Here is a 288,358-nt window from a genome sequence, read left to right on the forward strand (position 1 = left end):
AGCATTAATTAGCAACAAGAAAAACTTTTCGTCATTTGATTATAGTTTTTAAAAAAATTAGTTAATATGAGCAAACTATATTTCATTTCCAATGAACCCAATTCATAATGACTAATTATTAATTCTGAAAACCTTGCAGTAGAACGAGTGATTGTTGCACTGAGCGACATTAGTTGCTTCTAACGGAGTTTCCACTGTCTACTAAAGATTATTTATGTCTCTGAGATTCATATTCATAGACTGAAAGGTCACTTTGGATCTGTGTTTGCTCCGTTTTATGATAAGCAGGTCTGACTGGAGTGTGACTGTGATAATAAAGGACTCGGGCACACAGCGTTATAGCTGCGTCTGTTTCTACAGCAGCTTTCCAGCTGCTCTCCTCCAGCTTCACACCACACAGATCTCTGCTCTGATCCCAGCGACATCATGATCAGATGATGGAGGTCAGGTGTGAGAGTCAGCCTCCTCTGACACCACAGCCTGAACCAACTGCTCCACCCCTTCCCTGCAGCTGAGCCACAAACCACACTGTGCCACAGTGACGGTTAACTTTAGTAATAACAAAACAATCGATGGTGTTAAATAAACCTTTTGCTTGCAGAGATATGAAGTGAGCACACATAATTATATTATAGTATATTATAGTATATTGATATATGTGACATTAGGACATTTATTTAATGCTTGTTAAATAAACACTGACTAACATGGCTGTTTATGACTCTGTTTGTGAATCAGTTAACTCTTATCTACTCCCCATCCACCCCGAGTGGATGTTTGGGACAGGTATGCTGATAAGGTTTCAGTGACCAGGTTTGAACTTTGCTCCCTGTGAGAGTCGCAGGTGGAGTCAGCCACAGCGCTGCTCACCTGCTGTTTCAGGAAATGAAGCGTTGATCCACGGCACCCGCCACGACCCACGACCGGAGGTATCACACAGTAAGTTGATCTAATTGAAGATGTTTCTATTTCTGGGGATTTTTTAAAATATTAATGAAAAGATTCAAAACTGAGATGATTTTTACATTTATATATCAACACAGCAAAGAGTGGAAAACTTCACAACAAGTGTAAACCGTATTACAGAACAGCCTGGCTCTGCCGTGAGCAAGTAAGTGATAATTAGTAATAATAATTAGGATATAGCGCTAATAGAACTATTATATTATATTATATTATATTATATTATATTATATTATATTATATTATATTATATTCAGTGTTGGGAACTAACGGAATACATGAAATCCAAACAAAACACGCAATAAGAGGCTCTAATATAAGTGCTTAATGTTGGCGGCATCAGTTACACAGTGGACCCGGAGCCAGCGCAACAGCAGCGCACGGGCAGGAATCCATTTATTACTTGGAAAGTCCGTCACCACTTCACATATAAAGAAGACAGGGATGGGCGAAACCTGACCGTGCAATGCAAATTCAGTTTGCCAGCAAACAAGCTGCTCTCAGCATCGAAAGACTCCACCAGGTTTTAGTTGTGGTTGCTGCCTGGGTCATGCGCAGTTCTGAAAGCAGACAGAGAAAACATCATACTGATACAGAAACAGTTTTCTATAAGAGATCACTGCAAAACGTGCAGCCTTACCTAATGTCCACCCTACTGTTGCTCATTTATATTAAGATTTAAACATCTAGTTGGTTCTGCTTTCAGAGGTGCACATGATTGTTTGCAGCTAGCAGGTTGTTAATGCTGTCCATCAAGTCTAACAGCACCTCAGCTAACACCAGCTAACAACGTTAGCTCGGTAATATTAATAAATCACACAGTAATAGTACATTACATAGTTGTAAAAATCATGACAATATATCAAGTAATCCAAAGTATTCAGAATACGTTACTCACACTGAGTAACTTAACGGAATATGTTACAAAATACATTTAGTGCCATTCTGTAATCTGTAATCTGTAATCTGTAGTGGAATACATTTTAAAAGTAACCTTCCCCACACTGATATTATATTATATTAGATTAGATTAGATTAGATTCTAATATAATATATGTGTTTGATATCTTTGATGCCATGTGGTCAAATATGAATATTGGGGGTAATTTAGCAAAATCAGCTCAGAGCTTTTAATGATCTCTTTTAATGCTTTTATTAACTGTTATTACTAATTATGGCCTTGATGTTAAGCTCATCAGCTTAAATCATAGTGACTCTTGGTGATTCTAATCGCTGACGTGTGAATGTGTTAAAATGTAACAATGAAAAGGTGAATATCAAAGTGTTCTAATTTGTTCTAAGTGTTCTAAATAGTTCTAATTATTAGAACTATTTAGTGTGACTGTTTTGCTTTTTAAAAATATTTTGTTGAGAATAAAGAGTTATAAAATTTCAATGGATCAACAAACTTTTAAATCAACTAAATGTTTCAAATTTCAGTTTTCTACTTTTCATTGCTTTAAAATTCTCTGTCAGTGTCAGTTTACTTATGTTTTAACAAGGTTTAAGTTCTGTTTTTACTTGGCTTTGTGTTGGTTTAAACTTTTGCTCATTATATTATGGGACTATTTTTAGGGTCATAAGTTTCAAATTACAAATTGTGTGGATTGGGAATTGTTGAATGTTGTCCGTTTGTATGCCCCACAGGTCAGTTAGAGAGAGAGGAATTCTACAATAAGATGGATGAAGTGATAAAAACAAAAAATCTTTTGTCTATTGAAGTTTGATTTAAGCAAACCTTAATAGACATGTAGTGGAGGGGAACAGAGGTGTTAGGTAGGTACTGTGTAAAGGAGATAAATGCAGGTGGAAAAAGAATGGAAATGACTGTGGGGAAGACTTTGAGAAGAGGGATGGGTGATGTATGAGAGGGAAACAAGGTGTACACAGGACGACTACATCACATGCAGTGAGTGCAAACTTACAGAGATAGGAGGAGGCGAGGTGTGGTGGCAGGCCAGAATGTAGCTGAGCAATATCACACGGTGTTCTACATCTATGATACGTTTGGACATCAAGAAGAAGAAGCAAGTGAAGGCAGTATTAAAGAGTCTATTAAAGGGTGGAAGTTAAGAAGAGAAGACTGTTGCTCAGAGTTCAGGGAGGAGTTGAGACGAGCTCTGGGTGGTAGAGAAGGTTTACAGGGAAATTAAAGCTTTACTGCTGAGGGAAACTAGCAAGAAGGCATTCAGTGTTTCCTCTGGATAGAGGAAAGGGAACAAAGATAGAGGTGGAAATGTACTAATAGGGCAAAGAATTGTGCTGGAACAGAGCTAATGAATGATAAAATGAAAGAGAGAGGAAGCAGAGTAAGGAGGAAGTGAGGCCAGCTGTGAAGGGATGAAGAGTGTGAAAGCAGCTGTGGAGGTATGTCCAGGAGAGAGGGCAGTGGACCTTTTAACAAGACGGTTTAACATAATCCCAGACAGTGATGACGATGCCTGAGTGCTGTCCTTTGTTATAATTTTAGTTACTTGAAGTTTAACTTTGTACTTAAGCATGTCCAACAGCCATTTTAGAAACATTCAGGAACATTTTTAAGCTGAGTTGCTGAGTTCTTGTTGCTGCTCATTACAGCCGTCTGTCCCCATCTGTGAGATCAGCACTACCATGACTGTCTCCTGGGCTTCTCTCTTCTTCATCTGTTTATTACCCTGCACGATGGGAGGTGAGTATTCATTTCATTTTGTCAATGACTTCCAAGTTTTATTTTTGTTGCATGTCAGTAGCAGACCTGCCCAATAACAACAAGAGGGGGAAACCTCAAAATATGGAGCAGCTTTCTTTGATGTGAAGAACAAAAATAATTACGGACGGTGTAATCTCAAGAGAAAACACACAGGAAAACAACATGATCAGAGCGTCCACCTCAGATATCACAGTTAGAGCTGATAGATTTTGAGGCATGTCCACATTTCTCATATAGAAAACCGCACCAGGCTTCACTCCACACGCTGAGAAAGACACTGAACACTGCGCTGAATTAGGAACTTTGGTTAAAAGCACACTGTAGAGAGAGTAAACCGCATATAATTTTATATCCTTTTACACGCTAAGCTCATAGTGGACCTCAGAGCCACAAATTGTTAGACTCGCATTGCGGTTTCATGATTTTTTTCCAAGACAGACAATAAATGAACAATAACAACTGTATTGATCAGTGTAGTCATAAGATCATGGAGTCAGTCTGGGGCTGTGAGATCTGCAGGGAAATACGTGATCCAGCTTTGCCACTCTTCACACGAATGAATCGAGTGAACCGACAAGTGCAAACATATCCCTGGATGTGCTTTATTTGATGTCAGCAGTGTTGGGGAGTAACGGAATACATGTACCGCCGTTACGTATTTAAAATACAAAATATGAGTAACTGTATTCCGTTACAGTTACCGTTTAAAAAGGTGGTATTTAGAATACAGTTACTTTGTTGAAATAAATGGATTACACGGCGGTACTTCCCTGTTTCATATTGTGGCGGGTCAGGACTGTTTGGGTTTTGTTTGACAGCTACGTTCTGTTGTTCCAGGTGGCAGCGTTACGGTTGCCATGGTTACAGGGTTACGCTCTCTCTCTGCGTGTTTCCTGGGTGAGAGAGGCCTTTTTGTTGTTGTTGTGCTAAGCTAACAGGCAGAATGCTACAGGTATAGCTCTAAAGAATATAGCATCATGGGCAGTGTAGTCCGTGCTGCAGGGAGAATGGACTGCCATACACGTTATGTGTCTGTGAGCGAGGGAGGGAGAAAAAGGAAAAGTACGAGCTGTCATCGAGCAGAAATGGGAGCTGGAAGCATGTAAATATAATAATAACCACTGCAGCCAAGAAGAGAGCCTGACGAGCCCAGTTGTAAGTAAGCTATTAAGACTCGACTGTACACCGTGTTCGTGTTTTCCTCCAAAAACAATAAGTTCTGTTGGAGCAGCCTTTCAACGCCTCTCTCTGTCTCTGCTAGCAAAGTTGACCCAGACAACAAAGTAAAGCTAGTTTTCAGCTACGAGCCGACACAGAACCCACCGTATTAGTCAGAGGTCCCTTTACTACGGTTCGGAGCCGCGGACCTTCAGTAACAGTAATAAATCACAGCAATAGTACATTCATGTAGTTGTAAACAGCATGATAATATATTAAGTAATCCAAAGTATTCAGAATACGTTACTCTCATTGAGTAACGTAACGGAATACGTTACAGAATACATTTTGGGGCATGTATTCTATATTCTATAATGGAATACATTTTAAAAGTAACCTTCCCAACACTGGTTGTCAGATAACACAAACGTAACATTTTTAGATGACCTCTGATGTCTGATTCCAGCTTGTGGTACTGTGTAACTATGTAGCAAATCTTTCTGAAACTTATATTTCAACAGCATGTTTGAACCTCTCGCTGTTACAAAGGATCAGTCTTTACCTATGATGCAGTCTTGGGGGAAAAACACATATCAAATTTCACTAACATGTCAACAGCCGTGCTCAGACATTTGTTTAATCATGTGACTAACAAGGAAAATCTTCCTTCTGGGTTTGAACAACAGCGAAAAAATATTTTACAATGTCAGCTTTGATGCTTATCAATTGAAGGATCAGTCCTGTTTTGTGCTGTGTTTAACTTCCAGCCTTGTCAAAAGCCAACACAACAAAACCAATGGTCTTTGTGATATTTACTTACCTTGAGCAAACAGCTCTCAAGCACCATATTGAAAAAAAAGCAGTATGCACCTGTACAGCCTGCAGCATGCATTACCATTGTCCTGCGAGAAGGAAAAGTTCTTCACTGATTGATGTCACTTCCATATTTCACTTTAACATTTGTGTTTAAAATGTTGTGATTTGCCAACACCGCACCTTTATACACCTTTCATAATAGTCTACTGTAGTTAAAACTTGAGTTAATACCAGAGTTACTGAGTATACTTATGCATATTTCTGCATTTATCCAAACAGCTATTATGTGCCAGCGTAGAGTTTAAAACCCTGCATATGCAGGAGCTTCAGGCAGTTTCACATCAAACATTAGAATCAGAATTAGAAATTAAAATCCACTGAATCAGAATTCAGTGGAACATTTTTAGGATTTGATATAATTGGAGATATAACTGGTTGCAATGTCTGTGAAGGTTCTCAGTCATCCAGGTCATTGTAGTCAAAGGAGCTTGCAAAGAAAAGCGTCTGGACTTCTTTAAGTTACTTGAAGACGTTTCACCTCTCATCCGAGAAGCTTCTTCAGTTCTAAGGTCAAATGGTGGGGAGTCCCAGATATAAACCTAGTGGGAGTTTCCCTCCACAGAGGGACAAAAGGACCCCCTGATGATCCTCTAATCGCCTGAGCCAAGGTGTGAAAACGGGTGTGGGTCCCAATCAGCCAGAGTTTCGGGTGAGTTCATTGTGAAACCTGGCCCCACCTTATCATGCGAATTCCTGAGGTCAGATGGCCCAGGGAGTGAGTGGGCATTAAGGCGTCTGGGAAGGGAACTCAAAACTGGATTATAGATGGCAGAGAGTTGGTGTCGTAAACCACCGGTGGTTTATGAACTCACCCGAAACTCTGGCTGATTGGGACCCACACCCAGTTTCACACCTTGGCTCAGGCGAAACGTCTTCAAGTAACTTAAAGAAGTCCAGACGCTTTTCTTTGCAAGCTCCTTTGACAACGGTTTGCAATCTTTGGAGATGTTGTAATGCAATCATGTCAACACACAGCAGAATCTCAAAAGAATATCTCCAATATTTTAGTATTATATTACATGAAGAAGAATGTGTATTCAAAGCAAATTCAAACCTTACCTAAGAATGAATGTGGCCCTTTTAAGTGAATGCTACATACACTTTGAGATCATGATATTAAATATAATTTTTCATATAGTAAGGCCAAAAGTATTTTCTAAATCACAGAATTAAGGTATTATCACAGTAAAGAAACATGTTTTATATGATCTTCAGTGACAGGAGCTCATTTAGTCAAACAAAATGTGCAGAAACACCTCTATGTTCCACACAAGGTTGCAAATCCTCACATCTATTCTCTTTTAAACCTACCAGTGTCAGACCAGTTTCAGCTGGAGCCGATGACTGCAGCAGTGCTTAAAGGCTCCGATGCAAAGTTCATCGCCAGAGTGACGGGATCGTGGGAATACATGGCCTGGTTAGTTGGACGGTTTCTGGTCCTCACGGTCCGTAGAAACACTACAATAGCCCCAGCAGAGCGGTATTCTGCTAGATTCTGCTCCAGTGACAACAGCAGTTGTGTGGAGTTTACCATGCATAACATCAGCCGCTCGCTGATCGGGCCCGTCACCTGTGCGGTTCAAGGGTCATATGGAGAAAAAACAGCACAGTTTTCTGTACAAGGTGGGTTCGTAAACATGCATCAGACATTTTGAAATCTGGTGATTAAAAGGCTAATTCATGTATTGGTTGACCTCTAACCTCAATGTGCAGTCAGTCAAACCTAGAGGAGGATGTTACCTTCAAGGTCTTTACCTTCTTTTCCTTGTATTTTCACACCATTGTTGTAATGACTGGAGTGGACTCTGGAGGTCAGCAGTGAGCGCTGATTTTCAGGCTTCTCCTCTCGCAGCAGCGTCTCACCATGAAGTAGATCTGATGAGAAAGAGAAACAAAAAGCTTTAAAGCTAAAATGAAAGTTGAAATGACCGTTTCTGTGACACTGACAGAATGTTAGATGGTAACAGGGCAGCCTGTTTTATTTTATTTTAATTTGATAAATCTAGTTGGATAAAATTAGCATCACGCATGCACAGAGTTGCAGTGATTTCATAAATGAACCAGTTAAACAGTTTATTTAGACCCTGGCTGATAATTATGAATAAATTATCTTATTGTTGTGGAACTTCAGGATTTATAAAAAACGAGTCTTTTATATTTTCCAGTTTAACAAAGTGTAAACCTAATGAAACCGTGGCAACAGTGACTGAAATAATTCCTTAGGTATTCCCCAAAACAAAAAACAGAACCCTGCACGATAAATTTGTTGTAGGCTTAGAAAGATTTAGAAAGGTTGTAAAAGTGTCAGCAGTTGAGTTGTATGTGAACTCAGCCCTGACATGTGTTCAGCTCAGATGTCGCCCTGGGTTTAGCAGTTTTCCAGATAATCAGCCTGAAGCCGAGCTTTTACACAGACAGCAGTGTGGAGTAAAATATGCCTCCTTCTCTACACACAAAGAGCCAAGTGTGACTTTCATCTGTTGTTAATCTGGGTCCTGGTTGCCTATTAATGGACATTGATTGTGAAGCACTGATGGAGAGCTGTCTCAGGAAGTTGATTAGAATCTTATTGCTTTTCTGCAAGGGGACATTAATGAGGGACACTCGCAGTGAACATTCTGGTTAAAGAGTTTCACAGTGAAACAAAACACGTTCCTGAATGGGAGCACCGCTGTAATGACTTGGCCCTTGTCAAAGACGCTCTGATCTTTACACCTGCCTATTTCTCCCACATCCCACATGGTGATCTGGCCATGTGTTACCTGGTAATTTCCAGGGTCCATATTAAAAACAGTCCCTGGAAATCTTGTTCTGCCCAATTTTGCATTAGTAGTTTAACTCAGGGGGATAAAGTCAGTGCATAACCTTATGCTGAAGAAAACGATGACCGTACCCTCCGGTCGTGCTTCTGAGCTGATTCTAAAAACTATTACTTTAGTCAAAGACTGTAGATGAGAGCTGGGTCACTTTGACACAGAAGCTAATATTTCAGGTTCGTGGTAAAATTGCAAAAGTGCAAACAGGGAGCAAAGGCTCATTTAGGGGACAACTAGAGTTGTGCACGGATCGACTACTGCTGATCGGTAACATTGCAACAGTTTCCTCCACTCAGTCCCTTTATGTAACATATTTAAAAATAAAGAAGTCAACAGGCAAATACTGCATTTCAGCATTTAATAAAGCACACAGAGAATCAAAGCCCCGACATAACACAAAGGAGTGCCAGGAGAGGGTCTTTTATGAGATAGTGACCAGACATCTGCACTCTCACTACGGTGCAGGTTAAACGAAGCCTGCTGTTAGAAAACAATAATTTCTTATTAAATGGTAAATATTTATATAGCGCTTTACTTGGTCCTAAGGACCCCAAAGCACTTCACACTATACACAGTCATCCACATTCACACACTGGTGATGGCAGCTACATTGTAGCCACAGCCACCTTGGGGCGCACTGACAGAGGCGAGGCTGCCGGACACAGGCGCCACGGGCCCTCTGACCACCACCAGTAGGCAACGGGTGAAGTGTCTCGCCCAAGGACACAACGACTGAGACTGTCCAAGCCGGGGCTCGAACCAGCAACCTTCCGATTACAAGACGAACACCCAACTCTTGAGCCACGATCGCCCAAATATATTAAGATATAAGAAGTTATAATAAAATATTATCCGCACATGCGTACAAGGTGTATTTGTCAGCAATTGTTTATAGCCACGGGTTTGTTTCTCTGGTGTATATTTATTAGAGCAGGAAGAAGTATTTATTTCACTCAGCTTAATGATAATTTGAGGAAATAACATAGCTCACTCTCAGAGATATAGTGAGTGGAAATTAAGCTCAATCAACATTTGACAGTGGCTTATTGGTTGTTTGACTACTTTACTACATTGGCTTCTATACTAAACATGAATCTCTAAATCTCAGCTGGAGGAAGTTATAGGAAGTCGATCTCTGCTTACATGACTTTACTGCAGATTTTTGGTCTTTTCGTGTTTTTTAACCCTAGTAAACCAATGGGTTCAGAGCCGACCCCATTGGTTTACTAGGGAAACCAATGGGGTCAAATTTGACCCCATGGGTTCTCCAGGGTTAAGGGCGATGTTAAATGTAGGGAACAACTTTCATCTATATTTTTCAGTTTATTCTTCAGGTCCAATCATGAAGCTAAGAATTTATTGTGGACAGCACATTGTCGCCACTCTTTGATTATAAGGTCAGAAATGGGTTTCCTTCTGGACCTAAACTCTCCTCTGTCTTTCTCAGAGAACGGTACGATCAGCATCGCAGGGCCGAGCATGAAGGTGATGTATGACCAGCAGGTAGCGTTCCAGTGTGTAGCAGCTGGTTGGTACCCCAAACCTACAGTCACATGGACTCTAAATGGTAACGCTATGAACAGCACCCTGGACAACTTCACCGATAATGGGGATTTCTTTAACTCCACCAGTGTGCTAACCTTCCAGGCAGTCAGAGACACAACAGTCAAATGTTTGGTGAGCATCCCAGCACTGACGTCCCCGCAATCAGCGTCTCTCTTCTTAGTAGTTGGTAAGAAACTCTTACTTACTTTTTGTGTATGAAGTTGAAAATGTTTAACAAAGAAGTTACAAGCTGTGACTTCTGGTACCTTCAGAAACAAGAGAATCTGTTTCTGAGTCATTTCCTCTACCTGTGTTACTGCCACTACTTCACACTTTAATTCCAACTACCTTTGCAATGCTGCCAATCTGACCACAGAGTGCTGACAAGCAGGAAACTGTCATTTTACGTGCAAAGCGATCCCTGTGTAAAACAAAGATGTTAGTATTTTTCATTAAACCTTTGGTATGCTGCACTATTTTTTGCTAAACCTAAAACAAAATGCTGCCCTTTTTAAATCTAAAAGCTGTTTTAAATCACACTTTCAAACAACAACAACAACAACATTCAATTTCTTCAATTCAATTCAATTTTATTTATATAGCGCCAAATCACAACAAAAGTCACCTCAAGGCGCTTCATAGATACAGAGAAAAACCCAACAATCATATGACCCCCTATGAGCAGCACTTTGGCGACAGTGGGAAGGAAAAACTCCCTTTTAACAGGAAGAAACCTCCGGCAGAACCAGGCTCAGGGAGGGGCAGGGCCATCTGCTGTGATTGGTTGGGGTGAGAGAAGGAAGACAGGATAAAGACATGCTGTGGAAGAGAGACAGAGGTTAATAACAGATATGATTCAATGCAGAGAGGTCTGTTAATACATAATGAGCGAGAAAGGTGACTGGAAAGGAAAAACTCAATGCATCATGGGAATCCCCGGCAGCCTACATCTATTGCAGCATAACTAAGGGAGGATTCAGGGTCACCTGGTCCAGCCCTAACTATATGCTTTAGCAAAAAGGAAAGTTTGAAGCCTAATCTTAAAAGTAGAGATAGTGTCTGTCTCCTGAATCCAAACTGGAAGCTGGTTCCACAGAAGAGGGGCCTGAAAACTGAAGGCTCTGCCTCCCATTCTACTTTTAAATACTCTAGGAACAACAAGTAGGCCTGCAGAGCGGGAGCGAAGTGCTCTAATAGGGTGATATGGTACTACAAGGTCATTAAGATAAGATGGGGCCTGATTATTTAAGACCTTGTATGTGAGGAGCAGGATTTTGAATTCAATTCTGGATTTAACAGGAAGCCAATGAAGGGAAGCCAAAACAGGAGAAATATGCTCTCTCTTTCTAGTCCCTGTCAGTACTCTTGCTGCAGCATTTTGGACTAACTGAAGGCTTTTCAGTGAGTTTTTTGGACATCCTGATAATAATGAATTGCAGTAGTCCAGCCTGGAAGTAATAAATGCATGAAACATAATTGCATGACTAATTAAAACCAAATCTAAAATAAAGGTCTAACCAGGTAATCTTATGATGTAATAGAATTTTATCATAGGTCAAGTCTGGACAGTCATGGACGCAATGTGAGGCAGTGGTATAGCTGGAAACTGTCCATGTATTAGGGTACTCACAAAAAGTAATGTATTACATGTTACTCACTGTTTTCTTCAAAAGTAATGCAGTATATTATTTTATTACTCACAGGAGAAAGTAATTTGTTACACTACTTGTTACATTACTTTGTCATTACTTAATAAAATTACTTGAATTGTACTGGCTTGTTGTACACACACCAATACACATGTGCACCCTAATGAAACAATCTTTCTTTCAGTTCTTACGTATGAACACAAAACAATAAAACAAAGATGAAAACGAGCCGCAGTCATCCTGCTTTAGAAATACGAACAGGCAGCTAGCTTAATGTTAGCGAGCTTTATGTGCAGATGAGACAAAAGTTCAAAGCGCCAAAGTTCTGTTAGCAGGATAATACATGTGTTTCTGTCCCGGATGCAGTTTGGTTTACCACGATGCTCGTGTCCTGTTAAGCAAGCAAAAAGTTTGCGTCAAAGCTCTAACCATTTTCCTTCTCCTGAAATCCACTGAGTGCTGCAAGAGTGCGCAGGAAGAAAAATGTTATTGTTGGATTCTTCTTCCTTTCTATCCACCCGGCATGCAGATAACTAATGAATGTAATGTTAGTAACATGTCACGTTACTATGTTACTGAAAAATATGAAGTGATTACAGGCATGTATTACTTTGTAACATATTACACCCTACACTGATATATTATAATCATATAAGGAAATAATTATATTTTCACGTTTTTTTCCCTGTGGAGGCAAATCTCACATGGGACTATAAGACATACTCTCTCCAATTAATGCGAGGGAATTTTTTTTTTCACTTTGCTCATTTATGCCTGATAGATTCTCTAAAAGTGCATAAACTTGATTCTTCGGACATGAAGGTCCTAACAATGATTTCAGTGTTAGAAGTAATCGGCAGGGTCTTCTTTGAATGAACCCTGACAAAGCACGACAGTGTGAATGATGATATATTACTATTTGCCTTAGCCAGTATAACAGATTCCTTCTACTGTATGCTCAGATCTTATGAATAAGTGAAAATCCACAGATAGACATAAAGATCTAATTTATCAGATCTGATATAAAATAAAATAAAATAAAATAAAATAAAGTAAAATAAAGTAAAATAAAATAAAATAAAATAAAATAAAATAAAATAAACAGACAAAAACCAAAAAAAAAAAAAAATCAACTTATAATGTAGAGTAATTACACTAACACCAATAGCCCTGAATGTTTGGAGCCAGCCAAGAGGACACAGATATCACATGGATTCTATGCTGTAATATGCAAAGAGGGAGAAGTGACATTTCTACCAGGAAGTAAAGCGTCCTGCTTCAAATAAATGGAGTAGAATAACAGCTAAGGACTGTTCTGAATGCCCAATCTTAGGTTTTTTTGAATCTTGTCTCTGTATGATGTCAGTAAGAAGAGATATACCTAATATAGTCATGTCCACTGTCATTATACAGTGCCACAGGACTAAATCTTGAGTTGGTTTTATATTCATCTAGTTTTAGGTTTTTTTGTTAGATGCCTCAGAAAAAGTATCCAGTTAGCACAAGCTTTAGACATTCACATTCTGCTCTGCAGACTTAAATATGTAATTTAGCACGCCACGCTTTTGCCTCTCCCAGAGAAGAAGAAAAGACCACAAAGGTTGTCATCAGTTCTCATTTGTCAAGAGAACCACAGTCGTGCTGTGGCCAGGATGTCCAGTGGGACTCTGTTCAAATATTTTTGTTTGTGAGCGATAACCAATCAGATGTAATGTGTAAAGCATAAAAAAAAGTGTGTGTATAGGTGTGTGCTTGCTCATAGGGGCTCATATGATTGTTGGGTTTTTCTCTGTATGTGTTGTTGTAGGGTCTACCTTACATACAAAGCGCCTTGAGGCGACTGTTGTTGTGATTTGGCGCTGTATAAATACAACTGAATTGGACTGAATTGAACTGAATTGAACCTAGGCACAGTATGAGATAAATAGGGATTAGTTTGGACACTGAATTTTAAATAAGCAGAATTTTTTTTCCTTTCCCTTCCTTTTAGGTGCTTTTATTAAACAGTTTAGTGTGATAACAACAGCTTTAAATCTTTGAATCATTTTCTCTTACTTCTGATCTTTCTTCAAAAGCTCCCAAGCCGCCTAATTGGACTGTGTTGATAGCTGTGGTTGTGTCCTTTGGAAGTCTTGCTCTGCTGGTTTTGCTCATCATTGGAATTTGGTTCTGCTACAAACGCAGGAAAGAAAAACGTAAGGGTCTCATTATGTCATTAACTACGTAGATTCTGTGTCTCCACAATCACAAATGTTGCACTAACAGATGATGAGCACAAATACAGAAGTCACTGTTTCATTTGTTAACTACAAGTATTTGTGAATCTGTTTTTAGAAACAAACTATCAGGACGAAATGAGGTAAAAGCCGATTTAAAATTATTCTGCCATTTAATTTATTTATTAACTAATGAACCTTTTTCTGCATACAGTAAAACTGACTGATGTTCATATTTGTGTGCTGTAGGAGAGTGAGGACACAGAGCCAGTTAAGTGGTGTGCATGGACCCAGAAACAAAGAGGGACAAGTGAACACAGCATATGTGCCGGAGGGTCAGACAAGTAAGACTGAACACAAACACACAAGCTTTTAAGAAGTTACTCGTGTACTGTACCAGTATCTAACAGATAAAAGGGTACCTGTTCTTGTACTTTGCTCTTTGGTGGAAATCTCTGAACAATCTTAGAGGTAATCCAATTATCCAAAACCATCTGATACACTTTGAATCTGCTGTTCAAAGTATGTAGACCTCTGAGGCAAAAGGATAGTTTACATTGTTTTGCATAGTTGGTGATCCATCCTTGTTTTCCTGTTTTGCTTCTCTCTCCGCAGGTGTTCCTACCAGTGAAATCACTGACAATGGCTTATTCCAGGTAAATAGTAATTTAGATCCTGGTCTGGGTTTTATGCAGCAGTAAACATGCTAGCTTATCAGCCTGTCCAAGCTGACATTGTGATGGGTTAATAGGCTATAATGTCAGGCAGACAGCTCACCAATAACTTTCTACTGTTATTGGACAATAGAAAGAGCAGTTTTGTTGGGTTTGTGACTTTCTTACAACTCCTTTTCTTACAGCTGCACTGTACTGGTGACTTTGGTGGAAGCAAAGAGCAAAGATGTGTTACAGTTCTCGTCTATGTCTTCCATGCTAGCAGCCCAGTAAAGCTGTAATTAGACACAGCAGTGTTTGAGCTAAATGCTAAAGTTAGCATACAGTGCTTTTCAGAAGACCAGTATCACCATCTTAGTTTAGCATATTAGCAAACTACTATTTGTTTAAGGGTAAATATAAAGTAGGACATGGGCTAATGTGCAGGTTTTTTGTGGGGGGAAAATACTTGAATTACCTTGAAAATGTTCATTTTGATCACATGATGACTCAAGGTCATGTGTCACTGCTATGCTAATCCATTCAGTAGATGTTGAGATATTTCACTGATATTCTAGAGAACAGCAGTTTATCTGTAAATGCTTCAGGACATTTTAATGAAAAACAAAAAATGTTGATCTCTTTGTCAACTGACTCAGAGTTACTGCAGTTACCTTAGCTAGAGCCACAATACTAGCTAAACAGCAATCATTGCTTCACAGTTCAGTGTTAGCACCACATAGTGAAGTCTATTTTCTGTCTGGATCTTCAGCCTAAAATATGAACTCTCATCACGTCATGATTTTAGATTGTTTGAATAAACCTGATTGCCTTTTAAGTTTGTCATCGTGAATTCTTGAGTTATGGTAAATGGACTGGTTCTTATATAGCGCTCAAAGCGCTTTATACAGCTAATTCATTCACCCAATCACACAAGCACTTCTAAGCTTTAGTGCTAAGTATCTAACATTCATACACATTCACACTCCGATGGATGCATCGGAGAGCAACATGGGGTTAGTATCTTGCCCAAGGATATTTGGCATGCAGACGGGAGCAGCCTGGGATCGAACCACCGACCTTCTGGTTAGCTGTAGCTCAGGTGGCAGAGCCCATGGTTGTGCTTCGACCGAACCATTTTATCCTTGAGTCCAACTAAACATTTGACCTACATTTTTAGATGTTCCCTCTAGACTTTCAAAAGATATCATGCGATAAAATGTATAATTCCTCCCTTAAATAGAGCTTTTCCAGTCAAGCAGCAGCAGTTTGTATGCTTAAGTGGTTCAAGTCTGTCTTCATATTGTCATCATACTCCAGTGAACACTTGGGGTTCAGTATCTTGCTCGAGGATACTTTGACATTTTGCTATTCAGACTGAAGCAGCCAGGAATCAAACCATCAGCTGACCTGCTCTACTTCCTGTAGAGAAGCATCGTTTTGTAACAGTTCAATCTTTGTTTCATGCTGTAATGTCCTCTCATGGATTACACAATAGAATACCAGTTTTTCTAGTATTGAATCCATCTGATCTTTGGAACCATATTCTTTACATTAACCACAGTGAGTAACACTTGACACAGGTGGTGTACTTTACAGTCCAAATTTTGCTTAGTCATGCTGTGTGCCTTTGGAAATCTGAGACTGTTTTGATTAATTCAGATCATTTTGCTTTGTAAATGAGCAAACATGATAATGTATTTGTGTGGCTTCACTTCTGCATTCAACCACGTGAAAATATATTCTCCATAATTATGAACATGTTAATTTTTCCATGTACTTCAGCAGGCAGGGCACAAATGGATGAGTCACTGTTTTACCATGCAACTAATTTAAGTTTTGAATGACGCACCCAATAAACAAAGATGTTATACAAGACCACAGTTACATTGCAGTATTTCCAAGCTGATTACGTGATCAGAGGAGGAATATGATTAATGTGTTGTATAGATTTTAAAGTAACACACAGGAATATAGGTTGATGAAAATGTTGAAAGAAAATTTTGGATTTATTATTATTTATAATGTTAAATTTTGCTGTTTTTGATTTTTAGGTATCTACTGTGGCAAACAGTGCACAAGCAGGTGGTGCCTTCTACAATTTTGAGGATCCAGGCTTCATAAAACACAGACATGTCACGATTGTGTGAGGACAAACAGAGGACATGACACGTCTCTGAATGCTCGCAAGCCTGGGAACAAACCTGCACAGCATCTAAACGGTGCTCGGCTTTGTCTGGATAAAAGGTGATGTGAATGACTGGATCTGCTCAAACCAAAGACTGATGTAGTGTGAAGGCTGTAGCCTCAGGTGGCCTCGCAGATTTTAAATCCTCCATAATTTATTGTAGAGAAGAAATCATATAACCCTGTGATATATATATACGAATTGTGTACATTTCTATTGTAACATTATGTGAATTTAAATATTCAAAAGTGATGAAAGTGATTAAACTTCTAAATCCCCTAATTTGCATCTCCTTACTTGTAAAGCAATTGTTCTCTGAAGAGTTGTCTATTTAAAAAAACATTATTAAAACCTGTTTTAAATGGTTACTTTGAGGATGACATGGCAGTTTCACATGTATAAGTTATTAGCCAGCTGCTGGGCACGGGCAGTTTGTGGTGATTGTAGCTCATGAGGTGGAGCAAGTCATCTACTAACTGGAGGTTTGGCAGTTCAATTCCTTGTTGTTCCAGTCTCCATACCAAAGTATCCTTTGCTCAGATATTGCATGAGTACACCATTTCTTTGAGTTATAGCAATTTTATTCGTCATGGTGCAAAATAGAAATTCGTCCTTTTGCCAGGGTCACACCCTTTGACAAAAACTCAGTTTTCAATGTTGCCCAAGACCAACTTCTTAAGGCTTTTCCTGGACCAATTTAGTTAAGGTTACCCACCTCTACTCTGTATCCCAAAGTGTTAAACATGACATTTCCTGTTCCCACTAGGTGGCGCTGTCACCAATGTCAAATATGGCATTTGAAATGTTTTCAGGGGCGGAGCCTTATCACATGTGTTTGGGCCAGATTGGACCGTGTTTGAATGAGAGCAAATAAAAATTTAAAATGATCGCCGTGGCGCCACGGACTCGCCCTATGACGAAAACTCAAAAGCTCCACAATTTAATGTGGCCCAAGTCTGTAGTTGAGACTGACCAAATATGATGTTGATTTGATAAAATCCCTATGAGGAGTTCGCAAAAGTACAACACCCGGAAATCAGCTGGAAAATATCACCTGGAAGCTAAATGTCCCTCCATCCATTCCCTTCCACTTATCCTTGTTAGGGTCACAGGGGGGCGGAGACTATAAACCCTGGACAGGTCGCCAGTCTGCTAACACACAGAGACAGACAACCATTCACACCTATGGGCAATTTGAAAGAGGTACCACAGGATGTTCATTGCCTGGGCCCTCCTGGCCTTAAGAATTAAAGGCATAGTACAATTAAACAAACCAAATGAGCACTCAAAAAAATGTGTTGTTGGATGAACACAATTTAATCATGGCACCCAATTTGCACACGATTTAACCAAGTACAATAAACCATTTTCAATCATGTCAAACCAACACATTTAGCATTTGGCGGTTTAATGTAATCAGATTACGTTGGATCAACATAGTATACTTACATTGATTTGAAGTGATTTATTTAAGTATGTAGAGTGAAATTTGTTTTAATTCATTCTACACACGTTAAAAAGTTTAGGAAAACACAATTAAATCTTGTTGTTTCAACAACTACTTTGTTAATCAAGGCAACTACTGCAAGTCTTGCTTAATAAACCAATATGGGGGTTGATGATTTCACTCATTTCAATCAAATTATTTCAATTAGATTTGTTTACATTTGTTACACATTTAGAAACCCACTACTTTACAAAAAAAAGTCACAATCAGATAATGATAACATTAACTTTATTAACTGGATTTAGTGGACAATATAAAAGCTTACCATTTTTGTACACCTGCAAGCATTATGCCACTTCAAAAGGTATAACGTTAGAATACTTATTTACATAGGTAATATGTTGGAACCAAAGCTTCCACAACTAAAAACAGATGCAAAATTTGCTAAATATTTCAACTGTATTTTAAAAAATTAAACTAAAAGATAAAAATACATCTCCCACTTGGCAAGTTAAAACATGTGACAAAAAAGAATTACTATTGTGTGAATTTGGAAAAAAAAAAAAAAAATTAGAAATAATTTGGGGGCAATACAACAACAACAAAAAATCCATAGGTAAAAAATAATAATAATAATAAAAAAAATATAGGGATTAAAAAAAATTTAGGAAGTAAAACGAAAATAGAAACAGAAGGCTTAACATCAAATTAAATGACAGATGACATTTTTTTTTCAAATGCAATTAATTATTTGAAATGAAAATCTATATTTGTTTGGTGTATCTCATTGTAATAATTATTAGTTTGACCAATTTTTATATTTCTGTATTTATTTTTTAATTTTTGTTGCAGTCCTCCACAGCTACCAATATAGTTTTGCTGTGTTTATTAAAACATGCTAGCAAGCAAAATGGACACAATAATACAGTGAACTTAACAGGTGGCAGTGGTCTTAAACTTTACAGGCCCTTGACACAACATAGTAACAGTGCAGCTAAAAACAACAATGAACATTTCTTTGGGAAAACCCCTCAATGCAGTTTCTGTAAAATGGTAACTTTGTTCTACAAAGGAGAAGAAAAAAAAAAAGAGGGGGGCGCTAAAGCACTCCAATGGAGTGCTTTAGTGCCCCCCTCTTTTTTTTTTTCTTCATTCAACACATGACAGCATTATGGTATGTGTGAATTAGTACCTATACTACAAAGTCAAAATTAAATGAAAAATAATTAACAGAACAGTACTTCTGTCAGTACTTCTGATCCATTTTGAGCCATCTATATAAGGACAAACAAAAATCATCTGCAGTGCTGTATAAAAGGTGAATTGCCCAACAGAGAGAATCCAAAAACTTTAAAATATTTTTTAAATAATAGAAAAAATATAAACAACTCAAATATTAACATTATATATTGGAAATCACCATTGCACCAATGAACCATTCAAGACCTATCAATCATTTTCAAGTGCTCTCACCCCATAAGCTTGTTTTTCAGAAACTGTGCCTTTGAAGAGAGCTTTTGTCCATCAAGATTTAAAAGTATCTTCTGGAGGACTTCAAAGGTGCATTTAAGTTCTGGTGGGTAGCTCAGGTTCAAACAGTATACGAGTCCAAACAACAGAGCCCATGCTTGTGCAATGTTACCCAAATCAGTGTTAGCCTCCACACCCTCAATCAGGACACCAACGTCCTCTGGGTCATCTTCAGGTTCAGCACCCTCCTTCTGGATGACGTACACCCCCATCACAGTTTGCTCCATGCAGCTTTTTGCCTCGCTGTCCGTATCCTACATGAACAAATATAAGACAACAAAGTAAAATTTAAGAGATTGTTTAAACAACTGTTTCTATGCTGTTCATAAAATCCAAGTAGTCAAAGTAATAAACAGAAAATTACACCACTAAAGTAGTTGTTAGTAATTACTCCAATACATAAATTATAAAATACACCTCTCATGTCAAAAGAGGTGGCATAATTGACCTCTCACCAGCCCCTCCCCCAAAAGGGCCATTGTCCAATTACACATTATAGCAACCATTACTGTGTCTGACAAACATTAACCTCAAGCAAGATGGAGAAGCAGTGTGCCCACCGATACCCCGAGAGATTGTGTCTGGAGGAGTTGTGTTCTTTCCATTCACAAAGTCAAAAACAACGTGAATGGATTAAACAGTGTGGATGGCCCCACTCCCAGGTAAATGTACCAAACATTATGAAGCATGTCTGCTCGCACATTTGGGTACCCATTGGTGCGCAGAGGAAACCATTTGTTTGTCGGACATAGCAAGAGTAACTTAGGGGGACAGGACTCGAGAAAAGGCTAACTCAGCTGCTAAAATAAAACAGGTATAGAAGTGTTAGTACTAAACAGCTCAAAATTCATAGACATTTCTATTTACAAATACTGATGACCATAGCAATGAAAAAACAACAGGACTTGTTTTAATCCAAGTGCAGATTCAAAAGCAATATTGTCTTGATGCATGTTAAATGCATTGTATGTTTGTGTATCAAGTTTAACTACGGTATGCATAAATTTCTTTCCTTCCAATACCAAATTCCATAAATTCTTTATTGCAACGCTTAATACTGTTTGGTATTCAAGACATCCTTTCCCCAATACCAGGTGTCTTGTTGCTAATCTCAAAATTTTAATTTTAACGATTTGCATTTGAGGCAACGTCACAATTTGTATGGTAAATAAAATGGTAAATGGCCTGCATTTATATAGCGCCTTACTAGTCCCTAAGGACCCCAAAGCGCTTTACATATCCAGTCATCCACCCATTCACACACACATTCACACACTGGTGATGGCAAGCTACATTGTAGCCACAGCCGCCCTGGGGCGCACTGACAGAGGCGAGGCTACCGGACACTGGCGCCACCGGGCCCTCTGAACACCACCAGTAGGCAACGGGTGAAGTGTCTTGCCCAAGGACACAACGGCCGAGACTGTCCAAGCCGGGGCTCGAACCGGCAACCTTCCGATTACAAGGCGAACTCCCAACTCTCCATTTGTTAAGCCGAAACAAAATTGACAACTTCATCTCCAAATAAAAGTTATTTTTGCTGCCTATGACAAAATCTACTCAATCCTAATACAAACCTTGGAGATGGCAAGCATGAGACCTCTTATTTTCTTTCCAGGTGTCCCTCCTTTGCTCAGAAAGATTTCCATTAAGCGTGGCGCGTATTGGTCAAGCTCGGCAAAGAAAGTAGATAGCAGAGGCTTTCTGGTGATTCGCAGAAACTCCTTGTCAATCTGCAATAGAAAATAAATACATTGATTAAAAACTCAACTGTATATTTCACTAACTTCACATCTAAGCTGACTAAAGCTGCTTTTAGAAGACCATGCAGACATCAGTGCTGTCTGTGTAGAACATGAATCAGTCTGTGTCAGATCCTGAATTTAAAATTTCCACTGAAGTCACAGGTAAGAGGCAAATGGAACCAAGATCTAGGCCATTTGCTTTTTGAAGTTTGCAAAGACTGCTAAATTGTGCCAGTGGTAGTTCACTCTTTGCAACATAGTACGCTGGTCTAAACAGATTTTTCAGGTTTATTTTTAGTATGTTATTTGCAATTGGTGTTTGTTCTGGGAAAGATATTGCAGACTGAGCAATAATGCATTTCTAATGGGGGCCTTTCTTAAATGTACTGGTCCCAGTAACAAAGGCGCTTGTCGACTCAGAAATCGAGGGAAAACCAACAACACAACCGGCAGAACATTATGTTATTTACACGGGTGCACATACGTGGTCCGCATGTGCGCATTCGCTGTCAAAATAAAAGACGCGCACCAGATAAGAAGTTGCAACGCGCATTTGCGTCCATATAAAAGGCACTGTTTTTGTCCGCTAGAGTGGGATTTTCACGGCACATTCTGCACCACATCTCTGTGCGTTCATCATTTGTTTGAAGCCAGCTCACCTCCTGCAACCACTTTTCCGAGAATACGCGCTTCTTTTGTGGTTTGGACTCCTGACATTTCTTTGGAGGTGGAGGAACAACAAAGTAATTGCTTAAAGGAGCTTCTTCGACATCTTTAAGAGTTCTAAACAAATGTCTGTCCTCCTCCAGAAAATCTTATGTACGCAAACACGCGTTGCAACTTCTTATCTTGTGCGCGTTTTTTATTTTGACAGTGAATGCGCACCTGCGGACCACTTATGTGCACCCCTGGTTATATAGCTTGTCATATTGCAGCCACAGAAATTCTTTTGTCCATGAAACCATTAAGCTGCACTTTCTTTTTGCCTTATAGTCTGATTTGTAATAATTTTTCCGTTTTGTGGTAAGATTTTCTTTGGCTGTCACTTCTGCACCTTGACCTGTCTTATTTGGCTCAGCAGAACTAAAATATATATCCTGCTGCTTTTACACACACACTCACATAACGCTCAGCGATTCTCTGCGCGATCAACCTCTCACATGTTTAAGCTTGCTGCGGGAGATTTCACTTGTCATGTTTGCATAGTAAGCTAACAATTGATAAGACTATGTCAGAGGAATTGGTGCGCAAATTATCATCACTCACCAATCAGTGCTGTCGCTCTCTATACACAGTTCGCGCGATTGCAAAGTGAAAGCAAAAAACAAGCGCAAATTCAAACGCGATTTCAATATGTCACATATTGACAGTGGCTCACCAATGCCAATGACATAATTACCCAGCTACATTTCCGAAAGAATGCAAAAGCATTGACATATATTTTTCCTTCCTATGACAGCCCGACGGGCAGGGCAGAGATAGATTTTGGTGGCCCAACTGGAAAAATCGCTAGCCCCGGGATGTCGGGCTAGCGATTTTGCGAGCCCTGTACAGTGTTTCAATTTTTTTTACCTACTACTCTCCCTGATGGAACAACGCTTGCACTGCCACATACAAGTCACTGAAAGAAAAAAAGAGAAGCAGTTTTAAGGATGGTTTTATTGACCACCTTTTTTTTTACTTTGATTAAATCATAAAACTATCATAAAAATATATGATGGTAAAAACTTACCATGTATTAAAGAGGAGGCACAAACAATCAGAAAAGGGGTCAACTTTCTTTGTGGTGTTACTATGGTAAAGAAAACAGACAAAAAAATTTATAAAAACTCCACAGTGGATTTTTTTTTACTTTGTTGCAAACGTATAAAAAAATACAAATACATATAAATACCTCTTGCAATATAAAATTCACAGATAAATATCCAATCTGTTGCCAAATGTAATAGCAGTGTTTCACACTATGCAATAAAGATGCTGGTAGTTGCGGTAAAGGTCCAACAGGCAATTTTCATAACTATCCGCCATTGCCTTTTCCTCTGACCTCGTGTTTATGCTCTTTTCCCCATGCACTAGCGTTTAAGTCAATTCAAAGGATGCAGTCCCTGAATTTGGACACAGCTAATATTTAGCAACTCGCGCATGCTAGTTTAACTTGCATTACTGCAAGAGGCCGAATGCTTAAAAAAAAGGAGAGAGAATGAAAGAAGAAATGCAAATGATAATAAAAAAAAAAAGTGAAGAAAGACCATGTCTTGCAATAACCGTCATTTAAAACCAAAGTGAATGCTAACAGAGCTAGGTAAAAGTTCAATGAGACAACCATACAACTTTAGCTAACTTCATTTACTTTGAAATTGAATTTCAAACGTGTTAAATATTGAATTAAACACATTAATAACCGCTAAAAACACTATAAGACTAACTGCAAAAACGGGTAACAAAAAAAAGAATGAAATGGAAATGCTAATAATAATATAAATATAGCCGGAGCGGATTAGAAATCAGGTATTAGACGGTACCGATTGGCACCGTCTAATACCCGATTTTCACTGTATTTGCTCCACTCCCGCTGTCTAATGACAAATTACACATTTGGAATTAAAAACATTGGTAAACAATTAACGGACGGAACAACTTTGTTTGACTAAGATATTTTCAGTTATTTATTACTTACCTGTATTGTGGAAGATTCCGCAGAGGGAAACGGCAGTTCACTGAACACATAACTTTCTCCGCGTTCCCGCCTCTTCACTTCTGGGAAGTTTGAGCATGCGCACTAGGCATCGGTTGTTGAGTTGTTGATTTAAAATAATTACATTTAATTGAACTGAAGAATGCAAATCTAGTTCATTAAACTTTTTGTTATTTTATGTTAAACCAACAACTGATAATGATTTAAAAACCTAAACTCAATATGTTCATGTTAAATAGACAAATGTATATTGAATAAATCAAACAACTGCCTTAGTTGACTTTTTTGAGTGAGGGGTCCAATCATTGTAGTTTCATTCATAGTAGTTTCATTGGTTTCAATCACTGTAGAAACCAAATTGCCTGGCGACGGTATGATGTGTACGGCTGCATTTTTCCAGCAAGGCAACCAAGTGGCATCCAGATTGGAGCTTTGTATACTGGAGTACGGGGCCACATGGGTATACCTACAAAAAAAGTGCCTCACACTTATATCTAGACTCTAATTTCTGAGATTTATATTTCCATAGCCAAGTGAAACCCTACTGAGCCACAACAAAACTTTTAAATTAAATAATAAATATTTCAAATATTTTTGGACCATTTAAACCATTAAAATCAGATTTAAATGAGCAGATTTCAATTACAAGTTCAGACATTTTTGCTGTTTAAGCGGTCAAAAGCCAAAACGATCCGCAATTCCTGCTATGGCACAGAAATGTTCACACTTTAATGCACGCCAGTACTTCCAGATTCAGCACGTTTTTATGGACTGCTGGATTTGTTGGTGAAAACAACCAGAATGCAGCAAACTCGTCCAGCTGAGCTTTACGATCAAATACAAGCCACTGATTGGCAACGCTCCCCACTGGATCAATTAGGTGATAACGTGACATCGCTCTCATTATCACTCCTATGTAATTAGAGATTAAACTTAATTTGTGAGTAGATTTAATGCGATCTTCATTCAAACAGCCACTGAAGGTTCTGAGATGAACTACTTAGTAAGAAAGATCTGATCTGCTTAAACCAGCAGTAACTGATTTTAGAGATAAAGGCTGGAAACACCATATCAGCTGAGAGACAACAGCTGAATCATTTCTACAGTCACAGAGAAGCAGTTTAGCCTCTGTGCAGCCTGAGAGGAATAACCAGCAGCTTTGTGGCTCTGCATCTCTGTGTGTGGACAACTGATGGGAGTGACTCACGTTAGACGGCCGATGTGCTGAGGAGGCTTGTCAGAGTGTCTTGATGAAGAGTGAGGTTCCCCAGCGCTGCTGTAAGAGCCCTTCAAGTCTGAGAAACTGACACTAAATCCGATTACCTGCACTGTTTACGTCTCCATATTTGAAATCACATTAGTGCCTGTAATGTTCTCTTCCATTTAGTGTCTTTGAAATTGCGATTAATGGCTTAAATATGAAAGGAGATCCTCTTCATACTATCACTCCTTGATTTTACTCTTGTTAGTTGTTCACATTTTCTGCGAGTAGGAGACTAGTAGCTTATTTCAGCCTTCATATATGATTATCACGATTTACAGCATTGTAATTGGATGTGAAGAGCAGAAACACTGGCTTCTTGGTTCCTCCTAAAAATAGATAATTACTTAAACAGCAGGCTGGCAGTGGATGTAAGTGGTAATGAACAGAACCAATAAAATTAATGAATAAAGCTATGGTAATGACTATTGATAAGCCATATATAGTGCTGCTTGTTGAGTCATCCTGGCTTTCAGGGCTCGTCTGGGCAGTTTCACCCTTGCATTAGGAATGTCCAACGAATTAATCTCACAAAGCAGACTTCAATCATCAAATTTCCCGTGCAGAGTTGGAAGCGCACACATGCATCCTGCTTGCAAAAACCACTGGCTGGCAGAACATGTCGATAGTGTCATGGTGTCGATTAAACTATGGAATATTTGGATGCTACTAATCATTTTCTACTAAGAAAAGCAGCAATCAAAAAATTACCTGGCCCGATGAGTAACCCCTTTATTTCTCCTTTTGTTTATATTTTAACAAAGTCCAAGAAAATGCCCTTTGCATTACAGGCATACTGTACAGTACACAAATGTTGGAGGACTAGACCAGGGGTAGGCAACTCCAGGCCTCGAGTGCCACTGTCCTGCAGGTTTTAGATCTCACCCTGGGTTAACACACCTGAATCAAATGATTAGTTCATTACCAGGCCTCTGGAGAACTTCAAGAAATGCTGAGGAGTCATTTAGCCCTTTAAATCAGCTGTGATGGATCATGGACACATCTAAAACCTCCAGGACACCGGCACTCGAGGCCTGGAGTTGCCTACCCCTGGACTAGACCTTTTCTTTGTCGTTATTCATGAAAGTGTTGGGACAGTGATTCAGAGAACTGTGTAAGTCAGTCAGTTTGTATTATTGCTGCCACAACCATCCATGTTGCTAACGGCTGTTTTTGTAATAACACTATTGAACTATTGTCCATCCTCTGCCGCTTATCCTTTTCAGGGTCGTGGGGGGCTGGAGCCTATCCCAGGTCACCCGTCTGTCACAGGTCTAACACATAGACACAGACAACAATTCACTCCTATGGGCAATTTAGAGTTTCCAATTAACCTATCCTCACTAACTGCAAGTCTTTGGACTGTGGGAAGAAGTCGGAGTACCCAGAGACGACCTACACCAGGGGTGGGCAACTCCAGGCCTCGAGGGCCGGTGTCCTGCAGGTTTTAGACGTGTCCTTGATCCAACACAGCTGATTTAAATGGCTAAATTAGCTCCTCAACATGTCTTGAAGTTCTCCAGAGGCCTGGTGATGAACTAATCATTTGATTCAGGTGTGTTGACACAGGATGAGATCTAAAACCTGCAGGACAGCGGCCCTCGAGGCCTGGAGTTACCCACCCCTGACCTACAGAACATGCAAACTCCACACAGAAAGCCTGATGGTGGAATTGAACTCAGGACGTTCTTGCTGTGAGGTAACAGTGTTAACTATCATGCCACAATAATTCCACAAACTAAGAGATGTAAAAACATAAGAATGAATAAAGTGAAGTCTTTTAGTTTATTAAATGCTTTGTTCTGTCCAGAATAACCAAACTTTAATGTGTTGTTTCTCTTAATTTACAGCCCCAATTAAAAGAAAAAGCTGTTTAAAATTTGAATGAGAACAAATCTCATGTTTTGTTCCCAGTAAAACACAAAACATATCACATGTTTGATATGAGACCTTTTACTATTTCATGAAAAAATAAAAGCTTGATGGCAGCAAAACATCTCAAAAATGTAGGAAGGCAACGAAGGAAAAATAAATGGTGCTAAAAACAAACAGCTGGAGGAACATTTTGCAACTAATAGTAACATAACTGGGTTTGAAAAGAACATCTAAGAGAGGCAGAACTTCTCACAGGTGAAGAAGGACAGATGTTGAGTAATCTGCAACAAACTACTTCTTCAAACTGTGGAAAAACTAAAATTGTGAAGACTTTGAATATGTCATCGTCTGATTGTCTGCATACTATCATTAAAACATCTATTTTCATTGCATGGGGTCAGAAACGCTTACAGAAACCACTGTCTGTGCATTTACCTCCTAATATCACAGCATAGTGTATTCAGCTGCCGTATGACTAAAAACAACTATCTGATTTAGTGATGGGATTTATTGCCTTAAGCAGTAAGGGAGGCAAGGAATTTTCCTCACATGGAGCGATCAAAAACAAGTTTTTTGAAAGCTCTTTCTTCAGAAGACCAGTCTTAAAAATAGCTGATCTCGAGGTAGCAGCTTCTTTGCTAAAAATGCCTCCGCAGCATTGCAAGAGCCAGAATGAAGCTGGTGACTGTCAGACTGGGGGAGAGGGCTTACTTGTGCTGCATCTGGTAATAGATAACCCTGCAACTTAGCGTGCAAAGGGAGAATGCGTGAGTGCCCACTTTGTCAGATTGTCAATATGTCTTCAGGATACGGAGACAGAGTGGGTCTAGAGTTCAGAAAGAGTTTGCTGACGCGATCAGCAAGCCAATATGTTCACCACATTCTAGAAACACATCCATATACTGTAAATGCTGATGTATTTAATTAAGGATGTAACTAAAAATATAATTTGTGACATTTTTTATTCAGAGATTTCATTTATTGTAGGATCTACCTAACAATATAAAGCGCCATGAGTCGACTATTGTTGTAATTTGGTCCTGTATAAATAAAATTTAATTGAATTTCCAGAGCAGGGATCTAAAGAGACTTGAAAGCTGTGGGGCTGCAGGTCCTTTATAACACACGGCTTCTTTTATAGCATCTTTCTACTCATTTGAACACTTTCTCCCACAAGTCTCACTCTTCCAATCACACACTGCACAGAGAAGTCAGGGATTGATGCACCAGCCTGATGATTGGTTGATGACTAAATCTACCACCTGAGCTACAGACATACCTAAAACTGCTTTTCAAAATAAAACGAGAAATAACAAAAAGACAAAAAAACAACAGAACGAAGAAAAACGAATTACTGGAAATCACATGGAACTTACTTGTTTATCCATCTGACACAAAAGACTAATCCAGACTCTTATTATTGGATTTAAAATAATCTTGGGTTTGCTTGTTGGCACAAAATTGCGTGTCAACATATCCCAAGCAGCGTTATTTGGAGCTCTGTTTCAGGCCACGTGGAAATCTAAATCTGAAGCTAATTTATTTATTTGTCATTTATTTGTGTATTTGTATTTGTTGTTTATTTACTTTACATATGTTTTATTTTCAAATGAGTTGAGAGATGAGATAGCCTTTATTTGTCAGTTGCAGGTTTTTTGCCCACAACCGAGATGACAGACCTTGCCGACCGTACATACAATAAACAAACATCACATTGGGGAGACAGGTCAGGCTAGGTAGTGAGGAAAAAACCACAGAAATGTGTAACACAGAAGGATAATACAGGAATGCACAGATATCAACACACCATAGCGCAATAAACACAGACAGCAACATGGGAAAGAGTTCCAGTGTGTACATCTGATCTGGGACCAGTGCAATCTTTCGACTGCGCCTCCAACTGACCCGATGTCCACATCAGAGGGGAGGTAAGCGTTGGAGGTGGCGTTGGATCCGGGGTAGGGAGGGTGATGCGTCGGTGAGTGCTTATCAGTATCAGTATATGTATGTGTGTGCGTGTCCATAGTTCAGCTGAGACATGTGAAATGTTGAGTTACTTTAACAACACTGTGTTGACAACTGACAGATAGATAAAGAAATAAACAGTCTTGCATATATTCTGTGACCTGGTAAAGGCCCCTGAAGCTTTCCAAAGTGAGCCTATGTTACTTGTAAAGCAGGGGTCTCCATCTCCAGGCCTCGAGGGCCACTTTCCTGCAGGTTTTAGATCTCACCCTGGGCCAACACACCTGAATCAAATGATTAGTTCATCACCAGGCCTCTGGAGAACTGCAAGACATGTTGAGGAGGTAATTCAGCCATTTAAATCAGCTGTGTTGGATCAAGGACACATCTAAAACCTGCAGGACACCGGCCCTCGAGGCCTGGAGTCGGCGACCTCTGATGTAAAGTATTACTCAAAAAGATCCTGAGCAGCTTAAAACAGAATAATGCAAAAGACGTTTCATTAGCACTGAGTTCAAATGCATAAAAAAACCCATCAGATGTATTTTGTTTATTTATCCATTCTTTTCTTTTTTTCTTTTATCAACGATAGCTGCAGAGATGCTTTGAATGTATTTCTTGTTTTTCTGCGATGCTGCAGCCACACAGTCTCCACATGTTCAGCATGCTCCTGATAAATAGGACTGGGACTGATTAAGAAAACAAGCTGAGGATCCTTCATTAGCATCTCTGTGAAAAGAGAGAAATGAAACAACACCATGAACATCTTTAAAAATAAGCTGTGCACACTGGTGAAGACTTTATTTCAAGGAGTCGATGAGGTTTGACGTGTGTGGGCAGTCCCAGTGAATCAGGGCTTTGAGTGACTGATGATCAGTTATTACCTCAGGTGGATCCTGAGGGACACTGAGTGTGGTGGATCTGTGAGCAGCTTGAGGCTCTGATTAAAACATGACTGATTTGTGGTTTACTCAAACTCTGCCTGATTCATGAGTGTGCACACACACATGCATGCACATGAAAAGTTATGAAAAAGGTTTTCTGAAAACTGTAAGAACAGGCAAAAATAAATCTGGAAAAACGTAAGTTCATCATTTATTCCAGTGCTCCTCTCTGTTGCACAGCAACAGTTTGGTGGTTTGTGAATACAAATGACTAAATCATATATTTCTCCTCAATTAACAGTTTCAGCCATAAAATCAACACATGTTGAAAATCTTTGTGGTATTTTTCACATTCAATAACTTTGTTTTATTGGTATGTAAGTGTTTAATGGGAGCAATTATTAGTTTCCCTGATGTAGTCAAAACCAGTAATAATAACATAGTTTGGCCTGATATTACTGATTCTTTCCACACAGATTTTTTTGTCCTCTAAAGGCAGCAGGACTGATTCACACACACGGGGTAACACATTCAGTCTGATAAATATGTCCATGGTGTGCTACGGTGGCTACAATGTCCCCCCTTTCAACTGGATTGGCTGATAATAATTAATTATATAATACGAGTAATAATAAAACAACATAAACATACAAGCGGTAGAAATGAGCTTCCTCCGAAGGGTGGCTGGCCTCTCCCTTAGAGATAGGGTGAGAGGTTCGGCCATCCGGGAGGGGCTCAGAGTAGAGCCGCTGCTGCTCCACATCGAAAGGAGCCAGCTGAGGTGGTTCAAGCATCTGACAAGGATGCCTCCTGGGTGAGGTGTTCCAGGCATGTCCCACCGGGAGGAGGCCCCGGGGCAGACCCAGGACACGCTGTGATTGTATCTCTCGGCTGGCCTGGGAACGCCTTGGTGTTCCCCGGATAAGCTGGAGGAGGTGGCTGGGGAGAGGGAGGTCTGGGCCTCTCTGCTTAGGCTGCTGCCCCCGCGACCCGGCCTCGGATAAAGTGGATGAAGATGGATGGATGGAATAAAACCTATTAAAACATTTCCCAGCTGGATAGCTGGGACAGTCAGTGCGTTATATATTGAATCAGGCACACATTCATAATGTGAAAACACTCTGTGCATTATTGTAAAATCAGTAGTCACTGACATAAATGAGACATCTTATAAAGTGATCTATAGCAACATTGCACATCAGTTTGCCTGCTACATTTTACAGCGTTAAGTGTGCCTGAACTCTTTCACTGAAGTATTTAACCACGATAAAAGGTTACTTTCAGGTCTTCAAGATAAAATAGGAAACAAATAATGTCCAACTTTGCAGTTTTCTGCAGCAGGGTTCCTCTTTTATATGTACTATTAATATTCCCTCTACCCCAATACGCCTTCAGGCACCTGCTGCTGCAGCCCCACAGCACCTCTGCCACCAGACTTCATCGTGAGAAATACTGCTGGGAAGTACAAAAGTGCAAATTTGATCTCCACTTACTAACAGTGCTACTTATTAATACTACATATCTGCCCACTCTATTTGTAGTTAAAGGCTCTGCAAACCCACGCAGCTATGAGTAAAAACACCTGTGTGGGTGGATAAAAAAATACATTCTGGATAATACATTTTTATTGATCAAAATGCCAAACAATACTCCAAATGTGCTCTGCAAGCCGCAGCAGGAGCCACCATGAAAAACGATCATTTTTTCATGAATCCTTACTTTTGTTTGAAAATGTTGGAAAAATAATATTGGAGACATCTTTTTATTATCTTTATTTTATGAGGGGTGCCCCCCCCTCCTCCTCCTTGGTGGCATCCCTGCCCAACACATCTTAAAAATGCTACAAATACAACATAAAACAAACAAAAATCCACAGCATAGCACAGTGGTTCAAAAAACATTACAAAAGTGGCTTTTTTCAAAAGAAATATCCACAAGTCTCCTTCACTGCAGTCCTTATGCTGTTTTTAGATTCACCAATAGTCAGAGGCGTGGTTAAATTCCCTGCTTTGTCTTCATGATGCAGAGTCACTACAATTGATATAAACTAATCAACTAAAACTGATATACATTTATAGACTGGAGATTAATACTAAAATTCAAATTGCAAAATAGTTGAAAAGTTTAATCTTTTAGGTTTTAACAATGAATCAACATTAGCCAGAAAACATCGGAAATGTAAGACCACAGCGACTGGAACATGCAGTGCTGGTTCGGGATTAACAGGAGCTTCACATATAGAAACGATCCGGTTTAGTAAACATATAATACATGATGCGTTTAGAAAAAAATGTGTTTGATGGCTTATTTTATTTTCAGCGGACCCGCAGAATCAGCAGATGGTGGAAGACGTGCAGGCTGCTCCTTCGTGTTGAGCTACAGACGAGGAGCCCATTGGCTTCGTGGATATGTGGTGAGGGGGGAGCGGGGCTTCCTGCGCTATAAAAGCGGAATGTGCGCGCGTGGAGAGGACGGTACCTTCAGTCAGTCGACCGGTGAGCATCACAGAAATCCACACGCAGACACGCACAGCGAAGCCATGAGTGAGGTAGGTTCTTCTTAGTAAATCGCTTTTTCCGCTTTGTGTTTGCACTTTGGCGTCAGAGACAACTGATATTCCGGACTTGCTGTAAAGTTATAAGAGCTGCAGATTCAAATAATAATAATATTTAACCCTTCGCTTTGTCCAACACTCTTGATGCTGAGATCATCGATATTCAACTTTGGTGTAGAGCCATAAAAAGATAACATGCACACATGTTTAACATGAAAAATGAGCTCAGTGTGCGCTTTTCTCGATTTTCCCCCACATTCCTACATTTTACGCAAAAAAGCGATAAGCGATGTTACAGTGAGTCGCAGCCTAGATGAATATTGCTTCTGTTGTCATGATGTGATCTGATGTGCAGCTACCAGGCAGACTCTCAGCATGCGTGATGGGATTTTTGCAGCTCTGATGATCTTAATCACTTCACAAACTTAAAATGACAGCCAGCACAGTCAGGTGGTTTGAGCCACTCCTCAAACCGCTGAACTGTGTGTGTGTGTGTGTGTGTGTGTGTGTGTGTGTGTGTGTGTGTGTGTGTGTGTGTGTGTGTTCAAGTTTTACTGGTGAATATGGCTACCACTGACATTTCAGGCAGCATTGACCTGCACAGTTAGTGTAATCACACAACTATTCAGATGTGATAGAAGAAGCCAGTCTGATAATGTCAGAGTGGAGATTAGAAGTAAGAGTGTTCACTGGCAGGGTAAGTCCTGTTGTTTCTGAATTATTCAAGGCTAGCTGGGAACCCAGGGAAATAAAACATTCCTTGAGCATTCACAGGGAGCCAAGGCTCCAACCCAAGAACCTGGACTGACTAAAACCATATAATACAAGGCTACTTATAACCTGTCTCCAGCTCTGAGTCCACTGTTGGGCTTTATTATGCAGTAATAATGTCACTCGATTGGTGCTTCCAGTGTATGTAAATTATGATGAACACCAGCTTTCTCTACCCTATGAATCTTTTATTGGAGACTTGTTATGTCTTTTTGTTCACTCACATACACACATACACAAACTCAGTGACTTCTCCCCTCCCCTCCTGTGTGCTGCTTACAGAGCGAAGTTAAAGTCCAATAAATAAGTCATTATTACCCAAAGGAAAAGTCATGAAATAAAATTGCATAGTGCATGTCTGTGATGGATTCTTGTGTCTTTAAAAACAGCAAGGCCAGGGCAGGAATCTGTCGCTCTGAATGAATAATTAAATGCAAATCAGTGGTGGGCTCCATTTACCTTTAAACACTGCTCTTCTAGCTCGTTTTTATTGCGCTCAGAATCCCACACAGCTTTAATGCTCGTCAAGAAAACCGGCATTCCCACCAGAAGCAGAGAAGACTCACATCGCTATAGAATCATTAACAACAACAAACTTTATTTATATAGCACATTTAAAAAACAGTGGTATGCCAAAGTCAACATACAAGAGGGTCAGATATAAGTAATAGAGACAGATGAAGACTATGGCAAGTACCATGTATGTTCGCAGGTTGATGGCATTAAAAACACAGAAACAAAAGAAATACAAATAAAAGCATCATAGAACGATATGTGTAAAGGATAAAAGAGTCAAGAAAATTTTAAAAAGAATTTAAAGTTAAGAATAGAACTAAAGTATCTCAGTCTTTCCATGTTCTGTGCAATATTTTTGGCTCATGTGCAATTATTTTGGTCCCAGTCTGTTTCAATGTTTCCTCCTATGTATACACTGTTTTTTTATTTTATTCTATTTATTTAATTATTTATTTATTTTCCGCCTTCATTGTATATTGGTTTCTCCTTCTTACTTTAGCACCTTTGTGGTTCAGCTACCCAATTTCACTGTGCAAGAAACTGCACAATGACAATAAAAAGCTCTAAGTCTAAAGTAGCAACAAGCATTAACTGGTAGAAAAGTTGAGGTTAAATAAATAGGATTTAACCGCGATTTGAAGGATTGAATGGAATCGGACTCACGGATAATAATGGGGAGGTTATTCCACAAATTGGGTGCAGCCAAGGCAAATGCGTGGTCACCTGTAGTCTTCAGATCTCGGCTGTACCAAAAGTGACTGGGAAGTAGGGCTGTGCGATATGACCAAAATCTCATATCCCGATATAAGACATCTATCATCCTGATAACGATATAAATCACAAATTTAACATTTTCTGTAAAGTCTGTGAATCTCGGGCAGCTCGACTTGCGTGAAGTGTTTCCAGCTGGGCGTCGTGTAGCCGGAGTCGAGTGTTTTAACCGAAGCATTTTTAGACATAAGTTGTAATGGCCGCCGTTTTCTTTGTGAGTATTTATTACACGGCGTGCTGCGGGGAAAAGCCTGTTCTAACGTTTGAGTCTAAGGTTTATTTTTTAGCTTTTTTACTTGTCATCCGTAAATAATCTGCTCTTTCACGTGATTCAGTTTATTTTGAAAAGTCTCAACAGGATCTTGAGCTTTATTGTGAAAGGTTTATGTGGAACATAAACAAGCGGACACGCGATGGTGTTACCATCATTGTTGCTAATGACAACGCATAAAAACAAAGGCTTGTCCGTCCGTAGTGTGGTTATATTAAATATAAGAGAAAGAGAGAACTTCAATAAATTAATATAGCCACTACAGTGACCATCAAAACCATGAAAAAATATTGCCGTAAGCAGTTTATTTTGCGACACCACGAAACAAACGATAGCATAAAATGAAACGACAGACGTTTTTATATCGTCATCCGATATATATGGTTATATCGAACAGCCCTACTGGGAAGATGATCTTAGTACCCCAGCACGGGTGTATGATCTACGTAGTTCAATTAAGTTGTCTAGACAATGGCGGAGACCTTTATCAAAAACACGGAGACTTATTTCTCTAGGGACACTTGATCTTACCATCTAAAGCAAGTACAGGCAGTGCATATAAGCAATAAATATGCCTATAAACACCGTGTAACTGCATTACAGCAATCTACCGAGGCTAAATCCTGTTTCAAAGCCAGACAGCACTCTACACCAGCCAACTTACTGCCTGGATTGGTAGTGTTTTAAAAATCAATGCATGTATCACTGTCATATTAAGCCTTACACTATGATTAATGAAAAAAAAAGGCCATAAGTATTGTTCAGGCTCGGACTGATTCATCTTTGGCAATGTCCACAAACATCAGGCAGTCTGAGGCTCCTGTGGTGAAAGTGGCTTAAATGTGCTGCCTGTCACCATAGCGATGAACAATTCTGCATTTCCAGCCAGTAAGAGGCTTTGAAATTACATTAACAGCATTTTAGGCTGGTGAGGGCTGCACTGCTGATGTTTGTGTTGCATATTATCCATAAATCTCTCAACATTTTGTTTCTCAAACTCAACCAATGTCTTTGAACTCGGCATCATCTTCTTATTTACGCTACATAAAATAGAAACTTTCATTTAGTTGCTAGTTGCTGTGCACATGTCTAATGGGAATTTTCCAGTGTAAGTAACCTAGTGTCGCTTGTAGTTGCTGTTGTGCTGTTTCGAGTTTTGGTCCTTTTTTTGTTTGCTTAAGCCTCCGGTTGTTGAACAAAAATTTAATTAGATGGCTCTCAGTGGAGAGGTTTCAGCCAGCTGTTTGTGGTTGCCAAGATATGTCCGTTCCACTTTTCAGATTTCCAGCTAAAGATAATGACTGCTTGTGTAGCCCAGTTTCTCACCTGGAGCTGTGCCTACAATACCCAGCACCGTGGTGGTTCAGGGGGAAAAGTGCCAGCCGTGCAAATAGGTACAGTAGGCTGCTCCACAGGGCAGATCCATGTAAGAGAGAGAAAAACACACCTGGATTGGTCACATAGCTACTGGATAACTGTAAAAAAAACCTCCTCTAACAACAATTTGTGATTTCTGTATTCACTTGGTTACATCTTTAATGATTTTTCCTGTTTCAGTCACTGAGAGCAGTGAGGATGCCGCTGCCCGGTGCTTCTTTGGTTACATGCAGACTGTAGGGGCTTTACACCTAGGTCATGTTTTCATTTATAAAGGTATACGACCCCTATTTTGGTGACATACTGCCAGTGACCCCTTCTCAAGAAGCAAGTGAGCAGTCAGATGGTGTATATACAGTTTAACCAGATAAACCACTGTTGAGGTAAAACTCAAATTTACCATGAAAATTCCAAGTTCTTTATTGTTGTAGTAAATATCAATTTTCTTTTACTTTTCCGAGGATGTGTTGTGAGCTGAGCTCTTCCATCTTCCCATCACTCTCTCTAACTCCAGACACCTTTTGAAGGAAACTCATTTCCACCACATGTATCCCCAAGCTCATTCTTTAAGTTACTGCCAACCAGAGATGGGCAGTAACGCGTTACAAGTAACGCGTTACTGTAATCCGTTACTGTAATCCGATTACTTTTTTCAAGGAACGAGTAAAGTAAGGGATTACTTTTGCAAAAACGGTAATTAGATTACCGTTACTTTCCCGTAGGAACGCTGCGTTACTGCGTTACTAAAACTGTGATTTTTTTGCGAGAATGTCTCATGACAGTGACGTAAGCGAGTGCGACGTTCGTGACAACAGCTGTGTGCAGATCAACAATGGATCATATATCGAGTGCAGAGAGAGTATGAGCGTGCAGCGTTTAAAGCGTGGAAGTACTGACCTTACTTCTTACAAAAACATTAGTGTCCGTTGTGCGTGGGAAGAAAACTTCTTTTTACAGCGAAAAATCCTTAAACTTCTGAGCAAGCACCGAGTAGCTACGACGTAATGGGAAACTCACAGAGAAACTCGCGGATTCTTCCACTGACCGCTGCACACCTGCACCAGGGTAACCCTCCGCCTACCCCACTCCTGCTTTACAGGTGAAAATAGAGCAACAGGACCGCTAGTCTGTGACTTTATTTATTTTCTGCTGTGTTTCGCTTGCATCTATTTGAAAGACTGAGTGTAAACACAAAAAAATATTTTATTTTATGTGCTGGAATGTGCAGAAAATAGGTTTAAATGTTAAACTAATTTCTTCCAGTCAGAGAATGTTGCAGATAATTTAATTTTTGCTTGATGCATAAAGTTAAAAGATTAAAACTAATAAAACAAGTTTTAAAAAGAGACCTTTCCATTTGATTACATTTTGTATGATGATTATGCAGAAAAAGTAGAATTGGGCTGAAAGATCTATCACTTTATCACCTATTCAGGTTGTAAATCGTGTTTTTAAAAAGTAACTAAGTAACTAAGTAATTAATTACTTTTGAAAATAAGTAATCAGTAAAGTAACGAGATTACTTTTTGGGGGAAGTAATCAGTAATTAGTTACTGATTACTTTTTTCAAGTAACTTGACCAACACTGCTGCCAACAATACGTAGTAATGTAGATCAATGAGTAAATTGCTTCACCTTCAAGCTTAGCTCTATTTATGGCAACAGACTGGTACTATCTGGTACTGTACTCCAGATCTCTCCCTCTACTTTGCTTTCTTTCTACTCATGAACTCCTCCCTAAATGTGAGCAGGTAAGCCATTGTTTTATGGCTGAGAGGCATGGCCATTGGACTTAATGGTGCAGCCACTTATCACTGGGCCACAGATGTAGCCTTAGTCTATGTCCAAACTTGGTATATCAGCAGTTATTGAGTAGTTGTCCTGTTATTAATGCTTGTAGAACAATAAAACAGTAGTGAAATTGTTTAATATCAGAAAAGATAAAGGAATATGATGATTTCATATGTGTTGTTCTCTTATCTGGAACATAACCTGCTGTGGAGCAGGTTTCCAGCTACCATGGCAACATATTCCAGTAAGAAGTGAACCACCTTTGTTGTACAGAAAACCAGTTTACCCTGAAGATTTCTGGATAAGATGAAATACTGCTTTGTAGTACAGGCCTCTGATGGCAAGGTCCAACACCCACCAGGAACATGTCTACCTTTTTGCAACTTGAGCTAAGTTATCACTGTGATAGTACAACTACTGAATGGATTGCATTAAATTATCCATCCATTTTCTGCTGCTTATCTAATTCAGGGTCACGGGGGAGTTGGAGTCTGTCTCAGCTGACATAGACCATGGACAGATCACCGTGGCTAACACAGAGAGACAGACGAGCATTCAAACTCACACCGATGGCCAAGTTAGAATCACACTTATGGTGGTACCCAGAGAGCGCCCACAAAAAGAACAAACTGCACAGAAAGGCCCCGACCAGATGATCAGTTCAAACCCAGGACCCAGTGCTAATCACACCCCTAACCGATGGCCAGTGTTGGTCAAGTTACTTGAAAAAAGTAATCAGTAACTAATTACTGATTACTTCCCCAAAAAAGTAATCCCATTACTTTACTGATTACTTATTTTCAAAAGTAATTAATTACTTAGTTACTTAGTTACTTTTTAAAAACACGATTTACAGCCTGAATAGGTGATAAAGTGATAGATCTTTCAGCCCAATTCTACTTTTTCTACATAATCCATCATACAAAATGTAATCAAATGGAAAAGTCTCTTTTTAAAACTTGTTTTATTAGTTTTAATCTTTTAACTTTATGCATCAAGCAAAAATTTAATTATCTGCAACATTCTCTGACTGGAAGAAATTAGTTTAACATTTAAACCTATTTTCTGCACATTCCAGCACATAAAATATATATTTTTTGTGTTTACACTCAGTCTTTCAAATAGATGCAAGTAAAACACAGCAGAAAATAAATAAAGTCAAAGACTAGCGGTCCTGTTGCTCTATTTTCACCTGTAAAGCAGGAGTGGGGTAGGCGGAGGTTTACCCTGGTGCAGGTGTGCAGCGGTCAGTGGAAGAATCCGCGAGTTTCTCTGTGAGTTTCCCATTACGTCGTAGCTACTCGGTGCTTGTTTGGAAGTTTAGGGGTTTTTTCGCTGTAAAAAGAAGTTTTCTTCCCACGCACAACGGACACTAATGTTTTTGTCACTTTTTATGGAATCAAACTCAAAGTAAGGTCAGTACTTCCACGCTTTAAACGCTGCACGCTCATACTCTCTCTGCACTCGATATATGATCCATTGTTGATCTGCACACAGCTGTTGTCACGAACGTCGCACTCGCTTACGTCACTGTCATGAGACATTCTCGCAAAAAAATCACGGTTTTAGTAATGCAGTAACGCAGCGTTCCTACGGGAAAGTAACGGTAATCTAATTACCGTTTTTGCAATAGTAATCCCTTACTTTACTCGTTACTTGAAAAAAGTAATCGGATTACAGTAACGCGTTACTGCCCATCTCTGCCGGTGGCCTGCACTGAGTTAAACTGGAATAAATAATGTCATTTGCAATTGAGTGTTCAGACTTTGTTGTGGTAAATAAAGTAACTTTTAGGACAGTGATGTGGTCTTCCTCACCCTGGCACTTACTACACAGACTGACGTTACTTCATTCAGGCAGTAGTCTCAGACTGTTCACCTTTTCACTTTTATCACCTTTTTGGCTTCTCGGTGCACAGTGTTGCTAGCACAATGGTGAAGTCATTAGCAAAGTTGTCACACAGAATGAAGATGCACAGGAATAAAGTTTTCCTGTGTGGATTCTCTCCAGGAACTCCAGTTTCCTCTGGAATTCCACTTTTTTCTGGAAAACAGACAGGTGGTGATTTCATATGTGTTGATCTCTTATCTGGGATATGTTAGGTTCTGGTGAGAGAGACTGAGCAGCTGTCTGTGATGGACTGGTGACCTGTGTAGGATGTATGACAGCTGTGACTGTGAATCGGACATGAACAGAGATCTTTTTAACTTATTGGTGGACAATGTCATGATGCACTGCACAATAATAACCATCAGGAAGATGGACAAAGCCACACAACTGAGACTCACAATGCAACAAAACAGATTTAGCCCTGGTGTCAAATTGTGCAGCAGCTTTTAGTGGACACCTCCACCTGCTAAAAGCTAGTGTCAACAAGACTGTACTCAGATGTGGAAATCAGATTTTCTTGTGATGTCTCTGTAATTCTGCTGCAGGTTAATCGTGCTGTGCTTAAGTGCTGCTTGACATTACAGTTTTTTTAGGATTTGACTAGCCTTTTAAATCAAAGTCATTTTCATTGTGATGATTCACTTTAAGCATGTTGTTGCGTGTGGGCTGTGGCGTGTACAGTGTGTGGATGATTAAATGGCAATTTCTTAGTCATCTGTTAAAAATCTGCTTGAAAATGTAATTATTGAAAGATGGCCACGAGGCCATATTAATGGGGATATCCTGTTTTGTCCTTCAATCAGTGCATCGACATTTAAGTGGTCTCCTGTTGTGTTCACCTACCTCATACTTTAATTATATTGAGAGTGGTGGCTATCATGGCTGCTTGGCAAAGCATTTAGTTTCATCATCCAAAGTGGACTAGAGCCTTTTTTATTAAATTAATGAGATAAGAGTGTTAGAAGTTGCTGATCAGTGTAAAAAGGACAGCAAGCTGAGTGGGGGAAAGCGTTCAGGGATAGATTTTCCTTAAAACTCCTTTTTGCTGACTGAAGATGAGGTGATAGAGATGTGGACTAAAGTGATGATTAGAGGAAAAAATCTCTGCAACTGGGAGAAAACGTTCAAATAAATTTTGACTGAAATATTGTTGATGTTTTTTTTCTTGCTCATTATTTCAATCTCCAATTCTCTATATGAGTTTCCCTAATCCTGCTTTAAACAGTGAACAGAGATTACACTAAAGTAATTTGGTGGCATTCCTGGTTTCTGCACATGGAAAATGACAAACAGCAGCGAGAGAAGAGTGGGATGAGTAAGGCCAACATGGGGAAAAATAAGACTGACTGCGGTAGGGATGCACCGATACCGATACTGGTATCGGGTATCGGGGCCGATACTGTAAAATGTGTGTGTACTCATACTCGTAAAAGTTAACCGATACCATGAACCGATACTAACTTATTTGGGTGGCTTGTCATTTCTGTTGTAGTTTTTTAGATTGGTCACTAGGGGGACATCCCACGCTAAACAGGCACAGGGTTAGACGAGTGAGACTGGTGGTTCCAGATAAAAAAGAGAAACTGGAGGCTGCTGTAGCTAGGCTAAACAAAATGTCAGCAGTGTGGAACAGCCAACTTTAACTCAGGTTTTGGAAAAGCGATGAAAAATGTAAAGAGAAAATCCACGGGCAGTTAAAATAACAGAGGCTCTGACTCATTTTATCGCTCTGGATGACCAGCCAATGCCGGCCGTGGAAAACATAGGATTCTTCTCAGCATATTCGAGCTGCGATATGAAATTCCCAGCCGCCCACACATCAGGGAGATAATGGTGCCAAAACTGTCTGAAGAGGTAAAGACAAGCAGAGTGTGCGCGATGTCAGTCCTCGGTTTAACGGCGCAGTGGACTGATGATCCACGGGCAGATGAGGAGTTCGTTCGTCAATGCCAAATACTTTCTTTATTTTGTTTGTTTGTTTACAATATGGACACTCTGCAATAATTTAAAAGTTTATTTTATTCCAAACAGAAGTGTTTATTTATTATTCCAAAAGCTCGAGACAGTGCCAATAGTTCAGTGATATTTTGTTAAATTACAATGTGGAGACTCTGCAATAATTTAACAGAAGTGCTTATTTTTCACTTGAAATTTTTTTTGTGTTCATTTTTATTAAGATTTTATTTTTTATCGGCAGAGAATAAAATAAAACCTGTCTTCCAATTCATTGCATTTGTGTGTGTGTGTGTGTGCGTGGTAGAAGTATCGGTTTTTGTACTCTGTATCGGCAAGTTCTCAGATCCAAGTATCGGTATCGTATCGGTTTGTAAAAATTGGTATCGTTGCATCCCTAGACTGCGGTTAAATGACCAAGATGGGATTTGTAGGGAACCTTGCAGATGTACAGGTTTACTCCAAGGTTCCCAAAATGCCATTCATCACTTCTCTGGGGAACTACAAATAATCTTTTATAGGAAGAACTCATACTGTGCTGTAATTCGCTTGTGGCCATTGCCTGACATAAAATTCAAAGCCACCCTAAATTGAAAGCGAAATCCTAATTTATTTATCAAGTTATAAAACCATCACATCAACCACATTATGCCCCTTGGAGATTCTTGACTTTCCAGTCTCCAGTATAGTGGTATTACCTTTCCCTGAATGAGAACAGTAAACGACTCTCTTAACCTTTATGTGTAAATCAGAATCAGCAAATGACCTTTAACTGTTAAACCGATATGAGCTTCATTCATCTGTTTGTTAGTTTGTTTTTTACTAAAATGGTTTGCCACACTACTTAGCAGTTCATAACAGCATCATCCATTTGGGAGAAAGTACCGACAGAAGCGGAGTGTTTTTAAATTCCACTGGGATATTTCTGGCGTACAGGATGGAAGAACGTGAGCTGGCTCTAATCTCTGTAGGTTTCTGGAGATACATTTTAGTCATTCTGTGCAACAGTGCAGCACATTGTTGCTTATTATTGTTTTAAATTATGTATTCAGTGTTAGTGACTATGAGTATAGTTTTTAATGCACACTCTGCCTAATGCATACTAATGCTCTTTGGGAAAACCATGCTGATCTTTGATTACTTTTACTTGAATGACTCCGGCTGGAAAATACTGCACACTGCTCCTTCCATAGATTGAAAATATGCTGTTTTAGATATTTATGTGAGACACTTTCAATTGAGTTTGAGGGGTTTAATGAATCAGTACTTTTCAGTGCAGAGAGGTCTATTAACACCTAGTGAGTGAAAGTAGAGTGACTGAAGAAGACATGAAATGCATCATGGGAATCCCCCGGCAGCCTACACCTATTGCAGCATAACTAAAAGAGGATTCAGGGTCACCTGGTCCAGCCCTAACTATATGCTCTAGCAAAAAGGAAAGTTTAAAGCCTAATCTTAAAAGTAGAGATAGTGTCTGTCTCCTGAATCCAAAGAAGGAAGAAGGAAGCTTTCAAATCACAACAAAAGTCGCCTCAAGGCGCTTCATGATACAGAGAAAAACCCAACAATCATATGACCCCCTATGAGCAAGCACTTTGGCGACAGTGGGAAGGAAAAACTCCCTTTTAACAGGAAGAAACCTCCAGCAGAACCAGGCTCAGGGAGGGGCGGGGCCATCTGCTGTGATTGGTTGGGGTGAGAGAAGGAAGACAGGATAAAGACATGCTGTGGAAGAGAGACAGAGATTAATAACAGATATGATTCAATGCAGAGAGGTCTGTTAATACATAGTGAGTGAGAAAGGTGACTGGAAAGGAAAAACTCGATGCATCATGGGAATCCCCGCAGCCTACGTCTATTGCAGCATAACTAAGGGAGGATTCAGGGTCACCTGGTCCAGCCCTAACTATATGCTTTAGCAAAAAGGAAAGTTTGAAGCCTAATCTTAAAAGTAGAGATAGTGTCTGTCTCCTGAATCCAAACTGGAAGCTGGTTCCAGAGAAGAGGGGCCTGAAAACTTACAGATTATCATGCTTCAGAAACAGAAACAGAGGGAGACTGACAAATGGATGGCAGTGAGGATGATGGATGGCATATTTATTTATCTACAGAAGGATTAAAGTGAATGAAAAATGTAGCTCATATACTAGCAAAACAACTGGTTAAACCTTGTTTATTTGGTCAACCGAGTGATTCAGATGTTAATCTGAAAGTGCTGCTGAAGTATGCATTCAGTTCAGCTCAATTCAATAAATCCCAACAACAGTTGCCTCAAGTTGCGAGGTATTACTGTAAGGTAATACCTTACAAGCCTCCAGTCCAGGCCTGATTTTTTTAAACCTTGTTTGTATGTGAGGAGAATGATTTTAAATTCAATTCTGGGTTAACAGGGAGCCAATAAGAAGAACCAGTATAAGAGAAATATGCTCTCTCTTTCTGGTCCCTGACAGGACTGTTGCTGAAGCATTTCAGATCAAATGAAAGCTTTACAGGGAGCTTTTAGGAAAGCCTGGTAATAATCACTTACAATAGTCCAACCTAAAAGAGAAAAATGTATGCTCCATCCATCCATCCATCCATTTCCACTTACCAAATTCAGGGTTACTTGAATTCAGTTACTACAGGGGTAGAGGCAGAGCACACCCAAGATAGCCTGTTGCAGGTGTCCCAAAGGAAGCGTGAATAATGTGGTCTCAGCAACTTGACTGTTTTACTAAATCGAACATGGCAAGAGTTCCCCTATTTATCATTAAAGCTTTCACTACTAATGTGCATAGTCTATATTAAAAGTTACTTACATCACACATGGTGACCAAGTTGTTTACAAGAGAAGCTAATCTGCTATGATGAAAGTTTATCTGCTAATGCTAGCTCGTGTCCCACAATTTCGGCAGCTGTTAACTGATCTCACAGCAGTGAAAGCACAGTCAGCGGCTTGTCTACAAAGCTAATCTCCCATCAGTGTCAGCTTGACAAGCTCCATGCACTCTTTAAGGGACCCAAGTCCATGAGAATGCCTGTCAGATAGCTACAGTCAAGTCAAACATGTTGTGGAGTAGAAACATGAAAAGAAAAGTGCAAATACCTCTACTTTAATAAAATTACGTTCCAGCCCTGCACTACTATGCCCAAAATAGTAAACATGGTAACAAGGCCAAAAACCTGGTTTGTTGTTTGTGATGTGTAACCTTTTTATCGTGCTTATATAAGCTTGTGGTACAGCCTCAGAGCTACAAGCATGGCTTTAGCCTCATTCACTGGTGTTTTAATGCCGTGAGTGCTGATGTTTTACATAACCCACAGACAGTTGTACCTGAGCTGTAGTTCTCAGTGTCACATCCTGTACAGTAAAAAGAAAGAAGCTATTTTTATATCGTTGGTTTTTTTTTTTTGTAAATCTGGGATGAATGTGTAAAAAAAAAAAAAAAGCCTAGTCCATCAAATGTGTCATCACACTGCTCAGGTAGTCAGTCATCGCTCAGCAGTGTCACTCTTCCATGCTGTCATCTCTGCTTCCAGTCTGGTGGTGGGGAAGCTGCTACACAGTTGTAATGGTGCTGGGATGAGCTGTCTGTGACCTACTTTTGCTGTCTTCTCGTTAAATTGTTAATAGATCCTGAGTGCAGCATGGAGTCTCTCTAGGGAGCCTGAGCTGCAAAAAGAACCAAAAATAGCCCCCCACACACCACCGAGGTAATTTATTTATTTTACCAATTGCCAGGTCTTATGAAATCAGTCACTGAGAGAAAACATACATAAGCATCACATGAGGAAGGAGTGACGGAAACAACAAATCTTTAGAAGCTGCTACTGCAGAAATAAATGTAAGCTTCTGCTGACACTGAAACCAACCCGCTAAATAGGGCTGCCACGATTAGTCGACTAGTCCCGATTACGTCGACTATCAAAACCGTCGACGACTGATTTAATAGTCGACGCGTCGTTTGAAGCTTTGTAAGATCACAAAAGACGCAGGAATAAGTAGTAGGATTTAAGAGTGTAATAACGGACTGAAACAGAAGATGGCAGCACTGCATGTACAAGGATGCCAGCTGCCGTTAAACCCCGAAGAAGAAGAAGCTGTGTCCAGTGTTGCCAACTTAGCGACTTTGTCGCTATATTTAGCGAGTTTTCAGACCCCCTAGCGACTTTTTTCCAAGAAAAGTCGCTAAAAAAAGACGTGAAAGCGCATATCGCTTTTACTCTCAACAAGCAGCGGGTGCTGTAACGCAGTCAGTTCTTCTTTTACTCTTATGCTGTTTTGTGGATCAGGTTTAAAACTACTTATAAACACACACACACACACACAAAGTAACTCCACCAGAGTGCCTATTTCGGGTCACTTTGCCGGTCCAAGCCTGGATTAAGGAGCAGGGTTGGAATTGTGACATTACAAAAAACAATAATTGCTAAAAGAAATTTAATTCGTAGTTCTAAATAAATTCTAAATGCATTTAGAACGTTTTTTGCTCACTTTATGTCTCGTCCACGATGTTATTTCTCTCTCCAGCAGCGTAGGTTACAATTACATTAGCATGACCAATTATGCAAATTAGGTGATGACGTCATTTAGCGACTTCTAGCGACTTTTAGGACAACCAATAGCGATTTTCCTTACTGAGGAGTTGGCAACACTGGCTGTGTCCCAGAATTCATAGCGCAGCCCAGCTCAGTTTCCAACAATGGCGGCAGCTAGTTAGTTTTAGTATTACTCTTATTATTCTTTCTGGGTCACAAAATAAACGTTTAACATATTTTCAGGCGAGAATGTAGCTGTGTAAACCTCAAATATCTGCTCAGTTTATCAAGACACCACATATTTTCAAAAGCGCTCCGACGTTTTCGGAGACGTCTGTTAGCCACTAGCTCGATAGCTAGCCGGGGGCTAGGCTCACTAGCCGGACTCCCGGCAAATGGTTTTCAAACCCACCGCTGTCTTTCGCTACTCAGGTTAAACATGATATATAAGTCACTTAGATAACTTAAAAATGTTATTGTTTGGCTTTTTTCAGTATTTTATTTGTTCCTGAGTAAATCGGTTTGGCTGAGATTAAAGTTATAGTTTTTACACAGCTGAATAAACGTCAAGCAGACAGCTGATTATCAGAAGTGTGAGATGCTCGAGAATATACTCCGGTGTCCTGTTATATTTTAGATAGCAAGGAGTTTATTAAACTTCACCGAAACAATCTGCAAATTTCATTAAAATTTAATAAACTATCATCTTGTCTTTATTTTTAGTTAGCACATACCTGAAACACTTAAAGCTGTAAGCTAATGATAGTTATATAAGAGCAGATGCTGCTGGTGCAATAAGCTGTAGTTTTACGTCCAATGGATGATGATCTGATTAGTCGACTAATCACAAAATTAATCGGTGACTAGTCGACTATCAAAATAATCGTTTGTGGCAGCCCTACCGCTAAAGAGCAAATTCTGGATAGACTCTATCTGTATTCTTGCAATGTGGACCAAACAAAGAGAACTTGATGATAAAAGAGTTTTATTAAACTTAATTCACTTCATTATTTTTAGAGAAATAATGTTTTAGGTCGTTAGCCACAAACACACAAAACAAAAGAAAGGAAAACAAACAAACAAAAACAAGAATTGTATGACCATTGAAAGGCTTTGATCATTTAAAAACTGCCAAACTTTTTAATAAAACTCTTCACTTTAAGTACACGTGTTTCCTTGCACTCCGTGTAGGATGACATGTGGGTCATTTCTCACATATTTCCTGCTCGGCTATCTCAAATTTGCATGAAAATTTTATGGTCCCAAGTTTTAACACATGCAGTGAGTGCTCTGAAATTTTAGCTTCATATATCAAATACTTTGAAAGATACTGAAAGTGGTCAAAGTTTCCTTATGGTACTCTTATTATATCAAAAATCAAATCAAAATGTATTTATATAGCACATATTAAAACAACAGTGTTGACCATAGTGCTTCACAGTCCATAAAAGCATGATACAATTAAAACAAACAATAAAAGAGGACAACAAACAATAGGTAACAACACAACAAGCTAGACCAGCCAACTAGACAGAATCAAAAGCCAAAGTAAAAAAATATTGTTGTTTTAGAACGACCTTTTCCAAGATTTTGGAAATAAAAGGGAGTTTGGAGATCGGCCTGTAGTTAGTGAGAGCATTAGGGTCAAGATTTTTCTTTTTCATAATAGGTTGCACAACAGCATGCTTAAAGACAGACGGTACACAACCTGATGACAATGATGCATTCAGCAGAGATAAGATACAAGGACCAATAACATGTAAAGCTTCCTTAAAGAAACGAGAAGGAAGAATATCATACCAGAGATTTTGAGATGATCAATTATATCTTTTAAAGCAGAATAAGACACTGGCTCAAACTGTTGAAAGACAGTCAAGCATTCAGAGGCTGGAACTGGGTCTAAAACTGATGATGAATGAGATGGATGAGAAGCCCTTAAAGCTGAGATCTTTCCAGAAAAATGCTTTAAGAATTTATCACAAAGAGCAGGGGAAGCATCCCTATAAGTGGTAGTGCAAGGGTTTATCACAGAGTTAAAAGTATTAAAGAGGGCTCGGGGGTTGTGGCTATTAGTCATAATAATGCTAGACAAAAAGGCAGATTTGGCAGCTTTAACAGACTTTTGATACTTAGATAAACAAGTATGTAGGATGTCCAGAGAACTCAGAGCAGAAAATATTCTAAAAATCTGATGATGGTGCGACCCGGGTTTTAAAATGGAACAATAAGCACATATTAAATGATTTTCTGAATTATAATTAGAGTACCATCTGGTTTTATTTGGACAATCTAAAGATATTTTTGTTTTTGTGATACAACTTGTTATATTTGCTCAGTCCAGCATGACAGCTGATAATGGCATTTTCTTCAAATATGTGATTAATTATGTCACATCAAAAATAGTCTACATACTTTATTTTATAGTATTCTCTAATTCAACTATGTACCATTCAGAAATGGTCAGTAATTATTATTTTTTTTGTAGTTTGAATTTGTATGATTGTTTGTTCAAATATGTGAATTTGGAGGGGTGCTGGATTTTATTCATTTTATTTGAACTAGTCAATATTTTGACATGTTTTGATGTATCTGTCCCAGATCACATCATGATTGTGATTAATTCTGATGGTAAGAAAGACCAGTGATACAGGAGCTCAAAGGATGAGAAAATTAATAATTTCTGGTGTTTATCGAGCTCTGTTTGTTGCCAGTCAACCATGATAGGCATAGTGGCACACACTGTACACTGCACAGGAGGAGATCATCATTAGCAATATAATTATCATCACTGCAATCCATTTGTCAAGCTCCCTCTGTTTCTGGCATATGGGACTGGAAGCCTGCAACAGTCGTGGATCCTCCTCTGGGACGATGCAAGCTAAAAAAGAAATGTACATAAGCTGCATATAATCTGCTCAAACACCAACCAGTAACACAAACTTAGGTTTAGTTTAGCTATTGGCACCAGAACGTGTACGTGGTCTGCTCTCATCCAGCTTCCTGCCCTGACTCCCCAAATTTGTCTTTACATTTGTGCTGCAGGGCCAAAGAATGACAAGACCTCAGAGTAAATCCAGATAATAAAGTGCAGAATCAATCAGTTCAATTATGTTTTAACAGCTAATGCTACTAATTGACCTGGTAGTTCAGCTTTCCATACTACATTGTGCCAAACTACCAAATATCTCTTTGCTCAGTGTCCACAAGTTTCAATTCAATTCAATTCAATTTTATTTATATAGCGCCAAATCACAACAAAAGTCGCCTCAAGGCGCTTCATAGATACAGAGAAAAGCCCAACAATCATATGACCCCCTATGAGCAAGCACTTTGGCGACAGTGGGAAGGAAAAACTCCCTTTTAACAGGAAGAAACCTCCGGCAGAACCAGGCTCAGGGAGGGGCGGCCATCTGCTGTGATTGGTTGGGGTGAGAGAAGGAAGACAGGATAAAAGACATGCTGTGGAAGATAAGTTTGGGTCAGTACTCTTACCAAGATAGTTCCAAACGCCAGATCTGAATGAGGGTGGGGGAGGTTCAATTTGCCATGTTGCAACGAGCTTAGCTTCTGTCTTGCTAGCTTGCGCTGCGCTCAGTGGATCTGCGCTCGACAGTGCAGCCTAGGCGGAGTAGTCGAACGCAGATCCACTGAGCGCTCAACACAGACAGCATCGTCAGAAGAAAAGTTGATAAAATAAATTTAAAAATGTTGTATTGTTCGATACATATGCGTACCGAACCGAAAGCACTGTATCGAACGGTTCAATATCGATACGAGTATCGTTGCACCCCTAATATATATTTGTGTGTGTGTGTGTGTGCATATCAAATATTCAAATCTTCTTTAAAGTACATTGCAAAGTGTTTCCTATTGTAGAATATAAATTGCTAAGAAGTTTTCTTTTCTTTTTTCTTTTTCTAATTATATACAACAAACATGTCTGTGGTACCTGCTCCTTTGGCAGGTTTAATAATCATGATAGCAGGCATCTCAGCTTGGTGTCACATCTGTTCCTTAAAATGTCAAGGTCACAGCTGTCAAGTGTGAACATTAATGGAAAGTGGACAGCTGCAGGAGGTTAGATGTGCTTTAATGATAAAAAAAAATATGCGAGGAGGGATATTTGATCATGTCTTGTAGAGTTAATTACAAAATATGGAAATACTACAGAGCTAGAATGCAGTAGAAACAGTAGAAGTGCTGTGTAGAATAACAACAGAACTTAAGATCAAGCTAGTCTTTCTTTCTGTTTGGCTTCAAAGGAGCCTGACTTCTTAGAATCTTTTAATCGGTCTTGAGCAATACTTCTCCAGGCTTTATGAATGTTTGTTAATAATGAATTAATTCTGAATTATGAATGTTCAAGCTTTTTCTTTGGAAATTGGCTGCTTGTACACATATTTTCAGTCCAGTCCTTGTACCTGAAAATTCTTAGAGGAATATCTTTTTTCTATTTTTTGTTTTGTTTTAGCAACATAACATTGAGTTGTTGTTATGAATGATGAATGATGATGTTATAATGATTGTTATGAATCATTCAAGTATAAAAATGTCACCTACCTCAAGGGATGAACCAGTGCTGTATTTAAACATCAAAGACAGCTTAGCAAAGAAAACAATTGAAATTTTATCTTTATGCAGTAGCAAAACAACTGGTGTCACAAAAACGCACCATAACCAAACAGAAAACACACAATGGAAGGTTTGTACTCCCTAGACGCCACACCTCAACTTTACTGTCAGGGAACCAAAGGTGAACATGCAAGCAGTGGAGATAGCAAAGGTAGATGAGTTTAAATACCTGGGTAAGGACTAGGACTATATCATACCATTCACGGTGTAATGTTGGGCAACGATAAGAAAATGAAATATGGCGATAGAATATGGGTAAAACGCGCATGCGCAGTGCCTTTGTTTACATACGCACATGGCGGCGACGCAGAATGAGAAGAGCAAAAGTGGATCGTTGAATGAAACGGATGAACCAGAACTGGTTTGTAAAAATGCTGCAACTTCAGTGGTGTGGAACTGGTTTGGCTTTTGTCCGTCAGATACACAACAAAGCACTATTTTTGGTAGAGCATGCTAGCGGGCCGTCGTTATTACCGTGTTGTTTGGAAAATACGGCACACTTAAAATCAATCCTTCTTTTCTGAAAGTCGACAGAGCCCCTTATAATCCCGTGTGCCTTATGTATGAATTCTGGTTGTGTTTACTGACCTGGAAACGATTTTATGTGCACGGCGCTCGAAAATCTGTCAAATGTTTCAGTACGACTTTGCTGAGCAACCGCTTGATGGATTGTCGGAGCATTACGGCTATCGTAGGCGGAGCCTCGCGGAGTGATACGTACTGTGCTTCAACATAATATTACCGTATTGTGTGTGTATAACCTGTTTTTAAGTTGTGTGGATATTATACATGGTTATGCTGAGGATATGTCGGCCAGTTTCCACTGGAAATGCCTTTTGGTTAAACTGTCAGCAAGGAGTTTGCATTTGCACTGTTACATTTTAATATAACTTTAATGCACATAAAAAACAGCTGCTTGTTTAAGTGAAAATACATTGATGTCAGTCTTGGCATACAGTTTGATCTCATCTATGTAGAGTAGATAGCTGATGGTTACTCCACTCCTGAATCTATATTCTGTGGTGTGAATAAGGCACAGTGGAACCACAGATCATCACTTAGAGCCATTTCATTGAAATCACATCACACCACAACCCCTGAGTCCCCGTGTTTTTAACTTGACGGGCGTGATTAAGGATGCTGCACCGCAGACCGCGCCCCACCACATACCTCCATCGCCCGATTGAGGTCGGGGAGCCATCCGGCCGAACCTACTCTCCCGCCACAAGTGGGAGAGGGAATCAGCACAGACCATTGGCGTCTCCGGGCCCCGGCAAAGCGACGGGGAGGTGCGAGTGCAGGTGGCGATGCTGGTTTGGAGGTCGGCCGCATGGCAGGTGGACGCGGCACGGCCAGAACAGTCGTGAGCCCCAGCTCACAGGTGGCCAGCCGCCTGGACATGCAACACAAACACATTTCTGCCAAATGACAAGGCTGCTTCCTCAACTGAACTAAGGACACAAGTGATGAGAGTCAAACCTAAGTAGGGATGGGTATCAAAAGCCGGTTCTTGTTGAGAACTGGTTCCCACTGTTTCAATTCCTTGGAATTGTTTGCCATTTTTACAAACGATTCCCTTATTGATTCCAGTCGCCCCGAATGACGTCACCACGCTGCGAAGCGTCATTTACCTGGCAGGAAACAAACGCTCAAAAGTTTGGTTACACTTTACGAGAACGGATGACAACAGGGCAACTTGCAATACTTGCAAAGTAGATATTTCATTTAAGGGAGGAAACACTACGAACATGCAAAAGCATTTGCTCACAAAACACACGATGACCTTAAATGAATGTCGTGTTTTAAATTCCGCTCCGGACTCGTGAATCTCAACCCAGCAGCAGCGGTAAAGTTTGCACGTCCTCTCCCGTTAATGCGGCAGGTAAATCATCAACTAACAGTGCATATTATGTTAGCGCGATCTGACTTATTACAAAACCTGCCATTACTGTGCATTTAGGTGACCATGATGAGAGAGACAGACAGAGTCTGGCTCAGATGCTGGCAGTTCTCGCTGCAGTCTACCGTAGCGTCTCCTTTCAGGCAGGATAGACGAATGTCACCGAGCAGAGACTCAGTTTGTGGTCAAAGGCTTGCAGCCGTTTGCCACAGCTGATGATTTTCAGTAAGTGAATGTGTTTAATTGTAGGCAGGGACATTACTGGATATTCTTGTGTAATTGCTGCAGAATAATTTATGTTATACTTTGTTATTGCTACAGAAGAATATTTATTTTATTATTTTACATTTACAGTTTTTTTCCCCGGGGACCCTGTGACACCCCATTGAAGAGCCGTAGGCTGTGGATCTCTTAAGATCTCACTGTTGGGTTTGTAAGGCCATGTTACTCCTAAATTTCTATCTTGTTCAAAGAGAAGATATAAAACAAAGTTCTAAGCTAATCGACCTTAGTGTTCTCCTTTTTAAAAAAGAATCGAATCGTTAAACAGAATCGAAACTGGAATCGGAATCGTGAAAATCTTATCAATACCCATCCCTAAACCTAAGTAAACACTGGGATGGGCCGTGACAAACAACTCATATGAAAGTCACTCGTTGCTCCCTAAAGTCATCTAATGACATAGACTGCAGGCTTGTTCTGAAATTGAAGAGATGAAACCTCTGCTGAAGAAGTGAAACGGAACAGAGAATCAAATAGTGCAGAAAAATGTGGTAATGTGTAAAGAGTGTGCACATTAGCAGTTCAGCCGTCATGTAAGCTGTGAAAAATGGAAGACTGTTAAGGGAAGAATGGAGTGGGCATGTTGGAGAAAAGAACGCTGTCCTCCTTTAAAGGAAAACATTTTAGTTATATGTCATGAACTAATAAGGCTAAACATACTTTGTTGCCATAGCTTGCAGCTAAAATACACCTGGTGATGATGCAGGAGTTGCTATGATAATGATATATACAGCTCGTTCAGTCTCCGTTTTTAAACTCAAAATGAGTTTTTGAGACAAAGACAAAAATAATCTCAGTCAAAGTAACCACACACACACACACACACACACACACACACACACACACACACACACACACACGTGTGTGCATCAATATTGTGCTCCATCTTCACATTGTGTTGAAACAATTGCTCAACTCTTATTGTCATTCTCCTCCTGGATCTCAGCTCTGGCTGAATGCTCGCTTGTGGTGGGTGGAGGTGTGATGTATGGCACCATCACTTCATGGCACTGCCTCCTGCCCTCTTGAATAACAGACCACAATCAACCAACTGACAGTAAGCATGATGCCAGGAATCCCAGGAGATTTCTGCATGTAAACAGAAAAACAGATGGCCAAGTTGCCAAACAAGTTTATCTTCTACTTGCTCTCCCGATGGCATAAGGGGACTCTGGGGGGAGATATTTGGCTTTATCTAGGAGTCCAGGCAGCAGAGCTACAGAAACCCTCTATACACATTAAATATTCTATTATATTCTCATAAAAGTGCTCTATTAGGTTGAAGTCAGGACTCTGTGCAGGCCAGTCAAGTTCTTCCACACCAACCTCTTCATCCATGTCTTTATGGACCTGGCTTTGTGCACCGGTGTGCAGTCATGTTGGAACGGGGAGGGGCCATCTCCAAACTGTTCCCCCAAAGCTGGGAGCATGGAATTGTCCAAAATGTCTTGTTATCCTGAAGCATTAACAGTTCCTTTCATTCGAACTAAGGGGATGAGCCTAGCTCCTGAAAAACAACCCCACACCACAATCACCCCTACACCAAACTTTACATTTAATTCAATTCAGTTCAATTTTATTTATATAGCGCCAAATCACAACAAAAGTCGCCTCAAGGCGCTTCATAGATACAGAGAAAAACCCAACAATCATATGACCCCCTATGAGCAGCACTTTGGCGACAGTGGGAAGGAAAAACTCCCTTTTAACAGGAAGAAACCTCCGGCAGAACCAGGCTCAGGGAGGGGCGGGGCCATCTGCTGCGACCGGTTGGGGTGAGAGAAGGAAGACAGGATAAAGACATGCTGTGGAAGAGAGACAGAGGTTAATAACAGATATGATTCAATGCAATTTAGTACAAAGCATCAGACCAGTACCGTTCTCCTGGCAACCACCAAAACCACCAAGACTTGGCAATCTGAGTGACAGAAGGAGAAGCATGATTTGTTACTTCATGGGCTATAGAGCAATAGAGAACACGTCTCTACTCCTCAGTGGCGGTGTGGTTTACACCACTGCATCTGATGCTTTGCATTGCTCTGGGTGATGTAAGGCTTGGATGCAGCTGCTTGACCATGGAAACCAATCCCATGAAGCTCTCTACACACTGTTGTTGAGCTAATCTGGAGGCCACATGAAATTTGGAGGTTTGTAGCGATCGACTCTGCAGAAACTTGGCGACCTTTGTGCGTCTCAGCGTTTTCTGAGCCCGATCTGTGATTTTGCATGGCTGTGGCTGAATTTCTGTCATTCCCACTTACTTTCACTTTGTTATAATAACACTAACAGCTGACTGTGGAATATTTAGTAGTGAAGACATTTCACGACTGGACAAGTAACATCCTATCACTGTCACGGTTGACACTGGCCAACCGTGGGGATGTGAGGAAGGAGGACCCAGGCGTGGAGCTCTGAATGCAAACAGTGCATTTATTTACAGTGAAAATGGAAAATAATAAATTCTCAGTGCGCTCCCGACTCCCGTGATATGTCCTCTTCCCAGTGTCAGTGTTCCTTGTCCCCGCTCCTCAGTGTCTGAGCACCCCGTGCTCGCTGAGCTCTCGTTTCCACACTTCTCCTGGGGAGATAACGAACAGGCAGCTGTAAGACACACACAATGCAGCAGACTAACCGTACTGACTGGACGAGAGACTAACGTGAAGTCACGCAATGATCCAGCGTCGGAGAGAGCTCCACCACAATCTTAAGTAGCTCCTCCTACGGGGCTTCATCAGCTGTGTGATGGTCTTCAGGTGTGGTCAACCACCTGGCAGGGCCACACCTACCAGGCCTGAAGGCGCCTGTAAACAGGTGCTCCGAGACACACCCAGACACACACATACCTGCAAGCAGGGAGAACGAGGGACAGCAACACCAAAAACACATATTCAATTCAATTCAATTTTATTTATATAGCGCCAAATCACAACAAAAGTCGCCTCAAGGCGCTTCATAGATACAGAGAAAAACCCAACAATCATATGACCCCCTATGAGCAGCACTTTGGCGACAGTGGGAAGGAAAAACTCCCTTTTAACAGGAAGAAACCTCCGGCAGAACCAGGCTCAGGGAGGGGCGGGGCCATCTGCTGCGACATATAATGTAATACACGTCCATAACTGCTCAGGGACCCCAGGTCGCTCAGATCCAGGTCCCTGACAGTCACAGTACCAGGCTGCAATTCACTGAGCTACTGAATTCAGTGATTTACACGGGTGGGTGAATACTTTTGGCCATATTGTGTATTTATCAAGAAAGAGGAACTCTGATGGCACTAAACTAAAATGATACTTAATACTTTATATAATTATACACAGTCGCAGTCCGTGCACGTCAACATCAAGCATAAAAAATAAGACATGCCTTTTTTGTAACATTAAGTATTGGCATGATTAACAGTAAACTGCATGTTGCAGTACTTTTTATACTTTGTAATAAATATTTATTAACAATCCTACCACTTTTTTGTATGCACATCAGCTCAGGACCCAGACTAGAGCAGCCAATGATTGAGCCGCTAACCTTTGACCTGTTCTAGTGCTTGAGCCACAGCCACCCCAACTAAATGGCACGAAACCAAAGGTCCATGTGAAGGAAACTCTCTTAGAAAAGCAGAAGTTGTGAATGTGAAGCGAGTCTCAGCTCACACTGTAAGCCTGGATGCAGTCTTGCTGTGGGCGAACGGCATCATCAGAGAACTCTGAGGACCTGCAGGAGCAGGTAGAGCAAACTTGTCTCTGCTGCAGAAACATGGATTATAGATCAGCTTCTCACATCCTGGCTCGCCTCACAAAGAACCACACCTCTGCTTTCAATTGTTTTATGTGTTGCTCACATCTGTGTGACTATAGCAGATGCTGGTTTTGGTCCAGGAAACGATCAGATTGGTGCTTGGGGGAATGAACAACATATTTTGGGTTGAAGGCAGGTTTACATGTCGCGTCTCAGGCTGGTGTTAATTGTAACTTTTAATTGCTCGTTCTTTCTCTTCTCATTTTTGCAGAGACAAGCATCTGGCCCAATGACCGGAAACAGCAAAGCATCTGTCCAAGGTATTTTTAAAGCGAATTTAAATAATGTGAAGTTTTCACCAAAGATTAGATTGTTTAAAAGACAATCAAGCATAAATCTTTACACACTAAAGTGACCTCAACACCACAATCACAAGCTAAATGTCTCATATATTCTCTACTTCTGAGTGGTTTAATTTAAAGCATACGTGTTTTTAAAGCACATTATAGGTTTTATATTATCCACAGCTGTGAACATGGTGGAAAAGATCTACAGTAAAATAAACTCATTTTTTGTATTTAAGCACAGTTCTTGAGTAAATGTACCCACACTAGAGTTCAAGTGTTTGGGCATTTTTGCATATTTAATTTTAAGATATATTCTGCTTTAAACCATCAAGTTAAACAACAAACTGAGAGACAAAAACAAACAAACACAACCTCATAAATAGTTTTTTATCAAGGCGGAAATTAGATACAGACACCAAGACAGTTTTCGCACCAGCTTGTGCACATGTTAGTGTCACAATCTGGCTGAAGCAGACTGTATGGAGTGAGGAGGAGGAAGTCCTCACAACCACTAGCACTTTATAGCCTCTGTAGAAATTATCCACATATCTCACTTATCTTAACTGCACTACTGTATAGTTCTGTGTAAATAATCATTCTGTACATATGATAATTTTTAATCCTACAACTGTTTATAACTTGCATAGTTCACATTTCTGTATAGTTTTTTATTTCATATTTATATCCTGTTCATAGCCTGTACATACTTATAGTTATAGAATATTCACAACATACTTCATACCGTGTACATTATAACATACCATAATAGACCCATTTCTGTAATATACTTACATATCTATATTATTGCTAATATATATTGTAATATATCTATATCATGGCTAAAGCACTTCTGGATGGATGCAAACTGCATTTCGTTGCCCTGTACCTGTGCATGTGCAATGACAATAAAGTTGAATTCTATTCTATTCTATTTTAAGTCCTGACATCCGAAAGAACAAAACTTGAGCTTGACAAAAAACGAGCCATTTATTCAAGGCCGGTGAAACAATACAAAACAAAAGGGCAAGGGTGAAACTAAACTATAACCTAAACTGGGTGATCTAACGATAACACAAAAAAACTGGAACATGAAGACATGACATAAATACACGAAATCCCTGGAAACATGGATGTAGTAACAAGCACACATAGCAGTGTGAAAACTCAGAGACTAAATACACACAGGAGGTGATCAGGGGAAGTGAAACTAAATACACTGAACATAGAACGCCAGACCTCTTCAAAATAAAACAGGAAACATAACAGGACGCAGACATGACACACGGACTGTTGAGGGACACGTACATTATGAATACAGAGGGGAAAAGGGGACTGGGGATGAGACACGGACATAACTAAGCACTGGGGGGAAACACGTGACAGAAGGAATGGGTCACAAGTGGAAAACATGTAAACAAGAGGAGCAGACGGGAGAGAAAGGCATCAATGAACCACATGAAGGGCGACTTAAACACAGGGGGTGAAGACAGAAGGGGAATCTAATAAACAATGAACTATAACTGGGCGACCTTAAACATAGACCATCAAAATAAAACTCAAAGCTCTGGGTCAAACGAACCAGGAGCGTTACAGTTAGTTACAGAGCTGAAGCTGAGCATCTTAATATGGGAGCGTATCGGGACCCCTGGCCTCTGATCCACCCTCTAAACAGTCGTTTTTGGTAATGCTGCTATGGCTTCATTTTTCATCCCCGGAGGTTTTCACAAAAAATATTATTTTACCTGTATTTATAAAAATAAAAAATGTACATCCATAACAGATTCTATTTTTTAGATTTAGGGACCACTGTTCTTATCAAAGTTATTTCTGTCAGTTTACAAAATAAGCCTTTATATTGCCTTAAAATTATCCCTTAAATAAAGCCAGTCAGCAGTTTTCTGACAAACTTGAACAGTTCACTGGATTTTAAGTGACTCAATTTGACTCTCAGACACAATTGTGTTTGTTTATGTAATTACTGTAAAAAAAAAACCCTATTGTTTATATTCACATTTCACAATGATACAACTTGGCAAAAACATAATTGTTTGCTGCCATATCTGACATCTTTAAACAATAAGAAAGTGTTACAACCAGTTTTCTTAAATAAATTAATTAATAAATACAAATATATATATTTTAAATCCTCATATTTTAAGGATTATTATTGTGAAAGTTCATGCTGATAAAATTAAATCTAACATTGCACAAGTGTGCTCCAGTATACCTGTCGTGCTTTTCTTGTTTAATTTGAATAGTTGATTTCAGTTTGTTTCTTCAGTGTTTATCTGAAACAACACAGCAGTTCTTTCTAGCATGGCAGTGACTTACTTTGTAAACTGGGCCATGGTGTTGTTGGCATGATAAACTAATTCTAATCCCTTGAGTTATAAACAGCAAAATTGGACTGTGAATACTCGGCAGAATCCTTTGAAATTCATAAATGGTGCTAAGTGCAGAACTATCATCCTGGCAAAATGATAGTGTGGAAGAACAAAAGACTGCTTCTAATGAACCTCACGGCTTTTTTAAAGACCTGAGCTCAGGTGAGAAAAGACTTGCAGGATTATCAGTCGCTAACTAAGCTTTAAAAAGATATCCTGTCAGGAATATGCATTCAGCAGCTGTTCGATCACGGAGAAGGTGTCATAAATCTTGTAAGTAAATCTAAGTAAGTCGTTGTAGTCTGCACATTTTCTGAATTCAATTTCACGGCACTCACTGAACGTAATCTCCTCCACCGCTCGAAGGTAACATTCTTCTCACACAATCAGTGTAGCAGGTTAATAGCAGCCAAACAGTCCCATAGTTCATTCAGCACAGAAGGACTGGATGTTATTTCCCCGTCTCTGGGGCTGCTGATAACCCCGTAAAGACCCCGTGTTGAAATGGATTTTTGTCTCAACCTTTGGGATGATGAAGTGTGTTGCAGCTCTGGCTCGGTCCAAAGGGGGACGTGACAGCAGTGATCAGCAGGAATTTGAGGACACTAAACTGAATTTGACACGTGTGAATTGCATTCTTGTGACATTTGCCCGTTTTGGTCTTTCCTTCTAAGAAGAGGTGGTAAGCTGTGCGCCCTTGAATTCTATGCAGGAAAGAAAAGGCACTTACAAAATGAATAATGCTCAACACACGACAATATCAGGAATCACAAATCCAAAGATGACGTGTTGCATATATTGTATAGAAACCTCCTTCACATAGATGGAGCCATACAACTGCTGTCATTTCCCTGTTTGCTTGTTTTGGCAGAGCCGCTCCAATGCCTCTATTCTCACCGCTAACATTCTTTTAATCCATTCATATAAATTACATGCCATGTTTCAGCTTCAGAAAAAGGGAAATCAAAAAAGCAATTTCTCACTGTAGCAGTTTATATTTGTCAGCGAGCCTCTATTCTGGGACCTTCCTGCTCTTCCATGTGCGTATGTGGACAGTGGCGTGAAAGAGGCCCAGAGAACAGCAGCAAAACCTGAAGTCAAACATGGCGGCCCATTGTGTGGGGCTTGTGGGACGAGGCTATATCTCTTAAAAATACAGAACATAATAACAAATTTACTTTACAACATTCATGGACTGTACCATTTAATATACTCAGAATTCTAAGCACAGTGTTGGGAAGGTTACTTTTAAAATGTATCCCATTACAGATTACATGCCCTAAAATGTATTCTGTAACGTATTCCGTTACGTTACTCAATGAGAGTAACGTATTCTGAATACTTTGGATTACTTAATATATTATCATGCTGTTTACAACTACATGAATGTACTATTGCTGTGATTTATTACTGTTACTGAAGGTCCGCGGCTCCGAACCGTAGTAAAGGGACCTCTGACTAATACGGTGGGTTCTGTGTCGGCTCGTAGCTGAAAACTAGCTTTACTTTGTTGTCTGGGTCAACTTTGCTAGCAGAGACAGAGAGAGGCGTTGAAAGGCTGCTCCAACAGAACTTATTGTTTTTGGAGGAAAACACGAACACGGTGTACAGTCGAGTCTTAATAGCTTACTTACAGCTGGGCTCGTCAGGCACTCTTTTTGGCTGCAGTGGTTATTATTATATTTACATGCTTCCAGCTCCCGTTTTTGCTCGATGACAGCTCGTACTTTTCCTTTTTCTCCCTCCCTCGCTCACAGACACATAACGTGTATGGCAGTCCATTCTCCCTGCAGCACGGACTACACTGCCCATGATGCTACATTCTTTAGAGCTATACCTGTAGCATTCTGCCTATTAGCTTAGCACAACAACAACAAGAGGGCCTCTCTCACCCAGGAAACACACAGAGAGAGAGAGTCGCCCTGTAACCATGGCAACCGTAACGTTGCCACCTGGAACAACAGAACGTAGCTGTCAAACAAAACCCAAACAGGCCTGACCCGCCACAATATGAAACAGGGAAGTACCGCCGTGTAATCCATTTATTTCAACAAAGTAACTGTATTCTAAATACCACCTTTTTAAACGGTAACTGTAACGGAATACAGTTACTCATATTTTGTATTTTAAATACGTAACGGCGGTACATGTATTCCGTTACTCCCCAACACTGTCTAAGCAACACTTAAACATATGGGAATTGTTATCTTTTATTTCTTAATTTAAACTTTTTTTTTCTTTTCTGACTCCAGCAGATAAAGATAAATATCCAGAAACAAAGTTACTGCCAAACACCACAGTGCCTTGCAGTCTGGGATAATTCACATTTCCCTGTTTCAAGATTATAGATGTTTTCAATGTTTGTTTCACTGGTCCTTCACTAATCATTGTCCATATACTCTGAGGTTGCTGTAATATATATGTAAATGATCTGCAGCAATGATTTACAGATGGGATTCATTCATTGGTTCAGCAGTATGACATACATATGACCTAAAGCCTGATGTGCTTTTAAACGTTTCTTTGTAGTGTAAAGGGAACGAGCCATGTGGAGCAGGTGTGACTATAAAGAGTGATGGTGTGTAACAGAGAGAGATGTGTGTGTGTGGCTTCTGCAGTTATGAAATATAAAGTTGTTTTTCACTGTCATCCAAGGGCTCCAAGGTCAACAAAAGGTACCATCTAAGCGTAAGTAGGCCATTTGGAAAAAATCACCTTTCATGCAAGAGTGCACAACCACGCACGGAGCACTGTACTGCATGAAAACTGTAATGCTCGAATAAACAACTGACCTTTTAAAAAAGTGAATGAATGAGCATGATGTTTCCTGGTGGTTTTTTTATTGCAGTGAGAACTGAAGAGATATCCTGTAAAACTTTTCACATGTTCTGTGATCAAGCAGCCAGATGCACTTCTGTCTTCTGTTTATCCCTGTTTGGGCACTTCATCTTTGTTGCTTTGAAGCTATTAATCAGAAGCTTGTTTCTTAATTAAGTACAGTGCATCTCATTCCCTTCACACACAGCAGCCGGAGGCTTGAGGGAGTTTTGGGTTCTGGCTTAAAGAACGAGAATCGTCTCTGCTGTGCTGTGAAGAGCACGTTCCCCGTTTGCTTCTTTTGTCAGTTTGTGAGCTTCTGCTCTGTCCTTTTACTGAATGTCAGCCATCTGTAATGACATTTACATCTAACAAGAAAGAGGTCACTTCTGCAGCACGGCAACAGAGCAGTAAAAATCGACTGCAAAACCTTTACTAAATGTTTTCTTTCTGTGTTTATAAACCGCCATTTATACTGTTGTGTTTGTGTCCAATAACGGCTCGTTTAATGGCTTCCCCATCCCCAGAGTTTACCAGTCTCTGTGAATCTGTAAAACATTAGGCTTCCCTCAGCTGTCGAGGATCTTCCAGCCTGACGAGGATAAAAGTTAGGCTCATGAAGCTGGCGGATCAGTGTAAAATAATGGTTTGAAATATTCTGTCTCATCAAGTGTGAAGCTGTAGTTTGTTTTAATATGCAATTATTGTGACATTAAATACAAAGAAAAAATATAACATAAGTAGAAGCTGTATTCATGCATATGTTCCAAGAAGCGGCTTTACGTTGCTCTCTGTGTCAGGAGTAGAGGTTAGCCAAGTTTGTCAAACTAACCAGCTAGTCTTCATCTCAAAAAACTTTTATGAAAATTTACATATTTTTGTAAAACCAAAAGTTTACAATATACGGAGCCCCGCAGGGGACATGGGAGAAAAAAAATGAAGACAGACTTTTGCGAGATCTCGCAAAACAAACTCGGGATCTCGCAAAAGTTTTAGCCGCATTCTTCGGAAGCCGCTAGCTTGAAGCTGACCGGGAGGTCGAGGCACGATGTGCCGGGAAAGCGGTGTTCCTCCCGGCTGTAGTAGGTCTCGACCTCCCGTTAGCTTCGAGCTAGTGGGTGTCAGATCTCCGAAAACGTCGGAGCACTTTTGCAAATGTGACGTCTTGTAAACCGAGCAGGTATCTGACGTTTACACAACTACATTCACGCCTCAAAATATCTTAAAAGTGTATTTTGTGACCCAGAAAGAGTAATTACAACTAAGTAGCTGCCGCCATTGTTGGAATTCAACTTTTGCAAGATCTCGCAAAAGCTTTGTTCTTTTGTTTTGCGAGAAACTCGGCATCTCGCAAAAACAAACTCGGGATCTCGCAAAAGTTTTGCGAGATCCCGAGTTTGTTTTGCGAGATCTCGCAAAAGTCCGTCTTAATTTTTTTTTCTCCCATGTCCCCTGCGGGGCTCCGTAACAATACCTGTGACAACTAGGAATAAAAAACAGCCCTGGTTGCTGAATGTTCTGTTTCACAGGATAAAACAGAAACTTAGCGTTTTGGACACCAGGAGTAAGAAATATCGAGACTCCCAGTTCATGACATGTGGACACTTGTAAAGGTTTTCTTTGCCAAAACACATAAAAAGTCATTTGGCATCAAATATTTTTCAGAGCACAGGTTTACCAGGTAATTTTGAAGCTTGAACCCATCCTGTGAAAGTGAGACAAATTAGTGAGTGAAAACAAACCCCCAAACTTCCTTAACTTGGATGAGTTTACATCCTAATTATTGACAGGAATTACAAACTTGCAGCTCACCAACAGTATTTGACCCTCTGGGATGAAGTGTGTTGGTGATTATATGTTACAAGCCTCAGGGGGGCAGTAGTGAGTCCTTTATAGTTTGATGCACTGTATTCAGATGACGTCACATTACTAGAGGTTCATTTTGCTCAGAAGACTGAACAGGTCATCCATTGGTTGGAAAGTTGGTGGTTCAGTTCTTGGTTGTGGCCTGTTGAGGAAAAGCTGGATCGTCAGACCCCAGCTTGTCGGTCTGGTGACTCAAACAGGCTCTCATCAGCATAAATCACTTCGCCAACCCCAATGTTACGGTTAACAGGTGGATTTTCCCATTAGAGGGCAGCTAGCCAAACAGCGAACACCCACTTATTGCTAAAGAGACAGAGAGTGAAAGTGGACAGAATAGATTGTGCCTTGAGATAAATCTTTCAGGAACTTTTGATATGTTTATGAACTCCCCTCTTGAAAGTCCTGCTGTCCTCTCACATTTCCATGTCTCCTCTCTCCCCAGAAGAAAAGAAGAACAATCTCCCCCCGGATTTCGACATCGACATGGACGCCCCGGAGACGGCGAAGGCTGCTGTGACCATCCAGTCACAGTTCAGGAAATTCCAGAAAAAGAAGCAGGATGTGAAGTCGTAGAGTGGCATCTCTTAGCCTCGTCTTCAGCCGACGTGGGCCCGGTCATGCATGTCAATTAAACTGCATCATTATGAACTGGAAAGGGAGGGTGAAGGTGGAGGTAGAAGGGTGCGGTGAAATTGTACCTTTGTGAAAGTCTGTGCATAATGAATAACTTTACTATATACAAAATGTTGCATTATTACTTTCTTGGTGTATTTAGATAATAATATAATTTTGCTATTTCTTTTTTACTTCAGTGACACTTTACAGTGTGGTTTCACGCTCACTGCACACCCACATAAACAGGAAGCTGGCAGGTCTTCTCATGTAATGTTAAACAGCGATCTTTGATTGATGCTAGAATCTGGGTCACAGGACCAGCAGAAGAGTTGGGCTCCACTGGAGGCCTGTTATTGGCTTCTTCCTGTGGCTGAGCAGAGTGATTCCATACTGTTACCTGTGTCTTTAACATCCAATCAGTTTAGTTTAAATGTGTTCACATGTCAGAGAGCTCCTCTCCAACACACTCTTTCCCCTCTCAGTTGTATCTTTGTTGAGACTGCAGATGTTGTGATTGTGGTTCTTTGTTGTGGTTCCAGTGCGATTCTTCATTGTTAGATTGGCTCACGTGTATTGTACAAGCACACACATGCATGCATGAAAGCTCACACATGCATACCCACTTCTACAGAGAAATAAATAAAGACAACAGAAAGGAGTGATTTTTTTCTTTTTTTGAGTATTTCTTTCCTTGCTACAGAATTCGTGCAGCCCGTGCAGCAGGTCACATGCTTCAACATCTGTGATTTAAAAAGAACGTTGAAAAAGCTGATAGTGAAGCATTCATGTGCAAAGCTGCAAGATTATATGAAGACTTTAGTGATGATTGTGAAAGTGGTTATATGCACACACAATGTACTTTGTGTGCTGCGGTTAAAAGTCTATTTTCATCGATCACAGTGCTACACAAATATTGCAGTAGTTAACTTTTTGCTAGTTTATACAAGCTGGGATCAAAAGGTTCTAATGATTGACCTTGAAAAGAGGTTTTAAGTGATTCATGAATGTCGTTGATTTCTCATCCAATATCCTTTTGTCCTTGTGGACCTGTGCCTTTAACTTTTGAGGCGATCGTGGCTCAAGAGTTGGGAGTTCGTCTTGTAATCGGAAGGATGCCGGTTCGAGCCCCGGCTCGGACAGTCTGTGTGTCCTTTGGCAAGACACTTCACCTACCGCCTACTGGTGGTGGCCAGAAGGGCCGATGGCGCGATATGGCAGCCTCGCTTCTGTCAGTCTGCCCCAGGGCAGCTGTGGCTACAACTGTAGCTGCCTCCACCAGTGTGTGACTGGGTGTGTTACGCGCTTTGGGGTCCCTAGCGGGGACTAGTAAAAGCGCTATACAAATACAGGCCATTTAACTTGATTTACATTTTTGGTAATGTGGACAAAAGAGTTGCACTAACTAAACTGTTAAATATTTTGAATTTAAATATTTTTTTAAAGCAGCTTAAAAGTACAACTTTGTCAGTTTTCTCAAACATAGATTTCTCCATCATTCTGTGGCCTGGCTGGGCCCCTTCCGGGGGGTGGGGTGCCCTCAAGCCTCTGGGCCTGAAGCTTGGTCCTCTCTGGCACAGCTGGCTGCCGGCAGAGCCCGTGGGCACGCCACTGCAACCCCCTCTGGCCTCTGCTCCGTAGCTGCTGGGTGACCTCTCGTTTGGGGCTCTACTCAGCTCTTCCCAGGAGGGTGGCACGGTTCCCCCCCTTTTGGTGGTCCTCCTCGGGTCCTCGTACTCTGGGGCCTCTGGATATCTGGGGCCTGGATCTCCTCCATACCTGCTTCATACCCTGGGGGACGGGGCTATGGCTCCCCACAGTCCCTAGCAGATCGTTACATGGAGAAACCTTTGGAATACAAGCGTGCTGATCCACACGGGTGTTCACAGACGTGGACTACACCTTTCTTGGCTGCTGCCTCAAAGCACATTGTGCGCTGTCTATCTTGCGTGCTGCACAATATCGTTTAATATTTAGTATCTACTGTTATCTACTGCTAGCTAGTTTTTGTTTGCTTTCTCTTCTGTTTTTTTTTTCTCCATACAGATGATCCAGGTGTTTTGTTTGTTTTTCTTTCTTTCTTCCCCCCTTTCTCACCGTCTCTTCTCCCCTCTGGTTTTCTTTCTCTCCCTCTCTTTCTTTCATTCTTTCTCCCTGTCCTATCCCCCAGTCATGTCTGTCCCGTTTGTAGCATCCGAAAATAAAATAAATACATAATTATAATAAAGGTCAATCAAATGGACCAATATGGCAAGGCCATGATGATCCACTTGGTAAAATAAATCCACTTGGCATCTTTCTTGGCCTTAAGACAACAATTCTGATGGCTAAAGATCCGAACGGGACACAGAAAAAAAAAAAGATTTCTCCATCATTCTAGTAGCAGATGTTTGGCTTCTAGAAAACAAAATCATGAATTAATTAAAACTGGAAAAACAAATCAGGAGATCCAATTAAATTTTTATTTTCTATTGTCACAAACAGTGTCCAGGAGCATAAAATCTAAGCAATGCAGACCCGCATCAGAAATGAGCTCCTGGGGCTTGTTGATGTGACAGGATTCAGTATGTGTGCTGATGAGAAGCGGGAATGTCTCCACTTGGCTCTAAAAACACCTTGGCAGCATGGCAGACCACAAATGCTGAGCCACGTTTTCCTATTTTTGCCCTGCGGTGCTACTCATTACTAATTTGTTACCATGGAAACACTGAGTTATAATGCAGGCAGACTTTTCAAGTTTAAATTTGTGTCGTTTCAGAGCAACAATATCACACGGCGTTAAACACAGTGCTGCATCTCATCAAAAAGCACAGCTGCTGACCACAGTGTTCAGTAACAGAACCTCAGTGGAGTGGAAGATGTGAAATTCTAATTTAAACCTGTTTCCTAGTAGATATATTTGGTATTATTTCACAGTAAAATCATTCGTAATGGAAGCTGAGAATATTAAACCAACGGTTTTATCAGGAAGTAATGACACGTTTGTTATGCTGTGTATTATGTTATGCACAGTCTTTTCAGAAACTGTCCAGGCATCCTGCTGCACAGTGTATGATCTGTAACATTCATTTGAAACATTTGCCACATTCCCACAAGTAAACTCAAGCTATAATGACAAACTAAAGTGAAGTTTTCTTTTTTCTTTAGTGTCTTTATGATGTGCAAACCTGGATATGGGCAGATTTTCCCTTTCTTCTTAGCATATTGTGTAAAGTAACTTCAGACTGGAAGGGAAGCATCTGTGATGACGTGTCTTCTCTGTGTGGCTTTGTGCCTTTGGCCCTGAGTTTTTCATCACCTCCCTGATCGATAACCTGGCAGCCGGCTTCAGAAAGAGTCCTGATAGTGCCAAACTTCTTCCATTTTACATTTCTTGAGTGCTCATAGCAGCCCTTGCACAAATTAAGATTTCAGCAAAGTTTTATTATGTAGGCATTTTTCCCAACATGCAGTGTTTAAATTGGGATTTTATTTACATGTATGCATGTGTGTCCCAGCTAAGTATGAGTTGGGCACACGTGGGCTCCACTCACATTCTTGACACATCTTAAAGACCTCACTAGAATTTCGATGACCACAGCAAAGCTATGAATACATCTGTAAGCAGTGTTGGTCAACTTACTTGAAAAAAGTAATCAGTAACTAATTACTGATTACTTCCCCAAAAAAGTAATCCCGTTACTTTACTGATTACTTATTTTCAAAAGTAATTAATTACTTAGTTACTTAGTTACTTTTTAAAAACACGATTTACAACCTGAATAGGTGATAAAGTGATAGATCTTTCAGCCCAATTCTACTTTTTCTGCATAATCATCATACAAAATGTAATCAAATGGAAAAGTCTCTTTTTAAAACTTGTTTTATTAGTTTTAATCTTTTAACTTTATGCATCAAGCAAAAAATTAATTATCTGCAACATTCTCTGACTGGAAGAAATTAGTTTAACATTTAAACCTATTTTCTGCACATTCCATAAAATAAAATATTTTGTGTGTTTACACTCAGTCTTTCAAATAGATGCAAGTAAAACACAGCAGAAAATAAATAAAGTCAAAGACTAGCGGTCCTGTTGCTCTATTTTCACCTGTAAAGCAGGAGTGGGGTAGGCGGAGGTTTACCCTGGTGCAGGTGTGCAGCGGTCAGTGGAAGAATCCGCGAGTTTCTCTGTGAGTTTCCCATTACGTCGTAGCTACTCGGTGCTTGTTTGGAAGTTTAGGGTTTTTTCGCTGTAAAAAGAAGTTTTCTTCCCACGCACAACGGACACTAATGTTTTTGTCACTTTTTATGGAATCAAACTCAAAGTAAGGTCAGTACTTCCACGCTTCAAACGCTGCACGCTCATACTCTCTCTGCACTCGATATATGATCCATTGTTGATCTGCACACAGCTGTTGTCACGAACGTCGCACTCGCTTACGTCACTGTCATGAGACATTCTCGCAAAAAATCACGGTTTTAGTAACGCAGTAACGCAGCGTTCCTACGGGAAAGTAACAGTAATCTAATTACCGTTTTTGCAATAGTAATCCCTTACTTTACTCGTTACCTGAAAAAAGTAATCAGATTACAGTAACGCGTTACAAGTAATGCGTTACTGCCCATCTCTGTCTGTAAGGAACAATTTCGATTTCGATTTTCAGTGAAATCTATAGAAATTTCTGATTAGTTTATTATCTCTTCGCTTTTTCATTTAGATATCTCGATGTTGATTTTGCCAGCTGAGTGCGAGCAGATCACACTGTAAGGATTTCTCTGTGATCATCACATAAACTCCTTTGCTGTAACTAAATGAGTTTGTGAGGAGTAAAAATATCTGGAATCCAATAAATGACAACATAAACAATGCCAGCCGCCTGAGCCATGCTCAGAGCTCATTGCTTCAGGTCTGCACTGGGACATACATCCGTGCTTATTACTTTACGTTTTCAGAACCACCTCCTCAGCTTTGTGAACGATCAGAGGCAAAGAATCCAGTGCAGCCTGAATCTTATTGATGACAGCTGTTATTAACCACTGAGTGCGGTGGTGAGTAAATCTCTGTCACCGTGCTTAATTTGTTGTGGACTTTGGAGGTGGATGGCAGATACAGTTGTCATGCTGAGTAATACACCTTCCTGCTAATCTGTGTCTTGTGATATAAGACCATGGAAGCAATTTAGCAGGCAGGACGTGTGAGGCTCAGGCGGACAGGTTGGTGAGTTCAGAATCAATAAACCAGTTCAGGAAGATTCTTCATAATTCTGTCACTACTGTTCACACTTCTCCTCTGCAGCAAGAAGACGGAGTCTCGACAGGCTGAAATGTAACAACACTTTAAATTGACACTGACTTCATTAGAGCAGAAAATTAAACTGATATATTTCACTCCAATCGTTTCAGCGCATTTCGTCCCTTGCATGATATTTAACTTTAGCCTACATGTCCCACAGTGCCTTCTGCCTGTTCAGTGGCACTTTATTGGTTAGCAGTTCTCTTTATCCTTTCTTAATAATACCACAGAAATGATATGAAAACCTAAGTGAATAAGTCTGTTATGGTGAAGAAGCAACTGCATTCCTGCTCCGGCCAGATGTCACCCTCACAAGCTCTAGAAGTGCTTTGATTTTCAAATGACAATAATTATACTAAACTTTATCTATTAATGCCAAAAATATCTTAAAATGAAGTTAGTACCTTTTATTAACCCTTAGATGCACACGTGGGGTCAAAAATGACCCCACGGGTTGTTTTTCTTCAAAATCTTTAAAATGAAAAGTTGTAATAAATTCATATTCCAGGTATTCCTCATAAAATATGTTTGTAACATGAGGCCATTTGCATTTTTATTTATTTTTTTATTCATTTAAAGAAAATGCTGTTTTTGTATCACTACCCCACTCTTCCACAAGTGGGGTCAAAAATGACCCCAAGCAGTTCCTATGAAACTTTCATTCTTAGCAACTCTAACTGTCAAACTTACACTTCTAAAGGATCAGGAATTAATTTTTACACAGTAACATATATGATTTATAGCCAGGGCTGCACATAAGTGGTCTGCAGGTGCGCATTGGCTGTCAAAAAAAAAGTATTCCCAGAAATTCTGAGAATATGCGCTTCTTTTGCGGTGGAGGAACACCAAAGTAATTGCTTACGGAGCTTCTTCAACATCTTTAAGAGTTCTGAACAAATGCCTGTCCTCCTCCAGAACATCTAATGTACACAAACGAGCGTTCCAACTTCTTATCTGGTATGCATCTTTTATTTTGACAGTGAATGCGCACATGCGGACCATTTATGTGCAGCCCTGTTTATAGTTTCCTGTGCATTTCAAACATTGTCCTTTCTGATGTTTTTTTTAAATATCTAAAGTAACATGGCTGCTATGAGGCCAGCTAGGATCCCTGTGGACCTTGCCCTACAAATGATCCAGGATGGATGGGATGAAGAGCCCATCGGAGGCATTGACTCGGACATCGGACATCTCAGATATAGAAGACCCAGACTATTGTCCCCCCCACTGAACAAGGCCAGTCAGATACAGAGGAGTCCTCTGATGAGTCCTCTGAAGAGGAAATGGATATTGAGTCTAACAGAATGAGCCCCTCTTACTGCTCTAGTCACAATATTCTGAATTAGTCGCCCAGGGCTTGCACCTGGGTCTAGTACTGTCTCCCCAATAGATGCATGGAAGATGTTCATGTCTGATAATATAATAGAAGAGGTGCTGACATGCACAAACATGGAGGCACAAAGAGTAGCTACAGACAGGGGAAAAGAGTGGGAAAATGTAATCAAACATAAGCTGGCCTTCATTTGATTGACCACAGCAGTTAGTCACGACCAACTGTGGCTGCAACATAATCATCTGGCACTAAAGTAGAAAAAAGAAAAATGTTTCTATGAGAATTTCTATTTAAAATTAAGTTCAAAACTGAAGAAATACATCATTTTAAGATTGTGGGAATAATTTTAGAGCCACAACTGAATTTGATAAGTATGTTTGGAAGATTTCAGATATGTTTAAGGTCAACCTGAACTGTTTTAAGTAAATTTGACTCCACCCGCTCCAGCAGCACAGACATGTGGGATTCATTCATATTCTATGGCAATATGGCATCAAGCACCACCATTTATAATTAAATATCTGACATGTTTATATAATTAAACTCTGACAATATTGGATAAAAAGTCTGTTCCGGGGCATCGCTGTCACATTTAAAAAATATATATATAACTGATTTAGTTTTGAGTGTTTCATTCATTTGGTTTTCTTAAATGAGTTTTGTATAAACAGTCCTGCCCTGTTTATACAAATGTTTCTCGATAAACCCAAAGACGAGAGAGGAGCAGAGTTACCTGGAGCACGGTTAGTTTAACCTGTTACATCACTGATCTGAATTTGGATAATCAGCGTTGATGTTCCACGTCATCGATGGACGACACAACTGAAATCAAACTGATCACAGATTTTCAATCTTTCACAGTAAAGGTCAAAGGCTGCTTTCAAAATAAATCTGAACTGCTTTTATTGTAAATGAATTATATAATTGTATATGATTTACAGTGTAATTTCTCAGTTATTGCAGTCAACAGCTGCAAAGCCTCATGGAGAGAGTGGAGCCGCTGACATCAGGAGTCTGCAAACCACTGGATGTCATGGAGTTTAAAAGTGAGGCTGCTGGTGTGTTGGGCATTCTTCAAATAATGTTTTGTGCTTTCAGTCCGCTTCGATTTATACAGTCATCCCTGAGCACAGACATGTGGGATTCATTCTGAAGCTACGGAAACTTTTGAAATTTTGCTTAAAACACATCTGAGCTGAGGATGAAAAATTCTAATAGCCTATCATGAAGAGTTCAGACATCTGACTCTCTATCTCAAAACTGGGAACCCTAAAGAGTAAGTCAATAGATGTCAGTGGGAATAACATGACTCAACGTACTGCCTGGTTTCTTTTCCTTTAGGGCAGGAGTGTCAAACATAACGCTCGGGGTTGAGAATCAGCTTTGGAAAGGTGAAGAAGGACCTGGAATTTCAACTGTATTTTCAGAAGTCTCCTAGTGTTTCTTACTGACAGCTTTTCCTATTCATACTAAAGTAATTGAATTAAAGATTTCTGTATTTTACACATTTAAGATTCATGCTCACGGATTTCAGCCACTAATCAGAAGGTCGGTGGTTCGATCCCAGGCTGCCTCCTGGCTGCACGCCAAATATCTTTGGGCAAGATACTAACCCCATGTTTGCCTACTGGTGGTGGTCAGAGGGCCCGGTGGTGCCAGTGTGTGGCAGCCTCGCCTCTGTCAGTGCGCCCCAGGGCAGCTGTGGCTACAATGTAGCTGCTATCACCAGTGTGTGAATGTGTGTGTGAATGGGTGAATGACTGAATGCAGTGTAAAGCACTTTGGGGTCCTTAGGGACTGAGTAAAGGCGCTATACAAATGCAGCCATTTACCATTTTGTTTTTCTTATATCTCACTGTTTACACTGACAGAAAGGGGACTTTCACTACATATGATCAAAGGGAATAAAATGGCTTGGACACCCCTGCTTTAAGGAAAAGAAACATTTACACTGTTGCTGTGCATTCTGGGATTTTGAGGCTTTGTTGGTGTTTAATTGTCTTCTGACAAAATCACTCCATGCTGCACATTTGCTGTTGAAAACATCCCGTCCACGATTCAGGGCAGACTCAACTGCTCATCTTAGTCACGAGCAGGTTTGGTAGAGGACACTGCAGGCTCATTGTGTTGACCAGACTGTACTGAGCAGCACTTCGCTGCCACCTGCAGGTAGGGAGTACCAAGCTCAACATTAGGAAACTCGTGTTTCATCGCTGTCACAGTGACAAAAACGAGGTGAAGACCGGGCATCTCTCTCGCCGAAATTCCCGGCCCAAGCAGGCAGGCAGGCGGCCTCCACCCGCTCTGGGCCCGTCTGCTCCGTCACCTCCGCCCCACCATCAAAGCTGCGAGGGACACTTTGGGGAACAGCCATTTTATTAATCAAATTTGAACCTTTGTGTTAGTTTCTCTTTATTCCAGTGCCACCATGGTGAACACTCAATGTTAAAAATAAAAAGTGACATTTTTTTTGTTAAAATGTATAATCATAATGAAGACAGTTAATCATAGAAACTAATCATAGAAACTGACATTATGACCTCACAGCATTTTGGATCCCTCAGGCTGAAAGAAAGAGAACAGAAACGGGCCAGGGCAGACAGGAACAGAAAAACAGTTTCTTACGTATATATCCACATGAACTTTTTTTTTCAGATACTTCCCATAGACATTATAGGTTTGGTTCGAAGGGGGGAATTCTGCTGGATTGTCTCACGTTTTGTTTTCCCTGTAGAGGAGCATTGCTGCAATGCAGCAACAGTAAATCTACTGAGGACAGTGAGAGCCCTGAAGACTCTACCTAGTGCACTGAGAGAAGGGATCTGGACACACTTGAGTCGGGCTGTTGTGAAGTGCAAACCATCAGTACTCAAAAACCTCCCTGTTCTAGCTAACATCATTTACCAACCTGGCAGACAAGCAGTGGTAAACTACACCTGAATACAAAAGCTGGAGTATGTCCGGCCCTGTAAGTATACTCACAACATAGTTATTTATCATCATTACAGTACAGTATAGAGCAATAGTTTCCATAGACTTTTCATATCTTTTTTCATATTGCACCATCAGAGAATGGGACACAGAGAAAGATCAACAGAGACTCCATTTCCTAATTAAAATGAGATATGTGCAAACATGACTAAGGACTTTATTAACCAAATCAATTCTTCCCTGTAATATCCACAAATAAAAGTGATTTCTCTTTTTATATATATATTTATAGTAATAAGAATAATAAATCTTCACATTGGATCATTTCATAGTGTGACAAAATGCTCGACTGGGCTGCCCACCCAGCCGTGATCGTAATCCTCATTGTCTTTTAATTGGTCAGTCCCCATGCATCCATAGGAAATAGATTTTTTTTTTCTTCAAAAAAAGTAACAATTTGAGAGCAGCTGAAAAGTTTGGACTCTAGTTTCAATTGCTTTTGTTCCGAGATTTCTCCGAGTTTCACTGAATGCTTCAGAAGAAAATTCCATAGGAAAAAACGTGACTCCAAATCGTCATCTTCCAGAAACCAGGAAAAGAAACCAAAGAGGAAGAAAAAAAAAGATGTCCAGGTTCTTATGAAAACACTGGAGAAGTGATGGTGATAATAGATCACTTGGTAATCAGTAATTAATGATCAATAATAGCTGACAACTAACAATTAATAATCACCGATTCCTTATAAAGAATGAACAAGAATAAATAAACGCTCCCTCGTTACTCAATTAGTTTGGCAAAGCTCCGACTGGACTCATCTCCAAATGAGTGACATTTTTTTTCTCAAGTGATACAAACAAATAAACAAAACAAAACAAAAAATACAAACAAGAGGTAAAAGAAAAGCCTAAAATAAATAAAAGGACATTAGTAAAAGTGACCCCGTCCTCGGAGGGAGGGGACATATATACAGAACTGTGTGGTGAAAGTCAGTTTACTGCACTTGAGTGTTAAGTCCAGTGTTAGAGTGAGTTCTAGTCCCGCCCCAGGTGCCCCTGCTGTTATACTAGCGTATAAGACTTTGCGTAGGGGTTGCTGCTCTGTTTCAGATGTCCTCTGGAGTCCAGCAGGGACTCCTGGGAGGTGCTGAGCTTGGCTGCCTGGGCCAGCTCTGAGCCCTCTCTGTGGGGGAGTGTGGCCGCTGATCCGGGTTGCCACTGGGCCACTGGGTCCCTGCTGGCCTGAGGGGCCTCTGTAGGTGTCGGGGGCGCCATCCGAGAGGGCCGCTTCAGCGAGCGGCTCTTCTGGGGCTCAAGGCAGGCTTGACCCATGGCCGCTCTCTCCCCACTAGCTGTCCCCCTAGATGACCCCGAGCAGGACATGCCTCGGTTTAACAGGAAGTCCATGCGCAGATAGGGAGGAAGGTGAACCAGCTCGCCCCCTGAGGGACGACAAACACACAGCAGGGTCAGTAAGACAACAGACACTCCTGAACAACCTCACCCTGTTCTTATCAGGCTAAAATAATCCTGCTTATTCTTTTCAGCCAAACTATTCTTCCACTCCTGTGACATTGAAGGTGTTTGGAATAACTGGGCACTCTTATTTTGAAATGCACAACACACCAAATCAGCAGTAATGCACTAATGCATGTGCTAATCAGGTAATGGACAGTTTCATTCATGTGGATTCACATTATAATGGCTGGGATTTGCTCACACTATCAAACAGTGAGAGGCTCACACCTCCCGAACAGACAACAACTATAAGCCTGCAAAGAAAATCACTTTAATCATTCCAACTATTTGTTCTAACTGAAAGAAAATCCTGTTCTAATCTCAAAATAACGTCCACGCATAGTTTAAGGATCACAAGCGTTTACTTGACAAACCATATTTGTCTTGTTCAGCGTCCAAACCTTTAATTTGCTTTATAGTTTAACAAAAAAAGTCAAACTGCAGCCTCAAAACTCCACGTTCCTACCCACAGTCAGAATAATACATTTCCATTAACTTTGGACTGAACCTAAAATGTATTATATCATCTTCATTAAAATGTTGGTTTGCCTTTTAAAGCAGATATTGCTGCCTTTCTTTTTTGCCACATTTATAATGAATTTTTAGACAATGCTTCTGCATCTGTGTCCAAGTTGTTTTCATTCAGATTAGACTCGTGGTTTCACTTTAAATAAGACGACTATCAGCTTGAATGAATTCACTGCTGGTGTTAATTAGGGGTGGGGGAAAAAATCGATACTGTGTAGCATCGTGATATTTTGTTTGCTAATAATGTATGGATACAGGGACAGCAGAAATCGATATTTTGTTACAAAAAAGGTTTTTGTGCTCTGACTTCAGAGCATGTTGATCCTTTTTCTGAGCAAGAATCCTGACATTCCTTCACTGTCCAAATGTGTTTAACTTGTTTATGGCAGCAATAAACATGACAGTTTACTTATTTTAATTTAAGACATTTAAACAAGTTTAAAACTTTTTTATTTAATGTAAAATTATATTTTGTTTTAATTTACTTTCAAATTCTTCAGTTGCTGAAGGGGCTGCATAGTTTTCATAAACTGCATAGTTCAGAATAGCTATAATTGTACCAGATGGTTGATTCAGTTAAGTTGGACTAGACTGTAATACAAACCGTTCAGTTTGTCAACAATAAAACTGAAATGAGAGAAAGACTGAGTGTGAGACTTTGATATTAGATAAAATGAATATTGATAAAGTTTACCTTTATGTACAGAATCTGAATATCGCAAAATATTTTAAAAAATTGCAATAATATCGTATCGTGGGATGTATGGTGATTCCCACCTCTAGTGTTAATATTGGGGGTAAACATTAGAGATGTTGAGCAGTTTTAGTTTAGTGGTTATCAACAGATCAAAATCAGATCAGTTGTGATTGGTGGCATTTCAGGCAGGCTGACGTGTGGCCTCTGGACAGCTTGGCCTCACCCGGTCTGTGAGCCTTGGGCACGGCCATGTTCATAACCCGACTGACGTCCTGAGGCTTGGGTGGGGAAGCGGTGAAGCGGCAGATGCCTGATTCGGATGGTGTGCTGGAGGTCAGGCTGTCGGTGTAGTCGTTGGTGCCTGCCGTCATCTGCTCTGACGAAGTGTCAGAAATGAAGCATTCGGTGATGGTGAATTTGGCGTGTCGCAGCTGCTCCTCCATCTTGGCGTGCTCGTAGGCTCTGGCGAGCTCCTCGTAAGTGGAGGAGGCGCTCTCTGTTGACACCATGCTGCTCCGTGCACGGTCTGGATCGGGCCCAGAGTTAGTGGAGTGGATCATTGTTAGAATTAGTGCAATGGCATTTTGTGAAGGTTAATACAGGTGCTGTGCTGTTAGACGCGTAGGCTCACACAGAGCTGTGTCATTTACCTGTGTCCTGAGATGGGCTGACGCTGTAGCTGTCACTCTCCTTGTCAACAGAGCCTGCCACTCTGGGTGTGGGCAGCCTCCAATCAGTGCTCAGAGTGTGAGAGGAGACTGGCGGGTGGGGGCGGTTTAGGGTCCACTGGCTGGCGTACCTGTTGCGAGCAGCTGGGCCAGCTTTGGCTGTGCGGCGGGCTGTCGGGTCTGAGAGCGAGGCAGAGAAACGCAAGGTATTTAAACAGGTCAAGCAACGACGTGGCTCAATGAAATGGTCATGATTACAACAGAAAAGAGTGACAACTAGGGATGGGTACCGGTATCCGGTGCCATGATGGTACCGGTTCTGACATAAACGGTAGTAACCAGACCGAAAAGCAGCGCACACTTCGGTGCTTTTTTTCCCCTGAGCTGTGATACACTTTAGATTCTAGCCAATCATTTTACGTTTCCGAGGATAGTAGGCGGGTCCAGGTACGTACGTTCTTTTAGAGCAGAGCTACAGATTAAAAATGCCCAAGACAAAGCGGTCAAAAGTCTGGCTGTACTTCACAGCAAAAGATGCAAACTCAGCAGCTGCAACAAGTGCTTTAAGCTGATACTGTGATGCTGTCAAAGGAGGTAACACCTCGAATCTGATGAAACACCTGGCGACGCATAGCGGTTTTTTAAAAGCCGAATTTGATATCTTGCTGCGAGACCTCACACCGAGCACATCTACTGCGGGTGTGGTGCCTGTTATCGACCCGGAGTTAGCAACATCCCCCAAAAACCCGAAGAGGAGAGTCCTGGCCCCTAGCCCTGCCAGTGTAGCAGAAATGATGAGGATGATGATGCAGCAGCAGCCGTTCTTCTCTGCGTGAGTAGCTTAATGTTGTTCGTGTGTAATTTACGTTGAGTAGGCTAACCACGTTATTACATTAATGCATGTAAGGTGAACTAGCAAACATCATCATAGCTACATGCGGCTGTCTTCTTGTTTGATGGCAGATACTCCCTTCACCCTGGACAAAAAGGCTAAAATGACCAAAGAAAAAGTGGAAAACAGTTAAACATGAGAGGAAGTTTGTGTTTTTTCCATTGATTAAGCTGCTTCCAGCCAAGAGTGATACCATATATGCCCCATAGCTGCAGAAAAGGCTAACATTGTTATCTTTTTACAAAAAAAACAGCTGAACATGAGAGGTTTTTGGACCAATTTTGTGTTCTCCATTCTTTAAGCACCGGTTTGAGCACCGTTTAAGCACCGGCACCGTTTCAAAAGTACCGGTTTGGCACCAGTATCGGATAAAACCTAAACGATACCCATCCCTAGTGACAACATTATATAGACTCTGGGATTACAGTGGATTTTCTTCTGCGTCACTATGCAGACTTTGATTACTAAAGTAATAAAAACTAACAGTGAGCTCACTGCATGAGAGCTATTGGACCAAATTTATAAACATGTTGCACGAGTGTAAAAAAAGTGTTGTCAGTATTTATAAAGAGAGCACAGTGAGAAGATGCACTGAGACGGCATCGCAGAGATTTGTGTGCTAGAAGAGTGAGAGATCTCTCCAGGACTGTCAATGTATTTGCAACGCCAGACAAAGATGTGAGAAAAGATACAGATTACCAAGTCACCCAGTTCTGAATGTGACCCGGAGCCTCGTACCTGAAGGAGGTCATCCAATGGCAACAAAACTTCGTCCAACTTTTTGTGCTTGTGGCACTGAGTTCAACACACTGTGGCTTCTGTGGCAGTAACTCCACAGTGGGGTTCAAATAAAAAGGCTAAAGAACAACTGAGGGATGATGGAGCTGACTTTAAAATCTGTCCTGCAAATAACAGTTTGTGCAGCCATCCTGCAGCTATTTATACCTGACAATAAACCAGCTGAAGTCTATTTGTGGAGTCTGTAGTGAAACCGCTCCACAAGGAAACACCTTATTGACTCCAGAACAGCAGGCATGGCAACAGCACTGTAACTACGAAGCAGCATAATGTGGCGTATGAGTGTGGCAGCAGTCTGTTGAGCTGACAGCCAGAACTAGTTTATGTGTGCATGTTTTTCAAAAAATCCTCATAACTTCCAAAACAAAAGGCAAAGTGACAGAGGGAAGGTTCGTGAAAGGAGAGAGTTCTGGGAAAATAAAAGGACACGTAAACATTTTAATGTATTATGAAGTTAAAAAAAGAGTCCGTACTGGACTTACTAGTTCCTGGTCTGGCATCAGACACGTCTACCAGTGGACCAGTGGCCTGGGAGATTGATTGGTAGTGGACAGTGTGGGTGACTGTGGACGACTTCTGCTTCTGTGTCTCCCCGAAGTCGTTGTCGGTCAGTAGCACAGTGGACCTGTCATCTTTGAGACAGCAGCAGAAACAAACTTAGCCTGCGCGCCATCGTGCATTATTGTGTCACCAGTGCTCGCTGCGTGCTTACCAACAGTCTCCATGGTGTCTCTCTCCTCGATGAGAAGCTGGGCTCTGGGGATATCGATGTGCATGCGGAGCGTCTGCTGCTGTTTGTTAATCGGCTCTGCTGGACGCGTGTTTTTACTGAGAAGCACAGAGCAGATGAAAAATGAGTGGAAGTAAAAAGATCTGTAATTGCGTCTGTGTGCATGCTGAGGTAAATGATGACGGCTTAATGAAGATGTTACCTCATGAGCATCTCAGCCAAGCTTTTTGCATCTAGGAAACATAAAGAGAAACTGTTAGAGGCAAGCACGTAGCAAATTTGGGAAACCCACCCATCACCTGCGGGGACCCCCATCATCTCACCTCTGAGCCTCTTGAGCCTCTGCTCCCTCCTCCTCCTCCTCAGCACCAGAAGGCCGATGAAGATCACGACGATACCCACCAACACGCAGGAAATGGTTACCATCATCTTCAAACCCTCACCGCTCCCAGAGTTATCCTCGCTCACATTGGGCGCCTTCACTAAAGGTGCGATGGTACCTGTGCAGAGGTCATGTGACAGTGTCAGGAGAGACAACCTGCATGACAACCCCCTGATCTGTCTCTTTAAATGAAAGCTACTGAATTAATCCTAATGAGTAAAAAAAGTCAAGAGCATTACAAATTTTGTGTTTCACCATAAGCTGCTGCCCTTTCCTAATCGTTGTGCTTGACCTTTGTCAAATTGACACTAGGGCTGCCACAAACGATTATTTTGATAGTCGACTAGTCACCGATTATTTTTGCGATTAGTCGACTAATCAGATCATCATCCATTGGACATAAAACTTACAGCTTATTGCACCAGCAGCATCTGCTCTTATATAACTATCATTAGCTTACAGCTTTAAGTGTTTAAGGTCTGTGCTAACTAAAAATAAAGACAAGATGATAGTTTATTACATTTTAATGAAATTTGCAGATTGTTTCGGTGAAGTTTAATAAACTCCTTGCTATCTAAAATATAACAGGACACCGGAGTAAATTCTGGAGCATCTCACACTTCTGATAATCAGCTGTCTGCTTGACGTTTATTCAGCTGTGTAAAAACTATAACTTTAATCTCAGCCAAACCAATTTACTCAGGAACAAATAAAATACTAAAAAAAGCCAAAAAATAACATTTTTAAGTTATCTAAGTGACTTATATATCATGTTTAACCTGAGTAGTGAAAGACGGCGGCGGGTTTGAAAACGATTTGCCGGGAGTCCGGTGTTCTCACGGCTCTAGTTAGCCTAGCCCCCGGCTAGCTATCGAGCTAGTGGGTAACAGACGTCTCCGAAAACGTCGGAGCGCTTTTGAAAATATGTGGTGTCTTGATAAACTGAGCAGATATTTGAGGTTTACACAGCTACATTCTCGCCTGAAAATATGTTAAACGTTTATTTTGTGACCCAGAAAGAATAATAAGAGTAATATTAAAACTAACTAGCTGCCGCCATTGTTGGAAACTGAGCTGGGCTGCGCTATGAATTCTGGGACACTGCTTCTTCTTCTTCGGGGTTTAATGGCAGCTGGCATCCTTGTGCATGCAGTGCTGCCATCTTCTGTTTCAGTCCGTTATTACACTCTTAAATCCTACTACTTATTCCTGCGTCTTTTGTGATCTTACAAAGCTTCAAACGACGCGTTGACTATTAAATCAGTCGCCGACGATTTTGATAGTCGACTAATCATGACTAGTCGACTAATCGTGGCAGCCCTAATTGACACTAATGCTTTGTTCTCATTTCGCCCAACTGTACCTCAGTACCACTGAACTCATCCTTCACAGCTTAATGCTCACCCCCACCCTCTCTTCAGCAGTCGCAGAATGTGAGTGAGGGAGGAAATGAAGTATTTGTTCCTCAGACGTGATTGTGGTAGAGTACCGCTGAGCCCCTGGTGTGCAATATGAGCTGGTAATGCTGGTATCCTTTATCTCAAAGGAGATCAGGAGATTATTTGATTCTTGTGTTGGAATTCAGAGGGCTTGTGACGGCGGCGTCATCATGAAAGCCAGCTGCAGCCACTAGATTTGGTATGAAATTTGCTTTTTATTGCCCGATTTGTCAAAGGCGGCTCAGTCTCCTTGAGCCTGGAGCTCTGCCATTAACAGAAAAGGTAATTTATTCCTCTTTGCCTCAAACTCTCACACTTAGACTCTTAATGCTATAGTTACTGAGAACTTATGACTTTTATCACCAATTCCCTCCTAAAGTGTGAGTGTTCACATCATACTACCTCTGGAGCAGCCAGTGAATCACACAGCTACAGTACCCTGCTGGTTTCAGTGGCCCACGACAGACAATCGCTCTGCTCCCTGTGAAGAAAAGAGTGGGAAACAGATGGTCTCCTGCCACCATGTGAACTCACTGCCATCATAGCTGAGTGTTCCAAACTTGACTCTCTTCTCGGCATAGCCGGCGCTGTTGTAGACTTTCATCTGCAGCTCGTACCAGGTGGCCTCCTGCAGGTCGTAGAGGACGTAGCTCTTGGTGAGGGAGGTGCGCTGTGCCGTGGTCCAAGTGGGCGAGTCTACCGGCCGATACTCCAGGGTGAACGAGGTGATCGGGCATCCGCCGTTATTCCAGCCGTTCAGGTTGAGCTTGACTCGAGTGGCATTGATGCTAGTGAAGAGCTCCTGTTCTTTAGAGTACTGAGGTTCTGTGGGAAGAAGGAAGAATAATCAGCATTCAGACACAAAATTAACAGCTTAAGACGAAGTACACCTTGATTAGATCTGCTTTTGCATTCACAACAGTCTTTATTCTTTGTTGCATACGTTCAACAAAGTGCTGGAAACAGGAAACCTCAGAGATTTGGACCCATGCTGACATTGGCAGCTATCGTGATAAGGAAGCCATTTGAGTAAACTCACTGTCAAGTTCATGAACCTTGTGACAGGGTGCATTATTTGCTGGAAAAAGGATTTTTCCATACCAGTGACTGTGTGTACACTTAATCAGATGCAACACATTCTGTGCTATCACTTTATTTTCTAAATCAGGATGTTTTCAGAAACTGAAACCAAATTCAAATTTGGTGGATCTGTCGAGCGCGCTCTGAGATTTCACCAGGGATCTGAAACCTGCACAGGCAGCGGTCTGAAACCTGAGCGGGTGGTAGGATCTGGGTGTCCTGGTAAGAAAGCAGAGGTGGGACCAAGTCATTGTTTTGCAAGTCTCAAGTAAGTCTCAATTCTTTATCCTCAAGTCACAAGTCAAGTCTCAAGTAATGTCAGGCAAGTCAGAGTCGAGTCTCAAGTCACTGGTGTAAAAGTCTGAGTAAAGTCACAAGTCTGAAACTTGAATTTCAATTCCTTTCGAGTCTTTAAAAAAAAGAAGAAAAAAAGAATGTCGCAGTTATGCTAAATGTAAATATTAGACCATGTAATTTTTAAATCTGTGTTTTTCTCAACAAATGACGAAAAAGTTAACTTAGAAAATATACACAAATTGTGAAATTGCACCTCTATAAAATGCAGCTCAATTAAACTTCGCTCCAAGAATAATTTTCACCGACAGTTCTGAGATAAGCTGCATGTTACTCTTGGATGCGCTTGTAGGACCGGCTTTAAAATCGCATGACAAAAATATCATACACATTAAAAAAAACTGTATCACCAACGGAGCCTGGACAAGATTTGCTACTTAGATGAAGTCATGATCTCATCGTAGCAAAAGAGAAGTACCACCTACCGTTCTTTATGCAACTTCAACTGTCGGAGAAAGTTGGAAGTTGTTCCATCTCTGTCTGTGATTCTCTGCTTGCATGTTTTGCATATTGCATTTCGTTTTTTTGTTGACTACTTCATAGTTTATGTACCTGAAAAAAATAATTCCTTGCAGCATTTTTGAGTGTTTTTTTTGTTTTAAATCTGGTTAATTTGATTGGCTGTGCTACAGCTCACGCACACATACGTACGGAGTGTGGTTTGAATAAATGAATTGAATTAATGGTGCACACTTTCTATATAATATGCGTGTTAACTTTTATATTTGGGGTGAAATATCAAGTGTTTTCAAGTAAACCGGTTCAAGTCCAATTCAAGTCCCAGGTCACTGGTGTAAAAGTCCAAGTCAAGTCACAAGTCTTAGAACATTTTTTCAAGTCAAGTCTAAAGTCATAAAAATAATGACTCGAGTCCAAGTCATGTGACTCGAGTCCACACCTCTGTAAGAAAGTCCACAGCTGAGGAGTCCACAATGAGAATTTATTCTCCAGGGTGACACTGTCAGCTCAAGCTTCTACTATAACGCCCCGATGAGGGAGTGCATTGTGTGTTTGCACAAAGTACACTAAAAAGTTGTTTCCATTGCTCCAAAAAATGAAAATTAAGTTAACACACCGGAGAAGATCCAGGATAATTAAAAGGCAACGATCTAAAAATAACTGCAGTCTGCTCATACATGAGAATTTTGAAGGATCGGTCTGGTTTAAATCCAATAAAGTTTTGGCTCTTTACAGGTTTGATCACACCGTATATTTTATTATTTCTCAGGGAAAAAAGTTAAAACCTCTTTGACCTTTTAAAACACGCACTCAACGTGTTTATCACTCCAATCATTTGCTGTATTGTTAAGTATTTTAACTTTTAAATAAGTCGAGGCTGCACAACGACTAACCTGTAACATGCCCCTTAAAGAAGAACAGTTCATACCTTTCCCATGGGTCTTTGCTTCGATGATCTCACTGATGCGTCCGGGGCCCACGGCATTCTGGGCGGTTAGGGTGAACTTGTACCAGGTGCCGCATTTGAGATTTTCTAGCCTGTAAGAGCGCTCACTTGGACTGATGGCAAAATTACCCCACTGTTCACTGTTATCCTCTGAGTACTGCAAAATGTAGCCTGAAGGTGGCACAGATGGAGACATGAATGTAAATCAAATGGTAAAAAAAGCAGTGACAGAAAAGGACAGGTAGAGTCTCTCTGACCTCTAATGGAGCTCCCGCCGTTATCTCCTGGGATCCAGGAGAGGGTGATGGAGGTGGTGGTTGTCTTGGTCACTGTGAGGCGAGGCTGGTCAGGTGGAACTGAAGGAAACAGCAGGATTTAAAGAAAGAAATCTAGCACTGAAAAAGATGATAACGTGTCATTCTTTTGTCTTTCTGCCCACGTTGTCATTCTCACCTTGAACCTGGAGGTTTAGGACAATCTTGTCCAGCCCAAAGCTGTTACTGGCCACACATGTGTAGTTCCCAGAATCCTCTGCTTTCACTGTGCGGATAACGAGGCTGCCGTTCGTATGGACGCTGCGCCGGCTGTCAATCGCAACGGGTGCTGGGGTCCCGTTGCTGAGGCAGAGATGCATTTACGATTAACTTTCAGCTTCTAGTGTGCCACACAGACACTGGATATTTTAAGGAGACAATATCCACAAATATTCAGCTGTGAAAAGATCCTCAGAGATTAGTATTTTACTCACATCTCCTTCAGCCACTTGATGGTTGGTGAAGGATCGCCAACTGCCTTACATGGCAGCAAGATGTCCCTCATCCAGGGGGTCGTTACGGTCCTGTTGAAGGTCAGGATCCGAGCCGGAGCTGCAAAAACACACAACTGATCAGCCTGCAGTGAAATTCTTTCTACAGGGGAGCAATAGAAAGAATCGTAACTGCAAACATCACAAACTGGTATTAGATATGCACAGTGCAAGACCAGAAAGCTCTGCAGTGGGCGCTTAATATAGGAGCTGACTCCAGACAATAAAGACCTGTTGGTATATGCATCAGCTTATCTGCGTTTACAGAGCATGTAACATGTTACCAGGGCCGAATGTAGCATTATTCCCGTTTAGCTCCTTGTCTTAAGAGTCATTTTTACCCAAACTGCACATTTCACGCATCCACTTTGCACTTCGAGCTCACAAACGTGATACCAGGCAACAGAGAGCTGTTCAGCATTGAAAAGCACATTTTATAAGAGAGTAGCTCCACCGACCCTCAGCCATGGGTTTGACAGTGATGATCTCGCTGGCATTTCCACGGCCCGCAGCAGTCACTGCAACAACCCACACACTGTACTGACGGTTTTTGCTCAGGTTGGGGATGCGGTAGAAGAATACATCTGGGGCCGCCTCAAACTCACTGCTCACCTGGAGGAGGGAGGACGTTCATAAATGACTCCAGTACATTAAAAAAACACTCAGGGGTAAAACTACACATGCTGATGTTTTCTATTGAGCCCAAACCAGTAATGAACAAATATCGTGTTTGCACTAGGGCTGCCACAAATGATTATTTTGATAGTTGACTAGTCACCGATTATTTTTGTGATTAGTCGACTAATCAGATCATCATCCACTGGACGTACAGCGTACAGCTTATTGCACCAGCAGCATCTGCTCTTATATAACTATCATTAGCTTACAGCTTTAAGTGTTTAAGGTATGTGCTAACTAAAAATAAAGACAAGATGATAGTTTATTAAATTTTTAAGAAATTTGCAGATTGTTTCGGTGAAGTTTAATAAACTCCTTGCTATCTAAAATATAACAGGACACCGGAGTAAATTCTCGAGCATCTCACACTTCTGATAATCAGCTGTCTGCTTGACGTTTATTCAGCTGTGTAAAAACTATAACTTTAATCTCAGCCAAACCGATTTACTCAGGAACAAATAAAATACTGAAAAAAGCCAAACAATAACATTTTTAAGTTATCTAAGTGACTTATATATCATGTTTAACCTGAGTAGCAAAAGACAGCGGGGGGTTTGAAAACGATTTGCCGGGAGTCCGGTGTTCTCACGGCTCTAGTTAGCCTAGCCCCCGGCTAGCTATCGAGCTAGTGGGTAACAGACGTCTCCGAAAACGTCGGAGCGCTTTTGAAAATATGTGGTGTCTTGATAAACTGAGCAGATATTTGAGGTTTACACAGCTACATTCTCGCCTGAAAATATGTTAAACATTTATTTTGTGACCAGAAAGAATAATAAGAGTAATATTAAAACTAACTAGCTGCCGCCATTGTTGGAAACTGAGCTGGGCTGCGCTATGAATTCTGGGACAGAGCTTCTTCTTCTTCTTCTTCGGGGTTTAACGGCAGCTGGCATCCTTGTACATGCAGTGCTGCCATCTTCTGTTTTAGTCCGTTATTACACTCTTAAATCCTACTACTTATTCCTGCGTCTTTTGTGATCTTACAAAGCTTCAAACGACGCGTCGACGGTAATCGTGACTAGGTGACTAATCGTGGCAGCCCTAGTTTGCACCCAGCTGGACTGATGCTGTCCACAACCAGTTCTCAAACAGCTCAAATTATACTGGCCAGAGTTCACATTTAGACCAAACAATTCACTATCTGTGATTTTTTTTGTACATCTCTGCAAATGTTATAGTTGTTTAGGTGCTACAAATGTTTGTGTTTCACATGTTCATGACTTGTGTGTACACACATCTTTAGGACACATCACATGTTTACAGTTGCTTGTGTGATATATGCTTCAAATAGTAATAAATAAATGGTTCTAAATGTCCAGATATGCAGGGCTATGAAAACTTAGGGTGCTGTAGCATTATACTGAGCAGGTGTAAAGCTCTTTAAAGCTAAAGAAACCCACACAATTACTAATTATTTCTGTTTTTTTGTAAACTTTTGTTTTAACTTTTACTGTAATTATTAAACAAACATAGGTCATCTTTGCTTCGAGCCGAAGCTCCAGTTTCCTGGTTATCAGGGATTCTTTCATTTTGAACTATTCAAATTCAAAATGCTGTAAAACAGTAACCGCGACAACCCTTGTCAGCAACTGTCTCTAGCTTTAAAACTGGAACTTGAATTAAAAAACGAACAAACAACGTTGCAACAATGTGTAACAGTGTAACATTGTCTTTTTGAATGATACTTTGTTGGTGTGTTTTACCGTGGGGTGTGGGTTGGAGCAGAAAACGGTGTATTTCCTGATGATGCCGTTCACTTTGAGAGGAGGAAGCCAGGACACGAACACCATTGAGTTGGATGCAGCTGCTGCCTTTACACCCGCCGGAGGACCGGGAACTGAAAGCACGAGATAATTTAGTTGATATACTCCCCACATTAAGCTAATATTAATACTTGAAAGATTTTTATGGCTCTTTTTACACTGATTATACAGCTAGATAACAGATGGCCACATAACATATTCTCTCTGCATGCGAGACTTACTGCTCTCTACTTAATAAGTATATTTAGGATCCTGCCTCATTTTTATCCCAGTAAAATACTGTTGGTCTAAAAAAACTGACATTTAGTGTAAAGAGGGGAGATATTGTAATTCCTTGAGGCAGTGAGTCAAATTCACTTTAGCACAGATCTTAGCATAACCTGACCATGAAACAACCTCTATGACAGAAGCTCGCTACAACCTGACAGCTGCGCTTGGGCCTTTTTATTCGGAGAGGCGACTTAATCGGCCTACCGTCCTCCTTGGTGCGGGTGTAAATCTGTTCACTGCGGACACCGTCACCAGCTCTGGTGAAGGCCAGCACCTGGATGCTGTAGTTGGTATATTTCTCCAATCCATCCAGCTCCAGTGAGGGCTTAGAGGTTGTCACGTTCCTGATCTCTCCGAGCTCTGGCCGACAGAAAACAGAAGAAGAGGAGAGAGTTTGGAGAATAGTGAATAAATCAGCGTGGTGTCGACACATCTCTGTTCACTTCTGACATGTTAAACTGTTTGCATTGTTATGTTTGACTGGATCAACTGGAAAAAATGAGACTGAGAATAACTGCACATATAATGTCTGTGTAGACTCTCAGTCATCCAGGTCGTGGTCATCTAAGGACCTTGGAAACATCTTCAGGAAACTTAAAGAAGTCTTTCTTTAAGTTTCCTGAAGACGTCTTATCTCTCATCCCAGAAGCTTCCTTAGTTCAGAGTCCGAGGTACTCAGCCCTCATGGGAGTTGTCCCACTATTGATCATGTGCCTCATCACGTGAGCCAAGCTGTAAAAAAGGGTGTGGGTCATTATCAGCAGAGGTTTCAGGTGAAACCACAGTGAGACCTTACTTCACCCTATAATGTACCACATTGAGGTCAACTGAAGCTCAGCAGCTTCTTTCCAAGCTGCTTAGACTGCGTTTATGAGTTCACGGTTGAAAAAAAAAGTCACAAAATTATTTTAAATGATGCAGTTATATGTTTATGTTCTGAACTTGTTTAAATTCAGATTTATCCTCTAAACACACTGACAGCAGTATTAAATCGGGCTTCAGTATATGTAAGAATATTCTGGTTCCTGAATTATTTTTGTGGAAAACAAAAATCCCCATAATGTCTCCTGTTGTAAATAATCCTGTTATGTGACAGGTTGCCACTGGTCCAAACATGTGACTACTAAAATATAGAGGCTCAAATACATAAAAGTAATATGAGGCCTAAGCGAGCACAGCCTGAGATGATTTTATATTCAGTCACAAAATTGAAACAAGCCTGGATCCAAGCGTACATGCTTCCCTCAGCTCTTAACTTCTGGATTATCAACACCTCAATGTGTCTGTATTCCTTCACCACAATGTAATAATAATAATAATAATAACTTTATTTATAAAGCGCTTTCAAACAAAGTGCTGTACAACTATTTGAAACTAAAAAGATAAAAAATAATAATAATAAAAGTGATACAGGTAAAAGACACAATACAAGTTAAAAATTTAAAAACTAAAAGCCGTAGAATTAAGACTTGTAAGATAAGGTGAACAAATGTGTCTTCAGCTTAGTTTTAAAAACCTCCACAGAGCAGCCTGCCTAATATCTTGAGGAGGTTGTTCCACAGAAACGGGGCACAAAAAGAAAAAGCTCTCCGATTGTCTTTTTTCTGGCTCTAGGAACCTTTAGAAGGTCTGAGATCGGAGAGCACGGGATGGAACGTAAAGATGTAAAAGGTCGGAGACGTATGAAGGTGCTAATCCGTTTAAAGCCTTGTAGGTGAGCAGCAGGACCTTAAAATCTGCTCGAACCTGACAAGGTAGCCAATGAAGAGAGTTCAGAACAGGCTAATGTGCTCAAATTTCCCAGTTCTTGTTAAAATGCGAGCAGCTGCATTTTGCACCATCTGCAGACCTCTAAAACTTTTCTTTGGTAGCCCAGAAAGAAGAGCATTACAATAATCAATACGTGAGGACACAAATGCATGGACAAGAACCTCTGCAGTGTCGCTTGACAAAGCTTGTCTGATTCTGGCTGATGTTCCTCAAATGATAAAAGGTCTTTGTTATCTCTTTTACATGAGACTCGAAAGAGAGCGCCATGTCAAACCACACGCCCACGTTTTTTACCTTGTCCCTACAATTTATGACACTGTCATCAATTCTCAAGATGTGTTCTCCTCCACAGTTCTAGCTTTTCATTTCACTCCAGAGATCTATAACGGACCCCCAGCTACTGCTCTTCTCCTCATTAAGGAGCTTTTAAAACACTTGAAAAACACAATAGGATGTACAGGTTAACCAAGACTGTGGTTGTCTGTGTCTGGCCCACAGTCTTCATATCCAGGAACATATAAAAATTATAAAAAAAAAATTTAAATCAAAAATTATGTTTGCATCAAACTGGAACCACATCCCGATAAAGAAAAGTGACAATAATCAGAGGCCCGTATTTTTCTGGTGCCTGCAACTGCGAGATAACTGCAGCTCTCCCGTGACTTTAATTGATTCGAACGGAGGATTAATTGTTTTTCCGAGCCAAAAGGATATTTGCAGATGGTGTGATGATTTGCTGCTGTTCATTGTTTGACATAATTGCTGGAGATAATAGTTTTTGGCTGTTTAGGCTGTTGGTCAGACAAAAGAAGCAATTTGAATATGTTACATTATAATTTTTTAACTGTTTTTCTGACATTATGGCGGAAAAATAGACTGAATAAGCAGGAAAATCACTGGCAGAGTATTAAAAATTCAGTTGTGTGGTCTTTTAAATTTTAGATATTTACAAAAAAACAAAAACAAAAAATGAACAAAGTCATAACATCCAGTTTGTTCTTGTGTACAAACTGCAACACCGGCACAGCCTGCACCGCTGCAGGCTCTATACCTCCCTCTGCTGGTCAATGAGATTATTCCATCATCCTGATGTACTACACTTGTCTGGCATTGAGTGCAATAAACAGCTCAATATATTAATTGTTAGGCTACAGTATATATAAAAAATTATAAACACAAATATTTACAAATAATAGCATTTTAATGTAGCTTTGAGAATACATTCACTGTTACCATGCAAACTAGCCATGGCTGTCAGGTCTCGAGCGTTCATGTTCTGTAGGCAGGCCGATGTGATGTGACAGTGCAAGGGGCAAAGGTAATCACGCTGTCACAAGCAATCTGGCTGACACTGCCGTGCTATGCTGTCCGCCTTCCATCAGCATACAGCCTGTTGGCCAGCAGTGAAGGTTATGCCATGCCTTAAAAATCCATCTGAGTAACTACACTAAAAGCTACTTGTTTCTAATGACCAAGAAACACGCAGTAAAGCTTTGAGCCGGCATGTCAGGATGGTAACTTAGAGCACTGCTTAACCTTAGCAATTCTATAAATCTCTTTACACGTGCACATATTTACAGTAATAGCCTCAGAAGTGATGGCCTGCTATTGGCATCAACAATATCTTGCCCAAGGACATCTCAGAATACTAGGACCATTAACTCTGCTGTAATTGGGCAACACGCTCCAAAACCACAGTGAAGCTGTCAGAGTGTCCTTGGATGTGGACTGGTCAGGTAAAACTATTTGGTCTAGGCTCAGTGTGGGGATCTGCAGGGCTTTACTACATGTAAGAAAACAGCCGGCCTCATTCACCGACACACACAAATCAAATGTTTTATGCACAAATCTGAACTTCATCACTATTTTTTTTTTTATCTGAATCTGTTTGTAGCTACTAACAAATTAGAACATCAGTCCACAAGAATGCAGGAATTGCAGCAGATGGTTGTCCTTCCTGCTAAGAGGGAGTTTTTCCTTCCCACTATTACCGAGTGCTTGCTCATAGAGGTTGTTAGAGGTGACTGAACAAAGCTGAATTGAATTGAAATAAACAATAAAGACCGTGGTTGGATAAAATAATAGAAAAACAAATCTTTAGAATATTAAAATGTTAAATGGAAACATATTAAATGAACAGATATATTAAATAATTATAAAACGGATGCCCCTTCATCTTTGTTGGATGTTATGACTTTGACCTACATTTCTTTATCCACTGACACTCTTACATTAACAGATCAGGTGATCCTTGTCCAGGGAACGCTTAGCTCTTAGCTCACACACTGTTCCTTCAGAAATGCTAGCAGGCTAGGTGTGCATCAGACGGGGTTATCCACCTCTGCTCTGATTGGAAGCAGACTCACAGTAGTGCAGATCACACCAACCCGTGTGTGTGTATGTTTTCATGAAAGAAATGCTATCAGGAATTGTTTATAGTTATACTCTATTTGAGGAGGAAGTGCAGATTTCTGGAGACTGAGATGCATTTTTGTAAAATGCATGTTAATCTAAACTCAGGTTTGCATGCTCTCGTGTGTGTGTGTGTGTGTGTGTGTGTACCTCCATCAGGCAGGTTGGCCCAGTAGATAACCCTGAATCCCAGCAAGTTGCCATTCAGAGCTTCTTTAGGAGGCGTCAGCCAGGACAGTGAAATGACCTCTGGGGAAGTCGCGACGGCCTGGACGTTCTCTGGGGGACGACTGGGCACTGAGTAGAAAAAACCCAGAGTATAAAAACAAACACTGACAACACACGTAATACCCAGTGATCTCCACTAGGTTGTGTTACATCCTCACAAATAGCTGCAACATTAAACCAGCTGCCTTCACAGCTGTGTTTGTAATGCGATACTCCAAATGTATTGGTGCTGTATTTAGATCAAGGGGTCAACATTTCTCATTCATTAAAATGTTGACGTGAAACTGCAAATCAAAAGAATCGTTTTATTTCCTCCCCTCTTACCGTCCTCCAGTGTGGTAGCAGCCACCTCGGTGGAAGACGGCCCCGTCCCGGCGCTGTTACTGGCTTGCACCACGACTCCATACTGGGTGAACTTCTTCAGATTATCCAACACCAGGCTTTCTGCATTGTCCCCGGTGGTCTCCACGCTGATCACACTGAACTGGTAGTTTCCTCCTGAGCTGTACTCCCTGTAGCCTACCTGGTAGCCTTTGATGGCCCCATTTTGGAGGTGCTTTTTGGGCGGCTGGCAGACAAATGACAACACTCATTAGAGATTTTCTGGCTGAATTAAATATCCACCGTGCTAACGAGGGAGTGCTAGCACACACACAGATAATTTGTCAGTTAATCAGATTTTTTCCACTCATGCTCCTATCATGTGTTGTTCACATCTGGTAATGAAATCCATCTTGTTTGTAACACCCAACCGACCAAAACACAATCAAAAATGCATTAAGGGCGTATTTAGGGCTGAATGGTCAGTGCGGGCAGGAAACAAGAACGTGTAACGATACATGACACCAAGTAACCAAGTAGGTGATGCATCCAAATGCATCCCTCATTCTGCTGCAGGAAAAGAAAATGTTGTAATGCTGCAAATGATTTATATTCAAATCATTCTGTTTGTCTTTCTTAATCATTTACTGGAACTGAAGCACCAGCACAAACCTTTTCTTTTTGCTGGTTGAGAGAAAATGTGCACTTTTTATCATTTAAAGCGTAGCTGTGTGCCATTTGTGAAAGCATGACGTGGATGCATGAATTGAATTGCTCTGAAATACAACAATCCAAGCTTTAAACAAGACCTCATGTTATTGCACATTAGAGCAAATTAATGGATTCCCCGACTTTCAACTAAGCAGATGAGAGATGCAAATATTGTAACTTCTTCTGAAAAAGCAGAGTAATAAAATATCCTACAGCAAACTGGTTCAAATCCTCAAAGTAAAATAAAGAAACTCCTGAGCTGAGCTACTCTGCTCGCTGCTGAGCTAATCCACAGGAGCAGCAGCAGGTTAAATGCTTGTGGACACAGTGGAGAGAAAAGCACTGGATTTGGAGATACATTTGATTATATATATATATATTAGGGGTGCAACGATACTCGTATCGATATTGAACCGTTCGATACGGTGCTTTCGGTTCGGTACGCATATGTATCGAACAATACAACATTTTAAATTTATTTGAACAACTTTTCTTCTGACGGTGCTGTCTGTATTGAGCGCTCAGTGGATCTGCGCTCGACAGTGCAGCCTAGGCGGAGTAGTCGAACACAGATTCACTGAGCGCAGGGCAAGCTAGCAAGATGCAACACGGCAAATTGAACCTCCCCCACCCTCATTCAGATCTGGCGTTTGGAACTATTTTGGTTTTCATGTGAAGTATGACCCTGAAGGTAAGTGCGTCATGGACTAAAGTAAAACAGTATGTCGGATGTGCCAGCAATGCTCAATTGGTGGGAACTAGTGCGTTAGCGCAGTTAGCTCGTTAACGTGTTGACGTCTTCCAGCCCCACGCACGAGGCGATCCGCGGTAGCTCGTTAACGGAGATTTGCCGTGTTGTGGCGTTAACCTCATTTCAGATTAACGCTGACAGCACTAGTGGGAACACAACGAATATGACTGCACATTTACTCCGACATCATCCTCGTGCAAAGACAAGTGGAAGCAGACAAAAACAACAAGCACGCATGCTACAAACTTTACCCGAGTCATTTAGACAGCCGTTAGCACATGATTCTCCTTATGGGGACCTGATATGTTTAATATGCTGCTGAGAATATAGCCCAGAAGAAGCGTATAGTAGAGCTTTTATTTTGGAAAGAGCCATTTCTCTGTAATAAACTCTCTTTTCCAAAGATGAGTGATTTCTCCATCAGATAGATTTATTATTTTATTACTTTGTTGTTTCAGCAACATTAAATTTAAAAACTGTACTTTTGAGTTAAAATATATATTTATAATTTTAATAAATGACAAATTAAAAAGGCATGAACTTTTTTTTGTATCGAAAAAATATCGAACCGTGATGCCAAAGTATCGAACCGAACTGTGAATTTTGTATATCGTTGCACCCCTAATATATATATATATATATATATATATATATTAATCTGTATCTATATGGATACAGCTAAAGACTGCACACATTCAGTCTATGGTAACACACAGGATCAGATGAACTTACCCTCCACGTGACTCGGATGCTCTGGGAGGAGAGGGCTTCCAGCTGCACATCCTGAGGTGGACCGTCAGGAGCTGAGATCATGTCAACGACATAAACGTCTGATTAAAGTGTGCACATCGAACCAACTGAATGAGTGAGGCTGTGGATAAATATTCGGAGCTTGTATATGTAGGTGGCTGCTGAGGGCGAGGGGAGGCTGCCAGAGTGGGGAGCACTTGGGGGGATAATTTGCAAAGGGCTCCTGCTTTTCTCTATTGACCAGAGTGTGACATTTACTACCGAGGCCGCTAATTGAAAAGTTTTGCTTTTAGTGCAGGGTCAGCGTGTGTTCAATAATGCATCAGAGCCGATGGGCTGATGTCACCGGGCTGTTAATGAAGTGACACAGTTGGCTCTTCACCTCCTTTTGCCTCCTGTCTCTAATTCGCTGCTCACACTCTGATTGTTGTCTTTCGCCGTGCGTTTTTGCTACACCGAGTTTTGTCTCACTGTACATTATTCACAGTGCTGAAAATCAGATAATTGCGCGCTTGCATTATTTAGTTCTGCAGAGAAAAACAGCACAGAGTGCATTTGGCTTTGTGAGCGATTCAATCTCTTAATTCTCACCTGCTTCATCAGTGGTGATGGTGAGCTCATTGCTGGCCTCACTCTTCCCAATCAGGTTCTTGGCAAACATGCGGATGTTGTAGGTGGACGAAGGGTGAAGGTCGATGATGGTGGCCTGGTTGAGCTGAGGGGAGACGTCTTTGGTCTTCTGTGCGGTATCCCAGGAGGCTGAGGGGGGAAAGGCCAAGTTTTATTGGTGGGCCTGAACTCAAGAGGTCAAATCAGACTAAGTGCATTAAATTATAGCTTTGAGATTAAATGATAATTCACGTCCCTACTGGCCTAGCTGTTTTCCAGATTGGTATTACACCAGTGTGTTGTAATTATGGACTTAAATGAGCTTCACTGTACCTGATTTATTCTTGCTCTCAATATCAAAGCCTGTTATTGGACTGTTGCCATCGAACCCCATTGTCCAACGCAGTGCGATGGTTCTGTCTTTCACTTCTCTGATCTCCACTTCTGGGGGGTCCGGGGGCTCTACAAGGCCCAAAGTTAACTCAGTGTTACTGGAGGATGCATTATTGTGAGGCTTAAAAGGATCTGCTCTGGCTTTATTTGAGCATTTCAGTCAGGTGAAGTTATACCTTGTACCGTGAGCTGTATGATTCCTCGGTCTTCACCAAAAGAGTTGATGGCATGGCAGGAGAAGAAGCCGGAGTCCTCCCTCACTGTGGGCATGATCTAGTGGATGCAGAGGAACGACAGGACGTGAATAATGAATGGGTGTAGAATAATACATCTAATGGATGCCTTTTGGTCCATTAGTATTGCCGAAGTGGGAATAATTGTTGTATCTTTATATTTTGGGATGTTGCCTTGGCATAAGGATCTTGGCAGGATGTGAAACATCATTTAGAAAATTGTTTCCCATCGTTTTTGGCTTTTGAATGTTTGTGGCCTTGAATGTAAATGTAAAAATACAATATTCCCTCTTATGTCTGTAATGATGTGACGATGCTACAGATTCATCCCAGCACATCCCCATAGATGGCAAACATACAGTATCCATCTTTAAATACGGTCTAACAATTAGATTAGGTTTAAATCTAATTTAAGTCACATGGAAACTCTGCGCCAAATATTAAACCATCATCATACACCAACAATATAATCTCAGACTGACCACTACAGCCTCCTACCTGCAGGGTGGAGATGACTTCATCGCCCACCTCCTTGACAGAAACCACGTAGCGGCTGGTCTCGGGGTTGATGATGCGTTCCTCCTTTTCCCAGCGCACCATGATGGGTTTCTCACCATGGGCCGTGCAGCTCATCTTCTTTTCTTCGCCCTGCGTGGCCAATGTGGTGTTGGGGTAGGACGTGATCATAGCGGGGACTGGTGTGGAGACAAAGTGGAGAGAAAAAGATTTTGTTAGTTTCATTTCACAGGTGACATCGGTGCTCTGTAAACACCAGCTGTTGTTCAAAGGAACAACAACTTTTAATTAAGATATTGATGTTTTGTATTGACAAGATATTGTTGTGGTATCAGTATTGATATAAATATGTAGGCATATAAGATCTACTGATGCCCGTCTGTTGTATCAATTTTCGAATAAATGTTCAAATGTAGTGTGAGAAAGAGCTTTAAACCAGTATGTGCTTATATATATATATATATATATATATGCAGTTTAAAAAATGATCAGACCACGTGCCATAAAAAACAAGAAAAAAATAAAAGAAATAACTCTATTTTTGCATGTTTATAAAGAAAAAATAACAATGTGCTTTAGTAGTTCTTTACATTTTTTATATTTGAGTATTTCAATAATCCATATTTCAGTTGAAGACCTTGAGCATTCTAGTGGAAACATAAAACTGTGTTGGTAATTACAATTTATACAACAATAATGATAAAACTTAAATTCCACTGTGATGCTTCGGCGTGACCTTAAACAGGCTGTTCATGCTTGAAAGCTCAAGAGAAGAGAAAGAACGCAAGAAGAGTGAAACATGTATTCAGTATGTTCAATAGTGTCACGTGTCTGCAGGCTGCATGTTTTCTTAGGTAAGTATGTTGGTGCCTGTGATGGCTGCACTTACAGCCACACAGTGGTAATACCCACCATGTTAGTATAGAGGCTTATAAGTAACATTGCATTCACATTTGTCTTTCTTAAAATATAGGAATTAGTTTACAGGACAATAAATAACTGGTTTTGGTTTAGAGTTAATTCACATATCCACATAACACTGCATTCTAAAATAAGTGCGCACATTTTAGTTTACACTGTTATGTGTGATTAATCTTTTGTTTTCTGAGTTAGCTTAGTTGCAGCTGTTCCAGTCCCTTGATTAAGGAGCCAAGAGGTGGAAAAGGGGCGGAGCGAGCTTTAAAGGAAGACTACAAAGTGGTTCATGCCATAACTCGGGACCAGAGATGGGCAGTAACGCATTACTTGTAACGCGTTACTGTAATCTGATTACCTTTTTCAGGTAACGAGTAAAGTAAGGGATTACTATTGCAAAAACGGTAATTAGATTACCGTTACTTTCCCGTAGGAACGCTGCGTTACTAAAACCGTGATTTTTTTGCGAGAATGTCTCATGACAGTGACGTAAGCGAGTGCGACGTTCGTGACAACAGCTGTGTGCAGATCAACAATGGATCATATATCGAGTGCAGAGAGAGTATGAGCGTGCAGCGTTTAAAGCGTGGAAGTACTGACCTTACTTTGAGTTTGATTCCATAAAAAGTGACAAAAACATTAGTGTCCGTTGTGCGTGGGAAGAAAACTTCTTTTTACAGCGAAAAAACCCCTAAACTTCCGAGCAAGCACCGAGTAGCTACGACGTAATGGGAAACTCACAGAGAAACTCGCGGATTCTTCCACTGACCGCTGCACACCTGCACCAGGGTAACCCTCCGCCTACCCCACTCCTGCTTTACAGGTGAAAATAGAGCAACAGGACCGCTAGTCTTTGACTTTATTTATTTTCTGCTGTGTTTTACTTGCATCTATTTGAAAGACTGAGTGTAAACACAAAAAAAAAATATTTTATTTGCTGGAATGTGCAGAAAATAAGTTTAAATGTTAAACAAATTTCTTCCAGTCAGAGAATGTTGCAGATAATTAAATTTTTGCTTGATGCATAAAGTTAAAAGATTAAAACTAATAAAACAAGTTTTAAAAAGAGACTTTTCCATTTGATTACATTTTGTATGATGATTATGCAGAAAAAGTAGAATTGGGCTGAAAGATCTATCACTTTATCACCTATTCAGGTTGTAAATCGTGTTTTTAAAAAGTAACTAAGTAACTAAATAATTAATTACTTTTGAAAATAAGTAATCAGTAAAGTAACAGGATTACTTTTTGGGGGAAGTAATCGGTAATTAGTTACTTTTTAGTAGTTAGTACTTTTTTCAAGTAACTTGACCAACACTGCTCGGGACCATGGGGGGAATTGGAGTTCATTATGTTTGATTTAGTTAGGTTTTGTGTGTTTTACCCCCTCTCCTGTTTTTTGTGGGCTGATCAGCCACTATTTCAGTTTCCCCTTTGTCTCGTTAAGTTAGGTCAGTTTTGTTTGAGTTATCAGTAGAGTTCTGTTATTTTGACCTCTTTTATGGGCCCAAGATTTTGATTCTTTTTGCATGATTTAACCAATTATGTTTTTTGGGTTCAATAAAAAATCTTTTTTTTGGACTTTAACCTGTGCCTAAGTTTCCTTCACTGCTCGGTGGATCACAGTGCCACTCATGTAATTTTTGAGCTTGTTTCGAGTTGTGGACTTTTTTCCCTCCTTGTTTTTCTGGGGTAAGAGCTCAGTTATGTTTGGTTTTGTCTTTTTTGTGGGGTTTTTTTTTGGCACAACCTAACTGTCCCTTTCTCCCCAACATTTGCTTTTGTGAGAAAGCTGCCATTAAACTTGTCTCAGCGTATAACACTTGTACTGGGTTTCTGGAGTTGTTGTGTTTGTGTTACGCCCTTGAGGAGGCGCAACAATAGTGATACCTGTACTTTCTGCTAGTCCTCATCCCTTCACCTCTGCCTCTTTAAGCAAGCGATTACTTGGGAACTAATTGCTCTTATAGCTCCTTTTAACACTGTAAGCCTAAAATACCTAAAACCCATTCAGAGTAAACTGACACTATGATTTCATTATATTCAATGTAATATTATATCTATCAAAAAGATGTTCCTCAGTTAAAGATGCACTATGTAGTAAAGAAAAAGCATAAACAATTAAATAACACAGTTAGCAGGCAGGCCTATGATTGGCTGGAAGGTGAGGAGCAGCTGATGACTCTGCTGTCCTGAACATAAACATCATGAAATAAAAATGAACAAATTCCTTTTCTGGAACTTCTTACAGAGTAAACGTTGTTTTTTAGTTTTGCAAAAATGTTTAGTAAATTTAATATTAAAATATGATCTAAAAGCTGAAAGCAAAAATAAATAAATAGAAAAAAACACGAAGCTTCACGTGTGTATTGTTGAAACAGCAGATATAAAACCTATAATGTTGTGTTGATGGCAGCGCACAGGTCTGGTGTGCATCGTAGGGTACTAAGTGGTACAGTTCTGCTCTAACAACACTCTGAAGACACCACACTAAATGTACACTAACGACATACTGTACATGGCTCATTACACCCACAGCAGAGTGTATAACAACCTTCCACTCCCAGATGCTCTCACACATAAACACACCTCTGCCTGCGCATGCACGCCAACACGTGTGCTCGCTCTCATTTAGCGCCCCCCCACACACACACACAAAGCGTGACTCTGCTGATCTGATGGGACGTGTCAGGCAAGAGGTTGCGAACATTTAAGCCTCATCTCTTATTCACTCCGCCGCCATTTGAGGCTCGGCTCTGGAAAAGAACGCTGATTTATTTTGCATGACAAGTATGAATTTTTTGTGTGAGACACATTTGGAAAAGTGAGGGGAAATAAATAACCGCTCCGGCTTTATGTAAACGTTAGCGTTTGAGAGCACAGCTACTTTCATTTCGCCGTGTAAGTGGCTCCGAGGTGGCACGGCGCCGTGTTGTTGACACTCCTGGCAGAGTGGGATACTACGCTAGGCGACAAAAAGGAAGGGCGACGAAGAGACTGAGAAGGCTCGGCTCATCGGCTGTGGAGAACACCTGTGTACTGTAAACTTTAAAGATATTTTAGTATCTGGCATTTTGTAAAGAAACATTGAAACTACGCTCATCACAAGAGCATCATCATACAGCTGTGCAGACGTTTACATTCACTCGTCATGGGCAGGACTGTAACAGTAAACGATGTCTTCTGGGGGCTCAACTTTGAATTTGTTTTGGATTTCCACTAATCAAAAATGAGACATTCAGGCTCAAATATATACATACACCACTAATATATGATTAAGGCCACGATCCGATTTTTTGATCAAATCCGATTTTTTTGTCTGCTCGTTCACACTACAAATAAAATGCGACAGCAAACGCGCTCTAGTGTGAACGCTCAAAGCGGCCGCATGCGCAAAAGAAGACGTCACACACAACGCGCTCTGTTTAGACCCAGAGCAACAGTATTGTTTGACTGATGGCCGTTAATATAAAGACTTTGGACTTTACGTTTTTTTGCTTTAAGTTATTTTGTTATTTACATAATAATGTAAATAACCTAATAATGATCCTTATTGCTGTTTTAGAGGAGCGGTGCTTCAAAGGATAGTTGCAGATTTCTGTCAGAATCTGCAGATTATACAGTACAAAGAAAATGTTCACGTTTCTCCAACGTTGTCTTCCCAACAGTTTCACTGACATCTACGCTGGATGGCCAGGAAGCGTTCGCGATGTCTTCTCCGGCGCTGATAATTGGCGTCTGTCTTGTGTCAGTGACGTAAAAGACGGATTTAATGCGACATGACCATCAAACAGCAGTCGCTTTCTAAAACATCAGATATGTTTCGGATTCAGTACCACATACGAAAGTGACCCAGATCAGATTTGAAAATATCAGATTTGTGCCGTTCACACTGTCATAGCATGATCGGATATGGGTCGCATAGGGTCAAAAAAGTCGTATTTGATGCGCTTTCGCCTGCAGTGTGAACGTAGCCTTAGTGTCCCTTAGCTAGTTCGACCAGATGGTTTTGGCAGCCATCAATGAGCCTCTGGTATGATTCTGGTCGTATATTTGACCGGCAGCAGAATTGGTAGAGTTTACTCATGTTTTCCTGACATGGATCCAGCTTTTAAACACTTCACTGCAGAAGGCTGCATTCTGTTCCATTAACTGTCAAGACTATGTACTTCAATAATGTTGAGGTTCAAGCTCAATCCATGACTATCAGTAATCGTGTGATGTTCTATCCAGGTTTGCTTTTATTGCGTATTGCATGGTGGATAAAAATCTGATGGTACTTTTCTGCATTTATAAATCAGTTTTGATAAGATCTCCAACATGAATTGAAAGACCTTCAGTCAGAAAGCCGGGGAACTATCGCTCGAGAGCACTTTACAAAAATGCCAAGAAGTTTTGGATCATTGGAAGCAAGGTAAAAAAAAAAAAACCCACGAGAAGCAGCTCAGGTTTTTGTACACAAACTATTGCTGTGCCCTTTACAGGTTTTTTTCTTTTGTAGTTCTAATTTACAAATGTTTCCTGAATGCCTCAGTAGCAGTTCCTGTTTTCTAAGCAACAACAGTAACTGATGTGACAGGAAACCACTGAGGAAAAAATTAATGAATGTATATGTAAACCAGTCTTTGTAGAAGCTAAACCTAAAGTTTTTTGATCCAACAAAACATAATCAGAGCAGCTGCTCCTCCTCGGAGAGGCTCACCAGTAGAAACCAGTGCTTTAGTGGGTACAGCAGACAAAGAAAATTTACACTTATTTGCTGTTTGAAATGCACAGAAATAATATATTTTTTTATTATTTTTTCCCACATTAATGAAATAGGAAATCCTGATTTAAGATTAAACACAAAAGCAAACATTTCTTTAAAAGCAGGAGTGCCTGCACCATGAAGAGGCCTCTGAGATGAGGCGCATGCAGCTTGTGTCTATGTAAATGTCTGTGTGTGCAACCCTGTGTGTGAGCAGCCCAGCTGAGCCAGCCCCGAGGCTCATTTTATGGCCTCGTAATTGTTGTGTTGATATATTTCTTTAATATCCAGCAGAATTATGGAAACAGAACCAGGGGAAGGAGCGCGGACAGAGGGAGGAAAGAAAAAGAGAACGAGAGGACAGATGGTGGGAAAAGGGTATCTCCTTGTGTCAGAGAGCGCCGGCTCCCCGATGCCTAATTCAGCTCTAAACATAACTGGAGGTGTGCGTGCAGATGTCTGGAAAAGACGCATTAAACAAAAACAATGACATGATGAACTCAAGCACACATAAAGAGCTTAGAGTCACGCACAAACACACACACAGGAAAACCGCTTACGTACTGGTCTCCAGTAGGAACCAGTAAGATGTGACATGTTGCCAAGGAAGGCTGAAGGAAGGCATGAGCATTCGAGAGAGGAAACAGTGTTGTGTGTGTTTACTGCACTGTACATTGTGTCTTTTATGTGGAGGTGAGGAGAGCCCTGTTCCTCCACAGCAACCCAGAGGGCAGTGATGATACGCTTAAGCCTGCAGGGGATTGTGGGGGATAGGCTGGCTGCTGATAGGCTACTCCCCTGAGACAAAAGCACCCCACCCCCCCTCCCTCTCCCCCTTCTCCCAGGCTCCCTTTCACCTGGCCAGGTTACCATGCCAACCAGCATCGGACAGTCTCTCCTCTCCTTGCCTGCCTCCTCTCCCTCTCGCGCGCTCTCTCCTTCGTCTGTACTCTTAGAAATAGGGCCATTTGTAGTAGCCAGGAATAGAACACAGACCTGCCATTGATTTCCACGGGAGCATGATGATGATTACACAATCGCACCCCGAATGTCGCAATGCAGAAATAAAAGACAACACAAAAAAAAAGAAAATGTTTCTAATGCCTGTAACTGCTGGTGTTAGCGATGTGGGAAACAGAATTAGCCAAACGGTGGAGTCAGGAGAATAACGCTAACGTATAATTATGGGTGAATGGCTACGTCGGTGTGGGGCTGTTCATATGAGATCAAAGAAAGAAAGCAGTCAGAGGATCAATGAGATGTGAGAGGTGGTGAAACAGGATTACTTTTATTTATTTATTTGTTAATAACAATAAAATGGACACGGACACCAAGCTGCACTTTGTACATCCTGCAAAAAGAAAACAATGCCATCGTTAATGGCTTTTAAGAAAAGTTTGACTGCTGTGTTTGCTGTACTTATCAGGGATCACCTCTCATTCACACCCTAATAATTAAAGTGGCACCTCTCCTGTATGAATTTCTGTAGGGAGGGTAGTGTTTACATCAGTCGTGGTGACCATCCATTTTCTCCTTGGTATACAGCATCTCTTGTGTGATTGATGTAATAGCTGCTTTTAAAAAGTGAAACCCTTGAATTAACAAGAAGACCTACGGTGAGCCGGCTTCTCCACAAACACAAGCTGTGGATCCCTTTGTGGTGTGAACACTGGGATGCGAGTCTACATTCTGCACAGGCAGCCTGGCCGATGTGAGCCAAAGGGCACCCCGGCTCAATGGGGCCACAAGGGCTGACAAGAAAAGACAAGCTGAGATGCATCTAGCTTTATGCCCTGAGGGCACACTGTAAGTGGGCGCTGGGGAAGAGGCAGCCTTGACGTGGGGTATTGCGCTGCGGTGATGACTGGTTCACTGGCTGCCTGCAATGTACTGAAATAATTCCTTTAGCTGCACAATTGGCTTGGACGTGAAGCATGATAGCAAATATAGGCCTGCACACTGGAACGGTGGCTTAGTGCAAGTAGGCTAAATAAACACAATGAGAGTCAAGAGAACTTCTTTGTTTCACAGTCACACTTTTAACTGGTCCAAGGCTTAAACTGGGCTTAAGATTTCTCTAAAATTCATTTAGAAAAAAAAGTGCTGACTACTTTAAATCCAGCAAAGAAGACAACTTACCAACACTGACTAGTGGAGTGTGCAAAACAAGCCTCATACTTTGTTATACACTGAAAATATACTGCAGGTCTTGCAGTCGACCGCTTCTGTTTACCCAGTGACTCCAGCCTGAGCCTGACTGCAGAACTAAAAGTACAGATTTTTGCCAAAACATCCGAGGTCTGTTACAGGTTTGCACTGTGCAACAGGAAGTGATGCGGTGAGTAGGGCTGGGCTATATCATACCGTTCACGGTAATACCGGTGTAATTTTGAGCAACGATAGGAAAATGAAATATGGCGATAGAATATGGGTAAAACGCGCATGCGCAGTGCCTTTGTTTACATACGCACATGGCGGCGACGCAGAATGAGAAGAGTGAAAGTGGATCGTTGAATGAAACAGATGAACCAGAACTGGTTTGTTAAAATGCTGCAACTTCACTGGTGGAACTGGTTTAGCTTTCGTCCGTCAGATACACAACAAAGCACTATTTTTGGTAGCGCATGCTAGCGGGCCGTCGTTATTGCCGTGTTGTTTGGAAAATACGGCGCACTTAAAATCAATCCTTTGATTTTTCTGAAAGTCGACAGAGCCCCTTATAATCCCGTGTGCCTTATGTATGAACTCTGGTTGTGTTTACTGACCTCGAAACGATTTTATGTACACGGCGCTCGAAAATCTGTCAAATGTTTCAGTATGACTTTGCTAAGCTACGAAGCCGCACCGCTTGATGGATTGTCGGAGCATTACGGCATCGTAGGCGGAGCCTCGCGGAGTGATACGTACTGTGCTTCAACATAATATTACCGTATTGTGTGTGTTTAACCTCTTTTTAAGTTTTGTGGATATTATACATGGTTATGCTGAGGATATGTCGGCCAGTTTCCACTGGAAATGCCTTTTGGTTAAACTGTCAGCAAGGAATTTGCATTTGCACTGTTAATTATTTATATAACTTTAATGCAGATAAAAAAGCTGCTTGTTTAAGTAAAAATACATTGATGGGGTTTTTTGCACTAATAAAGTTGTGCAGTTGTAAAGTTTTTTGTCTAGTGTCAGTTATATCGTTATTGCAAATTTTCAAATGTATATCGTGATAAATATTTTTGGTCATATCGCCCTGCTCTAGCGGTGAGTCCCAAAAGGTACCAAGAGAACTTTCAGTATTACTTGCAGACTTTTTATCCTGTACAAAGCTTCTTTTTTAAAAACAAGTCTTTGTTTAAGATTCATTTCCTGATCAAAGACAGCAGAAAACTAAACTGTTTTGGATTTAGATGAAAGTCTCTTTAAAACCAGCCCCGAGAGGATTCTGTGCTTGAGACTGCTCCGCGACCATAAGGCCATTCAGCACTGCACTTGAGTGAAGCTTCATCACTGCGTCTGCAGGCATTATGATGTCTAACAGGCTTGATTGGTTTTAATTGGCCCTGATAAACACTGAGTGGCTGTTGACCGCCTCTGATAGCATCTGTTGTGGATCGGTAATGAATTGACTGAATAGCATCTGTTTTGTAGGTAGAGATGCTTGACTGTAAATGACATAGAAATCATTCATTCAAGCCGCCATCTGCAACCAGTTTTCACACAGGACAAGAAGTGATTACTACTCCAATAAGGAAGCCTACGAGAGAAAAACAAACAGAGTGCATGTGCACACACTTCCTCTCCCCCGGCAGGGAGCGCGAGCAGTTTCTGCTGGCTGTTAGTGTAGTGTTGGTGCTCATCCTGCATGATGCATGGTGTATTATGACGAGACATGAGCCTATGCACAGACACTCATAACAATGAAAGTGCCAAGCTAAGACATCACAATAGATGCAATTCATTTCCCGGGCAGTCCACTACAATAGCCTGGTGGAGAGGGATCTATCCAAAGCACTGCATTAGCTGCCTGGCCCATTATTCTTTAGTAATGGCTGCACTGCTCTGCACTGTATCGGTGCCTTTACAGTAAAGTGTGCACACCTTTGTGTGGGCTTATGAGCTTGTTTGCTCACCTGTGTCCCACACGCACACAAAACTGACAACATCTTCACCATAAATGTTTCTATGCTTACATATGTTAGAGCTTTTCATTCAATCTATTGTTTGCCAATGCATCAAGCCACATGTGGACGGCCAATAACAGCGAGTGAAGATCAAGCCGTCTGTCCATCACGTGACTGGTCCAGCGTGCGTCAGATTGTGTGCCTCTCAAATTGGCTCCTAAGCCTCTTAAGTGCTCGCCACTGTTCAATTAGTGTAGGCTGGTCTGAATAAACAACATAAAGGCAGCACACGGTGTACAGGACGTCACAGATTCAGGCATTACTGCGGCGCACCGTCTCCGTCGAGCACGGAGAGAAACCGTACGGGTTAACGAGCTCATTGTCCGCACACAGACACACACGGGATGGAGGATGAGGTGTGGCTCCCTTGGCACGCGGGGAGATTTGGGTTACTGCACAGAAGAGGCACAAATCAGGACAACTACCACAACAACGGGCAGATGCTTCAGGAGCGCAGCATGCACCTGAGGGGCTGCAGACATAAAGAAGACAAAGACAAATAATCTGTTCAATAAAAATCCAAATCTTGCAGCGTGTTTGACGCGTGTTATAAATAATGTGGTTTATATAAAGAGTTTGTATACTGTGTTAGAAACTCAAAGTTGTAATCCAAATGCAGAGACTAACTAAACGTTTGTTCTAATCCAACATCCGATGGTTTTTCCATAAAGGTTTTGCCTTTTCACACAGTTTGACAACCTGGAGATATTGGGGTTTACGGTGCTACAAACCTGTAAGGTTTAGCTTGACAAAGCTTAAGTGAAGTGTGAGCGTAAATGAGAAAGCTACAGTCTACAGTATGTTCCTGCCAGAGCATTAAGATCATCTACTCAGTTACTCTTGGTGCAGCCTAGATCTCGGCTGAAGTCTAGAGGTGACCGGGCGTTTGGCTGCACCAGAGTTGTGGAATAACCTTCCGATTGTGATCCGGGCGTCTGATTCCATCCAATCTTTTAAATCACGGTTAAAAACCTATTTGTTTAATCTCGCCTCGCACCTGACTTTTAGACATATTCTATTTTTTCTTATACATATTTTTATGGCTTGTGCTTTTATTATGTTTCTATTTTGATATGCATTTTATATTACCCCTGTGTATTAGTGGCATTGACCTGTGAGGATATTTGATACTTTGCTAAGGCCTCATAATACTCGTGTTACTTCTCTGTCTCTTATGTTAAGCACTTTGGTACACCGCTGGTTTTTAAATGTGCTCTATAAATAAAGATTGTTGTTGTTGTTGTTGTACAGTCAACAAATGATTTTTCCTGCTTGTACTTCTCTGGTGTTTCTGGTGGTTATCAATGTCAAATCCACAATATACTAATCATAATGATAATCAGTCTGTAATATTGCTTATACAACTCGATGCTCTTGTAAGATACACACTGGACTAGAGCACGCACTTTGCAAATGATGATCTTACGACATCCCGAGCTTTGAGAGTTTCAGAAAACCTAAAGGGGAAAGATTATTTAGAAAGAGAGAGCAGATTTCTCCTGTTTTGGCTTCCTGTTAAATCCAGAATTGAATTCAAAATCCTGCTCCTCACATACAAGGTCTTAAATAATCAGGCCCCATCTTATCTTAATGACCTTGTAGTACCATATCACCCTATTAGAGCACTTCGCTCCCGCTCTGCAGGCCTACTTGTTGTTCCTAGAGTATTTAAAAGTAGAATGGGAGGCAGAGCCTTCAGTTTTCAGGCCCCTCTTCTGTGGAACCAGCTTCCAGTTTGGATTCAGGAGACAGACACTATCTCTACTTTCAAGATTAGGCTTCAAACTTTCCTTTTTGCTAAAGCATATAGTTAGGGCTGGACCAGGTGACCCTGAATCCTCCCTTAGTTATGCTGCAATAGACGTAGGCTGCCGGGGATTCCCATGATGCATTGAGTTTTTCCTTTCCAGTCACCTTTCTCACTCACTATGTGTTAACAGACCTCTCTGTATTGAATCATATCTGTTATTAACCTCTGTCTCTCTTCCACAGCATGTCTTTATCCTGTCTTCCTTCTCTCACCCCAACCAATCACAGCAGATGGCCCCGCCCCTCCCTGAGCCTGGTTCTGCTGGAGGTTTCTTCCTGTTAAAAGGGAGTTTTTCCTTCCCACTGTCGCCAAAGTGCTGCTCATAGGGGGTCATATGATTGTTGGGTTTTTCTCTGTATCTATGAAGCGCCTTGAGGCGACTTTTGTTGTGATTTGGCGCTATATAAATAAAATTGAATTGAATTGAAGAAATTGAAGAAGAATTTAGAAACGAGCGTTTCAGCTGATGATTTAAGGACATTTGAGAGATAAATGAGCTGTGTTCCAGTTAAAGGTTCAGATTTTTACCAAGTTTAAGAACTCTGAGGTCTGAGGAAGGTGTGTTAAAAAATAAATTAAAGACAAAACACTTCACAGAGGTGTGAGGATTCAAGTATCAATAAGAAAATTCAACCGTGACTCACACTCAAATGGCCTAAGACACCAAAGCACAGCTGTACTGAGAGCTGCTGCTTCTGAGCACGCTCGTCTATGAGGTGACATGTTGGGCCTCAATCAGACAGAGGGGGTCATAAAGGAGCTGGAGCCTATTTGGCTGTGGCTGGCAGACAGTTAGACACTCAGCAGGGAATAACCCTGCTCGGGCTTGATAAGAGCTGTGGTGGCAAAAGCTTTATCTAACAGCAACCAATCAAAATGAGCGCCGAGCCGCAGTAAAGCAGTTGGAGCTCACACATCCACAGACAATCACCAGCTAAAGTTAAGTAACTGTACTTTTTGGTAAAACTCACATATACATTATTTCTGAGGTTGTTGTTTTCACCTTGAAGGAAGCTCTTAAAACCATTCCTACCATTCCTGCAGGCTGCTTTCAACATCTCTCTTTCTGAGAAGATGCGCTGGAATAATTTATGCGCTCTCATGGTTTATTAAACAGACTTTCAACCTCAAGAGGGCAGCATTCCTATTAAAAAAGTGTATTATCTATACAAGAACACAAACAACTCAGCAAATAGTTAACATTTTCTTCTACTCACTAAACTAAAGACAAGATAGAAACATATAGGACACAGAGATGAGGAGAAAAGACGTGGATAACCTATTCCTTCTTCCAACCTCCCTTGCTGTATTCCACAGCCCTCTTTTCCACATGGCAGCTCTTGCTCGCATGCAGAATTCAGGGATTAATGGAGGGGAGCTAAATCCTTGGCCACACAGCAGATAAATGCTGTACTTTCTCCAAGAGATGTAGTGTAGAGGCTGTGTGCGTTGCTTTCGTGGGATTCGTTCAGGCAGAAAGCGCAGCGCAAGCAACCGTGGTGACATCTTTCTGGTGGCCTGACTGACCGTCGAAGTTCAGCTCACTTAACCTTTGTGCTTTAGCTTTAACTTTTTGTTTTAATGCACCAGCAGCCAGTGAAAGAGGAGAGTCAACAGGACAAAAACCAAACATGTCAAATTTACATTCTTTGGCTCTAATCGGTGCTGTCGTCCTGTCAGACTTACTTTTGACGTTGAGGTACATCGACTTGCTCACGTCGGCCCCGACGTCATTGCTGACCCTACACAGGTAGAAACCGCTGTCTTCTTCCAGCACGTGCTTGATGAGCAGAGAGCCGTTGACCAACACTTCAATCCGAAAGCCTGAGTTGAGGGGGATGGGTTTAAACTGTGGGACTCCAGCGCCTGTCAGAGAAAATACTCGGTTTGTCATGAGGCCGTCCAGTTTGCTGTTCGATGCTCCTGCTAAAGTCTCAGTGAAAAACTTAAACCTTTACAGATAAAAACACTACATTTCGTGCATTTTATTTATACTAAAGAAATAGTAAGGCTTTGTTTTATGGGTTCAAATGAGCTAGTGTTAGTCTAGTACGGTTTGAGTACCACATAGGATCTTATGAACACATTTTGTTCCTTTTTTATAATTAAGCCTGTAAATCTGAATGTTCAAAGCTGATTAAGTTTTCAAAAGAGAAATGGTGGTAAGGGACAATAGTAATGTATTTGTTACACAGTAAAACGGACATGAAAAGAGGAAAGAGTTTTATAAATACTGAGATGCAAACTCAGAATTTTTCATTTATACGTAAGTCCACTAACCCCCACTAGTGGGGTTAATTGGTGGATCTAAATCACTCGTAGCTGTGAATTTGAGAGACCCATCAAGGGTGTCCCCCTGCCTTCACCCATAGCTGGAACAGCCTCCAGCGCCCCCCAAACGATGGACGGAAAATTTAGCTGGCCATGCACTGTGCAATATTTGGCCCATATCAAGACGATTTTTCAGTCGTGAGACCGTTTTGGGGATCGGCCCGAGTTTCGCCTTAATCGTGTGTCGTGCATCGTGTAGTACAGCGGTCTCCAACCTTTTTTTCGCCACGGACCGGTTTATGCCCGACAATATTTTCACGGACCGGCCTTTAATGTGTCGCGGATAAATACAACAAAATAAAACTAGTACCGGTACCGAAAAAAAGAAGATTTATTCATAACACACGTGAAAAGACCCAGGAAAACCGAGTAAACGATAAAAACAATAACAAAATAACGCTGAAAACCGACAAAAAAAACATACATTTCACACCTGAGCCTCAACTCTCGCGGCCCGGTACCAAACGACTCACGGACCGGGACCGGTCCGAGGCCCGGGACCGGTCCGAGGCCCGGGGGTTGGAGACCGCTGGTGTAGTATAAACGGGCTAACGAGAAGCGATTAACACCTCACGACCCGCTCGCGATCAGCAATCGTATCGTCGCCAGAAAATCAAACCTGTTTGAAATCCTGGTCGCCCCTCGTGAGGGCATCAACGCAACCTCTCACACTGCGCGTGCACAAACACAGAAATGAAGGTGAAAAAGACAGCATGGCAGTGCAGTGTGTGATCTGGACGCGAGCAATGGAGGACCAACTTTGGCAAGCTCATCCGAGTCTTTTCGATGTCACACGACCACAACAGCCGTGAAAAGAGTTGGATGGACATCGCTGCTCAATCACAGCTGCCTGGTCAGCGTTTATTTATTAGTAATGTGAGTGAAAGACAGATTTTGTGTTATAAGCTTCATGTTATGGACGCACAGTGTGAGCACTCAGGTCGCATCAGAGCATCGGGCCGTATAGTGTGAGACCCTGCATCGTGACCTATGAACTTCTAACCCCTGCGAGTCAATCGTACAGTTTGAGCAGGAGCTGAATAACGTGACTGAAAAAGTCGCACAGTGTTGCCCAGCTTTAGTCCAACGGAAGAGGAATAAAAAACAAGTCACTGTTATTTTATGTGTTTATGTTATAAAAACCTTCAGAGATCTCAAACCATTAAACACACGTCTTCTTGCTCTGCAGCTGCCAGTTTAACTGAAAGAATTAAAAACTCTAATTATGCATTTTTTATCTTATATCTCAAACATTGCTGTTGTGTCCAGCTGGGCTGAGAAATGTTACACGTGAAGTACCACAGTTACATAATTTCACACCCACTTCCTCGTTACAGAGAAACAGAAAAGTATTCCTTGAACCGCAGGTGTAACATTTGTTAGGACTTGAGGGTTTTTATGCATTCATCCTCATGGCTGTGGACGTCGTATTAGGTGTGCTGGCAACAGAGGATAAGCTTGCTGTAGGTAAAATAAATAAATAATGAATAAATAACAGTATTTTTCAATGCAGCAACTCTTCTCAACTCAAGAGAATGATTTTAAAAGTGTTTGAGAACATGTAAAACATCCAACACTTGCAACAAACCTGTGTGTAATCAACGTGTGCGTGAACTTTGCAGGTTTACCTTTAGAGTATTCCCACTGGATCGTAGGAACGGGATAGCCTTCAGCTGAGCAGTTTAGTATCACTGCTTTCCCATAGATGCCATCCTGGTCTTTAGGTTGCACCACAAATTTGGGAGGAACTGCAAGTGAAGAAAGCTTACTGTGAGATCTTTACATCTAAAAAGTCACAGGAACATTTCAGTTCAGAATGGGGAAAAAGACCAAGTGAAAGTACAGTGTGGTCCGCAAACATCCACTTCCTTAAACTCCTGAGAAGTGCAGCCATCCCTCATTTCTTTACATTTTCCAGGAAATAGGAACAGTGATTTATTGAAACGTGTAAACATACATAAATGTAAAAAGTTTATACAATTCTCACAAGGTTTAGAATCACTAAAGGGCTAAAGCAGGAAAGTCAAACTCATTTTATACTGTGGGCCACATACAGCCACACAAACCCAGAGGGCCACTTCTGGCTGAAGACGTTCTGAACTCTTGCGGGTTTCTTTAAGCAGTCTTCTGGGAAAGTTCTCCCGGCTTCTTGAAGGACATTCATTGATTGTCTTTGGATGCTGGCTGCTGTTTGTTCAATTCTCTATCAAGATGATCCCACAATGTGCATCGTTTGAGATCATTGATACAGTTAGGCCCATATATACAGTGTTGGGGAGTAACGGAATACATGTACCGCCGTTACGTATTTAAAATACAAAATATGAGTAACTGTATTCCGTTAAAGTTACCGTTTAAAAAGGTGGTATTTAGAATACAGTTACTTTGTTGAAATAAATGGATTACACGGCGGTACTTCCCTGTTTCATATTGTGGCGGGTCAGGACTGTTTGGGTTTTGTTTGACAGCTACGTTCTGTTGTTCCAGGCGGCAGCGTTACGGTTGCCATGGTTACAGGGTGACGCTCTCTCTGTGTGTTTCCTGGGTGAGAGAGGCCTTTTTGTTGTTGTTGTGCTAAGCTAACAGGCAGAATGCTACCGGTATAGCTCTAAAGAATGTAGCATCATAGGCAGTGTAGTCCGTGCTGCAGGGAGAATGGACTGCCATACCCGTTATGTGTCTGTGAGCGAGGGAGGGAGAAAAAGGAAAAGTACGAGCTGTACGAGAAAACAGGAGCTGGAAGCATGTAAATATAATAATAACCACTGCAGCCAAGAAGAGTGCCTGACGAGCCCAGTTGTAAGTAAGCTATTAAGACTCGACTGTACACCGTGTTCGTGTTTTCCTCCAAAAACAATAAGTTCTGTTGGAGCAGCCTTTCAACGCCTCTCTCTGTCTCTGCTAGCAAAGTTGACCCAGACAACAAAGTAAAGCTAGTTTTCGGCTACGAGCCCGACCCAGAACCCACCGTATTAGCCAGAGGTCCCTTTACTACGGTTCGGAGCCGCGGACCTTCAGTAACAGTAATAAATCACAGCAATAGTACATTCACGTAGTTGTAAACAGCATGATAATATATTAAGTAATCCAAAGTATTCAGAATACGTTACTCTCATTGAGTAACGTAACGGAATACGTTACAGAATACATTTTGGGGCATGTAATCTGTAATGGAATACATTTTAAAAGTAACCTTCCCAACACTGTGTATATATTTGGACAGAGACAAGTTTTTCCTGATTTTGGTTCTGTACATTACCACAACAAATTTGGAATGAAGTAACTCTGATGTGATTGAACTGCAGAACAAAAAGACTGCATAAAAATGTGAGGAACTAAAGCATTTTAACACAGTCCCTTCATTTAAGGGGTTCAGTTCTAAAGTCTTGAACTCATGGACATCACCAGATGCTGGGTTTCCTACTTTTTACTGTCCTGCCAGGCCTTTACTGCAGTTGCTGTTTGTTTGTGGCTCTTTCTGTCTGAAGTTTAAACTTTAACAACTGAAATCTTGTTAAAGAGTAAACTTGGCTTTTTCCACAGCATTGGTGATTCCACCTCTGGGCGGAGTCACCGCTTCATCACTGACAGGCTGCACCTGGAAGTAATTTGGCTGCCAGCGCTCACAATCCCTCTTCGGCAGATTGTCTGATAACCTCAGTGAGTGTAGGCTGTCACAGCTCATGTTTGATACTCACAGAGATGCTCAAACTTACCTGTGCTTCTCTTTCACTCGCAGGAATCCTCTGGGATGTCATGACCTAACCTGCCATAAACTAACCTCTTCTCAGTCGCTGGCCTGCCCGGCTGCCTCACCGCTTCACTCCTGCCTGCCTACATGCCAAACTCACTGGAACATCTTGGACCTTCTCTGGACTCTCTCTAGACCATTTACCCCTTCGCACTTTGCGCCTGCCTGCAGAAAGTAATCTGTTGTGTCTAGAACTCCCTTTGACGTCTGCTTCCTTCAGTTACAGTGACTCGGGGCTCCGTGACCCCAGTCTAGCCTCTTCCTTACCTCCACGCCACAGGGTTCCTGTGCGGGCAGTTACCCCGTATCGGGTTTCCTGGCCCTTGAACATGTCAGCTCTTGGGCAACACTCATGGACTCTTTTCATAGCTTAGAATGTTTAGTGTTTTGTGATTCTCATGTGTTGTTGTTTAGTATCTATCACAGCACTGCTCTCGTTAATCCTAGTGTTGTAATCAGTTTATCACTGTGAAACTCAAGTGCTTAGTTCACAGTGATCTTTATTGTTGTTAACTCAAGTTCTTAGGTAGAATCTCCAAGGACCTGGTGTGTAGGTTTCGTTACACTGTTGCTTCCTTCACTCTCTGTAAGGAAAGTGTTGCCTTCACTCTTTCTCCGTGCTTCCGTGTGCTGTCTGCACTTGAGTCCATACTTCTGGTGGCCACTGGGCCGTGACAGCAAGAGGGGGACGACCGTGGCTCAAGGGGTTGGGAAGCGTATCTGTAACCGTAAGGTCGCCGGTTCGATCCCCAGGCTCCCTGGTCGTTGTGTCCTTGGGCAAGACACTTTACCCTACCGCCTACTGGTGTTGGCCAGAGGGGCCGATGGCGCAATATGGCAGCCTCGCTTCTGTCAGTCTGGCCCAGGGCAGCTGCCAGGCAGGGCAGCTGTGGCTACAACCGTAGCTGCCTCCACCAGTGTGTGAATGAATAGTGGCATTGTAAAGCACTTTGGGTGCCTTGAAAAGCGCTATATAAATCCAATCCATCATTATCAGGTGACTGACTGGTCCATTCAAGTATATTTGCCTTTTTTTGCTTCAATAAACCCCTGGGTTGCTTTAGCTCTATGTTTTGGGTAATTGTCCAACTTTATTAAGAAACGCCACCCAAGAACTTTGACTGCATTTAGCTGGATGTGAGCAGAGAGTATGTCTCCGAACTCCTCAAAATTCATTCAGCTGCTTACTGTATCACATCGTCAATAAACTGTGTCCCACTGTCGCTGGCAGCAGTGCACACCGAGGCTAAGACACTGCCTCCGCCGTGTTTTACCAACGATGTGGTATGCTTTGGATCATGAGGTGTTTTCTCTAGCCATCATTCTGGTAGAGGTTGATCTTGGTTTCATCTGTCCAAAGAATGTTTTTCCAGAACTGTGCTGCCTTTTTTAGATGTCCAACCCAGCCTTTCTATTGTTGAGGTCTTGTACCTTGCAGTGAACCGTCTGTATTTACTTTCACGCACTGTTCTCTTTATGGTAGACACGGATATCGACACACCTTCCTCCTGGAGAGTGTCGTTCACTTTGTTGGCTGTTGAGAAGGGGTTTCTCTTCACCACGGAAATGATTCTGCGATCTTGCTGAGTTCACCAGTGCTTTCTTTCTTTCAGGATTTTTCATATCACCATTATCAAATTTTAGAAAAATACAAGTTTTTAAATTTTACTAATTTCAAATTATTTAAATCTGCCTGTCTAATATACAAAGTTCTACATGGTCTGGCGCCTCCACCAATGAGTGATTTTATTAAACAAAAGTCTAGCAGTGTTGCCGGGTCTCGACTGACTTGAGCCGCTGTTAGAGGTGATTGTGAATTGACATTCAGGCGGAGCACCTTTTCACAGATGCTCTGTCATATCAGAGAGTGAGCTTCTGGAATAGTCTTCCACTGTCAGTGAGGGAAAGTACAAGTCTACCCATCTTTAAGAGTCACTTAAAAGGGCGGCTGAGGGACACAAAAACATGTAATCATGTTTAATAATCATGCTTTATATTGGACGGGAAAAAGAGTTAGTGTATTACAAAAAGGGAAACAACTGTTAGTGCAATGGGTGAACGCAATATCACGACAGTCAGGGCATGTACAATACTGGGGTTTGTGCGATATAATTGATGTGTTTCCGTTATTGTTATCTATACTGTCCTCTGTGTCCACTCTCCTTGTCATTGTTTGTTCTAGTATAATGTGATCACTGTTTTTGTCCTCGTCACATGACCTGTAAATAATGTCTCTGTATGTTTTTACTAACTTGTGTTTAACACCAACCTGCCTGAGGGTCTGCAGATGGAAATTAGCCCAAGGCTATAATCTGGCATATTTACATTTGTTAAAATGTTCATTAATATGTATTGCCCCTCTTTCTAAAAATAAATAAATAAAATTTAAAAAAAAGATGTGCCAAACTAGATTTTGCCGCTCCTAATAATGTAGCAGTATCTCAGATGGGGTTTTTGTTGTGTTTGCAGCTCAAGGATGGCTTATTTCACCTGCATGGAGAGCTCTTTTGACTGCATGTTGTCTGTTCACAGCAAAATCTTCCAAATAAAAGCACCACACTTCAAATCAGACCTCTATGCTGTACATAACTTTTTATATAGCTGTCTGTCACTTCTTGTTTTGTCCACCACTTGAAAAAGTACCCAAACTGCTTCATCTTTAGCAGTTTTCATTGATCATTGATGTGTATAGACACAGCACTAGGGATGGGTACTGGTATCCGGTGCCATGATGGTAGCTTAATGTTGTTCGTGTGTAATTTACGTTGAGTAGGCTAACCACGTTATTACATTAATGCATGTAAGGTGAACTAGCAAACAACATCGTAGCTACATGCAGCTGTCTTCTTGTTTGATGGCAGATACTCCCTTCACCCTGGCCAAAAAGGCTAAAATGACCAAAGAAAAAGTGGGAAACAGTTAAACATGAGAGGTTTTTGGACAAAGTTTGTGTTTTTTCCATTGTTTAAGCTGCTTCCAGCCAAGAGTGATACCATATATGCCCCATAGCTGCAGAAAAGGCTAACATTGTTATCTTTTTACAAAAAAACAGCTGAACATGAGAGGTTTTTGGACAAAGTTTGTGTTCTCCATTCTTTAAGCACCGTTTAAGCACCGGCACCGTTTCAAAAGTACCGGTTTGGCACCGGTATCAGATAAAACCTAAACGATACCCATCCCTACTGGTTACTTGTTTGACTTTTTATGCCTTTTTTATGCCTCAGTGATTCATAGGTCAGTGTTAAGTAGCTTAACACACAAAAACATTCCTCTGACAACGATCAGGCACAAGGATCCAGTCCAGAAATGAGAAAATAAGCAATCAGTGAATGACTCTCAGGAAGCCTGGAGAATTACTGCTCAAAGAAAGTCTGGCTGCTTGCACGTGAAACATAAAGAAATGAGGGGTGGATCCAAACTTTTCCACAGCGCTGTACTTCTGTAAATCACATCCAGATTGCATCTCTTACCCATCTCTCCCCTCCTCACCTCGGACAATGAGCTCGCTCCGGTGCTCCACAGCAGCAGCCTGATTCCGTGCGATGCAGGTGTAGTTGCCGTTATGCATCAGCGTGAGGTTAGAGATACGCAAGGAGCTGGTGAAGTCTATGTTGTCTATGGTAACGCCCAGGCTGGCCGGGATCGGCCGACCATCCTTCTGCCAGGTGATGAAGACGGGCTGGTCACCAGACATAACCACACAGGGGACGAAGACTCGCTGGCCGATGGAAAACCGGGGAAACTCAAATGGTTGGATGGTGGGTGGGACTGTAACAGAGACGGGAATATTGCTTGAGGCCTGCGAGTTACAGGTTGTTTAATTTCAGCCAGAGCTACTCAAAATCACTAACCGCTCATGCACATTAATAATCAACACATTAACACACTATACGCCGCGGCTGAGCTACTTTACAAAACACTCACATAGCAACTCATTAGTTCCAGTTCTCTCTTTATCACCTTATTTTCCACATTAAGCTGTGATTTTTCAGGGAAGCAAGAAATATTTTATTAGCTCATGTGGAGCAGCTGAAGCCTCTCAAAACACAAGCATATAGCATTCACTCTCACTCGGCTCTCCGGGGACACTGTAGCCATCGTGAGAACCAGATGCTTTGAAAAATTAATGATTTAAAATAACATTGGAATAAGCAGCACTTCAGCGCTTATTTAATTCACAACAAAATAAGCATAATAGGTTCCTGGGGATTCCCTCTCGGCAGCGGCGGAATGCTAAGCAGCTGAGAGGCAAATTAGCCAAGGTGGAATAGAAGTGTCGCTTTGTCTATGCTGTGTGATTTCCCCCTCAAACGCTCGTTAGCACGTCAAGACCGGTGTTGGGGGGTGGGGATCGGCCCATAGGACAGCTGAAATGATGCTGCGTCACTGAAGAAAGAGCCATCGGAGGTTATCATCATCTGGCTCTTCTCAGTCCTGCTGCATATTCAGATGAGCTCCAGATAAGCTGGCTGGGATGATGGAGATGGCGCCTTGCTATCAGTGATGTGAGAGCTTTTTTCATAGGTAGTGATATACAAATATCACTCTGCATATCTGTGTTTTCTGCAACGCGGAAAGGGGGCATACGCCTCCGATGGAAAGGCACTACGGGGTCAGCGTGTGCACCGATAAAGCCGTTCCCTTTGAATTGCAAAGAGATTAATGGCAGCGTAACCACAAATGTATTCTGCAAACACAGAGTACAATACAGTACCGCACAAATGCGAACGTACATCTGAAACAGCTGCTTATTGGCCTCGCAGACGGGTAAACACGACGGTGTCGCGCAGCTAAATGAACTAAATCTTGTTTTATTGGACCGAATATAGAACGAGTCCCGTGCTGTCTGTCTGAAAATCAATTCGACTGTTTCATACCTTTCACTGTAACGTAAACGCTCTGGTGCGTGGACAGCTGTGGCTGCACCAGCACATTACACGTGTACTCTCCTTCATCCACCTCCTTCTGCACGTCGAACAGTTTCAGGGTGCCGTTGTTCTCGAAGGCCCGCTGCCGGTGGTTGTACGGCAGCAAATTGGAGTCCTTGTACCACTTGATGGAGTAGTAGGGGTAGCCAATGACACGGCAGTGGATGTACATGTCCCGCCCAGCGATGGCAGTGAGGTTTTTCATTGGTCTGATGCTGGCAGGCCCTTGAAGGACACATTGGAGAGACAACTCTCTTAAAATGATTTTGAGGTGGTTTGTGGTGTGAAAGTTAGCTTTTCTGTGTTTTGTGTGTTTTTAAGACACCACAAAGTTGTACATGCCTCGATTCACTCTGATACTGTGACATAAAGAATGAGCCAGATGTGCGTAGGGGTTACAGACTGCTCGATTAAACACAAATGAGACTACGAATCATCACAGGGTGGACCGTTCTGCTGTTCTGTTCTGTCAAATCCTGCTTCGCCAGATTCAGGGACTGGTGCATCTTTCTGTTTGAGACTGTAGTGAATATTACCTTTTGCTCCCACCTCTTTGGTGCAGGCTGTGATTGCTTCTGACAAGCATTAGAGTCAAATGTTCGCTTTCTCCACTCATGAAGCTATTATCAAAGCCATTACTCACGTTGCCGCCTTTTGTGCACACTTGTGAAAAACCAACAGAATAACCAATAGGCTTCCATAGCTCAGTGTCTATCAGGGAAATGGACTATTAGGTGTCTCTTTAAAGCACTGGAGAAGACAGTTTAACTAGGCTCTGCAGTGTACTTGGAATACAAGCGTATCCTGGGTTGCTACTCTCTTTAGCACGATTAAGGAGCCAATGACGTGAGAAGCAGTCATTACACGTTCTCCGCGTTGGCACCTGTGGAGATTTATCTTCATTGCTTGGCTGCATTTGGCATCCATGAACCCTCGCTTAAGGGCTGGAGGATCGCCCTATTTAGCCCCACAACATGCAAGACTGAGCAGCAATCAAATCCGACCAATCTGCACAAAGAAAGCAACATTCCCTCTCTGCAATAGAGAAATAATAATGTTCTGGAAAGCACGACAAGCTTGAGCGCCCCGGTGTCACTACATGACAGCAGCAATTCAGCAAGCCATGTCCCTGTAGAATGCATATAGCAGTACAGTCAACAGTAATAACTGTCCTGATATAGAGATGGTGAAATCCAAACGCAAAAAACCCCCAAAAATTGGAAAGATAACAGGAAAAGCATCTTCTGGGCGTCTTGCTCTATTCTGAGGAGAAACAGAGCCAAGCTACGCTATCAGATGTAAAAGTATGTGAAAAGCTAGAAAAACGACAGCGTAATAAAACCTCTTTCATCACGTGCACTTTTAAAGTAGCCAATCGGAAATGCGTCAAAACAGAGTGACTCGAGGCATGTTGATGTGTATATGTGATGGTGTGTTGGAAGAGTTGATCTGACAAGCACCTCTTACGTTTATTCGCGCCTGGTAGGAAACGGTCCCAGCTGAGTTGTTGCAGATGCAGCGGTACACTCCTCCATCGGGGACTTGAGTCTGGCTGATGTTCAGATGACTCACCACGTGGCCCTCGGCGTTGGTGTAGTAGGAGATGCGATGGCGGCTGTCCCGTACCACGGCCTCATCGTCCAGAGTCCACGTTACCCGCGGCTCTGGCGTGCCCTTCACCGTGCACGACAATGACACGAACTCGTTGACGTTGTAGACCTTCTCGCTGAACGAAACCAGAATTTTGGGGGTGCCATCTGCACAGAGGGAGAAAGTTCACACAGTGATGTATATTTTGTTGTTCCCCTCATAAGGGATGCATGTCAATCCATATCTGATGCTTTTGAATGAGAATCTTGTCCAAATCTGCACTTTTAGTGGAAAACATGCACATCTCCAGTATAAAAAGCAGTGTCAGAATGAGGAGCAGATTAATCCAGCTCCTCTCTGGCTCCACAGCATTATTGATTATCAATATTCCCCTTATAGTACCCTGGTTATGGGAGACACTGCAGCAGCAACCAGCTCATGTGCAGCTCAAGGCTTTTCAGAAACTCTTATAAAAAGGGCTGGGCCCTGTTGAGCTTCACACAGCACAGTCTGGACTTGCGTATGCTTAGATACACAATTGCTGTGCACACATGCACTGCTCCCACCCACACGTCTCACTGTGAATTCTGACCTTCCAGTATGACTTGAACAAAGTCCTGTGCAGACATCTTGCCATGTCTTGCAAAGCACTGATAGGCTCCTCCATCGCTCTTGGCCATGCCAGCCATGACCAGGTTCTCTCTGTTTTGGCCTGTCATGCGGACACTGTTGCTGGGGTAGATGAGTTCTCCGTTGCGATACCAGGACAGCTGATACTCCTCGGAGCCCGTTACACCGCAGGACAGTGAAACCTGGCTTCCCACGCTGCCTTTCACCTTCCGCGGACTCACCACGACCTTGAGGGGCTCTAGTTTAGTGGAGGTACCAAGTTATCATCATTAGAAAAAAATGCTTCATGCTTCACATTTAAAAAACTGCCTCTTTTGATTCATTGCTCCATAATAAAAAAAAACTCCACAGCCTTTGCACCATCACAAGGACACTGACCTTTTACCTGCAGCCTGCCAACCACCTCGGCATTGCCGTAGCCATTCCACACCTCACACACATACGTCCCTGTGTCACTGGGCTGGGCTCTCTCTATGAGCAGGCCTGTCACACTCTGTTTGAAGCGCGAGTCTGTCTCCAGCGGTCGGTTGTCCTTCAGCCAGCGGTATTTGGGTACGGGGTGACCAGAGGCCTTGCAAGGGAGCTCCACTCGATGAGATGCCATCACCTCGCGACGCTCAAAGCTATCCAGGATGTGGGGTGCAGAATTGGTCGGATCTGCACGAGTTCAAAAGGGTTAAATGCAGCACAAGGAGTTAAAAGTGTTTAATCGTGAACTCAAGAGTAGCCAAAGGAAGAGAATGGGATTTTTTAAATTTTAGTGTAATGGCTCTAGTCCCCCCCTCACCAGTAAACATGGTACAACCCTGCCTATCTTGTGAATGAATGTCTTACAAACTAAAAATACTAAATCAATACTCTGAAATCTGCAGAGTGACTCTTTAAATGGTTTTTGAAAGGAGGTTATTTTTCTATCCCGAAGTCCTCCCCCAAACTGGGAGAGTTCTCATGGCCTTTACTGCCTGTCACCCACTCTTTAGTTCAAGGGTTTTTATCCTGTCACCCTCCGTTTAATTCAACTGACCAACATGGTTTTTTTTACAAGCTCACATTTATTTCCATATGGTCCTCTCACATGTAGTCAGTGTTTCTGAAGGCACACTAAATCAACAGCAAACCCCATCTTACTGTGTTATGGTGATTCCTGTCCTTGTGTCTGTTTACTTGTCTTGTGTCATTTTATCCAACAGTGTGTGGTATCACCAGCTGGTATTTGCGACACATTAACCACATTATTCTAAACTGAAATCAAGGCAACAGACTGGGACATTTTAAGAGGGTTTACCTGCTGTTACTGACATATGCTGGGGCCGATGTGAATGCCGTTATGAAGCTTTTATCAGATCAAACACACTGCAGTATTGAAGCTCACACACTGATTACCTAAAGCTTTAAATATGAAACTTGGGAAAAAATATATCATCGCATATCAGCTGTTGGTTGTTGCTGTGTAGTGTAAATTTGACTCTTTGGCATCTGTTCAACGCAGAAAAACACACTGTTGGTTGTTTTGGCATGATTTCAATTAGCCTGTGCCGGGTAATGGCATGAAGCTGGACACTCTGGTGACAGTGGCAGAGAAGAGGACCTTAAAGAAACTGATGGACATTATGAACAATGCCGGGCATCCTCTGCACACTATTCAGCGACAGGCTGCTTCTCCCAAAGTCAAAAACCAACAGACTTAAAAACTCCTTTGTCCCACACGCCATCAAACTGTTTAACTCCTCACTGGAGGGGAGAGGGAGGAGAAACAGGGGGACAAGGGAGGGCGGTAACAGCTGAGCTGTAGGTGCTTTTCTACACTGTGCAATATTTGTTTTTTGTTTTTGTTTTGTCTTTTTTTTCTTATATTCGACTGTGCAATAATCACTGTGCAATATACTCACTCAAATGAGAAATCCTATTTATCCATATTGTATATTCTGTATCTATATATATGTATATATGGTGTATTTATTTATGCTTATATCCTTACTCTCATTCCCCTTAATGTATCTGTAACATGCAACTTCTTTCGGTGCTTTGCTACTGGAAACTGAATTTCCCGGAGGAACCCACCCGAGGGATTAATAAAGTTTCATCTAATCTAATCTAATCTAAAGGGCTTAAACCTGCATTCTTTCTTTCTTTCTAATGGTCTGACAGATACCATCAACAGTATAAGCTGTCATTGGTATCCTGGTATCTCCCATCACTGTAACAGTAAAAACAGTGAAATCAGCAAAAACAGTTTGTTATGAATCGTCTTCAAACTTCACAACAATATACTAGGCCTTAGGGGGCATGATTACCCACGTTGGTTAAGCATTTGACTTTGACCTTCAGAATCAAAGTTAACTTTGAAAAAAACAACCCAAAACAATCATATGAAAGGAAGAGAAAGCTGTTAAACACCACAGTACGATGCCTTACGTCTCAAGTTTTTACAGCTTAAATAAGCCAAAGATTTCAGCCGATCCTGCTCCAGTCATATGGGTAAAGATACTAAAATACACTATTTTAGTATGTAGTGCTTCAAGGTCATAGGTAGGCCACGAAAAATGTTTCATTTGGATCATCTTCAAACATTAAAGCCATATATTAGACCTTTCTTTGTTTGACCTTTTTAAAACATTATTTTTTCCAATACAACCTTATATGACACAATGATACAGAAAGATGAATATACTACACAAGATGCCCATATTAACAATGCTGACATCGGTATAAAACATTGCAGGAAGTTGTGCTTTCCGAGTGTTTTATAAAAATACATTTGGTTGTATCAAGTCCAGGAAAACTTTCATGACCTATGACCTCAGTAAACATGCTGGTGAAGAGTTTAATTTTGTGGTTGCTAGTTCTGAGCAGAGATGGGCAGTGGCGCGTTACTTGTGACACGTTACTGTAATCCGATTACTTTTTTCAAGTAACGAGTAAAGCAAGGGATTACTATTGCAAAAATGGTAATTAGATTACCGTTACTTTCCCGTAGGAACGCTGCGTTACTGCGTTACTAAAACCGTGTCTCATGACAGTGACGTAAGCGAGTGCGACGTTCGTGACAACAGCTGTGTGCAGATCAACAATGGATCATATATCGAGTGCAGAGAGAGTATGAGCGTGCAGCGTTTAAAGCGTGGAAGTACTGACCTTACTTTGAGTTTGATTCCATAAAAAGTGACAAAAACATTAGTGTCCGTTGTGCGTGGGAAGAAAACTTCTTTTTACAGCGAAAAAAACCCCTAAACTTCCAAACAAGCACCGAGTAGCTACGACGTAATGGGAAACTCACAGAGAAACTCGCGGATTCTTCCACTGACCGCGGCACACCTGCACCAGGATAAACCTCCGCCTGCCTGACTCCTGCTTTACAGGTGAAAATAGAGCAACAGGACCGCTAGTCTTTGACTTTATTTATTTTCTGCTGTGTTTTACTTGCATCTATTTGAAAGAGTGAGTGTAAACACACAAAAATATTTTATTTTATGTGCTGGAATGTGCAGAAAATAAGTTTAAATGTTAAACTAATTTCTTCCAGTCAGAGAATGTTGCAGATAATTAAATTTTTGCTTGATGCATAAAGTTAAAAGATTAAACTTTTTTAAGACTTTTCCATTTGATTACATTTTGTATGATGGATTGTAGAAAAAGTAGAATTGGGCTGAAAGATCTATCACTTTATCACCTGTTCAGGTTGTAAATCGTGTTTTTAAAAAGTAACTAAGTAACTAAGTAATTAATTACTTTTGAAAATAAGTAATCAGTAAAGTAACAGGGTTACTTTTTTGGGGAAGTAATCAGTAATTAGTTACTGATTACTTTTTTCAAGTAACTTAACCAACACTGGTTCTCAGTCACTACTTTCAAGCCTTATTGAAAACATACTGATGTTCATTTTGTATATTACAGGTAGAGTCAAAAAACAACGAGCAACCTAGTCATTGGACAGAGAGCGTGCAGTATCGTGTCTCAGTGCGATTACTCCAAATCAATCTGATTTACAAACACAAAGATAGATGCATATAATACATAATACAACTCTGTAGTTTTTTGCACCGTGAAACAAGTGACCATTCAACCCAGAAGTACAGCTTAATATACAAGCTAATATATATCAAGCTGCAGAACTTCTGATACCTATTCATTCTAATTGTGGTGTCCCCCTCTCACCTGACACAATGAGGCGGGCACTATTGCTCTGTCGGGTTTCTCCGGTGTACTGATGCCGTGTCATACACCTGTAGTTGTACAGCCCGTCTTCCATTTGCACATCCAGAATATACAGGGCTCCCGTGGATGTGATGAGAAACCGTTGCACTGGAAATGAAAAGATAAATCAAACATATTAGGTGACGTTACCTACATATAAAGAAAGCAAAGCAACATCTTCAGTGAACACCAGTAAACTACATGTGGGCCAGTTAGTACCAAACACGTCACTTTCATGTGACCTGTAAGTATAGCCTGTGGTCAGCCAGCGTGATGTTAAACATTCTGGAAAATCTATCTGTGGTTTGCTCGTTCACTAGACGGCAGAGTGCAGACTCTCCTCAGAACGCATTAATCTCAACTGAGCTTCGCTGTTTGCAGCAACAAGACTTTAATCAAAATACTTATCAGGAAAAATCACTATATAGAATTAAACCACAGTTTTTTTATGTTTAGTCAATAAGTTTGTTTAACTGTCTCAAAAACTGTTCATGAAAGTACAGGATCAGCTGCCTCGTTTTTCATCACAGGCGACGGTTAACATTTTGTACCAAACACAGCGCAGCAGTAATCGGTGTCAGCAGAGAAAGCATGCTGCGTGTATTCATTTTTATGCGCTGGAATAACCGCCTTACACATTCAAAAAGAATGAAATAAAGAAAAGCCAATATTGAAGTCTCTAAGCAAATATTTGCAAGTCAAGTGAGGAACGCAGCTCTGTGTGATTGTAGTCACCAAACATCTGCTGCAGCCCATTTAGCTCAGCTAAATCAGCTCTGAGGCGCAGTGACAAGGCTGTGTGTTGTATAGCAGTGTAACACAGCTCGTTATCATGTAGCTCATCGCTCTCTTCCCTCTCTCTCGGGGGAAACGCTCTGTCTTTCTCTCTTTCTCACTCAGGTTTTCGCTCTTTTTTTTCTGATCCAGACTAAAGCACGGGGAGCCGGGGATCACAGAGTGCTTTGATAAGGCATGGATGTGCAGGTCGGATGTGCTAATATCATGCTAATGTAATGCTAATTTGTGTGAACACATGGAAGTAGGGAGAGGTAGTCAGTGTTTCTGAGGAGCGATGTGTTCTGTAGCCGGTGGCTATCGGGGTATTTCATGTCACAGATGATGGAAGAGCCTATCTGGTTTGGGCATCAAATAGGCCCGCCATACGGTGGGGGATTCTGGCAGTATTGCTAGATATAATAATGCATGCTTTATGGCAGCAGTCCCCAACCCCCGGGCCTCGGACCGGTACCAGTCCGTGAGTCGTTTGGTACCGGGCCGAGAGAGTTGAGGCTCAGGTGTGAAATGTATAGTTTTCAGGGTTTTTATCGGTTTTCAGCGTTATTTTGTTATCGTTTTTATCGTTAACTCTGTTTTCCTGGGTCTTTTCACGTGTGTTATGAATAAATTTTCTTTTTTTCGGTACCGGTACTAGTTTTATTTTGTTGTATTTATCCACGACACCTTAAAGGCCGGTCTATGAAAATACTGTCGGGCATAAACCGGTCCGTGGCGCAAAAAAGGTTGGAGACCGCTGTTTTATGGGATGTTGAATCTTCTCATTTAGTCTTCTCATGACACATTAACACAGGTTTATCCTGCTGGCAGAGGCCTTTGCATTGAGCGTGCCTAAAATGATGGAAAAAGGTGTGAAGGTCTTAAGACAATCTCTGAAATGGCTCAAAAAAACCCCCTCAAATGATGGTAAATATTAGGAAAATGACACATTGTCCCTACTACTGCCTACATTTATGTGGAAGCAAAAAAACACGCAAAACATTTGTCATAATTTAGAAATAAATGATTGGTACCGAAGACAGAGGTGTTGCAATAAGAAAGGTGTGACTGTGAGTACAGAGGGGAGAAAACAGAGAAAGAAAATGGGGAATACACAGGGGAGGGTGGCCAAGATGCTATTGTGAGCAAATGTTGACCTAGATAGAAAAAAGAGACCAGGGCATTGATATCCTGAAGAAGTTTTTTCCTTGCTTGTGGTCGAGCTACTCAACCAGTGATACAACTGAGAGACACTGGATCCATGTGTGTGTGTGTGTGTGTAGTCCTTAGTTACTTAAGCATGGAAACAAGCCACGACGCATCATCAAATTAAAATGTTGCCAGCTGCAAATGCAGTTGTTTTTTAGGAACGAAATCATTCAGAGAAAGCAAAGGAAAAATGAGGTGTAGCCTATGTCTTCTGCACTCCCTCTCTCCTGCTCTCCTTCTTTCCTCCTGCAACTTTTCTGGCATCAAAAGCTGACAGCCTCATGAATGAGAGGAGCTTTCATTAGAACAGACTGCCTGTCACTATGACAAAAGGCTAGCAAAGGGGAGTACATGCTTTAAATGCACGTGGAAAGAGACACATACACACATGTACGTGGGTTTGTGTGAGCATTTGTGGTCTTTAAACTATCTTTGGGTTATTTGTGAATTTCTCAGAATACAATCTGTCTTATTTAACAGATCACACACCTCTATACTGTGTGTGCCTCATATTGGAAACCCTGCAAATGTCACTATTACAGTGAAGGAATATAATAAAAGAACAGTTAAGATGAGAGGATACACGCATCTGTCTGCTACCCAGATATTATCAATGGACTTGTGAAACCTTATAGTATGTCCCAGTATTCAATTAGAAATACAATACATGTATTATTCTGACAGACAGCTACTGCAGTGCAAACCAGCCCTGTCTTAAATATTTGGAGTCAGTTTCTCCTGCACACCACTCCCTAGGTGCTGTCTTCAGTACATCTGCAAAATGATCTTGCAGCCTGATACATCTCCAGGACTCTCCTGCAGATATATCCCTGATATACAGGATGCCTGTTTTAGCCTGTCGTACAGTCATCACACAACCTCACAAACGTCACGAGATATGTCTCCGATTAAATCACAGGGCAACACCCGTATGGAAAACAAATAGAAAAGACTTATAACAGACTTGCATCAGATGTGGCCTACTTCATATAGTGAATCATAGGCTTAATATGATTTACTCATGAAAGTGGCCACTTTCTCATTACTTTCATATATTGTTTTAGTAAGTATCCAAAACATACAAGTTTCATTTATATAATTTTTCAAGGGATCTTATATCTGTTTTCACTCTTGTATGCTTTTCATACACGTTTCACTGTTCTGATATCAAAGGTTTTTAAGGTATACTATTTTCTTGGATTTGGTAAATGTTTAAATATGCAATTGTAACTCTCTGATGCCACCTTAAAACCTGTAGTCGGTAATAGGACATGATGTCGTCGGTAAACAGGAAGTAAGTCTGTGAATTAACCCTTTAAGACCTACCATAGAACCAAGTCTGCCAGAGCTTATATTATATTTTTACATGCTGTTGAGATTTCAATTTAATATACATCAATACAACCATTACAGCCCAAATTTTAATAATATGTCTGCATTAAGTGCATAGTAATTACATAAATTGCAAAAAAGTGCAATAAACTACAAAAAAATTGAAAATCGTTAGAGAAATTTAAGGGGTTTATCCCTTAAAACTGTAAATACAAAAAAGTTGCACAAACTAGTTTCCCACCACAGGAAATTTATTTTAAGTGTCTTCATAGTTTCATTTTTGAAATGCTCCAATTTTTATATACTGCAGGAAAAACGAAAATAAATATTATAATGCAAATTTGCAAAAAAGCAGCATATGCATCAAAATAAACTATTTCCAGCAGTGCAATATGAGTCCTAAGCATCCCAGAAACAACACAGAAAGTCATAAAGTCAAACATAACTTTTAAAAACACCAATATAAGCTCATAAGGCCCTGATGGTAAAAAACTACATTTCCGCAAAATGATATGCAATAGTTCGCGCTGATGGACGTAGGAAGTGTTACAAACAGCTGATCGGATCGGCAAAGCGTGTTTCTGGAATATTATGTTTTTGTTGCTGCAAGCGCTTTTTATGCAGTTTTTGCAAAACTATATGTGGAAGGAAACTGTGACCGAGGACAAGCTGATGGCATAAGATGTAAGTACAACTCCTCCGGTTTCATATGCAAAAAAAATTATTGCGCTAGCTTACGTGGTTGCAGAGCTACCGGGATTTAAAAATAGTTACGCAAAACGGAGCGTGCCCGCTCTGACCGGCTTTAAAGGGTTAAGGAGAAGGTATGTGCAGCATGGTGGCCTCAGCCAGATCAATCCAGTGGCATCCACATACATCCTATGCCTTTGGTAGCATTATGGGTATGTATGGACTTGTTTTATATTTTATGTGCATGTATAGACCACTTTCTTTCAAGTAAGTTCATTTTTCTGTAAGTTTAATGATAAAACCAATCTTATGCAGTTTACGCTAGCAATCGCTTATGGAGCTAGCTAAAGGGGAATAAGAAACGAGGCATTCATTATAGCAAGACTTGTTAAAATCATAATTTGATGTTTGTATTTGAGTTAAAAAGGGAAGTAATTCATATGAACGTTGCATGTTGACATATTAAAAAAACTGGGTTAATATATTTTCATCGTTATATATGGACATGGTGAATAAGTACAGTGATTATGCCTTGTACTGTTTGTTACAGTTTCACCTTTCCCTGTGTCAATAATCGTGTCATCAGAGTCTTGATGTGGGGAAGGAGTTTAGCTGACTGCCCAACCATAGCAGAGGCAGTACATTCACACAAGACAGATACAAACTTTATCAGATTTATATAAATCTTTTCCATATGGGCAGCCCCACATTACACACAGTCCTGCACTGTGGAGCAAGCACAGAGTTAGAAACATCAGGTGATGTTTCTCTCTGAAGTGGCCATAAAAACACACTTTACAGCTGTTTGTATGGAAGAGGTGTGCTGCATGTAAAGTACTGCAGATGGAAACTATCTGACTGTAGTCTTTCTGTATTCTGAATCTTCCAACACGTCTTAGTATTTTTTTAGCAGTAGGTAAATTAATGCGTATTAGGCATATATTTAGATTACTGGAAAGAAACAGAAGGTGGTGGCGGCTGGATTTTATTTAAATTACAAGAACTCTTCAGAGTCGGTGCGATAACTGATAGTGTTCTCGATTCTTTGTTAGCTCGTTCTCACTCTCAACACAGAGCTGGAGGCCTCTATTAGCACATGTGCATGTCCTTATAACCTGAGACCATTTCAGTGTACGCTTATACTGCAGTTATCTCATATCATACTGGTTTGTGCATATATTAAACTCTTTATGAGCATGTGCTTGTGCGTATACATGTTTCTATGCATGTGTACATGCAAGGGAGTCCTAATGTGTTTAAGCTGTGTACAGCTGCGAGGAGGAATGGTCAATAATAATGATCGGAGGTGCACCGCTATTCCTTTCTCCTCTGAGTTCAGTCTAATGCATACTAACACCGTCTAGCAGACAGCCTTTCCTGTTCTGTCCACATCTGCGTTTATTAGTTTATATTCCAAAACTATGGCTTCACTTCACTCCAGGTGGCTTCCACAAATATCAGCCATTTCCTCTTCCCTTCGTCACCCCGTTCAGCTGCTTTGGCATCATCAGTGGCACAAACACAAGCCCTGTTCTGTGGCTGCAGACTCATTAGCTTCAATCAATCCTCTTATAAGCCACAGTGAGCCTGTAAGGAGACTATTTGTTCACTCAGACTCGTAGCTTTTGCAGTATCAATGAAACTTAAATTGCTTGTGGGACATAATAGAAACAGCCAGAATTATATTCCTATTACAATGCAAGTGTCACACTTTTCACCAAGGAGAGTTTGCCCTGGGTCAGAGATGTCACCGCTGAACACAGGTCAGTGTGTGCCAGGGACTAAGAATAAAGGATTTGTGATGAGGTGGAATACAACGGCACATGGTGACATAGCTGAGCATTCACATCTACTGAGTGACCTGCCCCAAAACATAGACTTAAAACTGTGAGTTGGCCTGGCTCTTTCAGTCATTTCCTCCATCCATCCATCAGTTTTCTGCCACTGATCTGCAGTCACGACGCAGTGGTAGTCTAAGCAGAGAAGCCCAGACCTCCCTATCCCCAGTCAGCTCCTCCAGCTCATCCGAGAAACACTGAGGAGTTCACAGGGCAGCTGGGAGATGCAATTTCTCCCACATGCCATGCTTTCCACTAGAACAGCGGTCCCCAACCCCCGGGCCTCGGACCGGTACCGGTCCGTGAGTCGTTTGGTACCGGGCCGCGAGAGTTGAGGCTCAGGTGTGAAATGTATAGTTTTCAGGGTTTTTATCAGTTTTCAGCGTTATTTTGTTATCGTTTTTATCGTTTACTCGGTTTTCCTGGGTCTTTTCACGTGTGTTAGGAAAAAGTTTTCTTTTTTTCGTTACCAGTACTAGTTTTATTTTGTTGTATTTATCCGCGACACCTTAAAGGCCGGTCCATGAAAATATTGTTGGGCATAAACCGGTCTGTGGCGCAAAAAAGGTTGGAGACCACTGCACTAGAACATGCCTCGCTCTCACCCAGGAAGCGCCCTTGTCCGATTTGCCTCAGCTGACTTGTTTTGAAGGAATAGCAACTGAACTCCTCACCTTATCACTAAGGCATATCCATATTTCATTTCTGCTGCTTACATGGGTAGTCTCATTCTTTCACCACAACCCAGAACTCATGACCATGATGGGAATTCTTTGCAGCTAATAATCATGGCTTCAAACTTTTAGTACTAATTCTAATTCCTGCTGGTTCACAGTCAGCTGCACACTGCTCAGGTGTGAGCTCAAGGTCACCACCTGATTAAGGCAATAGAGCCACATCATCTGCAAAGAGCAGAGATGAGATTCTTACAGCACTGAGCTACACCTGAAATTCTGTGCAATTCTAAACACATTTGGTGACAAAGGGAGCCTTGGTGTAGTTCAACACCAACCCGGAACAAGCCCGACTTATGGCTCTGTATAACGCCAGCTCTCACGGGACTTGGTTAGCTATCACTGGGAATGTACAGGGACCGAATGGCCCATAGCAAAGGAGCAGATACCCCATGCTCTGCTCCCAAAGCACTTCTTGCAGGATCTCCTGAGCGACATGGTTAAATGACTTCTAAAAGTCCATAAAGCAAAAATAGACTGGTTGAGTAAATTCCCATGTATTCCACGACCAGGATGAAAACAGCATTGTTCCTTCAGAATCCAAGATTCGGCTAATGGACAGACTCTCCTGAGTAGTGTGACTCCCCTATAATCAGAGCACACCCTCTGGTTCACCTCCTTAAAGATGGGAATCCCAACCACAGTCTGCCAATCCAGAGGCACCTCCCACGGTCTCCATACGACGTTGCAGAAGTGTGCCACCAAAGACAGGAACTAAGAGTGCATCCCATCCACCAAGGAGCTGCTCAGTGACCTTAATGATAGTAATGACTGCGTTGCCCATCCTTCACAGACTCTGCTTTGCCTACACAAGGCCTATCAGTGGGATTAAGGAGACCTTAAAACTATTCCTTCAACCACCTGATTATCCAACTAAAGTTTTGTCACATGGCCTTATCAAAATGCCAGTTTCTGCTTCAGCTCCTGCCAGACCTCACTCTGCTCTGTGACTGTACCTGTTAGCCACCTAGCTGCCTCCAGTTCAATATTATATAATTAAGACATGACTGGGGAAGATTTGAGAGATAGAGAGAGAGAGACACAATAAAAGATCAAGGGAGAAACCGCACCTCTGGGAGACAACCACTCCCTGTCATCTAAAATGACTTACAAATTAGCTTACAGCTATGTGCTTCCAGTGAAGAAGAAAACTTTCATATGCTAATTCAGATCATGGCTAGGCAGAGCAATTATCAAAAAAGTGGCAGCGTTGTCTGTCTGACAGATCTCCGCAGGAACCCCGGCCTCTTTTCTCTGTTTCTTACCGAGCCTTTCTCAGATCAAATATACTGCTCTAAAAACAGAGAGTAGGATAGTAATGTGAAGATACTGTGGCACTAAAAATGAGTGCAAATATAAAGCTAGCAGGGACTTATTGACATCTGTTTATATAGTTGTAGACCAGATTTTTTTTAAAAAAAAGTAAAAATAAATGGAATAAAAAGATATTAAATGAAGTTGAACTACAACTTTTTTTTAACAGAAAATTATAGGTTCATTTTCTTTCTCCATGACCTTGAAAATCTCAACCTGTGCTCCTTTGACTCCTCTGAAGAACTCTGAGTCATCTGTCCTGATCAACACCCACAGCCTGAACACCACTGATGGGAAAGCAACCGAGTCAGCTAAACAATGCAGATAAAAATTGCTTCCTCATCACTCTGCTGGCAGTGTCCCCAGTGGGCAACTGTCTTGGAGTGTATTAGTGAGTGGAATGTGGTCTCCGGAGACAGCCGAGCCCCACGGTGTCACCGTAACCTTGGCCACTCAAAGTCACACGGCCTGATTTAAAATAAATAAATAAAGAGATAAGCCAGGCTTGTTACACAGCCGGAGACTAACCAAAGGTGAGCAAACTCTTCCGGTTAGGATGCAACATTTGGAAGTGTGGAGGATTGAAATGAAACAAAAGCAGACACAAGACTGACGCTGTGTTTGAGAGAATATCACTACTGCAATGGTGACTGCAGATTTGCATGTTCAATAGAAAAACTATGGCATGGCGTGCACGCACCCTCTGTTCAACAAAACTACAATTTTCACAAAGACAATGTTGTGTTAATGTATGTGACTGTACAGGAATCATCACAAAGGCCTCTTTAAACTATAATTACTTTTAAATAAAAAAACACTTGTCTTTTAATAACATGTAGCTGTGGTGATAATCCCACCATATGTTGTGCCTTATTGTTTCCCACCATGAGAATGTCACACAGTGACTGCTGCCAGGACTGCCAGTGTAGTCTGTAATAATGAGTGTATGATGAGCCCAGGAGGGCCTGTGTTGTAATTAGGCCTGGTCACTGTTATTGGCAGAATGACTCCAAAATGATCAGGCTGGGATGCGCATCTCTATGGAGTGGGGGGGGGACCCCACCAATTTACAGCCCCTCTAATAAAAGTCATCTGTCATTCTTGCAGGAGGCACACACTGACAGCTGCTGCGGTTACCATGGCAACGTGCTGACCACCATTCGCTTAGCAAGCACTATTCCCAATACTGTAAATGGTGGAGATGTACAATCATGCACATATACTGTCCAGACCAATCTTTCAGTACTAGATCAAAATGCATACACAGTTCTTCTGTTTACTAAGACTACCTCCCTCTTTTGAAGGTCTGACTGTCCTGTGTACTCTTTTCTCTGATATCTTCTTTTTATTTCTTTATTTTTCTGAACATTTTCTGAGCTGGGATTTGTGATTTCAGGCTAGATAAATAAGACAGACTTGTGTCTTCCTACTTGTGTCAGTGCACGCAGTGATAAATAACATAACTTGGTTCAGATCCTGAATATTTTTAGCTCCTCGCTGAGGAAATACTGCACACTTATAAGTACCACCTCTAACACTGACTTGGCCTTGCATCAACAGCAAAAAATGCATGTAGAACATTGTAACATTGTAACATTTAGAACACTAGTAGCTAATATTTTGACTTCATGGCTGCACACACAGGCTTTATTTAATTTAAAATAAAAGAAAACGTCAGTCAAAAGGAAAAATAGTCAGCAGTTGTAATTAAAAGAAAAATGTAACAATTCTTAAATAATTTAAAGTCGCTATTTAATTAAGATAAAAGGAAGATCATTATTAGAAAGAAAGGTTTCTCAGGTCAACATCTTTCTGTAGTTACAGCTTATTAAATTTGAGAAACGTATATTTTTCTTTGTGTTATTGGGCAACTGAAAAATTTAAGACATCAATATATATAATTTTTTTTTTTTTTTTTTACTTCAGTACTGACAATTACTTTTTAGACTAACAGTTTGAGTAAATGCATCCACTCTGTATTTCGGTACACCGTGTATCTAACGAAAAATGACATGCTCACAAAACATGCTATAGACTGCGCTTTCTTAGACTTCTTACAAAAATCTGCTGTATAACTTAGAGAAAACAGATGGATTCTTTGGCCTTGGCTAAATACACGTGTATAAAAATGAAGATCAGCAGTCTTCACTCGGAAAATTCAACCTGAAAATTTAAATTAGAAATACGTATGTTTTCATTTTCTGGAGTAGCTGCTACCTTTAACCTACACACACATATAAAAAGGGAAAAATATTTTCTTCTTCTTCTTCTTTTCTTGCTAGTATAAGAAATAAATCTCTTTCTACCTCCCATAAAGAGTGTAGTAAATTTGGGCGTTGTAATTATATATACACAAAATAAACACATTTTCTCATTTCTCATCCCACCATGATCAAAAACTTAAAGCAGCCTATCCTGGTCTAGGCCAGATCTTCCCACTACAAAGTAGAGTTAGAGTGGGGGGCTGAGCTTATTTATTGCCGGTCCTAATCATCAGCAGGATCCCTCTGCTCATTAACTAGACACACAGTAGCCTCAGGCTAACAACCTCATATGTCAGCCAAAGAAAAAGATGTCATCTTCTGCTTGACTGAATAAACTGCTATTAAAACTGGATGCAAATAGGCACTGAACGACACTCAGATCAGGAGGTAGCAGGCGAGCTTAAACCCTGAGGTGCTCAGCCTCATTGTTGCCCCACATTTCCCAGTTAAAATGCAGAGATTCTGGATGCTGTCTGTCTCCAGACTTACAAGGCATCCAAACTCCCTGCGGAACAAAATGCCACAAAAGTGTTTGTTCACTTGTATGACAGTCAGTAGTTTACACTACTGACTGTTTGCTGGGAAACTATTTCACATCGAAGTTAAGGTGAATATATTAAATGTTTCTGAAATATAACACAGCAGACGCACGTGGGAAACCATCATGTCAACCTAATACGAGAGCAACAGTGGAAGCTATTGTGTTGTCCATTATGCTCCACTGTGCCTATATTCGGCTCAACTGGCCGTACGGTTGTATAGACAGTCCAATGAAACTCTATCTCCCCAGATCTAAACAGAATCAAACAAAGCACAGTGGAAGAATGGAGCGTGTTTGTACAGGACTTATTTGGCAGACACTGACGTACTATGACTGGATGTCTCTTTTCTCCATCAGACTGTTTTGAGGCAGCTGTGTGAGTATGTTTTTTTTCTCCCCATCAAACAAATGTTTGTCTGTTGAATCAAAACTGAAGAGGGAAATCTCATCACAATAGCTTTCAAATCTGCGCCTGCCTCTGTGTGTGTGGCTGTGTGTGCAGTGCAATTAGCCAGTACTGGAGTTGAGCTATTAAACCTCTGATGGTTGTGTGTTTACAATGCTATCATTGGCCTCTCTCTGGCCAGCGCTAAATGAGCCAGTGTTGAGCCTCAGCTGTATAATCATGAATATTCATCTGTGTGTGTGTGTGTGGCACTGGCAGGCATTAAAGAAGCTATTACTATCTACTCATCACAATCCGTCACTTTGTCTGGATAATAAGTCAAGCTGACAACAATTCTACTTAGTGCCAAACAGCACCAAGACAGGCTTTGTTCTGAGGGGCAAAGTTAAAAAAAAGAAGGGTTTTCTTGGTGGGTCCACACAATGTCACTCTTTTATTTTTCTTTTACTCATGTTTGATGAAAGCACTGGATAAAAGGGGGGAAAGAGGAAGAGCTTGAAATATCTTTGCAACACCTGGGGAACAGAAATGCTCTCTCCCACTGACACACGCTTATTTGTTTACAGCATGACGTAAATAATGTGGTTTCCATGCAAATGTGCATTCTTCGCGTGGTTATTAATTACATTTCCTAAGTGTGAACAAGACAATCCTTGAAGCCCTTGCTTAACTGTGATAACCTCAGTAGCTAAAAGAGTTACTCCCACGGTGCCATTCCCCTGAGACCGTGTGGCACAATATTCCCGTTCGTGGAAAAAGAACTTAAATACAGCCCTACGTGGCGTTTCATGGTAATTTGCGGTGGCAAGTGGAGCAGGCGATGCTGCTCTGTGAGTAAAGCAGAAGGGGCAAGAGGAGGATTAGATAATCAAACAGTGTGCCACTTTAAATAATCTCTGGATCCTCTGGGGGAGGTGAGATTTAAAGCCGGTGCCCTTCTGCTTTAATTGTCTGATTTTCCCGTCATTACAGTTGAGAGCCTCAGTAATTCAAGCTTATTAAATATTCAGGAACCACACCGAGGAGGAGGGAAGAGCGAGTGATGGGACAGAGATAAAGGTGGAAGAGAGGAGAGTGCGAGGATGTTATGGCAAGACAAAATGTATGGTTTGGGAGAAACACTGACACAGATGCACTTTTGGAATGATCAAAGTATGTGCAGGAAAAAAATGCATTCTCAAAGTAAATCTCCAAAAAGTTGATTCTGTTCATCACTCGGATGAGTGACGAAACGTTTCTCCCACAAAACGCTATGTCCACATGACCAGAATCAACTTTTTGGAGATGCAGGAAAAAAAGTTTTAGCAGTTTACCCTTTGTCCAGTTCACTGTAAAAATACTCACCAGTATCAAACAGTAGTAACGTAACTTAATAAAAGATAAATTCAATGGAAGAAATAATAATAAAACAAATCCTCCAGGCTACAAAATTGAATTTGGAAAAAACAAACAAACATATATATATATATATATATATATATATATATATACATACATATATATATATTAGGGGTGCAATGATACACAAAATTCACAGTTCGATATTTTTTCGATACAAAAAAATGTTCATGCCTTTTTAATTTGTCATTTATTAAAATTATAAATATATATTTTAACTCAAAAGTACCGTTTTTAAATTTAATGTTGCTGAAACAACAAAGTAATAAAAAAATTAATCTATCTGATCGAGAAATCACTCATCTTTGGAAAAGAGAGTTTATTACAGAGAAAGCGTAACCCTAACCCTAAGCGTCAGCGTTAATCTCATTGAAATGACGTTAACGCCACAACACGGCAAATCTCCGTTAACGAGCTACCGCGGATCGCCCCGTGCGTGGGGCTGGACGGTGTCAACACATTAACGAGCTAACTGCGCTAACACACTAGTTCCCACCCATGTAATTGAGCATTGCGTGGCACATCCAACATACTGTTTTACTTTAGTCCATGACACGCTTACCTTCAGGGTCATACGTCACATGAAAACCAAAATAGTTCCAAACGCCAGATCTGAATGAGGGTGGGGGAGGTTCAATTTGCTATGTTGCAAGGAGAGCTTAACTTCTGTCTGCTAGCTTGCCCTGCACTCAGTGAATCTGTGTTCGACTACTCCGCCTAGGCTGCACTGTCGAGCGCAGATCCACTGAGCGCTCAACACAGACAGCACCGTCAGAAGGAAAGTTGATAAAATAAATTAAAAATTTTGTGTTGTTCGATAAATATGCGTACCGAACCGAAAGCACTGTATGAACGGTTCAATATCGATACTAGTATTGTTGACCCCCTAATATATATATACTCAGTGTTAAATTTACATTTGTTGAATAATATGTTAAGAATGTAATCTTTAATTGTAAAGTAATCCTAGTTAGATGCAGGGGGCCTTGGCCCCACTGTTTGTAGACCTGACCTACATATTATTGCAGCATATTTCACGTTTAGAATCTCATAAAGTCTGTTGTTTGTCTTTTTATTTTATTTTTTTCAAGTAACAAAAAGTAACCACATTTGGATCACTGAGCTCAAAAGACCAATTAAAAACTTTAAATAAAAAACATTTGGATTAAAAGCTAAATGGAAAAATTAAAGAATAAAAATAAGGCTTCCAGTTGTTAAGTAAATATCTGTGTTTTAGTGCTCATGATTTTGGATAAACCAGATTCCAATAAACATCCAGATAAGCATGTCGAGTGGAGCTCTCCGTGGTGCTGAACAGAGGTGGCGATCCATGAATGAAAATTATGGCTGTGCACAAGCTCAGTGAAGGGGGATATTAGGAAGAAATGCAGTCTGTTAAAATGAAACACCTGAAGTAGTTTAATCGCTAACACATAAAACGTCTTCCTCTGCTCCGTGTAAGATGACAGAATTACTCCAATAATGGCTCAAAGTATTTTAATTACTAATAGAACTAGTCTAAAATCTCAAAAAATGAAATCCTGACAAGTTGAAATCGTTCTGGCGAGCTGAGGTTATAAAAGTCTATAAATGAAAAAGCTGAAATCTACATTACAGTGATTATACAGAAAGAAATGAAAAGACTTCTACTCCCTAATGAGTCACCCTGTCTGATCACAGCCTGGAGCTACAGCTTCCATCCATAACTTTGCACAAACTACATCCTGACATGACGTTTACTGGGGGTTTTAGCCTGAAAATGATTAGTATTAAAATTAGGGCCTGAGTCAGCCACTGGAGCAAGATAATTTTACAAATCTCTCAGGCAAATCGGCTTGTTGTCCTGAATTAAATCTCATTATCCCGATCAGTGAATTTTTATCTTATTTATTTAACTAAATAAATGTAAAAAACGAATGAAAATATATTGGAAATGATCCTCAGTGTAAACTAAAACAGCGAGTCTTCAGCATGGAGTTATAGTGAGGAATAGTGAGACATTGCTTCACTTAAGAAAATACGGCAAACCCACAATTGTACTTTGCTCAAATATTATCGAACCTTCTGTATTTGTGCAAAGGCTTAAAAGTTTAAAAGTAAACTATTCATTTAACAGAACAGTCCAGTTCAGAGCTTAGATTTATCATATTCATCAATAAAAATATCATTATAATTATACGTGTGTGCAGGCAGTATTATAATGTTATATTCTACATACTCGGGGAACGGAAGCCCTGAGGGCCATAATCGGCCTGCGGACCATCTCAGTCTGGTTCAATCGATTCATCTCTGCAATATGCAAATCTGTACTGTTACTTCACTTTATTCCAAGGTCATCAGTGAGCTATGTAGAGGTCAAAATCTTTAAATGTTGATAAAGAATTTGATTCTTTCTTTCTTTTGTTCGACATTTTTTGTAACATTGTGTGATCCTGTTCTTATAGTTGGTTTTATAAATGTCTCTTTCCTTTTACTGTTGTTGCAGTGAGAAAACTTTGCTTCACATGTTCAGTCCTGTTAATACATTTTAACATAAAGTGAAACTAAATTTTGGTCTGAATTCCCCTTACAGTATTTAAATAGATACATTTTGACCAGTTTCACATTAAAAAAAAGTTTTTTTTCTGACACAAACACAGTTTAACTAAATGCATCATGAGAATTTTTTTTAAACATGACTGTTTGATCACTGCAAGGCAGAGTTTATGTTCAGCCGGTCACTACGTCTATGAGAATGTGACTAGTATTGTGTATTCTCACATGGCGCTGCTATGTGTGTTACTGTGCGATGCACAAGTAAAGGGTATTTTCCACAGTGCAGTAAATGAGTGAAACTGGAGCCCCAGTGATGTGCATGCAGTATTCTAGTTTTACTTTTTGCATAATCCTGCTGACAAATCTTTTCACAGCTTTAAACTAACACCCATTGCTATCTGAATTATGCTTCAAAAACAGCTCCATGTAGTGTGTCACATCTTTGTGAGCACAGTTTCCTCTAAATGTGCAGCACAACCTGGCTGCAAATATCCAGCTGGACTAATAAATGAAAGTAGGTCTCACTGAAACAAACTTGTAATCGAACTGTTGCTTCGACACATTCTGAAACCTTTGCAGAGACGTTGGTGAGAAGCCAGTCGTGCTGGGAGACGACGATCTGCCTGCAGGTCTGGATCTTCTACTTATTTCTAGATTTGTTTGGGTCTAGTGTTCTAGCAGATCCTGTGATGTTTTCATGCACAATACTGAAAAACATGGTGAAAGCAAAAAAGCAGGCCGCTGCTTGGATTGCTAACAGTAACAAGCTCACCACAGAAATGTCTCTTTAGCCTTGTTTATTTTTCTTGCTGCATCTTTTTCCAGTGTAGTCACAGATGACTGTAAACATCTGCGCCGTCATTCCTGCTGTGGACGAATCATTTTTGTGCAACAATTAAAAGGATAATTATCTCTATTTATTTTAAAGAGTTTAAGTGGCAGCTGAAAAGAAATGTAAACAGTCGAGGGCCCGATCATAAAAACGGTGACAAAAAGCAAAAAGCACAAATATTTATAAACATGTGATAACAAGCTGCAGGCCTCACAGATACTTAAGCTCTGTGCAAAGCAAGTTTTCTATGTCAGTGAGAAATAATTTTACATAAAACAAAACAGCTCATCACACTGAGCCACCATCCTATTTTTCCAACTTACAAACTCACCGATCCGCAGTAATATTTAAAATCTGCCATTCACAGACTTCACTCCTATATTTATAGGCCCTCTCAGTCCTGGTTCCTTCTCTTCAGTTACTTCTTTGTAACTCTTTATTGGTGTGTCTAACAATTTAAGGTGCAAAGTGTTATTTTTAATATGTCAAAGGTGAAATACGGGAGGTTCTGCAGCCACTCGTGGCTAAAAGGGACAGTATGCATGTATACAAAGACATAGCACCATGTGTATGCACAGCTTTATAAATCTGTATGAAATGAAAATGTAGATTTGAATTTGTTAAATGTATTACTGAGACATTTGATGGTCTTTATAACAGCAAATAAAAATGTAAAAATATAAGAAATATAACACTGCATTTAAATCAAACAGAATTAAATAAAAACAAATAATGTTTCATTTTATTTGATTTTAATAATGGTTGTTTTTCTTTTTAATACAATTTCTTCTTCTTATTTTTTTCAATATCTTATTCTATCCATTTTTAGATTTATCTTATTTTTATTTTCTTACATTCTGAAATTATTTTTGTTAGTAGTAGCAGTATTCTTGTTGTTACCATGGAAGCATGGGAAAATAGGGAGATCATTCATTCAAACTACTCTCTTTAAAATTCTGGGATGGACAACAGAAAATAAAATACAGGAAAGTGACTGAAAAAATGGGGCTTCATGGAACTACACTGAGATTGTATTGCATAAACCACAATCAAGATTATGTACAAACAGAGATTGATTATCAAATACAAAATTGAAAACCCCCGATGATTAATGTAAGATCTGTCAGATCAGTCTTTACCAAACTGACTCCTCACGTTTTTCCCTCCCTCCAGATTTCCAGGACACAGAATGAAGACACGCCCCCGTTTACAAGACCACTTGTCTACTCGACTGTTATAAAATTCCCACAGCAGCCTCTGCCATTCTCACAATGGCTCAAATCAAAGCAAAAAGCAAAAAGCAAAAAAAAATTCCTTCCCTTTATACAGCAATTTCAATTTAGCCTCCTCCTCCTGCCCATCTTGCTCTTTGTCACTGTCTCCTCTGTGTCCTCGCTTTTCAATTCTTCCCTTTTCCTTGGTGTTTCCCTTTCCTCGTTCTCCTCCCTCCCCCCTCAGAGTATTAGCTTGCAGTGGCCAGGCTGCTTGACAGCTGCTCCACCTGAAGAATATCAATCAATGTTGCTGTGGAGACCAAATCAGGCTCCCCTCGTTTATTTTCTGCCCCTCTTTTCCTTTCCATCGTCTTGGCCTTGCATGTTGCTGTTCATGGTCTAATCATGAACCAGAGCTTGTTTGCTGCTCTAAAGTGTAAATGACTCATTAGGCTCATAAAAGGTGTGAATATTTACATAGTATTGACTTCTTGAACTGATATATTACAGGAACACACCTCGCCACCTTCTGCTGCTAATTTCCTTGAGGTGTGAATAATTGAGTTGCAGATGCAAACCCCGAGAAGTCTCAGACTATCACTCCAGATGAGCCGGGCAGACAGGCGTGGGATGCAAGTGTCTATCACTGCTAACGCATGACAGGAGAGCGAGCACTGTACAAATCACAATGCTCAATATAGGACCACACTCAAAGTGTTACTAATCACCATTAAGGGCTCTTCTGTTCATCCCTGCAGAGCTTTTTTTAATTATGTCGTAAAATGACATAAAGCTTGTAGAAAGGTCATTAAACCCCTCAAAAAAATTTATAAATAAAGAAACAAATTAAGTCCCTTTTTTTAAATAAAAAAACCCCAAAAGCTACTTTTAAAAAATCCTGAAAATTCTTTCTTTTTTACACCTGGCAGCAGTTTTTCCTGGACTATCAAGCTGTCAGGAGACCAATCAGATTCTTCCCTGTAATTGCTCCAATCTAGCTAACATACACTCTCACACAGTCCCACTTTGAGCCAATCCCCAAACATGGCCACAATCCTGCTGCACTACATTGTGCTAAGCAATGAAATGACTCCCTACAGACCCATCGTCAGTGGCGCTAGTGCCAGGCCCGCCAGCGGAGGGTTAAGTAAATATTGGGCAAAGCAGCTGCTCTCAGAGTACCATCGTCTGCCTGTGTTCCTGCCTGGTCCCAGCCTGGTATAAATCACACACAGCAATTAGTGCCACGCTGTCCCCCTGCCCTCGTTAAACAACCCCGCCTGCTGAGGAAGCCCGTAAACACCAGACACCAGCCTGAATGGGTGGCGGAGGGAGGGCTGGGTGGATGGATGGATGGATGCACAATCACGGCGGCTAAAAAAAATAACTATTTCAGACTTCAGATATTTTCCCTTTAAATTTTAGTTTACCTCAAACTAATAAATGTGGCTGTATATTGTTATGGTAATGTGATCAGAACAGGCAGACCACTTCTGGAGGCCTTTAAGTTGCAGAATGTCAGTCCTGTAATATTTGGAAACAAAGGACCTAAACTGGGCATCTCTTAAGTTAGCTAACAGTTAACAGCCTATTGGTGTTAGTCATTTTACATGAAGGTCATCAAAGTTTAAAAAAAGGGATAAAGAATTATACAAATGTTAGAACGTGTCTCTGTCTGTGCAGTAAGGCTCCTTCTTTGCCACATGCTAGCAAAGTTAACCATAATTGGGTGCTCTTTGACTGATACAGGCAGTACAGGTCTCTCTTTCTCTCTGTCTTGTCATCCTCTCACCCACTGTGTGTGAAAAGATGCTCGTATGCCAACACAGCTTTAAATGTTCCCCACATTAACTATTTTTTACCAGGACGACAGCATCTGCAACAGGGTGAAAAGTCTGTGTTTCACTCTTAGTTTCACAACCACATCGTGAGTAGTTGGAGAGTGTTTGTAGACAAGTGTGTAGCTTCCATACAAACTATGAGTGACTGCAGCATTCTGCAGTCTTTTAACATAAATATTGGTATTTGGTGCAAGTCTAATCGTGACCAGTACAATATACAGTCTGCTAAACTACAGATATTGTGACAAAAGCACGAGTGCTAGTCTGTTGATCAGCTATAATTGATCAGGGACAAACCTGCAGTCTGTCATGTCTTTCAGTTAAGTCACTATGTTAAAGAAAAAAGTCATTTAACTCCTCATTTTGGCAAACGTGCAGGATAAATGAATCGTTCTTCAGTTTAATCTTCCACGGTTATTGTACTTATTTTATTTTTTATTTTTTGGGCCCATAAAGGTGTCATCGACGAGGAGAGTAGTTCCTGGCAAAAGATCAACTGTGCAATTAAAGCACTGATGTGCGGTCAGAGTGGCTGTAATATGTTGGGTAAAAACCTTTCAATAAGTTTGAACATATCAGCAAGATCAGCAAGACAGCAGAAAGTCAGATAAGGTGAGATGGCCAAAGTCAGAGACTTGATTTAAAATTAGGAAAACACACAGAAGTAGGGCCTAACAGATAATGGCTATTTCTTTGCATGAACAATTGTTAAAACATTTGGCAATTACAGAGAACAATTTATGCTACTTGTAATCTATAATGTTGCTAGAAGCCTGCATGTGTGAAATGAGCCAAACATGCCAAAGCTATAAACTAGAAACTAATAAATAAGAAGAAGTGTTTTGAAACTTTCACCATTATATGTTTAGTCATGCAGATATGAAGCCCAAGAATTAGAAAATAAATGAAAAAATTTCATATTTAAACACATTTGGCATGTTTGCATCCACATACTGTGTTGCAGTCTATTTATACTAAATTAGATAATAAATGCAATCACAAGTGTGCACTGTAATCACAGGTCGGTTTCATATCTGCACCACTGCAAACCAAATTCAGAATAAAAGAGACGGTTCATTCAAAGACTGCCACCAAGAGCAAGTCTGCCCCGCTATACTTATTTAGCTTATACAAATAAAACAGCATGAGCCAATGATGGGCTAATTTATGATGCATGCTCTGAAAAGTGATAATCAATGATCACTGAGCTGATTTATATCATCCATCAACTGTGATGCCCGTGATCTAAAATACCCAATTAAACCCTCAATGTAATTTGGCCAACAACAGCTCGCGAAAGGACAAAAACAGCGGCTGGTGAGAGGAGAAATAGCCATCAGCAACCCTATTACCATATTGCTCTAAATTACCACAATCACCAGGGGAGCATTTAACATGCCACCACCCAGTGGAGGGAAAAAAAAGTCTTACAAATAATGTCAGAATGGCTGTAACTGATTTACATTCGGCTCTCTTTGTGACCGCGCTACCAGTTGCTGTTGCATCCAGACTAATTAGGAGGTAATGAGAGTGCAATTGGGCAGTGGGCACATTTAGAGACAGCGAGACGGTGACAGACAGGCGGGCAGACAGGGACGGCGAGCTCAGGTGCTCAATGACTTGTCTAAGGTACAATGGTGCATAGGCAGATACTCCAGCACCACCACCACCACCTGACTGCCACTCACAGACGACAAGGCAGAAGGCAGAGGAAAGCAGGGGGGGTGAAGGAGGTGGGAGGACTGATATGAAGAAGGGGGATGGGGCAATATGGCTGGAGCAGGTGGAGAGAGCTGGTTAGCAGCGGTGATACCGGTGCTGTGAATGTATTTAAAACAAAACAAAACACACAAAAAACAAAAATTAGACGGACATTCTACGTCTGCTCGCTTTGCACGTTTTTTTTCCAGGTCTTGATTTGCTACTGTTTTGTCTTCAGCCCTCTTCTCTTGCCTTGTCTGCAGTGTGCTGCATATGTGGATAAAACTGTAGAGGAGAAGACAAATGTGCAACAGCGGTCGTTCGGAAATATGCCTCCCCCAAATTTCCCTTGTCAGACTGAGACACGTTCTCCTGTTTAGGTGCATTGTGAGAGTAGAAGATAGAGAGAAAGAGGGAGATTGTGTGTGTGTTGGGGGGGGGGGGGCTGTAATGGTTACTGTGGCAACCAGGAGAGTGACTCTTAGACATTGGCATATGCATGGGGAGGGGGGGAGGTGGAAGAGAGACGAGTGTGCTGGTGAAGAGATGTAGTACAGGGAGGGAAGGGTGGTGGTGCTGAGGGAAGGGTGGGGTGGAGGAGGTAGAGTGCAGGAGGCAGATCAGAGGGAGGTGTCAGAGGGTTACTGCGCACAGAGATTCACCCTTTTTTTCTAGCGTGGCAGAAGAAAGGGAGGCAGAAACAAAAGGAGCTGTCTTTTGAATGGTGGCTGCGCTGGATTGGACTGTCAGCGCTTCCTCTCTAACAACCTTACTTAGCTTGCTGCTCCCACTCCCAGACACTTCCTTACTCTGTGTCTCTCTTTCAGAATACAATGCATGCTTGAGTCTATTGCATGTGATTCTCAGATGAAAATTTAACACAGATTTAAGCACTGTAATACAATATATTCTGCACCTGTGCCTGCATTTTGACCTATTTTTTGCTTTTCTACATCGCTTGTTTCATAAAATATCAGGGTGTTTTCTTTTGTTTGTCTGTGTGTGTGATCAGCCAAAACACAAAGACAGTAAGTTTTACTATATGATGTAAATAAGAAGAAAATGGGAAAAGAAAAAGTTCCTGCATATAAAAACCAATCACGTTAGCATTTGGACTTGATGAATGACTTGAAATGAAACTATTCATACTTCAAATGTTGGACTGTGATTGTTGGGCTTCTGTGTTTTGTGAACATTTGCAGCCTCTCTTGTTTGTAACCACCAGAGCAAAGATCCTGCTCATATTCTCCACAAGGTTTTTGATTATGAGCCACATTGTTGTAACTTTCCAACAATGGTGTGACCTCCTGTAGAAAGTCTGTATCATATCAACCTTGTTTTAACAAACATGCATTAATTACGATGTTGTGGAAAACAACTACTCCTCTGACAATCTGCACTAAGTATTAATTTAATTCAATTCAATTTTATTTATATAGCGCCAAATCACAACAAAAGTCGCCTCAAGGCGCTTCATAGATACAGAGAAAAGCCCAACAATCATATGACCCCCTATGAGCAGCACTTTGGCGACAGCGGGAAGGAAAAACTCCCTTTTAACAGGAAGAAACCTCCGGCAGAACCAGGCTCAGGGAGGGGCGGGGCCATCTGCTGTGACTGTCCCTTTTCACTTAGGAAACAAATACTTATTTAACTCAGAGACATGCAAACCAATTTATAACTTTCATGTAATGTGTTTTATGCAGATCTTTGGTTGATATTATGTTAAAACGACCATGAAAATTAGAAACTTTATTTCTTTGCAAATGACCAAACTTACAAATTCAGCAGGGGATCAAACAATTAATGCTGAACTTTATGACAATTACGACTATCCAGACACTTCAGGTAGCTGTACATGACAGTGTAAATGGATAGGGAGTGTAAATATGGAAACACAGCAATCACCTGGTGTGATTCACAGCACGATCTGATATCCTCGTGTTGGTGTTGTTCCCAGATCATCATACTAAAGGTTGTTCCAGGATCAACATTGCAAGTGACCAATCAGAATGTTGTGATGTCATACTTTTGCGACTTCGGGAAAAACCGGCGTAAAACAAAAAACTGTACTTAAGCTGCGAGAAACCGCCTTTGTCCGCCGATCAACGGACCCTAACCCTGACCCTAACCCTTTAATAAACGCTAAGCAGAATTGATATTGTCCTTGCAACATTGGAATTTCATAAATGCACGAATGGGTTGGTGCGCAAAAGAATAACGTCACAATAATGTGATTGGTCACTTGCAATGTTGAACCTGGAACAACATTTTCATGATGATCTGGGAACAACACCAACACGACGATATCAGATCATCCTGATTCACATCTTATCCTGGCTAACTTTCAGGTGAACAGTATAACAGTTTGCATGGAGAAAGTACGTTCTGAGCAGAAGCTGTGTCAGTGGGTAAAATAATCCTCCTTGGGTGATCTGGTGAAAGCATAGACAGAGTTTAGAGCATCTTTTAGACCTGACCTGTTTGTTCTGGACTTTTCCGGTTCATCCAAACTCAGATTTCAGGTGTGAAAATGGACTTTGGTCCGACCCAAACAGGCTCCACGAGCTAAAGGTCAGATGAGGCAAGTCTGGAGTGCTAAACTGTTTTGGCAGAACATGTTAGTCAGGTCGTTCACTGGTGTACATCTGCATGGCAGAATTTTTAGTTATTGCTCGACTTTCAATGTAAACTTGGCATTTTTGTTTTGCTAAGGCCAATTAACCTTTTTCCTCTTCAAGATGCACCGTGACTCCTCTGCTCTGCTGCGAAGACAAGAGCAGGATAATAGTAAGTACCCTCTGACCTTATGACAGGAGCCCACAGAGAAACAGACTGCCAGAGACAAACAGAGCTATGGGCTGAGTGTAATAAATATGCTGCCCCCTATAGTGGTGATGACCTTATAAACAACAACAAACTGTCACTATGGCCGGGCCTGCTGGGAGCTGCCCTCCATGCAAGGGCAAATGGCCCAGAATTCACTGGACAGGACAGCCAGAGCTCGCAGAAGAAACAGTTATGCGATGTTACAGCGCAGGACAAGCGTTTGGCCTGCCGGGACTCATTTTAAATGTTCGTTTTAACAATCACTCACTCTCATTGAGCAGATGTTTCTGTTAGACGTTACACACTTAAGTCAGATCTCCTTTTTTTCCAACACAGCATTTTACAAACAACATAGCACGGCATTTATTTTCGTCACAAGTTATTTGTTGTATTTACCCAGATAGACCATCAAAAGTCTCGTGGATGCAGCCGCGGCGAACGCGCTCCTACTGTGTCATGTAATGCTAAGTGACTGCTTTTATTATACAAGACAAGCTACGCCTGCAATCGCTGTGATCTCAGCCAGCCGTTCTGAATCAAACAGCAGAGGAGAGACATCCTTATTTTCAAGGGGGACTTTCATGTCACCGTGAAGGAGACGGGGAAGAGCAGCAGCGGAGGGTTAGAAGTCGGAGTGAGGCATATGGCATCTTGAATTTTGGGCAAAGAGAGCTGACAGGTTAACTGAACATTTGGTGGGGGCAGACTCATGGTGGGGGTGCAGGGGGAGGATAAAGGGAAAAGGAGAGGTGGGGCATAAGACACGGAGGACGTGTGTGGATTCTAATGTGTGTGTGTGTGTGTGTGTGTGTGTTTTGGGTTGCAGGAGTAGGCGGGTAAGGCTGCTAAACACTCCCATCTGTTCGTATCCTGAGGCGCTTCTAGGGCATTTAGCTACTGTCTTATCCAGATGAGGTGTTGCTGTGTCAGCTCCTTCCACTTACAGCACATAAATAATGATATAAATATATTTGAATAATAGGAATGGCAGGATGAGGAAACAAGGAGCAGCAGGGTCAAGCTGTTTCCTAGGGAGCATTTTCTTCATACCAAGCGATGATCACAGCTCCTCCAGGATGTGTGAGTGCTGTAACTACGTGCTCATTAGAGTTTTACTTCCTCTGGGCCCTGACACAGTCCCAGGAGAGAGATCTGCTCTTAACAAGGGTCCTCTACGCATACTGGCATACATTAGACGAGCAATAAAAATATAATAGAAGGCAAAGTTATACTCACGCTGATGTTAAAGCTATCACCACACGTTTACGTTTAAGGCTGTTTGATTGTGAGAAAACAATTTCGGTCAATAACAGAATTTGTTTTCACTCAAATCATAGTTGAAGGAAATCCTGCACCGAAGGTTTTCCTATAAATAAATGATGCTTTTAATGCAGTGGTTCTCAAACTAGGTGAAAATATTAAATAAAGCTAAGTTGAATTAACATGATTTGGTTTATAGTTGATAAAAAAGGCCACACCAGAGAAAGCCATGTTATAGGATATATATTATGTTTATTAATACCTAAATATAAAACTTAAAAAGTCTCACTGAATTCTGAATGAAAGATTGAATTTAATTATTTGCTTTTTCAGCTAGCAGAAATGAGGCTACCAAGCCTCAAAGGTTTATGTATCTCCACGAACATTCAATGTGGCAGCTGGGAATGTGTTTACATTACCGGATCCCCATTAGCATGTGCTAACCTTCCTGGATCCACAGTGTCTCAACACGTCCACATTCACGCAGACACTGCTTCGAGCCTACGCTGTGGGTTTGCCAGAATAAAAGGGGCTTTAACCCTTTAAGACCTACCATAGAACCAAGTCCGCCAGAGCTTATATTATATTTTTACATGCTGTGGAGCCATTTTTGGGAGCATTTCAAGTTGCTATACATCAATACAACTGTTATAGCCCAGATTTTAATAATATACATGCATTAAGTGCATAGTAATTACATAAATTGCAAAAAAGTGCAATAAACTACAAAAAAATTGAAAATCGTTTTTGTTTTTTAACATATATTTCTAGTTAGAGAAATTTAAGAGGCTTATCCCTCAAAACTGTAAATACAAAAAAGTTGCACAAAATAGTTTCCCACCACAGGAAATTTATTTTGAGTGTCTTCATAGTTTTATTTTTGAAATACACCAATTTTTATATACTGCAGGAAAAAACGAAAATAAATATTATAGTGCAAATTTGCAAAAAAGCAGCATCTGCATCAAAATAAACTATTTCCACCAGTGCAATATGAGTCCTAAGCATCCCAGAAACCACACAGAAAGTCATAAAGTCAAACATGACTTTTAAAAACACCAGTATAGGCTAATGAGGCCCTGATGGTAAAAAACTACATTTCCACGAAAATGATGTCACTTCCGGTTTCGGGCAGGTCATGGCGGACATGCAAAAGTTCGCGCTGACGTCTATTCCAACGTAGGAAGTGTTATGAACAGCTGATCGGATCGGCAAAGCGTGTTTCTGGAATATTATGTTTTTGTTGCTGCAAGTGCTTTTTATGCAGTTTTTGCAAAGCTATATGTGGAAGGAAACTGTGACCGAGGACAAGCTGATGGCATAAGATGTAAGTACAACTCCTCCAGTTTCATATGCAAAAAAAATTATTGCGCTAGCTCACGTGGTTGCAGAGCTACCGGGATTTAAAAATAGTTACGCAAAACAGAGCGTGCCCACTCCAACTGGTTTTAAAGGGTTAAGGGGTTCGCATCACCCACATCCCTGTTCTTAGACATAGTGGAAGTCATGTCATGTGTGTGTTACCACTAAATGATAACATATTCAAATGAGGATAAAGAGCTTTTGATGGAATGAGGGGGAATAACAGGAGAGAGAGAAAAAAACGAGTGAAGAAGTGGAGGAAGGAAAGCAAAGCCCAGACTGATCTGAATCTGGTAAACTGTCAGAGAGAGGGATTACCCTACCAAATCCCTGGCGAAAATAGAGGCCCGAGTTATTTACTAGCCTTACAACCAGCTGCAAACCATCTGTACTTAATTGTAAGACACAAACTTTATGAAGATCAACTGGGGATTTGGCCGCAAAGCTTCTTACGCCACTGAATTGGTGTCTCTGCTTCGAGGGAGAGTACGGAAGGGTGCTCGACACATGTCACATGTGCTTCGGAGGGCTCGTTTATCTCCGTGTCCTGTTCTACTGAACACCATCAGTTCTTATCTATGATTGTGAGGGTGGAGTGTAGGCGAGTCAGGTCTTTTCTTTACAAAGAATTGATGTGCTTGTTTTAGACAAGAACCTAAAAACGCCAATTCAATGTACACACACGCACTGAGACTGTTTGAAAATATTTAATTGGCTTGAGCCTCGATGCCTTTCAGGATGAAGCCGGTCATCAGGTCCTGATTAGGCAGGTAAGTGGCCTGGTAACCTACTAAATCAGCATTGGGAAGACAATACCTACGCTGGCCATGAGATCCAGAGCTAGTCCAGAACCTGCGTGTGGCATTGTTTAATGTAGGTCGTTCTGCATTATGTTGTTGTTGGCAGCCATCTGAAGACAGATGATAAGAGGTCCTGTCCGAGCCGCTGAATGGCAGGTAGCCAGCTTAATCCTATTTAACAAGATCTGAGTTGAATCGGGGGTGGGGCATGTTGGGGGGGTCACGCAAGTAGCCTGTTGGGGTCAGTGTGTGGCTTTGTGGAAGGTGTGGTCCTAAACGTTGAGCATTTTTTACACAAGGCTCCTTTTATCTGCTCAAGCCCAAGAAATGCCTATCAGGTGCATGTGAATGAGTGAATCACATGCAAAATGACCACGGCAGCACCGAAGAGAGAGGATAGACACGAAGAGAAAAGAAACTCACTCAAGGAAGAATACTGTGGGATCTAAGCTGATGGCTGCTTCGACTCGTTTATTTTCTTCCAGCGCGCTAATTCCTCCCATCTCCATATGTTAAGTGGTGGGGAGGGAAGCGGTAGTGCGTGTGGTACACAAGCACTGGTGCGGTGGAGGGTGGTCAGGGATTAGGCCGTCCCGTCTCGACGCAGGCCTTGTATAATCACACTCGAAGGGTCCTTTTATATCTCTGTCCAGTAAGGGTGTGCGTTCCCAAGGGCGTCGAACCACACTGACTGTGACTCCAGCTGCTCGAAGCACCAGCAGGTTAACCAAAGACGATCTCTAGAAAACGAATAACTGAAAAAGTCTGAAAAATAAATACAAATAATTGCAAAACAATTCATTTTCTGCCCCCAGTGTCAGCACGCAAACACATCTATCGGCAGGAGAGACCTGTCAGCGATCTGCTTGTTATAAATAACCTACAACCCTCTACCCTATCCTTAGCCCTCCACCCTCTTCAACCTCTCTTCGTTAGCATGAATAATCCCCGACGGCCCATCTGCCAGACGCCAAAGCTACAAAACGCAGAGCAAACAAGGCTGGAAGGAGCAGGCCATTATGGGGCCTCTTTGAATAGGTCGAGCGATCGCTCACATAGGTGTGTTTGCTCAGGCTCCGCACAAGCAAACAATATCGCTACTACAGCGCTGCTATTTTCACACACACATAAGATGCTATTTGAGCTCCGGGAGAATGATTGTAGCTGATGAGCAGTGCACCTGTTTCTGGTGGAGAGGATTTACATTCATATGGACCCATATGGAAAAGAAAAGAACTGCTGCTTAAACTTTAAAAGTTAAACACATCTGTTTTTAACTGAGTTTTCTTGTTGCTAACACAAAATGGCTGCTTTGGACTGAAAGAGGCACTAAGACAGAGCGGCGGCGGCGGCGGCAGCTACCTAGACAGAGCAAATCTTTTTATCGCCGATTTTTCCCTAACCACTTGATTGCTGTCCTCCTGCTTCCAAGAGTCCCACAATATCAGCGTCATTAGATGGTCGCAGTCCTCCACCCCGGGCAGCCAAACCAGGATTAGATTGTAGAAATGTAATCCTGGATGTGGGAGGTGGTGGTGGGGGTGTAATCAGGAAGAATGTCTGCACCCAAAGAATCGGACCACAATCTGGGGATGCGTATGTGGCGCGACGCAGAAGACTAGGAATCAGAATTAAATGCACATTTATACACATCATGTAGGACGTGTCAGGACGTCAGCTCACATGTGATGTTGGCGCTCTGTGATCAAACGTGTCTGCTCACAAGCTGGAGTCAGCACAGACGTGTGAGTCTGCGTGTGTTCCTGTTTTTCTCTGTGTCTAAATGGAGGCTGCCCAAGGTCACATGACGTGGTTTCCATTTCGGTTGAGTCGTGCATGTGTGCAGGTAGAGCAGTGCGCACACACGAATAAATAGCAGCAAACTGCACCTGTAAATTCAAACCTGAGCACTGAGGTGACAGCTTAAAAAAAAAAAAATCTAACTGGGAAGTAAAGAAGAGCAAACTGCTACAGCAAGCCTAATAGCTGCTCAGAGAGGGGCGCTTATCTTACCACCACAGTTAATATGAGCTTCTCAATTAGATGAAAGGCTCTCTCTCTCTTTCTCTAATTTTTTGTTCAATTTCTCCAGGCAATTTATTTAGGGTGGGGAAAAAAAGGCCAGAGCCAACCGTCATTGGCTAAGCGCGCGGCGAGTCACAGCAAACTCCAGCCAATCAGGCTGAGCTCACAGCGTCAACTCAGGCCCTCAGCAACAACATGACTATTTACTGTATGCAAGAGAAAAATCTATTTGGGGTTCGTCCCTGCTCATCCAGCAAAGCAGAAAACGCTCAATTCTACAGTCCTTACACCCGAAAAGAAGAAAAGAGTCAATTTTAGTGCTTTTCTTGTTTTTCTGCACACTTGTGCTGGTTACCTGTAAGGTAACACAAACCTCCACAAACCTGAAACTGTAACGTTTTTATCGGTGGCTGCAGAACTGAAACGTTTCCTTCATTTCTGAAGGCAGTCAGAGATATTTTTAGACAGCTCACTCTGTATCCTGCATTATGGATTAACTCAGATTATGCAAAGGAGCCTTCATGCGTTAACTTATCAGTTTTATTTCTTTGTCCTTTGAATTAGTTTAACGCAGACCCTCTTGGTATTGTATCGTTCGCTATAGCAGCAGAGTGGAACTAAAGGATTATGCAAGCGTTTCCAAACAATTCGTTTTTTTCACCTTTGACAAACTAATGTAAAACATCGGTCGGCACGGCAGGTCGACGATTCTCTCTCTGCAGGGCATTTGTTTGAAGACGTAAAGTTCTAATGTATAGATACAAATTAAACAAAATATGGGATAATTGTTTCAAATTACTTCTTTATTTTCCTTTAAAAAAAAAGAAAAAAAAGTCAGCTGTGATTACAATAAGATCACAATAAAATGGCTCAACATTATTTTAGGCCTCATTTTGTTAAAGCCATTATTAAAAAAATACATATCTATATCTATATATATATCTATATATATATTTTTTAATTTATTTATTTATTTATTTATTTTTTTAATTTAAATGGAAATTAAAAAAATAAATTAATTAATTAAAAAAAAAATATATATATATATATTTTATTTTATTTTTATTTTTTTAATTTAAATGGAAATTAATAACTAAAAAGGAAGATTTTTGCTTTTTGCTTTAAAGGTATTTTTTTCACTGGCACAATTTAAAATACTTTATTGTAGGTTTTCTGTCATGATGGTGCATAGTGGTAATGAAATCAGAAAATAGGAAATAAATATATATAGTTTTTTTTCTTTGAGTTTTCTTTTTTAAAGTAAAAGATACATTTAAGCTGTATCTAAATCTTGCAAAATCTATTTCCAAATAACCTACGTGGTTGTTTTCTGCTTCAAACTGTGAAAAGTGCTGCTGCAGCAGGGAATCCACACCTCACAGGGCACTTAAGCAAACATGGGTGTGATGTGGGGAGTGTGCAGGGAAGGCTACAAATCCCAGGATACAGTCTGTATGCGACTTGTGTTGTCTGGGGATCTCTCTTCCCGAGCTGTCCGAAGTGTTCATCTATCAAGGTGATCTCCCGTGGCGGCTCGTCGTGGAAATACCTCTCTACGGGTCACCTTTGTATTGGCGCCGATTCTCAACCAAATGAATTCACTTCATTATTCATAGCTCTGTTTAGCACCGTGAGGCAGCTTTCTTCATTGGCATTTTAGCCAATTGGCTTATATAACAGCTACGGCTGCTACCGTGTTTGTTTCTTACTTCTTTCCACGAAATCTGTGAATAGTAATGAAAACAGTGCAAACGGCACTGTTTAAGACAGCTCTGTGAACAAAGGAAGACTGCTGGGCGTTTGTGCACACCATCACACGTCAGTCGGGGCGATGCGGTGATGTCCGATGACATTTAATTTCTTGCCTGTCCCTTGGTGTGAGAATCATCACGAGGATGTGAAACGGGGGGCCTGCGCATCATGAATCTGCGTGAAAGCCCAAGTCATGATTTTTTTCTTCTCCCTTCTTTCTTTCGTTTACTTCCTTGCCATAAAATGCATCACAGACAGGGACAGAAAGCAGGAGAGGGATGTAGAGAGGGAGGGAGGCTGTGAATAGGCAGAGTGAGTGGCATGCATGGACAGCCCCTCTGTCTCTCAAAGACACTGCAGCAGCTGTATGCATGCGATAAGAGCATCCATTCACAGCCAACTCCCCCTTTTCCTCCTCCTACACACTAAAACACACACAAATGCACTTTTTTCCTCTCTCTCACACACACACACACTAAACAGCCTCTCTGCAGGTTCCTCCACAGAAGCTGCAGTTTGAAGCGGCCTCTGTCACCAGTCAAAGGTCTTCCCTGAAAATCATTTTTGTTTTTCTCTGAATTTTTCTCTGACGTAAAAGCACAGCTGAGTTAAACATGGTTCGCAGGCTGGGGGCGGGGATCACCTTTCTTTTTGTCCTAACTGACAGAGCGCTCGGCACATGTTCCTGGGATCTTGCTGTTTGCTTTGTTGTCGTGCATTGCCTCAGTCTGATCTTTTTGTTGTTAAAGGCCGCCAATTACTGTCCCTAAATGCTCTGCACTATATAAGGTTCTGACAATCTTACGTTGTGCAGGATTGGGGAGGATGTCCATTGCATCTGCACCATTCTGTCACATTCTAGTTCTTCCCATCATCACGGGAAGAGTGGAGGCACAAAATGAACCCAAACTTTTTCAAACAGATTTCAGGTCTGAACCTTAAGTATATCTTGAGATTTAAATAGTTTGACATCTATATACCCACATAATATATCTTTTTTTCCCCATTATGTGACATGGGAATTTATCAGTCTGCCATACCAAACTCTATGATCTATTGATAAGACTCAACTCCAAGTCCACACAATCCAAAGAATGTCTGAGCGCCGATTAATTGGCGACTCCTTCCACCATTAGCTCATGTTGCACTTATAGCTAATCTGTATCCTGGCAGGGAGCCATGCATGACCTGGCTCCCATCCAGGTCCAGGAGCCGTGGAGGCGACGGCCTCGAGCTAGCCCTGCACGGCGCTGAGGAGCCTGGAGAAGATGTGGAAAACTGCAGCGGCACAAAGCAGTCCTCGCTGTTTATCAAAGATTAAGCAGCGTTTAGTATCTCGACCCTCCTCTTCCAGCCAGCCTGTGCTCAGATCTACACATGCACGCACACACAGATATGCCACCACCTCCAGCTCACACCCTAATTGTTCCCTGCCCCGAGAGTTTAATAAAGAACAAATTGCGGTTATTGGTGAGCAAACAGCACAGTACGGAGGTGGGAGTGTGATCATTGCGGTGCCAGTGCAGCGAAGAGAGAGAAAGGGCATCAGCCAATTTAATTAATATCTCTGTCAGTCTCAGGCTGAGACCGGAGCAGCAGGCTGTGTGCGGAGACTTGGAGTAACAGAGCGTTAGCATGCTATTACAGATACACTCATGTTTCCTACCTACATTGTAACTGTGAGTTCAGCTGCCAAACAAGCCTTATTAGGCAGTCCAGTATAAGGGCTATCCTAAAAAGTCATAATAATAATTGTGACTACTTTTTATATTCTGATCCAGAAGGACCTTTTTTGCAAAGCTCATGTAGATATTAATATTTCTACCACATATCCACATATTTACTGTGAGCAGTCGTTCTGTCACACTCAAATAAACTCTAATCATTATTCTTTGCATTTATTTTTCCGTTCATGACACCGTAACGTGATTTCAGACAATCCATCTTTGTCGCTATCTCTGTACATCTTGTTTTGATGCCCAAAAGGTTTGCGTGCTTTTTTTCCTTAAAGCTTACCCTGCTGCCTGCACACTGCCCAGCCTAAGTGTATCTACCCGTCATGTTCCCATAATGCTTTGTGGCAGCTGCAGCCAGATTCATGCACACAGGTATTGATTTTCTTCCCAGCTTTCTTTTTTTTCCTTCGGTGCATCCCTTTATTTATCTCGCTAAGCCCCTGCCACTGGGCGTGAGGAGCGAACCGGCTCGCAGCTTGTGTGAGAGGACGCGGTGAATTCGGCACGAGAGACGCTCGCCACATAACCTGGATTTATTTTCATTTATCTGTTATTTATCTGGCAGCGCTGCGCCACGGCTGAGTATAATCCCGCTCTGTGTGGGTTGCGTGCGTAGGTATGCATGTGTGTATTTGTGCTGTCTGTCCATCCGTCCATGCAAACACTCCGTTCTCCACAGGCCACCTGACCCATTTTTCTGTGTGAATAACAATACTCCAGCCAATCATGGGCAGACAGAAAGACGAATGCTGGAAAAAGACTACATCCAGCCCGTCACACGTCGGACTCCCAACCCTGCCTGTCGACAGAGTGAGGCAGGGAAAGGGAGAGACAGCGTGAGAGAGAGAGAGTGTTATCCTCACTTCCCTCCCTCCTCCCCTCCCTCCACGTCTTTACCGCACAGAGGCTGGTGAAACCATAACCCGACCTACCTGCTCCCTAGCTCAGGGTTGTGCTTTGCCAGTGGCTGCACTTCCTACGTGCCCTGAGAAAAGGGCGAAGCTGCAAGGCAGCTCCAAAGAAAAGCTGTTCATGTTAGCACACTACCTGCAGGCTACAACCCACAGTATATGGCGAAGGATTAACTCCAATCCGACCCGCTACACAAATGTTTACATTGGGGAAGCTGTGAAGCAGGAACGGGGGATTAGTTATATGTTCAAACATAACCTTCAATTAAATTATCATGCATGTGCACTTTAATGAAACATTTGCATGATCTGTTAACCTTTTAACCTGTGCGGCACAACACATCTGCCTCCAAGGACATCTCAGGGTGACTCGGTGTCTCACTAGTTACACAACTACCTTGGAAACGCACAGTTCAGCTCAGATCAACAATGCAACTCTAAACTTTGTAGCTTTGTAAATGCAGGCCTGGTGGAGAGGAAACAGTAGGGACTGTGGCAACGCGTGATAACGTCCAGCAGCCTTTTGATTGCAACTCTTGATATTTACTTCAAAGGCCCATTATACACAGCCAATTAAACTAAATAGCGTGGCTGGCTCCTCTCCCTCCCGGCAATGGCTGCAGGGATCGAGGCTGGCTGCAGAAATAACTCAAACACACATCCCAAATGTCAACAAACATGAAAGAAGCTGTGAAATGCACAAGAAGGCTCAGCATATAGACAGACTCCATGCATGTGTTAGAGCAATCTGTAATCTCCTAAAAGAAACCGACTGTCTCTACACGCTACCAAAACCAGCAGTACGACGCTGCAAAGTGTGAGATATCACTGGTGTAATCTAGGACTATTAGTTCATTTGTAAAATAAATAACTGCGGTGAAGGCTACAGGTCGTCTATATGTGTAGGAGAAAGTGACAGAAATAGTGTAAAGAGGAGCAAGAGAAGAAAAACAGGAACTGCGGGAGAAATAAGAAAAGGCTACGCAGAGCAAAGAGAATCTGCGCGATAGCCGACGGGCCTCGTGTTTAGCTCGTGCACTGAATGAAAACAAGCCCCTGTTTGAGCGCGTGTGTGTTTGTATGTGTATGTGAGTGTCTGCAGTGTAGCGCTGGGGGGGGGTCGGCCCCCTCGCAGCCTTACTGGTGCTGAATGCAGAGCAGGCAGCGCCAGGCCAAGGCGAATGACTACAAGGCCTCCTCAGTGACTGCAGCACAAGCTGCACCTGGGGAACAGCCCTGCACAGCAACACAGCTGCAGCCAGAAATGCTACAGACGCCCTAAAGTAACCCTGCAGGAAGCACATTTGTGTATAGCAGGTATGGACCATAACAGATATACCGAGCAGTGCTGAAGTTTGTAGCTGTGGTGATACATGAATGAATGCTCTTACTTTTCTTATGCCAGCTTGTCCATGACTGTTATATCTTTGGAATCCATTTAAAAAAACATATATTTCTTTTATTTCTTTGTATAAGTGTGTGAATGTATGCAGTATGTAAGCATACACTTATAGTCAGTGGGTCCATTTCACCCTGCCCTTATCTGTGCGTGTATCGTTAAGGAGGCCAGCTCCTACAATGACCTCGCACGGGCAGCGTGAATCTCTCAGTCACCCAGTCTTGTTACTTTCCACTAAAAAAAACACATAAATCAAGCCCGTCATCTGCCATTTAACTACAACTTTTAGTACACACTCTAATCTTTTCCCCTTTAGATTACTACAACTCACTTTTTCACGTGCACTACTTAGTTCTCGCTGGCTTCCCTTCAATTGGTCCAGAATGCAGCAGCCAGGCTGCCGAGATGTTATTCCAGCAGTTGGTCTCAGCAATAATCTGATCAGGGCCTTTCAGCTCTTCTACACTTTTATTTTAAATCCTGAGGCAGCCATGCTTTTGACATGTGAGTACCTAAACTTTGAAACAACATCTGGATTATTTTAAACATCTGATGAAAACACATTTTTAGAGGTTTTCATAACCTTTTAGCAACAGTTCACATTAATGCTTGCATATATACTTTATGTATGTATAAACATAGATGTACAAATGTACAACTATGTGCTCGTATGTGTCTATGCGTGTTGGGATAGACACACTTAACTTTAATGAGTGGATATATTATTAATCTTTTGGCTCCTCCTTGTAGAGGTCACCACAGCATCTGTCTCCATTTCACCGTATACTTGGCATCATCCTCACACAACTCTCTGTAACTCCTCCCTCTTTTCCTCCTGCCTGGCAGCTCCATATTCAACATCCTCTGTCCCTCCTCTACACGTGTTCGAACCTTCTCAACCTTTCCTCTGACTTTGTCTCCAAACCTTCTGTCTTACTTCTAGTGACTTTCATTGTTCTTCTCTCCAGTTCATACCTCCACCTGTCCAGGCTTCCTTCCACTTGCTCGCTACTGTCACTCGCAAACATGATAATTCCATGGAGACTCCTGCCTGACCTCATCTGTCAGCCTGTCCATCACCACTGCAAATAAGAAGGGAGTCAGAGCTCCCTGATGTAGTCCCACCCCCATCTTGAACTGATATCTCATTCCTACTGCACAACTCACCACTCCCTTGATGTTGTCATACATGTCCTACACTAGCCTTCCTATTATGGGATTTCTTAAAGACACAAGGAGCCCCTTCTGATCTATACTTCTCCATCATGGCAAACATCACATCTGTAGCGCTCTTTCTCAGCTGCTACTCAGTGACTGTCACCTCTCTGTTTAACCAAGGTCCAACAGGTCTACCATGGCTTCATGGTATGACTCATCAATGTTAACCCTTTGCAGTTACTACAGATCTGGACATAGTTCTGAAATATTGGCACTGAATCACTTCTCCATTCCTCAGGCATCCTGTCATTCTCCATGATTGTGTGAAGCAATCCTGTCAACAAGTCTACCTCTCTCTGTCTTAGAATTATCCATACTTCCACAGGAATGTCATCCGGACCTTTCCACTCTTCATCTCTCTTACAATTTCATAGTCCACACCACAGCTATTTCTGTCCTTTTAGCGAAATCCACTACCACATTCCACATTCCTCTCTTTAACATCTTACCTAGCCAACACCTCCTTGCTACCTCTGTCCCCTTCACCTACCTGCCCATTGAACTTTGCCCCAGTCACCTTCTTCGCCTCCACAACACTCTTCAAATGTTCTTCAAAATAGCCACTAGTTCATTTTACTTTCTATCTACAATATAATAGAAATTTCACCTCCAATGCCCTTGGTCTTGTTTCGTCTCCTGAACACAAAATATACTTTATCTACCTTCCTTCTCTCCATCATATCAGCTAGGTCTCGTGACTAGTCTACACTTTTGCCCACTTCTCTCTCACTGCCTCCTAGCACACCTTCCCCTTCCTTTATCTTTGGCGAAGAGTAGCACAGTGCAACCAGCACCCTGTTGGTAGCAGCATTGGAGGCGGCCATTGTTAACTAGGACCTCAGCTGATCCAGTATGGAAACTCCACTTTTGAGCCACGTGTTTGATTTGGCAATCCCCCATTTATAGTTTAGTGGTAGTATTAGTAGTAGTAGTATTTATAGTTATAATCTTCATAGCAGAAATTCAGCTGCTGCCATAGCAACAGGAGGTGACCATGACGGGAAATCAGTCTGAGCTTAAACTCTATTACTACAATGTAACACAATATGTCATTTAATAATAATAAAGTTGGTTATCTCTCTAGTTCAATCAGTGTTTCAGCTTCCAAGCTGATGTAAAATATGCACAACACATATTTTACAGCCTGTTTTTCCTTCCTGTTTGTGACGGACCTTTTAAATCCTCTACTTTGGGCAGTGACGTTTGAGGACTGTTTGAATCCTGACAGCGATTAGCTCTGTTGGATACACCTGGTTAACATGTGATGATATTTCATGTCCATGAAGCAAAATATGTTACAATGGGAGCAAACATACTAGCTATATCTACACTATGTTAAAATAAGTGAAGATTTTTTTCCCCATCAGTTAGGTAGGTTCATGACTTAGTGACCAAACACAGTGTTTTTCAAGAGTCTTAATATTCAATATTCGATACTCTATCATGTCATAGAAAAACAGTAAAACCAGTTCTCCCTCCTCTCTCCTCTTTAAACAGTAAATATTCTTAAAATGACAACAGCAATGCAATAATAATAATAATAATAATAATAATAATAATAATAATAATAAAAAGATAGAGGAGAAGAAGAAGAAGAATCTTCTGAAAATAAAATTAAAAGGTGCTTCATAAGATGAGAAGGAAAACCAGCAGCAATAAAACATTTAAGAAAAGGTAAAACAATGCTAGCAAGGAAAGACAAAATTGAAAATCTAAACTCAGGTAAATTACAAACAAATTTAAAGTAAATAAAAATAATAATCAGGAAGAAATTATAAAACTTTATAAAAGCCAACATAAAATTAACTTAAAGTGGAAGAACAGAAAAAGCCTGTTTATAAAATTCTGTCTTTATGAGAGATTTAAAAAAGGAGCCTGCCAAGGAGGAGCTCGTCTCCTTACAGAGGCCGTTCCAAAGAATGGGTTCTGATCAGAACCTCAGCCGAGGACCTGCTAGGTGACCAGTGGGCATGGACTATGTCAGAAGACCCGAGATATCTTCCTGAGAACTGAGGAAAAAGCATCTTTCAGTTTAACCTTTTTTGTGATTTCCTGGAAATAGGCCACCCACACACATGGGATATCATTGGAAAGGCCAGCATGTCCTCTATTGAGCACACCAGGACTTAGCAGGTAACTCAAATAAGTCAAAAGATATAGACCAAAACAAATGTCCATTACAGAGGACAAAAATGAATAGGCTGGGCCTCAGGCGGATATACCACGGTGCAAGCTTTAAAGTAAAGGCTTTAAAGTCATCAGTAAAATCTCTTTAGATTTCTTTTAGACAAAACTGAGCTGCTCAATAGTCATGTTATCCACATGTGTGGAACACCTAAGCTGTGTTTTCCTGCTGTAATCACTCGTCCTTTCAATTTTGGCCACGAATCAACTCTTAACTATCTGTCGTTCCACCTCACTGCAAAGCATTATCTTTGTTCTTCCAGTAAAACAAAGCTGTACAAGACCAAAAATACCGGAGCATAAAAAGCATGTTTTCTGAAGCAGCAGCCCACTATATAAGCACTATATCAGTCAACGACAGTGCATTGTTGCTTTTACTGGATGTCCTGGCTGAATGCGTTATAATTTTCCATTCTTTTCTAATGGACACCAGGGTTTTTAAAGTGGTGCTTTGTTAGTGTACCCTGCAACAACTCGACAAGGCTCGGTCCAGTGAGACTCGCAGAAGGCCTGTCTGCACACCACGCTACACCTTCCACACTGAGAGAGCCGCAGTCAATTATTCATAGCGGAGACAGAAAAGCTACATTTCACAAAGTTTTTTTGTTTCAAGTGTCAATATTATTTTTAGTCATGAAATATTTAAACGCTGAAGGTTGGTCATCGGGATGTAGGGGGTCAAGCCATCTTGAGTTGAGTTGTCAGTTAGTGTGAATATAGACTTAGGCACGCACACGCACAAAGCACAGTTAAAATGTGTGCAGCAGAGGATGAGGGGAATGGACGGTGCGTCAGTAGGATGTGTGCACTGAGACGTGAATAAAGACCATTTGCTCATGGATTCATAGGCTTCCGTCATCCATTATTTAGCATTGAGAAGAGCAGTGGATTGGTGGCTGGATGATTTTTTCTGACAGCGTTTACATGGCTGACGGCTACAGATGGGCCGATTTTTACAGCTCAAGATAAACACTTTGTGTTTTCAGCGCAAAGACTTTTCTCTGTAAAGAGAACCAGTGGAAAAGGTCCTCGAGGATCCGGGGTGTGAAAAAAACGTGGTTCCCTTCACACAATGCGACAGTGTGGCGATAAGTTTAAAAGGTCCAGATGCGATGCATTTCAATGACAAAGACTGCAGTACAGGAATATATGCCTGTGCCTGCGGCAAATCCATTTATGGACAATTAAGAGATTGCTATAGATTTCAACATGAACGATTTTGCCTCAAATGTGAAACATCAACAAAAAAGCAGCTACTAGCCGGCGTTTGCCCTGCATCCAAAAGCAAAATAGCATTAGCTCCTGCCTATTGAGTTTGCTAAATGCCCCACATAAAGTGAATTTGCCCCCCAGGGCTGGGAAACAATCACGGAGGCGAGTGTTCCATTTAAGTGATTTGAATGATCGGGGCACTGCAGTGCTTCCTATCAGCCAGAGAAATGGGTCAATACACTGAGACTAAGTGACATGGCTGGCAGTCTGCGCTCTTGTGGAAGACCGGGCAGAGGAAGAAGAGCGGGACCTAACTGTCATTGGGTCAGACAGATGTGGAAACACAGACGTGCACATACACTGAATGACTCCGGCTAGCTAGGATAAGCTAGGCCTGAGATGGCGCACAAGCCTCTCTTCTTCTTTTGACAAACAACACTTGTAATCGGCATTTGGCCAGGACAAATAGTCCTTTCTGCTACAGTGTATTCATTATCAATAAAACTGTGAAGCTTTATCTCACTGCATGTACCTGCACCTGTAGAAATGCTCCCAAATAAAATCTACCACTGTGTGTTTCCTAGTATATCAAGAAAGCATATTACATCACTCTGTCAGTACCAAAAATAGCCACCACACCACTTTTTCACTCCAGTTTACTAATATGCAAATCTCTCCTAATTTCTCAAAGCAAGATGAGAAAGTAACTGTACAAGAACAGTGCAGCAAAAAGGCAAACAAGGTCCACATCAGTCACCAAACACTGCCGCCAACTTTTGATGCAGGAGTCACCGTAGTGAAGAAAAATGCCAGGACTTACCTTCAGAGGTGATTGACACAGTGTCTTTCTCCCAGGACACAACAGTGATGTAGGCCTCCACTGAGGCAGGTATAATACACTTGAAGACCGCCACATTGCCTCTCATGGCTTTCTGGTCCTCCACCCGGACAGTGTAGGGCTCTCGTAGGACTAGGAGGGGAGGACAGGCAGGTGTTTAATATAAAATGGGGCCAAATTAACACGGGCCTTCTGCTTGAGTTTTTTACAATGATTGCTATGAAATTTTAGCTTCATATATCAAATATTTTTGATATACACACAAATATATGTGTGTAGATATATATATATTAGGGGTGCAACGCTACTCGTTTCGATATTGAACCGTTCGATACAGCGCTTTCGGTTCGGTACGCATATGTATCGAACAATACAAAATTTTTAATTTATTTTATCAACTTTTCTTCTGACGATGCTGTCTGTGTTGAGCGCTCAGTGGATCTGCGCTCGACAGTGCAGCCTAGGCGGAGTAGTCGAACGCAGATTCACTGAGCACAGGGCAAGCTAGCAAGACAGAAGCTAAGCTCGTTGCAACATGGCAAATTGAACCTCCCCCACCCTCATTCAGATCTGGCGTTTGGAACTATTTTGGTCTTCATGTGACGTATGACCCTGAAGGTAAGCGCGTCATGGACTAAAGTAAAACAGTATGTTGGATGTGCCACGCAATGCTCAATTACATTGGTGGGAACTAGTGTGTTAGCGCAGTTAGCTCGTTAACGTGTTGGCCGTCCAGCCCGCGGTAGCTCGTTAACGGAGATTTGCCGTGTTGTGGCATCAATGTCATTTCAACGAGATTAACGCTGACAGCACTAGTGGGAACACGACGAATATGACTGCACATTTACACCGACATCATCCTAGTGCAAAGAGAAGTGGAAGCAGACAAAAACAACAAGCACGCATGCTACAAACTTTACCCGAGTCATTTAGACAGCCGTTAGCACATGATTCTCCTTATGGGGACCTGATATGTTTAATATGCTGCTGAGAATATAGCCCAGAAGAAGCGTATAGTATAGCTTTTATTTTGGAAAGAGACATTTCTCTGTAATAAACTCTCTTTTCCAAAGATGAGGGATTTCTCCATCAGATAGATTTATTATTTTGTTGTTTCAGCAACATTAAATTTAAAAACTGTACTTTTGAGTTAAAATATATATTTATAATTTTAATAAATGACAAATTAAAAAGGCATAAACATTTTTTGTATCAAAAAAATATCGAACCGTGACACCAAAGTATCGAACCGAACCGTGAATTTTGTGTATCGTTGCACCCCTAATATATATATATATACATATATCTATATTTATATATGTATATATATAGACTAGCTTTCAGGCCTTTTATGGCACATTGAAATCTGAAGCAATGTTTGAGCAAAAATATCACCAAAACTATTAAATATAAAATCCTGATATTTTAACTGGTCTTTTTTACCATTAAAATGAATCAGGATCTGTATTTGGTGACAGATACTTCAACCTGCATTGAGTTTTTCCTTTCCAGTCACCTTTCTCACTCACTATCTATTAATAGACCTCTCTGTATTGAATCATATCTGTTATTAATCTCTGTCTCTCTTCCACAGCATGTCTTTATCCTGTCTTCCTTCTCTCACCACAACCAATCACAGCAGATGGCCCCGCCCCTCCCTGAGCCTGGTTCTGCCGGAGGTTTCTTCCTGTTAAAAGGGAGTTTTTCCTTCCCACTGTCGCCAAAGTGCTTGCTCATAGGGGGTCATATGATTGTTGGGCTTTTCTCTGTATCTATGAAGCGCCTTGAGGCGACATTTGTTGTGATTTGGCGCTATATAAATAAAATTGAATTGAATTGAATTGAACCTCAAATATACTTCATCCTGTAAAGTCTAATATTTGAAAACACACTAATAAAAAACATTTTTTGAAAGATATATAGCTGTATTTCACAATAATGCAAAATAAAGCATGTAGAACGCCTTTCAACAAGAAATTCTTATTCACAATACTGAGGAAAATGCTTTTTTCATTCACATGTTCGAAAGCATTGATTTCTACTTATAACTGAGTATCATCTGGAAACTGGAATCTGAATTTTGTCCTTTTGGGATTTTACTTTATATAAAAGTTGAATGAAAATATAATTTTCTTCATTTTTTGTGACTAAGAATTTTAAGATTCTGTTTTATTTTTGCATTATTGTGAGATATAATTATATACTATTCAGACATTGTCACTAGTCTTTTTCTATGTGAAGTTTTTTGTTTTCTCAAATATGGGAATATGAAGCAGTGATGGACAGTTTTTCATATTTTAAATATCCAGTTATTAGACTTTTGTTAAAATAAGCCCCAAATTATAGTTAGAAAAATAGAAATTCAGGCTTTTATCTTTAATAGTTTTTGATATACTCATGTTTAAATATTAGATTCCACTGTATGGAAAATGACCTGAAAGTGGGTTAACAGACCAGTTTTCAAAAAAAAATTATCTTGAAAAGTATTTGATATGTCAACTTAAAATGGCACAGCACTTATCATATATGTTTCAACTTTTGACCAATCTGTATCCAAATCGGAGCATAAATTGTTCTAAAAGTTTGCTGATTTGCGATGTGACAACCCAATGGAAAACAAAACAGAGTGACGAGCAGAGAAACTGACCAGCCTTAATGTGAACATCTTGGCTCCTGATTCTCCCTGAGGGGTTCTCCGCTGTGCAATAGTAGGTATTGTCGTGGATGAGTTTGCTGAAGCTGGAAGGGGGGATCTGGAAGATCTGAAGGGTGCCATTGGGGTGCACATGACGGATCCCTGGCACATCATAGATCTCCTCGCCGGTGGCCAGGTACCAGCGCAGTGAGACAGGAGGCACACCTGCGGCGGGACAGGGCACCGATGTCCCTGTGGTGCTGGCAAACACTACCTCTTGCACAGATGCATTGACAAAATATAAGCTGGAACGTAGATCTTCACCGAAAACTGCAGAGAGAAATGAGATCAGAAAACCACGTCAGACACGGCATGGCGAATCCTTTAATAACTACCAAGAAAGGACCCGTTCAAAGATCTGTGAGAGAACAACCATATTTACATATTAGTGCTCTACTGCATTTGATTTTTTTCTTTAATTTAGGCCAAGTGTATTTTTCACAGGCTGGCTGCTGTGTTTGTCCTCGCTGCAGTGATAAGAGGTGGCAGGAGTGTGTTTCTTGTTGTCTATGAAGAGACACTGCAGCAAGGCCCCAGAGAGTAGTAGTAGATGTGAAACTACAGAGCTGCAGAGAAAGCCAGACCTGCCTACAGACAAAGTGCGTCTATCCATACCAGAGTCAGTTCAGTAACTTTCATTATCGTTAAGAAAATACTTTTTTTAAATCGCTCACCAAGAAATAGAAACAAAATTCTTCTAAAAGGTGCGGTCAGAAGAAAGGCCCGCGGCCCACAATGTATTCACCAAAGGGTCTGATTGTGTTATCACCAGGATGGATTGTCCTCTAAGTAGGGGTGGGCGATATAAACGATATACGATAGAAACGATATAAATTTGGCCAACGATAGAGATTTTGACTATATCGCTCTATCGCGATAGCGCATGTTGATGATGTCATCAAGCTGCGCCTGTTTTGGTCGAAAGCATCGCAGCGGCTAAAATCATTATCATCTGCAAATTATGCCGACAGTCATAGCAAAGAGATGAAGCACTTTTGAAATAAGGGGAAAGCCAAAAACTGCGCTTTATCGAGTGGAAAAAAAGTTGGCGTTCATCCTCCAGCTTCACTGTGCTAATGCTATGCTAACATAGCTGTGTCGCTAGCAATCACGTAGCACAACATTATATATCAGGTAGTCCAACTTCAGTAACCCTGAAAACGCCACTGCTGTTTAGTTTTCTGTCTTCATTTATGTCAGAAGTGGTAGCAGAGCCGTACGTTTTAATTAGTTTCAAAAATCTCTCTGTCAGAACATGGTATGAAATGTTTAGGTGGAAACTAGCGAGCTAACTTCCTGTTAACTTCTAACTCCGTTAAATTTAATAAATTCTGTTTTCATGGATGTAAAACTTAATTGTTACACCCGATAAAGCAGCAACGCTGATGATTTAATTAAAGATGAAAGAATTTAGACCGTTTTAACTCTTAGTGTTCGTTTGACTTTGGGACCTGAAGCGGACGGAGTTTTGGACCCAGATTACTCCGCAAAGCTCCTCACTACGGCAGCCGTAATGCTCTGACAATCCATCAAGCAGTGCGGCTTACCAAAGTTGTACTAAAACATTTTTTAACAGATTTCTGCAGCCAAAATCGGTTCGAGGTCAGTAAGCACAACCAGAATTCATACATAAGGCACACTCTCGATTTTTGAGAAAATTAAAGGATTTTAAGTGTGCCTTATAGTGTGGAAAATACGTTATACAGAAGAAAAGAATATATCGCGATATATATTGTTACCGCACGTGCTTCAAATTATATTGCGATATGAATTTTAGGCCATATCACCCAGCCCTACCTCTAAGTCACAAAAATGGAACACATCAAGACAATGACTATGCTCAATTTTACCACCTTCTGATATTATGCATTGTCTGCAATACCACACCAAAGTGAGGTGGTTGAGCTAAGGACCTCTATGCAACCATCTATCCTCTGCCGCTTATCCTTTTCAGGGTCGCGGGGGGGCTGGAACCTATCCCAGCTGTCTTGGGGTCGCCACACACAGACACATTCACACCTGTGGGCACTTAGTTTTAGAGTTTCCAATTAATCTAGCCCCACTAACTGCATGTCTTTGGACTGGGGGAGGTACCCTGAGAGAACCCACGAAACACGAGGAGAACAAACTCCAAGCTAAGGACCTATGCTACTGAATTTCTTTGAGCTCTGACGAATTTGTTTCTTTGTAATGACAGTGAATGTATGTTTTTAAATTAAAAAAAAACTCAGCACTTTCAGCTTAACTAATTATTAATTGGAAACTCTAAATGGGAACTTGTATTTTAACCCTCACAGGGAAATATCCATACGTTTTCTCTTGACAAACACATTTGTGCCTACATTTTACAATAGATCTAAAAGCCATTACAGCAATATTTAATTTTGCATTTAAAAAGTAAATTATTCATCATTACAACAACGATATATCATATTACTGCTGTGGCATCAAGCACTCACTGAGAATACGTTTCGGTGACTACCATAAAATACATGCACCAGCTGGTAAGCTGTGAATTTGTCATGTGTGCAACAGAAGATGTTTTCTAGTCATCTTAACTAATGAAGCAAGTCAATGTAATGTGATGCACTTCCCCAGCAGTAAGTTACCGCTGTGGATAAAAACTGACAATGCAGCTCTGTGCTGTAATGGACAACCCACACTGTCGGCATGCAGCCAGGATATGTTTATTGGCTGGAACCCAAGTAAGACAGCAGAACTCGTTTAGTGCATCCAGTGCAAAATAAAGTCATGATGTGTGTTTGTAACATGTTTCTATAAATCTACAAACACTCCATATGTATCACAGTTGTCGCTTACTGTAGTTCCTTTTATACGATTTTCTCTCCCCGAGGAAATTGTATGACCTTCAGCGGTAATATTTATTTAAGAGATTCATCACCAATAGATGAGATTCAACAACAGTGTTGTGTCTTACAGGAAATGATGCCAAGGCAAAGGAGAAGATGCATCATAATTATATAGATCGCCATTAGAAACATAGCTAAAAGACATTAAAATGAGTATGTTGTGCTGCTCATCATAATCACATGATTGTTTTTATATGTGTTTTATTTCTACAGGTTTTGATCAGTCCTAATTGAGCTGAGTTAGCAGCATTCATTCACAAACACAAAGGTAAACATCAGTTTGCTTTATGTTTCAATTCAAATTTAGAGATGCTCATGAAACTTGTTTGTCTATCAGACAGGTGAATATCCCACCAAGCACCGAGCGTCCATTGACACTGTTTTTCAGGTTAAAGCTCTTGGTTTAAAAATATGTTACATTACGTCTAAATTCAGATGGAAGAGACATCCGGGCTTAGTTTGCTTCAAAAATAATACTTTACTCATTTACTCTAGTTTACTCTTTCACTTTTTCAACTAAAACTTAAAGAAGGTTTTAAGCAAACGTGAACGCTGCTGTCTTTAATGTCTTTTAAACATAGCTGAAACACATATTTATTGGGTGCTGCCTCTGTAATGTGCAATGCATTGAAAAAGACTCTACTAGATCTATTGTGACAGTGTCACCAGGGACCATGCAGGGTACCACCTATGAAGTTAATGACAAAAGTTTCTTCATTAATATGATATAAGGGTCATGGCCCATGCACATTTAAAATGACTGGTTGTCACTCAGTGCCTTTAAGCTGACTCTTCAGCTCACCTTAATTTTCACAAAAGTGTGACTGAGGATCTTTTATTGAAATATGCAATATTGTAAGAGGTTCTTTCACTCAGCGTCACTGAAGGTCACTGATATTCTGTGGTCTCTGGTTGCTATGCTGCTTGCAGCCACTTCCTGTATGCATGCACCGTTACATGTAATGGAATTCATATTTTTACCAGAATGTACAAGGATGATAACGGCAAAGCCTGTAGATGTGATGAAGCTTGCTGAAATGCTGCCCACATGCTTCTTTGTGCTATAGAAACAAGTATTGCCTACAATGTGTTACTGTAATCAGCTCTGCTATCTGCATCTCCAAACGAAATAAAAAAATTGCACATATACAAACTTGGAAATGATAATTCCTCGCTGCACACAGAGCGAGTGAACAGAGAGTGATCAGCAGTCCTGCAGGGCTGTCGCATGAGCAGCTTCTGTCAGTCACCCTTTGTAAATATTGCATCTCTACTGTATGTCTGCTCTCTGCTAATGCGGTCTACCTCCTCCTGTCCCCAGCATGCTTGTGCGACGGCTGCCAATCCCCCCTCCCCAGAGACCAAACATTTTAGCGCTTCATAAATTCCTAATGAGCGTTCTCAAGTCACCGGCTACTTCCACCCACTGGTCGTTCAACCTGTTACAACAAACAAACAGTGTGGCGTACACATGTTTCTGCACATTTCTAGCTGCACTCACTTCACACATACAGTACTCAGAGGGCCGGGCCTGGAGGTGTCGAAAAGAGAATGGCTGCAGTTGTCGACAGCTACAAGACTGTAGTTCCTTTTTCCATGAGGTGGCAAGAGAGGGTAGAGTCACCATGATACACAGTTCAGCTGTGGGAGACTTTATTGATTGCCAGCTTGGCTATGTTTAGACTTAAATGTTACCTGCCTTAACTGGCAGAAATGCCCATGCAGGTCCACAGTGACTAGTTATAGGTGAACTTTGGGGCTGTGTGGGTGGAGCAAACACAAAGTTATCCCACGTGGGCCCCAACTGGGCGTGTGAACACAGGGCTTACAGTAGTTTTGAATGTTGGGTTTTATACAGTCAGACCCACTATGGACCAACCCACATGTGTGGCCCCACGTGGGACCAAATCAACTATGTGGTGATTCCTTGTGAATAACCATTGAGTATTTCTTCTTCAGACACCTTTCTCACTCACTATGTGTTAACAGACCTCTCTACATTGTATCATACTTGTTATTAATCTCTGTCTCTCTTCCACAGCATGTCTTTATCCCGTCTTGCTTCTCCCACTCCAACCAATCACAGCAGATGGCCCCGCCCCTCCCTGAGCCTGGTTCTGCTGGAGGTTTCTTCCTGTTAAAAGGGAGTTTTTCCTTCCCACTGTCGCCAAAGTGCTGCTCATAGGGGGTCATACGATTGTTGGGTTTTTCTCTGTATGTATTATTGTAGGGTCTACATTACAATATAAAGCCTCTTGAGGCGACTGTTGTTGTGATTTGGCGCTGTGTAAATAAAATAAAATTGAATTGAATTGAATAAGGAGTTTATTTATTTTGAGCAACATTCTGGTCCACACTTTATACCATTTGGTGGCTTTATTGTATAATTGGGCAGATATGAGCTCCTCTCTCCACTTGGTGTAGGCAGCCCACTCTATAGGCTACTCCACTAAAGCCCATCTGGGGCCCAGATGTGCCCTTATTTTCATGTTGGTCCTGGGGCCCACAATGGGCTGCCCACTGTGTGGGTCTGTCCACAGTGCCACCTCATGTTTTCTGTGCAGATACCAAAGGTTTGGACAGACAGCATTCAGCTTTAATACCTGATAGCATCACAAAAGCCTCCTCAAACTTCTCACTAAGCATTTATACAAATAATCTAGCGACAGTACAATTATTGTGAGGGTGTTCCTTTGATTTTTTTTTTTTTTTTTTGTAAACTGCCTTAACACTACTGCCCTTATATTCCAGGGCAACTCTCAAGTGTTTCGTTTGCCGTGCCATCTTGTTGACTTCATTTTGATTTCTGTTGTATTTTGAAGGTCCCTTGTGTTTTTTTCTCCTTTGCTTTTCCCCTACCCTTGTCCGTGTCATAGAGTGACATATTATTAACCCTTTAAACTTGTCTGTCAACAATTAAATGGCTCATTTATGAAACATAAACCTTTTACCATTATTATCATTTTTATTTCCTCAAAACAGTTGTTCTCAGAGCTTGACTATGCTGTCATAAACACAGTACATAAGCTGCAAGCAGGCCAAAATCATTAGACAGAGGCATAATAAATAATTTAGAATGGCCCTCTCTAACTATAATGATACACAGACAACTTCTCAGGGGTTAATTTACAGCCATGTAATCACACAGAGTAACAGCTTGTCAGTGGTTTTCTCAAGCAGGAAAGTCTGCCATCAAGATGGTCATAAAATCTCAGCATCTGTTAGGAATAGCAGGGAGCGAGACTCTTTTATATGGAGGACTTTTTCACCACGGTGCAGTTCATTTTCTTCCAAAACAGATGTATGAGCTCAATCTGAACCTGATCTTCAACAAGCTGTACAATGTAAAGGCTGAGAAAATCCAAGAGTTAGATCCGTCACACTGCATGATTTTTCTTTCCAATATAGTGTCTATATTTACAATTATGGGGAAGCCCAGTATATGAAGCTATCAACAAAAGCAGGCAACAAAAGTATTTCGATTTTATCTACTGTCAGGTCAAGCTGGGTGCCAGATTTTTAATATAGATCACAAGTTCTGAAAAACACCTCATAATGACAGGTCAGAAAGAAAAAAAATGACAGAATCTAGATTCTTTTCATATCAGAATAATATTCATTTTCATTTACCTTGGCCGGTGTAGTGGTAACAACCAGCTTTTACCATAACTGTTAAAAGTGACAGAGTGAGAAAGAGTTTACCCCACAACTGCTTTTGTTTCACATACATGTAGGGCTGCCACAAACGATTATTTTGATAGTCGACTAGTCACCGATTATTTGACTAATCAGATCATCATCCATTGAACGTAAAACGTACAGCTTATTGCACCAGCAGCATCTGCTCTTATATAACTATCATTAGCTTACAGCTTGAAGTGTTTAAGGTATGTGCTAACTAAAAATAAAGACAAGATGATAGTTTATTAAATTTTAATGAAATTTGCAGATTGTTTCAGTGAAGTAAACTCCTTGCTATCTAAAATATAACAGGACACCGGAGTATATTCTGGAGCATCTCACACTTCTGATAATCAGCTGTCTGCTTGACGTTTATTCAGCTGTGTAAAAACTATAACTTTAATCTCAGCCAAACCGATTTACTCAGGAACAAATAAAATACTGAAAAAAGCCAAACAATAACATTTTTAAGTTATCTAAGTGACTTATATATGTTTAACCTGAGTAGTGAAAGAATTTGCCGGGAGTCCGGTGATCTCACGGCTCTAATGAGCCTAGCCCCCGGCTAGCTATCGAGCTAGTGGGTAACAGACGTCTCCGAAAACGTCGGAGCGCTTTTGAAAATATGTGGTGTCTTGATAAACTGAGCAGATATTTGAGGTTTACACAGCTACATTCTCGCCTGAAAATATGGTAAACGTTTATTTTGTGACCCAGAAAGAATAATAAGAGTAATATTAAAACTAACTAGCTGCCGCCATTGTTGGAAACTGAGCTGGGCTGCGCTATGAATTCTGGGACACAGCTTCTTCTTCTTCGGGGTTTAACGGCAGCTGGCATCCTTGTACATGCAGTGCTGCCATCTTCTGTTTCAGTCCGTTATTACACTCTTAAATCCTGCTACTTATTCCTGCGTCTTTTGTGATCTTACAAAGCTTCAAACTAGTGATGTGCGATACCACTGATTTCCTTTCCGATCCGATACCAAGTAATATTCAGGGTGGTATCGACGATACTGATCCGATACCGATACTTTGTACAAATCTTGTTTTATTTATTGTATCTCAAATTACAGCGTCATAATGATTACAGGACATCAGATTACTTGTTCTTATCACTTAATAATGCAGAGTTCATCATATAGAAATAAAAAAAACTGAAGTTGTGCGCTATTTGAACACCTTGCCTGCCTGCAGCACTAAAGGACTCCGTGAGAGACGTCTGTCTCGCCCTAGCAGCACCTGTCCCTCTCCTCCTCTTCAGTTCACCTCAACATACGCTCGTCATATTCCATCCATCCATCCATTCGCTTCCGCTTATCCTTTTCAGGGTCGCGGGGGGCGCTGGAGCCTATCCCAGCTGTCATAGGGCGAGAGGCGGGGTACACCCTGGACAGGTCGCCAGTCTGTCGCAGGGCCAACACACAAGGACAGACAACCATTCGCACTGTCATTCACACCTAGTGGCAATTTGGATTATCCAATTAACCTATCCCCACAAGCTGCATGTCTTTGGACGGTGGGAGGAAGCCGGAGTACCCGGAGAGAACCCACGCAAACACGGGGAGAACATGCAAACTCCACACAGAAAGACCCCGGCCTGATGGTGGAATTGAACTCAGGACCTTCTTGCTGTGCGGCAACAGTGCTAACCACCGTGCCACCGTGCTGCCGGTCGTCATATTCTGTGATATAATTTACTCTGAGGTGTTTGACAAGGTTAGTGATGTTGCCACAACATACATGCCAAACCTCCCGATTTTTCCGGGAGAATACCGAATTTTAGTGCCCCTCCCAAAAATCTCCCGGAGCCACCATTCTCCCGAATTTCTCCCGATTTTCCACCTGTGACGTACTACCCAGCTTTCTTTAGACCGCGAAGGCCGGGTCCTCAGGTGGAAGCAGCCTCTGAATTTGGATACCCCCGCTGTTTCCAGGCCGGCCAATAATAACGATGACATTTAATGTATTTTATCCAATAAATAAACATTTATCTCTCCCCCCCCCCCCCCCCCCCCCCCCCCCAACAGCCCTTTTGAATATCTCCCTAATTTTGAGGTCTCAAGGTTGGCAAGTATGGCCACAACTCCTCACTCTTAGAGCACTTTTTTGCCACATGTATCGCAAACCACGTCTCAGCTGTTTGTGGAGGTAAAATACGTCCGCACATGACTCCAATTACGCTCAGCCATTGTTGTGAGTGCGCACGGCAAGAGGCTGCGAGACATTTATACAGCCGTATTTCGCACATAATTATGAAAGGCGGAAGAGGAAGTAGTTCCTTTGAATGTAGACAATCCGAATGTTATAGTTTCTTTCCACTGTGTTCCTGTTGATGATAAACTACAAATGTATTCTAAATTACTAAAATATCGATATTTTAATGTGAGAATCGATTCTAGAACATCAATGATTGGTATCGGAGGAATCGATATTTCAGGATCGATCCGCACATCACTACTTCAAACGACGCCAGTCGTCGACGGTTTTGATAGTCGACGTAATCGTGACTAGTCGACTAATCGTGGCAGCCCTACATACACACACAAAAAAAAATGAAGACCCCCAAACTACCTCTACACGTTACTGCTTGGATGTTTATTTTAAGATGAGAAAGCCTGATGGATATAAAACCCCACCATATCCCAACAGTTTCAGATAGATACACTGGGAGTGCATTTACGTTTTAGAGGAAAATAGTCAGGGTGGGGGTTGCATGGGGAGATGGGAGAGCTGGAAAGCTCTCAGACAGTGACACAGAGGCCGCTATGTACACAGAGATGGGACGAGAATGCAAAGAAAAGGGAGAAGGGTGGAAGAGATGCTCTGACAGAGGTCAAAAGCACGCTTCAGCTTAGTCGTCATCCACAACCTCCTTGAAATGAACGTTTTTATTCCTCTTCAGTCTCTTTTTCTGTATCTATTTCTTTTCCAGCTGTCTGATTGCATTCTCTTCTCACCTTCATCTCTCCTTCACACTACTTTAACCCTGCCTTCAACATTCTGGTTTTTTCCACCTTTACACAAGGATACAGGTACAAAAACAACAAACCAGAGCAAAAAAACAAAAGACACATGAAGCCACCTCCTGATCTGCATTTATTATCCACTGGACCTTTCTTGCAGCTAGAAATTTGGAAAATTAAACAACACATATGCTCTGCTGTGCTGTGGCTCATGGTTCATGAAAATTGAAAAGGAAAATCAACTACTTTATAAATAATTAAGGTACTTGGGCCCTACATCCAGCAATGCATCTGAATCTGGTTAAAACTAGACACTCCTCACAGTCTATTCCCTCTTACTCTGACACTGAGTAATATCTAATAAAGAAGAACCCACACATAAACACAATTTGTATTTTGGGGAACATAATATTAAATATTCAGTTATAAATTAACAGCCCAAGACTATTTATCATAATGGTTGCTTGCAAGCAAAGAGACAGTACGTGGGAGGCTGCTGGCTGTCATCAAGCGTGTGTACCACCGTTAAATAATAATCTTATTAACGGCTGTGATAAAAAAGAAAGACATAACACATACACATGCGCATCTCAGAGATACGTTACGCATTGTTTTTGCAGCGGGGTAAAGCACACTTTAGAGGATCTGTTGATAACGCTGGGACCGCACGAGCAAGATCAAAACAAGAGCTAGCAGAATGTTGAAACAGGAGATAAAAGATTTATGTGGACCCTATCAATACTCAGTCAGCCGTCAGCCTGGTTGGCAGATAATGGCTGCAATCTGCATCGCTTTGGTCCACATCTTGTTGGATTTTCTGTTCATAGGTCTCTCACAATAATGGGCTTTTTATCAATATTACTAAAAATGAATATAAAACAGCAATTGAAAGTCAGCAAACATCATGTAACAGGATCATTTTGACACATAAACAATTTGCACTAATAATTGCACATTAACTATATGAATACTAGCTAAAAAGAAAAGAAAATCACATTGGGGAGCGGTGCTACTGCTTTATTTAAGTACTGTAAAGACAGATTGACGGTAAAGAATAAAATAGAGGAGAAATGCATCAAAATAAGTCATTACCAGGAGAGGAGGCGTGTCTGCTGTGGGGAGGTTTTTCAGTTTTAAAAAATGAGTCTTGTTTTGTTTTGTTTCTGGTCGTTCTGTGGCTGGAAGTGGTTCAGGCAGCTCCACCCACACACAGCCACTGGGGTGCAGGTGGGTTTTTCTTTTTCTGATGACATCATTTGTGTCACAAAGTCTAAAAGAATAAGTCCAAATGAAGCTACTGTAAATATCTACAAAGGCTCGTGAATCATTACACCATGAAACTGTCAGAAAACACTTTTTAGGTTTACACAAACTATTTAAATCCTTCAGTGCATCCGTTCTCTGTTCCCTTCACATGGCTCTGGCGTCACCCACATGCCATTACATTATCATGCTGAAGCAACACCAACCCTCTCCCACGCCCATCATGCCCACACACAGAGGCATACTCTCTAACAGCTTCTACATGGCAGCTTGTGCCAGACTTGTCTTAATTGACATTACTTTTCCCAGAGCCAAAATCACAAAGAGGAAAAAGTGATATTGTTCAATTATGAATCCCACGCATGTATAATAGATGGACTCTCACTTTTTTTTGCGCGTGTTCTTCCTTAGCAATTCTCAGAAGAGGGGCAGGAACCGGTGGGGGTGGGATGGGGGTCCTTTTGAGTTAGCCTCTTCCTCTTCCTGTGCGGAATAATGCTTGGCACACTCCCAGATGTCAGCACCTATTGGTGGCAGGCCCTGGTGAAGACTCTTATCGTGGATTGCAGGTGACTCCTTGTGCAATCTTCTCTTTGCGGAGCCTCTGCTACTACGTTCGGAGCTCAAGGGCAACGGACAAGCTTCGGTCACGGAGAGTGCACACAGGCGTGTCAGATGGATCTGTGCGCTTGTGTGTGTGTGTGTGGGAGGTGGGGTTAATGTCTGGTAGCCCATGAACATAGAGACTGACATGGGCTTGGTTCACTGGTGAGCCAGCAGGGAGTCAATGCAGGCAGGAATGTTGCTGATTTAGCCTTCCAGCATGACAGAGAATAGCAGACAGGAAACAGTTGTAGTTATCTTTTAAAAATCAAGATAGGGGTTAAAAAAATTCTCAGTTATATAACATCTCAAAAATATTAACCAAATAATGTTTATATTTATATTTTTCCTTCAGTATTTGCTTGCAGACCAATGCCAGTCAGTGGTTGCTTCACTGAGGCAATTTATTTAAGTAAATGTGAGATCAATACAGGTCCCACTAACACACAGCATAAATAGGCCTATGCATTAGCCTGTGCATTAGACCACTGATGTGTCAGGGTTTTTTGCGCAGCTTGTATTTACCTCAACCAAACATCATTAATCAACTTTTACTGAATGAGTATGGAGGCTCCTTTTTTTCTCGATGAAATGCCAACAAAAGAGAATTTTTATGACATATTATCCGGGTTGACTGCTTGGTTTCCACAACAAAAGCCTGATTTTCACCCTTTCTTCTGTGATTTTATCACATTCAATGAGCTATTAGCCCAAAACGTGCTCAGCCCAAGGCTGTTAATGTATTTAAACACTGGAGCCTGATTGGGTATTAACCACAATTTGGCCTATGTGGTCTGCACCAGGTCAGCGGGCACCTGGGCATCAAGACATTAGGGCATCTCCACTGGGGCAAACAAGGACTGAGCCACACTGACAGCTCATAGCAGGCGATGCAGGTAATTAAGGCAAAGCTCTGCAGTGGCTGCCTGGGGAGGAGAGGAGAGTGTGGTGGTTGGGGGAGTAGAAAATGGGGGTTGGATAGGGAGGGGTGGAGATAGGGTGGAGGACAGGATGGCCTCATGATGGCAGTGAGTAAGCAAGCACCCACCCCACCCCCTACCCTCTCCACTGTTGCCCTAGGGGCTTACACAATGAGCGGTAAAGAGAAGCGCTGCACCGAGCTGAGACGCACTGATCGAAGAACAGAGTCCCCTCACTCTCCCAAATCACCGGCGCCCAATTTGCCCTCATGAATAATGTTGAGCGATGTGCTCAGTGCCACGCAGCCGCTATGTAAAACCAATGATACCCTTCTCTGATGTCAACTCTCTGGAGGGTGAGCAAAGAATCACTGTGGAGTGGGTTAGTTGATGCATATGAATGCTCATTTACATAAGCGCTAACATAAGAGGAGGGAGTTCCTACATACTGTGCACTTTGAAGACATTAATCAGTTACATCACTAAGGCGGGAATGGACAAACACGGCAAATAGACTGAGACGGAGAGGTAGAGAGTAGATAAAGTTCTAGTAACTGATACTAACATGCAAAAGCACATCAGGAGAAAGAAACAACCATCTGAGATAATGCTCCATTACGCTTCCCAGGTGATGCTATGTTGACATGACTGCATTTACCTAATATTAGGTCACATGGAAATTCAAGCGTGGATCAGAGCTTAATGTAGACTCTAGTCATTTCCCAGCCTTCTGGAGCCACAGAAGTCAGTTCTCATTATGAGTTACGGAGCTAACTACAATAAAAGTAGCCATCCATATCTGTTCTGTGACACATTAGCTTTCTTATCTACCTACAAGCCACAAGTCTGGTCCAGACTGAGTTATTTTAGTCTGAAACACAGATATTCGAGCCCGTTCTCACTCCCGAGGCGTAACATTCCGACGTTTTGTCACGTCCCGCGGCGTTCCTGAGGAACGCGAAAGGAGACCTTCGGCGTTCTTATGGTACACGGCGGGTTATGGCTGAAATCCAGTGCAATGACGCTCCCGCGGTAATAGACGTTCCAGCCTTGTATTCCAGCCCTAAACCTAACCTTATCCCTAGCCCTAACCATAACCTTTTTCCTGACCTTAACCATGACTTTAATTATGTTAAATAGCGTGTTTCTAAGTGATTAGAAGAAAAAGGGCGAACATGTGTAGATTGAATCCATAGGGTTCTCATATTTCCTCATTTTTCCGAGGTCGTCATTTAGGAACGTGGTGGGTAGCCGAAAACGTAATATGTTGACGATTTGTCACCTAGCGTAAAATGTTACGCTTTGGGAGTGAGAACGTGTTGGATATTCATGATATTCAGTGGATGACTCCTACTGAGTTCAGTAATACACACTTTTCCCAAAACATTTTTGGCTTTAATGAACGCTTTATCAAGTTCTGGATTGGTTGCCATGAGATCTGAGTCACACGTTCTTGTTCCACTTCAGGATGACCTGTGGTGATTCTTTAAACTTTCCTCCAACTCTTCTCTCAAGTTCTGTGGTTTAACCCTCCACCCCCCACCCCGAAACAGGGACAATGAAGAGCTGCAAACTTCCAAGCTAGGGAAGCAGTGGGGAGCATCTCTGCCATTAACCAACGGCCTTGTTGAGGGTAACAGCACCAGGGACAACCAATTTAAATGTTAGTCATAGGTTTGCTGTGGCTCCAGAGTGCTGACAAGGATCAATACCTTTGGCTCATCCCACCAAAGCACTGAATTCAAGAGTTCCAAGACAACAAAGTGGGGTACATTTGCTTACATCTCTATTATTATAACCAGATAATATTGCTGCCGCTCCAATGCTTTAATTGTTCCAAACCTTAACAGTGGACATGTATGGATGACATATTTCCCTGTTCAGCTGTCGATTGGTTCCTTGGAGGGGCCGAATAACTAGAACTACCTTTAGATTTCCCTTTCAGCGCCACGCCTTTCTCTTATTTTTGGCTCTGAATCAGTCTGCCAGCAGAAGATGTAATGGAAGGATCAACGACTGGTGGTCTTCTGTTAGATGGAGGTGACAGTGGAGAGGTACACTCAGGGTTCAAGGTGAGCAGGAACAACTAGCAACCCCATTCTAGCACCTTTTAATAATAAGTCAACATACCTCATAGACAGGCTTCATTCATTTCATTGCCTTGTGTTACATCCACATTTGGGGTTACTTTGTTAACCAGCAGGTGAACTAAAGTAGAAGCTGAGTAGAAGCAGCCTACTGACAGTTATTAACAGCCGTGGGCTGAGAGAAAAAGAAAATGTTATGTCTATAACATCTTAGTCTAAGGAACTTGCAAAGAAAAGCGTCTGGACTTCTTTAAGTTACTTGAAGACGTTTCACCTCTCATCCGAGAAGCTTCTTCAGTTCTAAGGTCAAATGGTGGAGAGTCCCAGATTTAACCCCAGTGGGAGTTTCCCCCCCAAAGAGGGACAAAAGGACCCCCTGATGGTCCTCTACCTCAGCGGTCCCCAACCCCCGGGCCTCGGACCGGTACCGGTCTGTGAGTTGTTTGGTACCGGGCCGCGAGAGTTGAGGCTCAGGTGTGAAATGTATGGTTTTCAGGGTTTTTATCGGTTTTCAGCGTTATTTTGTTATCGTTTTTATCCTTAACTCGGTTTTCCTGGGTCTTTTCAGGTGTGTTATGAATAAATCTTCTTTTGTTTCGGTACCGGTACTAGTTTTATTTTGTTGTATTTATCCGCAACACCTTAAAGGCCGGTCTGTGAAAATATTGTCGGGCATAAACCGGTCCGTGGCACTAAAAAGGTTGGGGACTGCTGCTCTACCTAATCACATGAGCCAAGGTGTGAAAGCGGGTGTGGGTCCCAATCAGCCAGGGTTTTGGGTGAGCTCATTGTGAAACCTGGCCCCACCCTATCATGCGATTTCCTGAGGTCAGATGGCCCAGGATGTGAGTGGCCGTTAAGGCGTCTGGAGAGGGAACTCAAAACTGGATTATAGATGGCAGAGAGTTGGTGTCGTAAACCACCGCCTCTGTTCAAAGATGGTCGCTCACAGTGGACATAGATGGCTTCTTTCACTCCTCTTTCAAACCATCTGTCCTCTCTGTCCAAAATGTGAACATTGGCATCCTCGAAAGAGTGACCTTTGACCTTTAGATGCAGATGGACTGCTGAGTCTTGTCCTGTGGAGGTGGCTCTTCTATGTTGTGCCATGCGCTTGTGAAGTGGCTGTTTGGTCTCTCCAATGTAGAGGTCTGGGCATTCCTCGCTGCACTGTACAGCAAACACCACATTGTTAAGTCTGTGTTTTGGAGTTTTGTCTTTCGGGTGAACCAGTTTTTGTCTGAGCGTGTCGCTGGGTCTGAACCTTCACAGACGTCTATAACATCTGTTCCATGATGGAGAGAAACACGGTACAGCACATGTAGCATTGCTCTTGCTCTACAGCCAGGACACGTGTGGGTGGGATATCCCGTACTAGAATCAACTGACAATGACCTGCTGATGATCAATCATTTCAAATAATGCTTTTTAAAAACACAGTCTGACATTCTGGGAAATTTCGACTTAAGACTTAAATGTCTAAATGTCTTTATCTCAGTTCTGAATGAAAGATAAATGTTATGCTTGCAGCTTATAGCTTCATGCAACCTGCAGTTTTGAGATCACTGTGAGGCTTTCAAAGAATCAGTTGAACTCCACAAATCCCAGAACATCCATAAAGCGATTCCTTCTTTACCCTTCACTTAAACAACGTTGTCATAATAATTACTTGGCTTTAGAGGCATTAGTTTAAGCATAATGCTTAGAAACCAAATTTATACATTTTCCCTAAGATCTTGAAGTATTTCTTTAACTTCATTTTCTTTGTACAAGAACTAGTGTACTTATTAAAAGAGAATATTGTCAGTCACTCCGAGTACACCCCGAGAACGTTAACATGACTGCGTATTTTGCACTGAAAATGTTTTTTTTTTTCTATTTCAGCAATAGGAGTACATTTTTTGAGAGAGGATGTTTTAGTTAGAGATGCCCTCGTGAGTTCTTGACTTGTATCTCTGAACAGTGCTACAGCACTTGACTTAAATTTGTATAAAATCTAGTGAGGCACAATATACGCCGTGCATGCTGTTAGAGGGTGGGAGAGTGGCATTATTTCTGTTTGAGTAAAATTCCTCCTACCTCTGCTCGCTATACCATCAAGTACTATTCAACTGACTGAGCCGACAGAGAGAGAGGTAGAGATAGGGAGAGAAAGAGGATCTCAGGTGAGCTGAGGAGGAGGACATTAAACCCAGCAGGAAGGGATGAACGAGGAGATTTGCTGGAGGAGGAAGGCTGACAGCCTGAAGATCATCCACAGTACTGGTACTGCGACACAGCACAGGAGCTTAGAGCCTAAAGAAAAAGGTTTGGTATGCATCTGAGCAGAGTAATTATAGTACAGCTGGATTTTGTTTCTTCTGTGAGAAAGAAAGAGAAGAAAGTGAGAGAAAGCATGGTAGTGTATGTTGCGCTCTAAAAGTAGTTATAAAACTTACATTTTTCTGAATTGTTGGGAAAATCTTTAAAGACTATTCTTATTTAACAGTGTTTTGTTTTTGGACACATTTCTAGTTAATTTTTGTAGTTTACTGGCTCCAGGAGGTCAGAGTTCAGATGTGTGATGTCATCAGTCAGCGCAGAAAAAACAAACAAACAGTGTCTGAGACGTGAGGAAGCGATGTTTTGCTGATGATATGCTATGCTGCCTGTAAACTCCAAACTGAACTGAGGAGAATAAAGTTGCAAGAAAAAGGAGAATGGAGTCATGTCTCTCTGAGGGTGCAACATGTACTTCACCACTAACCTGTTTGTCCTTTGACTTCATCTGACATATGCTGGATTTCAGCTTTTGGTCATTCACGCCAACATGTTTAGTCACCACTGAGTGAGAAGTTTATCTCTGGTGTATTTCACTTTCCACCTTTCGATCACTTTGACGTGTTTTTAGATGAGACACGTGCTCCATTTGTAACAGACAGAATCGTTGGGATCATGTTCGTGGTTTCAAAGGAAAGAAACAACAATGCTCACTCATTCGGTCTACTAAACACGAGTGCAAATGTGTGGGACATGTATGAACTTTGACTGGTGATGATGTTGCATTGGTGAAAAAGTACAATTTCCACTTCTGATTAAAATGCTTGATCAGTACAAAAGGAAACTTTTAAAAGAAGATGCTTGGCTGCTTAATTCTTCGAGTAAAAATCCTACAGAGTATTTGGTGTTACATGTACTAACAGATGTATTTTTCCTGAGCCCTAAATGGATACATGTATTTATTTCACTCATTTACTGGATGAACATATAAACAGTCTTTCACAGGCACTGGTTATTGTATCAAAATAAACACAACACAATTTCCTTAACCGTGTCTCACACGAACAGATTAGAGAATTTTCCGCCTCTGTAGCGAGCTATAACAGGAAGACATTTTGCTTCATTGCCATGTTGTTTTCCCATTATCCCGGGGCACAGTGAATGCCATTTGCAGGAGAGAGAGAAGGAGGCGAAATGTGGCAGTTAACAGTGGAGGGCAAATCAAAGTCCTGGGGTTAAATGGGATTGTGGGTCAGATGACTAGACATTGTTGCCTTTCTGCTCACGGCCATACTCTTCTGCCTCAGAAAAATATCCCCGCTCCCCTCCCATCACTGTCTCCCTCATCCCTGCCCCCCCTCCTCCTCCTCCACTCATCAGCCCACCATTTCCCTTTGAGGCAACAGCATTTTGTCTTTAGTAACCCCACTAGAAAAGACAATCCTTATTGCTTCTATGCAAAAAAAAATGTGAGCCAATTTGTTAAGCGTGGATTTTTGTGGTTCTTAACGATTGTTTAGAATTTGTGATGTTTTCATGTGTCTAGCTCTACTTTAGCTTTTTCATATATATCCAGTCACAGTCGCACTAGCAATGCTAGCTTTACAGAACTTCAAAAAACCATGCAGCCGTGTACGATCTGCAACCTCACTAATATAAATCACTCTGACGGATACACAGTCAATTGAGAGGAACAGGGACAGGCGACGGCTGAGAAAATGGCAGATATCTGCATTAGAGCTGCACTCAATCAGCACACAGATGGGAGTGAGCTTTTATTAACCATCATGTTTTCTGTGATTACTGCGCAGCTGTACATCAACGCCGCCGTTTCATTCGCGTCCGTAACTACCTTCCGACGCAGCCTCGCGTACTCCCCGTCCTATACCTGAGCTGTGTGAATTATGCCGGCAGCACCGGTGACAGCGGCCCTGCAAACACTGCCAGGCAGCAAAACACACATCAACATATTCAGAGCGTTTAGTGCCTGGGATTAATCAAATTATAATTTAATCATCTGATCAAACAGCAATTAGCATAATCACTTCTGGGGAAGGCCTGATAGAGCTGAGACTGGAGCGGAATGGAGCTGGGGGCGAGCAACACTTTAATGAAACATTTGCCAGAATGTTTGAAAATGTTACACATTTTGGGCTACAGGAAACGAGCTGGACTGTGAATGTTAATCAGCACGGTCTGGTATGCTTAATGAATATGTCTGACAGCCACAGAGGAAGAAATTACAAGTGAGTATTTTCTATTTTCTTAGTGATTGTCTTTTATGGTTTAACATTGGGTAATCTTTATTGTAAACACCCCCCATAAAAAAGGTTTATTCTAAAATGATTAAAATCTGGTTCATTTTTAGCTTTTCCCCCCTCTACACAAACTGACCACAGAATTCGAGTTCAGCTGATAAAATCATTTCCCAGCAGTATAACTTAGTTTAGCAGAACATTGTTCAGGGCAAGACTCAATGAATATTTTTATGAAATCACGTTCTAAAGTCTACAATTAACGCAAGGACAGCGAATTTGGACGAACATGCAAAAATGCTTCGATCACCGCGTCTGCCATCATTGGTCTTGTTAATCTTGCAAGCTCGAGGTCTTTTATATCACTGACATGAATGAGATGCTGTTTGAACCTCTTGCCTCTGTGTTTCATCCCATGCAGCAATCATTGCAACGCAGTCTTTCACTTTGTTCACGTGAAAATGTGTAAACAGCATGAAATCGATATGGAGTGAAGCTCAAGAGGAATACTTTGTAACATTACTGTGTTTCAGATGCTTCTGTTGTAAACGTCTCATTCTGGTTTGGACAGTGTTAGTTTAGTATAATTTGCTGACGTCCCTTCACGTCTTCTCAGGGACAACAAATAAGAACTTCCTTCTGTTGTCTATGAGGTAAAACCAACAATCTGATCTGTGCACAGATCTGTTGTTTTGCAGCAGTTGCATCATTTTTGTCTGTTCTACATACTTTTTTTTAAATAATATGAAAATTTCACATCAGGCAAAATGGTAAGAGTAAACATATATAAATTCAGTGCATTTTGTAGATGCTCCATTATCAAATATTGTTGATGGGAAACAGTGTTTGTCAACAATTTTAACCTCATATCTGCTCAGTGCAACTGAATCATGGCACAAGTTTAGTGTTCTTCTCCATTTTGGATTGATTTTTCCCCTTTAATAAATTTTTTGGCCTTTTACTGGCTTTACTAGACAGATACAGTGAAGACTGACAGTAAAGCCATGCAGCAAAGGGCCGCGGGTCAGACTTGAACCCGGGTCGGCCGCCCTCAGCAGCATATGGTTGCCCGCTCGGTCCAGCTGAGCTAAACCGGCGCCCTTGGATTGAGTTTTGATTTCATTTGTAGAAGGGGCCACTCCATAATGTGTCTAGAACTTGGCTCTGGTGTTTATTTATTTTTTTATACCTGATGGATAACCACAGCCAAGCTCTAAACATCCGTGGATACAGCTGACAGGAGCGGCCCCCATAGTGGTCTTCTGCTGCTGTAGCCCATCAGCTTCAGCATGTTGCTCTCCGTGGTTGTAACCAGCAGTTTGGTTTTTATCAGTGCAAAGTACTCCGGCCATTCTCCTCTGACCTTTGACATCAACAGTGCTCACTTGATATTTTTGTCTTTTGTGTACAATTCTCTGCAAACCCCAGAGGTTGTTGTGTGGTACAGATCCAATAGATCTGCAGTTTTTAACATACCTGTATGACACCAATAACCATGCCACGGTTAACGTCACTTCTCCTTTCTTTACCATTCTGATGCCCAGTTTGAGCTTGATTATGCCCGTATGGATACATGCAGTGAATTGTTGCAATGTGATTGGCCGATTAGACATTTGTGTTAAAGGGCAGTTTAACAGATGAACCAACCAGTCCAAGAGTGTATTTCATATGCTAAACTCACTACTTTCACAGTGATACACTGTATGCTTTAGATAATAAAAATAAAAAATTTGTTTTATATAAATGTAACATTTTATATGTAATATTAGAAATGAAGTCCATTTCAATAAAATCCTCCAAGTTCAAGGACAAACAGCCGAGGTCTTTATTTTGAGAGCTTATGTTACCTCTTGTTGTACCTGACTGGTCACAGCATTAACCTACTGCCCTATTTTCTAATGAAAGCCTACATATGCAAATAACTTAGGTAACTGTGATCTTGTTAAATCACTAGTCCGGATAAGATGTACCGGAAACTCTAGTCCATTGTTTTTAACCACTTTACTTGCTCTGTAACACTGTCTCATTGTACACTCACGCAAGGCCATTTCTGAAGGATGCAGCTTACATGTCAAAGATGTTCTGGTCATCAGGTTAGACAACAAACTAAACTGCAGTGATCCATCAGTTAAACTGTGTAAAACTGATCTGAGCCAATATTCTGTCAAAATGTCATTCAATACTTTTGAGTATTACCTTTAATCTGTGAGTCCATGTTAAGTGCAGATGTGCTGTATATGAATACCATAGCCATAAGCACCGACAACAACTTTTATAGTTACCACTTATCTGTGAAACACCCATAAGCCTGAATGCATGTTGTAGTGTTTGGCTGATCTAATGATTGCATAGCATTTTGTACTTTAACCTTATTAAGTTTATCTTCATATATCTTTAATAAACTATCACACATGTCAGCTGCAAAATGGACTAGAACCAAAAAAAAAGCAGCAGGATGCTCTGAATTATCATTACAATGTCAAGAACAAAGGGCTCGAGCAATTTCTGTCACTCATACCAGTTAATTTGGGCTGTGGCACTCGCAGCCATGAACTTTAACTGGACGAAGGATAAAAAAGGCAGTTCAGTCTTCATACGTGTAAAAAAAAATGCTGCGAATAATCTTGTTTCTGCATGGAAAAGCAGGGCGATTTGATATGACTCTTTGAGTTTTAGATACCACATAACACAAGCTGACTGTGTGCGTCCCTCTTCCCCCCTCTCTTCCTCCTCTTTTTCTGCCTCACTACACACTATCATCTCCTTAAGCATTCTGGTCTGGGTTAAATGAAACCTTTAACAGTTCAATGTGCATCCATTAACATATGCTTGAGTCTACTCACAGCCAAGCTAAGGCGTAAGCATGCAGTGGCAAAAACAAACAAAAAAAAATCTCGATCCGATGGCACGGACAAATCCCGGAGTGATTAGCGAGTCCACAAAAACAGTCTCTAATGCCTTCTAACGTTACCGAATGAACCAGATTTCATAACACCTTGAAGAAAAACAACAAATGTGAACGAAATCTATCCTACTGCGACCTCTAAGCTAATATAAGAGCACAAACACTGTTTATTTCATAATAAACGCATTTAGGTTTTAGAATATATTGACTTTACAGTTTCTACTAACGGTAAACATGCATGTATGAATACAGCTGTCAGAAATGACTATCTCGAGCATCAGTGCCGATCCTAACTGAACAAAATCAAGACATGACAACTATGCACTTACAGAGTAAACACGCTGAGTTTAAACTCATGTTCCCGGTGGCCTACATTGCATTGACTGGTGTGCTGATATTAACGTGCTACTGAGGAACTGAGCTCAGTTATTGTTTGCTGATGTGTGTTGCTGTGACTCCGTCAACCCATCCTGTCTCTATGTGAAGTGACAGATGTATACCAAAAGACCAGAGTCTGCACAGACCTAGTTTCCTACTGGCCCTGATGTGACCTCTAAGCAACACTGTTTTGTCAGGTGACGATTGGCTAAAACTGTAAAATAGGAGGAAGATTTGGTGCAGTCGTCTCCAAATTTAAAAATCGCAAACCCAAGACACATTTTTCCACTTGTAAATTACAGATAAGGAAATTCATTTTAGCGGTGTACAATAGGGGTGGGGGAAAAATCGATACTGTGTAGTATGGTGATATTTTGTTTGCTAATAATATATCGGTACAGGGACAGCAGAAATCGATATTTTGTTACAAAAAAGGTTTTTGTGCTCTGACTTCAGAGCATGTTGATCCTTTTTCTGAGCAAGAATCCTGACATTCCTTCACTGTCCAAATGTGACAGTTTACTTATTTTAATTTAAGACATGTTTTATTTTAATTAAGTTTAAAACTTTTTTATTTAATGTAAAATTATATTTTGTTTTAATTTACTTTCAAATTCTTCAGTTGCTGAAGGGGCTGCATAGTTTTCATAAACTGCATAGTTCAGAATAGCTATAATTGTACCAGATGGTTGATTCAGTTAAGTTGGACTAGACTGTAATACAAACCGTTCAGTTTGTCAACAATAAAACTGAAATGAGAGAAAGACTGAGTGTGAGACTTTGATATTAGATAAAATGAATATTGATAAAGTTTACCTTTATGTACAGAATCTGAATATCGCAAAATATTTTAAAAAATTGCAATAATATCGTATTGTGCGTTAAGTATTGTGATAATATCGTATCGTGGGATGTATGGTGATCCCCACCTCTAGTGTACAACACATTTAGTCTGGTTGAAAATGTTTCAGGGAAGCGTGCCTCCTAGATTATCTTCAGAAAACTCTTTTCGATTGAAGGTAGTGATGTGTGATCTGCGCTGAGGTACACTTGTGAAAAATTAAGACTAAGCGTGTTGTTAAGGGTGGGAGCAGATGCTGTAACTTCAATGAGATGTTGGCAAAATGAGCTTTGTCTCGCTGTGTGCTTTCAGGGAGTTCTTCCTTCCCTTTGTCGCAAAGTATTTTCTCATATGGGATCATGTGATCATTGGAGTTCTCTCTCCAGTACTACGGAGTCTTTACCTTACAGCAGCGGTCCCCAACCCCCGGGCCTCGGACCGGTACCGGTCCGTGAGTCGTTTGGTACCGGGCCGCGAGAGTTGAGGCTCAGGTGTGAAATGTATGGTTTTCAGGGTTTTTATCGGTTTTCAGCGTTATTTTGTTATCGTTTTTATCGTTTACTCAGTTTTCCTGGGTCTTTTCACGTGTGTTATGAATAAATCTTCTTTTTTTCAGTACCGGTACTAGTTTTATTTTGTTGTATTTATCCGCGACACCTTAAAGGCCGGTCCGTGAAAATATTGTCTGGCATAAACCGGTCCGTGGCGCAAAAAAAGGTTGGGGACCGCTGCTTTACAGTATATAGCACCTTAAAACAACTGCTGCTACCAAAGTATGAAAGTAAAATCTGAACTGAATTGAATCATTTTTTGAGTGTTTTTTTTTTTAATTATATATTTGATGAGGAACACAATCTTTTACATAACATGGATCAAATTCCTGAACAACCAACACGAGTTCCTTTTTCACTCTTCTGTGACAGGAAATATTGTGGAAAGCAAATGAAAGTTGTTACTTAGTGTGAGAAATTTACAACTATATGCTCTACAGATTAGAACAATGATATGAATATAAAAATATATAGGTATAACCGAGCCACTGTGTGATGTCAGTGATGTTTCGTTACATAATTTGATCATATCTGAATAAATATTCCTGGGTCTTGGTGTTTTATATTTTTAAAGCTGGAAACAGTTGTTGGTTATTGTGAAAAGTTTGCAGTACGATGTTGTAAAACAGAAAGAAACGCTGAGGAAAACGAAAGTCTGCTCCGACATTAATCATGTTTGATAACACGATAAAGACCTTTTCTCCAGCATCCCCCTTTCCATCCCAAGCTAAAAGCTAAAAATAAACATGCGCAGAGTGATACTAAGAGCCAATTGAGGCGCTTCACTGTATATTTACACAGCTTATTAGTGTCCAATTGAGCATGTGTCAGATTTCCCCCCCTGGCATAGCTAAGCAAAAACAACATTATGCCATTTCCCCAATTTTCTCTCTTCATAACTGGAATGTTTTTCCTATTCCATTTAGGATAGACACTTTTGTAAGAGCACTTTAAAAGCTCAAGCACCACTGGAGTGAACTCTACAGCAGATTTTACTCTCTACAGTGCTGAATTGTTTATATCTCTTGTAGATGAGCTTGCAAATGTGTCCTCAAATTGGAAAACAGCAATTCAGAGCAAAATGGAGTTTGTACAGTAGATACTATTCATAAATGATCACTAAAAAGCTGTGGAAATAGCCAGGAGCTGCAATCTTTAAATACATTTTCTATTAAGCGCCAATGCAAATATAGTGCATGCAAACGACACCTGCACAGACATGCATCGGTTTTTGAAAATAAATGAAAGGCCGTGATGTGTATCGAGAAGCACTGATCAGGTCACCTGAACAGAGTGCAGTGTTTGTCGAGCCCAAAGCCCACACTGCAGCAACACTCATTACCCAGGTCTCCATAGAGACAACCTCAGCAGCCTGTACCGGACCAGAGCTCTAAAAGCCTTTATTTCGTAAAGCTTCATCTCTCCATCCACAAGAGGTGTAAAAATGTACGATTCGGATGGAAATGGCTCGTTAAGTGCAGTCTTTGCAGGTCTGTCCACTGAAAACAAATGCACGGCAGAAACAATAGCATCTAACATCGCCACTCACAGCCTTTTAATTCTGTGTACTGTCAATTTTAGCGTGGCACAGGAAAAATACAGGGATCATCATGATTAACACTGGTCAATTCTACTTTCCGACACAAAAACGACGCTCGGATCTCTGAATGAGAAGAAAAGGTCAGCGTCAGAGGATTCAAGTCTGCTGATACAAATGGTACCGCATCAGCAGCAGCAGCCTCAAACGTAGCATTCATCACAATTACAAGTGCTGTTGCTGCCATTCAAAGTTTCCATGTAGATGTCTCTAGTAGCAGCCATTTTGCAACACTGTTGCCTGGACCAAAGAGACTGAAAAAAGCCATTCACAAGCAAGCTAAGCCACGGATCTCGCTCTGCAAACGGGGATTTCGGCAAAGCGTTTAGTTCGATTTCAAATGAACACCAGTGTCCTCTCGTGTTCTTGGAAATTCTCTCGTCTCGGCTGCAGCAAAAAGAGGATTTGCTTCGAATCCGTTCTCTCCTATAAATAAACCCTGCCTTCACACAACCCTTCACATTGGCAACAAAATGGTTTTCCTGTCATCTTTGCTTGATGCATCATCGTCTACTCTCAGTTCACATTGTGTCCAGTCTTATTTTTTTAACCCCTTTGCTTCCACGTATCTTTCAAAAGATCTTCAAAATAGCTCAATTTTCTTTCGAGACGATTTCTGCCCCCCAACATGCGCACATCCCGTCCTATACCCCACAGCCCCTTGTCCCTCACCACCCCCCTTTTCCAATTCCTGTGTTCGCTGTAAAAAAAAAAATAAATCAGTTACCCCCACTCCAAAGAAAGATACAACTACCACTTATCAAGCCAATCTTTTGAGGAATTCACTGTATACAAAACGGGATGTGGATGCATTTTGCGAGATGTGCATTTGGGCAAGGGTGATAAGGGCTTGTCTCTTTTTTTTTTCCCCCCAATTCAAAATGACTCCATGTCTGTGCTTCTAATATGGCGGGTGCAATGCCGGAAAAAAAAAAGAAACACACACACAAAACAACTAGCCAACCTTTTCATTCTTTTTCAAGGAGACAATTAATAGATCTGAGAGAAAGCACACAAACATGCAGTTACATGTGCAAAGCATTTTGTTCATTTTTTTTTTTTACTTTAAATAAATTACAGAATGAAAGTAAATATCTGACATATTCACCAGCTCGTTTCTTGGCTCGTGAGTAGATTTTTGAAGAGAAAATCATTGTGAATGTCAATAAAGAAATTATTTCATGCAAATAATGGTTTTTGTTTGAATGCCTCTCAAAAGCAGAATAGAGATTAAAACAACCAAAGGCTGATTGCACCAAGTAACACACAACTGTGTTCCCACAAAAGGATTTACTAAAATATTACTTTCATAATTTATACAAATAGAAATCTGATTTATAAACAGTGCAGATCCGGCACCTAAAAATGATGTATGAAAATGCAGCCAAACTGAGGCCCAGCTTAGCTTCAAGAGAGGGAATAAATAATCCTTTCTGTACAAATTGAAAATGAAAACTGATAATTGTTCCAATTTATTTTGACCCTAAATTTTACTGAAAAAAATCATTGTAGAAAAAGGAAAATAGAAATATTCCTGTAAAGAGCCTTGTTCTTCATGCAGTACAGGCTGCACCTATCCACAACCTACATTTCTCCCCTCTCTCTGCTTCTCTATCTGCACAAGGTTATTGTTAAATATCGAAGGTGTATGAGGGGCTGAAACATTTTCACTTTATTAAAGGTTACTGTGCAAGTAAATATCAACCTCCCACCAAAAGCCCCACTGTCAGTGACAGGACATAGCAACAGCCTGTTCTACACATCGTTTCCCCGAGACAAAATATAAATAAATATTATCCCCAAAGTAGAAATGGTTCCAGACCACCCTGCGTATTAATTACAGCTTGGTTCTGTTCGATAATCAGCATAAACTTTAAGTTCGATGTGCGCAAAAGCATCACTTACCATTCAAGATGCACTGGAAAAAGAAAAGAGCCAATATCCACATGCCCCGCTCCGTTCAATATCCAAGCTTATGCTTTTTTCTTCTTCTCTCCACGCACTCTTTCTTCTTATTATTTCCCCCCTTTTTTATTTTTTCCCAAGTCAATTGCAATATAAGAAAAGGGAGCCTTCAAATCTCTCTCTCCCTCTCGCGCGCGCTCTCTCCCTCTCTCTCTCTCTCAATCCTTCACGTTGGGAAGAAGATGAAGAGGAGGAGGTTTGAGCTTTTTCCTGCTGCTGATTGTCTCCTGGTACAACGGGAGATGGTATATGATCCACAACTGTGCGTCTCACCCCTCCTTTCTTTTTCTTTTTTTTTTTAGGACTGACCGCACCGTGCCGGGCCTCAGTGCAGCCGTCCCCCCGTACCGGAGTGCTGCTCTGTGTGGAACATGAGGGAGCTCGGCTCGGTGCGCTCCGGACCAGGTGAGCTGTGCTGCTGCCGCTGCTGCTGAGTCAGAGGCTCAAAAGCACAGGACGCACTGCCTATGCGCACACCGAAATCCACGGATAGAAAATTAAAACATCAAAGAAAAAATAGATTAAAAAAATAAAAAATAAGAACCAAAAAAGCCTCCAATAATGAAAAGAATCAATAAAGAATGAATGAATTAGAAGTCTATGCCCTGAAAAGAGGCAAACGTGTCATCTCAGGTATGTGCGGGGAAAAAAATGCGTAAAAAGTTGGAATTTCTGTCGAGGATTAAAAAGCGCATGGAGTTGACTGTTAGCTGCGCTGGAAACTCATTCTCTCTTCGCCACCTCTCTCCATCCGGCGAGCAACAAGCACACGCATCTTCCCCCCGCAGCCGCACACACAAACTGCGCACACTGGTCCCTGCGCTTATAACCTGCCCTGCCTCAGAGCACCGTGGAATAAAACCTCGCTTCCTTCTCCGCAGCCGCTTTCCTCCCTCTCCATTGCCTTAAAGGTGCAGGGGTGGGGGTGGTGGGGGGCACAGCTGAGCCTCTGGCGTAAAAAAAGAAAAATCAGAAAGAAGAAAAAAAAAGGGGGGGAGATACAAAAAAAAAGAAACCCTTTCTTTTGTTTTATGACGGATCAAGGTGCCACGCAGGGTGAACTGTGCATTAACGCAAGGAAAAAAATAAAAATAAATAAATATTAGCTCAGGCAGGACATCCTTCTATGGTTTGTTGCCACTGTTGTGGTGTAGCTGCAGGATGGAGGCTGAAGGAGGGAGGGAGGGAGGCAGGGAGGAACAGTGATGTAGGCTACACCTGACTGGGTGCTATGTAGGCATTTGGTTAAGGGAAAAAAATCTAAATTATCTTAATTGGAGGAGATCAAATCGTGTCCTTTAATGTGTCTTCTGGGTAATTTATGAGCCCCGGGGGCATTTTGGGGACCCTGCCAGCTTTACCCCGGCATTCATTAATTGACCTTGACAAATATAAGTAGCGACCCCCCTAATGCACCAGGGGGTATCAAACAGCGGCCATGTTAGACATCCACAGCCCCCTGCATGAGTTCACCTCCATTCAAACCACAGCGGAGGAGGAGGAGGAGGAGACTGAGAATTAAGTTGTGAAACTGGATGAAGACAAGCATATAGAGAAGTGTAAAGCCACATTTTTTTAAATGATTAGCGTTGATATTTCTATCAACATTTTATAATTCATAATTAGCGTGTAGTTGTAAAAAGGAAGAACAAACCTGAAAAACAACCTTATTTGTTTCTTACACCAGCTTGAGACACAAAGATTCAGACGCTTCCTTTTAAACCTTTAGCGAGCAAACAGCAGTGCTGAATTTTTTTAGATACTATTGAAATAATTTTGGAAGCTATGACACTGCTGTCATGTGACTGTTTGGATTTAGTGAATTTATGTTCAGCGGCGACTCAAGCTTTAGCCCACAGCCTAGATGCAGTATCTGTCTTTAGGACTTAGCATCCACATCAGACCTGCATGTGCGCTGCGCCAGGAATACAGGACCTGTCAACGCACGTCTGGCCCCTCCATGCGCTTCCAGCCAGGCATCCCCAAAATAAAACTGATCATTATCACTGACTGAAGCTACCCAAAATAAGATAGCAGGAAGGAAACATGCAGACACTGTGCACAAAGTATTTTGTCTGTATGTATGTGTGGATTTTGCCTAATCCCCTTCTCTGTCAATCTCCTTGACTCCCAGCAGTGAGGGGGGGGTTGTTGATCATTCAGTTATGGCATTTTGTTCCCTGGAATACGCATGTCTCATCTTCTTCTGCCTGCCTTTGTATAGCACTGGTCTGCAGTCGGGGACTCTATATATCTTGCCCCAGTTGCAGGCAGCTACCTACTCAGACTGCTAGCAAATTTGAGGCTAAACTGGCTCACACATCAGTACCTGTAGTATCTATGCTATCTACACTAACTATTAAATGCAGACTTAGGGGTTTGTATCTAGTATGGCTAAGCTACATTGTGCTGAATTGCTAAAATTTTCCTGTATCGCATCTTATGACAAACTTCTAAGCAAATCCAATTCAAACTGACATTTTTAATAACTGCTGTCCGAGAAGCAAGAAATCAAAACCACCAAACAGTTGTATTGTGCTAATAACATATTTACAACTGGAATAAATAGGTTGGTTATTGAGGAAACATGTTAACACAAGAGCATCAATTAATTTGGCAACAATCCATTTCCCCACTGGTTTTGTTGATTCATTACCTTTTATGCCTTGTTATGCCCAATCATTCAGCCATATGTTAAATGATTGTCTTCAGTGTTCATCCCAGTGGACGGGCTTCAGAGATTGGATTAAAATCACTGGCTGTATGGTCATACAGAGCTCAATCCTTATTTCTCTAATCCCTGCATTAACTCCATGATATGTTGTGAGGTTTGGATCAAATCAAAGGTTTTATCCTCTTTAAACCATGTTGTTATTTAACTGCACTGATTATTTAATCAAATGCAAATATTTTTAAATATTTTTAATGTCTAAAACATTAACAATTTAGTGATGGAAACAGATACTGGAAAAAATTAATACATTTATTAAGCATTATGATCTGCAACACGATGTGTTATGATGCTACTGTAGATAATGAAAATGACTAAACATTTGACGAGCAACTACTGGTTTTGCTTTCCCAGTGTTTGGTTTCAAAGATTCGAAATAAACAATATTAATACCATTCATACCAGTACAATCTTACTTCAAACCTGTAATATATGAACAACTGGTCAAGACCTCTTGAAATACTAGTCAGTTAAATGCTTTATTCTTATTTTATTAACGCACTGCAGCATTACCGTTACCGCTTCAAAGATATCTGGGCGCTGACGGTAAGCCGTGCCCCTCTCGCTCTCATTCTTTCTGTGGAAGTAGTAAATGAGTGACGGGGAAAGTAAACAAATGACAGCCATATAATGCTGTACTGCTGTACTTTGTCTAAAAAAATAACAGAGAGAGCAGCTATATGTCAGGGGAAACGGTGAATGTGTGCATTGTACTGAAAACAGGATTTTTTTTTGCCACGTGAAAGGTTTGGCTCGTTGTGACATTATCTTTTTCCCCAAAATTAAAATCAAGATGAAAGATCATCATTTTGACACATTAGAAGAAATCTTGTATGCATTGCAGAGCTAAAGCACAAGGAGACAGAGCAGGTCGTTCATCAAGTGTTCTAAAAATAGTAGCAGTGTTGGAAGCCGACTGTATATACACAAGAAAATGATCTTGAACCATGATAATTAGTCAGTTTACTATTTCAGTTTACGTAGAGCACCCATTTGTTAATTTATTTTTATTTTATGTTTTTCTTACTATTTTAATTTTAGCTTTTCACTTCTGTTTTTTGTTTGTAGCCAAATTAAAAATACAAATAAAAGGTAAGGGTCAACAGTGGTCTAGCCTGCCTTTTGCCCTGTGACCCCTGGAATAGGCTTATGCCTCCCGTAACACTGAACTGAATTAGTGGAAGAAAATGGCTGGATGAATGGATGGATGGATGGATGGATGGATGGATGGATGGATGAATGGATGGACAGATGGATGGATGAATGGATGGATCGGTGGATGGATGGATGGATCGGTGGATGGATGGATGGACGGATGGATGGATGAATGGATGGATGGATGGACAGATGGATGGATGGATGAATGGATGGATGGATGGATGGATGGATGGATGGACAGATGGACGGATGAATGGATGGATGGATGGATGGACGGATGGATGGACAGATGGACGGATGGATGGATGGATGGACAGATGGATGGATGAACAGATGGATGGATGAATGGATGGACAGATGGATGGATGAATGGATAGATGGGTGGATGAATGGATGGATGGGTGGATGGATGGATGGACGGATGGATGGATGGATGGATGGACAGATGGATGGACAGATGGATGGATGAATGGATGGACAGATGGATGGATGGATGGACGGATGAATGGATGAATGGACGGATGGATGGATGGACAGATGGATGGATGAATGGATGGATGGATGGATTAATGGACAGATGGACGGATGGATGGATGAATGGATGGATGATGGATGGATGGATGGATGGACGGATGAATGGATGGATGGATGGATGATGGATGGACAGATTGATGGATGGATGGATGGATGGATGGATGGATGGACAGATGGATGGATGGATGGATGGATGGACAGATGGAAGGATAGATAAGGAGTTGAAAGTGTTGGTTCTGATGGGTTCAGACAGATAGACATATATTTGTGGAAACGTGTCTGCCATCTCAAGTGCCTTTTACAATACCCCACATTTCAGATTCAAAAGATGATTTTGTAATCAAGGTAGTCACAGGAGCTCATTGCTCTTTATGTTCGTTGCTTTGTTTTCTATACTTTCTATGTGTATATGCGTGGGTGTATGTGTTTTTACTACTGTTTGTCGGGCATAATCTACATACAGTCAACAGGACATTCTGAGTTTGGGATTATGCTGCGAGGAAGATTGTGTTGGAGTATCACCAATTCCAACAATTCCGGAGGAAATAATAAGAACTCCAGGGTCTCTGTGAATTAGGGGTGGGCGATATAAACGATATACAATAGAAACGATATAAATTTGGCCAACGATAGAGATTTTGACTATATCGCTCTATCGCGATAGCGCATGTTGATGATGTCATCAAGCTGCGCCTGTTTTGGTCGAAAGCATAGCGGCGGCTAAAACCATTATCATCTGCAAAATATGGCGGGCGACAGTCATAGCAAAGAGATGAAGCACTTTTGAAATATGGAGAAAGCCAAAAACTGCGCTTCCTCCACTTCCGTAACATTGATTCATTAATGTTGAATTCTGTCGCAGCTGTTCTATTCCCATGTTGTTGCAGTATATTAATAACTAACCTCGTATTGTGGATGAATAATCTCAGTTGTTCTCCTGACTGAAGTTTGCCCCATCCTGCTATGCGATTGCATTTGTCCCTGACCACCAGAATCCCTCACGTTAACTTTTATCGAGCGGAAAAAAAGTTGGCGTTCATCCTCCAGCTTCACTGTGCTAATGTTATGCTAACATAGCTCTGTCGCTAGCAATCACGTAGCACAACATTATATACCAGGTAGTCCAACCCTAAAAGTAACCCTAAAAAAGCCACTGCTGTTTAGTTTTCTGTCTTCATTTATGTTGGAAGTGGTAGCAGAGCCGTACGTTTTAATTAGTTTCAAAAATCTCTCAGTCAGAACATGGTATGAAATGTTTAGGTGTAAACTAGCAAGCTAACTTCCTGTTAACTTGTAACTCCGTTAAATTTAATAAATTCTGTTTTCATGGATGCCTGGATGTTAAACTTAATTGTTACACCGGGTAAAGCAGCAACGCTGATGATTTTATTAAAGATGAAAGAATTTAGACCATTTTTAACTCTTAGTGTTTGTTTGACTTTGGGACCTGAAGTAGATGGAGTTTTGGACCCAGATTACTCCGCGAAGCTCCTCACTACAGCAGCCGTAATGCTCTGACAATCCATCAAGCAGTGCGGCTTACCAAAGTTGTACTAAAACATTTTTTAAGAGATTTCTGTACGGCAAAATTTGTTCGAGGTCAGTAAGCACAACCAGAATTCATACATAAGGAACACGCTTGATTTTTGAGAAAATTAAAGGATTTTAAGTGTGCCTTGTAGTGTGGAAAATCTGTTATACAGAAGAAAAGAATATATCGCGATATATATCGTTACCGCACGTGCTTCAAATTATACCGCAATATGGATTTTAGGCTATATCGCCCAGCCCTACTGTGAATGTTTCTTCCCAGGGACAAGCCCAAGAGGAAACGTAAACAAAGGTGGCAAAAGCAAGGCTGCAGGGTGGCCCCGCTAGCATGGCTAAAGAAACAACCATTTAAGTTACCATTTGCGAGTATTTTTCTCTCCAAGCATTCTAATGCTAATGCTAACTCAGCCATGGATGAGCTGTACAAGCATTCAGCAGCACTCCTTTCCCGACAGAGTGCAAGTCACAGCTTGGGACTTTAACCATGCTAACTCATAAGCCAGCCATAAAGACATAAAGACTGGCCAGAAGGTGGATCATATCAGCTGCAGGACTGTTTTGAAAACACAGACTAGAGTGTGCTTGATTACCAGGACCTCGAGGAGGATACTACATCAGTGCTCTTCAACATAAACCCCTGTGTCAACAGTGTCCTTGTGGAAAAAAGTCTCTGGGTGTATTCCAACCAGAAACTTTGGATGGCTAAAGAGGTCCTGGTCCTGCTGAAGCAACGTGATGCTGCAGTACAGTGCAGCCAGATCTGATCTGAAAAGAGGTATCAGAGAGGACAAAGCAGTACACAAGAAGAACACTGAAGACCACTTCAGCAACAACAATTCACAAGCCATGGCAGGGAGTTCAGCACCTAACCAACTAAAAGCTTTGCAATACCCTGATAACTGAGGGCGACATGGCGCTTGTGGAGGAGCTGAACCACTTCTTTGCATGGTTCGAGGTGAAGGAACCAGAGGCAGCCACAGATCAAACATCATATGGCAGGAGCAGTCCAAGCCTCACGGTGCAGGAATACGAGGTGAGGTGCACACTGAGGGCAGTGAACCCCAGGAAGGCTGCCGGTCCAGATGGGGTGATGACTGGGTCTTCACTAAGATCTTCAACACTTCACTGTCCCAGTCCTGCATCCCGGCGTGCCTGAAGTCGGCCACAATCGTCCTACTGCGTAAGTGGACCAACATTAGCAGCCTAAACAACTACTGACCAGTTTCTCTAACACCTGTTAGAGAAAGTCTTTCAAGAAGCTGGTTCTGCCTGGCACCCACACCCGACCCACTCCAGCTCACATACAGAGCTAATAGATCAACTGAAGATGTTGTTGTTACAACGCTCCAAACCACCATTTCCCAACTAGAACAACAGGGCGTTACGGCAGGCTGCTCTTTAATGACTTTAGTTCTATTTTTAATACAATACTCCCAGACAGACTGATAGTAAAACTGCTGGATATCGGACTTCCTACTAGCACCTGCTGCTGTATCAGACCGTGTACTCTCAGACCGTGTACAGAGAGTTAGAGTGGGTCCTCATCTTTTCTCAGCCCTCAGCTTCAACACTGGCTCTCCACAAGGCTGTGTACCAAGTCCCCTACTGTATCCCCAATCATTGCAGTCATTAAGTTCGCAGATAATACCACCGTGGTGGGGCTCATCTCTGGGGTGACGAGACAGCATACAGATCTGAGGTTCAGAGGCTGTTGGATTGGTGTGCAGACAACAACTTCAACCAAAGAGCTGGTAGTTGACATTTGAAGGAGGAAGTCCATACTGCGGCCCATCAGCATCAATGGGGAATGTGTGGAAAGGATGTCCAGCTTCAATTTCCAGGGTGTGCACATAAACATAGACCTCTAATGGAGCTCAAACACCTTGGAGGTTGTAAAGAAGGCTCAACATTGTCTCAATTTCTGAGAATCCTCAGCATAAATGGACCTGAAGAGGGAGCTGCTGATCATCTTCTACCATTGCTCCACTGAAAGTATGCTAACATACTGTATGGTTCTCTAGCAGTACCACGGCACACACAAGGCACTTAAGGGGTCATTAATATTGTCCCAAAAAATCATGGGACATCCTCTTTCCTCCCTAAAGGACCTGTACAGCACTCGCTGTCTCAAGAGGGAACGCAGCATCCTACAGGATTGCACACACCCAGGACAGGTGTGTAAACTCCTGCTGTCTGGCAAAAGATTCAGGTTGCTTAGGTCATGGACAAACAGTAACGTGAAACAAATACTTTAGTTTTTTAAGTCATACTTTTTTGCACATTATATCAACTTTAATGTTTACTGTGTTGTGTTTTGTTGTGTTTAGTGCTGACATGGAACAGTTTTACAATTTTGACAATAAAGAGTTATCTTATCTTATCTTATGATCTCTAGTGAAAAATTACATGTGGTGTAAACAGCTACTGAAGCACAAAGGGGGTTCCAGCACCCTTAAACACAGATAAATGGGGAGGGTTGTGTCTGGAAGGGCATGAAGTCTTGGCCAAATCAAGCATCCAAATCATAACAAATGAGATTTCCATACTGGATGGTCAGCAGGGTACAAGTGGAAAGTTGGGGACATGAGGTTGTTGAACTGTGAGTATGTAAAAATTTAGCTAAGACCTGATTCAGAACTTCACAGCCTACACTATCTGGGCAGCTATGGATTGGGTACCACTCTGTTGTAAAAGCAAGGAGATGAACAACAACCAGTTGCCCTTTGTGCAAGGACATTAGAGGGGGCAGTCGAAGCATATGTACAGGATGTCATTGTGTCACAATCTGTGACGGGAAGTTAGATGCATTTAGGATGGCTACAGAATGTGATTTGGGACAAACTTCACAAATTCCACGTAGCTAGACGAATCTCTAGCTGCTCGACACATCCAGGAGGTTCCACTGTCTCTTAATGGGACTGCAGTGTTCCAGACCCTGTCTATGACTCGGGCCTGTCTAATGGTTCACCCGACGCCCCCGTCCATGAGGGTTCGCTTGTATTGGAGGCGCTCAATCAGCTGTAAGAGAACGTAGGATAGAGAAATCAGACCACCCAGTAGGTTCAAAGACTTTGTTCCAAAGTGTGTAATTCATTGTTTGGACATCAAGTTTCATTTTGTTTTGTTTTGTTGAGGAGCATCACCTCTTTGAAGTGTTGGGAAATTGTTAACTCTGGTTTGATTGCTATTCATGCATCTTTAACCCTTTAAGACCTACCATAGAACCAAGTACGCCAGAGCTTATATTATATTTTTACATGCTGTGGAGCCATTTTTGGGAGCATTTCAAGTTGCTATACATCAATACAACCATTATAGCCTAGATTTTAATAATATGTATGAATTAAGTGCATAGTAATTACTTAAATTGTAAAAAAGTGCAATAAACTATAAAAAAATTGAAAATCGTTTTTGTTTTTTTACATATATTTCTAGTTAGAGAAATTTAAGAGGCTTATCCCTCAAAACTGTAAATACAAAAAAGTTGCACAAAATAGTTTCCCACCACAGGAAATTTATTTTGAGTGTCTTCATAGTTTCATTTTTGAAATACACCAATTTTTATACACTGGAGGAAAAACAAAAATAAATATTATACTGCAAATTTGCAAAAAAGCAGCATATGCATCAAAATAAACTATTTCCAGCAGTGCAATATGAGTCCTAAGCATCCCAGAAACGACACAGAAAGTCATAAAGTCAAACATAACTTTTAAAAACACCAGTATAGGCTCATTGAGGCCCGGACAGTAAAAAACTACATTTCCGCGAAATGACGTCACTTCCGGTTTCGGGCAGGTAATGGCGGACATGCGATAGTTCGCGCTGACGTCTAATCCAATGTAGGAAGTGTTATGAACAGCTGATCGGATCGGCAAACCGTGTTTCTGGAATATTATGTTTTTGTTGCTGCAAGCGCTTTTTATGCAGTTTTTGCAAAGCTATATGTGGAAGGAAACTGTGACCGAGGACAAGCTGATGGCATAAGATGTAAGTACAACTCCTCCAGTTTCATATGCAAAAAAATTATTGCGCTAGCTCACGTGGTTGCAGAGCTACGGGATTTAAAAATAGTTACGCAAAACAGAGCGTGCCCGCTCCGACCGGTTTTAAAGGGTTAACTGGAAATATACATGTGTTTATTGTTGACCACATTTATTTTGTAGATTGGTTGGATGTTCTACAGAGGGATAACATTGGAGAGTCATACCGTGAAGCTATGGGAAGCAGTTGTTGAAGCTAGGTTAAGAAGCAAAGTGACAATCAGCAAGCAGCAATATGACTTAATGCAGAAAAAGAGTACTACAGATTAGGGATGGGTATCAAAAACCGGTTCTTGTTCGAGTCGCCCCGAATAACGTCACCACGTTGCGGAGCATCATTTACCTGGCAGGAAACACGGCGCCTAAGCGGTTTAAACGCTCAAAAGTTTGGTTACACTTTACGAGAACGGATGACAACAGGGCAACTTGCAATACTTGCAAAGTAGATATTTCATTTAAGGGAGGAAACACTACGAATATGCAAAAGCATTTGCTCACAAAACACGCGATGACCTTAAATGAATGTCGTGTTTTTAATTCCGCTCCGGACTCGTGAATCTCAACCCAGCAGCAGCGGTAACGTTTGCACGTCCTCTCCCGTTAATGCGGCAGGTAAATAATCAACTAACAGTGCATATTATGTTAGCGCAATCTGCCTTATTACAAAACCTGCCATTACTGTGCGTTTAGGTGACCATGATGAGAGAGACAGAGTCTGGCTCAGATGCTGGCAGTTCTCGCTGCAGTCTACCGGTAGTGTCTCCTTTCAGGCCAGGATAGACGAATGTCACCGAGCAGTGACTAAGTTTGTGGTAAAAGGCTTGCACCCATTTGCCACAGCAGATGCCCCCGATTTTCGGTAAGTGAATGTGTTTAATTGTAGGCAGGGACATTACTGGATATTCTTGTGTAATTGCTACTGAATAATTTATGTTATACTTTGTTATTACCCTCAGGAGGACAGTGAGGCTGCAACCTTAACTCTGAAAACAGAAGCTGTGAGATGGACCTTTTAAAAGGTCAATCCTCACAAAGCTCCAGGACCGGACGGCATCCCAGGCCGGCTACTCAGAGTGTGTGCAGACGAGCTGGCAGAGGTGTTCACCAACATCTTCAACCTCTCCCTGAGGCAGTCAGTGGTCTCCACGTCCCTCAAAGCATCCACCATCATTCCCGTTCCCAAAAAAATCAGTGGTCTCCTATCTGAATGACTACCGTCCTGTTGCACTGACATCCGTCATCATGAAGTGCCTGGAGCGGCTGGTCAAAGGTCACATCTGCTCCTCCCTCCCTGACACATTGGACCCTCTTCAGTTTGCCTATCGGACAAACAGAGCCACAGAGGATGCCATCGCCCTGGCAACGCACACCACCCTCACTCACCTGGAGAAAGGGAATACATATGCAAGGATGCTCTTCATCGACTACAGCTCGGCATTTAACACCATCATCCCCTTAAAACTTGCCAAAAAGCTTGTCAACCTTGGGCTGGGAACACCGATCTGCAGATGGATTCTAAACTTCCTCACAAACAGGCCCCAGGTGGTGAGAGTTGGTAAGCACACCTCCTCACCACTCATCCTAAACACAGGTACGCCACAGGGTTGTGTGCTTAGCCCCCTCCTATATTCCCTGTTCACACACGACTGTGTTGCTAAACACGAGTCCAACATCATCATCAAGTTTGCGGATGACACAACCATCATAGGCCTCATCACAGGCAATGATGAGACGGCCTATAGAGAGGAGGTGATGGCACTGAACGAGTGGTGTCTGGAAAATAACCTGACTCTCAACATCAGCAAAACTAGAGAGATGATAGTGGACTACCGGAAATGACCAGTCAGGGAACACCAGCCCATCCACATCAACGGTGTCTAGGTCGAAAGGGTCAGCAGCTTGGAGTCAACATCACCGAGGATCTCTCCTGGACCCTTCACACAGACACTGCTATCAGGAAAGCTCGCCAGCAGCTTTACTTCCTGAGGAGGCTGAGGAAGTTTGGCATGAACGCCAACATCACCTCAAATTTTTACAGGTGTGCGATCGAGAGCTTGCTGACGAGCTGCATTACAGTTTGGTACGGAAGCTGCTCTACCAGCAGCCGTAAATCACTACGGAGGGTGGTGAAGGCAGCAGAGCACATCACTGGCATGAGGCTTCCTGCCATTCAGGACATTTATCTTCAGCGATGCCTCCGTAAAGCACACAGCATCACCAAGGACTAGGGATGGGTATCGAAAACCGGTACTTGTTGAGAACCGGTTCCCACTGTTTCAATTCCTTGGAATTGTATACCATTTTTGCAAACAATTCCCTTATCGATTCCAGTAGCCTCCGGACTCGTGAATCTCAACCCAGCAGCAGCGGTAACGTTTGCACGTCCTCTCCCGTTAATGCGGCAGGTAAATAATCAACTAACAGTGCATATTATGTTAGCACGATCTGACTTATTACAAAACCTGCCATTACTGTGCATTTACGTGACCATGATGAGACAGACAGACAGAGTCTGGCTCAGATGCTGGCAGTTCTCGCTGCAGTCTACCGGTAGCGTCTCCTTTCAGGCCAGGATAGACGAATGTCACCGAGCAGTGACTAAGTTTGTGGTCAAAGGCTTGCACCCATTTGCCACAGCAGATGATTTTTGGTAAGTGAATGTGTTTAATTGTAGGCAGGAACATTACTGGATATTCTTGTGTAATTGCTACAGAATAATTTATGTTATACGTTGTTATTGCTACAGAAGAATATTTATTTTATTATTTTACATTTACAATTTTTTTTCCCGGGGACCCTGTGACACCCCATTGAAGAGCCGTAGGCTGTGGATCTCTTAAGATCTCACTGTTGGGTTTGTAAGGCCATGTTACTCCTAAAATTCTATCTTGTTCAAAGAGAAGATATAAAACAAAGTTCTAAGCTAATCGAACTTAGTGTTCTCCTTTTTAAAAATAAGAATCGATAAAGAATCGAATCGTTAAACAGAATCGAAAATGGAATCGGAATCGTGAAAATCTTATCAATACCCATCCCTACTACAGATGCGATGGTTGTTGGAGTGTTTATGGAGTATAGAGAAGGTCAAAAGGAGCTTCACTGTGCCCTTCTAATCTAGAGAAAGCACATGATAGGATGCCAAGACAGGAACTGTGGCTCTGCATGATGAAGTCAGAAGTGGTTAAGAAACTGGCGCAAGACTTGTATGAGGACAGTGAGACAGTGGTGAGGTGTGTAGCAGAAGTGACAGACGGGTTCAAGGTGGGTATGGGACTATATCACGGATCTGCTCTGAGACAGGCTGACGGATCAGGTCAGTTGGGAGACTGTGGATCGTGGTGTTTTCAGATAGCACTGTGATCTGTACTGAGAATAGGGAGCCGGTGGAGGAGAGTATGGCGAGGCGGAGGTATTCACTGGAGAGTAGGGGAATGAAAATGAATAGACACAAGACAAAATACGTATGTGGGAATGAGCGGAAGACAGTTGGAAATATGAACATGCCCGGAGTTGAGATAGTGCGGGCAAATGCTTTTAAATACCAGGGTTCAACCATCTAATACAACAAATGGTGCACAAGAGAGGTAAAGAAGAGAGTGCGTGCAATGTGGAGTGGGTGGAGATTAGTGTCAGGGTGATAATAAAGGTGCCAGGCAGGAGGAAAAGAGGAAGACATCAGAGGATATGCAGGGGGTTGGTGTGACAGAAAAGGATAGGGTGAAATAGAAGGAGATCTAAAAGAGGCAGCCAGAGGAATAAGAATAAGAAGTAAACATGTGCTGCAGAATGACAGTCGTTAATGACTACCATTGTTATCCACAAAGAAACATCTTTAACAATGGCTAAATTACCTGTTTCTAGCTCAATTAACTCTGTTGCAAATGTTTCTTCAAAAAATTAAGTACTATTAAAAAAATAGTAGAAATAGTATAGCTACTGTCCTACACTGCTCACAGACAGCTTATAAACAGCTATATCTAAATAGCAGACAGGATTGCCCCCTTTCACCAAATCTGTTTATAATTTTTATAGACAAGATTTTTATGGAATGAGAATCAGCACCTCCGAATCTGAGGCCATGGTCCTCAACCGGAAAAGGGTGAAGTGGCCACTCCACATCAGGGATGAGTTACTGCCCCAAGTGGAAGATTGTAAGTATCACGGGGTCTGCCTCTACAAACAAATGTGAAACAATGGGTCTTTCTAAAGAGCTCACTGAATTCAAGCATGGTAATGTAATACGATGTCACTGCTCCAACCAGTCAGTTCATGAAAGGTATTCCTTCCTAGATATTTTAGCATCAGCTGTGTGTGTGTGATGTTATTGCAAAGTGGAAGCGTTTAGGAACCACAGTAGCTCAGCTACAATGTGGCAGACCATACGAAGTAACAGAGCGACGTATCCAAGAACTGAGATACAAGGTGTGTCATCAACACTGGGGCTGTACACTGGGAGTTTCATGGCATGGATTTCTATGGTTGTGCAGCTCTGGTAGGTATAATAGGCAGGTACCCAAGTACATCTGTTTAGTACAGTACATCTAATGTATGTTTGGAGAGAAATGAAAGAAGCGTTTGATGAAAATAAAATCTGTGGATACCAGCGGAAGGAAACACTGCAGGGAAACTGAACAGTTGCATCTCACGACCCTTAAAATCCACTAAGAATTATTCCAAAAAAACACAAGAAAAGATTTACAAATGGCCCTCACAAACCTCTGATACCTCTGTAAACTAAAATCTTTGATTGTTAATGTATTGCATATAGTGTATTTTTTCTTAATGAAACAGGTTTAGCACCTTATTTACTAGAGGTGGGAATCACCATACATCCCACGATACGATATTATCACAATACTTAACGCACGATACGATATTATTGCAATTTTTTAAAATATTTTGCGATATTCAGATTCTTTACATAAAGGTAAACTTTATCAATATTCAAGTCTCACACTCAGTCTTTCTCTCATTTCAGTTTTATTGTTGACAAACTGAACGGTTTGTATTACAGTCTAGTCCAACTTAACTGAATCAACCATCTGGTACAATTATAGCTATTCTGAACTATGCAGTTTATGAAAACTATGCAGCCCCTTCAGCAACTGAAGAATTTGAAAGTAAATTAAAACAAAATATAATTTTGCATTAAATAAAAAAGTTTTAAACTTAATTAAAATAAAACATGTCTTAAATTAAAATAAGTAAACTGTCATGTTTATTGCTGCCAAAACAAAGTTAAACACATTTGGACAGTGAAGGAATGTCAGGATTCTTGCTCAGAAAAAGGATCAACATGCTCTGAAGTCAGAGCACAAAAACCTTTTTGTAACAAAATATCGATTTCTGCTGTCCCTGTATCGATACATTATTAGCAAACAAAATATCACCATACTACACAGTATCGATTTTTTCCCCCACCCCTATTATTTACAAAATAATATATGTATATGAGTTAAACAAGAAGCAAGTCCAGTGTGGCTAACTATAAGAGCTATGTAATCTATTTGATAATTATACCTAGAAATAGACCCAAAGGAAACATTAATTGTTGTATTAATAAAATAGTCTCATGTTTGACTACATTTAAACAAACCTATTAAACATATTTCTGATATTGTTTTAAAGATGACCAAGGCAGGTTCATCTGAATAAGTAACTCATATGGAATGAAGGAGCTCCGCTGCTTGGGTCAGACTGCTGAATAATTTAAACTGCCTTATGAGACATAAATGCAGGAGCAGTAGTCTAGCATACATCCCGAGACCCTCATTTCATTAGATAATCTATGAATCCTAGCCTCAGCCCAGACATTTTGAAAAGAATGAGAGACAAAGTCACAATTCACGCTCTGATTGAAAATTAGCTACATGCCAGAGTTTCCACACCACAGCTTTACACTACAAAATATATTCTCAAAGGTAAAGCAGCAGACATCAAATCCAGGCCTTATTTTATATATAGTAAACTGCTTATATAAATAATCTGTTGTAACTGAAATAAGTTTTTCTAATAATACTGCTAATTCAAAAATATGAAACTGGAAAAGAAATATAACTAAATATATAAATAAATCTTTATATAAATATAAAGAAATATATAAATAAGAACACTAAAAGGAATTACTAATAAGTAAGTAATGTAAAAATGTTATATATTTAATTACAGATGCTCCGATAACTGAACATCACATCTGTATCAGTTAAAATTGGTCTTAATGACCTATATCAACATATTACAAAATGAGATGACAGTTACAGATGTTAGTGGCTGATATTTATTATTACTTTTTTAATGTGTTACATCAATTTTGCACTAGTGAGATGTTCAAAGACAATATGGTGAAGGGCTATAAGACTTTAAAACATCAAAAGTTGTTTTTATAAGGAAGATTTCCTCATTTTCTTGGCTCAAAAGGAAATACATACCAACAAAAAACAAAAGAATTAGTTGTGGTATTGATATGTTATTGATACTGGCTAGTAACTAAATTAGTATTAGAATTTCACAACTGAAAGCTTCAAATGTATTTTAATAGCATTCAGTAACATCAGGATCTCAGGTTCCCAGTTATCTATGGCAGATAATATTTTTTTTACTGTCATAGATAATTGGACTGCTAATCTACCAGAAATGAGTTAACAAGCTCCTCTATTTAAATATGGATTGAAATACAACCTATATCCTTCATATATTAACCCTCTCAGGCTCAAATTAAATGTTTTGTTGCTAATGCACAACCAAGTCCTGCAGTGGTACTTCTGAGTAAAAAAAACTCATAAAATATGTATGTGGGGTAATCAGGTTGTTAGTTTTTAACTGTTGCAAATCTGCCACGCCTGCCTGCCTACATTATACATGCTTCCCCTAGGCAGCATCATTAGAAGACATAGCATACATTTTCACTGCTATGCAGATGACACCCAGCTCTATCTGTCCATGAAGCCAGATAACACACACCAATTAGTTAAACTGCAGGAATGTCTTAAAGACATAAAGACCTGGATGGCCGCTAACTTTCTGCTTCTTAACTCAGATAAAACTGAGGTCATTGTACTCGGCGCTGAAAAGCTTAGAAATATGGTATCTAACCAGATTCTTACTCTGGATGGCATTACCTTGGCCTCCAGTAACACTGTGAGGAACCTTGGAGTCATTTTTGACCAGGATATGTCCTTCAACGCACATATTAAACAAATATGTAAGACTGCGTTCTTCCATTTGCGCAACATCTCTAAAATTAGAAATATCCTGTCTCAGAGTGACGCTGAAAAACTAGTTCATGCATTTATTACTTCCAGGCTGGACTACTGCAATTCATTATTATCAGGATGTCCAAAAAACTCACTGAAAAGCCTTCAGTTAATCCAAAATGCTGCAGCAAGAGTCCTGACAGGGACTAGAAAGAGAGAGCATATTTCTCCTGTTTTGGCTTCCCTTCATTGGCTTCCTGTTAAATCCAGAATTCAAAATCCTGCTCCTCACATACAAGGTCTTAAATAATCAGGCCCCATCTTATCTTAATGACCTTGTAGTACCATATCACCCTATTAGAGCACTTCGCTCCCGCTCTGCAGGCCTACTTGTTGTTCCTAGAGTATTTAAAAGTAGAATGGGAGGCAGAGCCTTCAGTTTTCAGGCCCCTCTTCTGTGGAACCAGCTTCCAGTTTGGATTCAGGAGACAGACACTATCTCTACTTTCAAGATTAGGCTTCAAACTTTCCTTTTTGCTAAAGCATATAGTTAGGGCTGGACCAGGTGACCCTGAATCCTCCCTTAGTTATGCTGCAATAGATGTAGGCTGCCGGGGAATTCCCATGATGCATTGAGTTTTTCCTTTCCAGTCACCTTTCTCGCTCACTATGTATTAACAGACCTCTCTGTATTGAATCATATCTGTTATTAACCTCTGTCTCTCTTCCACAGCATGTCTTTATCCTGTCTTCCTTCTCTCACCCCAACCGGTCGCAGCAGATGGCCCCATCCCTCCCTGAGCCTGGTTCTGCCGGAGGTTTCTTCCTGTTAAAAGGGAGTTTTTCCTTCCCACTGTCGCCAAAGTGCTTGCTCATAGGGGGTCATATGATTGTTGGGTTTTTCTCTGTATCTATGAAGCGCCTTGAGGCGACTTTTGTTGTGATTTGGCACTATATAAATAAAATTGAATTGAATTGAATTGAAAACTACGAGCAAGCACTTTGGCAACAGTGGGAAGGAAAAACTCCCTTTTAACAGGAAGAAACATGCTGTGGAAGAGAGCCAATGTGCATAATGTGCCATAATGTGATGCAATGCAAGATTGAGATGTGTGAGATGTGTTATAGTAACTGCACCATGAGGCTGAGCTAAGACGCCTGACAGATACTGGGCAACTGTCAGTTAGCGTAATAGTAAACATCTCTGAGTTTGACTCTCTTTTTTTTTGTAACTGTCCAACACGGGGTGGCAGCGTTGCTTAGTAACCACAGCACATGACTGACCTTATCGGTACAGTCATAAAAATGTATGAAGTCCCCTTACTCATTTACCCTTCTCTGCTGAGCCCTCTCTCTCTTTTACACTCTCAGAGACACACACAGTGGAGAAGAACACAACAGAAATATGTCTTCCATATTTCCAACCATATCCATAATCACATACTGTGTATGCTACCATTGTATATAGTGTATTATATTACTTTTTTTAAATTGATTGTACTTATTTGTATTTTTGTATTTCCTTCTGATATCCGTACCTGAGCTGAGGCACAAAAATTTCCCCGTTGTGGGATCAATAAAGTCTTATCTTATCTTATAAATGTATTCTTTGTCTGTTTGTTGAATGGAGAGAGCACGAGAGAGTAAGAGCGCAAGTACACTAGGGTAATGAACGGCTATAACTGACACATGCCACAGAGGGCATAAAGCAGAATGGAGAGAGGGAGGGAGAGATATGTAGGGGAGAGCGCTAATATATTTTTATTAAGCCACTTGTGAGAACAACATGTAAATCATACAGATTTAAGAAGCATACACACTGTGATGATATTTGGATTATGCTTGGAGTGCTTTCAGTATCAAATCTCTGTGATCTACTTAGTTGATGTAAATCTGTCTTGTTTACAGTGTCTTAATCTGGGTTTAATCCCTAGAACATATTTATTGAACTGACAAAGTATTATGCTGCGGAGGTGGTCTGTAAGGCTGTGTGAGGTTTTCCGAGGCCTTTGTGAAACAGGAGCAATGCTAATGATTCCACACAGGACGTTAAGCACCACGTCTGTCAGCTCATTGACACGGTATCACAGCGACTGGCTTTCCTGCAAAGTGCTGCTCTGCTGTTCCCACAGGGACCGCAGATGTTAGCCTTGCTGTTGGCGCCATCACCATCTTTTCACCCTGACAACATCTGCACAGCTGTGTTGTCGACTGAAACGATGCAACCCGCTCTTGAACTGTTGACAGCTAGGGGCAGGTCAGCACAGATGGCAGGAGGGGGTGTCAGGGGACTGGCAAAGGGACGGGGGGTGGTGGGGTGGCAGGTAGAGTGTGGGGCTCCCATCTGGCCTTGATGCTGGCGATCTGCCCTGGGGCATCTCCAATGTTTCCTTGACAGAAAAACTGTCAGGAGTTGGAAGTCACCTTGCGTAAAATGTTGTACTCTCTGGGAGGTTTCAGTGGAGTTGGTGTGCAGGAGGGGCTTCAAATGCTGCAGTCTGTACTAATTTTAGTAGGCAGTAAAAGGATAGACAGAGGAACTATGTGATAAACTTGAAAATGTTTGGCGTGATAGCAAGGTCTGTTGATATTAAAGACTGCCTCTGATGAAAACTTAAAAGATCCGGTCGTTAAGTCTGACGTCACTAGCCGTGTCTGGGCCTAAACTCCGCTGCAGGTCCATATATCAAACGATCACTATGGCATTACTGAGAGTTGAAAAACTGTCTAAAGTCTTTCATCTTTAATAAAATGATCAGCGTTCTGCTCTACCAGGTGTAACAATTGAGTTTAACATCCAGGCATCCATGAAAACTGAATTTATGACATTTAACGGAGTTAGAAGTTAGCAGGAAGTTAGCTCACTAGCTTCTATCTAAATACAATATAGCATGTCCTGACTGCGGGGTTTTGGAAACAAATTAAAACGTACAGCTCTGTTATCACTTCCAACATAAATGAAGACAGAAAACTAAACAGCAGTGACGTTTGTAGGGTTACTGAAGTTTGGCTAGCTGGTATATAATGATGTGCTACATGACCGCTAGCGACACAGCTATGTTAGCATAATATAAAGAAGCTAACTTTTTTTCCACTCGATAAAAGTTAACGTGAGTGTTCTCGGTGGTCTGGAACAAATGTAATCGCATGGCAGGATGCTGTGAAAGGACCAAACTTCAGCCAGGAGAACAACTGAGATAATCCATCCACAATACGAGATTAGTCATTCATATACTGCTGCATGGGCTGGGCTGTAGTTACATCCTAAGGTTTTAAAAACTGAGCTTAAATAAATGATTAGCGGTAATAAAAGCCGAGGGAGGTCAACAGTGATCACTGACTGTTTTAGGAGCTTTTTGAGATTAAATAGAAGAAAATACAAAACATTAAACATGTTAACAACACAAAAGCCATATTAAACGCAGACTACTTTAGGCCCGGAAGTAGGATTCGTCACGTCATCACTTAACAACCGGATAGTTGCTATAATGTGCAGAAGTCTTGAACCATCCCTTATCGGTTAAATTCTGCAAAAAGGTTAGGCTTTGTTGTAATTTTTAAAGTTTTTGCTTTTTCACTCGTTTCAGTTTGTTTGTTAAGCCACTGAACACCAATCTATGAATCATTCAAGCATAAAAAACCCAGACATCTAACTTAAGGCATGAACTAGTGTTGCCTACACAACACAGACAACTTAGCAAGAATTCAGTTTCAAATCGTTGAAGCTACAAAAATGATAACACCGTGTGACAAGCATAGCAATAGTATTTTGCATCAAGAAGTGAATTCCCAAAGAGGTATTAGCTGAAAACTTGGCATATCTCAGTATGGTGTGCAGTGTGTCCTTAAAAAGTTCAGGACAGTTGACAAGTGGAAGACAAAAGATCACATGTATTTCAACTGAGTATCTTCATACTGGACAGGCAAAGTGAAGATAACTTCACCTCAGTTAACAACAACTTGTTACATTACTATTACTGCAATAAAGTCTTTCCAGGATGTGTTGTGCAAATGCTTTGATATGACAGCTTGGTCTAGTTTTAGTAGCTAAAACTTAACTGATGTACAGTGTCGCCTCGGTGCTGTCCGTGTCCATTCTTCTAACGTGTAAGATTAGCATGATACAGTATCTGTATTCTGACCTTCTCACTGATAAATAAAGGCCTGGGTTTATCTGTCCAGCTTAGCAACACACACGCTTCCCTTCAATCTAGAAAGGAAATGTGTGAGTCAATCCCACAGATGCCTAGACAACGAGTTTAAGTTTTAAGGAATCGTGATTATATTGTTTTTGTTAAAAGTTAAGTTCACTGAGACACAAAGTCCTAATAAAAACGTACTTGGTTGTACATCAACCAAACAAAACAAAACAAAAAACCAACCAACCAAACAACCCCCACCTCCTCACCCCCAAAAAACTAAAGAAAAAAACAGTTCTGGAGCACTCATGCTGTATATTGATAGAAATGATAAATCTGCTGAAATAAAAATGGTCTTTAGAATTATACACTAGTCATATTTCTACATTCCAACTGATAAGTTAATATGTTCTAGCAAATTTTATCAACAAACTGACAAATTGCCAGAATAATAAGGTTTTAGTTCTAATGAACTCCTGCTCATCCCAGAAAAATGGTCTTACTGGCTGCACTGCAAAAAGAAACAATTTTCCATGACTGACGGATAATAAATGACTTTTTGTTTTTCCCATTTCACAACAATCTTCATGTAGTTTCTGATAAAAACAAACAAAAAAAACTAGATGTAGTGATTAACTATGTGTATTAGACTGACATTTAAAAAGCTACCATGGATCCCAGCAAAGCGTGTAATGAACACACCGGTCCACCGTTTCCACTTGCCTCTCAAAAGACTGAAATGCACACGCCTACAGAACTTGCAGTAACAGCAGGGGGAGATAATATACTTAAAGCCAAGAAGTTGCTAGTGAGCAAAGAAGGCATGCAGTACATTCCAGGGTCCTTAAAACATGACTTATGGCTTATGAAGTCCCATTCAGAAGCCTTGATATGAGAGTTTTTGCTGTTGCTATGTTGGTATTTTTAAACTGGATGTGATGACCAACAGATCGAGCTGACTGTGAAACTTCACACTCATTAACGCTAATGCCTTGTCAATCCCTAGTCTTTACCTAATAAGCATACACTGCATAATCCTTCTATCTGAAAATTTGACCAAAGTTTTTTAAATGGGCTCAATCTTTTATTCAATATGACCCGAAAAGAGTGAATGAGCGCATAAACTCATCAGGAAAGTTTTACTGAAGTCAAGTCCAAGAGCCATTTTTCCACAGACAATTTTTTGCAATTGCAGCTATAACCCCCTAGCAGTGGCGGTCCTAGCCTGTTTGACACTCTCGGCGAACACTCCCTCTGCCCCCCATCATAATTCGTCATACAATGAGAACAGGACAAATCAACAATTGACAATGACTAATTAATATTAAAATCTGTAACATAATGTATTGTTTGGAGTTTAGTCTGTTACTGTTGCTATTTTTACCATTTCTTCTTGGAGCAACTGTAACACACATAATTTCCTTAGGGGTTAATAAAGTATTCTGATTCTGATTGTTTCAGGATGACCTGCCATTATCCAATCACACATCTGCTTACCTGCATCTTTTACTCGTTTCTCCTCCTCTTCTTTTCTCTTTTTTCTAAACTGAGGACCTGATGGCTCTGAACTTTTCTTGTCCATCTTCCATTGGTTTTAATTTTGCACTCCAGTATGAACACTCATCCCCCAACCCGAGGATCACCACAACATAACCTAACAGACCAACACCTTAGTTCACAGATTCACTTTGTCTAAGGTGCATTTCTGAGATTTTGCACAACCCAGGATTCAAATCATAAATACATAATGGACTTGGATTTACAACATTATAAATGAAATGTGCTCTATTTGGAAGCAGCAGGGCCCACCTCCCCTTTCAACGGGCTGTGTGTGAGACTTTAAATCATCAAACTGTAAATTATAAATTTTAAATTGTTATTGATCCCTTTGCCCCGAGTCCTAAAGTGTATATTTATTTTCTTACTCTTCTTATATTTATTGTTTGTTTACTTGCACTGCTGTAACTGGAGCCTCGTCGTCTCGTCTCTCTATATACTGGACTGTATGTAGCGGAGATGACAATAAAGTTTACTTTGACTTCAGCAGCGAGCAGGCGCACTGAGGGCTCTCGCGCTCACTTTTCGTGTATAGAATTTCGAAAAAACATCGGTGCAAATTATAAGTCTGTATCATGATGTCTGGTGTTTTCGTGTTTGTTGGTTTGTTTTTATTTTGTTTTATTTTGCGAGTTGGTTATTAGATGCTGCTCCAGCCAGTCAGAGAATCCCCTGCCGCCCCGCCCTCTCCTCTCTGCGGCGCAAGCAGCAGGCGCACCTGGCAAACGAAGGGCGCCCTTACTCCGAGCAAATGGGCGATAGAAAACCGATCGGTGCCTATGCCATTCCCAATATGCGCTGGCATGACGTCGGGGCAGCATGAGTACGAGCATTTTTTTTTTTTGCCAATGCCCGTGATGCCGCCCCCCACCACGATGCCGCCCCGGGCAACCGCCCATGTCTAAACCCGCTACTGCCCCCTGGTGGTCATAAAAAACAATGCAGGTTTAAGGTTTACTGACTGGTAGCTACAACCATCCTTTATACAGTCCGCGGTTCTTATATATCAGTATTTGATGTTTTAGCTCTCCATCAATAGTATCTGAAGATTTTTTAGGATGCCAACTAATTTAAGTAACCTATCTGTTATGGAAATGATTGACAAATTAATCACTATTGTTGGACAGAGGTAGGTGTAAAAATAATCAAATTTTCAAATAATCTTGTTTCCTCTGACCTGAAGTTCTGAATGGTAACGCTTTTCTTTGACACAAATGTGCTTTCCAGAATGACATCACTTCCATATTCCCACCATGTCAAACTCAATGCTGAAGTCATTGCTCTAGGCCTTGTTAATCTTCTTGTTTGCCTTATCTAAGCCAATCAGCCTCCATTCTGCTTACTTTAAATATCAATGCTCTTTTGTCATTCTGCCTTTCAGTGCTGCATTAGTTCCCTTCTCAATCATTTTGATTCAGGCAACGTCATCTTTGAGTCCATAATGATGCTCTTGTCCTGTGTAGGTTGAGCTCTTGTGTAGTAATAGGACAAGCAGATCCTGCACTGCATTACTTCAGGGTAATTCTTCCTCACTGTAGTTTTCTATTTTTAGCTATTTCAATCTAGCACTCATTTCCACTGTTGTGCAAATTGCAACTTTGCTTCAGTTTCTTTGCATCTGCAAGCTTTTACCATTTGCCTACAGGTTCTGGAGAGCAAAAACAGCTTGCTCCCCGTACACATCTCTCATTCTAGTGATGGGATTTCCAGCTGTTTTTAGAGAACCGGCTCTTTCGGCTCAGCTCACTAAAAAGAGCCGGCTCTTTTGGCTCTGAACCGGATCTTCAGGTTGTTTTGTTGCTTTAATTAATTTATTATTAACAATAATATAAAATTATGCACAAAAGGAATTACTAATGTAAAAAACAGTGGTTTTATTTATATATGTTTATATATAAATATTTACGGTGGCCCCTTGAGACAAAACACGTACAAACTCCAAAACACTTTTCTAGCATTAACTGAACTTCCAAAACAGAGCTACTAGATCACTTAAATTACACAATTGAAAGCATGTGTGTATTGTTTGTGTATTTATACACAAGCACTCATATATATTCAAATAATTAAAAAAAAAAACTTTCATTTACCTGTTATTACCACACACCAAATCTGGTCGTTGGTACTTCCTGGCTTGTGTAGCCACTAGGTAACAAAAGCTCAACACTGCCCCTAGCATCCTGGAGCACTTCTGTTGTCTTTTGTACGCGTTTCGTAGTTTTTAACGTGCTTCGGAGTTTTTACGTGTTTTGGAGTTTGTACGTGCTTTGTCTCTAGGGGCCACCGTAAATATACTTTTATTTATTCACTCCACACAAAATGTAATAAATAAATCATATAATACAAAAACCAACTATTCACATTTCAACTTTTAACTATTTAAATTTTCAGCTTTTTCTTTTTACAAATTTAAAGTGAAACAACACAAAACACTGCAAACCACAACACAATTAAATATAAATTAAAATATGAAAACAAAAAGAAGATGCATATTCTCTGTTATATGGGCCTGCATGAATAAACTTTCTGAATCCTTTATCATCTGCAACTGAAAATAGTTGTGGATGATAACTATACCTTTCTAATGTCGCCTTGAGGCGACATTTGTTGTGATTTGGCGCTACATAAATAAAATTGAATTGAATTGAATTGAATTGAATTAATGTTACGTTGTTGTCCCTGGCTCTCTTTCTCCCGCTCTGTTCCTGTGCTACTGCGTGTAACTACCACCCCTCTGCCCAGCGTAAAGGAGCTGGCTCGCGCGTGTCATTCATGTCAAAGATCCGGCTCTAACAGCCTGTCATGAAACGCTGTGTGGCAGGCAGGAGATGAGGACTCAAAATCCAGGACTCACAGACTCGAGGGATGAACTCAAAACCACAGCTTTATTTGCTGGTCGCAGAAAAACGAGCATACAAAGTAAACTAAATTAAAATGGGGACTAACACACTAAACTCACAGGGAGACCCACACAGCATGAGGGACGACGCAACACTGACTCAGAGAAACACAGGGTTTAAATACACTGGGAAGTAACGAAGGGAATGAGACACAGAAGGAGGGCACAGCTGGGAGAAATCAGGACTGACGAGACAAGGAAGCAAAGCAGGACACATTCACATAAGACACGGACCTTCAAAGTAAAACAGGAAGTATGACACAGAGACGCGAAATTGGCACAGTGGAGACAGCAACTAAGAAACACAGAGACATAAACCATAAGGCAGAGGTCTAAGAACCAAAATACACAGAGGGAAATACTAAGCTTGGAACACAAGAAACTAGACTCGAGGGAGTAACAAAAGACCAACCATGAGAACATAATGCACAATACAGAGTGACAGAAAACAAGAAACTCAAACATGCAAAGACACAGACTTACACAGAACAGAGGGGGCACAGAGAAGCATGAAGGGCAAGGGATCAAAACTAGAAACCATAGAATAACTCACAAGTACAATAATACAAAAACCAAGAAGAACTAAACACGCTGGGTCAGGAGTCCCAGGACCCTGACAGCCATTTCGTTCGCGACCGACACATCACTTCATTCAGCCGGCATTCCAGCTTGGGAGTGCTGCTTTGGTCTCCTTAAAACCACTTCTTTCTGTCATAGTTTCTTGATGTTTTTGTTATTCCTTTCAGTCTAGTTTCATTTCAGTTTATCTAGTTACATTCTGTCATGCCTAGGTTACAGTTTTAATTCATGATTTATCGAGCTCCCCATTGGTCTCATCCCTGTGTGAAGTTTTCGTGTGTTTATCTGTCATGTTTCATGTCCAAGTTCTCTTTGTTTGTCTAGTTCGAGTCATGTCTGGGTCTCGTTATGTTTCCCGTTTTATTTTGAAGGATCCTTGTGTTTTTTGTTTATTATATTTAGCTTCACGTCCCCTGTCCTGTCATTATGTTAATTGTTGCCAGCTGTTTTCCCCATGTGATTCCGCTTCCCCCATCATTCCTTATGTGTACTTAATTCGTGTGTTTCTGCTCAGTCGGGGTCAGATCGTCTGTTATCCTCACCTCGTCTTTTCATAGTTTCCGTTATTGTGTCACTGTTTCATAGCCTGCCTAGTTACTCTGTGTTCATAGTTTCTTCATAGTTCTTTCACAGAGTGTCATAGTCTTTTTAGGTTACACAGTGTTCTTGGTCTCCTTAGTTTTCCCAGTTTCAGTGTTCTCTGGTGTTTTTGTCATGCCATCAGCCACAATAAAGGCTCGCTTTATTTTTGGAAACCTAGTTCTGTCTCCACCGTGTCTGCATCTGGGTCTACCTCTTCTTCACACTGGCGCACCCCGCCGTGACACTTTCCTGGGCAATCCTAGTTCCCCAGGCTTCACAGAACTCACCCAAGAATCTAACAGCTGATCCTAGTCTCTGCAGGTGGTGGACCACAAGAGTTTCTGCTGTTTCCTATCCTGCATGCATCACCATATGACAAATATAGTGCCAAGATTACATTCTGCTATGATCGGTCAGAGAGACTGAAGGCGTCCAATCTTGTTTGTAGGTTATCTTTTTTATCCTGGCCTTTATCAACTCTCGTGCCTTAATGTAGTCTCTCTGCTCTCTCTCGACCTCAATGGTCTTCCAGCATTATTGCAGTCTCTATCCTACACCTCTCTCCAGGCCTCCAATAGCTTTTCAGCTAGGGCTGTTCGATATAACGATATATACCGGATGACAATAAAAAAACGTCTATCGTTTCATTTTACGCTATCGTTTGTTTCGTGGTGTCGCAAGATAAACTGTTTACGGCAATATTTTTTCATGGTTTTGCTGGTCACTGTAGTGGCTATATTAATGTCTTAAAGTTCTCTCTTTCTCTTATATTTAATATAACCACACTACGGACGGACAAGCGCCTGTTTTTATGTGTTGTCGTTAGCAACAACGATGGTAACAGCATCGCGTGTCCGCTTGTTTATGTTCCACATAAACCTTTCACAATAAAGCTCAAGATCCTGTTGAGACTTTTCAAAATAAATTGAATCACGTGAAAGAGCAGATTATTTAAGGATGAGAAATAAAAAAGAGCCGCCAGGTGCTAAAAAATAAATACGGTGGCCCCTAGAGACAAAGCACGTACAAATTCCAAAACACTTGCAAACTCCAAAACACTTGCAAACTCCAAAACACTTGCAAACTCCAAAACACATGCAAACTCCAAAACGCTTGCAAACTCCAAAACGCTTGCAAACTCCAAAACGCTTGCAAACTCCAAAACGCTTGCAAACTCCAAAACACTTGCAAACTCCAAAACACTTGCAAGCTGCCCGAGATTCACAGAATTTACAGAAAATGTTACATTTTTGTGATTTATATCGTTATCGGGACGATAGAATTCTTATATCGGGATATGAGATTTTGGTCATATTGCACAGCCCTATTTTGAGCCTTACTGCAGGCTCGCTCTCTCTTGGCCTTAGACAACCATTGAGCCTTAGAGGCTCATTCTATTGCTTTTGTCACTCTTTCCCCTTTGGTGCGTGGACCCTGGACCTCTTCATTTCCGTTATTTTTATACATATATTCTGTGTCTTTGTTAATGCTGCTTCTAACATTTATATTTTTATAGAGCTGAATTTCCCTGCTACATTATGATTGCTCTTATCAGGGTGAGGGTTGTGGGGCGCCCTGTCATAAGTCCTATCACTGCTGAGATTACATTCTACTATTATGGGTCACAACAGTAGAAATACTTAACTGAAATCTCAATAACTCAGTTCTTCCAAATTGTCTCTCCTTAAAATAAAGCTTATGCATAAGTTGAATGAGGAGCACCTATAATTACTCATCTGTTTGCTTTCCTGGGTGTTCAGCTGTTAGCCTATTCTTTACATCACGTCCACTTTCCCACCGCGTAAAACTCAACGCTGACACAACTGTTCTAGTCCAATCATCTTCTTGCCCGCCTTCTCCGCACCAATCTCCATTCTGTGTACTTTAAGTCTCAGTAATTTGTCATTCTGCCTTTCAGGCTCTCATTCATGCAACGCACCGCCTCCCAATCTCCGCCTCAGCGTATTCATGCAGGCTCCACCCAAGCCTTCATTTTTACCTTCACCACCACCAGTGTCTAGACTCCAGGTTCCTAATTCTGCTGAGATTCCCCTCTGCAATGATGGGTCATCGGAGTCTAATCACCAGATAGCTTAACTGAATTCTATATCCCAAGTAATCATGTTCACGTCTTCTAATCCATCTCCCCACATATTTACTTTGTTTGTTTGTTTGTTTGTTTTGAGCTCCTGCCTTGTAGTTCTCAAAGTGAAGAGCTGTGCCCACAATGAAAAATCACACAGGAGAGGCTGACTGAGCAGATATGCAGATCACAATGGCTGTTGACGGCAGCACAGTGCATCACTCAGTGGGGGCTCTGGGTTTGACCTGGAACGGTTGCCCAGGGCAGCGGGCCAGTGCAGAAGAAAAGCGCTTTACGGACGGAGCATGTGGTCAGGTCACCCCACCCCACACACACAGACACACAACATCTCCCCACCCCCTCTTCACCCTCCTTAATCCCAGCCTTAAAGCTTCCTCCCTCCCATCCTCTTTCCTTTACCTCCCTCTCCCTCCTCCATCTCACCTCACCCCCCACGCCCCACCCCCTCCTGTATCTAACATACTGCGAGGAAATGCCACCAGATGCCCAGTGTCTAAGACGGGCATTATGTTCTTAGAGGATGTCCTGGTAATTCTGGTTTTTGCCAGGCTGCTGATTATTATCATGTTGTCTAGAAGTGGTAAGGATGAGGGGCAAGAGAGGACAACAGGTAGCCATCTCTGACGCCTGGTCACGTGATGCAACAGCCTATGCAAAACAAGACCTTACACACCCAGAGGGGACACACGTCTGTTTGTTGTGTATTATGGAGAGATGGGAATAAGATCCGAGGAATAAACAAACAGACGTTAAAGTAATTATATTCTTGTACTCTTCATTATTAACAGTATTATTAGAGGTATTCAGGGAATAACTAAACGGTACTGAGGGATATCTAAATGTGAGTCCACCAACAGCAGCATTTAGTGTTGTATTTCATAACATGTTACTCATCAAGAATTTAAAACTGGAGGAGCACGATTTCATTTGCCATAAGAAAATGTGTCAATCATAGGGACTCGGGGAGAAAGTGGTTTGTCAGAGCCTGAGGGGGCCACACTGACCTAAATACAAAATAGTCAACAGCAATAATACACTCACCAACCAAACAAGAACACTGGGGAAACAAACGTTTAACTGTGCAAAAACAGCAACGGTAAGGATACCACAACTGGGAATCTATAGAATGGACTTAATGTTTCATGAGAAAATGTCACCAGTAGACACAAAAGAAGATTTTCTGTAACACCCACATTTCCATCCTAAGGAAATAAGACATGTTTTTAATCTGCGAGCAGATCTTTTCATCTGTAACTAGCCGTCTTACAAGGAAATCCTTTTGTTGTTCCTCTCGTTTACATATCTGAGAGGTTTGGACAGATGTTTCTGGCTTATAGTTATTGGCATATGGTTTTCACAGAAAGGGTTAAAAAACACTGTTAAGATTAAAGTTGAACCTTCCCAGTAAAGAGGATTTATCAACACTCAGCTCATCAGTAATGCTGCATTCATGAGGCGAGTCAGTGAGGACTGATGCCACCGTGTGGTCAAGGCTGATGTTGTGGATGAACTCAACCAGCCTGTAGGCATGTTCTGGTTATTTTATCCTAATACAACATGTAGCCATTAGATGGCTTGTCTGCCTCTGTATGTGTGTTAATGATAAACAGTCCTTTTAAAAATTTGGATGATTCACACAAAGTTTTGGTGATTTAGAAAAACATACAATTACTGTTAGCCAAAAGTAAGAAGTGTGCTTTGATTATAATAATAATGCTGAATATGAGGTTGAAAAGTGATGTAAATGTTAAAGTTAAATATTAACCTGGTCTGAAGGACTGGACAAAGCTTTGAATGCCTCTTAAAATGCACCGTTTATCTTATATGGAACAGAAACACTGAATCACAACAGAACAAGAACATCCTCATTTTAGCTAGCTTAGCATTTAATGCTCATAAAAATTTCACGTGTAGCTTAAAATGAAGTTGGATTAATTTACTGCAGAATGGAGGCTCTGGTTTTGTTTGGTCTGTTAATGGTGCATACTTTTATACAGTGCATTATGGAAGGTAGTATTTCACTAGAGTACCTTCTTTACATTTCAGATGGAAATATTACACCTGCTAGTACTACTCATAATAACTACTAAGATGCAGGACAATGCTACGATCAAACCTGTGTTTTTTACATATTGCCTTGCACACAAGAAGTGTATAATTTGCTTTTTAGTATAATGAGTTTCATGCCACAGGATACTTTTGTAAGAAAATGTCTAATAGCACATACTGCTTGCAAGTATTGAGCCCTTTATGACTCCTCAGTTCTGTTGGGTACACATTACTTTCAGAAGAAGCCCATTTATTTGGATGGCCGATTGCAGTGTCTCAGAATACACACTGAAAGTGAGGAGAATCCACGTACGTCAGCTGCTTTGCTGGCAACTAGTGACACGGCAGTGGACTAAGGCTACGTTCACACTGCAGGTCTTAATGCTCAATTCCGATTTTTTGATCAAATCCGATTTTTTTGTCTGCGTGTTCAGACTACAAATAAAATGCGACAGCAAACGCGCTCTAGTGTGAACGCTCAAAGCGGCCCGCATGCGCAAAAGAAAATGTCACACACAACGCGCTCTGTTTAGACCCAGAGCAAACAATAAATAATGTAAATAACCTAATAATGATCCTTATAGCTGTTTTAGAGGAGCGGTGCTTCAAAGGATAGTTGCAGATTTCTGTCAGAATCTGCAGATTATACAGTACAAATAAAATGTTCACGTTTCTCCAACGTTGTCTTCCCAACAGTTTCACTGACATCTACACTGGATGGCCAAGAAGCGTTTGCGATGTCTTCTCCGGTGCTGATAATTGGCGTCTGTCTTGTGTCAGTGATGTAAAAGACGGATTTAATGCGACATGACCATCAAACAGCAGTCACTTTCTAAAACATCGGATATGTATCGGATTCAGTACCACATACGAAAGTGACCCAGATCGGATTTGAAAATATCAGATTTGTGCCGTTCACACTGTCATAGCATGATCAGATATGAGTCGCATAGGGTCAGAAAAATCGTATTTGATGCGCTTTCGCCTGCAGTGTGAACGTAGCCTAAGAGCGCCGAAAGCTAAAATAAGCTAATAATCTCTGATCTAACCTACGTTAGCTGACGCTTTTGACACCATTTAGCAAAGAAACATATAAAACCAGATGAGCCACAGCAGTGACATCAGCACTTTTGCTTGCTAATATTTTATGTAGTATGTTTTAAATCTGCACCACTGGTTTGTGTAATGAAATTACAGTGCAAACATCATTCTATGCTTTTTGAGCATAAACATTGTGCAGACATAGAGATATTCATGAAAACTTGTTTTTAGGTTTTGCTTGTCTCTTGTTATTTTAGTTATATTTACATTTTTTTTAACATTCAGTCAGGATTAAAATTCCTAAATCGGAGTATTACACAAAAATTAAAAAACAACTGAAAACGTCTTCTTTGCTTAATAAATGTGATATTATCACATCCGTTAAAAAAGGAAAGTTAAATCTGTTTGTAACTGTAAAAATTAGAATATGACACTTGCTCATTCAGCTCTAGCCAATCATTTTGTTTTTTTAAATCGATCTATTATCTATGTTTCTCTCTACATATATATAAATTCCTGTGTGACCTTTGCTCTACCTACTGCACACAAGCACATGTGCTAAAGTTGAGCTGCACCCGTAGCTGAATACTGGTTGACCTACAAAACCAGTAAGAGTGCTGATGTTCATCACAACCGCAGGAGGCCGGTGTGTCGTAAAGACTCATGCTGATCTGAGAGTCTATGAGGCTTGACGCGTGACATCGACCTCACGAAAGAACAGGAGAGGGAGAATAAACACATAACTGCCCAGTAACAAGGGCTTGCTCCTCATTGGCTGCAGAAGGATGTTGCATTGATCATACTCTTTGTGCAAAAATGACACATGGGGTTTTCAGTCGTGCACACGCAGGCAGGATTACGGTAACATGCAGCTCGTGTGTGCACATCAGCACTTGGAAGCTTGGATGTGCATGAACATACGTACTCTGCGTCACACAATTACACTTATCAGCAAAGTGTTGGTGAGAACTAGGGCAGAATCACACCAGCAAGAATCTTTTTTTAGTTACATTTCCTCTGAGATTTGAGCCCCCGCCACCCCCAACCCAAGATTAGCACTTCGCCCCTAGTAACAGTGTTGCCGTTTTGTTGTTACACATCACCCACCATCATTCATACTTGATGTCAACACTGTTTCTTCTTCCATCACTGGCTTCTTTTTGTAGTAGCGCATAGTTTACCCCTTCAATTAAGAACATCACTTTGATCTGAAAATGACCAGTTGGTCTTTCTAACTAGAAACAGGACATGAAAAAGGGCTAACTGCTGTTGAAAAATCATCTTTTTGATTTGTATAAAACCTACACAAAGATTAACTGATGGTAGATTTTAAGACTTTTTAAGATTTTTTTAACATATGTTGTAAATACTATATTTAGTATATATTTATGTGTAACACCAGAGGTGACATTGTTAAACTACTGTAAATTATTTGCACAGTCATGGATCATATATGCAGCTAGCTGCAGCTTATTTAACTTCTTGAGGGAGAAAAATCAAAGCTTTAAATGTCTGAAACACATTTTTGAACAATTTAAAGTTTTCTATACACAAAACCCACACAAAATAGGTGTGATAGGAGTGGGACAAAATCCCCCCAGAGATGTGTGCAAAACTTGTGGCCAGCTACAAGACATGTCTGACCTCTGTGATTGCCAACAAAGGGATTGAATACTTATTTCCTCCATGAAAATGTAAATTAATTTATAACTTTTTAAAAATGCATTTCTCTGGATTTTTTGGCTATTGTTCTGTCTCTCTCTGTTCAAATAAACCTGCCATCAAAATTATAGACTCATTTCTTTGTTAGTGGGCAAACTTACAAATTTAGCAAAGGTTCAAATAATCCTGCTATGGGCCTGCCACCCACAGGAGGGGCCATAAGGCAATGTTTCCCAACCTTTTGGAGCCACAGCACATATTTCATATTGGAAAAATCACACGGCACACCACCAAACAAAAATGTCACAAAAAGCATATTGATAATTTTTCCCTGCACACCATGGATAGTGGAATTGGCTCCTTTTTTGCTTTCTTCTGACTACTACTCATGTTAGGACCTTCACCTGAGTCGGAATTTTCTCCAGGACCAGGTCAGACTGACTACTTTTTCTTTTCAGATATTTATCTATTGCACTGCATCTCACAGCAAGACTATTATCTAATTTCTTCTTCATGTTCTTCTGTTTTACTGCCAGTTGGCAACCCATTTAATTAGAGCAGGTAGTTGTACTGCCCTCTAGTGGAAGAGAATGTAATTTTTCTGCCTGTTACTCAGAGCACTAATCAGGTGAAACCAGATAATCTTCCACAGCACACAGTGGATGGGAAACACAGCCATAAGGGTTCAGTGCTTTATGGGTTGAGCAATGGTCACAGGTGGAGGCCCCTGGTCCAATCTCTGGCTCCCAAAATTGGCTTGTGGAGCTAAAAAGCCTTTAAAATACATGGCTACTGTTGCCAGACGAAACCACCAACATATTTTTTTTCATTTAAAAGTTGAAAAAAAAGTATTTTCTGCACCTGGAAACAAGTCAGTACGTATGAGAGCAGACAGATGAAACGTCATGTCCACTAGGGCTGCCACAAACGATTATTTTTGATAGTTTTTGCGATTAGTCGACTAATCAGATCATGCATCCATTGTACGTAAAACGGATAGCTTATTGCACCAGCAGCATCTGCTCTTATATAACTATCACTAGCTTACAGCTTGAAGTGTTTAACTTCCTAGGACTTGCCGTCCACATATGTCAGACCTTCCCAAAGTGTGGGGCCTGTCCCCTAGGGGGGGCGCAGAGCCATTGCAGGGGAGGCACGGGATGAAAAGGGGGGAAAACAAAACAAAACTCTTGGACACTGCTAACCCTAACCCACACAAATGCAAAGCAGGAGATGAAGCATCGCTGAATATGTTTCCAAACCAACTTCATTCTAAGCCAAAGACTAGAAAATATGGCGAAGCTAATCTTCCCTTTGGTTTCACCTGCACAAGTGTCGAGGTAGGTCTCCCTGCAGGATTGGTTTTCCCTGCATCGGGAGCAGCACTGGGCTGTTTAAATCACGGACAAACAGGATCCCACATTCTTGATTTGTAGTTCACAAACACTTGTTGTAATGACTAACTACTCCTGACATTTTGGAGATGTTTGCTCTTTATACAGTAAAGTTACAGCGGGATACAAATAACATCAGGCTGATCCTGCCACGATTTGTTCCCCCGGTTCAAATCCCGGACAAACAGGATTCCACAGCTGTTTATGTTTTTAAACCCATTTTGCACAGAGAGGCATTTTTTGAAAAATGTATTGACAGCAATGTTGAATATTATTACACAGGAAAAAAACAACTACACGTAAAATAATCACACCGTGACGCCTCTGCCTTTGTAAATGGAGGGACAGTAACTGCTTGTGTGTATATGTAAGCGTGTAAAACCTGCAGATAGTCAGATTAACAGTATTTTGTCTCTATCTGACATTCTGCAATTCATCTTATGTAAACAATAGCATGGCCACAGCGTGACGTGAAAAAGGCACATACCTTTGACGTTGCGTGACGAACTCTGTATTCCTCGTTCACACGTAAACACAAAAAAGGAGTTTTAAAAAAATCTCAGTTTTCGGTGATTCGAAACGTCGTTTACGTGTGGACGAAACAGCTGCGTTTTCAAAATCACCCGTGTAGGTGTGGAGTTAGTAGTTTATTTTATTACTACCTGTAATTGTTTACTAAATGTTTGAGGTGTGAAATAAACCGCAATGGAGCAAAATATGGGTGTGTGTGGTTGGAGGATGTGTTTGTGCGCGCGTGCACACGCGGGGGGTGGGCGCGAACATTTTTCTTGTAAAACAAGGGGGGCCCAGCAAAAAAAAGTTTGGGAACCACTGACATATGTGGACATCACATTTTGGGTTATTTAGACCAAAATACTCAATTTTGCTCTACAAGGGCCTGATATCCACCTACGAGGACATTACACTGCTACTGTTCTATCGAAATTTTAAACGAATATCCTCATATGTGGCTCTCATTTTTCTTAGAAACAAAAATCAGGTAAAAAAAACAAAAATCTGGTAATTCTTTGTTTTTATATTCATCGGGTCCCAATATGCCCAAATATCAAAGAGAAATTTAAAATGCATGCCGTGGAAGAGTTCGGGTCTTAGGAGGTTAAGGTATGTGCTAACTAAAAATAAAGAAAAGATGAGAGTTTATTAAATTTTAATGAAATTTGCAGATTGTTTCGGTGAAGTTTAATAAACTCCTTGCTATCTAAAATATAACAGGACACCGGAGTAAATTCTCGAGCATCTCACACTTCTGATAATCAGCTGTCTGCTTGATGTTTATTCAACTGTGTAAAAACTATAACTTTAATCTCAGCCAAACCGATTTACTCAGGAACAAATAAAATATTGAAAAAAACCAAACAACAACATTTTTAAGTTATCTAAGTGACTTATATATCATGTTTAACCTGAGTAGTGAAAGACGGCGGTGGGTTTGAAAACGATTTGCCGGGAGTCCGGTGTTCTCACGGCTCTAGTGAGCCTAGCCCCCGGCTAGCTATCGAGCTAGTGGGTAACAGACTTCTCCGAAAACGTCGGAGCGCTTTTGAAAATATGTGGTGTCTTGATAAACTGAGCAGATATTTGAGGTTTACACAGCTACATTCTCGCTTGAAAATATATTAAATGTTTATTTTGTGACCCAGAAAGAATAATAAGAGTAATATTAAAACTAACTAGCTGCCGCCATTGTTGGAAACTGAGCTGGGCTGCGCTATGAATTCTGGGACACAGCTTCTTCTTCGGGGTTTAACGGCAGCTGGCATCCTTGTACATGCAGTGCTGCCATCTTCTGTTTCAGTCCGTTATTACACTCTTAAATCCTACTACTTATTCCTGCGTCTTTTGTGATCTTACAAAGCTTCAAACGACGCGTCGACTATTAAATCAGTCGTCGACGATTTTGATAGTCGACATAACTAGTCGACTAATCGTGGCAGCCCTAATGTCCACAACACAAAATAATGTTGGGCAATTTGTTCTGCCTTGAATTTAGTGGAGCGAAATCCAAACAAAAAGGAGCAGTTTCTTGCTTTCATGCAGCGTGTATTGGACAACAACCACACAGAGCTAGCACCTCCACTGATACAGGGGACAGAGTGCTGGTATTTACCAACATTTGAAGTTTATCATCCAAGAAAGCCAGACCAGATCAGAGTAGTTTTTGATTCTAGTGCACAATACAAGGGCATCTCTCTGAACAATGTTCTGCTCACTGGACCAGACCTGAATAATAGTCTCTTAGGTGTCCTTATGCGTTTCAGGAAGGAGCAGGTGGCAGTGACAGCAGACATCGAGCAGATGTTTTACAGTTTTGTGGTAAGAGAGGATCATCGAGACTTTTTGCGCTTTCTGTGGTACCGTGATGATAACCCAAGCAAAGACGTGGTGGAGTACAGGCCCCTCACCGGCAGTGGCTACTTACTGCCTCAGGAGAGCAGCTGAGAAGGGAGAAAAGCAACATGGGCCAGACACCAAACGCTTTGTGCAACGTGAGTTTTATGTGGATGATGGTCTAGTTTCTTTACCAACTGAAGAGGAAGCCATTTCCCTGATTAAGAGAACGCAAGCCTCTCTTTCAGAGTCTAATATAAGGCTTCATAAGATAGTATCAAACAACATGAATGTGCTGAGAGCATTTCCAGCAGAAGACCACGCGAAAGAAATCAAGGATCTTGACCTAGGAGCAGAACCTATTCCTACACAGCGCAGTCTTGGTTTGAGCTGGGAAGTGGCTACAGATACATTCACTTTTTAAGCATCAACCAGCCAGCAAGCTTTCACACGGCGTGGGGCTTTATCCACAGTAAATAGCCTCTTTGATCCTCTTGGGTTTGTAGCTCCTATGGTAAATGGACTGGTTCTTATATAGCGCTTTTCTACTCATCTGAGCACTCAAAGCGCTTTACACAACTTGTGCATTCACCCATTCACACCCATTCGCACAAGCACATCTTTCTAAGTGCTTCACAGCTAACATTCACACACATTCATACTCCGATGGATGCATCGGAGAGCAATTTGGGGTTAGTATCTTGCCCAAAGATTTTTGGCATGTAGACTAGGGGAAGCCAGGAATCGAACCACCAACCTTCCAATCAGTGGATGACCTGTTCTACCACCTGAGCTACAGCCACCATTCAAGGAATGTTTCTACTAAGAGAACACTTCAGTAAGCGACTGGGATGAGTCACTCCCATTGGAGAAATACAGTGAATGGGAAGCATGGAGGGACTCACTACAAGACCTCCAACAGCTGCATATTCCTCGAGCTTACACAGTCAACTCTCCTTCAAAGGCCAAGAAAAAACTTGGTTGGACTTGATGCAGTCAACTTCTTTTGTGATAGCAAAGTGGTGCTTGGATATATCTATGGATATATCTATAATATAATGTATTCTTGTTTTTGTTTTAGTTTCACTCTGATTCAATGGTGTATGGCGGTGCAACATAAAATACAGCACCTGGAGTTTGGACGCTATATCCTGACTCCCGTATTCTTTTGAATGGAGTTTGGCTAGCTGCTGAATTGTGTACCTACGCACGCAACGCATGCACACACACAAGGAGAGCAGTACACAATTTGTCATTAGAAACACTCAAATTAAATTTACATGTTAAAAAAATAAAATAAAAAGACTGTGACTATTTCAGAACAATACTGAGCTGCACTGTTTTGTAATCAGCAACTATCAGAACAGCATGCCAGCATTGATAAAGGGAACTAATGAGCTAGCTGGGAGGCATGTAATTGAGATTATTGGACAATTTCAGCGTAGTTCTAAACTTCAACTCATTCCTCACCCCTAATGCTCAGGAGAATAGGTCATGATCAGCTGTACTCTGAAGTTTCCTGGAACAATAAATAACATTTTCTGAGCTGGGCACTTGTTTGTCACAAGTACCACAAATATGAGCATTTGAAAATCCGCCCATCCATCTATAATATACTGTACGCAGTGAATTTTGCCATCCAGCAGTGTGTCACCATCAGCTGGAGCAGTGGGACTGGAGAGCTAATTTAGGGATATAATAAAAAGACTGCTCAACACACTGGGGTTCCCTGGCCTTCCCACGCCTCATTTGAGAGGCAACAAGAAAAAAAGGCAAATAGATGAAAGGCGGTCCCCACAGTTGGAGATGATGCAACAAGGGTCCTCACGCTAAGCAGGCAGCTATTCAAATGAGTAGCTAATTGTGGCATCTGTTAACCCGTTGAAGAGGTGTCAGTGCAGTATCATGGGCCTGTTAATTGGTACAAACAGGTAGCAGATGCAGGCTCTGGGATTGAGCATATGCCAACCAGTGAGCCAACCTCCATGATCAGTGATTATACAGCCAAGCTGATGGAAGGAGATCAAAGCCCAGGATAAACCAGTGAATATGTTCGTTATTGACAGTGCATCGAGTTCCATGTTTTTATTTAATGTTACGTATTTATTTAGCTACTACTTATAACCAGAGAAAGTTGAACATTTCCCTTCATTCACCAGTAAACCCACAGTGTCCAGTGTATGATTGATTCTAATAACAAATATAAACCAATTTCAGAGTTCCCACCATGAATGGACCTGTCATGTTGCCTTGTACCAGCAGATGGTGGTAGATAAGTGGACAACAGTCGCTCTAACCTTGAATGAAACACTCTGTTTACAGTTTCATGTTTTGCTTGAATTTTACACCAGTTTTCACTGTACTTTGATCAACAAATGTCTGGCATTTATACAAATTTTAGAACATTAAATCATACCTGCAGTTCTGTAACAGGAGAAAATTTCATAGAGAATGTATGTAGTTATTTGACTGATATAACGAGATATAATATCATACTCTGGTTCTTACTGTATATGTATTTGTGTTTATGTGAACGTCAAAAGTGGGATATTTAAAAAGCAATTCTGTTATAAATAGATTAAAGAGGAAAAATGAATTCTCTGCTTTTTTCCTGACTAGGAAAGCCTCAACCGCAGAGAGTAAGAAAAGTCCTGAGGAGTCCGCTGAGAAGAACAAGATGTAGGCAATCATCACCTACACCCTGACAGTCATCATATACCCTGCTGGGATAATAAACTGCCATAGAAGCCACTAACATCAAGGCAAGAAAGCTCCAAGAATGGAGGGTTTCACCCCAAGTCCAGCCCCCTGAGACTGTTCGCTAAGCACAAGGAAGGAGGCCGAGGACTAGTGAGTGTCAGCACCACTGTCCAGGATGAAACAACAAAGGTCCATGAGTACATCGGGAAGACAGCCACAACTGACCACATGCTTAGTGAATACCTCGGGCAGCAGAAACTCGAGAAAGAAGAGAAGCAAGGAGAGGTATTAAAAACCCCTACCATCTGCTGAAGTTTAAAAAAAGAAAAGAAAAAAAGACTGCACATATGATAGCAGCAGAAATAAATGTATGTTTATACTGAACTGTTCTGGCTTTACTTTATTAATAATGAGCTTTTGCTCCTTTACTGTGAATCTGTGGAGGCGGGACTTGTATTATTTGCTAGCATGCTACATTTTTATTACAAAACGTTTTAAACATCACTTATACCGGTGTTCTGGGAATCCATCCTACCTGGCAAACCATCCTACCCGTTGTTTCTGCGCATGCGCACAACACGAAATTCAGTGGCAAATTGTCCTACCTTTGTGAATATTAGCCAGAAAAATACTCTGAGCGGTAAAATTAACTGCCAAACCAACCTACCTTTGTGAATGTTACCTACAAGCATACTTTAACGGGTAAAATGAAGTGGCAAACCATCCTGGCTGTATGCATATGAGCTACAAGCACACTCTGATGGGCAAAGTTAAGTGGCAAACCGTCATACCTACTTAAATTGGTGCTGGAGTTACTCTGTGACAGCAGAAATGTGCATAAACTACTTACGGTAGGACGTTTTGCCAAAGTAGGATGGTTTGTCAGAACACCGGCAAACAAAGATAAAAGGCAGGAAAACTGAGGCAACCTTTAGCAAAGGAGAGAAAACTAAAAGCGCAAAGTCAGCCCTTACCTGAAAATCTTGTAGTTTGAGAACAGTTTTTCTCCCCCTTTCACAGCCTCTGCTCGATCCACACTGACACCTGCTGGAGTTACTGGTAACGTAACACGTGACCATAGGCACGCGCAGTGTAAAAGGCACTTAACTCAGTTTTTATAGATTTAATAATTGGTTACGCATTTCCCATTTATGAAATGTCACATTTATACACCTGAAAAATCACGTGATTTTTGTTTAAAGTGTGTGATCATCTCATTCAACATACGTCGTTGATTAAAGTTGGTAACAGTAGCTACAACATGGAAAACATAAAAATGCTACCAACATAAATGAATGGATCTGTAGTATCCATTCATCAATACAAAAAAACCAAACAAACCCCAAAACAAAACAAAACGATCCTTCAGTTCTGATGCACTCAGATTTCGTCCAGTACAAGTTGAGACACAAACGCAGTTTTCTGCACATTAAAAAAGCATTTCATTGCTACTGGTATCTTTTGTACTAACCACTGTTGATGAAAATAGTGCTCACATTTTATTAGTACGAGCCTACAATAAATCAACATAAATGATGGGAAAACACCACTAGAAGTTCTCATATCAGTTGATATACTCATTAGCTACCGAATTTCCCAGAGGAACCCACCCGAGGGATTAATAAAGTTTTATCTTATCTCATCTTATCTTAGCTCATAATAAACTGTAATAAACTGACAGTTCATCTAAATCGTCAGCTAATGACACGACTGCATGAGTTTGTACTTGAAAATATTATAACTAATGAACCTGAAAGGGGCTAAAAGACATTTGACTTCCCATGTCAACCTTTTCCACAGTATACAAATAAATAACTGATGATGAAGGTGACTCTGGGAACCTGAGGAAGAACCTGTGTGGAAATCTGCGTATGAAAACTGGCCATGCTGCGATGTGGACAAACAGAAAACTGTTTCTCCTCAGATCGTGCCAGCTGTTAGCTCAGGTGTGTAAATGTGCGCCGCAGCTCTCTCGCCTTGAAACAGTATTATGGAGTCTTTCTAAAGTAATCTTTAAAAAAAAATTGATAAACTTGATAAACCACATATATTCCAGATATATAAAAATGTATTTACATGTATTGTTGACATTTATATTAGATATGAAACTTTAGTGTATGCACACTGTTAAATGTAGTGACAGATTGCTACTGTTAATCCACACAAGTCACAAGAATATTAATTCCTTCTAAATCTAAATGTCTGCCGGCAGATATATGAACTTAAACCCATCTGTGATTGACTTCTCCTCTGTGATCACTAGAACTGGAACATTTTCTGAATCATTATTGTTATATCAGAGCATTAATGACAAAATGTTTACACTGTGTCATTAATTGTTGTACATGGACACTTTGCTTATTATATATTTTTTTTTAATTAAAAAAAAAATAATAATAGTTTAATTTGCCTCTGTGCACCAGTAAAGAGAAATTTGTGAAATGCATTTGCATTAATTAGAATTACAGTAATTTATGTCTAATAGTCCCTTATTTTCATATACTCTAAATTAACTGGATAATTGACTGGAAAACAGTTCCTGTTCCCTTCATTATTTCATAACAAATTAAACAGCTGTAATATCTGAAGTTGATTCAAAGTGTTGAATCTGTCTTTTAGAGCATGTCATTATAATTTCAAATATGAGGTACAAAGAAAAAACGATCTAGCTGGTAAAGATCAAGCAATAATTTAATGTGACACGCAGGAGGGAATGTGGTGAGTATTTCTTTTGGAATTTGGAACAGAAATAAAAAGAATCGTATTAAAAGAGCGCAAAAAGATGTAGAGTGACATATGTGAGTGTGGCTGTGGCTGCCAGGAGAGGGCGCTATAGCCCACATTAACTGTGTTTGTTTGGGGATCTTTAGTTGTGCTGTTTTTACTGACACTGAATTCTGCTTGTAATTTCAACATGAAAGATGTAATGATATATAACAAATAAGCTATTATGTAACAATCGATCAATATAATTATAATCACATGTCATACTTAGTAGAATATAATGCTGAAAATAGATTTGCAATAGTTTTAACATAAAATCACTCATCAGAAGAAATGATGAGTGATTTTATGTTAAAACATGTCCATTTTTAAACAAACCCTTCTAAATATCTAAACTACTGAAAAACTATTTCAGAAATGTCACACAGAGTTTCGCAAAACATCAGGTGAAGGAAACAAACAGGTTCCAGGAAGGATCAGGAAACAGGAAACAGGAAATTTGCCTTGTATGTAGTGACACACCTTTTTTAAAAGGCTGCTTGTCAGTAAATGACTCATCATTGACTGTTTACTGGTAATACCATCAACAAACATGATCAACGTTGCAATAATGCACAGTTTCACAGTAATTATAACTTTCTTACGGGCAGTAAGTCTTTAAAACAAGACGACATCGGTAACACAAAAATGGAAAAAAAAAATTAACAATCACAATTCCAAAAAACTTGGGTTGTAACATAAATAAAAACAGAATGCAATATTTTGCCAATCTCATTCGTATCTTATTTCAATTTAAAAGTTGAGACAGGGCCATGTGCAGCATTATCTCAGCATCAACAGTGGAGAAACATCTGGGAACTCAAGAGACCAGTTACATTTAGGAGACGAGTTTGTTTGTTCTTTGTTTTTTTGTCTGATGTAGAATTCTAGCTGCTCAACAGTCTCGGGTCTCCTTTGTTTTATGTCTTGTTTTATGATGTGCCAAATGTTTTCAGTAGGTGAGAGGTTCTGGACTGTAGGCCAGGCAGTTAAGCAGCCAGACTCTTCTATGAAGCCATGATGTTGTAAGAGGTGTGAGATATGGTTCAGCATTGTCTTATTGAAATATGCAAACAATTCCCTTAAAAAAAGACATCATCTGGATGTGTTGCTCTAAAACCCGTATATATGTTTCAGCACTGATGGTGACTTTCCAGATGTGCAAGCTGCTAGTTCAATAGGTAATTCTGCACCCCATACCATCAGTAAGCATTTTGAGTCCTGATAACAAGATGCAGATAACAAGTATCTCTTCAGTTTCACTTTGCTTCAGCCCAGGTGAGGACCTGGTGTCTCTGGATCACATGACTCCTTCTTTGCATGCTAGAGACCTGCATTAGTGGATGGCATGGTGAACTGATTCAGGCATCAGGAATCACGTCTTTAATGCACTGCCACCTGAGGGCCCAAAGATCATGGAAACTTTGTCCCAAATTCCTAAAATCTTTCGCCAGGTTATGGGCTATGGTTATGTACAGTAGATAAAAAGATATTCAAAGTCTTTATTCTGAAATTTATTCACATTTTATAGACAGTTTTTTGCAGATTGTTGAACCTCTGCCTATCTTTATAAGCGTGAGAAACCCTGCCTCTCCGAGATGCTCTTTTTAAACCCGATCATGTTACTGAAACGTGGCCAGTACCGCTCATTCTCTTCTTGCACCCCTCCCAACTTTTTCAAGACAAGTCTAAACACATCTGATACATTTTCTATGCTCTGTTGTGAATAAAATATGCATTTATGAACCATTGCATTCTGTATCATCGTTGCTATTTATTTATTGACATTTTAAATTGGGTCTGATTGAACTGGGGTCTGCGTAAACCAGTCATATACCAGTTGCATTTGGTAAAGTAATTCAAAAAACTAGTAGATAAGTCATCAGGCTAGTAAAAGTACTAGTCTTCCTAAAAGGTCGACAGCAAGTAATGTGTGCATTTAAGCAGCTCCTACACATTTGCAAAGAGAAAAGAAGCAATTAAAGAATAAGTAAGAATTTGATCTGAAGGTTGGAAGTACATCAGAATGGAGCGAGAGCCTCATTCACTCTTTTATTCAAGTGGAAAAACACTAGTATTTATTTAAACTTTGCTAGTCTTAATGAACACTGCTTTAAGCTATTATTCAATTCAATTCAATTCAATTTTATTTATATAGTGCCAAATCACAACAAAAGTCGCCTCAAGGCGCTTCATAGATACAGAGAAAAACCCAACAATCATATGACCCCCTATGAGCAAGCACTTTGGCGACAGTGGGAAGGAAAAACTCCCTTTTAACAGGAAGAACCCTCCAGCAGAACCAGGCTCAGGGAGGGGCGGGGCCATCTGCTGTGATTGGTTGGGGTGAGAGAAGGAAGACAGGATAAAGACATGCTGTGGAAGAGAGACAGAGGTTAATAACAGATATGATTCAATGCAGAGAGGTCTGTTAACACATAGTGAGTGAGAAAGGTGACTGGAAAGGAAAAACTCAATGCATCATGGGAATCCCCCGGCAGCCTACATCTATTGCAGCATAACTAAGGGAGGATTCAGGGTCACCTGGTCCAGCCCTAACTATATGCTTTAGCAAAAAGGAAAGTTTTAAGCCTAATCTTAAAAGTAGAGATAGTGTCTGTCTCCTGAATCCAAACTGGAAGCTGGTTCCACAGAAGAGGGGCCTGAAAACTGAAGGCTCTGCCTCCCATTCTACTTTTAAATACTCTAGGAACAACAAGTAGGCCTGCAGTGTGAGAGCGAAGTGCTTTAATAGGGTGATATGGTACTACAAGGTCATTAAGATAAGATGTGGTCTGATTATTTAAGACCTTGTATGTGAGGAGCAGGATTTTGAATTCTGGATTTAACAGGAAGCCAAAACAGGTGAAATCTGCTCTCTCTTTCTAGTCCCTGTCAGGACTCTTGCTGCAGCATTTGGATTAACTGAAGGCTTTTCAGTGAGTTTTTTGGACTTACTGATAATAATGAATTACAGTCGTCCAGCCTGGAAGTAATAAATGCATGAACTAGTTTTTCAGCGTCACTCTGAGACAGGATATTTCTAATTTTAGAGATGTTGCGCAAATGGAAGAACGCAGTCTTACATATTTGTTTAATATGTGCGTTGAAGGACATGTCCTGGTCAAAAATGACTCCAAGGTTCCTCACAGTGTTACTGGAGGCCAAGGTAATGCCATCCAGAGTAAGAATCTGGTTAGATACCATATTTCTAAGCTTTTCAGCGCCGAGTACAATGACCTATTATCCACAATAACATTCTCATACAGCATTTTTTTATTCTATGTATTTTAAACACTTGTCTCACAGTAATGCACACATTATTGTGAAACTACTCTTTAGTACAGGACTTGGGAAAAAAACATTATATAAAATATCAAAGCTAAGACAGTGAAATGGAAAATAACAGCTAGTAGCTGAAAAAAAACCTGTCTGTAGACAAGCGCCTTAGAACATGTGACAGTAATATACCATAAAACATTAACTACCATTAGTTAACTGATTTGTCACTTATTACTGGGCAGAACTGAATTCCTGGCTGATTGTTCTGATAATGTGTGGAAACAGTGAGGAAATGTGAGCAAAGCTGTCATCCACAGCGCACACACAGAACACAATTTTCAACTTAAAGTACAACTTATTTCAGAACATTTGACATTGGTCATATTTTATTTTGAAACAGTTATGAGATACAACTCTAGTGGAATTTATTACATTTATGTGACACAGTTAAAATTAGATTTCCTGGCTTTGACCTTGCTGTTCCACTTCAATGACATCATACTTAGTTGAGGTGGGAGCTAAAAGGCACATGTATGAATTCATTTCCTTGTATCAGGCATAGCAAGCTTTGTTAGCCAGGCAGAAGTAAGAAAAGCAAAGCTACATTTTCCTGTAGTGTCTATCACACAATGTGAATTTACAAAAAAACAACTCTTTGCTGAAAATTAGTTTTATTGGACCAAATAATAGCTTTATTTTGTGCAAATGCAAGAAATTCAGTGCATGCTATAAACAAGAATATAAAAATGCCGATCAATTATTTTGTTGCTTGATTTTTGTTTTGCAAGTAACTCAAGTAGTTCCTTTCACAAATTCACCGACGTCTCAGTTATTCTATGGAGGTAAAGAAAAAAAGTATGATCAGATTTAGGGGGAAGAGCAGATTCTCTTTTGTTCTCTTAGATGATTATTAATCACCAAATTATGTATCAGAGAACATAATTTTACACAACATGAAAAACAGTCAAACATCCAATGTCATGTCAAAGTAAACAGAAGAGCACAGTACGCACAAATAAAGCACTGCTATGACTTTCTAGCTAAACTTACAAATATAAATATTTGATGTGGCAGAGAAAATACAGGATAAACTTTTGACACCACTGATTAATCAACAGATAGTTTCAAAGGACTTTATTCTCTATTCTCCTCCCATTGCATGCGTACCTGTATGTTTTCGTATATCCAGTCAATAAGGAATGGTACATTGGCGTAGACTCCTGGCTTGTTCTTCAAAGCACATCCATAACCAAAGCTCGTAGCTCCTGCCAGCCACCATCGATCTCCTTCTTTCACGACCAGGGGACCTCCACTGTCACCCTGCAGCACACAGAACCACAGACTTATCTCAGGTTGTACACGTATCGCTACATCTCAGAGTGTGTGACGGGGAGATCAGACTGACCTGACAGGAGTCAACTCCTCCCTGCAGGTTACCTGCACAGAACATGGTCTTGGTGACTTCACCATTTAATACTTCAGGTGCATTACAAGTGGCCCTGCTGTAAATGGTCACCTTGGCTTGATTCATTTTTTTGGGGGTTGGCCCTGGAAAAAGGATTATTCACACTGTTAACTCAGACAAACATGAAAGGCAGTGCTTGCTAAGTCCCATCTGAAATAATCGACGATGAAAAATTAAAAGTTACAGGTTTCTCACTCAACGTAGTTTATATTAGACAGTGCTGTGAAAAAGTATTCAACCCCTAAATTTGTCTTGTGTTCTTGTGTTTGTGTCAACGTGGACACAAACTACATTGACAGCTGCTGGAATAGACCCACTCAGGTCTGAATACTTTTTTTTCATTCTGAGAAGCCTGAAGCTGTCACTAGCACGGTAATCCCAAATCCAAGGCCATAAACACAATTAATATAAATAAAATAACATCTCTGATGGACAGAGTCTCCCACCACATGCATGTAAATGTTGCTGAACTGCAGAGCTGCTTCAGTGACAGACTGCTACATCCTCGATGCACGGAGGAGCGTTTCCGCAGGTCCTTCCTCCCTGCAGCTGTCAGACTGTACAATCAGAACTGCTCACAACAAACAGATGCTTACAAATTTTCTGGGTGTGATAATAGATAACAAAATCTGCTGGAAACCTCACATAAAGCATATACAAGTTAAACTGTCAAGAAGCATCCCTGTACTGAGTAAAGTTAAACATTTTTTGCCTTCCAAATCACTCCGGGTACTTTACTGTTCACTTATATTGCCATATTTAGAATACTGTGTGGAAATCTGGGGAAATACATACAAAACTTCACTTCAACCACTATGTAAAACTCAGAAAAAAGCAATCAGGATTATTACTAAAGCAGGATTTAGAGACCACACTAACATCATGTTCTTGAATTAAAAATTCTGAAGTTTATGGATCTTATAAAATATAAAACTGCAAAAATTATGTACAAAGCCAGATACAATATGTTACCAGGAAATGTACAGAGGATGTTTTTTGACAGAGAAGGGGACTATGAATTGAGGGGAAAATTAAATCTGAAGACTCTTAAAGCACGGACAAAGGTTAAAACCTTTTGTGTTACTATTTATGGGGTAAAACTGTGGAACAGTTTTACTGTGGACCTACAGCAATGTTCAAGCATTAGTCAGTTTATAAAGATGTTTCGAAAACTGATTTTGGAAGAATATGAAACTGATAAAGTTGATCACCCATTGTATATATAACTATGCTAAATTGTATCTAAATTATATCTATCACTGTAGCTATGTTTATACATGTTCTCCTTGTTTATTGTGTGGGGTAAGTGATGATGGGAATTAGGTGAATAGTGGGATTCAATAGAATGTTGAGCATGGGGTAGGGATTAATTAGTATGTTATACTTCTTCCTACTCCATTTCAGACCTAGTAATTGTTATTTCACGTAATTTAGACTCTGTTTTATTTATTTATTTTCTTTTTTTGTTTTATCTGAGCACATACGTGTGTGTATTTACATATATATTCATATTTGTAAATGCAAGTATGTGTACTTGTGTATATATTGTTTTTTTTTTCTGTATATGTCTGAAATAAATAAAGATACAATACAATACAATGCTGTAACTGCAATAAGTTAATTAACCAATTTGCACTACAACCTGGTTTGCCTCTTATCTGTAGTTATTTTTATTTAATTTAATAACTGTACAGTACTCTCTGTATATAGTAACTATTGTCCTTAATGTAAATATGTAAGAAAAATTGTGTATGTTTCTGTTCTGTGTCCTGCGTACTGTTTGTTTGTATATGTGTCTTTTTGTTACAACCAAATTTCCCCTTGTGGGACAATTAAAGGATTATTCTATTCTATTCTATTCTATTCTACAATGTATATTGTTAATAACAAGTAACAAAAATCCAAAACAGCGGTAGTAGTTTTTATTGTATTTATATGTATTTATTTTCATTCTCAGTTGGAAAGAGTCTGTTCTGCTCACTGGCTTTATTTAATATCCATTTATGTTCCTATTAGCTGAGGATATCACAGTTACTAGTTTAACAGTCATTAACAAGTCTTGTTTAACATGGACAGGACATGCATAACTGTTTTACTTTTTCACTTTTTTACTTTATCCTAATACTGACTCCATATTTCTGGTATTGCTAAAAACAGCTTGAATAAATTTAACTGAAGTTAATGAAACAGATGTTAATCAGTCAATGACATTCATTCACATATTGTAACAGTCTAAACAGTGTCTGCTTTTTTTGAAAATGCTGGTCAGTGTTACATGATTAAGAACTTACAATTAGAAATGCATCGATCAATTGGCCAGGACTGGAATCAACTAATTTCCAGTGACGTGGGTCATTTGAGCCAACCTATTGGAATTAATGGTGTTTTGTGGTTTCTTTGTGTGCAGAATTTTGGTTTTCCTTTTTAGCTGCTATGTTTAGTTTCCATGTTGCCTTGTCGAGATGCCTCGTCTCCCCTTCCTGTGTCGTTCCATGTCTCCCCAGCCGTCATGTCTCTCTTACTTGTGCTCTTTCATCCCCTCTCTCATCTGCCTTGCCTCCTGTCATGTTGACACATGCTCATGTGTCAGTCTATGTCTCAGTGTTTCCTGTTTTACTTTGATAGTCTCACGGTCCATGTTTGGTGTGTTTAGTTTTGCTTCCCCCGTGGCGTCACTTTGTATCAGCTGTGTTCCCCATGTGTTTCCACTTTCCTCATTGCCGTTCCGTGTATTTAAGTCCTCTGCTTGGTCTGGTCATAGCAGATGGCCCCGCCCCTCCCTGAACATGAGTTTGTTGGAGGTTTCTTCCTGTTAAAAGGGAGTTTTTACTTCCCACTGTCACCAACAGTGTTGGTCAAGTTACTTGAAAAAAGTAATCAGTAACTAATTACTGATTACTTCCCCCCAAAAGTAATCCAGTTACTTTACTGATTACTTATTTTCAAAAGTAATTAATTACTTAGTTACTTAGTTACTTTTTAAAAACACGATTTACAACCTGAATAGGTGATAAAGCGATAGATCTTTCAGCCCAATTCTACTTTTTCTGCATAATCATCATACAAAATGTAATCAAATGGAAAAGTCTCTTTTTAAAACTTGTTTTATTAGTTTTAACCTTTTAACTTTATGCATCAAGCAAACATTTAATTATATTATATTATATTCTCTGACTGGAAGAAATTTGTTTAATATTTAAACCTATTTTCTGCACATTCCAGCACATAAAATAATTATTTTTTTGTGTGTGTTTACACTCAGTCTTTCAAATAGATGCAAGTAAAACACAGCAGAAAATAAATAAAGTCAAAGACTAGCGGTCCTGTTGCTCTATTTTCACCTGTAAAGCAGGAGTGGGGTAGGCGGAGGTTTACCCTGGTGCAGGTGTGCTGCGGTCAGTGGAAGAATCCGCGAGTTTCTCTGTGAGTTTCCCATTACGTCGTAGCTACTCGGTGCTTGTTTGGAAGTTTAGGGGTTTTTTTCGCTGTAAAAAGAAGTTTTCTTCCCACGCACAACGGACACTAATGTTTTTGTCACTTTTTATGGAATCAAACTCAAAGTAAGGTCAGTACTTCCACGCTTTAAACGCTGCACGCTCATACTCTCTCCGCACTCGATATATGATCCATTGTTGATCTGCACACAGCTGTTGTCACGAACGTCGCACTCGCTTACGTCACTGTCATGAGACATTCTCGCAAAAAATCACGGTTTTAGTAACGCAGTAACGCAGCGTTCCTACGGGAAAGTAACAGTAATCTAATTACCGTTTTTGCAATAGTAATCCCTTACTTTACTCGTTACTTGAAAAAAGTAATCGGATTACAGTAACGCGTTACAAGTAACGCGTTACCAAAGTGCTTGCTTACAGGGGGCCATGTGATTGTTCCATTGTTGCATTATTGTAGAGTATTTTCCTTACAATTTTAAACATTTGGTGCTATAAAAATGGTGTAAATAAATACCATTGAATTACATTTTGGGTGTTATGGTAAAGGCTGTTGCCAAAGGCTGAAGGTTTGACATATTCAGTTATGGTTTTGCCTCACCTGTTGACTGCAATGCTCCCCATCCTGTGATCCATGCTTGACGATTAGCAGAAAGGTTCAGGTCAACATTGGGGAGACACACCGGCCGAACTTTATCTGAGGCATAAGCATGTATCACCTTAGAGTGCTGGATTTGCAATAACATAATCACAGAATCATTGAAATTAACTTCCAAGTACTTACAGTTAAAAGTCAGAGGTGTATCAAGCTTTAGGAGAGCAATGTCATAATTATTCGTTCTTGTGTCAAAATCTTTATGGCTGATGATTTTCTGAACTCTGCTGTTAAACATGTTTTCCAAGTTCACGTCCCCATAGTGTACCCTCCACGAGGAAGGAGAAGAGGAACTGCCAAGGAAAAGACGAGGTGAAATGGGCATGGTGGATTTATTAAATATTAGTCAAAAGTGGATAACACTGTAGATAAAAGATGAACACGAGGTCACTATTGATCCATTATGGATCCTCCACTTGAGTGGAGGACTCGACATAAAAAGTAAAGGAGGCTCTCACTGAGAAATTGAGGACACTGTATGATAACGATTTGGCAGTTCCAGTCTTACACAGTTTTATCATCTAATTGAATGTATGGTTGTCAAAGCTGTGTGGCCAAACCTTATGCCTGCTTCAAATAGGATAGTTAATGTTAATGTCTTATATGGGATAAACACAGAAAGGCTACGTTCACACTGCAGGCGAAAGCGCATCAAATCCGATTTTTCTGACCCTATGCGACCCATATCCGATCATGGTGTGACAGTGTGAACGGCGCAAATCCGATATTTTCAAATCCGATCTGGGTCACTTGGTACTGAATCCGATACATATCCGATGTTTTAGAAAGCCACTGCTGTGTGAACGGTCATGTCGCATTAAATCCGTCTTTTACGTCACAGACACAAGACAGACGCCAATTATCAGCGCCGGAGAAGACATTGTGAACGCTTCCTGGCCATCCGGTGTAGATGTCAGTGAAACCGTTGGGAAGACAACGTTGGAGAAACGTGAACATTTTATTTGTACTGTATAATCTGCAGATTCTGACAGAAATCTGCAACTATCCTTTGAAGCAGCGCTCCTCTAAAACAGCAATAAGGATCATTATTGGGTTATTTACATTATTATGTAAATAACAAAATAACTTAAAGCAAAAATTGGGAAACGTGAAGTCCGAAGTCTTTATATTAAGGACCATCAGTCAAACAATACTGTTGCTCTGGGTCTAAACAGAGCGCGTTGTGTGTGACGTCTTCTTTTGCGCATGCGGGCTTTGAGCGTTCACACTAGAGCGCGTTTGCTGTCGCATTTTATTTGTAGTTTGAACAAGCAGACAAAAAAATCGGATTTGATCAAAAAATCGGAATTGAGCATCAAGACCTGCAGTGTGAACGTAGCCTAAGTGAACCTGTTGTCGAAAAAGAGACAAACCTACTGAACTTGCAGAACACGTCGCGTGCTTCACTGCTATCAGTGACACAGTAACCTTTCTACCAACATGTGAATAAATATATTGCAATAAAGTAAAATTCCCATATATCCTGTGTACTTTGTCTTTGAAGGCACACCTAAGTCATTAAACTGTAAATATGACACACACAGGTAGTTCTTTGAATCAGGGTTACTTCCGTCAAAGAGATTATGTTTTTGCTATTGTTTCACAGCACAATGACATGTTCGGGTGAAAGAAAGTAGAGAATAGAAGCGCTCACTATTTAAAGCAGTGTGCAGCAGACAGGATCCAGTATCGGCTGATAATGGAGCCTCCGCAGCTGTGTCGACCTGAAACCTGGAGGCTGACCTGCCATGGCCAGGCTCCATTTACAGCCTCTGTGCCACCAACAATACGACTGCTCGGAGCTGCTGAACTCCTGCCACATTCTGAGGACCGAGGAGCTCAATGTTACTTTTGCTGACTTTCAAGCTTTTGAACACTGTAGCACCAGACAAATGGACAGACTAAGTGATTACATTGATGTATGATCAATCATCCAAGTAAGGAAATCCCCAAAACTTGATTGTTCATCACTCATCCAAGTGACGAAACGCTTCTTCACTGAAACACGACGTCCAGATAAATAGAATCAAGTTTTGGGGATTTACATTATTATTTCACGTATGTCACAGTGAACACAGTAGCTTACCAATACACTGAAGCGTGACAGCTTTGGAGGCGCACAGTAAGCTGCAAAGTGAAAGGATGAAAAAAACGGCACATTTTATAAATGCTGTGGTGTGTATGAAGAGCCCGTTCTCACTCCCGAGGCGTAACATGCCGACGTTTTGTCACGTCCCACGGCGTTCCTGAGGAACGGGAAAGGAGACCTTCGGCGTTCTTATGGTACGCGGCGGGTTATGGCCGAAATCCAGTGCAATGACGCTCCGGTAATAGACGTTCCAGCCCTGTATTCCAGCCCTAAACCTAACCTTATCCCTAGCCCTAACCATAACCTTTTTCCTGACCTTAACCAGGACTTTAATGATGTGAAATAGCGTGTTTCTAAGCGATTTGAAGAAAAAGAGCGAACATGTGTAGATTGAGTCCATACGGTTCTCATATTTCCTCATTTTTCCGAGGTCGTCATTTAGGAACGTGGTGGGTAGCCGAAAACGTAATATGTTGACGATTTGTCACCTAGCCTAAAATGTGACGCTTTGGGAGTGAGAACGTGTTGGTATGAAGTGATCACTCAGTGATATGTGGTTGTTTATACCTGTGAGTGAGCTGTGACTGTATTAGTGAGCCACTATTACTTCCGGACTCCAGCCTCATATATCCATTGGAGGCCAAAGAACCTGCACTGGTTTGGCTGTAGGCAAAATAATCATCTCTGTGGGACAAAGAGGCAGGTGTGACAGGGAAATGAGACCAGCAGACTGTACTCACACATTCATGCATGTCACGCAAGGACATTCCCTCTGAGTTAGAACTTTGAAAAATATGTACTAATCAATACTGCACATTTGTCATTTCAGAAGAATATTAGTTGTTGTCTCAGTGGGTGAAAAAACTAAGTACATCCATTGTTTCCACAGGTAAGCAGTAGCTCTGTGCAGCTAAAAAAAACAAACACTGGCCACCAGGTGTAAAATTACAAAATGATTCTTATCATTTTTGTCAAAGGAGGAGTTACAGTAATGTGACGCACACAGTGTTAGTTTGGAAATTATTCAAGTTCCAGTAGCAATGCAAATCATGAGTCGTGTAATATGAGCTTTTTACACCACACATTGCAAAAGTGTGTCAGTGGGAAAGGACAATGAGCACCTGCTGTAACCAATCTGTCTGCACACAGTTCTTCCATAGTTATCATCCCAGTTGTCAGCACACACGGGCATCCAGGTCTGGCTGCTTGATGAATAACTCTCCAGCATGGAGTTGGCCCCTTGGAGGCGAACTGTGAAACATCAAGTCTATTAAAAAATAGATTCGTACACTAAATAATAGGGGTGCAACGATACTCGTATCGATATTGAACCGTTCGATACAGTGCTTTCGGTTCGGTACGCATATGTATCGAACAATACTAAATTTTTAATTTATTTTATCAACTTTCCTTCTGACGGTGCTGTCTGTGTTGAGCGCTCAGTGGATCTGCGCTCGACACTGCAGCCTAGGCGGAGTAGTCGAACACAGATTCACTGAGCGCAGGGCAAGCTAGCTAGACAGAAGTTAAGCTTGTTGCAACATGGCAAATTGAACCTCCCCCACCCTCATTCAGATCTGGTGTCTGGAACTATTTTGGTTATCATGTGACGTATGACCCTGAAGGTAAGCGTGTCATGGACTAAAGTAAAACAGTATGTCAGATGTGCCACGCAATGCTCATTACATGAGTGGGAACTATTGTGTTAGCGCAGTTAGCTCGTTAATGTGTTGACGCTGTCCAGCCCCACACACGGGGCAATCCGCAGTAGCTCGTTAACAGAGATTTGCCGTGTTGTGGCGTTAACCTCATTTCAGATTAAGGCTGACAGCACTAGTGGGAACACAACGAATATGACTACACATTTACCCGATAGCATCCTAGTGCAAAGACAAGTGGAAGCAGACAAAAACAACAAGCACGCATACAAACGTTACCCGAGTCATTTAGACAGCCGTTAGCACATGATTCTCCTTATGGGGACCTGATATGTTTAATATGCTGCTGAGAATATAGCCCAGAAGAAGCGTATAGTATAGCTTTTATTTTGGAAAGAGACATTTCTCTGTAATAAACTCTCTTTTCCAAAGATGAGTGATTCCTCAATCAGATACAGGGCTTGCAAAATCGCTAGCCCGACGTCCCGGGGCTAGCGATTTTTCCAGTCGGGCTGCCCTGCTCTGCTCGTCGGCCTATCGTAGGAAGGAAAAATATATGTCAATGCTTTTGCATTCTTTCGGAAATGTAGCTGGGTAATTATGTCATTGGCATCGGTGAGCCACTGTCAATATGTGACATATTGAAATCGCGTTTGAATTTGCGCTTGTTTTTTGCTTTCACTTTGCAATCGCGCGAACTGTGTATAGAGAGCGACAGCACTGATTGGTGAGTGATGATAATTTGCGCACCAATTCCTCTGACATCGTCTTATCAATCGTTAGCTTACTATGCAAACATGACAAGTGAAATCTCCCGCAGCAAGCTTAAACATGTGAGAGGTTGATCGCGCAGAGAATCGCTGAGCGTTATGTAAGTGCGTGTGTAAAAGCAGCAGGATATATATTTTAGTTCTGCTGAGCCAAATAAGACAGGTCAGGGTGAAGACGTGACAGCCAAAGAAAAGCTTACCAAAAAACGGAAAAGTTATGACAAATCAGACTATAAGGCAAAAAGAAAGTGCAGCTTTATGGTTTCATGGACAAAAGAATTTCTGTGGCTGCAATATGACGAGCTAAATAACCAGGTCTACACATTAGTGGTCCGCAGGTGCGCATTCGCTGTCAAAATAAAAGACGCACAGGATAAGAAGTTGCAACGCGTGTTTGCATACATAAGATTTTCAGGAGGAGGACAGACATTTGTTTAGAACTCTTAAAGATCTTGAAGAAGCTCCTTTAAGCAATTACTTTGGTGTTCCTCCACCTCCAAAGAAATGTCAGGAGTCCGAACCACAAAAGAAGCGCGTATTCTCGGAAAAGTGGTTGCAGGAGGTGAGCTGGCTTCAAACAAATGATGAACGCACAGAGAGGTGGTGCAGAATGTGCCGTGAAAGTTTAATAAATAACAAATTAATAAAAAGGCATCAACATTTTTTTGTGTATCGAAAAAATATCGAACCGTGACACCAAAGTATCGAACCGAACCGAACCGTGAATTTTGTGTATCGTTGCACCCCTACTAAATAACTGTGTGGAAGACTGAGACACTGATTTGAATGCCTTACAGCACTGAGATTCATCCTCTTCATATGGACAGTCAATGATTCCATCACACCACTGGGTATGGCTCAGACACATCCCACCTTTTCCACACGACTTCCCCAGTAGACACTGGTAGTATACTGTGAGCACATGCGTTTACTACTGTGAACCTCATATATATACAAGAGCATGCAGAATCATGCCACATTACAATACTTAAATTATAAAAATAATTTTATGCAGCTGCACAGTCTCCAAATCAACTCACGGAAGTACCACAGCAAGAGTCCGAGCACTGCCAGGATAACAGTCACACACAGAAATGCACCCAGGATGTACGTCCAGTGACATTTCTTTCTTCCTGAAGGCCAAGATAAAAAAAAAAAGACAATCCTGTATCAATTTGTAAAAATTCATGGAAAAACTGTTGATTTGGGAGACAGACACTATCTCTACTTTTAAGATTAGGCTTCAAACTTTCCTTTTTGATAAAGCATATAGTTAGGGCTGGACCAGGTGACCCTGAATCCTCCCTTAGTTATGCTCCAATAGACGTAGGCTGCCGGGGGATTCCCATGATGCATTGAGTTTTTCCTTTCCAGTCACCTTTCTCACTCACTATGTATTAATAGACCTCTCTGCACTGAATAATACTTGGTATTAATCTCTGTCTCTCTTCCACAGCATGTCTTTATCCTGTCTTCCTTCTCTCTCCCCAACCGGTCGCAGCAGATGGCCCCGCCCCTCCCTGAGCCTGGTTCTGCTGGAGGTTTCTTCCTGTTAAAAGGGAGTTTTTCCTTCCCACTGTCGCCAAAGTGCTTGCTCATAGGAGGTCATATAATTGTTGGTTTTTCTCTGTATGTGTTATTGTAGGGTCTACCTTACAATATAAAGCACCTTGAGGTGACTGTTGTTGTGATTTGCAGCTGTATAAATGTATAACTATCCCAATCATTAATGCACAGTCACAAACAAGACACAACTGCACTGAGTTTGCCCATGTTTTAGAAATCTAAACAGTCACTGTGACGACAGATGACAATTGTGATATTATAGTAATGTAAACCATAAAACAGTCAACAAGAAGCAATAAACCTCTACCAAAGAAGAGTCATAAACATAGCTAGCTTGAAGTAAATAAACACATCATTTACTTTTTCTTTTCTTTTGCTTTTAACATCTTCTAACTTTAATATTTAGAGTTTCTTTTTATTGAGCTTATGAAATGAAAACATTTCAATTAATATGAAGAGTTTCTGCATTGCACTATATAAGTAAACTTTATGCAAAAGTATAACTCCACTGTGTGTTTTATTGTTTTGTTTTGTATATCTTTCATAGTTTGCAACTCTCTATGATTGCAGTCATATTCTGAAAGTTGTGTCTGGATAGTTCAGTGTCTACGTTCTGAATTTGTGAGTATCTAGTGGTTAAGAGAAAGTTACAGTTACCTATTTTATGCTGCATTTTAAAATTTGCACAATATTTAACTTGTGGAAACACTGTAAAACTCTTCAAGTTTATCGACTTTAAAAATCAGTTAATCAATAAATTCATCAGTTGGTGTAACAGTCGCCACGGCTTTTTTGCCTGCCAACTTTTAGACAACAACAGTTTAAAACTATTTTAGCCACGTTGTCTTGTGTCTCTACAAAAAACTATTGAAACTGTATTCATTAGATCAGGGAAACAATTTTAATTATTTAGGTTAAATTAGTATGTGTGGATTTAAAATGTGGAACAAAAATAAGTTAATGATTCTGTGAATGTGCAATACATATTTCCAGATGGATATTTGCCAAGTGACAACCTTGGTCAAATAAAATATTCCAGTACCTTTTGTTTGCCTTGGATTAGCTGGTATTCCGGGTGTTGAAGCATAATACTGGTTGATGTAGGAATGGCTGGGGATCTGCTGTGTTACAGAATACGGAGGACTATATTCTTCATGTTTAAACGCTTGGTTTTCATACATGGGACCGTTCACCTGGAGATATACAGACAAAAAAAAAGATGAATTTATTTGCTCTACCTGTCACTCAGGTAACCTTTTCATCAGCATCGGTTTGTTCGATTCAGTTATAAAATTGAAATATGAGATCGAGCCTGTTTGTATGTTTAGTCAAATAACAACCTGAGAATAACGCCTGAGGTGTTTCAGAAATGTTACCTTTCTACTGTGAAACTGACCTTACCTGATTATTATACATAGTGAAACTGGTTTTACTGCCTGAAGAAGAGGAACTCTGTGAAACCTGAAAAACGGGATGTGTAAAATTTAAAAACATTTAAATACTAGTTGCTAGGTGCCACACAGGTATAAAAACATTCACACATCTTTGCAGATTTGTATTTTTTCATTAAACTGGACAGCTCGGCCCACAATAAGAAGCTAAAAAATAACACACACATATTAAAATGAAACAGAAATACTCGTTTACACTTTTCTGTCATTCACAAATAAGATTTAAACTGAAGAGAGAACATTTTTGAATAAATACTTGCTCATCTTACTTTGGTATGAAGGTATCATGTGATCCAGGACAGCTAAATTACTTAGAATTATTTACTAGTTCTCACCTTGAAAGTTTCCTTCGGGTCTCTGACTCTGTTACCGCACTCGTTTGCTTCTCTCTCCCTGTCTCATTTTCTTTCTCGCCTCGAATGTAATCAACAGCCAGAGTCACGCCCTTTCCCACTGTGTCGCACCCAGCATGTGGTGCTCAAGTGGATTTACACACAACTGGGTAAAAAAATGACAGGTGCAAAGAATATGGGCATATCTTAGTATCTTAATTCACATGTACATATTCCAGTTCGTGTAATCAGATTTGTGTGTGCGTAGAGAAATCAGTATGTGTGTGTGTTCATGTCTGTTCTGTGAGTATGAATGGTTCAAAAGTATTAAATCTCTATAGAAAACAACAACAACACACAAATCATAAGTTACAATCATACAGTTTTACCTTTTCTCTCTTTTGTTTAACATGTAACTTTTGCTACGCACACACAGACTGAAATACACAAATCTCCACACAGATGCAAACAATGCTTTTGATACAATACCAGCCCCATTAAAAGCACCATACTTCAGTACAGATGAAAGACAGTGCTCTATATATATTTCTGAGAGGTTTGCAGATCGGTGTAACAATCCTGTGCATCTCATACAAGCTTAGCTTCTTTTGCATAAGGCACGTGTTTTGGTAATCAAAGCTCCATCTCTTACCAGTCTTCACAGCTTTACTCTGGGGCCTAATAAGATTCTACTATATTCTGCTAACCATAACATGAAGAAGATTAAAAATAGGGTGAAAAGGTGTAATATATGCACTTACATTAAGTGTAAATCTTGGTCGTGTCAAAGCAAAGAGTTCCCTGAGTTTAATTTGTGACGTCTAAATAAGTGGACTTTAAAAAAGCAATGGACAAAGGACTTTCAGACCCTGTTAATATTTAACTCTGTATGAATGTGCCCACTGTCGGGAAATGCAAAATAAAGAAAGACAGATGACGGTCATGAAGGACACGGTGGAGGTACATAATGTCTAAATGACACACTCACAACCTTAAACTGACTTTGAAAGGGTGTGAGGATAAGTTCAACTTCAAGCTAATTAGAGGAAACAAACATCCTGCATAAAGCTAACCACTCATTGCACCCTCCTTCCCCCGGTTTTGATGAAACTTACCTTTACTGAGCAGCATATCCTGACTAGCTGTTCACCCACAGGGGAAAAACATGATACATTTCCAGCAACACTACACTTAAACCGCACCCCACAAACATGAGGCCACTAAACTCTGTGGGTGAATTCTGTCTGTTTAAACACATGGATTACCTTGTGAATATTTACAAATGCTTTAGCCATTAAAAATGATATCTGTCTAGCATCTTTTTTGTCATACTATTCTCCATATATTGTAATATCTGAAAATAACACAAAAAGAAATGACTAAATAAATAAAAACAAGAGGAGCCTAAAGCGATTCTAATGCTATTCTTGGAAAAACAAAACGTCTTCTGCACCACGATGCATTCAGATTCCTTCTGGACAGTCCCTCTTCATGTGGCCAGTTTTACATTCTTCTCTTAATATAAATAATAAAGTTTAATTCATGTTTTATCATTACAGACAAATGTTTGTTTCCCACCTTCAGGCAGAGAATATTTAAGAGAGGGGAAAAGTGCAGTTCTTATAATCAGAGGCAAACTGATCCTTTAATCCCCAATTTCAAAAGGTTAAAAAGACATTGCTGTTGCAGATAATACAGCCAAACAGAGCACAGTCAATGTTATCGCTTACCTCTGGCACGTTATGTATCCAGTGTAAGAACAACTTGACTTAAGAAAGGTAGTTGCGCCATCTAGTGGCCAGTTTGAAAAACAACACAAACTGGTAATTGTAGTAAATACTAGGGCTGGGTATCGTCACTGATTTCTGGAATCGATTCAGTTCCAATTCACAAGGTCCTGAATCGATTCGATCCACGATTCGATTCAGTTCGATTCGATTCAATTCAATTCGATTGATTCGATTCAATTAGATTTGAATCTGGGAAATTTTGACAGTCAGAAATATTATAATTCAGATCAGTACATTTACATATTTTTGTATCTATCAAAAGGAAGCTGACAGACGCAAGACTTTATCAAAGGTGTGAGCGTCACAGCAGATGCCTTTGTGTCAAAGTAGCTGAAGATAAAACACAGAAAAACATGAAGGTGATTTTCCTGGCCTGGGATTTTATAAAAAAATATTCTGCAGTACATCAAAAACGAAAGAGAACCATTAATCAACTTATGAACATTACCTCTGACGTTACAGCGGTTTTATTAGAGACACAGCTGAGCGTTTTGCATTTTGCATAATTTTAAAAAGTTGAGATTTGTTCAGTATTGAATGGCAGAAATTAGGTTTTCTCTTCGGAAGTAAGTGAAAGGAAAATAAAACAGCGGCCGACAGCGCTGTAAACAACGGTAGACTTGTGCGTAACAAGCAAGCGAATAATGCAGAAAACAGATTTTTAGACGGGAAACTGTTGTTGAAGTACAGAGAGAGAGAGAGAGCTGTGCATGAAGTGTGATTTTATGTAAGTTTGTAAGTTAAATGTAAGTTTTTTGGTTTACTACTGACTTCTTGGCTTTAAAAAGTTCTCTCCCCCTGCTGCTACTGCAACTTTTGCATGCAGTAATGGAACTGTTACAATTTTTGCTGTGATGCAGATGCAGCTCTTCAGCATCCACACTGTGTTTATGTGTTAAAAGAGAAATGATTTCCTTGTAACTAAAACAAGTTCTCTACTCGTGACTTGAGAGGCACATTATATACATAGTACAGCAATAAATTCTCCAGCTTTTGTGAAGCTGTTTGGCAAATAAAGCAACCCTGAAAAAGATTAGAGAATGAATGGATGGTATGTTATTATTTCAGGGACAACTTTCAGGTTTTGTTATGATGATTATTGGCCTTTGACACCATGTGCGATTTTATTTTATTATTTATTTATTTTCATAAAGTTTTTTGTTTTTTTAATCCTTCTTCAAGTCAAGTCAAGTCAATTTTATTTATAAAGCACATTTAAAAACAACCAAGGCTGACCAAAGTGCTGTACAATAAAATACAAATATAAAATACAATAAAACACAAGTACATAAAACACCTCACTGATAAAACAATAAGTTAATACAGTAAGTTAAACCTTGCTAAAAGCCAATGAGAAGAGGTGAGTTTTAAGAGCGGTTTTAAAAGTTCCTAGGCTTGTGGAGAATCTGATGTGAGGAGGTAAACTGTTCCACAGTCTGGGTGCAGCCACAGCAAAAGCCCTCTCTCCCCTAGTCTTTAATCTGTACCTGGGAACATCTAAAAGCATCAGGTCTTCTGACCTCAAAGATCTCCTGGGGCGGTAAATGCTAAGAAGCTCTGCCAGGTAAGGAGGTGCAGTACCGTTAAGAACCTTAAAAACCAGCAGTAAAATTTTAAAATCAATCCTACAAGCAACTGGGAGCCAGTGGAGAGAGCAGAGGACCGGAGTGATGTGGTCTCTCTTTTTGGAACCGGTCAGCATGCGAGCAGCAGCGTTCTGCACCAGCTGGAGGCGATGCAGACAGGAACGATCTAAACCAGCATAAAGGGAGTTACTACGGAGCTGATTTGTTTATCAAATTTAAAAGCACTGTCAAAAGTAACACCGAGGCTCTTAATGGAGGAAGTACATTTGGAAGTTCCCATAAAAGGGTCCCATAAAATCAAAGGAAAGGTTGGGGTCTTTAGGAAGCCCAAACACAATGACTTCAGTTTTACTTTCATTTAGATGTAGGAAGTTAAGAACCATCCAAGTCTTAATGTCAGACAGACAGGAGAATAACGGCTGCAAAGAGTCCTTACAGTCTAACCTCAGAGGGAGGTAGATCTGAATGTCATCAGCAAAGGTGTGGAAGGACACATTATGTTTGCGCAGCACATCGCCCAGAGGGAGCAAATACAGAGTAAACAGCAGGGGGCCTAGAATGGACCCCTGAGGTACACCACAAGTTAAAGGAGCTCTGGGAGATGACAGTTCACCGAGGGGGACAGAAAAACTCCTGTTATCCAGGTAGGACTGGAAAAACTTTAAGACAGTACCTTTCAAACCGACACAGTGTTCTAGGCGGGATAACAGTATGTTGTGATCAACAGTGTCGAAGGCTGCTGTCAGGTCTAAGGTTACTAGGACAGCAGCACAACCAGAATCTACAGTTAAAAGCAAATCATTAAAAACTCTCAGTAAGGCGGTTTCAGTGCTGTGACGAGCTCTAAAACCAGACTGAAACTTCTCATAGAGACTGTTGTTGTCTAAAAATGACTGGAGCTGCCTGAGGACAACTCGCTCCAGTACTTTGGACAGAAAGGGCAGATTGGAGATGGGCCTATAGTTAGAGAGTATAGATGGGTCCAGGTTAGGCTTTTTGAGGAGAGGTTGAACAACAGCATGCTTAAAAAGTGTTGGGAAACAACCAGAGCTGAGACAGGCATTGATCAGGACCAGAAGGACAGGTCCAACTGAGTCCAGGACCTGCTTCAGAAGACGAGAGGGGATAACGTCAGTGGAACAGTTGGTAGACTTGACCTTGCAGACTGTTTCATGCAGCTGAGAAAGAGAGATTAGCTCAAACTGGTTAAAGGCAGATTGGCACGAGGGAGAAACACAGGGATTGAAAGGTGGAGGTGGAATGACAGACTGCAGGGAGGAAATCTTATTAACAAAAAAATATAAAAAGTCAAAAAAGTTCTATGTGGTTTTCGTTTGTATCTGTTTTTATGTATTTAATCTTCTTTTCAGCACTTTGGTCCATTGTGGTTGTTTTGTGATTCTGAGGCTGATCAAACTAACTCAGTAAATGGAAACCTCTTGTTCATTTTGTGCCATGTACTGTCACATATGCTAAGCCTAATTACACAATGTACAGTCCCAGGCACTGTGGACCATGTGGTCATTCCTCCCCAGAATCCCACACAGTGCAGAATGTCCAAATGGTGAAAAAGCAACTCCAAAACTCCTCTTCCCACACCGTGACTCCACTCCCGTGAGAAAACGAGACTGTTCTCACTCCCGAGGTGTAACATGCCGACGTTTTGTCACGTCCTGCGGCGTTCCTGAGGAACGCGAAAGGAGACCTTCGGCGTTCTTATGGTACGCGGTGGGTTAATTAACCCACCGCGGGAGCGTCATTGCACTGGATTTCGGCCATAATTATGGCCGAAATAGACGTTCCAGCCCTGTATTCCAGCCCTAAACCTAACTTTATCCCTAGCCCTAACCATAACCTTTTTCCTGAGCTTAACCAGGACTTTAATGATGTTAAATAGCGTGTTTCTAAGTGATTTGAAGAAAAAGAGCGAACATGTGTAGATTGAGTCCACACGGTTCTCATTTTTCCTCATTTTTCCGAGGTCGTCATTTAGGAACGTGGTGGGTAGCCGAAAACGTAATATGTTGACGATTTGTCACCTAGCGTAAAATGTTACGCTTTGGGAGTGAGAACGTGTTGGAGAAAACGCACTCTGCTCCTGGCAATACACAAACACATACACACATTGGCAATCCACTATATCGAGGGTTAAAATCCCGCATAACTCAACAGCTGTACTGTCAAGTTTCACACCGTATAATCCCACACAGACTGGAGCTCAGCAACACTCTTAAGTAGGGCGCTACTAACGAGGCCCATCAGCTGGAGCTCGTGACAGCTGACGAGCGGTCGCGACCAGAGATGGGCAGTAACGCATTACTTGTAACACGTTACTGTAATCTGATTACCTTTTTCAGGTAACGAGTAAAGTAAGGGATTACTATTGCAAAAACGGTAATTAGATTACCGTTACTTTCCTGTAGGAACGCTGCGTTACTGCTTTACTAAAACCGTGATTTTTTTGCGAGAATGTCTCATGACAGTGACGTAAGCGAGTGCGACTGTGACAACAGCTGTGTGCAGATCAACAATGGATCATATATCGAGTGCAGAGAGAGTATGAGCGTGCAGCGTTTAAAGCGTGGAAGTACTGACCTTACTTTGAGTTTGATTCCATAAAAAGTGACAAAAACATTAGTGTCCGTTGTGCGTGGGAAGAAAACTTCTTTTTAAAGCGAAAAAAACCCCTAAACTTCCAAGCAAGCACCGAGTAGCTACGACGTAATGGGAAACTCACAGAGAAACTCGCGGATTCTTCCACTGACCGCTGCACCAGGGTAAACCTCCGCCTACCCCACTCCTGCTTTACAGGTGAAAATAGAGCAACAGGACCGCTAGTCTTTGACTTTATTTATTTTCTGCTGTGTTTTACTTGCATGTATTTGAAAGAGTGAGTGTAAACACACAAAATATTTTATTTTATGTGCTGGAATGTGCAGAAAATAAGTTTAAATGTTAAACAAATTTCTTCCAGTCAGAGAATGTTGCATATAATTTAATTTTTGCTTGATGCATAAAGTTAAAAGGTTACAACTAATAAAACAAGTTTTAAAAAGAGACTTTTCCATTTGATTACATTTTGTATGATGATTATGCAGAAAAAGTAGAATTGGGCTGAAAGATCTATCGCTTTATCACCTATTCAGGTTGTAAATCGTGTTTTTAAAAAGTAACTAAGTAACTAAATAATTAATTACTTTTGAAAATAAGTAATCAGTAAAGTAACAGGATTACTTTTTGGGGGAAGTAATCGGTAATTAGTTACTGATTACTTTTTTCAAGTAACTTGACCAACACTGGTCGCGACTTCCCAGGTAGGGATCCCTCCGACGACCCAAAACATCCGGGAGCGAACAAAAACATAGACAGGAAGATGGAGGGAGTAGAAGAGAACACAACCAACACGATACACAGAAAATGAATCTGGACTCCTGGGCTGAACGACCGCGAGGATCATCAACCCGAGGAAAACACAGAATACACACGAGTCCTCGGTCCTCAGACCTGGGACCAAAGACAATTCATTCTTGAATGAAGACATTGATCAGACAGGTGTAAAATGGAGCCACTTGTGTTTATTATTAAATTATTGGGGAGAGAGGGGAGGAACAGGAGAAGGGAAAATTAAGCTGGAACAGAGGTGGAGGAAGATGAGGCAGGAGTGGCCCTCCGGGGGAAGAAGCGGAAGCATTTTGTCTTCTTCTTGAGTTGCTTTTCCACAAGCACTTTTTTATCTAGTATGACGGATCTCAACTCGTCCACTGTTTCTGTATTTTGCTTCTCTAGTTTCTTGCATATTTTTTCCACTTCTTCTAATTTGGCTTGTTCTTCTTTGAGCCTTTCTTTTAGTTCTTTAGCTGTTGCCTCCTGTTTTTGCACTTTCTCCTTTTCTCCTTCCAGTTCAGCTGTTGTGTACTTCATTTTGTTGCGAAGTTCTTGCAGTTTTTGGTTTGTCTTCTCAAAGTCCTGGACAAGAAGAAGTTTTTCTTTGTTCTGCTTTATGTACTGTTGTTCTTTCTCTTGACGCAGCTCTTGATATTTGTTCTGTGTTTCATAATGCATTGCCTGCAGTGTTCTGTATTTTCCTTCCATGCCTTGGAGTTGGCATTGCATGTCTCCCTGGTTTATGTCCAGTTGTTCTTTCACTTTGAGGATTTCTGTACTTTTTTGCAAAGCTTCATCGAGCTTTACTCGCAAGCCTTCACTGTTTTTCTCTATGTTCAGAAGCTTGCAATCTAATTCTTTTTGTTTTATCTCCTGTTGCTTTTTCTCTTGAAGCAACTCGTCATATTTGTGCATTGTTTCGTTAAGCCTTGCCTGCAGCATCCTGTCTTTTCCCTCCATGTGTTGGAGTTGGCTCTCCATGTCTCGCTGCTTTATGTCCTGTTGGTTTTTCTCTTCGAGGATTGCTTCATTTATTTGCAGAGCTTCATCAAGCTTTACTTGCAACTCGTCATTTTGTTTCTTGATGTTCTTAAGCTCGCGGCCCATTCGCTTTTGTTTGATCTGCAGTTGCCTTTTCTCTCGAAGAACCTCTTCATTTGTTTCCTGATTTTTATCATCCCTTGCTTTTACCACTCTGTATTTTATCTCCATCTTTTCGAGTTGATCGTGCATCTGTCTCTGTCTCATGTCCTGTTGTTTCTTCTCTTGGAGGATTTCTTTAATTTTTTCTAGCTTTCCTTGGAGCTCTTGGTTCTTTTTCTCCATGTCTTTGATATCCCATTGTTTTTCATCAATAATACTCTCCTTTTCTTGGAGCTGGTAGGACATTTTTTTTAATTGAGTGCTCTGTCTCTCATTTTCCTCCACCAATAACGCAATCTTCTCTCTGTTAAGAAGATTTTCATTCTCCATTTCTGCCAAGCGCTTCTCCTCTAATTCAACTTGTTCATCCCAAGGAAGAGAGGAGAGGTAAGGGTCTTCTGGTTCATCCCAGGGAAGAGCACCGGGGTCAACTTCTTGACTTTTTGGTTCTTCTCCTTGAGACATGTTGGAGTCTGGGGTCAGGATCCAAATGTTTCCAAATGCTTCTCCGGCGAACAGTTGAGGGCTGCAAACAGAAATGCTGCCAGTAATGGACTAAAAGTCGTTGTTTTTCACCGTTATTTGTCAGTTTTAGGATCAAATAATCACGTTGGTGCTAATACTCTAAATCTGTGTCACAAACAGTCGAAGGCTGTGAACATAAATGCTGCGAGTAACGGACTAAAAGACGTTGCATTTCACCCCTATTTATGGGTTTAAGGATCAAAAGATAAAAGGAAGAATTGGAGGTAAGATTCTAAATGTGTGTGACGTCATCATTCTGTAAGCCAATTCGATTTGAATCTGGGAAATTTTGACAGTCAGAAATATTATAATTCAGATCAGTACATTTACATATTTTTGTATCTATAAAAAGGAAGCTGACACACGCAAGACTTTATCAAAGGTGTGAGCATCACAGCAGATGCCTTTGTGTCAAAGTAGCTGAAGATAAAACACAGAAAAACATGAAGGTGATTTTCCTGGCCTGGGATTTTTTAAAAAAAATATTCTGCAGTACATCAAAAACAAAAGAGAACCATTAATCAACTTATGAACATTACCTCTGACGTTACAGCGGTTTTATTAGAGACACAGCGTTTTGCATTTTGCATAATTTTAAAAAGTTTAAATTTGTTCAGTATTGAACGGCAGAAATTAGGTTTTCTTTTCGGAAGTAAGTGAAAGGAAAATAAAACAGCGGCCGACAGCGCTGTAAACAACGGTAGACTTGTGCGTAACAAGCAAGCGAATAATGCAGAAAACAGATTTTTAGACGGGAAACTGTTGTTGAAGTACAGAGAGAGAGAGAGAGAGAGAGAGAGAGAGAGAGAGAGAGAGAGTGAGAGAGAGTGTTAGTTCCTGCTCTCATTTACTGTCTTAGCTGTTTGGTGGTTGTTGAAATTTTGTGAGGTTTCACCTGAGATTCTGGCATTTCGGGCAAAATAAATTTATATTAAAAAATCGATTCAGGATTTTAATGAATCGATTTCACGTTATCCAAGCCAGAATCTATTTTAATCGATAAATCGATTATAAAAACCCACCCCTAGTAATTACACACGCTCACAACAGACCAATAACAAGACAGTGCTTTCAAAAAACTATTTATTTAACCAGAGTTAAACATTATTCTATTTTTTGCACAAGACGTGTTCTCAAACAAGAGGAGTGTTTTGTACACTGGAGTCATGACATCACAGGAATCCCGTATTGCTGTTCACTAAGGCCACTAGCATTAACGTAACAGATTCTTTCTTCACAATTAACAGGAGCCAGCAGACAGTCACTGCACAGTTCAACACTCTTAAAGGAGCAGAAGCTTCTTGCCAGGTCTTCTTACAGCTTCTGGATCAGAATAGAAGAAGCTCCGCCGCCTCCATTGCAGATGCCCGCCAGCCCGTACTGACCAGACTTCAGGTTGTGCACCATGTGACCCACAATTCTTGCACCAGACATCCTGACAGAGGAAAGAAAAAAAGAGGGCAATAGTTTCTTTTCTACTCTAGGTTTAAAAAGCCATGGCGTACTACAGAAGTGCACAGAAATCAAAGATGGGACTGTATTTAAGGTAGGCACACGTAATTAGTGTCAGATGTTGTTTGGTCGGAAAAAGCAAACAGTTTGTGACCACTATGCTGTTGTGATTTATGATAAATGAGGTTGGATAAAGAGAACTGTTGAACAATAAATACAACTGATGGAATGCAATAAAGATGTTAAACGGACAAGATAAGTATGGCTGGAGTTATTCGACTGTGGCAAATTTCATTCATAACAGTGGCATCACGTCAGCCCCGCCTCGAACACCTCGGCGGCTTCAAGCGTAGGCCGAGTCATTTTGGGAATGATTAATTTGGACTTTTTCCAGAGTGGAATGATTTTTCTGAGATTTTCTTTAATGATTTTTCTTTAATGACTTTCAATAAATTGGGTAAACAGGTTTGAATTTATTTTGGATTTTCTCTCATCTATACATGTTTAATACTATATACACAGGCTCAAATATATACATACACACCTATTTATATTGCTTAAATGTCTCTTAGCAAGTTAATCTCGGCCATGGCACCTTTGTTAGCCATTGACAAGCTTCTAGAATAATTCAGGCTGGACATTTGAGCACACTGTTTCGCAGAATTTGTAGAGTTAATTTAAATTATGTGGTTTGTTGGCACAGAGCTGGCTTTTTAAGCATAGTCAACAAAGTCTCAATTGCTAAGGTCAGTGCTTAGAGAAGATCCACATACCTGTGGTTAAGCACTGCTCCAGTTAAATAATTAATAATAATAATAATAATAATGGATTGGATTTATATAGTGCTTTTCAAGGCACCCAAAGCGCTTTACAATGCCACTATTCATTCACACACTGGTGGAGGCAGCTACGGTTGTAGCCACAGCTGCCCTGGGGTAGACTGACAGAAGCGAGGCTGCCATATCGCGCCATCGGCCCCTCTGACCAACACCAGTAGGCGGTAGGGTAAAGTGTCTTGCCCAAGGACACAACAACCAGGACAGAGAGCCCGGGGATCGAACCGGCGACCTTCCGGTTACAGATGCGTTTCCCAACCCCCTGAGCCACGGTCTGACAAAGCCAAAACAGTTAGCAGGGCTGTCACGTGTCTTACTTGCCAGGTTCTTGTTTGCGAAGAGAAACAGTTATGATGTATTTTCTGCAATATTATGGGCCACATCTGAATATTTCAGACAAATGTAAACACATTTAGTAGAAAAAAATACTTTTGAGAAGAACCAGATGAGTTCAAGCCAAGTTGTAACATTTTGTTGTGTCACCTACCCAATGGGGTGTCCCAGTGACACAGCTCCCCCGTTAATGTTGACTTTTGCTGGGTCGATGTTCAGCATCTTGATGTTCGCCAGCACAACCACGCTGAAGGCCTCATTGATCTCCCACATGGCAATATCATCCTTCTTCAGCCCCGCTGCATCCAGCACCTGACAGACACACACACACGGGTCCAGTCATACACATATATGGGTCTAAATAATTATTATATTATGCTTTTGTGCATACTTTTAATTTAACCTAAAAATATAAATATGAACAATCTTTCGTAATCACAAAACAAATATAACCCAGGTAAATACGACATGCAGTTTCTAAATGATGATGTCATTGTGTTGTTGTGTCACCCTTTGCAGCAAGAAGCACGATCACGCATTTGTGATAACTGACGATGAGCCTGTCAGATTGGGCTGCTCAATTAATCGAATTTTAATCACGATTATGATCTGGGCTTTCAACGATCATTAAAAATGACTGAGCCGATTATTAGCCCCTCCCTCGTGCTTTACTCTCGCGCTGCTCCGTGTGGCAAATCGAGCGCACCTCTCTGCATTTCGAACACGTGTCACAACAATTAAGAGCAGCGGTCTCCAACCTTTTTTGCGTCACGGACCGGTTTATGCCCGACAATATTTTCACGGACCGGCCTTTAAGGTGTCGCGGATAAATACAACAAAATAAGACTAGTACCGGTACCGAAAAAAAGAAGATTTATTCATAACACACGTGAAAAGACCCAGGAAAACCGAGTAAACGATAAAAACAATAACAAAATACCGCTGAAAACCGATAAAAACCCTGAAAACTATACATTTCACACCTGAGCCTCAACTCTCGCGGCCCGGTACCAAACGACTCACGGACCGGTACCGGTCCGAGGCCCGGGGGTTGGGGACCGCTGATTAAGAGGACCCGAGGGAAGCTCGGAAAGCTAAGCAGAAGTTATTTGGAGAGGAGAGTGACTGCTGTTGGTTGAAAAGAGGTAAAAAGAAACTTCAGTGGTGTGGAAACATTATGGGTTTGTGGAGTCAGACGTGGATCAAGTAGACATAGTGTGTAAACTTTGCTACAGTGTCGTAGCTGCACCACAGAGCAACACTGCAAAGTTCACTAAACATAGATGTTTACATTTTTCATTTATTTCTTATATTGCAAACATTTGCACTGTTATCAGTATTTGAACACTATTTTATATTATTTTTTGACAATCTTTAAAGTCATTATTCAATACATTGTTATTGTTAAATAAATATCGTCAAATAATCGAGATCTCAATTTCAGTGAAAATAATCGTGATTATCATTTTTGCCATAATCGAGCAGCCCTACTTTCAGGTTGGACTGGGAGGAATTCTTTGTTCACCTTTTATCTCCCACGTCCACAGAATATTTCCCAAAGGTTTTGGGGTATTTACCAAAATCATCAAGATCTTTTTTTGAAAAATGGAGTTTGTGTTTATTTTGGTCAGCAGTGGTTTCGTCCTTGAAACTCTCCCATTTGTGGTCAGGCTTATTCTTATATTATGTAATCTTGACTGGAAGAAGTGAGGCCTGCAGTTCTTTAGATGCTATTCTGGGTTCTTTAGTGACCTCCTACACAAGTTGTTGATGTGCTCTGGCAGTGCTCATCTTATTCCTCCTTGCACACAGGGGCAGACACCAGTCCTGATGATGGGTTAAGGACCTTCTATGGCCCAGTCCAGCTTTCCTAAAGTAACTGCCTGTCTGTTCGAATCTCTCCCACGCTCTTGAAATTGTGCTGGGAGACACAGAAAGCCTTCTGTCAATGGCAGATGTTGATGTGTCACCCTGCCACAGTTGGTCTACCTGTGTAACCTCTGTAGGGTCCAAGTATTGCCTCAGACTACTAAAAGCACAAGGTGATACAGAGACTGGCCTAATAGAGGACTAGTCTCATCAAACTAGTGGAAAAACAGAAAAGACAAGGAGGGAAAAACTGTTGGTGGCCTCCATCTGTAAAACCATGTTTTTGGGGGTTGTGTCAATGTTGCAAAATAATTAGAAAATGTAAGTGCCAGACTACATGCTCATAACCCACCTTTGGTACAGCAAATGCAGGAGCAATGGGGAAGTCGATGGGTGCAACTGCAGCATCGGCAAAAGCTGTGTAAAACAAATCAAAGAATGTACAAATATAAATGAACTGTTTGGCAACCAAACGTCATCCAAAGATACTCTCAGGAGGAAACAAGAAACACTTTCATTTCAAAAGTAGTTTATTTTACCACCGTGACTTGATTTAAACAAGAACTGGTGTCAGATTCAAATGGATGCTTTGAAAAACAACAACTAAACAAAGCCAGCTAACGGTTTAACAACAGAAGATTTTTTATGACAGATTTTTGCTACTTTAATGAAGATAGTTGAACAGATACCACTGGAACAAATGATGGTCAAATGTATCAAGTCAGCTTCCACCCAGTTCTTTTCACTTTATATAGGTCCAACTATTTGGAGCCATTCGGCCTTTGGGTTTGCAATAACCCACTTTTAAAGATGCCTATAACAAATATCAAAGCTTAAACTTATTTGCTGTTTTCTTGTTATTTTAAATGCTCTGAAAAAAGCATTAAAAAAAAAAAAAAAAGAGCGGTCAATGTGGTTCTGTCAGAGGTTTCTTCCTGTTAAATGTTTTTCTTTCCCACTGTCACCAAGTACTTGATCATATGGTGTCAGGTAATTATTGGGGTTAGGTTTTACACTGTCTTTTTGTTTTTTCCAGCAATATCGACCAGCACTGCCTCCTTCTTCACCTTGTGAGTGCGAACCAAGAGCAAACCAACAGTAAAGCTCTCCATGAAGCAAGCATCCACGAAAAACTTACAAACAACCCTGGCCAGTGGAGTCACATTGAGTCTTTTTGCTGCGTCTGCTGTCATTAAAACAAGAGCTGCAGCTCCGTCGTTCAGTGTGCTGGCATTGGCTGCTGTCACCGTGCCTGAAAACAGCAAAATAAAAAAATAAATTACACCTTTAATAACGCACAGATGAGCAACCACATTACTGTTGTGGCAGTAATGTGGAACTACTTGTACAATTTTTTTAAAAGTTATTTTAATAAAAACATATTTACGTGTGTGAGTTTATTAAATAAGTAAATAATAAAACACACCTGATCACGCCCAGTACACACTGTATTTGTCTGATGTTACACGTCTTAGTTAAAAACATTAAAGAAAATCTCATTTTTAATCTTTTTGTTTTTCATAGGAGGTCATATGATTGTTGGGTTTTTCTCTGTATCTATGAAGCGCCTTGAGGCGACTTTTGTTGTGATTTGGCGCTATATAAATAAAATTGAATTGAATTGAATTATTTTAATTAGTGTTAAAGTGCAAGAAGAATGTGGATGCTTCACACAGCTTCATGTTGCTCTATGACTCATCGTTACCGTTCTCTTTCTGGAACACAGCCCTCAGTTTGGGGACTTTGCTGAAGTCGACCCGTCTCCACTCCTCATCCTCAGACACCACCACATCAGGTTTGCCTGCAAAACCCCATCAACAACATTAGCTGTGCAATAACACTAATTAAAGTCACTGGGCCGAGACAAACATGGTATTCCCATCTTCCTGTACCTTTCTGGGGAATAGTAACAGGTATTATCTCCTTTGCCAGCACACCGGCCTCGTGCGCTGCTTTGCTGCAGCTATAAGAGTTGATGGCGTACGCGTCCTGCTCCTCTCTGCTGATTTTGCAGTTCTTGGCTGTGTTTTCTGCACAGTTACCCTGTAAGAGAGCAACAATATTATAATGCTCTAAATGCACATAAGCCTTATAATTTTCCAATAATAAGTAGACATGAGGATCACCATGTGGAATTTGTTGTAGACATCAGTGAGTCCGTCCTTCACAATGAGGTCTTCCATCCTCACTCCTCCGTAGGATGGGGTCTCTCTTGCCATCACATAAGGTACATTGGACATGCTCTCCATGCCTCCTGCCACCATCACATCCTAAGTCACACATATAGAACTACAGTCAGAGTAATTTGCATCACAAAGCCGGAATAGCCCATTATAAACAAACGTTTCTTTCAGTCCTGATAAACACGTGCATTTCTGCATTTATCAGGATCACATCTGTGTTCGAGTACTAGCATGACAGCAAAAGATGCAGTATTTCAGAAGAATCTGCACTCGTGTTTTGTTACACCTTGCATATTTAATGCTGATAATACCTGGTGTCCACACATTAGACTCTGAGCTGCCATCATGATGGACTTCATCCCAGACGCACAGACTTTGTTGATGGTTGTTGCTGGTGTGCTGAGGGTCAGTCCTGTAGAGGCAATCAGACACATCATTCTTACTAAAACAGAAATTAGATGAGGACATCTTCTCACCAGCTCTGGATTCTGCTTGGATGCACATTTGAAACTGCAGCCAATTTGCCTCCAATGTCAACAGATAATATTCAAAAAACAATGTTTAGCTCAAGAAATTGGGAATAATTCATATTGCAGACTCAAAAATATCCCTCAAGGCAGCACAGATGTATCAATATTGTGGGTTAAATACAGCCGAGTGGTCATACCTGCTCCGAGCAAGGCCTGTCGTGTGGGGGCCTGTCCTTCGCCAGCCTGAAGCACATTGCCCATGTAGACTTCCTTCACTTCTTCCGGAGCAATTCCTAAACACAAAGGCAACATACTGAACGTGCACAGCTGCCTCAGTTTTAATGCAGCCCTGTTTCCACTCATGAGAGACAGATACTCAACCTATTGTTTGGACACAGCACCAGCTGATGTTTATCAAGCAACAGAGGAAAGTGGATCGATCCGAGCAGTGAAAGTGAAGTGGCCGAACATACCTGCTTTGTCAATGGCCCCCTTGATGGCAACAGAGCCCAGTTTGGTGGCTGGAACTGAAGCTAGGCTGCCTTTGAAGGATCCCATCGGAGTGCGGACTGCGCTGACAATGACGACTTCCTATGACCATACAATTAGTGTATATATGTTATTGTGCTCTACAGATGATTAACTGTCAGTGCAGGCTCTCAGTGATAGTACTTACATTGAGGGAAGGATGAGATGTGTAGGTTCTTGACAGATACTTGTGAGCCTACAGTGACAAGATCATAAGTGTTATAAATAATAAGTGAACATAAGAGCCTGGCTCTGCTGGAGGTTTCTTCCTGTTAAAAGGGAGTTTTTCCTTCCCACTGTCGCCAAAGTGCTGCTCATAGGGGGTCATATGATTGTTGGGTTTTTCTCTGTATCTATGAAGCGCCTTGAGGCAACTTTTGTTGTGATTTGGCGCTATATAAATAAAATTGAATTGAATTGAATTATTCAGCTGATATAATGCCTATGACAGGTGTCTGACCTTTGTTTTTTGGGTCTGATGGACCCAACACATTTAGGGGATTTATTAACCAATACAACCATAACAATGTATCTAAAAGTACTTAACAGATGTTTATTTTACCCCAAGTCCAAGTAACATAGATAGACCATATATATGGTTAATATTTGGTCATTTACTTCTATTGAAGCCCATTTATGAAATATGCTGTTTGATTTTTGGTCATAAAATTTAATAGAAGTAGAAAATTGAATCAAATATAAAGGCAGCAAACTGTCATCACTACTGACATTTATATCTTTCAACAGATTGATATATCATCTACAAGCAGCCTTTTTGTGCTACCCTATACAACAGTGTGTGTTACATATGTACTACTTGCCGTCCACCTCTGACACACACATTGCAGCTTGTCTTTCTGTTGCTACGGATCAAATCAGGGAACATCTACTGACATTGGATGAAGAGTAAAAATCAGCTTTGACGCCCTCCACAAGATGGACCACCATTTGTCTTGGCCCTGGTTGCACAACGCTACCAGCCAAGCTGAATGGCTCATTCTTTGGGCGAGGAGACTATTCAGTCTCACCATTTTTGATATCCAAGGGTTTGCTTTGGGGCAGGTGTTCAGTGTCAAATCCTGTCTTCGTGCTCACTTTCAGACTCTGAACTGATGGTGCTGCTTTGGCTCACCTGGCTGAGGAAGTGACCAACGTATGGAATTTAGAGCCCCAGCTCATTTATTGTGTGTTATACCCCTTCACTCTCGCCCTGCCCTGATGTCTACTTTCTGCACTGTTCTATCCAATAAAGGCAAAATGACTCATGTTCTGAAAACTCTTCCCGTCTGTTATCTTCCAAATGTTCTCTCTTGTCTAAAAGTCCTGAAACTCTCCAATCAGAGAATCCTTTCAACGATATGGAGAATTACAAGAACGCGAGAACAGGCAGATGAAGGTGACTGAAATGTTTGAACCTTGCTTGGAAAAAGCAGGAGCAGAAACACAAAACACACATGGGCGATCGTGGCTCAAGAGTTGGAAGTTCGCCTTGTAATCGGAAGGTTGCCGGTTCGAGCCCCGGCTCGAACAGTCTCGGTCGTTGTGTCCTTGGGCAAGACACTTCACCTACCGCCTACTGGTGATGGCCAGAAGGGCTGATGGTGCGATATGGCAGCCTCGCTTCTGTCAGTCTGCCCCAGGGCAGCTGTGGCTACAACTGTAGCTGCCTCCACCAGTGTGTGAATGTGTGTATTACTGGGTGTGTAAAGCACTTTGGAGTCCTTAGGGGGGACTAGTAAAAGCGCTATACAAATACAGGCCATTTACCATATGTATACACCACATAGTAGAAACAGGTTTTGTGAAACACTAAAACGTTCAAACATCCTGAGGCTTTGAAACTTTCTGACACCCGTCTCCACTGAAACAGTAACACAGGCAGCTGCTGCACAAGTCTAAATAAGGGTACTTGTTATATCAGGCTATTGATAATTATGAAACAGTGTTATCGCGGCTAAATCCCACACAAACAGGGAAAGAAAAACATTGAGACTGTTAAAGACAACAAGCTGTGACTGTAAAGAGCAGAGTACTTACTTAAAACAATTTATAGAATTAAACATACTGACAAACGAGGGCTATATTGATTGTGACAGCCACACAGGTTTTCAGACTGAGTTGGCCTGGTTTTTTCCCTCCAAGTCACCTCCTCAGCTTTGTTAAAAAAAAAAGAGCTTGGATGTGTTTAGTTGATGTTTTAGTCGTCTGACACTTTCCATCATCAGGTTTGTTCCACACTGCCAAACAAAGCTAGAAGCAGCTCTGATGTTTTAGATACCTTTTTGAATCTAAGCAAACACAACACAGTTAAGAGGTTGCTCCTGAACCTTTGCAACGTGTCAGTCTGAGTCTGCGTTTTTAATTACACTGAAACTGCATCTGCATGCAGCTCTCCTGTTTTTTATGACACATTTACACCCAGAGAATTAGTGGGAATAAAAAAGAAAGAGAAGTTTTTCTTTTTGTTTTTTGAGGTCAAGGACTCAATTGTAATGACAATTATTAACAAATAGTAACAAATGATATTATTTTATAGTAATAGCACAACAATTCTTTAATTTTCATTGGTTTCATTACTACAGTCAAAATAATAAGTTTCTGAATGTGCAGGATGCTAGAGTGTGTGTGAAGCCACTTGATGCAGCAAATATCATTTTCTGTTAAAAGTAAAAAACTTGCATGAGCAAATAATAATTCCAGTAAAATCATATTTATTCAATTACACTTTCTGGTGTTTTAGTGAATGAATACTCTATATTAGTCTTCACAATCCACAGCATAAATAACAATGAGAGATCTAGTATTAATTTTCTTACATGTGCACGTGCCCGTTTGTCTTAATTAAAAACATTCACTTAATAATTACAAACACCAGCGCACATGACTCCGTCCCGGTGAAAAACAAACAAACAAACAACAACAACAACAACAAAAAACCCCAAATCCTGCCGCTTCACCTGTCCAGAAGCAGCAGCCATCTGTCATAACTGGGGGGAAACGTGTCAAACACGATTACAGTGCGAGATCATTAAAAATGGGTTATTTTATATGTTCTTCACAGAAAATTAGCCGATAAATCTGAAAAACTTTACGTTTACTAAACAATGAAACGGTGTCCCACAGACCCGAACATCACACGTTAGAATCAAGCTCTAGAATAAAACTGTCACCGTGAAAAATATGATAATAAAAGCAGGTATTCAGGTAATATCAGCTGCCTAATGAAGTGACAGGAGCTAGAGTTTCAATGGTACTCTTTGTGGGCGCTTTGAGTTCTAACTAAGCTAGCTGCAGCTGATGCTATAGCTAGCCTGTTTTGGTGTCAACTAGTCCTTTATGGTACACCGTCGACTGTATTGAAGCCAGTAAAGCATACTACTGCTGCTTCTTTAAAGTACTCTGACCAACCAGCTACAAGTACAGTGTGTTTTCAGGTGTTTGCATTACTTTAACCTGCCAAGGACGCTACTCACACACACACAGAGCAAGGTTAGCACAGCTACTTGAAGTTAACAGGGCCCTGTGCTGCCAGCCTAGCCTTCCTGTGCCTTACAACAACATGACCACAAAACTAAGATGACAGTTTCACAGCCCATCACTTACCAGACGTTTACAGATTTGAGCGTGCATGGTTAAAAGTCCACTGGATGACATTTTGGACTGAGACACAGAACTGACGCTTCACCTTCAGCAGCACACGACTAAACGCATCAGCCAATCACAGGAGGAGGTGTGCTTCCTACGTCATCTTTGGCTAAGCATCGTAGTTATTGTAGTTTCATCCACAACATCCAATGTGTATTGCTTAAATAAAATATATTGGGTTATATATATATATATTAAGATCAACACACAGTAATCACATGTACCTTGATAATTTAAAAAAAATATAAATAAATATTTTATTTTACAGTATTTCACAGGTTCCAGTTCAACTGTTTATTGTTTATTCATTTAAGTGCCAATAGGAAACGTTTCTGCTTAATGAAGAAATGGCTGTAGAATATAAATTGATTCTCTCATGGTCCAGGGACTTTGAGTCAGTATTTTGGGTTTCGTATGAGGTTTGGGCTCTTATATTTAAGTCTGGGGTGTGTGTATTACAAGTGCATTGCTATTTTCTCTCGTCATATATTTTGTCCTGTGTAGTCTATTTATCGTCTGTTCCCCCAGTCATTACCCCATGTCTGACTGGTCCCTCTGTATCCTGTCTCTTTCTTCCTTTTTGTCTGTGTCAAGCTGGTATGTCTCAGTCTGCGTCTCAGTGTCGGTTTTCTGTTTTATTTTGATAGTCCCTCATTATATGTATTACGTTCAGTTTCACTTCCCATATACGTCCCCTATGATTAATGTCAGCTGTTTTCCCACCTGTTCCTGCTTCCATCCTTATCTGATATCTGTATATATTGCCTGCATCTTTCTCCCTCTCTGTTCTTTGTTGTGTTTTCACTCATCCCCTCACTCCTTATGTTTTGTTTCCTTGCTTCCAGTATGCATTTTTGTCTGGCAGGAAAGTACGAAGAAGAAATCAAAGAAGAAGGAGGCCTAATTTATGCCATTGTATCTTTGGTTAGGTTAATGTTTCCCTTAAAATAATAACAATTTAAAATGTATAGTTTAATTGCTGGTATTAACTATTTCAGACTAGGTTAGAGAGTGCAATGAGTCAGTTAATACGTTGTCAGCATATTTGAAAATATGCAAAAGTATTTTCATGCAAAATGACACATAATTCCCTGCACTGCAAGCTGATCATTATCTGATCATTTAAAGAATTATAATCCAAGTATTCACTATAATATGGAGCACAAGCTTACCTTCAGCAAAGGTCAGATTATTAACATGATTAGCAGCTATGTTTCAATGCTGTGGAAAAGACTTTAAAGCTTATAATGAGCTAGTTGCATATTTTTTATGGAAATATTCAGTGCCAGTGTTGTGAATAAGACCAGCATTACCATAAAGCATTCCTGCAAGTGTCAGGCCTATTCAGAACAACAGGAATGTGTTTGTGTGTGTGTGTCTATAGGGGGAGATATATTCCTTAGATCTACATGTAAAGGAATTTATGTCATGTTCATGCATGTTCTCTTCATCAACAAGAACATGTTGATTTCAGTCTGAAAAGCCTTGAAGCAGGACATCAGGGTATTTCATCAGCACCGTGTGTGTGTGTGTGGGTGTGTGTCTTTGTGTGTGTGTGTGTATTTACAGATTTCTGTGTCAGGGTCTGGCTGTGTGGTAAGCAGAGGTTGTTTTTTCTTCTTTTTCCAAGAAAAACTAAATTAATAAATATGAGTCACTCTAGAAACATCATAATGAAGAAGTCAAGAAGTCCATGAACACAAAGCACTGAATCAGTGACCCATGACGATGACATTCTGCTCTGTACAGATGTATTGTTATGCCAAGAAGCCATGTAATGTATTTATTATATTGTGTGAGAATGTATCATTTATATTGGATATAATAACCAAAAAGTATCAGATGTTTTTAAACAGTTCAGCTTTTATATAAATAAGACATGTAACCATCAGTTATTTAAAATTCATACAGTCATTTTTCATATCAGAGTTATGAAACAACAGTCTAAAGACAATGAAGTCATTTAGTGTATTTATTAGTGAATGCTCCTTTTAAATGAAGTCATTTGAGCAATTACAACAAAACACGTTTAGAAAATACATTTGAAGCTGCATTTAGAAGGTCATTAAAATATTCTCAAAATTAATTACTTAATGCAGTGCTCATCAATCTCATACCTTCTGCAGCTATAGCACAGCGCAGTATTAAATCCCCCTTTAACATAATACTACTTGGTCAGTGGTTCAATTTCTCTTTAATATTCTCAAAATCTTTAGAGGGTGTTCAGTCATATCAGGATACCAATATCAGTTTTTAATTTAGTTGTTTCCAGTATAAACTAGTTTTGTTTTGTTTCAGCAAAACTTGCAGCACTAAAACAATCTTATTTGAGCTGTAACTGTTGTTAAAGTACAATGAATTACTCAGGCAAGGGCAAAGATTTTGTGTCCATCTGGGATCAAAATAATTTAGCAGAGGCAAGGCTGTGTAGATCATATATTTATAGATTATAGTACTGACTCCTTAAGCCCCACTTTTATTATATGTTTGAAAAGAAACTGAGAAAAGTGCAGTTTAAACATTTTCAGTGAAGTACTTGAATAATACTGTAGGCTTTGTTTACAGATTTTTGTCTTAGTTTGCACAATTACTACATACTGTAAAAACAAAGACCGATTCGTCTAGTGGTTCGTGCAGCGCAGGAAGTAACTGTTCCTCAACACACGGTGCCGTGTCCCAGTCCCCAGGTCGTACTCAAACATGTAGGGTCCACTGTAAATGTAAGTGTAACCTGCAGAACAATGGCTTAGTGTTAGTGTAAATACTAGTTAAAGAAATGGTTCACAAAAATAATACATTGTCTTAATTCAACGATATACATGAGGCCACTGCTTTCATGTGTTGGTTATACTAAGCTAAAAGACGGTTAGCTTAGCTTAAAGCATAAATACAGCCAGCAGACTTTGCCAAAAAAAATCCACCTACTACTGTCTCTAAGCTCAGTACTTAATACTTAACTGTTATTCGGGGAGGTTATGTTTTTAGACTCATTATAAAGTAGGTGCCACTTTTCAGTTTTACACTGGAGCGTATAGTTTAAGTGTTAAAGAGTTTTCAAGAGTTTTAGAGCTGCTTCTGGTTCTGCTGTTATGTTAAAAGTGTGGAAATTAGAATGACAGTAGCATGACTTTTAGTCTGGCAAGACATTTTTTTAAAATCTCTAATTTCAGGTTAGCAGTGAGGACCACTCACCTTTGTGCTGGAAAGCTGCTGTAACTCTTCTGGTCAGGCCTGTAAAGGCCTGATTCACCGGTCTGGGATATCCCTGCTCCATAGTCTTTCTGGACTCATCATAACTGGAGAAAAACAGAAAATAGATTGATCCAGTTGACGTTAATAGTATAGAGCAGCGGTCCCCAACCTCTTTTGCGCCACGGACCGGTTTATGCCCGACAATATTTTCATGGACCGGCCTTTAAGGTGTCGCGGATAAATACAATAAAATAAAACTAGTACCGGTACCGAAAAAAAGAAAATTTATTCATAACACGTAACACGTGAAAAGACCCAGGAAAACCGAGTAAACGATAAAAACGATAAAAACGATAACAAAATAACGCTGAAAACCGATAAAAACCCTGAAAACTATACATTTCACACCTGAGCCTCAACTCTCGTGGCCCGGTACCAAACAACTCACGGACCGGCCCGGGGGTTGGGGACCGCTGGTATAGAGTAGCTCACAGTGAAAATTGGAACTGGTAAACTTTCAACTCACCTGAAGTAATTATTGCCTACAAAGAAGAGAGTTTTGCCAGAGTTTACATCATGAAGGGCAGCGTCGATTTTCCTCACTCCTCTTGGCAGACCAAAAGCAGTTAGTGTTTTAGGGTAGCCCCGCACGGGCTGGTTGCCAGTGAAGGCCCACACTTTGCGACCTGTAGAAAATGATTGAAAACGCTTAAGTTAGATTCTAAAATATGGAATGTGTTTCTTACATAGATAAGGAGAAACCGGTACCTTTGAACAGAAACACTGTGTCTAACTGTTGTCTCTCATACGCAGCATCGATGTCCACAGGGGCACTGGGCCACAAGCTTCTGATGAGGCTTTGCTGTGGAGTCTGGCTCTGGGGGTAGCTACGCCACAGGAAGCTGATAATAAATAGAGGCAAACATGAGCCATCAAACAATAGTTACTAAGCTGTGGATTTAGATGTTTTAGCACTCTGCTGCGGAGCATATCTGAAACCTGTCTTTGAAGAAGATAATCTCTCCTCTGTGGGTTGTGACAGCATCCAATACCATGGTAGAATCACAGGCATCAGGAGTAGTGGGAGGTTTGGGATCATCCACAGAGGGATCCTTCCCAGAGTTTGAACCTAGAATTTAAAAGATATGTTTTGGGAACCCCTGCTTCATAATCCACCAAAGGTCAAAACGAGCAGCAATACCAAAGCAATATTCAGACCCTCAGTACTCACCATAGAGGTACTGAATGCCCCTAACATCATCCTGAGGCAGAACAAAGGTGTCAGGGTTTCTGTAGGAGTACGTTGGGTACATTAGGGCACCAGGGACATTGGAATGACTTAAGCCCAGAGAGTGACCAAACTCATGGGCGGCGACAATGAAGAGGACAACGCCTGAAGCCGAAAACACATAATGGCAGGTCGGTTACAGGACTCAGTGCGACAATGCAGTTATTTTCTAAAATCACAGCACGTAAAGATCAAAAAAGGAAAAATGATAAGTGAAAACCTCACCACGGCTTGATCGGAACGTGAAAGATTCATCATCGTCAAAATGAGCATCTCCTCCAAGACCATCACCGGGAGCAAAGGCGTGGGCGAGAGTGTTACTGGGCCCATCAAAGGAATTATAATCACCATGTTCTGTTAAATAAGGCGAACAAGCCAAAATTTACAAACCATTTTGTGCACACATTGACATGAAACATTTGGTAAATAGTTATCTCCAAGTGGATTCAAACAGTCAATCTAACACATATATAACTCTATGTAATACAATATAATGCTGATTAGAGGTATTGTGTGTATAAGTACATCATTTCTTTAGGGTATTCTGATTCTGAGTAACCTATCCATACTCTGTTTTCTATTGTTTTAGACTCATATTTTTAATAATGATGTTATCTGAGTGCATCTTCCATTGCTGAAAAAATTTGCACTCACCCCAGCGAGCAAAGGAGATCATAATATCAGCAATGCCGCTGTAGATCCTTGTGAACCTCAGTGGAGTGACTTTGGCCCACACCTGCAGAGCTTTGTCTATGGAGTCATCCACCTCTGCCACAGACATGTCAGGTGTGTAGTTCTCGATCCTGCAGAGCACAACAATATCCAAGAAAATCATTAGTGTGGTCACATTTTCTCATGTTGTGTGTTATGTTGTGTCTTTAGATCATTCACCTGTATGTGAGGCTGTTTTTCTCCCATTTGTTTCTAAAAATGGAGAAACGAGCAACCTGTTCATCGGGAACCCCACAGCGGGGCTTCTTCATCATGGCCAAAGTGTCAGCATCCAGAGACCCGGTGATCTGGAGACCAAAGAATCTCTGCATGTCAGCCAGCTTCTTGTTCAACGGGCTGATGCCCCCTCTGCCAGCTGGACCCTCCTCCTCTGTGAGGTTGAAGAATTTCTTCAGGTAGTTCTGTCAAAAAACATGAGATTTGAACAATATTCTTAATACCCCATAGTCCTAGGACTTGTGTTACAATTATAGGACAAGCAAAGGAAACATATACATACCTTTGCAAAACTTTCATCTTCCACAGAAACTTCAGAAATCGGCACAGAGAGAACTGCAGTCGCCAGACTGAACAGAATACACCCGGTGAGAGACCTCATACTTCTTCACTGTTTTGACTTGTGTGCATACATTGAAGTCTGGTGTTATATAGGCTGTGGAGTGGAAGTATCGTTGAGTGGGTGTGTTAAGCAACTACTTCCTTGAGCTGATGACTCGGTAATAGTTATATTTAGGATGACATGACTCAGGAGAAGATCAGCACAGATAGAAAATTCCCAAATCAACTCTGTGATTATGAGATGACACATTACAAAACGTTACATACCGAAACTACAGATTTTTAAACCAAATATTATGTTAATAGTGAAACAGTAAGGGATAATAAAACCAGTGAGTTTTGACTGTTGTACATATCATTGTAGGATCATGCTAGTGTATTTCTTCATCAGTGTTTTGCTGATACTCATTCAGACAATATTGTCTCTATGTATTTAAACAGGAGGGAGATGAAACATTTATTGCATATTTGTCATTTTACTTTGAATATGTTTCCTAATTTTGCATGTTGTTCGAAGTTATATTACAACAGACACTGTCAACTTTGCTTAAGGCGGTTTAGCACAAGTCAGAAGATATTTATCGAATCCATCACAAAAGAGAGTACCGAGATTATTTTTTCTACTGATAAGTGAGCAATGTGCCTTGAGGCTAAACCCAAACAAGATATAGTGTGCTGTCAACAAACCCTCTGTTTACTCTCAATTTTGCATGTGGTGCACAACAGTGCTGCCATTCTTTTCAGTATTGGACACTGATGGTAGTATCGTTTTGATTGTGTCTTAGATATACTGAACAATGGTAGAACAATGCTAAAAAAACCCAGCTAGTACATGTGTAAACTATGACCAGTTAGTGCCTGTTATGAAAAAGTATCTATTAAGTATCTATTAGGTCCTTCTTCTTTTCTTCTTTTCTTTTTTAAGAAAACATAAAATGAAACACTTTGAAAAGTTTTTTCTATGGTTTAAATATGCACCACATGATGATCATTTCTTTTGTGTCTCCATGATTGCATATATGAGTGCCTATTTTGGGGGCAATTATGGGTCAATATTACAACACTCCATTACACAATGAGCTGATGTTAACAGATTTTAACACCGACTGCGTCAGTCATCCGCAATCGTCTCGTATAAGGATTACAAGAAGTCTTTTTTTTTCTTTTTTCTCTTTTTTCTCTCTTTTTTTTCTATTTTGTCTTGCAGAATCAGTGAATTCCTTAAAATCCCTTCCTAACACTCATTTCTGTAGACCTGCTTTTATGTAACGAAATTACATCTGATGTGTCTTGACTATCTGGTCTAAAGCTTGCAGCATTTTAGTTTTTCATTGACTTTTTACCAATTTAAAATCACCCTGTTTGCTTTTTAAAGTTTCCCCCATGGCTTTAATGTTCGCCCCTCTGCTTAACATTTCCCTTTGAGGGAGCTTTTTCCTCTTGGCATCTACAGAGGACAACAACCTAAAATATGCTGAAAATTTTGGCATACTCTTATCAATCTACAGGTTAATCTCACCGCACATCTGAAGTTAGCCACTTTGTTTGGGATTTTTTTTTTTAAACCTTTGGTTTGCAGTAAATGTAGGTTATTATTATCGTGTTATTCCTAGAATCTGGTTTGTGTATTTTATTAAAAATGTTAGTATCAAGTATATTATGTGTTCTGAAATACAAATTTATGCTGCAAAAGTTGCTTCAAACCCTTAGGTTGATAAAATTTACAAGGGTGTTTTATTCCACCCTATACTCTGGGCACAACTTCACACAGACACTTACTAATGTCTTTTCATGATACTCTGTGGTTCTTGGCTGTAGAGTGCTGTGCTTTCATGCCCAATGTTGCTTCATGTCAGACAGAAGAGCCAAATCCAAACACAGCTGCACCTCAGCTGGTACAGCAGCAACGTTGTGCATGTGTTGATATGAGACTCTGGTACTTTGACTACTGCTTGTTATAGCTAGAGTCATCTCTTTACACTCAGACTTGTTCTGCGTTCCCTCCTCTGAAGAAGTCATGCGGATGGCTTTGGTTCAAATCACCAAATCACACGTATATATCATATTCAGACTGATGCAAAGCTTCTATCTGGGAAAGTGCAAATCTACATTTAAATCTGATTTTAATTTAAAAAACAAAACAAAACAAAAACTTTCCACACGTGAGTGTTAAAAGGTGTCATTACAAGAAGTCTTGTATAAGGTCCACCGGTAGTGGGGCACGATGACTGTCTTGGAAAACAAGAGAGCTTGTAATGCATCAACAGAACCAAAAAAAAAGAAAGTATGCATTTTCATCATTATATATATATATATATATATATATATATATATATATATATATATATATATATATATATATATATATATATATATATATATATATATATATATGGGTGCTGTTGTGACATGAATCAGAGACTCGTCAGGATTTTGACTGCATGACAGCAAGACAAAAGTACCGGAGTTTTTTTTTTAACCTTATTTGGGGCAAATTCATTAAACGTCATAGATATTTTGTGAATCATACTTCAGTGGTATGGTGTTCATGCTTTTACTATTAGAAACTGAAATTGTCACTTTTTAAAATTTCTCATATTTAGAAACAGGCTTCAAAAAACACTACCCTACTGTAGTAACAGTACCTATTTCCAGCATTCTTACAATGTTTATGCTTCTGTTCCAGAAGTCAGAAAACCTGTGATTGCAGCTGAACCTGATGTCAACTGATAACTCAACCTATGACTTGTTACTGCAGCTTGATGATCTGATGCATGAATCACAGAGATTGAATCACAGAGGTTGTTGTAGGCAGAAGATCTTTTACTGCTGAATGTTGAGTTGTCATGACTGAAATTACCCAAACACTTCAGGGACTCTTCCTCCTTCTCAAGAATAGTACTCTCTATCTGCTGCCTTTTAAGGTAATGAAGTATTCAAAAAAAAAAAGAGAAAAAATTCCAGATCATGCTGAGACGACTGAATGGATATCAAAGGCTGATGCTCATTGTTATACACCCTTTTGGCTTTTGCTTTGGTAACTTTGCAGTACAGTGTTTAAAAACCATGCTGATAACCCCATCGTTATATGAGTAGTCATCATATTTTCCCTCCAAACAGAGATTATGATTCAAACATCAGGTCTATCTCCACAGTCAGGTGTATGTGGGCAGTCTATGATAAAACAGAGATCCGCACCCTTAAACATAACAGTGTGCGTGTGAGACAGTGAGACAACAAATCCAGACATTTCCATTTTGGCAGCTTATCAACAATTTTCTCAGATTCCTGGAATGATAGATGTCAAAATGGCTAAAAAAAAATAGGCTATATCTCAGACATAACAAAGATGTGGCATGGATTTGGCAATAAATAAAAACCAAAGTGTGAAAATTATCTTTCAAATTTCACCATCACCATTCAACATTTCACCATTCATCATAACAGAAAAACATGCTTGTTCTGTTATCACTAAAAGTTGTAAAATGTTGTATCACTAAAATATCATTCTCAGTCAGTTGTTATTTATTATGTGTTTACAGCGCCCTCTGTGGTTGCTCCAAGTAATGCGCTTAAGAAACGGCTTTAGTTTGGAAAAAACTTTATTGAACAGGAACTCCGCTCAGTGAGCAAGTGAGCAAGAAGAAGGGAAACATATCGGCACACAGTTTATGGTGTCCTGTTGGAAAAAATACTGTCCACATCTTCTGTTTATGGTTGTATCGCCGGTATGTACAAGTTGCAACTTTGTTTTTTGTACAATATGTTGCCCGCTAATGCAGCATATGGCTGTAAAGCTAGTCCTTTTGTTAAGCTAGTTACCCGCGATTTTGGAGGTCTTCTGGGATAGCATCAGTAGTAGTTTAAAAAGTTTACATAATTAGACATATGCTATGTAGTAGCATTGTGGTATATAAATGCATATTATGCTGCACATATGTATGTCATGACTGTATTTTTTTGCCTTGTTTTTAGTTTTACCCTTTTGAATGTCAGTAAACCTGTTGACAACGCTCATCGGTCTTCAGAGTGGTGATATAAGAAAGGTGTTAACGCCCCTGCATCAGACATGCACCCCGGCACAATGCTCCTTCCTTCCATCGACACTAGCCAGTTGAACAACTCACCACTTTGCATCGAGGTTCTAGCAACAGGCAGGACTCTAATGCAGGCTCCAGGCCATAGTTCCATGTATTTATTTAAAGTTAATTTTCAACTACAATATCTAAACGAACAACAGGAGTGAGAGTTCTAGTCACCGTCTGGGTTCTCCTTGGAATCCAAACCATTTCAATTCCAAACGTTTACTTACAGACACCAGGCTGCTCACAAGTCTGTATCCACGGGTCCTCCAAGCAAATCTGAGCACAGGAAAAGCAGGTAAGATACTGTTTTGCAGGCAAGGCAAAGAAACTTTCAAAATTGTGAGGAGCCAATGGACTGATCCAGACTGCGAGACATGGAAAATATGGTGACTTTTCCTGTTCTGTGGTCATTTCAACCAGACAGAGACAGGAGTAATGATAGAATCAACTCAAAGGGACAAGTATAATTCGATCCCAGTTTCTCAGTTTGTAAATGAATGTTTTTGTACACAGCCAACCCTTCTGAGCCAGTGTGTGAAAAAAGGCGTGGGTCAATATCACCACAGGTTTCAGGTGAAACCATTGTGAGACCTTGCATTACCCTATTAGGCGACCTATTGAGGTTACTTCACACTGTCAAGTAACCTCAATGGGAGTTGAGGTGTCTGGAAAGGAATCTCAAAACTGCACTGTAGAAAGTTGGTGTTTTACAGGGTCAGATTTGAGTTGTCCTTTAACCACAATGAAAACAAGGAATGAAACAGAGTCTGTGTGAAACTCACATTTCTCACCGCTAATACAGAGCCAGTTCTTAAGATGGTGCTAGAGGACCAAACAGCCATGGCTTTAATGATGATGGAGGGTCTGAGAGGAAATGAGAATATCATCAAACTAAACAAAGACAAAGTGATAAATGAAGTCTTGAAACACATTATTTCCAAGGGAATGGGAAACTGCCAGAGCACTGGTCAAACAAAATGCTATAACAAGGTATTAAAAGTGCACAAGATGTGTTTGAATGCTGTTTTAAATTTGTCTCCCTCTTTAATCCTTACCAAGTAACAGGCATTACGAAGGTCCAGTTTAGTGAAAATGGTGTTGCCTTGTAGGAGTTCCAATTCAGTTTACAGGAGGGGTGAGGGGTACTTGTTTGTCTCCTTGATTTTTTCTTTGCCATGAAAAAGAACCAAGCTTTGTTGAACACTTCTGCAAGATCGTGCTACACTTGAGGCATGGAGGGACGGGGTTCAGGTGTTTTGGCTCTAATGGAGGAATTAACCAAAGGGGTGGTGGATCTGAGGAAAGGTAGATGGCAATTTATACTCCACCTAGGGCAGCCCGCTCTCGCTCCCGATGCGTAATATACAGACGATTTGTCACGTCCCGAGGCATTCCAGGGAATGCGAAAGGTTACCTTTCTGCGTTCCTATGTAATGTGCCGGATTGTGGATGAAATCTAATTGAATGACGCTCCCGCAGTAACACACATTCCAGCCGTGTATTCCAGGCCTAACGCTAACCTTATCCCTAATTTTAACCACCACCTTAATCGTGTTAGACAGTGTTTTCCAAAGCGATTTAAGTCAAATAAATGTACATGTGTAGATTTATTCCAAACAGTTCTGATGTTTCCTCATTTTAATATAGGGATGTGTTAGGTGGCCAAAGGCGTAATATACTGACGATTTGTCACCTAGCATAAAATGTTATGCTTTGGGAGTGAAAACGTGTTGCCTGGAGATGCAACCTTAGAATAATAGATATTGGGATTATGAGTACTAAGTCTGTGAGGACCAAAAACCAGGGGTGTTTGTTACGCCCCGGCTCAAAAGCCGCAACATAAAAAAGGAGATGAATACCAGAGTATGGGTGAGAAGAGGTTTTATCTTAAAATGGAAAACCAGGTTGGCTAAAATGGCTGATGCCACCAAGGCAAAGACAAGTGAGCTCCCTGGACGCTTGCCTCAGGAATGCTTTTATCCACACCTGACCAGGTGTGGCCAATTAGCACCAGCTGAACACACTGAGCAGATTAGAGGCTGCAGAGGGACGTAACAGTGTTTAAGGTGCTTCGAATAGGAAAAGGCTAATTTGCTCTACATGGTTGCCTGAGAAAGTTAATGAAAAAAAGTTGTAAATAATCTATGAACCATTGTGTCAAGAACCATTATTAAACATACTCAGAAACTTATTAACAAACTCTTCAGAAGACAGACTTGGGTACAATTTCAAAACTGTTTGTCCCTATGTAATCTATCGATCTATCTATCGATCTATCTATCGATCTATCTTCCTGCCTGCCTTCCTGCCTGCCTTCCTGCCTGCCTTCCTGCCCTTCCCACTTCAGGTATTGGTAGAGGCCACTCTGGAGGCTTGAGAGGCAGCAACAGCCTTGAAACGACAGCCTGTACAGGCCCCTGAGAGACAGGTGGGCTAAGCAGAGTTTCTGCTGAAACACTGGGTGAACCACCCAGGAACCCTGACAGTTTCATGGCCAAGTGAGCCATGTTTCAATTTTTCAAGTTCATTCCCAGTGTTTTTGTTGGATATATTTGTGGGATGTTATGAGATGTGGATGTAAATGAAGGGC

General features: G+C 40.8%; 7 protein-coding genes across 9 annotated transcripts; 2 read left to right on the forward strand and 5 right to left on the reverse strand.

Moving 5' to 3' along the window:
- Positions 1–879: 879 nt before the first annotated feature.
- On the forward strand, positions 880–16,715 carry igsf5a (immunoglobulin superfamily, member 5a). Its single transcript, XM_087846762.1, has 9 exons — positions 880–939; positions 3,541–3,631; positions 7,001–7,309; positions 9,950–10,234; positions 13,772–13,891; positions 14,031–14,055; positions 14,162–14,256; positions 14,528–14,568; positions 16,620–16,715. Exons 2-9 carry the CDS (start codon positions 3,574–3,576, stop codon positions 16,713–16,715), a joined length of 1,029 nt encoding a protein of 342 aa, XP_087702888.1. The 5' UTR covers positions 880–939; positions 3,541–3,573.
- Positions 16,716–32,434: 15,719 nt separating this feature from the next.
- On the forward strand, positions 32,435–65,800 carry pcp4a (Purkinje cell protein 4a). 2 transcript variants are annotated; one of them, XM_087846763.1, is made up of 4 exons: positions 32,435–32,703; positions 57,385–57,433; positions 62,500–62,532; positions 64,970–65,800. In XM_087846763.1, the coding sequence occupies exons 1-4, from the start codon at positions 32,446–32,448 to the stop codon at positions 65,098–65,100; spliced, it is 471 nt and encodes a 156-aa protein (XP_087702889.1). In that variant the 5' UTR covers positions 32,435–32,445; the 3' UTR covers positions 65,101–65,800. The 2 variants fall into 2 exon arrangements, 1 of the variants encoding a protein (XP_087702889.1); XR_015719686.1 differs by lacking the exon at positions 62,500–62,532 and having other exon boundaries at positions 32,634–32,703; positions 64,970–65,056.
- Positions 65,801–74,110: 8,310 nt separating this feature from the next.
- On the reverse strand, positions 74,111–197,269 carry dscama (Down syndrome cell adhesion molecule a). Of its 2 annotated transcripts, none has more exons than XM_087847065.1 (33): positions 196,365–197,269; positions 169,237–169,554; positions 166,572–166,721; positions 126,402–126,548; positions 122,625–122,903; positions 122,209–122,484; positions 121,487–121,783; positions 119,976–120,251; positions 118,588–118,866; positions 112,976–113,095; positions 110,703–110,882; positions 97,355–97,551; positions 96,800–96,896; positions 96,564–96,692; positions 96,213–96,380; positions 95,604–95,674; positions 93,413–93,656; positions 93,011–93,157; positions 88,883–89,038; positions 88,349–88,482; positions 86,426–86,579; positions 85,911–86,028; positions 85,616–85,779; positions 85,420–85,518; positions 85,145–85,333; positions 82,858–83,148; positions 80,826–81,002; positions 80,705–80,735; positions 80,485–80,600; positions 80,255–80,404; positions 78,065–78,262; positions 77,638–77,940; positions 74,111–76,113 (listed from the first exon to the last, which is right to left on the reverse strand). In XM_087847065.1, exons 1-33 carry the CDS (start codon positions 196,405–196,407, stop codon positions 75,734–75,736), a joined length of 6,078 nt encoding a protein of 2,025 aa, XP_087703191.1. In that variant the 5' UTR covers positions 196,408–197,269; the 3' UTR covers positions 74,111–75,733. The 2 variants fall into 2 exon arrangements, with proteins under 2 accessions (XP_087703191.1, XP_087703190.1); XM_087847064.1 differs by having other exon boundaries at positions 80,246–80,404.
- Positions 197,270–243,116: 45,847 nt separating this feature from the next.
- Positions 243,117–256,995, reverse strand: tmprss2 (transmembrane serine protease 2). Its single transcript, XM_087847070.1, has 15 exons — positions 256,931–256,995; positions 256,173–256,335; positions 255,788–255,847; positions 255,429–255,579; positions 253,861–253,953; positions 253,616–253,732; positions 251,514–251,643; positions 250,960–251,076; positions 250,390–250,430; positions 249,958–250,126; positions 248,433–248,596; positions 248,250–248,345; positions 244,140–244,282; positions 243,902–244,054; positions 243,117–243,568 (listed from the first exon to the last, which is right to left on the reverse strand). The coding sequence occupies exons 3-15, from the start codon at positions 255,800–255,802 to the stop codon at positions 243,560–243,562; spliced, it is 1,398 nt and encodes a 465-aa protein (XP_087703196.1). The 5' UTR covers positions 255,803–255,847; positions 256,173–256,335; positions 256,931–256,995; the 3' UTR covers positions 243,117–243,559.
- A 6,174-nt stretch (positions 256,996–263,169) lies between these two features.
- LOC148100775 (uncharacterized) lies at positions 263,170–264,537 on the reverse strand. Its single transcript, XM_087846764.1, has one exon. The coding sequence runs from the start codon at positions 264,535–264,537 to the stop codon at positions 263,170–263,172; it is 1,368 nt and encodes a 455-aa protein (XP_087702890.1).
- Positions 264,538–265,663: 1,126 nt separating this feature from the next.
- acat1 (acetyl-CoA acetyltransferase 1) lies at positions 265,664–276,001 on the reverse strand. Its single transcript, XM_087847066.1, has 12 exons — positions 275,872–276,001; positions 272,417–272,464; positions 272,214–272,331; positions 271,938–272,033; positions 271,582–271,682; positions 271,214–271,357; positions 270,980–271,130; positions 270,793–270,888; positions 270,226–270,339; positions 269,440–269,504; positions 267,373–267,530; positions 265,664–266,032 (listed from the first exon to the last, which is right to left on the reverse strand). Exons 1-12 carry the CDS (start codon positions 275,920–275,922, stop codon positions 265,912–265,914), a joined length of 1,263 nt encoding a protein of 420 aa, XP_087703192.1. The 5' UTR covers positions 275,923–276,001; the 3' UTR covers positions 265,664–265,911.
- Positions 276,002–278,463: 2,462 nt separating this feature from the next.
- On the reverse strand, positions 278,464–281,724 carry LOC102790342 (collagenase 3-like). The gene is made up of 10 exons (XM_006807239.3): positions 281,625–281,724; positions 281,285–281,526; positions 281,048–281,196; positions 280,619–280,747; positions 280,337–280,498; positions 280,105–280,234; positions 279,874–280,007; positions 279,632–279,791; positions 279,106–279,209; positions 278,464–278,644 (listed from the first exon to the last, which is right to left on the reverse strand). Exons 1-10 carry the CDS (start codon positions 281,721–281,723, stop codon positions 278,535–278,537), a joined length of 1,419 nt encoding a protein of 472 aa, XP_006807302.2. The 5' UTR covers position 281,724; the 3' UTR covers positions 278,464–278,534.
- Positions 281,725–288,358: the final 6,634 nt, after the last annotated feature.

The sequence above is a fragment of the Neolamprologus brichardi genome, chromosome 10, assembly GCF_056152115.1.
Source record: "Neolamprologus brichardi isolate AB-2024 chromosome 10, ASM5615211v1, whole genome shotgun sequence".
Lineage (NCBI taxonomy): Eukaryota > Metazoa > Chordata > Actinopteri > Cichliformes > Cichlidae > Neolamprologus > Neolamprologus brichardi.

Bases quoted from the DNA above. Each gene is read 5' to 3' on its own strand.
- acat1 (XM_087847066.1), bottom strand. From the start codon at position 275,922: ATGTCATCCAGTGGACTTTTAACCATGCACGCTCAAATCTGTAAACGT. The intron at 271,683-271,937 runs GTATGACCACTC...TTGCCTCTACAG, and splicing joins ACAGGCCTTGCTCGGAGCAG to GACTGACCCTCAGCACACCA. The intron at 270,340-270,792 runs GTAACGATGAGT...TGCTGTTTTCAG, and splicing joins TGTGTTCCAGAAAGAGAACG to GCACGGTGACAGCAGCCAAT.
- tmprss2 (XM_087847070.1), bottom strand. The intron at 244,283-248,249 runs GTGAGGCAAAAC...TCCTTTTTCCAG, and splicing joins GGGAGCATTGCAGTCAACAG to GGCCAACCCCCAAAAAAATG. The intron at 244,055-244,139 runs GTCAGTCTGATC...TGTGTGCTGCAG, and splicing joins GAGGAGTTGACTCCTGTCAG to GGTGACAGTGGAGGTCCCCT.
- igsf5a (XM_087846762.1), top strand. From the start codon at position 3,574: ATGACTGTCTCCTGGGCTTCTCTCTTCTTCATCTGTTTATTACCCTGC. The intron at 14,056-14,161 runs GTAAAAGCCGAT...TGTGTGCTGTAG, and splicing joins AACTATCAGGACGAAATGAG to GAGAGTGAGGACACAGAGCC. The intron at 14,257-14,527 runs GTAAGACTGAAC...CTCTCTCCGCAG, and splicing joins TGTGCCGGAGGGTCAGACAA to GTGTTCCTACCAGTGAAATC.
- dscama (XM_087847064.1), bottom strand. From the start codon at position 196,407: ATGTGGATATTGGCTCTTTTCTTTTTCCAGTGCATCTTGAATG. The intron at 122,904-126,401 runs GTGAGAGGGGGA...GAACTCGTGCAG, and splicing joins TGCCCGCCTCATTGTGTCAG to ATCCGACCAATTCTGCACCC. The intron at 121,784-122,208 runs GTCAGAATTCAC...CCCTCTGTGCAG, and splicing joins TGTTCAAGTCATACTGGAAG to ATGGCACCCCCAAAATTCTG.
- LOC148100775 (XM_087846764.1), bottom strand. From the start codon at position 264,537: ATGTCTCAAGGAGAAGAACCAAAAAGTCAAGAAGTTGACCCCGGTGCT.
- LOC102790342 (XM_006807239.3), bottom strand. From the start codon at position 281,723: ATGAGGTCTCTCACCGGGTGTATTCTGTTCAGTCTGGCGACTGCAGTT. The intron at 281,527-281,624 runs GTATGTATATGT...GTTTTTTGACAG, and splicing joins AAGATGAAAGTTTTGCAAAG to AACTACCTGAAGAAATTCTT. The intron at 280,499-280,618 runs GTGAGGTTTTCA...TTTCGGCTTCAG, and splicing joins CACGTTCCGATCAAGCCGTG to GCGTTGTCCTCTTCATTGTC.
- pcp4a (XM_087846763.1), top strand. From the start codon at position 32,446: ATGTGTTTGATGGCTTATTTTATTTTCAGCGGACCCGCAGAATCAGCA. The intron at 32,704-57,384 runs GTAGGTTCTTCT...TCATTTTTGCAG, and splicing joins ACAGCGAAGCCATGAGTGAG to AGACAAGCATCTGGCCCAAT. The intron at 57,434-62,499 runs GTATTTTTAAAG...CTGTCATCCAAG, and splicing joins CAGCAAAGCATCTGTCCAAG to GGCTCCAAGGTCAACAAAAG.